General features: G+C 42.8%; 2 protein-coding genes across 5 annotated transcripts in view; one reads left to right on the top strand and one right to left on the bottom strand.

The window, feature by feature from the left end:
- Positions 1-41,015: 41,015 nt before the first annotated feature.
- On the bottom strand, positions 41,016-195,753 carry FMNL3 (formin like 3). 4 transcript variants are annotated; one of them, XR_012881386.1, is made up of 28 exons: positions 195,495-195,753; positions 106,025-106,108; positions 104,902-104,982; positions 100,146-100,222; positions 71,708-71,791; positions 71,209-71,361; positions 70,335-70,446; positions 70,151-70,227; positions 68,673-68,766; positions 68,265-68,339; positions 68,071-68,181; positions 67,806-67,955; positions 65,580-65,681; positions 61,998-62,289; positions 57,252-57,317; positions 57,039-57,163; positions 54,101-54,303; positions 53,601-53,835; positions 53,139-53,207; positions 52,961-53,041; positions 52,734-52,863; positions 50,687-50,847; positions 47,860-47,961; positions 45,689-45,781; positions 45,133-45,256; positions 44,812-44,922; positions 44,206-44,253; positions 43,440-43,522 (listed from the first exon to the last, which is right to left on the bottom strand). XR_012881386.1 is itself a non-coding variant. In XM_075852224.1 (27 exons), the coding sequence occupies exons 1-26, from the start codon at positions 195,600-195,602 to the stop codon at positions 44,831-44,833; spliced, it is 3,081 nt and encodes a 1,026-aa protein (XP_075708339.1). In that variant the 5' UTR covers positions 195,603-195,753; the 3' UTR covers positions 43,441-43,522; positions 44,812-44,830. The 4 variants fall into 4 exon arrangements, 2 of the variants coding, with proteins under 2 accessions (XP_075708340.1, XP_075708339.1); XR_012881387.1 differs by lacking the exon at positions 71,209-71,361; XM_075852224.1 differs by lacking the exon at positions 44,206-44,253 and having other exon boundaries at positions 43,441-43,522.
- A 9,242-nt stretch (positions 195,754-204,995) lies between these two features.
- The window catches only part of TMBIM6 (transmembrane BAX inhibitor motif containing 6), a 19,458-nt gene continuing 8,568 nt past the window's right edge, over positions 204,996-215,885 (top strand). The window contains exons 1-4 of the mRNA XM_075852223.1: positions 204,996-205,104; positions 211,294-211,385; positions 213,637-213,745; positions 215,247-215,367. Of these exons, the coding sequence (XP_075708338.1) occupies positions 211,330-211,385; positions 213,637-213,745; positions 215,247-215,367 (286 nt within the window). The 5' untranslated portion in view covers positions 204,996-205,104; positions 211,294-211,329. The remainder of the gene's footprint in view (positions 205,105-211,293; positions 211,386-213,636; positions 213,746-215,246; positions 215,368-215,885) is intronic.

The raw sequence follows: 215,885 nt of genomic DNA, 5'->3' as shown, positions 1-215,885 counted from the left end.
GTTTTGAGCTGTCCAAGATCACTTATTGTTTTCGCACCAGAGATATCACGAACGTGTTCCCTGGTACGAATCCTCAGCTGCCTAGAGGTCAAACCAACATAAATCTTGGGACATGCACATAGTGCATAATACACTACATATGTAGAGCTACAGGAGATGTAATCCCTGATTTTGAAAATTCTTGATCCATCAGCTGTTAAAAAGTCTTTGGCTCTACTGATATTAGGGCAAGCCACGCATCCAGCACATGGGTAGCATCCAATAATGGGTTCACGTGGACCAAAGGGATTAGCATATTTTGGCGCATAGTGACTCTTTGTAAGGAGATCCTTAAGATTTTTACTTCTTTTGGCCGTCATCATGGGTTTTAAAGGGAGACATTGTGCTATGCTCGGTTCTGATCTAAGGATCGACCAGTGATGTCCGAGGATTGACCTTATTTTGTCCCATTGGCTATTGTAAGTAGTAATGAAACGTACATTGTTGTCTACAGTTCGATGTATTTTGGTTCTTAAAAGGTCACATCGTGGTGTTCTCCTAGCCCTATTGTACCCCGATTTAATGAGACGTGTGCTGTACCCTCTATCAGTGAATCTAGATTTTAATTCATCCGATTGGCGTTCGAAGAGTCTGTCTGTGGAACAAATCCGCTTCATCCTGAGAAACTGCCCAACCGGGATGGCTTTAACTGTTGGACGTGTATGAAAAGATGATGCATGCAAAAGAGAGTTGACTGATGTGGATTTACGGTAAACATCCGTCTGGAGAAATCCATCGCAGTCAGCAAAAATCTGAACATCCAAAAAGTCTATTTGTTGTTTATGGGATTTATATGTCAACTTGATGTTATACGGGTTCAGATTGAGCTGCTGCATAAACTCAGTCAATTCGCTCTCCGACCCTTGCCAGATGAACAAAACGTCATCTATGTATTGCAACCAACACTGCACATGTTCGGCGGCCTGGGCGCCACCCCCAAGGAAAACCTGCCTCTCCCAAAGACCGAGAAACAGGTTTGCATGGGATGGCGCGCAGGCCGCTCCCATGGCAGTGCCGGTAGTCTGCAAGTAGTAGTGATCCTTAAAGACGAAAAAATTATGGGTCAAAATATATTGCAACAGTTCTAGAATAAGGTCACACATTTCTCCATCCCGGTTACTGGTCCCCAGGAAGAAGCGGACCGCCTCCATTCCGTCACAATGCCGTATACAGGTATAAAGTGACTCAACGTCTGCCGTAACCAAAAGCATATCAGGTTCAATTTGGATACCATCTAATCTCCCCAGGACTTCCGGCGTGTCTCTAACGTATGAGGGTAGGTCAGTGACCAATGGTTTGAGATAGAAGTCAACAAATTTGCAAATAGGGTCACAGAGACCTCCCATACCTGACACGATCGGACGTCCTGGGGGGTCCACAAGATTCTTATGTACTTTTGGTAAGAGGTAGAGCGTAGGTATCTTGGGATCGTCCGTTAAAAGTCCCTCATAGATTTTTTTAGGAATGAGTCCCTTTTCCAGAGCTCTATCAAGAATCTTGGCTAATTCCAGTGAAAAAGAGGATAAAGGGCTGTGTGTTAGTTTAGCATAGGTGTTTTTATCACGCAATTGTTTAAAAGCCTCCCTTTCATATTTAGCCACAGGCCAGACCACGATGTTCCCCCCTTTGTCTGCTGGTTTAATGACAACGTCACTCAACAGTTGTAATTCACTCAGTGCTTTCCTCTGCTGGAAAGTGAGATTATCGCCCTCCCTTCGGGTGGATAGATGTTTAAACTCATCCATGACCAATCTGGTAAAAATCTCAACTTGGGGGCACAGAGACAAAGGGGGGAACCTCGCGGATCTGGGGAGAACAGACGTGGGGAAGGAACCCATTACCTCAGTAGTCTGTTCACGTAAAAGCTCCTCAAGAGCATGTAAGGCCTCTCTCTCCATTTCAGAAGTTGCAACAAAGTTGTCACCACTCCTACTGTGAAGTTTTTTTAGAATCAATTTGCGGGAAAATAAATGGAGATCCTTCAGCGCTGTAAAAAAATTGAAATGGTTAGTAGGTGAAAAGGTCAACCCTTTACTGAGGACTTCACATTGGGCATCAGAGAGGATATGTGAGGATAGGTTTATTACCTCTAATTTGCTGGCTGGATTCCTGTCCTGTTGATAGTTGCGTGTATTCTTGTGCTTGGCAATTCTATCATACTGCCTTCTTGGGCCAAAGGATCCCTGATTAGTTCCAGTGATGATATTAGTGTTAGTGTCTTTTGCATGCATCATCTTTTCATACACGACCAACAGTTAAAGCCATCCCGGTTGGGCAGTTTCTCAGGATGAAGCGGATTTGTTCCACAGACAGACTCTTCGAACGCCAATCGGATGAATTAAAATCTAGATTCACTGATAGAGGGTACAGCACACGTCTCATTAAATCGGGGTACAATAGGGATAGGAGAACACCACGATGTGACCTTTTAAGAACCAAAATACATCGAACTGTAGACAACAATGTACGTTTCATTACTACTTACAATAGCCAATGGGACAAAATAAGGTCAATCCTCGGACGTCACTGGTCGATCCTTAGATCAGAACCGAGCATAGCACAATGTCTCCCTTTAAAACCCATGATGACGGCCAAAAGAAGTAAAAATCTTAAGGATCTCCTTACAAAGAGTCACTATGCGCCAAAATATGCTAATCCCTTTGGTCCACGTGAACCCATTATTGGATGCTACCCATGTGGTGGATGCGTGGCTTGCCCTAATATCAGTAGAGCCAAAGACTTTTTAACAGCTGATGGATCAAGAATTTTCAAAATCAGGGATTACATCTCCTGTAGCTCTACATATGTAGTGTATTATGCACTATGTGCATGTCCCAAGATTTATGTTGGTTTGACCTCTAGGCAGCTGAGGATTCGTACCAGGGAACACGTTCGTGATATCTCTGGTGCGAAAACAATAAGTGATCTTGGACAGCTCAAAACGCTGCCTAGACACTTTAAACAATACCACAACTGCAATCCTGTCTCTTTGATGATCCGTGGTATTGAACGTGTACATTGTGGCATCAGAGGGGGGAATCTGAGGAAGGTTCTAGCCCAAAAGGAGTGTATGTGGATCGTCAAATTGGGATCCATGACACCCGTCGGCCTTAATGAACAACTTAATTTCGCCTCTTTCCTATAAAATCCCCTACTACCACTGGCTTTTAATTTGGATTTTAACTGTTTGTGTCTGTTTTTTAACCATATAGGTACTCGCTATACCATAGTTCTGATAGCTCCTTGTGATGAGAACCCGTCCTTCCTGATTTGCATCCACTCTGAAGCACGGAGGGAGAAGAACCTCTGGCTATCCGCAGACCCACCTATGCTGTGGATCCATTCTTCTTTTTATTACATGTCTTTTCTCTTTAACATCGTCTCTGTCTGTATGGTGCATGTTACATGCAACTGTTTATTTATTGATTTTCCTGCTTCTCGCAGTATATTTTTACTCATATTTTTGTATTATATGGATTATATCTGTGTATAATCCGTCACCATAGGGTTCTTGAATGTATTCAACCTGTTTGTGTATCCACCTTCTATGGATAGATATTCCTGCTTTTTGCAGTATATTCAAATTTATATTTTTGTATTATATGGATTCTATCTGTCTGTAATCCGTCACCTAGGGTTCTTGTATTTATTCCACTTGTTAGTGTAATCACCTTCTAAGGGTGAATATCCTTCCTCCTCATATTTTATTATGTCGTGGATCTTATGCATTGTTTTCTTTTCTCACTTTTTAGTAGTATACTTCTACCATTCATAACACGTTATTGTTGTAAACATCAATCCTTTCTTTTCCATAGAAGTTTTAGCATTGCACATGTAATATTGTCCTTTTGACAGTGCTTATTCTAGCTTATTCTAGTTCCGGATCGCATTAGAGGCATATCTATGTGGCTCACTTCTTAGTAGTGGGACATCGATACATACCTCCTTCCACCTCCTGTGTTTTCTATCCAATCAGGTGCGCACATAGTCTGCGTGACGCTGGTCTGTGGCCGGCCCCTTCCCTTGCCCCCTGTAGCGCACTGCGCATGCCTTGGATCCCTGTACGCGTCGGGGATCCTCGGTATGCGCTCTGGCGCTGGGGGCTGGAAGTGGGGCATGCCTCACTTCCGGTCTCGGCAGATGACGTGCGCCGTAATCTCTTTGGACTGAAGTAACACTCAATTCACCTGGGGCTTGTCCTATTTATACTCCTCACTTCCTTAGACACTTTACACCCCTTGAGGAAGCACATCGCGAAACGCGCGTTGGGGTTTCGTTTTACACCAGCTTGACTCTCTCAGTTACCGTTTACTATGGGTAAGTTATCTTATGAGTGGGTGGACTCTTGGCTTACTTAGGCTTCAGACCTCACACTTACTCTCTATACATGACTTATGGTCTGTGTATCTTTTCCAGGTGCCTGTGTTGCTAGTAGGTCCTGTACTATCTGTTTTCATGACATTTACCTTTATGAGCATAGCTACCACTTTGCTGCCTCATATTGTTGTTGTAAACTTACTCTTCTCATGATATCCTTAGTCCATCTACCTGATTCTATGTATCTTATACTGCCCTGCATTATTGTATCATAGAGAAAGTCCTTTTAGCTGTGCTACAGTGAAATTACTCAGAGTCCTCATTTCCAGCTCTGTACCTTTTTATTCCTTGTGTATGTCCTTATATGTTCAATAAAGTTTTTCCTTTTTACTTTTGGCTATCATGCTCCATTTTGTCTCTAGTGTATATCATTACTGATTAGAGGCAGAATAAACATTTACATTAAGTGACTCACCGGTGACGTCTCAGATTCTAGTTCTTTTTCTCCATCCGTTCCAGACCTCCATGATGACTTCTCCCGGTCCATTTCTGCAGTTTGCCGCTCACATGTCTTCAGCTTCTCACTTTTCCAACATTTCTGCACCTATAAATAAATATAAAGTTATCATTATACCACACACTACGCCCCTAAATATAATAGTGACATACACTGCACCTCTAATTATAATAGCACCATACACCGTGTCCCACACACACACTGTGCCCCCTGTAGATAGTGCCTGCCATAGAGCCCCCTGTAGATAGTGCCCCCATATAGACCACCCCTGTATATAGTGTCCCACAAATAACTCCCCCTATAGTGCTCTACAGATAGCCCACCCCTGTATATAGCCCCCTGTAGATTTAGCCCACCCCTGTATATAGAGCTCTACAGATAGCCCAACCATGTATGTAGCCCCCCTGTAGATATAGCCCACCCCTGTATATAGTGCTCCACATATAGTTCACCCCTGTATATAGTGTTTCACAGATAGCCCACCCCTGTACATATAGTCCACCCCTGTATATAGTGCTCCACTAGATAGTCCACCCCTGTATATACTATATACAAGGGTAGGCTATCTGTGGAGCACTATATACAGGGGTGAACTATATGTACAAGGGGGCTATATACAGGGAAGGGCTTTCTGTGGAGCACTATAGGGGGAGCTATTTGTGGGATACTATATACAGGGGTGGGCTATATCTACAGGGGGACTATATCTACAGGGGGACTATATCTACAGGGATGGGCTATCTACAGGGGGACCATATCTACAGGGGGACCATATCTACAGGTCTGGGCTATACACAGGGCTGGGATATACACAGGGCTGGGATATACACAGTGGGGCTATATCTACAGAGGAGGGCTATATCTACAGGGGTGGGCTATATACAGGGGTGGGCTATCTACAGGGGGCTATATCTACAGGGCTGGGCTATATCTACAGGGCTGGGCTATATACTGGGGTGGGCTATCTATGGAGCACCATATACAGGGGTGGGCTATATCTACAGGGGGCTATATACTATATAGCCCACCCCTGTATATGGTGCTCTATAGACAGCCCACTCCAGTATATAGCCCCCTGTAGATATAGTCCACCTGTATATAGCCCCCCTGTAGATATAGTCCCCCTGTAGATATAGCCCAGCAGATATAGCCCCCTGTATATAACCCAGCCCTGTAGATATAGTCCCCCTGTATATAGCCCAGCCCTGTAGATATAGTCCCCCTGTATATAGCCCAGCCCTGTAGATATAGTCCCCCTGTATATAGCCCAGCCCTGTAGATATAGTCCCCCTGTATATAGCGCAGCCCTGTAGATATAGTCACCCTGTATATAGCCCAGCCCTATAGATATAGTCCCCCTGTATATAGCCCAGCCCTGTAGATATAGTCCCCCTGGGGGGCGTGGCCTAGCAGCAGATGTAAGAGGACGTGTGTGGCTGGAGCTCCTGCTGTATCCATCCTGAAAGTACTGATTATCCCTGAATTACCCGGTAATATTCACCGATCTGGAGGCTGGAGGAGTCGGTACCGCTTAATACAGCTGCAATGACCCGTTCTAAGAAACAAAAAACGCCGCCGGCGAGTCCGGGGCCGAGAAGACAAGATGGCGCCGAGGAGACTGAATGCAGGAGCAGGCACATGTGGTCTGAAGCAGCAGACAGGCTGGAGAGATTTGCAAGAACCCCTCGTGCGAGCGGATCTGCAGCAGGCAAGACGCCGGTGGCTGGCAGTGGGAAGGCAGACAGTATGGCCTCAGGGTCCAGATACTCAGTGCTGGGAGAGGACACGGTGAGTGAGGAGGAGGAAGAGCTGGGGAGTCAGCGGCGGGACAGGCGTGTTGAGGAAGATGGAGGCAGAACGCATAGCAGGAGAGACCAGGTGAAGGAGCCTTCCCTCACAGATATATTCGCTGCGGTGAAGCAGAACTCCTCAATTTTATCTATGCTGACCGGGCAGGTGGGAAGCCTGAAGGAAGATATTCTGCTGTTACGTAATGATTTACAGAAAGTGGCAGAAAGAACCACAGTTATTGAGGGGAGAGTGTCTGAAGTGAAGTGGAAGATGTTCTACCGGAGCTCAGGCGGGATGTGCAGTCTCAGTCCTTAGCCTGCAGGGCCACCACCGCCAAGGCGGATGATTTAGAAAATCGGCTACGCAGAAACAACGTGCGTTTGGTTGGAGTGCCGGAAAAAACGGAGGGCAATAACTCGGATGAGTTTTTTTGAAAAATGGCTGCTGGAGCAGTTTGGCCGGGAAGAGTTGTCTCCTTTATATGTTGTTGAAAGAGCGCACAGAGTACCTACCAGACCGGGACCACCGAGGAGACCCCCGAGACCGGTCTTAGTGAAGCTGTTGCACTACAAGGACAGAGATAAGATACTGAGGAAGGCAAGGGAACGGCAGGATATCTCCATCAATGTCACCAAAATATCCTTTTATCCGCGGATGTGCAGAAGAAGCGGCTGCAATATTGGGATGTAAAGAAACGTCTAAGGAACTTGTCCATACCGTACTCCATGATGTATCCGGCTAAATTGCGGGTGGTTGCTTTTGGGACTGCTTCATTCTTTGAGAACCCCAGAGAGGCTGCAAGATGGATGGATAGCAATGAGGCACGGCTGCGGAGACCGGCTGGAGAAGAAGATGCGTGAAAGCCCGCCTGGGCAGTGAAGTCTGGAGCCATGTTGGCGTTTGCGGGACTGTAGCATATTATATGTTCTTATGCAGTTCTCCGAAGTGTGTGAACACCCTTGTCTGAAACACAGCAGGGTGGTATCCTTTTAACAAGAATGGCCGCACCTGACGGCAATGTTATTGTGGGATTGTTACTGGGTACCTAATGTATCTGTAATTCTGCTGATTGTGTGGGATTGTTTAATACATGCGAATAGCAGTGGGAGCCAGCGCTCACTGGAAGTGGTGAGAAAGTTAAATGGTTCAAAGAGAGATGCCAATAGGGCATGTCAAAAGTTCGCACTATGGTGCGTTTCTGCTGGATAGGAGAGACAGTACATGTCGCTCTGACCCTTTTCGGAGGGGAGGTTTTGTTGGGGGGGGGGAGGAGGGAGGGAACGCACGGCCTAATATCTTGACTGGAGCAGGCTGGAGTGGTAACAGATTTCTTAAAGATATGGCGCCTGATGGGATCGGTTAAATCTCTATCCTGGAATGTCCGGGGAATACGGGAAGCTAGGAAACGAAAGGCAATCTTTAACTGGGTTAAACAGCAAAATGCCCTTATAGTGGGGCTGCAAGAAACGCATCTGACTAGAGAATCTGTGTCCTTACTGCAGAGAGTGTGGATCGCACATGGGTTTCATTCCTTTCATACGACTTATTCTAGGGGGGTGAGTTTGCTGATACACAGGAGTCTTCCCTTTGTCTGTCACTCGTCTTTCTCTGATGAGGAGGGGAGATATGTGGGAGTGCACTGTACTATAGATCACTGGGAGTGTATTCTAGTAGTGCTGTATATCCCTCCGCCTTATTCTAGCACTTTACTTAAACGAGTTACGGAGAAACTCTCCAGGTGGCCTGAGGTACCGCTAATCGTGATGGGGGATTTTAATGCAGTAATGTCTGAAGGGTTGGATAGGTTTCATAGGGGAGGGGAGGGCAAAGGGGAGACCTGACTGCCTTTGGAAGATTAATGGAGGAATTGGGTCTGCGGGATATTTGGAGATATAAACATCCAGGAGTGAGGCAGTACTCGTGTGCATCATCCACATTTCAGTCACTTTCGAGAATAGACTTGGTAGCATGCTCAGCTTCAGCAGTGCCGCACATAGCGCAAATTGAATACCTATAGAGGGCGTTGTCAGACCACTCTCCGATGGCGGTGACGCTGGAAGTGGGTGTAAGGCCTACCAGGAACCCTGGGAATTGGAAGCTGAATGCGTTTTGACTAAGATTGATGGATGGCGGGGAAATACGGGACTTGATAAAAGAATATTTCAATTTTAATACTGAGTCAGTGCCGCGAGGGGTGTTATGGGACGCCATGAAAGCCTGGTTGAGGGGAGTATTCATTCAACATATTAAACGAATTAAAACTAAATCTAGGCAATTGGGAGAAAGTTTAGAGGATCGGGTGACAGAAACAGAAGGGAGACATGTAGAAGAGGGCTCCGAGGAGACACTTAGACATTGGGTGGAGGCACAGACGTTGTTAAAAAATCACCAACTAACAATGGCGGATAATAAACGATTATTCCTTAAACAGAAATATTATGAAGAAGGGGAAACGTCGGGGAGACTACTCGCTAGGATGGCAAAGCCGCATGGGAGTAATAATTTCATTCATGGCCTTAGGGGGGAGGGGGGGAGGGTGGAGACAGACACGGGGCAAATCTTGCAAATATTTCAGCGGTTTTATACTGACCTATATACATCCAAAGTGCATTACGACACACAGCAATTGGACGAGTACTTGGGAAACATTAATTTGCCTACCTTGGGCCGGGTGGACTGTGAAAGCTTGGAGGCACCTATTTCAATGGAGGAGTTGGAACAGGCGATAAGGGATATGACAAATGAGAAAGCCCCGGGTCCAGATGGGTTACCGGGGGAAATCTATAAGGAATATGGGACGGAACTAGCGCCAGAATACTTGAGTACTTTGCAGGATAGCTTTGACAGAGGTAAACTACCAGAATCCCTATATGAGGCTACGATAGTGGTTCTCCCAAAAGAGGGGAAAAACAGTCAATTACCGGAGTCCTACAGACCAATATCCTTGTTGACATCGGATGTCAAGATTTTGGCAAAGATATTGGCGCTGCGGCTGAACAGGGTGGTACAGCATGTTGTGCATGAAGACCAATCGGGGTTCATGCCCTCCAAATCGACGGCTGTCAACCTCAGGCGGCTGTTTTTAAATCTTCAGGCGACACCGGATGATCAAGGAGGAAGGGCGGTGCTAACGTTAGACGCAGCAAAAGTGTTCGACTGCGTAGAATGGGGGTACCTATGGCGGGTAATAGAAAAGATGGGATTCGGCCCTAACTTCGTGAAGTGGGTACAGTTGTTGTATGTGGCCCCTACAGCCCGCATACGGGTGAATGGTGCAATGTCCGAGAGATTTTCACTGGCCCGGGGTACGCGCCAGGGGTGCCCACTGTCACCATTGCTATTCGCCTTGGCGGTAGAGCCACTGGCGTGCCTCATAAGACAGGAGGAGCATATAAGAGGCTTGCAATATGGGGAAATGGAGGAACAAATGTCACTATATGCAGATGATATTTTAATATATATGACGGACACTGAGAATACTCTGAAGGTAGTAATGGATACGATCACAAGGTTTGGGGAGTTCTCGGGATTGAATATTAACTGGACCAAGTCTGCTCTGATGGCACTTGACACGGTGAATATTGTAGATACTGGAGTGGGACCCCGGATTCCGATAGTCTCTGAATTTACGTACCTAGGGGTTAAGGTGACGGCTAGGGTCCAAGACTATATGTCTTTGAATGTTTTACCACTGCTGCTCAAGGTGAAACATAAGGTGGATGCCTGGAACAGGCTCCCACTCTCTGCTCTGGGGAGGACTAATCTAATCAAGATGATCCTTATGCCTCAAGTTTTATATATTCTTCATAACTCCCCAGTATGGATTCCTAAACACTGGTTCAGACGATTGCACAATCTCTTTCGGGATCTGGTCTGGAAAAAAGGGGTTCCAAGGATTAAATTGGAGAAATTGCAATTGCCTAAAGACGAAGGGGGGGTCGCGCTGCCAAATGCCTGGATATATTACCTGGCTGCCCAGAGCCAACAGTTTAAGGGGTGGGAGGACACAGAGACCTGGGGCTCCAGTGCACGTTTATTGTCATATTTGGGGGGAGGACTCAACCCACTAGAGGGTCTGGAAGCGCATACCTTTAAGAGATTGGCGAGTGGTAAACCAACGTTATTCCTGATACATAAAATATGGTGGCAATGCAAACAGATCCTGGGAGTGGGAATGTGTACCAAATATACTCCCCTATGGCATAATCCGGTCTTGTGGGAATTATACCAATTAGAGGGCATGCAAAAATGGGAATCGGCAGGGGTTAGGCGATTACAACACCTGTATGATGATAACGGGCTGAGATCATTTCAGCAGTTGAAAGACCTATTTCCACTGGAGCACAATATGTTTTAACAATATTTGCAGATCCGTCATGCCCTACAGGCGCAGGCGGTGGACCTGACGGTCTGTGCTCTTGGGGTCCTAGAGTATGTGGGACGGGCTGACAGGACCAAAGGCCTGATCTCAATGGCGTACAGGAGCTTACTGTCCAAACACTTGGGAAACCCAAGGTAAAAGCGAAATGGGAACAGGATGTCGGTCCATTGACCGAGGAGGAGTGGGAAGAGATATTAGCGTCCACATGTCACTTATCACTCATTCTGGCGCAGAGGAGATCACAACTCTTCCTGATACATAGAGTGTACCGCACCCCGTGGGTATTAAAACAGATGGGTATTAGAGCGGATGCTAAATGTCCTAGGTGCACGGAGGAGAAGGCGGACATATTGCATATGTTTTGGTCATGTGAGGCCCTGAGGACCCTATGGGGGGAAATATTGGACCTGATAAAGCAGGTGTATGGTCGGGAATTGGCGGCAGACCCTAAAGTTATGTTGTTGGGAGCGGTGGGAGAATTGGAGAGTGACAGAATGGCAAGCCTGGCAATTGCCAAGATATTATATCAAACGAGGAAATGCATTGCTAAACACTGGCTGGACGCGGAGCCACCAGGGAAGAGGGAAATTGTAGGAATGTTGAATTATAATATCCTGATGGAGCATAAGATATTTTCTAAAAGGGGCACGGAAAAAAAAAATTAAAAACAATGGAGCAGATGGTTGGCCTGTCCTGAGGTGCTGTCACCTGAACTGAGCAGACTAAGGGCGAGAGTCGTCTGAGGAACTGGAGGTGATAGAGTCTGGCGCAAAGAAGGGGTGGTGAGGAAACTTGATAAGAGAAATGTGCTCTGACAAGGAATGGTACTAGAAACAAAGGGCGGAGATATAGTGGGGGGCTGTGCGGGGAGGGGGGAAAGGGGGGGAAGTTGGGGATTTCCTGATATGCTGTAACTATTGTATACGATGTTGGAAAATTGTAATGTGAATGTTAATGTGTTATTTCATTTCTGTGTTCGTATCAATAAAATTGGATTGATTTAAAAAAAAAAAAAAAAAAAAAAAAGATATAGTCCCCCTGTATATAGCCCAGCCCTGTAGATATAGTCCCCCTGTAGATAGACACCCCCGTAGATAAAGTCCCCCGTGTAGACAAAGTCCCGTCCCCCCCGCAGATACAGACACACACTTCTATTACAATGAAAAAAAAATAAAAAAAATTCAAACTCACCTTATTCCCACGCCGTCCGACAGCCATGGAGACCTGTTCTCTTCTGCGCAGGTCTCCAGGGGGTTTGAACGCAGCGTCTATGAAAGGCGCTGATTGGCTGGGCAGGATGACTTTCCCTGTCAGTCAGTCAGCGCCTTTCATCGACGGAAGCGTCACTGGTACAAAAGGTACCAGTCGCTTCATTCGTTTAAAGGCGCTGAATGGCCGGGCACAGAACGTGCCCGGTTATTCATTGCTTCTAATTGTACCTGTGTCCTTGCGACACAGGTACAATTATAGTGCAGGAGGAGGTGGCGCTGGCGCCCCCCTCTGAACTGCGCCTGGGGCACATGCCCCGCTTGCCCCCCCCTAGCTACGCCCCTGCCAGTAAGAACTAATTCTATTTTCTCCAGTCATCCTCCATGACAGCACCACAGGAGAATACCAAATTATCACCTCTTGGGAGGGACCACTGCTTGAAGTACTTTTCACCCAAAGGCGAGCTCTTTAGTTGAAAAAATGTCCCGATTGTAGCGTTTGAAGAAAGTGTAAGGGTATGTTCACACAGCTTAAAAATGGCCGAAGAATCGGAAAGCAGAACTACAAACATCTGCCCATTAATTTCAATAGGAAATACGGCGTTCTGTTCCAACGAGGCATTATTTTACACCTCATTTTCAAATAACGGCGCATAAAAAGATGCCCCGTAAAAAGAAGTGCATGTCACTTCTTGAGATGTTTTTGGAGCCGTTTTTCATTGACGCTATAGAAAAACAGCTCCAAAAATGTCTGTAAAAAACGTAGCGGAAAACGCGAGTTGCTTAAAAACGGCTGAAAATCAGGAGCCGTTTTTCCTTGAAAACAGCTCCGTATGGGGGGGGGGGGTGGCTTGGACGCTGAGAGGAACAGACGTGTGGAGATTGTGCTGCAGGATTTCTGGCTATAATCTGCAGGAATCCGCCAGGAATCTCAGCTCCTTACCTGGCATATCAGCAGGCGGCCCTCCAGGATACCTGCCGCTCACTTTGATGGACTTTGGCACGGATCGGACGGCGGGAAGGAGTAGGACGAGTTGCGGCCTAGTCCACATGGAGCCGCGGCCTCGAGTTTGGGTCCGACGCGGCACCGTCGGTGCTGTGGCGTGTGTGATCCGGCATTTAAGGGACACGGTCCTGGAAACAGGGAACCTTGTCCTGTGCACTGGGCAGCATCAGCTACTTGAACTGCAGGGATCCGCAGAGTGATGCACGGTGGAGGAGATCTTGCAGCACCTCAGCGTTCTCAAACTACTGAGTAAGGCCTCATTTACACGAGCGTGTGCGTTTTGCGCAAAAGGCACTTGACAGCTCCATGTGTCATCAGTGTATGATGCGTGATTTTCGCGCAGCCGCCATCATAGAGATGAGGCTAGTCGACGTCAGTCACTGTCCAGGGTGCTGAAAGAGTTAACTGATCGGCAGTAACTCTTTCAGCACCCTCGACAGTGAATTCCGATCATAATATACAGCAACCTGTGAATAAAAAAAAAAGACGTTCATACTTACCAAGAACTTCCTGCTTCCTCCAGTCCGGTCTCCCGGCCGTTGCCTTGGTGACTCGTCCCTCTCTTGACATCCGGCGCCACCTCCCTGGATGACGCGGCAGTCCATGTGACCGCTGCAGCCTGTGATTGGCTGCAGCCTGTGCTTGGCCTGTGATTGGCTGCAGCTGTCACTTGGACTGAATTTTCATCCCGGGAGGTCAGACTGGAGGAAGAAGCCGGGAGTTATCGGTAAGTCAGAACTTCTTTTTTTTTTTTACACGTTCATGTATATTGTGATCGGAAGTCACTGTCCAGGGTGCTGAACCAGTTTAACTCTTTCAGCACCCTGGGCAGTGACTGTCTCCTGACGTCGCGTACCGAAAATTTTTTTGCCGGGTTCGGTCAAAACTAGTTCGGCCAAACCCGGTGAAGTTCGGTTCGCTCATCTCTAAGACACTCCGTTTGGATGTTTGTAAACAGAAAAGCACGTGGTGCTTTTCTGTTTACATTCAGAGTTTGACAGCTCTTGCGCCAATCACGCAGTTCGCACGGAAGTGCTTCCGTGCGACCTTCGTGGTTTTCACGCACCCATTGACTTCAATGGGTGCGTGATGCGCGAAAAACGCAGAAATTTAGAACATGTCGTGGGTTTTTTTCAGCGCACTCACGCTGAGCAAAACTCACGGGCTGTCTGCATGCCCCCATAGACTTGTATAGGTCCATGCGACCCGCGTGAAAAGCACGCGCGTCGCACATGCCTCCTGATTAGACTGCCTTTACATCCATTGCTAGCCCTCAGGATTCTAGGGCCTTGCACCACACTTTGGAAGGGCATAGCTCTAATTTTTTTTGCTGCACAACCAAGTTCAGTACACAAATAGACTGCCTTTTAAGGCTGGGTTCACACGAGCACATTAACGTCCGTAATGGACGGACGTATTTCGGCCGGAAGTCCCGGACCGAACTCAGTGCAGGGAGCCGGGCTCCTAGCATCATAGTTATGTACGATGCTAGGAGTCCCTGCCTCTCTGCAGGACAACTGTCCCGTACTGTAATCATGTTTTCAGTACGGGACAGTAGTTCCACCGAGAGGCAGGGACTCCTAGCGTCGTACATAACTTCGATGCTAGGAGCCCGGCTCCCTGCACTGAGTTCGGTCCGGGACTTCCGGCCGAAATACGTCCGTCAATTACGGACGTTAATGTGGTCGTGTGAACCCAGCCTAAAATTACCCTGAGGATTGCATTATCTGAGGACTTTGCATTTCTGAACAGGATATAATTGTAATACCAATGCTGTTTTAAAGAGCATCTGCTCTGGTGGGATATTTGCATTCTTGTCACCTGAACAATATATATTGCATAGAACAGGGGTCTCAAGCAAGCGATGTCAGGGAATTCCACAGAGTCCCGGAGCAGAGCCGACACCAGCGCTCTGCTCGGGACTCCGGCTCTGGGGAAGCCCCAGACATCGCTGTTCATATGTGGACAGCGATGTCTGGGGCTTCCCCAGAGCCGGAGTCCCGAGCAGAGCGCTGGTGTCGGCTCTGCTCCCGGACTCTGTGGAATTCCCTGACATCGCTGTCCACATATGAACAGCGATGTCTGGGGCTTCCCCAGAGCCGGAGTCCCGAGCAGAGCGCTAGTACAGGCTCTGCTCCGGGACTCTGTGGAATTCCCTGACATCGCTGCCCATATGTGGACAGTGTGTCAGGGTCTTCTCCAGAGCGGAGTCCCGGGCAGAGCGCTATTATCGGCTCTGCTCCGGGACTCTGGGGAAGCCTCTGACATCGCTGTCCATACATCGACAATGATGTCAGGGGCGTCCCAGTGATGTCAGCAGCACAGCTGGAGTCCCAGGAAGAGCCTACTAGCGCTCTGCCTGGGACTCCAGCTCTGGGCAAGCCCTGACATCACTGGGGCAGCCTCTACAGAGGGCACTGGGGCAGCCTCTACAGAGGGCACTGGGGCAGCCTCTACAGAGGGCACTGGGGCAGCCTCTACAGAGGGCACTGTGGCGGTATCTACAAGTGGGTGTGTGACAGTATCTGAAGAGGACACTGGCCTTATCTACAGAGGGCACTGTGGCCTTATCTACAGAGGGCACTGTGGCCTGATCTACAGAGGGCACTGTGGCCTGATCTACAGAGGGCACTGTGGCCTGATCTACAGAGGGCACTGTGGCCTGATCTACAGAGGGCACTGTGGCCTGATCTACAGAGGGCACTGTGGCCTGATCTACAGAGGGCACTGTGGCCTTATCTAGGGGTGTGTTGCATTATCCACAGAGGGCACTGCGGCAGCATCCACAGAGGGCACTGCGGCAGCATCCACAGAGGGCACTGCGGCACTATCTAAAAAGGGGCTGCCCAATCTTGACATGTGTGCTAACTGAGCCGCCGGACTGCATTTAGCGACACAAACTGGAAAGCTGGATTGTTGAAATAAGCACTTGGAGAAATATTTCAAATTTTAAACCTAGCCGTATTATTATAGTAATGTAGTATTATTATTCTAGTAATAGTGTTATAGTCGTTCAAATAACTAATTGATTAACAATAATTTTGTATTGTATCAAATTTGAAAGTAATGCGGCCCGTCAACTTCCCATTTTTTCTATATGCGGCCCACTTACCCGGCCGAGTTTGAAACCCCTGGCATAGAACAATGGTTAAACATTCTAAAGATAAAATCAAGGCTACTCCCAGTACTCCTAAACGTGGCAATAGTCAGCAAGAACTTAATAAATTTCTGAGGAAAAAGCTGGAAGCTTCACCGGAAAATACACAGTCCGCCATTTTGTCTCATAGTGAAGTTGCTCAGCTGAATATTTTGGCGCAACAGGATCACCTGAATAACGCTCTTATGTTAGAAGACCAAGAAAATCGCAGTCGTAGGAAGAACATTCGGATAAGGGGTCTATCTGAAAGTATAGCTAATGACGCCTTGCAGAGTGCAGCCATGACTATGTTTTCTGGATTACTATTGAGCAAATTCATAGAGCTTTACGCCCAAAGCCGGCGTTATCGTATCCACCACGACATGTGATATGCGGTCTTTTGAGCTTTGTGGATACGGCCGCATTACTGCAGAAAGCTAGAGAGGCGTCCAAGGTGGTCTTTGAAGGGACTACGGTACTTTTCTTCCAGGACATAGCAACCAGCACGCTGACCAAGCGGGGATTGTTAAAGCCGTTAACTGATGTATTGAGACAGGAAAGTTCCGTTTAGGTGGCTGTACCCCTTTGGTCTGTCGACCATGTGTAATGGTAAACAGATTACCATCAGACATCCGGAAGATTTGGGATCTTTGTGGCAAAGACTAGACATTCCGCCCTTGAATATACCCTCATGGCTACCCATTTACCTTCAAACCCCTTTCCTAGCTCTACCACAGCGGGGTGAATGGATGACTGCAACTAAGGGGAAATCGCCTAGGAAAAGATTGGAAGGCTACACTGCTTCTCCTTCAACGTCATGAACTTTTCATTTGTGTTTTTATTAGATACGTGAGGAAAAGGGTTTTTCTCCTGCAAAATATGCTTAAAGGGAATGTGTTGCCAGAAAAACATGTTTTTTTAAAAAAAATTAAACATTTAGTGTGTGGGTGATTAAACATTGTTCAAATTTTTTTATTTTTTTTCGCGAGTCAGGAAATATTATAAATTATTTCTAATTTATAATACTACCCATTTTTGGTCACTAGATGGAGCTAGTTCCCAAAATTGCAGCATTGCAACATTGGGTTAAAAGCCCTCGCTCTAGTGAGCTCTCAGCATCCCCCCCTCCTTTATCCTGGCTAGTGCCGGGATAAACGAGGGGTTTGAACGGTGTAACCGCCTACACTGTGTGTCGCCATTTTTTGAGCTAACACACAGCGTAGTAGGTTTACATACAGTAGTAAACACACACAAACACGAACATACATTGAAATCTCTTACCTGCTCCTGCCGCCGCGGCTCCCTCCGGCCCGTCCGCTCCGTTTGCTGCCGCTGGTCCAAGTGCACAAATCCGGAAGCCGCGACCGGAAGTAGTAATATTACTGTCCGGCTGCGACTTCCGGTCCACAGGAAAATGGCGCCGGACGGCGCCAATTTCGAATTGGACTGTGTGGGAGCGGCGCATGCGCAGTTCCCACACAGACGCCGTACACGGAAGTCAATGGGACGGGAGCCGTTCACAGTCCCTATGGGACTGTGGCTGCCGTATTCCATGTCTGTATGTGTCGTTAATCGACACAGACAGAAATGGAACAAAAAATGGCAGCCCCCATAGGGAAGAAAAAGTGTAAAAATAAGAAAAAGTAAAACACAAACACACAAATGAATATAAACGTTTTTAATAAAGCACTAACATCTTTAACATATAAAAAAATAATTTGTGATGACACTGTTCCTTTAATTCTGTGTTCGGGACTTTCTGAAGTTGTGCTGGGTCACGTAAGTTGACATGTCATGAATGTCCAATGTTTCAGATAGGGATGCATCGAAACTTCGATACTGTGCATCCCTAAACTGTTCGATACCGCTATTTCCTGTATTTCGATACTTCGCTGCGCAGCCGCACAGCTCAGTATAGTAATACATGAATGTATGAGAGCGGGGCTGCGACTGTGTAATACAGCCACAGCCCCGTTCCTGAGTCATGATAAGTGTGCGGGGTCAGGATGATGCGATGCGGCCGGCGCTGCACTAATGAGCGACTGCACTGAAGACAGAACATGACGGGCGCACTACAGAACACCCCCATGTTCTGTCTCCAGTGTCTGAACTGCCACTCATTAGTGCAGCGCCGGCCGCATCTCCTCATGCTGACCGCACGCGCACTTCCTGTCAGGAGCGGGACAATGACTGTATTACACAGCCGCAGCCCCGCTCTATAACGGCGGAGATCAGAGAAACCTCTCATCTCTGCCGTTATTTCCCTGAATGCTGCGATCACAGCGGACTGCAGCATTCAGGGGAAAATGAGAAGGGGGGATGCCCCAGGATTGCGTCACAGGGAATTCCTGTGACACGATCGAGGGCTATACCATATATGGGCAGACAGCCCAGGGTCTATTGACAGACCCCAGGGCTGCCTGTCGTACCATATTTCCTGTTGTTAGGGCATACTGAGGTATGTCCTAACAACTGCCTGTGTGCTATCCGTACACAGGCTAATGTACTGGCACATATGTGATATATGTCAGTACATTAAAGTTTAAAAATAAAGTAAAAACAAAGTATTGTTAAATTTAAAAAAAAATACACATTCACCTTTTTTACAATAAACATTAAAATAAGTCTCAATACATAAAATATACACATTCAGTAATGGCGCGCACAACAATTTTTTTGCATCATTTATGATGTGTACGCTGTAAAAAAAAATGAAAAACTGCCTTCTTTCACTTATTAATGTGAGGCGCGAGGTGCGATGAATTTAACCTCCATGTTCCTCACATTAATAGTAATTAACCCCATCATACACATTAACCCATTATGACTGAGAAACATGATGGGATTAATTACTATTAATGTGAGGCGCATTCAAAATTCATCACACGTCGCGCCTCACATCAGAAAACGGAAGACATTTTTATTTTTTTATTACTGTTGGCAAAGTATCGAAATTGGTATCGAAATCGCAATGCTAAACGAAGTATCGGTATCGAAGTCCAAATTCTGGTATCGTGACATCCCTAGTTTCAGATGCTGTTGTCATTTTGCAAGACTGTTCTGAATCTCTAACGTGGATTTATCGTATCCTGTACCTGACTTTAACTAATTTCTATTTCTAGACAGAATGTTATTACGTTCTAGTGTAATTAAGATACAGAGGGCACTGGAGCAGCCTCTACAGAGGGCACTGTGGCGGCCTCTACAGAGGGCACTGTGGCGGCCTCTACAGAGGGCACTGTGGCAGTATCTACAAGTGGGTGTGTGACAGTATCTGAAGAGGACACTGGCATTATCTACAGAGGGCACTGTGGCCTTATCTACAGAGGGCACTGTGGCCTTATCTACAGAGGGCACTGTGGCCTTATCTACAGAGGGCACTGTGGCCTTATCTAGGGGTGTGTTGCATTATCCACAGAGGGCACTGCGGCAGCATCCACAGAGGGCACTGCGGCAGCATCCACAGAGGGCACTGCGGCAGCATCCACAGAGGGCACTGCGGCACTATCTAAAAAGGGGCTGCCCAATCTTGACATGTGTGCTAACTGAGCCGCCGGACTGCATTTAGCGACACTTAAACTGGAAAGCTGGATTGTTGAAATAAGCACTTGGAGAAATATTTCACATTTTAAACCTAGCGGTATTATTATAGTAATGTAGTATTATAGTCGTTCAAATAACTAATTGATTAACAATAATTTTGTATTGTATCAAATTTGAAAGTAATGCAGCCCGTCAACTTCCCATTTTTTCTATATGCGGCCCACTTACCCGGCTGAGTTTGAGACCCCTGCTTTAGACACCAGCATATACCTAATTTATCATGCTCTGATTTTCCTCTTTGGTTTCATAGCACCCACTCCTCGGCGTCTAAGGGAGCGAGTATAGGCATCAGTAAACAGATTCCTTTTACTGCTTTATCACACAAGGCGGATCCCAAAGCTAGATACATTTTTGTAAAGGGCCACATACGTAACACGTTGGTGACTCTGGCGAATCTGTACGCACCAAATGTGCACCAAGTTACTTGGATATCTAACATATTAGATGAACTTCATTTATTCGCTGAAGGACTAATTGTTATGAGAGATTTTAATTGCATATTAGACAAGGAGTTGGACACCACTTCTAAATCACCTTGTCTCATAAGGCCATTAGGAAGATTAAACAAGCCCTAACTAATTTTCACCTTTTAGATACCTGGAGAACACTTAATCCGGACAAGAAGGACTATTCCTACTATTCACACATTCATGGTACTTACCATCATTTAGATAAGATTTTTATTACGGAACGACACATATCTGGTATAATTGCCGCAGATATTAGGATAATCACAGTGTCCGATCATGCCCCAGTTTCAGTCACACTATCCATTGCTTCACTTCCATGTAGAGCTTGGAATTGGTCATTGAACGAAACACTCTTAGGGTATGTTCACACGGCCAAATTTCAGACGTATACGAGGCGTATTTTGCCTCGTTTTACGTCTGGAAATACGTCTCAAATACGTCGGCAAACATCTGCCCATTCATTTGAATGGGTTTGCCGACGTACTGTGCAGACGACCTGTTATTTACGCGTCGTCGTTTGACAGCTGTCAAACGACGACGCGTAAAAATACAGCCTCGTCAAAAGAAGTGCAGGACACTTCTTTGGACGTTTTTGGAGCTGTTTTCTCATAGACTCCAATGAAAACAGCTCCAAAAACGGACGTAAAAAACGCCGCGAAAACGGCGTGAAAACGCAGCGAAAAATGCGAGTTGGTAAAAAAACGTCTGAAAAGCAGGGTCTGTTTTCCCTTGAAAACAGCTCTGGATTTTCAGACGTTTTTGTTGACTACGTGTGAACATACCCTTAGGTGACGCTACTCAGGTTACTTATTTACAGGAACGTTAAGGAATATTTTCATTTTAATGATGTTCCTGAGACCCCAATTCCTATTGTGTGGGAGGCGCATAAAGCCTATATTAGAGGAGAACTGATCTCATTAGGAACTCGACTGAAAAAGGCTAGATCGGCAAAAATTGATGGGCTCATTAATCAAATCTCAGCTTTGGAAAATGTAGGTAAAAAAATCCCAGTTACAAAATGCAAGGCCTGAGATACTTAGGCTCAGGAATGAGCTCAAAAGTCTCATGAATGTGAAAGCGGCAAAGGTTCTACAGAAATGTAGATATAAATTTTACACACATGGAGATAAGAGATTTTCAAAATAATGTCCGCCTTAGTTAAGAAACAAAGGGAAAAAACTTTTATCTCTACTTTAAAAACGAGGACAGGGGATGTGATCTCAGATACTTCAGATATTGCATTGGAATTCCATGATTTTTATACATCTTTACATAACATTGAGTCCGTGGCCACTCAGACGGCCATGTCAAATAAAAATGTTCTCATGGCAGAGTTCTTAGATTCAATTACATTACCACACCTAACCATCGAGGAACAAGAGTCCCTTGTGGCTCCATTTACAGCTGAGGAGTTGTCAGTGGTTTTGTCCTCTATTCCGGGAGGTAAAAGCCCAGGCCCGGACGGTCTTCCTATTACCTACTATAAAGATCTTTTAGTCTATTTTGTTGCCATATTTTACATCCTTGAGTAACTCTCTTCTGAGAGGGGGCTGCTTGCCGAGACAAATGTTAGAGGCTTACATTACGGTTATACATAAAGAAGGGAAGGATCCTGAGAACTGTGGTAGCTATGGGCCTATATCACTTCTGAATGCGGATGTCAAGTGGTGGGCGAAACTTTTAGCTAGTCGTATAAGAAAATTCTTGCCTAAATTAGTGGGACCAGAACAAACCGGGTTTATTCCAGGGCGAGAGGGCAAATTCAATACGACAAGGCTGATTAATATCATTGCATATGCTAGGAAGCATCACGTCCCATTGATGTTTCTTGGTACTGATGCTGAAAAAGCCTTTGATAGGGTGGCTTGGGATTTTATGTCAAAGGTGTTAGAAAGATTTGGTTTTCCTGTGCCTTTCATAGAAGCAATCCTCACACTTTACAAATCTCCACATGCAAGGATAAGAATTAATGGTACCCTCTCCTACACTTTTGAGATAAAGAATGGTACTAGGCAGGGTTGTCCGCTTTCACCTTTGCTTTTTATACTAGTAATGGAGACACTCATACAAAAGATTACTCAGACTCCTGAGATTAAAGGGATTGATGTAGGCCCACTAACTCACTCCACGGCTGCATTCGCTGATGATTTATTACTTTTCATAACTAACCCCACTGAAGCACTTCGGAAACTTCTAGATTTGTTTGAGGATTTTGGGAGAATATCTAATTTCAAGATTAACTATGGTAAATCAGAAGCTCTTAATATAACTGTTCCCAGTCGGGTGCTCACTAAGCTTAAAACGTCAGTACCCTTTAAGTGGCCGTCCACGACGATCAAGTATATTTGGGAATAAATGTTCCACCTGACCCAGGTCACTTGTACTTATATAACTATAAGCCCCTCTTGATACGCATATCTACGCAGATGTCTCAACTTAAGATACCTTATGTCTCTTGGTTGGGGAGAAAGAACTTGGTCAAGACTTATATTTTGCCGCAGATATTAGATCGTCTCTCAACGGTGCCTATACGGCTGCCACTGGCCTTTTTCAAACAAATTAATTCCCAGTTAACAAGGTTTATATGGAATAATAAACGCGCTAGAATATCTTATGCGCAGTTGAAACAACACAAATTGCAAGGGGGGGGGGTGGGCTTTTCCCGATGTGTCCAATTATTATGTAGCAAATCACTTAGTTTGTTGGATTACATTGGTTCGTGCTCAAGATACTTCTATATTTATGGACAGATGTGCCTCTGCACCAACAGGTCTATAGCCTGACACTCATGGGCACAGTCACAGTATATAGGAAACATATCTCACTCACACAGCCACATGGAGGCCCGTCTCCACTCATACCGGTGAGCTTAATACCGGCTTATGTTCAAAACAAACCTATACCATTAATTTTGCCTTGGACTAATCTTCAGAATACATTTATCTCACCACATTTTAAAGATAAATCTCGTTTGCCTAAATTGACTGGGCTGTTAATAGAAACACCTCCGCAACCTACTACGTTTTTACACAAAATGGCCTTTAAATATTGGTGTGGAATATTTGCAGCTCGACGGGTAGCCCCCATACGGGATGCCAGTTGGCTTGCAAATTTCTTAATACTCCCAAAGCTTCCTAAAGGTTTATGGTCTAAAATTTATAAACAGTTGTTGATACAAATCGGCTCCATCTAAGCCCTGTTATTTGACTGCTTGGGAAAAGGAATTAGGAGTACAATGTACACCATCTGAAATTACTGGAATTTTTTCAAGCTCACATGGTTTTTCCAGATGTATAAAGATTCAAGAGAATTCATTCAAAACATTATCCAGATGGTACAGGACGCCTTGTCAATTAAAATTGATGGGACTATCTCAAGACGATAGTTGTTGGAGATGTGGGAGGGGTACGGGTACTCTTTCACATATTTGGTATCACTGTGATCTGATTCAACCCTTTTGGTTGGAGGTACAAGAATATATTTGCAAAATATGTGGCGGTGCAATTGCCTTGACTCCGGAGTTAATTTTGCTGTGGCTTCCTACCCAGCAGTTCCGACCCTCTAGGCATAACCTACCAACAATCTTACTTAAAGTGGCGAAACTGCTGGTTCCACTTCGGTGGAGTTCTGTTGACCCCCCCCCCCCCCAACTATGGGACAATGAATTGAAAAGGTGCATCAGATATCTAGATTGGAAGAGTTGGCTAGCTGGGAGACCGGCAGTCATGTTAAATATATGACCCTTTGGCAGCCGTGGGTTTCTTTCTGGAACAATAGAGACCACCCACTGTAGTTTACATATTGTCATATGGAGGGGCTTCGGTTCGGTAGATCCTCTAGATATGTGCGCATTGCTTATATATTTCTTTGATTATATTGCTTTTTGATTGGAAATGGTTCCAAATACTAATTACTGCTTACATACACTATTGTCACTGTGTGTGTCCCCCCCCCCCCCCCGTTTTCCATTATTTTTGTTTTTATGTATGCCTGTATAACAGTGTCTGTAAATCTCATGTACTGAAATGTTAACTTTATTTCTTTGCACTTTGGGCTAATGTGCCCCTGTTTATATGATGTTACGATATGTATTTCAAATAAAAACAGATTTGAGAAGAAAAAAAAACAGCTACGTATTTTCAGACATTTTTGGTTAAGAGTGTGAACATACCCTGAGGGGTAGACCAGGTCGCTGCTCTACAGATCTGCTCGATGGTTGCTTTAGCCCTCTCAGCCCATGTGACAGAGAATGCTCTTGTAGAGTGAGCTTTAAAGAGACTCTGTCACAAGATTATAAGTTCCCTATCACCAAGTTATGACCTATTTTAGATTTATGCTAATGACTTTCTTAATAGACAACTGGGCGTGTTTTCGCTTTTGACCAACTGGGCATTGTAAAGAGAAGTTTATGACGCTGACCAATCAGTGTCATACATTTCTCATCGTTCCCGCCCAGCTTCTTTCACCGCACACAGCGTGATCTCGCGAAATCACGCTGTGACGTCACTTCCTCCCACAGATCCTTCACCGCCGCGTCGGAAGACAGAAGACACATAGTCTCCAGGCGTCCGAGAGGGTAGAGTTGAATCTGCAACAGCATCACAGTGTGCAGGTAAGCATAGTGAACTCCCTAGAGACTCTACCCTCTCAGAAGCCTGGAGACGATGTGTCTTCTCTCTTCCGAAGCGGCAGTGAAGGACCTGTGGGAGAAAGTGACGTCACAGCGTGATCTCGCGAGATCAAGCTGTGTGCCGTGAAAGGAACGATGAGAAGTGTATGAATGATTGGTCAGCATCATAAACTTCTCTTTACAACGCCCAGTTGTCTACTAAGAAAGTTATTAGCATAAATCTAAAATAGGTCATAACTCCGTCAAAATTGTTTTTCCAAAATAAAAACCACTGCCGTTATCTACATTACAGCGCCGATCACATTATGTAGGAGATAGGGAACTTATAATCTGGTGACAGAGCCTCTTTAAATTTGCTCGGTGGAGATGAGCCTTGAATTGTGTATGATTGACATATCGTCTCTTTAATCCAAATTAGAAAGAGTACTATTTGATATTTTCTTTCCCTTATTTGGACGTCAAAATTGAATAAACAAGTTTTGATCTAATCTCCATTCACTGGATACCTCAAGGTATCTTAAAACCGCTATCCGTACATGCAGGGAATGAAACTGCCTCTCTCTGGTTAGAAGGATTTTGACAGAAGGAAGGCAACACAATATCTCGAAACATGTGAAATTCCGCGACTACTTTTGGTTGGAAATTTGGGTCTAACTTGAAAATGATTAGATCGTCCAGTATTATTAAATAAGGTCCTCTTATCATGAGAGCTTGGATTTCGCCAACTCTTCTAGCTGATGTAATCGCTATAAGAAAAGCCATTTTCCATGATAGGTCTCGGATATTTGAATCTATTAATGGTTCAAAAGGTGACATAGATAGTCCTTTAAGAACAATATTTAGATCCCATGCAAGAAGCAAATTTGAGACTTTGGGAGAAAGTCTGACTTGCTTTTATAAAGCGTTTAATCCACCTAGGATTTGCTAAATCTAAATTTTAAAAGAAAACTACTCAAAGCTGAGACCTGTACTTTTAATGTGCTAGGTCTTAGTCCTTAAAAATCCAAAATCTTACATGTATTAGGATGGTACGGTTAAGGTGGACTTCCATCACAAAAAGAAATGTGTTCCAAACTTTTGTATATATACACTATTAGTTACTTTTTCCTTACTAGACTGGAGTGTCTGAAAGACAGGCCTCTAGATTTTAGGATGCACTTCTCAGAAGCCATGCAGAAAGGCAAAACTTCAAAGAGTCCGGATGAAAAACAGACCCCTGATGTAGGTCCATCGAATGGGGTAAAATTATGGGGTCTTCAAGCTTTAGCTTGCTTAGGAGAGCAAACCAGCTTCTTTTGGGCCAAAAAGGAGCCACCAAAATTAAATCTATTTTTTCTCTCCCTATTTTTTTTTAAGACACTGGGTAGCAGGAAAAAGGGAGGAAAGGCGTAGGCCAGATTTCACGTTGGGTGCGTGGACCCACTAGGCCGTACCTCCTTAACGGTATGGCAGCTGGCCAACAGGAAACAGGTCAAAGTCTACAGTTTAATAGGTGTACCTGTGGCAACTTCGGACAGCAGCAAGACAGGCTCAGATGAGACATTGGCAGCAGGCAGACACCAGGCGTGGTGTAACAGGACAGGCAAAGTACGACTCCAACTCTATACGGCACTTTGTTCTAGATAGCATGGGACACCTGATACGGGAACACTGGGAACCAGGAAACATTAACCCCTTCCCGACATCCGCCGTATATATACGGCGCACGCCGGGTGGGGGAATATGGAGCGGGCTCACGGGCTGAGTCCGCTCCATAGAGCGAGTCGGCTGTGTTTAACAGCCGACACTTCCGGGTTACGAGCGGGATCGCGCTTTAGCGCGATCCCGCTTGTTTAACCTGTTAAATGCCGCGTTCAATAGAGATTGCGGCATTTAAATTACTAAAAACAGGGGGGCGACCCCCTGTAACGTCTCAACGGCCCCCCCACAGCGAGATCGGGGGGGGCCGTTGGTTCACACGGCTGCCTGGGGGTCTGATGAAGTCCCCCAGGTCCGCCATCTTGGTACTCCTATGAAGCTCTGCCTCCGGCAGGGCTTCATTGGAGACTGTCAGAATCACGATATACTGCAATACATTAGTATTGCAGTATATCGTGCAAGCGATCTAACGATCGCTGGTTGAAGTCCCCTAGGGGGACTAATAAAAAATGTAAAAATGAGTTAAATAAAGTTGTTTTTTTTGTGTAAAAAAAATAAAATATTAAAAGTTCAAATAACCCCCCTTTTCCCATTTTCCGCCTAGAGCATAGTAAAAAATGAAATAAATAAACATAATTGGTATCGCCGCGTCCATAAAAGTCTGAACTATCACAATATATCATTATTTAACCCGCACGGTGAATGCCGTAAAAAAAAAAAAAATAAATTGTAAACGCCAGAATCTCTATTTTTTGTTCACCTAATCTCCCACAAAAAATGAAATAAAAAGTGATCAAACCGTCACATTTACACCAAAATTGTATTATTAAAAACTACAGCTTATACCGCAAAAAATAAGCCCTTATACCACTTAATCGACGGAAAAATAAAGACGTTACGGCTCTCGGAATTTGGCTTAGGTTTTTACTTGTAAAAGTAGTAAAATATAGAAAACCTACACATATTTGGTATCGGCGTAATCGTATTGACTCATAGAATAAAATGAATATGTTGTTTTAATTGAACAGTGAATTACGTAAAAATGGCCCGCAAAAAACCATGGCGGAATCGCTGTTTTTTTCATTTTCTACCCCACAAATAATTTTTTCCCCGTTTCCCAGTACATTATACGCCAAAATAAATGGTGCTAAGAAAAACTACAACTTGTCCTGCAAAAATCAAGCCCTCATAGTACTATATCGACGGAAAAATAAAGGCGTTATGGCCTTTGGAAGGTGGGGAGGGAAAAACTAAAATGAAAATCTGAAAAAGGGCTGCGGCGTGAAAGGGTTAAGGGACCATTTGCAGAGACAAACATATGTAAACAACAACAACGCTCAGGCAATGCAGGAAGGGGCCTAGTCCAGGGTGCTCATGGGCTAATTTGGTACTTTAGCTCAGGTGTGCACGCTGGCCCTTTAAGAGCAGGCACGAGCAGGCTACGGTACCCGGGCGAGTGAAGCAGAAGTGAGCGCTGGCGTCTCTTGAGATGGGGACCAGCGCTCACTGATCCATGGCTGTGGCCGTCAGGAGTCAAGTAAACCTGGCAGCCCGCGGCCATGGGTATTACATTATCCCCCTATTATGCTCGTTCCACTTGGGGCCAGATAAAGAGAGAAACTTCAGGAGGGTAGGAGTATTGAGGTTCTCTTCTAGCTCCCAGGACCTCTCTTCAGGACCAAACCCCCTCCAATCCAATAAAAGGTTTTTGCACCCACTCTCTTGCTGTCCAGGATCTCCTTAACCTCAAATGTATCTGATGAACCACTGGGAGCCACTGCAGGAGTAGGAGTCTTGGAGTAGCGATTCAGGACCACAGGCTTCAGTAGGGAGACATGGAAGTAGTTTGGGGATCTTGAGGGTAGGAGGCAGCCAAAGCTTGTAGGAGAGCAGGTTCTCTGTTGCAAGATCCTGAAGGGTCCGAGGAACCTTGGGGCAAACTTGTATGATGGCACCCTCAACCGGATATTTCTGGAGGACAGCCAGAGCTTGGTACCTGGAGAAAAGTGGGGAGGTTCTCTTCTCCTTGTGTCAGCCTTATGTTTTATGCGATCCACCGCCAGCAGAATGGAGGATCGGGTCTGCTGCCAAATCTGCAGGAAGTCCCAGAAAGCAGAATCAGCTGAGGGGACTTCGGACATAACGGACACCGGGAGAGGAATTTATGGGTGTTGGCCATGCACTATGAAGAACGGTGCATTTCTTGTGGACTCGCTAGTATGATTATTGTACGAGAACTCGGCCCAAGGAAGAAGCTGCACCCAGTCATCATGCTGCTTGTAGATGAAGTATCGTAGGTAGTTCTCCATGATTTGCTTGATCCTCTCGACTTGACCATTGGACTGAGGATGGTACACTGAGGAAAAGTCCAACTTTACATTGAGGAGTTTACAGAGGACTCTCCAGAACCTTGAGGTGAACTGAACCGCCCGTTCAGACACGATCTGCTAAGGCAAGCCGTGCAGGCGGAAGATGTGTTGGATGAAGAGGGCGGCCAATCGAGAAGCAGAAGGTAGACCGGTCAGCGGAACGAAGTAAGCCATCTTCAAAAATCGATCCACCACCACCCAGAGCGCACTGCATCCTGCAGAGGGAGGCAGGTCTGTAACAAAGTCCATTGCTATATGCTGCCAGGAATCATCGGGCACAGGCAGCGGGTGGAGCAGGCCAGCAGGTTTGGAGTGAGCAACCTTGTTAGCTGCGCACACCGAGCAGGATGAAACAAAGTCCATGATGTCTTTGGGCAGCGTGGGCCACTAGAAATGTTGGGCAATCAGGTCTCGGGTCTTACGGGTACCCGCGTGACCTGCCAGTATGGAGCGGTGTCCACAGAGGAGGATTCTCCCTCTGCCAGGCGCACAAAAGTCCTCCCCAGAGGGATGTCTCTAACCTGCAGAGGGTTGACCGAGACAATGCAAGACGGGTCAATAATACTTTGTGGAGACTCCATAGTATCCTCTGTCTCGAACGACCTGGACAAAGCATCTGCCCTCACATTCTTGTTGGCCGGACAGTAGTGGAGCTCAAACTGGAACCAGGCAAAGAACAGCGACCACCTGGCTTGACGGGGGTTCAGTCGTTGGGCCGTCTGGAGATAGGTGAGATTCTTGTGGTCAGTGAACATCAAGATGGGATGAACTGTGCCCTCTAGTGGATGTCCAGGGCCAGTTTGATTGCCAGTAACTCCTGATCCTCAATCGAGTAGTTGCGTTCTGTGGAAGAGAAGAGTTTAGAGTAATAGCCACATACCATTGTCTTGCCCTTGGACCCTCTCTGGAACAGTAGTGCACCAGCACAAACAGAGGAGGCATCCACCTCCAACGAAAACTGTCGCAATACATCTGGATGATGGAGGATAGAGGCTGATGTGAAGGCCCTCTTTAGGCTATTAAATGCGGATTCCGCCTCTGGAGTCCACACCTTGGCGTTCATGCCCTTCTTGGTGAGGGCAAAGATAGGAGAGGTCTGTGAGAAGTTTGGAATGAACTGCCTGTAGAAATTGGCGAATCCCAGGAAACGCTGTATGGACCTCAAGCCTTGAGGGCGTGGCCATTCCAGGACGGCCTTTACCTTCTCAGGATCCATCTTGAGGCCTTGATCCGAGATGATGTAGCCCAGGAGGAGTAGAGCATTGGTCTCAAACACACACTTCTCCAACTTGGCAGACAGACGATTCTCCCTTAACCACAGCAAAACTTGATGGACATGTCTCTGATGAGTCATTGGATCTGGAGAAAAAATCAGGATGTCATCAAGATAGACCACAACACAAACACAGAGGAGGTCACGGAAGATGTCATTAACGAACACTTGGAAGACCGTGGGAGAATTACACTTTTCATAGTGTCCGTCACGAGTGTTAAATGCCGTCTTCCATTCATCACCCCGGATTAGGTTATGAGCCCCCCCCCCCCCCCCCCCGCAGGTCGAGCTTAGAAAAAACTTTGGCTCCTCTGATGCGATCAAACAGTTCAGAAATCAATGGCAACGGATATCTATTTTTTACCGTGATCTGGTTGAGAGCCCGGTAGCCGATGCAGGGTCGCAGAGAACCATCCTTTTTCTTGACAAAGAAGAACCCAGCTCCTGTTGGAGAGGAGGACTTTCGTATGAATCCCCTCTCCAGGTTCTCCTTAATATAGGCGGACATGGACTGAGTCTCTGGCAAGGAGAGAGAATAACCGTACCACGGGGAAGGGATGCACCAGGAATCAGCTCGATAGGACAGTCATACGCCCAGTGTGGGGGCAGCATCTCCGCCTCTTTCTTGCTGAAGACATCCGAGAATGCACAATAAAGACACGGCAATCCTGCCAAGGACCGAGGCAGAGGAGGACCGGACGAATCTGTACCAGACAGCGGTTGAGACTCTCGGAACCCCACTGGAGGACCTCTCCAGAATTCCAGTCCAGAACTGGGGCATGTAGTCGGAGCCATGGCAGGCCCAGAAGCACAGGGTTGATGGCTTTAGACCAGACCAAAAAAATGAGTTGAGCTCGGAATGAAGGGCTACTTCTTGGAGCTTCATTGGCTGGGTCACAGCTACAACCCGGTCTGGCAGAGGTAGTTCATTCACTGATGCAACAATAAAAGGCCTCTCCAGAGGGGTTGTGGGCAACTTGAGAAGATCCACCAGGTCTCTCAGAATTAAATTAGCTGCAGATCCAGAGTCCAGATAAGCAGAGATCCGGTGCGTTTTCTCACCGGACATTATTGTCACGGGAATGGACAATTTAGATGAAAGTCCTTCTTCACCCAGGGTTGTCTCTCCAACCAACCCTAGGCTCTGGGGCTTTTGGGGGCACAGACGCACAAGATGGCCTCCGAGGCCGCAATATAGACACAGTCCCGAGGTGCGTCTGCGTTGTCTCTCCTGGGTAGACAACTTGAACTGGTCGTCCTCAAAGACTCCTTTGGAGGAACAGCTGATGAGGACAGCAGGGGTTGCTGCAAATCAGGAACCAGGCTAGGGAGTCCTCCCTCCCTACGAGTCTCTTGGAACCGTTCTCGGATCCTTATGTCAATCCCAGCGGCCAGAAGGATGAGGTCATCCAGGCTAGACGACAGATCTCGGGCAGCAAGCTCGTCCTTAATCTCAAGAGACAGTCCCTGCCAGAATGTAGCCACCAAGGCCTCATTGTTTCACAACAATTCTCCCGCTAGGGTGCGGAACTGAATAGCGAACTCACCCACGGAAGTGTCTCCGTGCGAGGGTTCAGCAAGGAGGCGGCTGCCGACGAGACCCGTCCAGGTTCCTCAAATACCATACGAAATGTCCGTAGGAACCCATGGAGATCACGGGTCTCTGGTCACTGTCGTTCCCAGATGGGGTTCGCCCATGCTAGAGCCCTGCCAGTGAGGAGAGGGACAATAAAAGCGACCCTTGCGCCGTCAGTGGAAAATGCTCTGGCATACAGGCTCAAGTGGATCTGGTACTGGATGAGAAATCCCCTGCAGGTCCTCGCGTCTCCATCATAGTGATGAGGTAGTGGCAGAGAAAATCAGGATCAGCACTGCCAAGAGGTGTAGTTGGAGGATCCGTACTGCCAGGAGGTGTAGTAGGAGGAACAGCAGAGGCAATAGGAGCAAATGCAGGGAACTGCAGCTTGCGCATCCAGTCGCTGGGTAATGGAGTTCACCTCCTGGAGGAGTTGGTCCTGTCGTAATTGGCAGACTAGCATATCCGACTGTGATGTCATCACGGACTTGAGTTGACCAGCGGAGTTCATGGCCTGAGCGTACTGTCACGTTGGGTGTGTGGACCAGTAAGGCCGTAACGCCTTAACGGTATGGCAGCTGGCCAACAAGACACAGGTCAAACTTCAATAGGTGTACCTATGGCAACTTCGGACAGCAGCAAGACAGGCTCGGATGAGACTTTGGCAGCAGGCAGACACCAGGCGTGGAGTAACAGGACAAGTGTAGTACTTAGAGCAGCACGACTCCAACTCTATACGGCACTTGGTTATGGATAGCACGGGACACAGGATACAGGAATACTAGGAACTAGGAAACACTAAGGGACCTTTTGCAGAGACAAACATAGGTAAACGACAACAACGCTCAGGCAATGTAGGAAGGGGCTGGGCCCTTCTTATAGTCCAGAGTGCTCATGGACTAATTTGGTACTTTAACTCAGGTGTGCACGCTGGCCCTTTAAGAGCGAGCACGAGCGTGTGCGCGCACCCTACGGTACCCGGGCGAGTGAAGCAGATGTGAGCGCTGGCGTCTCCTGAGGAGATGGGGACCAGCGCTCTCTGATCCATGGCTGCGGCCGTCAGTAGGTAAGTAAACCTGGTGTCCCGCGGCCATGGGTATTACACCAGATCGTATTCCCGTTTGTAAGCTAATGCGTCCACACCGACTTAGGCATCTTTTGTGTTTAGAGAGAAGAAAAGAGCAACTTTGCGATTACTTTGAGGATGCCCCCATTTCTGGATGATTAACTTTAAGACTTGATCGTTTAAGCTCCAGATTGTTCCTTCTTAGCTAATCAGCCTGTATATTAAATGAGCCCTTGAGATAAACGGCTGTTCGTCACGATTCTGGCCCAAAAATATTCTTGCTGTTAAAGCTTGAAGACTTTGATTTTTTTGTGCCCCCTTGGTGATGTAAATGAGCTACAGTAGTCATTTTGTCTGAATAGACTCGAACATGAGACCCCGCAGTTAGATGACTTGATGCTTTCATGGTTCCCAAACCGCATTTAACTCCCAGGAGGAATGTTGAGAGACTGTTGGGTCCCAATTACCTTGGAACTATTGCCGTATTACCATGGCTCCCCAGCCCCTTTTGCTGGCGTTTGTGGTCACTGATATTACTGGAAATTTATGGCACAAAACGCCTTTTTTCAGATTGTTTGGAATTATCCACCAGAGGAGAGAAGACATCACATAACTGGAAAGTAGAATCTTCTTTTCCAGAGATAGAAGATTCTTGTCCCAGCTGGACAGTATCAAGCTTTAAAGAGGTCCGGTATGGGCTTGACACCATGCCACTGACTGAATACACTCGGTCATGGATCCTAGTTACTGACATGGCGTTTCTCAATGAGACTCATCGTAGTTTCAGGCAAGAAGTTCTTCTGGATAATTTGAAGTCTCTTGTCCGGAGGTAAAAAAAAAAAAGGTTTGTTTATGGGCGTTTAGTAGGAGTCCTAAAAATAACTTTTGTCTCGATGGCTGAAAATCCAATTTTTGGAGTCTATGATCCAGCCTAAATTTTGAAGAACCTGGCAGGTCTTTTTTAGGCGAGTCTGCAAGAGGGGTGATGAATGAGCCACAATGAGAAAATGATCTAAATAAGGAACAATATTTATTTCTTGTTTCCTTAAATAAGCCACTATTTCCACCATTAACGTTGTCAAGATCCTTGGGGCGGAAGAAATCCTGAACGGAAGGGAGGAAAACTGGAATTGATGTATCTTTTGATTCTGAATGATGGCAAATCTTTTTTTGATCCCGGGGATGAATAGGTATGCGGTAATAGGCATCCTCAAGGTTGATCGTGGACATCATGTTATTTTTCCCAATCAGTGGGATTGTTGATTTTATGGATTCCATCTTGAAACGATGGTAGGATACAAATTTGTTTAACGGTTTTGGATTTATTATTGTCCTGAAAGAGTGGTGTTTTTTTTTTAACCAAAAATAGGCGAGAATAATTGCCTAATCCTTCCTCTTCCTGAGGAACTGGTAAAGTTACTTGCATCTGAAGGAGTTTCAGGATTCCGTTTTGCAGTTACTTTTGATGAAAAGGGATTCGTAGATTTGTAAATGACAAACTTCCCTGAATTTAAGATCCAGGCGTTTGTGGTACTGTTTCCCATTCATTGTAAAATTTTTATATTCTTCCGCCCACTTTCGTTACTATTTATCTGCGTTTAGTCGGTTAGTATTAAGCAAAATATTTCTTCCCTTGCCACCATTTGGGTAATTCCATCTCCCCGACTTTCCTTTACCTTTATAGTCTTGGGACTAAATTTTGGAAAGTGAAAAGGAATATTTATTTTTTGGCTGCTTAAAGAGGCTCTGTCACCAGATTAGAAGTGCCATATCTCCTACATAATGTGATCGCGCTGTAATGTAGATAACAGCAGTGGTTTTTATTTTGAAAAACGATAATTTTTGAGCAAGTTATGAGCAATTTCAGATTTATGCTAATTAGTTTCTTAATAGATAACTGGGCGCGTTTTTACTTTTTACCAACTGGGTGTTGTACAGAGGAGTGTATGACGCTGACCAATCATCGTCATACACTTCTCATTGTTCCAGCCCAGCTTCTTTCACTGCACAATCACACTGTAAGGTCTTATTTACACGAGCGTAGTTCACGTCCGTGATACGCGCATGAAAATCACACGTCGCACGGACCTATGCTAGTCAATGGGGCCGTTCAGATATTCCGTGTTTTTCACGCAGCGTGTCTGCTGTGTGAAACTCACAGCATGTCCTATACGTTAGCGTTTTTCGCGCATGATGCACCCATTGAAGTCAATGGGTGCGTGAAAACCGTGCACGGCACATGGACGCACTTCCGTGTGCCGCGCGTGATTCGCGCAAGTTGTTGAGGAAATTAAGGGAATAATAAAACTACCTCCTTCATTTCTGTTTCTAAACATCAAAACCACATCATAATGATGCCATACGTGCAAAAAACACGCAGCCACGCAGAAAACACTGATGCCACACTGAACTGCAACGCGCAAAAAATGCAGCGTTTTTTGCGTGCGCAAAACGCACACGTTCGTGTAAATAAGGCCTTACAATGGGCTGGAACAATGAGAAGTGTATGACGCTGATTGGTCACGGATTGGTCAGCGTCATACACTTCTCTGTACAACACCCAGTTGGTAAAAAAGTAAAAACACGCCGCGGTGTCTATTAAACTCATTAGCATAAATCTAAAATTGCTCATAACTTGCTCAAAAATGATCGTTCAAAATAAAAACCACTGCTGTTATCTACATTATAGCGCCGATTAGATAATGTAGGAGATAGGGCACTTATAATCTGGTGACAGAGCCTCCTTAAAGAGGCTCTGTCACCAGATTTTGCAACCCCTATCGGCTATTGCAGCAGATAGGCGCTGCAATGTAGATTACAGTAACATTTTTATTTTTAAAAAACGAGCATTTTTGGCCAAGTTATGACCATTTTCGTATTTATGCAAATGAGGCTTGCAAAAGTACAACCGGGCATGTTGAAAAGTAAAAGTACAACTGGGCGTGTATTATGTGCGTACATCGGGGCGTGTTTACTACTTTTACTAGCTGGGCTTTCTGATGAGAAGTATCATCCACTTCTCTTCACAACGCCCAGCTTCTGGCAGTGCAGACACAGCCGTGTTCTCCAGAGATCACGCTGTGTCGTCACTCAGAGGTCCTGCATCGTGTCAGACGAGCGAGGACACATCGACACCAGAGGCTACAGATGATTCTGCAGCAGCATCGGCGTTTGCAGGTAAGTCGATGTAGCTACTTACCTACAAATGCTGATGCTGCTGCAGAATCAACTGTAGCCTCTGGTGCCGACACGATGCAGGACCTGTGAGTGACGTCACAGATCTGCACTGCCAGAAGCTGGGCGTTCTGAAGAGCAGAGAGGAGTCTTCGAACGGAAGTGTCATTCTCCTAGCCAATTTGGCTACCTATATATACATTTTTGGAATTTCTTCCCATAATTTTATTTGTTAGTCAGCGAAGGGAAAGCAGTGTCTTAGCTCCCCAGGAATACCCAGCATTTTCTGTGGATTTTCCCACACCTGTTTAATATGTCCCTTATATAAAATAGAAACATCTGCTATAAAATATAAACATGACATTTGTAGTGTACATACATAAAAGATTAAAGTGAAACTCTCTTTATACCAGTTCAACTTATTGCCCTTCTTGCAACAATAGTAGTGCTAGTAGTAGGAACAGCAAATCAGACTGATGACTGTGACAAACTGCGCCTTCATCTGTCAGACTGGCTTCAGAACACTGACCAACTTCTGTTATGTTAGCTCCCTGAGCACTATTGCTTTACAACGGACATAAGCTATAATCAGACAAGCAAATCTTTAATACATTTTTTAATATTTTCATAAATGGGAAAAACACATTTGTTTCTATTTCCTAATCCTGCGAACATTTCATCATGAACTGTTCATTTTTTCTTTTATTTCTTCAATCACCATAGTGCTTCTTATGGCCCAAAGTAATTTATCCATATATTCTGATGAAAAATAAAATTTTCGGTCTTCATCATCCTCTACTACGACGAGATAATTCCCCTTCCTCCATATCTTTGGGAATAGAGAACTGACAGCTTTTAGAGTCAGAATCTGAATCATCATCTGGGATTAGCTTTCTTTTTTTACCACCAGGGTGGAAACGGAGGGCATATTTGATTGCGAGAATGCTGCTAGAGACGACGATCTCTACTCGCATAAGGGTTTTTCTCTCATCTATTAAAGAGGGTTGAAATATAAGGACTTACCAGGTTAGGTAGAAAGTTAGGCGTCATTAACAAGTGTCCAATACGCCTCATTGTATATAGATAACATAGCAAAACTTCATTATATCATAAAAAACGTAGAGAAAGAGAAGTCATTACGCCACAAGTATAGTAAAAAATTAACAAATTTTATTAGGACATACAACAAGAATTATAATACATAAAATTCAAAGGCGGATCCGAATAAAAGAAGGAAAACAGTGTGGTGGTTTCAAGGGCATTAATAATTTGGGGTGTTGAGCCCACCACGACACAACTTCCCTGACACTGAGTCACTGTCCGGTATAAATCGTAGGTAACAAAGTCTAAGTGAAATTGTACATGCGTAATTATGGAATAATAGTAACAGAGTTTATGGTCATTTGAAGCGAAAGAAAATCACCTAAAAAGCCATATATATATCAACAAATTACTAATAATGTGAGAAATTTGTATCCATTGTTAATTTACGCATTGCATAGAATGAATAGAAAATAGACCAGGACCAGAATATAGTAGTAGGACTAAATTTGCCAGAGAGAGAGTCGAGTATCCATAGCCTATATAGATCACTATGGGTCTATATCTTGCATAAGAAATGTGAAGGTAGGCTTACCCATAAAGGTGAACGTGGTAAAGGCCCCGCACTGCAGCCTGAAAACGTAGCGCTATATAGTGATCTATATAGGCTATGGATACTCGACTCTCTCTCTGGCAAATTTAGTCCTACTACTATATTCTGGTCCTGGTCTATTTTCTATTCATTCTATCTATGCAATGCGTAAATTAACAATGGATACAAATTTCTCACATTATTAGTAATTTGTTGATATATATATGGCTTTTTAGGTGATTTTCTTTCGCTTCAAATGACCATAAACTCTGTTACTATTATTCCATAATTACGCATGTACAATTTCACTTAGACTTTGTTACCTACGATTTATACCGGACAGTGACTCAGTGTCAGGGAAGTTGTGTCGTGGTGGGCTCAACACCCCAAATTATTAATGCCCTTGAAACCACCACACTGTTTTCCTTCTTTTATTCGGATCCGCCTTTGAATTTTATGTATTATAATTCTTGTTGTATGTCCTAATAAAATTTGTTAATTTTTTACTATACTTGTGGCGTAATGACTTCTCTTTCTCTAAGTTTTTTATTAAAGAGGGTTGTTCTTCCCGTCTAATTTTTTCTGTACAGAGGGGTTTCTTATTGGCAACTGGTAGTTTTTTTTTTAAAAGAAATGCCACATTTACGGGTTATATGGGACTTTTCTTTAGATTTCTGGGGGGCCTCTGTCACCCTAACATGAAACAAAAGAGAAATACAAGTAATTGACCCCCTTTCTAAAGAATCCCAGATCCCCTGACAGTAATACTGGGCCAGGGTTTGCGCTGCTGGAGGAGGAACCTTCTATCTCAGGCATTATAGACATGTATGATTAGTCCTACCTTAGTAGAAAGAACCTCTTAAATCAGGGAGTTTTTAAATCTTGCCGCCGGGATCAGGGCCTTCCTCCTCCAATCCTAGGGTATCTTTCTCCAGGGTTCCAATCCATAATTTCCGCTTTTGCCATTACCGGAAGTAGGCCACACTTAGTTTACCTTTGGAACACATGTCCCACCGACCGGAAGTTGGCATCGCGGCACTGGAATTTGTCGTCACCAAACCGGAAGTGGCTTTGTCCCATACATGCGGAAGAGGCACTAGGAATACGGCTGGGTAGTCACGGAGGAGGATAATCGACCTTCACTGCTTGGTAACTAAAACAGAAAATTTTTAACGTACTAGACTCTGTTACCAGAGCACCTCTCTGCCATGCCCCTTAGGGGCTGGAAAAATACTGATGGAGTTAGGATGGGGAGGGACTTTTAACCTTTCTGTGTTTCCTGTCCCTATTAGGGTCGTGGATTCTTCCTCCTGTCGTGCGGTCATTGAGGATGACTGGGGAATACGCAGGTTTCTGTGACCGATTTACCGGAGTTTTATTAAAATTTAGAATCCTGCCTGAGGGAACATACTCGTAAGGTATCCCGTGTGTTAGAGACACACAGGAGCCGATCTCCGCTGAGCAGTCAGTTCATATGAACGGACGGCTCTGCTGGCAGCGCTTAATGCAGCTTCTATGTATAAAGGATATATAGAAGCTGCATTAGAAAAATAATAAAATATATATATATATATATATATATAAATCTTTATAAATGTAAAGTAGAAACATGTTTATAATCACCAATTACATATATTTAGAAAAAAAAAAAAAAAAAAAGGCTATAATAAGGTGTTCATAGACTTTAAATCCACTTTTTAGGTTTCTATTACATTGGGGGATTTACTAAATTGCATCAAATTTCATTCATTTTAGTGTTTGGCCAACAGAGAGCAGTACGTGTCAACTTTTAACAGGTTCAGTGAAAGCAAAAGATTCTAATAAAACTTTTTGTTGATGGGACAAAGTAACAATACCTTGTGTATGGTTTTGCCACGTTCCGCGTCAAAAAATAAATTTTGACCGCGAGGTGTGCGCCCTGTCTAAGGCTAGTGCTACACAAAGACTTTTTATAGTAAGACTTTTTGTTATAGAGTAATCAAAGTGATTTTCAATGGCTTGTCAAGAGATTTCAATCCGATTTTCCTTCAGGTTACTCTATGGAGAACATAAGTACGACAGGAACATAAAATTGAGACAACCCTTGTTATACCTGTAATGAATAGTGAGTAGCAGGGTGCAGGCATGAAAGTTCCCTTTTATCAACTTCCTACACGCAGCAATGTCCCCTCAATCTTTTTGGGAAGCCAATACGCATGAGTGCAACTGGGAACTTATGGTGGTTTATGCTTGCATCATATTCCCTTTGGTGGACTCCACATTATATAATGATAAAATACTAATAAAACTAATCTATAAATATAATCTATAGAAAACAAACTGTACCTTCATCCACACTTAAACGGGACACTCCAGCCAAAACGAAACATTCCCATGTGTTATGGTATTCCATTTCTTGCTGCTTCTATCTCTATATATCAGACTGGGACGGTTGCTTAGCAGCAGTGTGAATTAGACTCTGTGACCCGCTTTCTCTACTTGAGTCTATGGAGATCTATGTGTCACCCATCAGACTTCAGCAGTTCCTGTACCACACTAGTTTTGCACGGGGCGGGGACAGAGACTTATTTCATTAGCTACCACTGATACTTAGGTTCCTGTCAAGCAAGTATAATGTAGAAGAATATAGTGCAGCCACCCTGTCTATATGCTTCCAAATAAGCTGAGAAACCAGAAGTATACAGAGAGAATGATAATCACAGTCTCCTCAAGCATGCAGAAACGGTATGGTCTTTAGCTGGTCATGTGATGCTGTTCTGAAGCAACATGGGATTGATAGCAAAGCAGAAAGGAAGAGAAAGCTGGGGAAATCTAAATTGAGGCTTTTTTAAAGCAGACAGTTCATAAATTACAAAATACATAAAAGAAGTGTGGAGTGTGGTATACATTCAGGTAAGAAATGCAGACATGGAAAGTTGTATTTCCACTGGAGGTCTTCTTTAACAAATCATTTCAGTTCTGGATTTGCCACATCTTGCTTCTTTTATCACAGTCATTTATACTGTAAGCGACTTTTTTTTCTATGTCCGTACTGGCCATCCTAGATATACCTCTGCATCAAATCTCAATCTAACGTATCGCCCCACAACCTTCTTGTCATATATATATCATTTGCGGATATGACGATGATGCAGATAAAAACGCACACAGCTGGGAGGGATAGGGCTCTGCATATTTATTGTCAACAAAATAAAACACAATAACATAAGAGCGCTAAATACTTTCCTGAAATCTGACCATAAGTGAAAGAAAAGAAAAAAAAAAAGACCTGTAACGGACAAGTACTGGCATCTAACATACCGTACAAGATGAATACACTGAGAAAAGGCACTGGAGCCTCTCCTTAACCGGAGTGTGCACGTCTAGTAATGGAGGAGGCTGGGAATGTATTTCACATGCACAAGTTACGGTTAATACCATGGAATGATTACAATACAGACTGGCTGAGAAATAGATATAGTATGCAGCTGGTCTCCATGTACTAGTAAGTTACAATAGTCACAGCAGTCGTTTCTGGGACACAGATCTGCCCACAGAGACAATGCCAAGTTCTAAAACAATATGTTAAAATGCTTTATAAAACCGATTCCAAATAGCTTATGACAACACAATATGTAGGAAGAAATCTTGTTCTATGATAAGGACGTGCTAGAAGCTGGTGGATAGTCTAGCTGGAGCATAAGGCGCATGCTATCACCTTCACAGAAGAAAAGCTCGGTCACCATCTTTATTTCTGTCAGCTAGGTTTTGGTCCCTTAGTTCTCCTTCGGAGTGTTGGATAGGAGTATATGTAAGGAGAGAGCTTGGAACATTTCCACATGATGCTGGCCTCACTTAATATACGTCCACATGTGCGGCACCTGCTAAAAGCTAGACATAACAACGAGATAAAGCAACTACCACAATGAAAGCCCATTCAACATGACAACCCGCTTACTACTGGTGACCGGACACAAACATGGAACGTCACAGAGATTCTGACATCTAGGACGTGAACTAGAATTCCAGTCTCTACTTTACTTTGGCCCCTATACCACAACGTACAGCTCATTATTCTCTTAAAAAGCACAATGTGCCGCTTAATGTTGTAGCCCCATTTCTCCTTATCTATTAAAATACCTCTTGCTTAGTGCTATATTAAAAATACAATTCTTTTTATGAATTGAGCAAACTGACAATAAGACTTTGGCAAATAGTGTCACTGACTGCCTGTTGTCCAAGAAAAGCTCCAGGCAATTACAGATCAGATTCTGTTCTAAGACTGTACAGATAAAGCTCCAGATTTGGACAATTTAGAAATAAATTATCTTTACCAAAATTAAAAACAGGGCACACTACTGCCCCCTAGACACAGATGTAGGGTAGCACATCAAGTCATAATAATACCCAAATCCCAAACCTACCGAAATATAAAGAAAAACTTCATTGTGAAGTATGTATAGGTAGGAATGGGACAGCACTGCAATATACTCAGTTCAGCTATAGCTAAAATACATATATATATATTTATTTTGATATATACTAATAAAAATGTGTGCAGACTGGAAAGATTACTGACTGTGTAAGGTCTGTGCATAGTGGATTTGCAAGGATAGATGTCCAATTTACTAGACATAGTTAGCACTGGTTTTATCATTCCCGTCAGTGCTAGCCAGTCTCCCGAGTGACAGTAATGTTGGGCTATACTGCAAATATCGGGAGAATTGCAGCATCATGTAGAAGACCTGAGAAAAGCCATGGAAAGCACATATACACTTACAGATCGGAGTAGTTGTAACATCTGAATGGGAGTAGTCGAATTTCCTTATTTAGAAATTGAATGGTTATAAAAACTAATGCTAAGTAATCATAGTAAAGTGGACAATTCCTATGATATTATGGATGATATGCAGGTAGTATGGTATGACAAAGGAAGCTAGTCCTTATTTACACATCCACAGACAAAATACACCCCATTGCATGCATACTCTGGTTCTGCAGTAAGGCAGAAATAGAAGGAATGTCATTTCTTTGCATCGGTCATGTGTCCTCACCACTGCCTTCCCATAATGGTCATTGGTCCCTTTAAATCTTCATGTGAAGTTCTACATCTGCCTACTTTCCACGTTAACACTTGATAGGTCACCTCACAACTTTCTGGAGCAATCTAGGCAAATTCTCTACCATCCCCAGTAACCATTAGCAATTTTAGGGTAATGCAAATCTAGTTCTAGTGACCTTGTCACAGCCGGATCCTCAAAAATTCATGAAAGAAAAACCAATGACATTGAAAACCCCTCCACTACAAACTGCCTCAGTCGTTGCGTTACTTTAGTGTTCAGACTATCCACCTGCAGACTTTTCAACACTTACAAGGCACTTTTTTCGCAACAAATATTGTCCACAGCAGCCAGTACAGATTCAGCAAAGAATATTACAAAATATTTACATTTTAACAGTAAAACATTAAAAAAATATATAAATAGTAAAAGTAAAAATAGTTCTATAATACTGTAGCAATAAGGCACTTTTCGCTTCTATAAAGTGTCCCGGCTTCTTCATTTCCCTTACAATGTGGAATAGAGGGAGGAGTGCAGAGTCTATTACTCTCTGGCATCACAGGGCGATACAGCCGCGCACGACTTCTGTAACTAGATCCGTCGCCAGGCGTTCCGAAGGACTGCGTCTGCTCTTCTGTAGGGCTGATGGCGGAGGTCTGCAAGATGGAAAGCAATAGTTGGTGAGGTACAGAAAACACTTTCAAAAGATGGAAGAAATCAGTTTGGCGGAAGCAGTTAGTGGCAGTTATCCAGTATTCCAAGGCTTATGTCCAGAAGAGGAAAGTGAGAGAGAATAATAAATACAATGACAAGCAAATGCGGAACTATAGTTGATCAACCTCCTAACTGACCATATACGAACCTTTTAACCAATATCCTCTATGCTGGGTATGTATATATACTGACGCTTTGGTTATAACAATTTGTGCAAAGCCAGCAAGTTAGTCCTGCAATATAATCCAGCGCAGCAGCTTCATAAGATTGGTACGTGGTACTTTGTGTTATTGCCATTAGACAACCTTTGTGTGTTGTATCTTTTAACCCACACACGTTGCCTACGCACAGATTTAGTGGGTATATCATTTGCCTGGTCTAATTAAACTCAATGAAAAATAATATACCGAGCTGCATCTGATTCTGCATCTATGTAGCGTTCCACTGGTAGTACATGGAAAGATGGATCTATCTGTGACTCGCTTTGAGTGGTCCTGAAACTGGTACCGCTGTGCAAGGTGCAGTAAACACAGACTTGTTACAAGTGTCATCCTTCACTTCAAGCAGAAGCAGCATAGCCTGGATTAGCGGATGCACATGGAGCTGTTTCTGGACAGTTTCTTACCCTCTGCAATAGGAGGGATACTACAGGTGAATCTTCCTGCGGGCTAATCTGAGAGATAAAATGAAATACGGATGTATATACAAATTCAACAACAACCACCTGTTCAGGTCCTGATGGCAAGAAATGGGTAGTGAAAAGGAAGGAGAGTGGTCATCCTTCGTTACACTGTTACACCACCGAAAAACCAGGTCACGTCCCATAGAAGCACAATAGGGAGGGAAGAGGTTCACATACACTAGTACTTACCAGGCTGAATGCCAAACAGGCTTTTTTTTTTTTTAAACAAGAACCATCTATATTTTGATGGAGTGGTAAGGTAACTATGAAAGATACATTTTCCCTCAGCCGATTGTGCTTTACATTTAAGAAGGAGTAAAGCGGAGTATATATATACGGTAACAGAACACAATGAATGTATTCTTCTGTATAGATCAAGGCATGAGAATAACATGCAGTCGGGTGCATTGCAGATTATTAGTAAAGTGACTAAAATGTTAAAGCATAGAGCCTGGGCATGCATTCCATCGCTGTCCAAGAGCGCCATCCATGGCTGAACAAGGGAGGTGACAATGCATGCAGGAAGAGAGTGGAGGTAACTTTACATACTTTTTAAGTGGCACTGGGCTTAACAGTTTGAATCCTCAAAAAGGGATGTATCACAGAAGAACCGAGAACCTCTCTTGGCTGTTCTGGCTGTGAAGGGGACGCTCTTCAGGACTGCAGCCATCAACGTTTGTCGGGGAGACAGAGAGATACACGTACATAGTCAATTATTGGAAATTTACAAAAGTCTCATCACAAGGAGAAGACATCCCCAAAAGTGTGGACTTCGCAAACTTTGATAGAATTGGAAATACCTTTATGGGATTTCTGGGATTGCTGTAGAAAAAAAAAATGTACAGAATTACACCTGTAAAAGAAACCCACCTGTGATTATGTCCTCAATGGTACCATCCTTTCCTTCATACACGGGGCGATGGTCTTTGGCCTGCCGTCTCCGCAGCTCAGCTATAAGATCTTGTTGCTGCCGCTTATTTTTAGGCACTGGAGACTGAAGAATGAATAAAACAGTTGAGCTGATCACTTGACTATTAAAGAATTCAAATTCAGTTTGAATTTCCCAAAAGTTTTGGCTATGGCGAATTCTGAAACTCTTGGGGCTTGTGGTGCATGAATTGCTGCAAAATGGCGGCTGTAGACAAGCGTAGCTACCATTTTACAGTTAAAAAGGATTACATGACCCCGGGAGGGCTTCGCCAGAATGTCTTACAGGCAGCCGTCCTGAAATGCACTGCAGTTATGCTTCCGTCTACCCCTTTATGTTGCTGTCGCTTTGACACTATATGCTGGCCTGGTGTTAAAGCGCATGAAAGGGGTTGGATTTAACTTGGATACCAAATCAGACCCAAAACATATTTTGGTACATTCACTTATCTCTTCTGACGAGATCAGTTGTTATGTTTAATAATCTCCTATTATATACCTTAGGATCCATCTTCTTTGCCTCCTGAGCTAGTAATTTCTCTCTTAGTACCTCCTCCTGCTTCTTCCGCATCTCATTGCCTTGCTCAGCATCCTATTTGGTAAATAGTGCAGTGTAAACCAGTTATACCATAAAACAAAGTAATATATGACCTTCTCCATATTGGCAAGGAAGCCATCTGCAAAGCTAAATCAGAGCTGGCGGGTGCAGTGAATCCATAGCACAATCCTCTTGTGTTACATGCGGACTTGCCGCGGACGTCACCCTTTGAATTTTGAAATCCATGGTAAAAATCGGCTTCAAATCCACAAGATAATAGGCATGCTGCAGTTTTTTAATTCAGCAGCAGGTCCTGAAAGCCGCACGGATTATTCCAGCGACATGTGAATGGGTGTTTTGAAAACCCCATTTACATGTATTATACTAGAATTTGTGGTTTTTGTTGTGTATACTGCACAAAAAAATCTGGCAACAAATCGGCCATGCTTAAACGTGGTCTATAAATGAAGATGGTGATGTTCAGATCCACGCTTGATACATGTAATCAGAAGCGACCTTAAAACAGGATTATGTTCTGTTAATCCAAATTGTTACACGTACACCTATATTAAACAAGAATCTAGGCAGCTGACAGGACACCCAAAGCTATACACGGATAGGGTCAGAATTTGCATTCTTGTGTAAATTGTAATATAGTGTGACATCTATTCTGAAATGTCTCTGCAGTAGGGATGTCACGATACCAGAATTTGGACTTCGATTCCGATACTTCGTGTAGTATTGCAATTTCGATACCAAAGCGATACTTCTTCCATTTTCTGATGTGAGGCGCGTGGTGTGATGAATTTGAATGTGCCTCACATTAATAGTAATTAACCCCATCATGTTTCTCAGTCATAAGGGGTTAGGGTAAGGTACAGGATAGGGTTAATTACTATTAATGTGAGGCACACGGAGGTTAAATTAATCACACCTCGTGCCCCACAATAAGTGATAGAAAAGTTTTCATTTTATTTTTTGACAGCGTACACATCATAAATGACGCAAAAAAAATAGTTGTGCAGGTTATTACGGCCAATACCGAATGTGTATGTTTTATGTATTGAGACTTATTTTAATGTTTTATTGTAAAAAAAGATGTATGTGTATTTCTTATTTTATTTAATATTACTTTATTTTTAAACTTTAATGTACTGCCATATATCTATATGCCAGTACATTAGCCTGTGTTGGGATAGTACACAGGCAGTTGTTAGGACATACCTAAGAATGCCCTAACAACAGGAAATATGGTAAGACAGCCCTGGGGTCCTTCAATGGACCCTGGGCTGACTGCCCACATATATGGTATGTCCCTCAATCGCGTCACAGAGATTCTTGTGCCGCGATCCAAGGGGCATCCCCGCTTCGCATTTTCCTCTTGAATGCTGCGGTGGCGGTCAGCTTTGATCGCAGCATTCAGGAGAATAGCGGCGGAGATGAGCGGTTTCTCTTCCCCGCCGTTATAGAGCGGGCTTACGACTGTGTAATACAGCCATTGCCCCTCTCCTGACAATAAGTGCGCACGTGGTCAGTATGAGGTGATGTGGCCGGCGCTGCACTAATGACCGGCGGTACAGGCACTGAAGACAGAACATGGAGGTGTTTTGTAGTGCGCCCGCCATGTTCTGACTTCAGTGCCGCCGCTCATTAGTGCTGCGCTGGCCGCATCACATCATCCTGATGGCGCGCACTTGTCAGGACTCAGGAGCGGGGCAATGGCTGTATCACACAGCCCCGCTCTCATACATTCATGTGTTACAATGCTAAGCTGTGCGCCACACAGCTTAGTATCGAAATACAAGAAATAACGGTATCTCAAACCGTTTGGGGGTGCATGGTATCGAAGTTTCGATGCATCGTGCCTCCCTAGTCTGCAGTAGAATTACCAATGGACCTGCGCATAGTTGCTATGTTCCTGCTTGTGTAGAGTCTATTCTGAATGCAGTCTTACTCGCTGGACAAAGTAGTTACTGTGCAGGTGACCACACCCTGAAAACCTTTTCCTGCTGGAACAATCACAGGAAAGAGCCTTTCTTATGGGTTTAAGGACACACATTGAACAGACAGGTGCTTCTGCAGCGTCCAACAGGCTTGCACACTAGTCTATGACACCAGGTTAATATCTGTACCTTATATGATCTGATGAATCTGGCAAACACTGGAAAGAAAACAGAGGGCGGCGTTGTCTTTGGATTTTCTCCAAAGTAATGCACCACAGTTGCGTACGCTTCCTGTAGAGGAGAAAAAGAGGAGATCAGGAGATACGGTTCTCTTCTAACAGCACAAGTCTACATTTCCTGCAGGAATAGTGGGTGGGAGGGGGTGATCACAGTGGGATGAATTGCTATAAATACCCAGACACAGCAGTCAGATAAAGCAGGAAAAAACTGTTGTTAGAGAAAAACAATACAAACACTTAAGAAATAAAAATAAATGGTAGAAAGCAAGAGAATCAACACTCTATTAGTGTCCCAGACAATATGCACAGTCAGGGTGATCCATAGTCCGATACAGAACTTCAAGATCAATTTGTTGGTGCTGCCAAAACAGCCAGGGATATTTATTTGAAAGACAATGGTAAATAACTATGCAAAAAATATTCTCTTGCAATTCCAACAAGACACGATCATATACGTGGATACCCCATGTGGTGTCATGTCATTGTCAATAGAATCTGATTACATTACAACGGTCATTGAGAAAGCAATTTTCAGGATGCAAGTATTGACATTCATGGGCCTCCACATATGCGGATATTCATTGTGCTACTAGAGACACAAACAGGCCCTTAATTTGCAACCCCTCTTGGTCAAATTCAAAATGAAAATATCAGCTTGGTGTAAGTTATATTTGTCAGTTGTAGATAGGGTTAATCTTATCAAGATGATCCTGATGCCGCAGTTGTTGTACATTTTGCACAATTCCCCTATATGCATTCCTCTCCGCTACTTTTACTATGTTAATGCACTTTTTAGGGATCTAATACGGCGTAAGGGTCACCCCAGACTTAAATTGGAAATCCTACAACGAGCAAAGCATGACGGCGGCTTGGCCCTGCCCAATCCATGGTTATACTTCCTTGCATCCCAATGTCAACATTTGAAGGGGTGGGGGGAAATTATTCCAAATGGATCTAATGGTGCGATTTTGCAGTTACAGTTTGGTTCATCCATTTTACTGTCAGTTTTGGAAGCGGGTCATTCTCAGCTGTCGATAGGAACATGCCCACATATGCGCTAATACACAAAGTTTGGGATAAGGTCCGGTCCATTAGAGCTATCGGGTATGCACAGCTTTTACGCCTATATGGGGTAATAGGGCACTTCAGGAGTTTGTTTCTCTTGAAGGCGGAGGTCGAAGGGCATCTCCCGTGTGTCGCAGCTGCTCCATGATTATATATTTAAAACTTATCAACAGCTTCAGGAGGAATTTGGGTTGCCTCGATGTTCTTTTTATCAATATTTACAGATAAAACATGCATATGATGCCCAAAGGAAGGTCGTTGATTTGACTATACACTCAGATGGGTTGCTGGCTGTATAAACATACTGGGAGTGGTACCTCGGGGGTTATCTCAACCATTTATCAGCTGTTGCTAGGTAAATTTTTGGATAAATATCCCTTGATTGCTTCTCGAAAATGTGAGAGGGATATGGACCCATCTCTGAAAAACAATGGTCGGATATCATGGAAGTAGTCCCAAATGTTTCTCTTAGTGAGGCTGGGCGCCTCTCTCATTTATACATTATTCATAGAGTATATAAGACCCCTACATTTCTTTTCAACATTGGTGTACGTGGTGATTCTACCTGTCCCAGATGCTCGGAAGATATGGCTGATCATTTGCATATGTTGTGGTCATGTCCACATTTAACATCATATTGGTCGGCTGTGCTGAAGCCGATTCAGGATGCTTATGGGATTACGCTTCAGGGGACTCCTATGAAGTGTGTTTTGGGGTGTGTTTCGCATATCCAGACTTCTGTCTTGGGTCGGCTTGCTATTGCACGGCTGCTATACATAGCTAGAAAACTTATTGCATTACACTGGATACAAGGTGCCCCGCCGACTAGGAGCGAATTCATTTGTTGGGAAAAACTGTATGTAAAGCGTAAAGCTCTTAAAAATGTTTAATCCATATGGGGATCATGGTTGTGTATATATCGGATCTGGTACCATAAACTGTGCTCATGGATATTTTCTGGTTGAAGATTTTTTGTACTGTACCCGGATTCAAAATTTCTATATTGGAAGGGATGAGAAGGAGCGGATTAAGGGAGTTCTATGTATGTCTTGAAAATGTATTGTAATTGTTCTCATGTGAATTGATTATTCGATGTTTGGAATATGTCTCACCACATATGTCTTTTCTTCATGTAATATATGATAGTGCCTGGGGGGAGGGTTAGGGGAAGGTTTTGTATGCTCTGTTTTGCATTGTCTAAAATTGAAACTTCATTAAAAAATATCTGATTTAATAAGAGACACAAACAGCAGCTCTTTAGCTCCACTTCATTATTTGGTGCAATGATTGGTCATTAAGTGGTTCGCGCTGAAATATATTATATTTCAGTTTGCAACAACTATACTTACAAAGCAAGAGTGACAATGTAGCCCGTAGCGAACATGCTCGGAAAATGAGACCTCTAGGCCGAGTGTTAAACCAGTGTTTTCATTGACACAATCATTACAAATGCCCCTATTGTCCCGACACTGCTGCTCTTTAATGAGTATGGGCTACAGCAGGTTAAACTCCCCTCCAGAAAGTCCACATTTCTAGATCAGAGTCTACTACATATTATATCTGAAAAATCTAGTGTCCACTAAGTGAGAACACATCTCCACACATGGATTGATAGATTGACTACTGCTGAAAAAAAGTTTATGATCTTCTATACAACCAACTTTGAAATGCAACAAAGACAAGTGAAGTGACTTTTGTGCTGATGTGCTTACCTCCGCAGTCCTAGCGTCCTTATGAAGCTTGTCTAGTTTCCCTTCATTTGTGCACACAAAGCTCTTCAGAACACTGTTATCATGGTGGCTGCTCTCCTTGCGAATCAAGTCCATCCCCTTCCCTAACTCCCGTACATCCAGTAGGACATTTTCTAGAGAGACTGCAAACACAAAAACAAAATGATGCCCATTTGTTTCATAACTATACCACAGAATATTAGTGAACTCGTCTATTACTGAGAAAGGCCATACATAAACAAGAATAGCTTTAAATTTCAGGTCCCAGTTATCTGCGGATATTACTAGTAAGATGCAGACAAGGCACAACTCTATATAGAGGATTCAGCTGAAAATCTGACACAACATCCTAAGCAATAGACCATTCAGTCAGCAGCTTGCTTAGAACGTTGTGCCATACTTTTAGTACCAGAACTCTCAGAAGTGGTTTTATGTGCTCTAAGGCTTCCTATAGTTCTGAAAATCAGCAGTAGTGCACGATCAGACTTACCCAATGTGATCATCATTTTTGCTGAGCAATGTAAGCACTGTACTTTAACAAGTGAACCGGGAACACAATTCTTAAAGGAACACTAAATATAGAAACTGCACAAAAAAAATCTAAAAATATATTTCAGCTATCCCTCTCAATCTCTTCCTTTCCTTTGATCCTATTGGTCTCATATTATAATTAAAATGGAGAAATATATCAAAGCAATCTTGTATGTGTGTGTGTTTTCCAGGGTCTCAGCCATGTCTCCCTTCTTCCTCCACATCACAATCCTGAGTTGGCCTTTAAGACAACTGGCTGGAGCAGGATCCTCCCCCCTCTGCAGTAGGACAAAAAGACTTAAGCCCCACCCCCTCAGCCAAAAATTCAACAGATCAGCAAGAAATTAACCGTGTTCCCTGCAGGATTTCTGCAAGACTATTTCTGTCGACTGACAAACAATGGGGGCAAATACATCTCCTGTTTACTTTTGCAACTGATTTCTGGGTTTAGTGTTACTTTAAAGGGAATGTCTCATGTATTTTATTTATGTAGGTCATTAGAAGACAAATAATTGTATATTGAATAAAGTGTTTATTTTTTTATTTTGTAGCCATTTATTTTTAAACACTTCCCTGGGAACAGCCATATTTGAAACACACACTTCCTTTCTGTATTGTTTGTATAGACAGCGCAGTAGGGGGTGTGTACTTTATTACCGCTGCAATAATTGGGAGCTAAAGGTCAGAGAAATGTCCGTAAACTATTACAGTCGCCACAAAGTGGTTGATCACAATCCTCTCCCCAAAGATCAGGGATTTAAAGTGCATACTGAGCCTTATCTGTGTGTAGAGTGTTATATAGTCTGCCAGCAACATGACAGCTGTCACCTGTCATTAAATATCATCCTGCACTCTAACAAGATGACTGCTGACCCTGTCCCAGTCTGCACAGCAAAGCTGAAAAACCAGCTACAGAAAAGAGGAAAGGTCAGCTTGATGTGTGTGCTCTAGAAGCTAGTGTGAGAACTGGAATATTTTAGGACTTTATTTCTAGAAAAAACGATCAAAAACAGCCACGAGAAAAACTTAAAATAAAAACCTGACTTAAATAATGCCACTTTCCAGGGATTTCTTTAAAGAAAAATGCATCGGCATAAGGTTGCCCTTAATATATTTTACATCAATACTATGACATGAAAAGATTCTTGCATAATCTCATAATAGAGGGATGACTCCTGATCAAGGTCTTACTGCCACAAAGAATTTCTCTATACCTCAGGCAATTGTCAGCGATAAGGAAGTATAGTCTGAACAAAATGGGTATAATAGATGGCAAACAAAAATGTGATCTAATTGCTATACAAAAGCCCTAAAGTGAGACTTTACTCTGAGAACAGTAGGAAAAAAAAAATGCAAGTAGATCAAAGCAGCCAGTTATGTAATTTATGTAAAGAGAACAATGCATTAAAATGTGAACGTTGTGTTTTAAAAGGCCTGCAGAGATAAAATGGAGATGGTGCCCCTTTAAACACAGACGTCATCAGAACGATGTACCCACCTGCTGCTGCCTTCTCCACAAAGTGAAGCTCATTGTAGAAAGTCGCCACTTCAGAATACTTCTCCTTGCAAATCAATGCAATGTAGTTTAACAATGTAATTTTCCTGTCTGTTGACTTTGTGTCTTGGAGCTAGAGCAGACAACACATCATCAAATATAAGAAAATTGTACTATCGTAGACTCCTTTTCAGCGCCAACAAGATCTTCAGTGATAATGTCAATCTTACCAAGTCTAAGCTCTGTAGTTTGAACCCGTAAACGGACCCTCTTTTACTGCTGTTCATATAATTGCCTAAAGCGAGGATAATCTGAACAGAAAGAAGTCGTAGGAAGAGTTCATTCAACACTTCGCATATGACAAAACATTTAATACAGGTAACATCTTATACTAAGGCTCTTGCCTACCTCCAGCATTTGTTTCAACTTCGGAGAGGACTTGACTGAAGCAGAGGCCGCAATCACTGCATTAAGTTGCTGAAATATGAAAGAATGTATCAGTTGGACAATAAATTGAGCTTCTAAACAAAAAAAAAAGCAGTGTGTCCCAGTGTAAAATATATACCATTTATAAATGCATGTACATTTTCCTATTGGGCCAAAAACATACAACATTGGATAGACCATCCATATTTATATTACAATACAGTAATCCAAATTTTATAAAATCTGGAAGATTAAAAGGTAGATGATCGCTTAAATATGATCATTTGTGAAAGGATCTAAAATGTGATCATGCAATATGATAAAGCACCTGCCAGTGTATTTCTGATGTAGCATTGCGTCTTCCCTGCATCCATGTGCTTAGTCAACAATGACCAGTGAAATAACTGAAAATGTAATATCTTCTGATATTACAGTTCTTCATACCGGTGTGAGCAGCTGCAGGTTTTCATTGAAGTTTCCCATGAACGTCATGATGGACATTCTCTGGGAGAGACGTTCCACTTTACTAAAGAGCATCATAAATCGGTCTTCATCAGAAAGGTCCTCAAGAGGCTTCCTCTCCCTCTCATACTGTCTCAGTAACTTAACTTCTGCTTCTGTGGGTAGAAAACGCACCAGACACTCCACAAAATCCACAGGCAGTGTCCGCAAGTCAAACCTGTAATAAGGACAAATACAGTGAATCATTTCAGGGATTTGTAAAAAAGTAAAAAAAAAAAAAATACAAGTTTCACAAAGAAAAGTTTTAGATTAATATTTAATAACATGAAACTAGCAGCAGTCTTCTGGTTGTATGTGTATGTTATTGCTGACAACTAATATTCTAGATTTGTACTTTGTCTCTCATTGTGGTTTGCTTAGTGTCCGCAGATTAAAATGTACGTAAACAGGTCAAGTCGACTAAATCTAAATCAGAATCCTACATTTGGATAGCTTTACAGATCTCCTCCGCTGGCCTTCCAGCTTTTCGCAGAGTGATGGCCAAGTTCTTGGCTCGGTTTGCTTCTAGAAGAGTCACTTTGCTAACGGACTTTTGAGAAGATTTATTCTTGGAGCAGATCACGTCTATGGGAGCCCCCTGGGCTTTTGTTTTAAAGATATCTTCAAATTTATCCATATCCAGGTCCTACAAGAGACATGAAATAGTTAACAACATACCAAGAAAATAGGTCTCATTCTAGTACAATATAAAACTTCCTGCTGGCCTGTCAATGCTTACATTCGATTAGAAATGTGTGTGTGTATATATATATATATATATATATATACACACATACATATACACACACACACACACATATATATATATATATATATATATATATATATATACACACATACATATGTACACACAGTAGAGTCACATTATTAACCCCTTAATGACCGCCGATACGTCTTTTTACGGCGGTCATTAGTGGGCTTTATTCTAGAGCGCCGCCAAACTACGTCGCTGCTGTAGAATAAAGTAAACAGAGCAGGGAGCCGTCAAATCTCCCTGCTGTCAGCTGCCAGAAGCAGCTGAGGGCTGGGGGCGTCCCTGCTCTGCCGGGTGAGATCGATATTAGTATCGATCTCACCTGTTTAACCCTTCAGATGCGGTGCACAATAGCGAGCACCGCATCTGAATGGTTTTGGAGAGAGGGAGGGAGCTCCCTCTCATCTCACTGACACCCGGCGATAAAATCGCCGAGTGTCTGTGTCTTCTATGGCAGCCGGGGGTCTAATAAAGACCCCCAGGTCTGCCTGCAGCGAATGCCTGCTAGATCATGCCGCAGGCATGACCTAGCAGATGCCTGTCCGTTTTAAAGGGACAGGCAGTAATACACTGCAATACAAAAGTATTGCAGTGTATTATAATAGCGATCGGAGGATAGGGAAGTCCCCTAGTGGGACTAGTAAAAAAGTAAAAAAAGTTTAATAAAGTTAATTTAAAAAAAAAGTGAAAAAAAAAAAATGAAAAACCCAGCTTTTCCCTTACAAAATGCTTTACTATTAAAAAAAACTACAATAAAGCAAAAAAGTTACACATATTTGGTATCGCCGCGTCCGTAACGACCCCGACTATAAAGCTGTTACATTATTTAACCCGCACTGTGAACGCCGTAAAAAATAAAATTAAAAACAATGGAAAAATTGCTGTTTTCTGTTAATCCTGACTTTAAAAAAATGTGATAGAAAGTGATCAAAAAGTCGCATCTACTCTCAAATGGTACCAATAAAAACTGCAAGTCGTCCCGCAAAAAACAAGACCTTATACAGCTATGCCGACGCAAAAATAAAAAAGTTACAGCTCTTCGAATGTGACAATGGAAAAATCTAAAAAATGGCTTGGACATTAGGGCCCAGAATGCCAGCAGGGGGAAGGGGTTAATATCCAGAGTAACCAGTGTGATGAGTGACTCAATACGGTGGTGGTAGGTGGTCTCAGGTATCTGGGGCCATGCTGATTGCAGTGCATCCCACATTTGCTGGAGGGTGCGTGGGGGAGGATCAATAGAACAAGACGATCGAGGTGGTCCTACAGATGCTCAAATGGGTTCAAGTCTGGTGAATTAGGGGGCCAGGGAAGTACTTGGAAGTCTTGGTCGTGCTCTTCCAACCACTGTTGGACATTTCTAGCCGTGTGACATGTCGCATTGTGTTGCAAGGAAGATTCCATCTCCCCAGGGAAGACAAACAGCATGTATGGGTGGACGTGATCTGCAACGATGGATTCATACACAAATCGGTTCAGAGTGCTTTCCACATGGATGAGTGGGCCCAGAGATTGCCATGAAAAAAATTCCCCAGAAAATAACGCTGCCGCCACCAGTACGTGTCCTTCCAGCAATGGTTGCAGGGTGTTTGTTCTCTGATGTTTCTCGCCTGACACTCCAACGTCCATCCGTTCGATGTAGCAGAAAACTTGACTCATCGGAGAAGGCAACCCTTTGCCAATCATCAGTGGTCCAATTCCTATAGTGCTGTGCAAATTAAAGCCTTTTCTCCCGATACACCTTTGTTAGCATAGGAGCAGTGACCATCCGTCTGCTTCGTAGCCCCATTCGCAGTAGCGTTCACTGAACTGTTTTAGACAAATGTCTGGTAGCCCCCTGGTTGATTTTTTTGGTGAGCTTCTTCACTGTAGTGTGTCGTTCGGCCCTCGCGCATCTTCTTAGCGGATGTTCACCACTCACATCAATGGCACGTGGTGCTCCGCAGTGTCCACGTCAGTTATTCACAATGGTGCCATTTGCCCACTTCACGATACACTTTCACCATAGCAGCACGCGAACAGTTCACAAACTGCGATGTTTGAGAAATACTGCCACCCTTGGCCCGAAAGCCAATGATCATCCCTTTTTGCAACTCTGAATATATATATATCCATTTTTTTTCTTAGGAAATAACTGCAGTTAGAGTACTAATAATCTTTTCTCTTTAGTAAATGGGTCCCATTTTAAAATACAGCTAAACCAACCACCCCCTCCCCCAACCTTCCTCATGCTAACGGAAGGAACAAGCGAAGGGCAACAAGGTACAGAGTTGGATTTAAAGAGAAGCTGGTTACTTAGAAGGGAGATGTACAGAGATACAAATTACAAGTTGATGTGTTGTAGGAACTTGTCGGTCTTTTCCAAAATGATGAATTATTGTTTCAATAAAAAGGTGAACTCGTTCGTAACTCCATATAATAACTGCTAATGTTTGTAAATAGGATGGCTCTCCAGGTATAAAAACTCTCCGAGGAATGATTCTACTTTTTAATAAAAAAAGGGAGGCCTCTTTCAAGTGCAGAACCTTAATACGTAATATTACCTGCCTGGAAACATGTGCAGAATAACAAGACAGCAATAAGAAACACCATGGCACTTTTTTCACCTGTAAAATGCGCTCATCATCAAGATCGCTAAACACTGTCCCACTGATCTGGTTGGGCTTGAGTGCCGTCCAATTAAACACAGGCAAGCGGAATTTTGTTTTTATTGGTTTCTTGATTCGGATTGCTGAAATGGGAATGTTATAATAAGTTGTAGAGTTAAATCAGGACGATAAAAGCTGCATAATATTGTACCCACTCATTATAGTACTTACCAGATAACCCAGTTGTGATGATGACAGGACACGAGGATGGAAGAGGCGGTGGGGGAGGACATTTATCTAGTGGAGTAAATGAAATGTATTATGTAGAATTACATCACATATACAAGTCTATGGAAATAACTATTCATTCTTAACTAAAAGACTGGCTTAGATTATATATGAATGGATTGCCATTCTTTATTCATATACATTATAAGAATTATAACTAAACCCTATCAAGGACATACAAAAGAGAGTTAAAAATTAATCCATTGACTCCCTTATTTTTTAAAATATGAATATTATATTTTGAATCTGCTGAACGGCAGATATAGCTTATAAAAGGGGAGAGGAGAAAGTGTTTACATATGTTTGTTTGTGGAATTAAAGTCAGTACGCAAATTGGGGGGGGGGGACGGGGGACAACAGCCCGCTCGAATGGCGAGAGGCAGTAACTAGGATATGGAAAAAGGTATATCAATAGCTGTGAGTTTGTTTGAGTGCAACTGGAGGCATTCCTCCTAGAAGAACCCACCCACTCTAAATCATCTAAGGTAATGAATACTCTCAATATTGAAAAATTGAGCCATTCCTCCCAGTGTTTCAGCAGACTATCTAGTGTCTAAAGTGCTAGAGGCATTCCTCTTGAATTTATGAACATTGGAGACGTCTCCTACGGTATGTTACACTCTCAGTGTTAGAGACATTCCTCTCAGAATCAGCAAACACATGGAGACATTTCTCCTACAGTATATCACACACTCAGTATTAGGGATATTCCTCTCCAAATCAACAAACACAGAGGCATTCCTCCCAAAAAGCTGCACATTCAGACTCTCCCTCTATTGTCGCTAAACCATGATGTTGGTATTGTATGGCTATTATAAGGGTTAGTCCTGACAAGGATTGTATACTAAAATAACAAAAAAAGGCCCTAATTCAGCCTTTCTACATGTGTCACCATATACAGTGGTGTCATCAGGGGAGAACGGCTGTTCTAATGGCGTCCGCATGAGGTCTGGCATCTCCTTAAAGAGGCTCTGTCACCAGATTTTGCAACCCCTATCTCCTATTGCAGCAGATCGGCGCTGCAATGTAGATAACAGTAACGTGTTTTTTTTTAAAAAAACGAGCATTTTTGGCCAAGTTATGACCATTTTTATATGTAAATTAGGCTTTCTAAAGTACAACTGGGCGTGTATTATGTATGTACATCTGGGCGTTTTTACTTCTTTTACTAGCTGGGCGTTGTGAATAGAAGTGAATGATGCTGACGAATCAGCATCATCCACTTCTCTTCACAACGCCCAGCTTCTGGCAGTGCAGACACACAGCGTGTTCTCGAGAGATCACGCTGTGACGTCACACACTTCCTGCCCCAGGTCCTGCATCATGTCGGACGAGCGGGGACACATCGGCACCAGAGGCTACATTTGATTCTGCAGCAGAATCAAATGTAGCCTCTGGTGCCGATGTGTCCTCGCTCGTCCGACACGATGCAGGACCTGGGGCAGGAAGTGACGTCACAGCGTGATCTCTCGAGAACACGCTGTGTGTCTGTGCACTGCCAGAAGCTGGGCGTTGTGAAGAGAAGTGGATGATGCTGATTCGTCAGCATCATTCACTTCTATTCACAACGCCCAGCTAGTAAAAGAAGTAAAAACGCCCAGATGTACATACACAATACACGCCCAGTTGTACTTTAACTTTAAACACACCCAGTTGTACTTTAGAAAGCCTCATTTAAATAAATAGTCTATGGCGTGGGTTTTAAGGACCCCGGTCTTCCCCAGAGCAGAGTCCCGGGTAGAGCACTAGTATTGGCTCTGCTCCGGGACTCTGTGGAATTCCCTGACATCGCTGTCCATATATGGACAGTGTGTCAGGGTTTTCCCCAGAGCAGAGAGCTAGTATAGGCTCTGCTCCGGGACACTGTGGAATTCCCTGACAATGGTGTCCATGTATGGACACACGATGTCTGGGGCTTCCCCAGAGCCATAGTCCCGGGCAGAGCGCTAGTATAGGCTCTGCTCTGGGACTCTGTGGAAGCCTCGGACATCGCTGTCCATACATCGACAGTGATGTCAGGGGCTTCCCCAGAGCAGTAGTCCCAGTGGTGTCAGGAGCACAGCTGGAGTCCCAGGAAGAGCCTACTAGAGCTCTGCCCGGGACTCCAGCTCTGGGGTTGCCCTTGACATCCATGTCCATATATGAAGGTGATGTCAGGAGCAGAGCTGGAATCCCAGGCAGAGTGCTAGAAGCGGCTGTGCTCCTGGACTCCAGCTCTGGGCAACCCCTTGACATCACTGTCCATATATTGACATTGATGTTAATGGCTTCCCCAGAGTTCCGGCGCAGAGCCTATACTAGTGCTCTGCTTCGGGACACCGGCTCTGGGGTTGCCCCTGATATCACATTCTGGTCCAGGAGGATCCCCTGACGTCACTGTGTATGGACAGTAATGTCAGGGGCTCCAACAGTAGAGGAATCCCCAGCCAAAGCGTTGGCAACGCTCTAGCTGGGGATTCCACTCCTAGAGGGAGCCCCAATAGAGCTATCTACTTGGGGTGTGTGTGGCAGCCTCTACAGAGGGCACTGTGGCAGCCTCTATAGAGGGCACTGTGGCAGCCTCTACAGAGGGCACTGTGGCAGCCTCTACAGAGGGCACTGTGGCAGCCCCTACAGAGGGCACTGTGGCCGCATTCACAGAGGGCACTGTGGCACTATCTAAAAAGGGGATGCCCAATCTTGACATGTGTATCTGCCAAACACTGCCAACTGAGCCGCCAGACTGCATTTAGCGACACTTAAACTGGATTGTTGAAATAAGCACGTGGAGAAATATCCCAAATTTTAAACCTAGCGGCATTATTATAGTAATCTTGTATTATAGTAGATCAAATAACGAATTGATTAACAAGAATTTTGTATTGTATCAAATTTGAAAGTAATGCGGCCCGTCAACTTCCCATTTTTTCTATATGGGGCCCACTTACCCGGCCGAGTTTGAGACCCATGCACTAGATAGTCTGTTGAAACACTGGGAGGAATGCCTCAATTTTTCAATATTGGGAGAATTCATTATCTTAGATGATTTCGAGTGAGTGAGTCCTTCTAGGAGGAATGCCTCCAGTTGCACTCAGACGAACTGACAGCTATTGGTATATCTTTTTCCATATCATAGTGACTACCTCTCGCCATTCGAGTGGGCTGTTGTTCCCCCCCAATTGGAGTACTGACATTAATTCCACAAACAAACATATGTAAACACTTTCTCCTCTCCCCTTTATAAGCTATATCTGCCGTTCAGCATATTAAAAATATAATATTCATATCTTCAAAAATAAGGGAGTCCATGGATTAATTTATAACTCACTTTGGTATGTCCTTGATAGGGTTTAGTTATAATTCTTATAATGTATATGAATAAAGATTGATAATCAATTCTCCTGTTAAATATAGGAATAATTGCAGTTAGTGGGAGTAGATAATTTGTATTGTCTGAGTACAATCCTCGTGTTGGAATATAAAATTTAATGCATATGTATATTTTTGAGACTTGATGTAATCAATTATATTTTGCGATTATATATGGCTATTATTGATATCTTCCAACATATAGTCATAATGGTTACACCCATTAAAAAAAACAATCATTAATGCAGGGGGAGGGTTCTAAAGTTTGCGCCGGTGAATCATAGTAGTTTAATTTTGCCGGATGATCATACTCTAAATTGCTCGCCAGCTTAGGTCCTTGAAATCAATACAATTCTAATGGAAGACACTTTCAGTTTTCTATGAAATTCATAAGCAGTTCTTTAGTAGGAATGGGATGTGTTGGAAAAACCGAAAGTATGAAAGAAGTTTGTGGTCCCTACAGGTTTGTTTTTCACAAATAGTGGCGTTTTAGGCTGGGTTAACACAGAGTTTTTTGCAAGCGGAAAATCTGCCTCAAAAGTTCAGTTTGGAAGTTTGAGGCAGATTTTCCTCTGCCTGCACGCTGATTTTCACTGCGTTTTTCGCCTGCGGCCATTGAGCTCTGCGGGCATAAAACGCAGCGAAATACGCTTTCTCTGCCTCCCATTGATGTCAATGGGAGGTCAGCGGCGTATACGAGCCAAGATAGGGTATGTCCCTTCTTCCTCCCGAGAGCCGGTTTCACCGCTCGCGCGAGAAAACCGCCACCGCCACCCATTGAGGCATTTTCGGCCGGTTTTTGGAGAGTTTTGCGGCACGCGGTTTCTGCGTCAAAAAACTCTGTGTGAACCCAGTCTTAGACATCTACACCAAACAGTAAAGAATCCTTTTATCAGATATTTACTAATATTATAAGGAAAGTAAACTTCTTGGCAAACATATAAAGAAGCTGGTGTCATGTCCATGGTTTATAAATGATTCTTATTACAATCTCTATCGCCCCAGGACTGATTTTATGTTTAACTTCTGCCCATTTGTTTTTGATTGACCGGTATCAAAACTTGGAGTAAGTGGTGTTTGGTGGCAAGAATGGATATGATCTGCGACTAGTGTTTTGAAGACCATGCAGACTTTTTTTTATATTAATAAGAAAAACACTTTGTCCAGTACACTCCTGTTTTCTGATGATCTGACATTCTAATATTTAGCAGCGGATAATATCTAATAAGAGCACAATCACTCCTATTAGTTGCTGTGGTTATGTTGAGAGCAACATCAAATGGATTTGCAAATTAAGTAATTTCTTCAGAATAAATTTTCAAGTTAAATTTGAACCCTTACTTGACATAAGTAGAGGGGGTGGGGGAGGAGGTGGGGGAGGAGGTGGAGGAGGAGCTGCAGGAGCCGGTGCAGGAGCAGGTGGTGGCGGTGGAGGTGGTGGAAAGTCTGCAATGACGGAGATATCGCCACCAAAACCCCCAATAGGTGCAAGCACAGTTCCTGCCGACCCGTGTTTCTGCTGCTGCAATGCATTGGCCTGTTCAAGTTGTCGGAGATGTTGTACTGCTGCTTCTTTTTCTTTGATGATTTTCCGTAGCGTGTTCACCTGGTGGCTTGTCTTCTCATACGTTTCCTGAAGAAACAAGACAAAAGGACGATAACAGCCAAATATGCATTCAGTACTAGTACATAGCAATTGACAAACAATTATGACATTTGCTGCCCTATGTGTAGGTCAAGATCAAGAATTTATTCTGATTGTAATAAATGCCATAGAAGATATAAATTGTGGAAAATTTCCAAAACAAAAGTAAATTGCATGTTGTGTTATATTTTGGTTGTAAAATGTCCAAAATAAATAAAATAAATAATTATCAAATATACAGTTAGGTCTAGAATTATTTGGACAGTAACAAAATCTTCATGATTTGGGCTCTGCATGCCACCACATTGGATTTGAAATGAAACAACTGAAATGCAATTGAAGTGTAGACTTTCGGGTTTAATTCAAGGGGTTGAACAAAAATATCCTGTGAAAAGTTTACGAACTGCAACCATTTTTCTACACAGCCTCCTCATTTCAGGGGCTCAAAAGTAATTGGACAAATTAACATTACCATAAAAAAAATGTTTGAGTTTTTTTTTAATACTTTGTAGAGAATCCTTTGCAGGCAATGACTGCCTGAAGTCTGGAACCCACGGACATCACCAAACGCTGGGTTTCCTTCTTCGTGATGCTTTGCCAGGCCTTTACTGCAGCTTCTTCAGTTGTTGCTTGTTTGTGGGTCTTTCTACCTTAAGTTTTGTCTTAAGTGAAATGCAGCTCGATCGGGTTGAGATCTGGTGATTGACTCGGCCATTGCGGAATATTCCACTTCTTTGCCTTAAAATACTCCTGGGTTGCTCTCGCCGTATGTTTTGTGTCATTGTCCACCTGTACTGTGAAGTGACGTCCAATCATCCTTGCTGAATTTGGTTGAATCTGAGCAGAAAGTAAATCCCTGAACACTTCAGAACTCATCCGGCTGCTTCTGTCTTCAGTCACATCATCAATAAACACTAGTGACCCAGTGACTATGGCAGCCGTGCATGTCCATGCCATCACATTGCCTCCACCATGTTTTACAGAGGATGTGGCGTGCTTTGGATCATTAGCCGTTCCACACCTTCTCCATACTTTCTTCTTCCCATCATTCTGGTACAGGTTGACCTTAGTTTCATGCTGTTCCAGAACTGTGCTGGCTTCTTTAGATGTTGTTTGGCAAAGTGTAATCTGGCCTTTCTATTTTTGAGGCTGATTAATGGTTTGTACCTTAGATACTGATACACCTACTTCCAGGAGAGTGTTCTTCACTTGGGTAGATGTTGTGAAGGGAGTTTTCTTCACCATGGAAAGGATTCTGCGATCATCCACCACTGTTGTCTTCCGTGGACGTCCAGGCCTTTTGGAGTTCACGAGATCACCAGTGAGCTCTTTTTTTAAGAATGTACAAAACTGTTGATTTGGCCACTCCTAACATTTGTACTATCTCTCTGATGGAGTTTTTCATTTTTTTCTGCCTGACGAAGGTCTGTTTCACTTCCATTGGGAGCTCCTTTGACCTCACGTTATGGGTTCACAGCAACAGCTTCCAAATGCAAATGCCACACCTGGAATTACCCTTCAGACCTTTTACCTGCTTAATTGATGGATTAACGAGGGAATAGCCCATGCAGCCCATTAAATAGCTTTTGAGATAATTGTCCAATTACCTTTGGTCCCTTAAAAAAAAAAAAAATAAAAAAGGCAGCTACATATTAAAGAGCTATAATTCCTAAACCCTTCCTCAAATTAGGATATTAATACCCTCAAATTAAAGCTGAGAGTCTGCACTTTAACCAGTTAGTGACCGCCAATACGCCTTTTAACGGCGGCCACTAACAGGCTTTATTCTGATGCAGATGCCTTTTTACGGCACTGCATCAGGATAAAGTAAACAGAGCAGGGAGCGTCAAATCTCCCTGCTCTCAGCTGCTGGGGGCGTCCCTGCTCTGCCGGGTGAGATCGATATTAGTATCGATCTCACCCGTTTAACCCTTCAGATGCGGTTCGCAATAGCGTGCACCGCATCTGAGTGGTTTTGGAGAGAGGGAGCTCCCTCCCTCTCTCTCCCACCGACACCCGGCGATACGATCGCCGAGTGTCTGTGTCTCTAATGGCAGCCGGAGGCCTAATAAAGGCCCCCAGGTCTGCCTGGAGTGAATGCCTGCTAGATCATGCTGGAGGCATGACCGAGCAGATGCCTGTCCGTTTTAAACGGACAGGCAGTAATACACTGCAATACAAAAGTATTGAAGTGTATTACAATAGCGATCGGAGAATCGCATATTAAAGTCCCCTAATGGGACTAGTAAAAAAGTAAAAAAAAAGTTTAATAAAGTTAAAAAAAATGCGAAAAAAAATAAAAAACCCAGCTTTTCCCCTTACAAAATGCTTTACTATTAAAAAAACAAAATAAAGTAAAAAAAGTTACACATATTTGGTATCGCCGCGTCCGTAACGACCCCGACTATAAATCTATTACATTATTTAACCCGCACGGTGAACGCCGTAAAAAATATAATAAAAAACTATGGAAAAATTGCTGCTTTCAGTGAATCCTGACTTTAAAAAAAATGTGATAAAAAGTGATCAAAAAGTCGCATCTACTCAAAAATGGTACCAATAAAAACTACAAGTCTTCCCGCAAAAGAAAAGCCCTCATGCAACCGCATCGGCGAAAAAATAAAAACGTTACGGCTCTTCAAATATGGAGACACAAAAAGCGTTTTTACTGTGTAAAAGTAGTAAAACATACAAAAACCATACAAATTTGGTATCGTTGCAATCGTAACAACCCGCTGAATAAAGTTATTGTGTTATTTATATCACACGGTAAACGCCGTTGATTTAAGACGCGAAAAAGAGTGGCGAAATTTCAGGTTTTTTTCTATTCCCCCCCAAAAAAAAGTTAATAAAAGTTAATCAATAAATAATATGTCCCCCAAAATGGTGCTATTAAAAAGTACAACTTGTTCCGCAAAAAACAAGACCTTATACAGCTATGTCGACGCAAAAATAAAAAGGTTATAGCTCTTGGAATGTGACGATGGAAAAACGTAAAAAATGGCTTGGTCATTAAGGTCTAAAATAGGCTGGTCATTAAGGGGTTAAGGCCATATAGATTATATAACTGTATACTCAATAGGTTTTGGTAAACAGCTAAAATACCAAAACTTGTGTCACTGTCCAAATAATTCTGGACCTAATTGTATATATCTGCCAAATATAAACCAGAACCACACAGTTTTATGGAAAATAGAACATTGTTAGGAAATTGTTAGTACCTACGGTCACCATATATCACAAATATCACATGAAGTATTCATCATCCTCTGTCTCACCCTCATGAGCTCCAGGTCCTTTTCCCGCTGTAACAGAGTTTTCTCAAGTTCTGCCACCCGCATCATGTTCTCATTCTCCAAATCCAACAGTTTCTCAGTCATCTGGAGGAAAATCATGGCTTCAATAATTAGATGTGCAGCTCAAAACAGGACTACTGAATGTTTTCCCACATTCAGCTCCATGCCCCCTTATCAATGTGAAACCAAAATAATCTCAGAATTTTTTTTCCTTAGACAAGACAAAAAATCCCTGAAAACTACCGAACACTCCAAAGGGGAAGTATCAGATCACGCACTCATGCCTTTCACTTTCACATGTGTACAAACCTTATATGAGGATAACCCTGAGTAATACCTTTACTGAACTAGAATATTGTTTCAAGAATCACATGATTACAGTTCGTGGTTTAGTAGCTGTGAAATTCAGCTGTACATTGTCTCATACCGTAACCAGAATACGATTTACAAATAAGTACACAGATCAAGAACTCTACAAAGGTCATTCATTACTTGTGGAAGAAAGACATCAATATAGGAAAGGGTTCTTTACAGTTGGGGTAGGTCATTCCATAGCTTGACTACTCTAAGAGGTAGTAATGGCAGATATTAAAAAAAAATAAAAAAAGAAATGGATTATTAGATGAATAATTGCTGTTAGTCAGTATCGGGGGTTATAACTAATGTAGCAATGAATGACGTGTAATTGATTGAGAAAAGGCTCAACTTGATGGACCGGTGTCTTTTCTCAACCTATGTAACCAAGTAATAAAGTACAATCATGAATTTAAGGAAAAATTAAAGGATTATACAAAAAAGCTAATTCAACCGCAGGACTATTGGTTTCTACATTTATTACAACAAACCCCTAGCCAAGGCTGCACAAATCCCAGAAACCAGGTAACAGACATTTGGAAACGGTGCCTATTTTGTTTGTTTTCATTTACTGTGTTGATGGTCCTATTACTCAGCCAATGGAAAAGTTATATTAGCTTCTAGAGCTGTCTAACAAACTCCTAAATTCTGCAGCATTTTGTCCATCCTGCTTTAAAAGACTAAGGGTCCGACATAGGCCATGTAAATGAGCACGGATTGCTGCGCTCGTTTGGTCTTTTCTCAAGCAGTGATGTTTGGGGACGAGCGATCATGTCAGCGGCACGTCTCCCCGTTTACACAGGGAGATGTGCTGCCAACGAGAATATTTCTTGCAGCGTAAACGATACACTCAGCTGATGAACAAGCGTTGGCTCACTCATTGCTCACTTGAACGTTTGCCTGCCCGATAATTGGCCTACGTAAAGGGGCTTAAGAGTGCCGTCACACACTGCAGATTTTGCTGCAGAAATTTCTGCGACTAAAAATCTGTTCTATTCATCTGAATGGGGTTATTTCTGCAGCAAGTACAAAATCTGCACCAACTTCTGCAGTGTGTGCAATGGGACTAAAGCGGGCCATAGACATGACATTTTGTTTGATCGATCTACGGAGATCACATGCCTATGAAGGCAGTTCCCTGATCTCTCCCATTGGGAAAAACTTGGAGGACAAGTTGGATTTCAAACCATTTGATCCAATGTGTACCCGGAGACAAGCGGTTTAATATTTGTCTGACAAGTGTCACCCAAGATAGAGAAAAACCCTCAGCCTTTTTTTTTTTGTTAACCGCTTGTTATCCATGATTTATTGAGCGAAACAATTAAAAGTTGCCAGATCCTTTTTAACCGCCCAACAGAAAACTGCATAGATTCGCCATTTTTTTTTCTGCCATTCACTGATCATCATGCATACACAGTACAAGTTATTACAGATATAATACCAAATATAGGTTTATCATTTGTGCTCGGGAAAAACGGTGGTATTTTTCCTACTGCCGGGGCACAGCTCGGGATAATCCGTAGGGACCCCTATAACTCTGTCTGAGTATTATAAATGAAATCCAGTTTTACTGCACTGCTGTATTTTTTTTTTGTAAGCGAATGCCTCATATTTAGCCGCCTGTATTGCATAATGTAAAATCCGTATTCAATTTATTCAGTGCGGTTTATGACTTCTAAATATATTAATACATTTCTGTATATCCCAGATTTCCGCAGAACAGTTTGCCGAATTTCTCCACCCAGTTTGTGATGTTGAGTAGTGATGAGCAGACGTCACCACTACACTAAAGGTAGCTTTGTCCTTTACATAAAAAGTGAAGCCGGGCATCCATTGAAAGAAGCATTTACTCACATGAGACAGATGTTCCTCCAGCTCTTCCACTTTCTCAAGCGCAGCATTCTTGGTCTCGGCATCTTCCAACAGACCCCCAACATCAAAAACATTGTCTAGGTAGGCCTGGATCTGCACCAACAGTTTCTCACTCTCTGTGTGCTTAGACTTCTGTTGAGAAACAATAAATCAGAGTTGGACATCAGATCGAGAAGTTTCAATGGTCAGAACCCTTTTGTTTAATCTCATTTCATTAGGTTTCCAGAAAATAAGTTTTCACTCTTACCTCCAGAAACTCTTCAAGTCCCAACTTGGTGAACTCGAATTGAAGATGTACACGAAAATTCATGTCTTCCACAGAATGGACAACAATATTAATGAATTGCATGCAAGCGACCTGTAAGGATGACAGTTTATTAACCCGCAGGAACTGAACTTCTTGAGTATCAGGCTCAGTAACAGATCAGTACCTTCACTTACCATAAAATCAATGTTGCTGTCCTCATTCCTGAAATATTCCATGAGCTTCTCAAAGCGATGCTTCTCTTTACAGACCTGAAAGGAATTTACCAGATTCACTAAAGCTTTGTATTAGTGACAATGTGATATATGAACGGCTCATAATAATAGGTAATAAAGGCGGGCAATCAGAGGAGCGGTATATTAAATGATGCACAAACGTGTTTAAATGCCAACTACGTTGGCTAAAAAGAATGAAAAGCAACATAAGGAGTGCTGCCTGAATGGCCTCCGATCTAATATACTGTGTGAAATGACAGACCAGAATATAAACCATGACGGCTTTAATATAAAACGGTCTGCCTAAAAATGTATTGATGCACCTCTGTCTGTGTAGTGTGTATTTAGCGTCCGAATCTCTATTCTTACCTCTTTAAAGTTGTCAAAAGCTGACAGAATGATTTCATGTCCTCCGCGAACAAGACACACAGCCGCCAGCAGTTCTAAGACGAGGGCTTTGGTCCTAATTGATAAAAAAAATTCAAGGTACAAGTGAATAAAATGCACTAATAAAGTAAGCTAGCAAAAGAGGTTTTCTTGATTTAAGCTCCTGCAAATAATTTTCCGATACATCTGAACATGTCTGGAAGAGCGAGTGGTGCTTTAGAGCCACGCTCCATGCAACTCAGTTATTAGCTATGTACACGTTGGAAAGCTTTTTTTTTTTTTTTGGTGCAACTTTCTAAATACTTATTAAATAATAATGTTTACTTTTCGAGATACAGCTGTTTTGTATCCTGTATACAGAGCAGCTGTATCATGTGCGGAGACCTGAATCCGTAAGGTTAGCGCCACTGACGGGTTGAGTGTCAGCGGGTCCTGCAGAGTTATCAACTTAGATGTGATCGGTAACAGCCCGATCCTGCGTGTACCCGCTGACACTGAAGCCGTCAGTCCCGCGGGCCTGACGGATACAGGTTTCAGCTCTAGATACAGGTGCTCTGTATACAGGATACAAAAGAGCTGTATCTCAAAAAGTAAAAAATTATTTTTAATAAAAAGTATTTAGAAAGTTCCACAAAACACTGATATAGATGTGCGCACACACACACACACACACACACACACACACACACATTTATTTACTAATAAAATAAAAAAGGTGTACATGGCCTTTGAAGGGGTTGTCCACTTTAAAAAAAAATTCTATTAATTTATTTATAGAATAGGAAATCAGACAGATTTCTAGTATACATTTATTTAAAATGCTGCTCACATACCTTTCTTATATCAGTGCAGTTGTCGCAGTATAAAATTTAAAAATAGTGGTATAGCCCACAAATTTCCTATTTACATGGTCTATGTTGCCCCAACACAGAGTGAGTGTGTGAGAGTGAGCGGGAGTGTGAGTGAGTGTGTGTGAGTGTGTGTGATGACGGACACCATGTTTAGTCATATTCCGTTAGCCTGTGGATGCATTACACATGGCTAATCTGTTGGCTATACCATTCCACTGTGACAGGGGCCTCATGTACTATAATAAATGTATGTGAGCAGAATTTCTAATACATGTATATTAGAAAACTGTATGATTTCCTATTCTACAAATGTGTAAAATAAATAATTTAAAAAAAACACGGCAACCCCTTTAAGCTTTTCAGACACTTTTCTGATTACAAAAGTGTCTAAAAACAAACCGATCGAAGCAAGGCATTGCTTAAAACACTGCACCATATAAATGAACAGGGGGTGTGCCCGGTTCATAATAATCTTGCACGCTGCTGGGATAGCGCACCACAGTAATAAAACGCCCCCAGCATGCACTAACTAGGCAGTTGGGAGTCCACACTCAAGCTACTTTTTGCACAGGGAGTCTGAAATATTAAACCGTGTATGCTGCAGGTTACCTTGGATTCTTGTTGTTCAAGCTAAGAGCGATTTCATTGACCGCATGAGGATGGGACATTACTAGATTGAAGCCGTACTAGAACAAACAGAAGAGAAGACGGTTATCTACGTCCTCGAGCTAACATGGCCGACTCCAGACCCCGAATCCAATTAGCATTTTTTGAGCCTCTTTATTTTTGTTACCTGGTAGTTCATAATCGCCCGTAAGCACATGATGCAGACGTGTACGTCGTCCTTCTGACTGACCAACCTGGAGTTTTTCAAAGCTTTCTTTCCTGGTAATGTATTGTAGCTGCTATTCGGAGAAAGCAATTTTACAATGGTTAAGTGATTTGGTGGCTTTGTCATCTATTTACAGGCAACGTTTCAGCCTCCTCCAGTTGCACAAGCCTACAATGGTACATGGGATCGTAATGAAGCGTTGGTTAACACATTCCTATGGCATTTAGGCTCCAATGATGGCATGGTCTGAAGTATGGATTATAAACGTGGTAGGTTTCGTGTGGCAGTAACACCCAAAAAATAAAAGGGGTCACATCTGTTTTATTCGGAAGCAGGAGCAGGGGTTACAGTGTTGGTAAGTGCACTGCTCACTACTCAGCGGAACGGTAAATAATAACATATATAAATCTTCTACTTCTGTCTTGTGTCACCAAGCCCCAATATTTATCGGTCTGCCAACAAGTGCATATAAATAGGACAACGATTTTTTTTTTTTTTTAATAAGTCACTGGGTGGGAGGTAAAGCAACAAGGCAGAAGACAGGAATATATCATTTTGCAGTATACAAACGCCAATGCATCTAAATATGAATTGATGATTTTGTTGGGAAAATAGAATCTAGCCGCCAATAGAAGAAGAATATTTAAGGATGATAAAAGGATTTGTTTTTCAAATGCAGCAAAGTTAGGATTTTTTTTATGAATGGATGCCCTTTGTATTTCCAGGTGCCACTTGCTCACATTTTCATGAATGGACCAGATATGGAGGAATCACAAACATGGCATATTTGGGAGGGCTGGCCGCAGGGACAAGGAGCTAGCACACAAATACATACCGGAGCACAGACTGGCGGGCAGAGCGAGCGAGGCCGTTGGTGAAAGGGGCAGGCAGGGCGTTGGGATTCTGCAGATCCTCGATGGATCTGCTCCAGGATTTGGACTTTTCAACCAAGCCATCCTCCCCGTTTTCCAAACCATCAAAATCAAACCTACATCAAAGGGATACAGAAGAAGCTTGAGCGGCCAGGGGGCAGACAGAGGACTGGATAAAGCAAAGCTTAAAAGCAGCAGAATGGTTTCCAGACTGAAAATGTGCAATAGCTGGAGTGGCTGGGACCAAAAACATAGACAACTGCAAACTCAGCTCCAGATGGAAGGCGGTGCAGGGTGGAAACTGTTATTTAGAACACATGCTTCTACTTCAGCTGGGAAACACAGAACTCTACAATGGATCTTCATCATTATCCGTGTTCAACGTGTGGAGATTTTCCACCACATTATTAGGATTATTATGAGGATTTTTCCTCCATGTATATTGCAGAATGGTATACTTACATAACTGCACACTGTGCAAATGAGAGGTACTCCACCAAAACATCCAAGCCCTTGTTGTCATTGTTCAAAAACTCTCGCACCCACCTGGAAAACAGCAAATCAGATCCTATTTATGTTACTTACAGAACAACTCTAGATCAGGGATTTATAAATCCTGGAATAATTGACCCATTTAACCAGTAGGGCACATATGTGGTCTTATCAAGGCTTGCCTCTTCGAGTACCCTCATTCATGTGATCCTACTGTTGTTATATCCACATTTCCAATTGTTTTTTCTACGTAGTCACTAACACACACCTTGGACAATAAGACTTATATACACGGTCACTTTAACAGAAAAAAAAAAAAAAAAAGTGCCATATCTGTATAGGCGGAGTCAGCTGGGCATTGTGGGAAATTTCCGCTCTGAAGCCGGTAGAATTGTTGATAAATCTGCCCAATTATGTTGTGTGGTTCTTTTCCCACTATATAGTGTGTACTGCGCATGTTTCCCTGGCAGCCCCTCCTTCAGCATATTGAGATCATTATGTTATGTTGATCTCGATATATCATTGAACTGCTGACTAATCCTGTGACTGAGGCTGCCGTATAATTATGGTACCTCACAGACAAAACCATCCATGTGCTGAGAAGTCCTCACGTCAGTTTATTTTCTTTCCTGGTATAGTGGAGGCCGCCCATGCACTGTTACATGGCGTCAGTTCACAGGCTGGGGGTTATCCTTCCCGGGATGTCAATTACACATTGAATGGGGACCTTATAATATGGTTAGCCCTGTCAGAGCCAATTTTATACAGCCATTCACCCAGACTAAAGCGTCTGGTGAAAAACCTGCAGATATGAGTGTGTGTGTGTGTGTGTGTGTGTGTGTGTGTGTGTGTGTGTGTGTGTGTGTATGCGTATACATAGACTCATGGACATGGCTCTGAAAGTCTACAGTATATTGTCCTTTTAGTCTTAATTTTAGTAAAGGGATTTCTCACCTTTTACAGCATATATGTATAGATAGTTACATAAAATGTTAAGTATTGCGATATATGTGTAAAGTGACTGATGTTGCACCAGTTTTCTTTTCCCTCCTGTATTAATGTGTTCCTGAAAATGTATGTGACTTACTCCATTCTTCCCACACAACCTTGTTTAAGGTTGCAGATCACACATTCTGAATTTTGTCTTTCAAAAGGAGCAGTTGTGTGACATATCTATCAATGTTACCAGGTGCTATAAATCAGGCCTCACTACTCTGTAGAGCCTGCTCTGTGGCTTGAAACAACAAGTGGTTTGTATATCAAGTGTAGTTCCAAAAACCGGATTGATTTACTGTGTTGTGTGTGACAAAGTGGGGGGCCATTGTATGTGATATATGTATTGATTGATTGCTTGCTTGCTACAAAGTTTGCAAAAAGTGACATTATTTAAAACCATTTTTCCCTTGCAGTTTCCTTCCTGAGTAGCTGAGTAAGGGGGAGGGGTTAGCTGCTACCAGGTGCTATAAATCAGGCCTCACTACTCTGTAGAGCCTGCTCTGTGGCTTGAAACAACGAGTGGTTTGTATATCAAGTGGAGTTCCAAAAACCGGAGTTAAAGCCCAAGTAAGTACTCTTCAACTTCTTTTTCTTTTTGATTAACACCTGTTCGCTGTTTTTTTTGTAACTTGGATAATGGATAGCAAGATTGGAGGTTTTCTTCAGTGCACAGTTTGCCATATGTATGCACGACTGGAGCCGGAGTTCCACGGTGAATATCTCTGTGGCAGATGTGAGCATGTTGTTCACCTGGAAGCTCGTATTAGAGATCTGGAGGAGCAGAATGCAACACTGAGGAGGATAGACAATTTTGAGCGGAGCTTGCTGCTCACAGAGCATGCAGTTAGTGGGTTAGAACTGGAGGGTGAAGACATGGGTGAGCAGGATCAGGTAAGTAGCTGGGTTAATGTAGTTAGGGGCAGTAGAAAGGGGTCAAAGAAAAGGAAGGCCAATCCGGTTTCTGACATTCCAGGCAAAATTGCCAAGTTGGGTGATGATGCGAGGGTGTCAGTCTCAGAAATGGCAGCCCTAGTGGATACTGATCTCCCTAACAGCCGGGAGAACAGCCCAGCTAGTAGTCGGCGGGATGGTAATGCAGGTAAGCCAAGACAATTGATAGTCGTAGGGGATTCTATAATCAGGAAGACGGATAGAATAATTTGTCGCCAAGACCACCTCAACCGAATGGTTTGCTGTCTCCCTGGTGCCAGGGTTCGGCATGTGGTGGAACGGGTGGACAAATTGCTGGGAGGGGCTGGTGATGATCCAGCTGTCGTGGTCCATGTCGGTACCAACGACAGAATAAATGGTAGGTGGAGGAGCCTTAAGAATAATTTTAAAGAACTAGGCTACAAGCTGAAGGGAAGGACCTCCAAGGTTGTATTCTCAGGAATACTGCCTGTGCCATGCGCATCACAGGAAAGACAGCGGGAGCTCAGGGAGTTAAATGCATGGCTGAAGTCTTGGTGTAGAGGAGAAGGATTTGGGTTCCTAGAGCACTGGGCTGACTTTTCATTGGGGTACAAACTGTATTCAGCAGATGATTTGCACCTAAATGGAATGGGGTCCGCTGTGCTGGGGGAGAGAATTCTAGCTGGGGTGGCGGAGTATTTAAACTAGGGCTGAGGAGGGAGGTCAATGTAGAAAAAAAAGGGGTAGCCAGGTTAGAGAGGGGTCAGACTATATTGGTGGGGGGAGAAACAGAATGCGGGGAGAGGACTAGACAACAAGATAAGGAGATCCTTTCGTTACAAAACATCAGTGTAAATAAAAAGGCCCGATTAATGTCAAATCACATTTCTGATAATAAAAGTGAAAAACTGACAGGCAAGTTAAAGTGTATGTTCACAAATGCCAGAAGTCTAGCAAGCAAAATAGGGGAGCTGGAGGCCTTGATACTGGAAGAAAATATAGATATAGTTGGTGTTGCTGAAACATGGCTGGACTCTTCACATGACTGGGCTGTAAATCTACAGGGTTTTACACTTTTTCGGAAAGACAGGACAAATAGGAAAGGTGGTGGTGTATGTCTGTATGTGAGAAGTGATATGAAGGCGAGTGTGAAAGAGACAATAGTGGGTGAATACTGTGAGGAGGTTGAAACCTTGTGGGTGGAAATAGAAAGGGAGGTAAACACTGAAAAAATTACTTTTGGTGTAATCTATAGACCCCCCAATATAACTGAGGAGATGGAAGGTCAGATATATAAACAGATGGAGCGGGCTGCACAGGCGGGTACTGTAGTGATAATGGGAGATTTTAATTTCCGGGATATTAATTGGTGTCATGGTTCGGCTTCAACTGCAAAGGGGAGACATTTCCTCAACCTGTTGCAGGAAAATTTTATGGGCCAGTTTGTGGAAGACCCGACTAGAGGTGAAGCTCTGTTGGATCTGGTCATTTCTAATAATGCAGATCTTGTTGGGAATGTCAATGTTCGTGAAAACCTCGGTAACAGTGATCATAATATAGTTACATTTTACCTATACTGTAAAAAACAAACGCAGGCTGGGAGGGCAAAAACATTTAATTTTAAGAAAGCCAATTTCCCCAGGATGAGGGCGGCAATTCAGGATATAGACTGGGAAGAACTAATGTCAAATAATGGAACAAATGATAAATGGGAGATTTTCAAATCTACTTTGAGTTATTATAGTGCAAAATGTATTCCTATAGGTAACAAGTATAAACGACTCAAATTAAACCCCACATGGCTTACACCTTCTGTGAAAGGGGCAATACATGACAAAAAAAGGGCATTTAAAAAATACAAATCTGAGGGTGCAGCTGTAGCCTTTGTAAAATATAAAGAGCTTAATAAAATCTGTAAAAATGTAATAAAATTAGCAAAAATACAAAACGAAAGGCAGGTGGCCAAGGATAGTAAAACAAATCCTAAAAAATTCTTCAAGCATATAAATGCAAAAAAGCCCAGGTCTGAACATGTAGGACCCCTAGATAGTGGTAATGGGGAGTTGATCACAGGGGATCAAGAGAAGGCAGAGTTACTAAATGGGTTCTTTAGCTCTGTATATACAACTAAAGAAGGAGCCGCTGCCGGTGCTGTTAATATATCAGTTGATATACTGAATTGGATGAATGTAGAGATGGTCCAAGCTATATTAAATAAAATAAATGTGCACAAGGCCCCGGGACCAGATGGGTTACACCCTAGAATTCTTAAAGAGCTTAGTTCAGTTATTTCTGTCCCCCTTTTCATAATATTCAGAGAATCTCTAGTGACTGGTATAGTGCCAAGGGACTGGCGCAGGGCAAATGTGGTGCCTATTTTCAAAAAGGGCTCTAGGTCTTCCCCGGGTAATTATAGACCAGAAAGCTTAACATCCATCGTGGGGAAAATGTTTGAGGGGCTATTGAGGGACTATATACAGGATTATGTGACAATAAATAGCATTATAAGTGACAGCCAGCACGGTTTTACTAAGGACAGAAGTTGTCAAACTAACCTAATCTGTTTTTATGAAGAGGTGAGCAGAAGTCTAGACAGAGGGGCCGCTGTGGATTTAGTGTTTTTGGACTTTGCAAAGGCATTTGACACTGTCCCCCATAGACGCCTAATGGGTAAATTAAGGAATATAGGTTTAGAAAATATAGTTTGTAATTGGATTGAGAATTGGCTCAAGGACCGTATCCAGAGAGTTGTGGTCAATGATTCCTACTCTGAATGGTCCCCGGTAATAAGTGGTGTACCCCAGGGTTCAGTGCTGGGACCACTATTATTCAACTTATTTATTAATGATATAGAGGAAGGGATTAATAGCACTATTTCTATTTTTGCAGATGACACCAAGCTATGTAATATAGTTCAGTCTATGGAAGATGTTCATGAATTGCAGGCAGATTTAAACAAACTAAGTGTTTGGGCGTCCACTTGGCAAATGAAGTTTAATGTAGATAAATGTAAAGTTATGCATCTGGGTACGAAAAACCTGCATGCATCATATGTCCTAGGGGGAGCTACACTGGCGGATTCACTTGTTGAGAAGGATCTGGGTGTACTTGTAAATCATAAACTCAATAACAGCATGCAGTGTCAATCAGCTGCTTCAAAGGCCAGCAGGATATTGTGGTGTATTAAAAGAGGCATGGACTCGCGGGACAGGGATGTAATATTACCACTTTACAAAGCATTAGTGAGGCCTCATCTAGAATATGCAGTCCAGTTCTGGGCTCCAGTTCATAGAAAGGATGCCCTGGAGTTGGAAAAAATACAAAGAAGAGCAACGAAGCTAATTAGGGGCATGGGGAATTTAAGTTATGAGGAAAGATTGAAAGAATTAAACCTATTTAGCCTTGAAAAAAGACGACTAAGGGGGGACATGATTAACTTATATAAATATATTAATGGCGCATACAAAAAATATGGTGAAATCCTGTTCCTTGTAATACCCCCTCAAAAAACAAGGGGGCACTCCCTCCGTCTGGAAAAAAAAAGGTTCAAGCTGCAGAGGCGACAAGGCTTCTTTACATTGAGAACTGTGAATCTATGGAATAGCCTACCGCAGGAGCTGGTCACAGAAGGGACAGTAGATGGCTTTAAAAAAGGGTTAGATAATTTCCTAGAACAAAAAAATATTAGCTCCTATGTGTAGACATTTTTCCTTCCCTTTTCCCTTCCCTTGGTTGAACTTGATGGACATGTGTCTTTTTTCAGCCGTACTAACTATGTAACTATGTAATGTACTGCAGATTTGTTTCTGTATAAAACTGGAGCACATGTACCTCACTGGCACAGAGTATGATCCTGTTTTATAGCAGAGTTCATACTAGAGACATTGATCATAATCTGCATAAATCACTACATTTAAAAGGGGTTGGGTTGTGTCATCACAGACCACTCCTTTCATATGGGAGCTGGCATGGCTCCTAACACTGCCGGCAAGCATCGGATCCTGTGCAGGGAAGCTGCGGCCATTCAGACATTTCTCCTGCAGTGGCCTCTTCGGGGGAAATGTAGTATTACATAGCGGACATTCTTGCAGAACACTTTTGTTCTGGCACAGAGTGTGGTACCGAGCGGGGCAACTTGCTCTATAAGGTCTATATGCTCTATTTAGGCATATGAACAGGGTTGTTTTCATGAGACTACCCCTTTAATGATAGCTTGTAAACCTGTCCCTATAACAATACTAATAAATCTGTGCTTTTTCCTCTTGTAACAATACTGCACACTGTACTTACGTAAATGAGAACCACGACCCCTCTTCCCACCAGAAACACAACACATGACCACTGAGCCCTCTGATTGGCTGCAGCGAGCATATGTTAAGTGCCACTGGAGCTGGATCGCCGGGGAAAAGGATAAACACTGCTTCTTTTGTTAATTTATTTCATTTGCAGCCATTACAAAAAAAATAAAAATAAATCAAGACCCAGAAAATCCCTTTAACTGTATATTACATAGTATTAGTTTAGCGTGTCTATTAATGCCATTAGAGTGCTTCCTCTAAAATAATAAACTTGCCAATAAACTCAAGTTTTTTAGTTGTCCTCATTTATTTCCTACTCATTATTTAGAGTTAAAATATGATTACCGCCCATGCCCCCAATGGTTCCAACAATCCAATGTCAAATACACACCCGGGCCCATTTCATAGAAAGCCAATTAACTTTTAATCAATTAATCAGTATGTTTTAGCTGTGGAAGGAAAGTAGAGTACCCGGAGGAAACCCACACATAACACCAGGATAATACACAAACTTCATGCAGATATTGTCCTTGTTCTGATTTGAAACCAGGACTCTAGTGCTACAAGCATGGGCGTAGCCAAAGGCTCATGGGCCCGGGTGCAAGCCCTTCTTGGGCCCCCCCAACTTCTCATGGCTTACGGCCCGCAACTTTCACCTAAGTGACCCAACAATGCAGTACTAGGAGCCAGGGGAGTCGCTAATGTCTTAAAACGTCAGGGGAGAGAGCATATATAACTACGACCCTAGATACAGTGGTTCAGCAGACTTTATCACATGATAGGCTTGGATATAGGGCCCAGCTCGCCGACATTTCGGCTCCAGCGCTGGACCCAGGAAAGGTAAAATATTAATTGCTTTGCTTTTTTATGTGTTACTCATTTTTTTGTGCGTTTATGTTTTTTTACTATAGGTTTGGTTGTTGGACTACGTTGGATTTGAGGACTACCTCGATGACAGCGTTTTTTTTTTATTCTCAATAATATGGTTAACGAGGATTGTGTTTTTTTTATTTTTTTATTTCAATAAAATATATTTCTTCTATGTCCTTGTATTTATAAACCTTATTACAACCGCCTTAGTAATGGCTGCTGGCTGATTGACAGTATCCATCACTAAGGCGGGGGCTTAATGTTAGCCGGTGAAAAGACTAGCCCGAACACCCATTATTATCTGATACCCACTGCCACCAGGGGTATCGGGAAGAGCAAGGTGCGATCCAGTACCCGACCATCTTTAGTGATGGTCGGGCACTGGGGCGGCTGCAGGCTGGTATTATTAGGCTGGAAAAGGCCAGAAAACCTGGCCCTTCCCACCCTGGTAATGCTTGCCTGCTACTGCTGTGTTATATTCTGGCTGGTTGTGAAAAATGGAGGGGACCCCATATAGCTTTTTCCAATTTTATTTTATTTTTTAAATGTGAGGCTCTCCTTATTTTTCATAACCAGCCAGATACAACATAGCAGCAGCAGGCTAGCATTACCAGGGAGGGAAGGCCCACTGTTACCAAATGGTAAGCTTAGATACAGGGCTCCAGCAGACAGTAATGTTATACTTAGTAAGTATACTGTTACTATAGTAACAGGGGCCTGTGTAGTTTATTACATAGGCCCCAGTTAATATCGTAACTTTTAATAGACATGGTGCAGGCTTCAGTGCCCGGTCGCAATTGCTGCGACCCCCACAGCTACACCACTGGCAGCAAGGCAATACCACGCTACTGTTCTGTCAAGTTGTTACGCACTTATCACTGCAGACACATTTTCCAATTAAGAGTCTGGGAAAGTGAAGTGTCAACCCCTGTGCTAGCTGTATTAGCAGCCTACTGGTAGCCACTCAGCTTTCCCAGACAGAGGTACTAAGCACTAACCAAGAAACATCCGAATAAAATGTTTAACAATTTGACAACAGATGACAATGGAGGGAGGTCTATTTTTATTATTTAGTTGTATGGAGAAACCTATCAAACACCGACCAGTACAGGTAGAGAATATTCACTTCCATAGTCTCTAGAAGGATTTAAAGACTACCACAAATGTATTCATAAACCTTGCAAAAAAATAAAAATAAAAAAAGGAGCACAAAGAAAACCTGTGTGAGCATGTGAAAAATCTGCCAGCACCTCAAAATATCACCCCAAGCCAATGCTTCTAGCACTGAACGTCAAATTGCCTTTACAAGAGCAGGATTCTCAATACAATAGTTTGTAAAACAAAACCGTCTGAAGATGAAAAGTGTAGGTTAAAGGAAACTTAGTGGTAGGAGGAAAGTGTTCACAGCTTGTCCTTCTTGTGACGAGGCGTTATGGGGGCTGTGGTGGGGAATGTACATGGATGGAAAATTAACATATTAGTCATTTGTGGTATGATGGAGCTGGTGTGACCTCTGTATAGGATTTAGCTTCCTAGGGTGTAGGATGCTGTAGGGTATTCCGCTTTAGGGTATGTTCACACGTAGAGTCAAAAAGCGTTTTCGGAGCTGTTTTCATTTGAGTCTATGAGAAAACTGCTCCAAAAACGTCCCAAGAAGTGCACTTCCTGCACTTCTTTTGACGAGGCTGTAATTTTACGAGCCGTCTTTTGACAGCGACGCGTAAAATGACAGGTCGTCGGCACAGTACATCGTACAGCCCATTGAAAGTAATGGGCAGATGTTTGCCGACGTATTGGAGCCGTTTTTTCAGACGTAATTCGAGGCGTAAAATGCCTCCATTACGCCTGAAAATAGGTCGTGTGAACCCAGCCTAAGTTAGACATTGGTTATTATTTTATACAAACCATCCAACTTCCGATTTATGATATTTTAACAAAAAAAGGCAAAGATAAATTTTTAATAAAAAATAGAGCAAAATAGCCGCCAATGTTATTAGAAGGTATTCATAAAGTTTATAGCAGCAGCGGGTCATTTTTCTAATGGTAATCGGGTATGTAATATTATATTAAATATCAACGCTAGCAGCCAATAAAAACGGCACCAGATGAGAACAAGACTGTGTGTGGGACAGGGAGGGGAAAAGGCAAAGTAGAGAGGGAACATAGGTGAGAAGTAGAGAGTGCATATAGGCAAGGCGGTAGTCAATAGTGAGGGGTTCCTCAATCAACCCCCCCCCCCCAAACAGCAGCTCTCACTCTGGAGGGCTCCTTAGTTATAAGAGGTGCAGTGTAATGCTGTCACATTTTTTTATGCCGCTCATTTGTCCCAGATGCCAACGCCTGACAGATAAAGTATTGAATATTAAATAGAGATGCATTCATCACCTGTTGACCTGTCTCCAGTGATGTTAATTTTATTTTTTCATCTTTATTGGACAATGTTTGTCTTTATGTTGTTGAAAACGTTTGTGGAGTTGGTGGAAATAGCTGCAGTCAGACTGCAGATTGGTACATTAAAAAGACAGATTTACATCAATTGTCAATGCCAGCTTAAGACTCATGCACGCGACTGCAAGGGGTTTTACTGTCCGTAAACAGGGATCCGAGTGCTACGGATATGCATCGGTAGCTGTTGGCAATTACGGAAGTACCCATAGACATGGGCGAGTCCGTTCCGCAATTGCGGACAAGAATAGGACATGTTCTATATTTTGTGGATCATTTCTACAGCCCTGACACACATCCGTAAATATACGGAAAGGTGTCCGTGGCCAATAGAAATAAATCTGTCCGCAGATTATCCGTAATTACGGATGAAAACTACGGTCGTGTGCATGGGGCCTTACCACCATTTTTGCATAGAAATGCATGTACATAAACTTTCAAACTTGATATTAACCCCTTCCCGACATCCGCCGTACATGTACGGCGCTGTCGGGAGGTGCTTCCCGCAAAGCGCAGTACAGTTACGGCGCGATGATGGTGCGGGCTCAGAAGCAGAGCCGGCACCATCACCGCGGAGTGACAGCTGTATTATACAACTGGCACCCTCCTGTAACTGCCAGGACCGGAGCTATTCTCCGATCCGGCTGATTAACCCCTCAGATGCTGCGCTCAATAGAGGTTTTTCAACCCAGTGATGCAATCGCTGGGTTGCTGTGGCAATCGGACGCCAGAAAATGGCGTCCGAGTCTGCCTTGTACGGGAGCCGATGAGGAGCCGCCTGCGGCGCGTCCTCATAGGCTTGCTGTCAGTGAATAACTGACAGCGCTAATACACTGCACTACGTATGTAGTGCAGTGTATTAGAGTAGCGATCGGGGCATCAGGCCTAGGGATGTCAGATACCAGAATTTGGACTTCGATACCAATACTTCGTTTAGTATTGCGATTTCGATACCAATTTCGATACTTTTGCCAACAGTAATAAAAAAAAATTCTTACGTTTTCTGAGGTGAGGCGCGACGTGTGATGAATTTTGAACGCGCCTCACATTAATAGTAATTAATCCCATCATGTTTCTCAGTCATAATGGGTTAATGTGTGAGGTACATGATGGGGTTAATTACTATTCATGTGAGGAACATGGAGGTTAAATTCATCGCACCACGCGCCTCACATTAATAAGTGAAAGACAGCCGTGTTTATTTAACTTTTTTACAGCGTACACATCATAAATGATGCAAAAAAATTGTTGTGCGCGCCATTACTGAATGTGTGTATTTTATGTATTGAGACTTATTTTAATGTTTATTGTAAAAAAGGTGAATGTGTATTTTTTTTTAAATTTAACAATACTTTGTTTTTACTTTATTTTTAAACTTTAATGTACTGACATATATCAGATATGTGCCAGTACATCAGCCTGTGGACGGATAGCACACAGGCAGTTGTTAGGACATACTTGGGTATGTCCTAACAACAAGAAATATGGTAAGACAGCCCTGGGGGCCGTCAATAGACCCTGGGCTGTCTGCCCATATATGGTATGGCCCTCGATCGCGTCACAGGAATTCCCTGTGACGCGATCCAGGGGCATCCCCCCTTCTCATTTTACCCTGAATGCTGCAGTCAGCTGTGATCGCAGCATTCAGGGGAATAACGGCGGAGATGAGAGGTTTCTCTGATCTCCGCCGTTATAGAGCGGGGCTGCGGCTGTGTAATACAGCCATTGCCCCGCTCCTGACAGGAAGTGCGTGCGCGGTTAGCATGAGGAGGTGCGGCCGGCGCTGCACTAATGAGCGGCGGTTCAGGCACTGGAGACAGAACATGGGGGTGTTTTGTAGTGCGCCCGCCATGTTCTGTCTCCAGTGCCGCCGCTCATTAGTGCAGCGCTGGCCGCATCCCATCATCCTGACCCCGCGAACTTATCATGACTGAGGAGCGGGGCTGTGGCTGAATTACACAGCCGCAGCCGCGCTCCCATACATTCATGTGTTACTATACTGAGCTGTGCGGCTGCGCAGCTCAGTATCGAAATACAGGAAATAGCGGTATCGAACCGTTTAGGGATGCACAGTATCGAAACAGTATCAAAGTTTCGATGCACCGTGCATCCCTAATCAGGCCCTCATGTCCCCTAGTGGGACAAGTCAAAAAAGTAAAAAAAAGTTAATAAAAATGTGGTAAAACAATAAAAACACACACATTTCAAATAAAAATAAAGCTAAACTGACTTTTTTCCCATAGTAAGTCTTATTATGGGAAAAACCGTAAAAATTAAAAAAAAAACTATACATAATTGGTATCGCCGCGTCCGTAACGACCCAAACTACAAAACTATTATGTCATTTATCCCGCACGGTGAACACCGTAAAAAACAACCATGAAAAACAACGCCAGAATCTTTGTTTTTAGGTCACATCTTCCAAAAAATGCTATAAAAAGTGATAAAAAAGTCACATTTACTCCGAAATAGTACTAATAAAAACGGCAATCCGTCCCACAAAAAAATAATCCCTGACACCGCTTTATGCACGCAAAAATAAAAAAGTTATGGGTCTTAGAATATGGCAACACAGAAAACAAATGATTTTATAAAAAAAGTGATTTTATTGTGCAAAAGCCGCAATACATTAAAAAAACTATATAAATTTGGTATCGCCGTAACCGCATCGACCCGCAGAATAAAGCTAACATGTAATTTAGGGCGCACTGTGGATGCCGATAAAAAAAACAATAAAAAACTATTCCAGAATTGCTTGTTTTTGGTAATTTCCTTTACCAAAAAATGAAATAAAAAGTGATCAAAAAGTCGTATGTGTTCTAAAATGGTACCAATAAAATCTACAGCCCGTCTCGCAAAAAAACAAGCCCGAACACCGCTCAATCAACTGAAAAATAAAAAAGTTATGGCACTAGTAATGCAGTGAGGAAAAACATCTCAATGCGCAGGCCGGAGGGGAGCATTCCTTCAGTTTCAGGGCCCTAGTATTTAGGAACTAGGAAAGGGAAGGGACATAGCACATCCGCTGGAAGTGAGGGCGTGACACCGGCCTGTGCATAACGGATCGCTTCACATCGTAACACACATCTATGGATAATTGTATTATTTACCCCATTAGTATACCCTCTTATTATGTCCTGATATACTCCGCACAGATTACATATACCCCTGATATACTCCGCACAGATTACATATACCCCTGATATACTCCGCACAGATTACATATACCCCTGATATACTCCGCACAGATTACATATGCCCCCACAGTATAAACTAAAATACCAGCAAAACTCAAACAAAACTACTAAAAAGCAAAGTCCATGCTCAAAATGGCGGTCTTTCCCTTCTTAGCCCTACAGTGTGCCCAAACAGCAATTTATGGCCACAAGTAAGGCATTACCATACCCGGGAGAACCCGCTTAACAATTTATGGGGTAAGATTCTCTAGGGGCACAACATATTGTGCGGTGAATGGGCAGATCAGTGGAAAAATTGCAATTTTCACTTTGCACCATCCACTGCGTATTCATTTCTGAAAAACACCTGTGGAGTCTAAATTCTCACTACACCCCTTGATAAATGCCTTTAGGGGTGTAGTTTCTAAAACGGGGTCACTTTTGTTTGGTATATCAGTGGTTTTGCAAATGCAACATGGCGTCCGCAAACCATTCCAGAAAAATCTACGCTCCAAAAGATAAATACCGCTCCTTTTCTTCTGAATGCTCCCATATACGTAAACAGCTGATTATAACCACATATGGGGTGTTACCGTACTCGGGAGAAATTACTTTACAAATGTTGGGGTGCTTTTTCTTCTCTATTCCTTGTAAAAATGAAAAATGTATATCTAAAACTACATCTTGTTGGAAAAAAAAAATTATTTTTCATTTTCATGGCTTAATTCTATTTAATTCTGCAAAAAACCTTTGGGATCAAAATTTTCACTATACTCCTAGATGATTCTTCATGGGTGCAGTTTCCCAAATGGAGTCACTTTTGGGGTGTTTCCACTGTACTAGTACTACAGGGGCTCAGCAAATGTGACATGGCGCCCAGAAACCATTCCAAAATCCAAATGTTGCTAGTTCCATTCTGAGCCCTACCGTGTGTCCAAACAGATGTTTGTGACCACATGTGGGGCATTGTTTTACCCGGGAGAAGTTGCTTTACAAATTTTATGGTGCTTTTTCTCCATGAGTCCTTGTGGAAAAGAAAAAAAAATACCTAAACCTACATTTTCTTTGAAAAAATGTAGATTTTCATTTTTACGGCCTACTTCCAATAAGTTCTGTAAAACACCTGTGGGGTCAAACTGCTCACTATACCCCTAGATAATTTCCTCAAGGGGTATAGTTTCCAAAATGGGGTTACTTGTTGGGGTTTTCCACTGTTTTGCCCCCTCGGGGGCTTTGCAAATGCGACATGGCCCCCGCAAACCATTCCTGCTAAATTTGAGCTCCAAGAGCCAAATGGCGCTCTTTCCATTCTAAGTCCTGCCGTGTGTCCAAACAACCGTTTATTACCACATGTGGGGTATTGTTTTACTCGGGAGAAATTGCTCTACAAATGTTGTGGTGCTTTTTCTACTTTAGTTCTTTTGGAAATGAAAAAGAATTAGCTAAACCTACATTTTATTTGAAAAAAAATGTAGATTTTCATTTTCATGGCCTAGTTCCAAAATTTTTTGCAAAAAAACTGGCCGGTCAATATGCTTGCTACACCCCTATATAAATTCCTCGAGGGGTGTAGTTTCCCAAATGGGGTCACTTTTGGGGGGTTTCCACTGTTTTAGTTCCACAAGACCTGTTCAAAGCTGACATGGTGCCTAAAATATATTCTAATAAAAAGGAGGCCCAAAATCCACCAGGTGCTCCTTTGCTTCTGAGGCCAGTGCTTGAGTCCAGTAGCACACTAAAGCCACATGTGGGATATTTCCTAAAACTGCAGAACCTGGGCAATAAATATTGAGTTGCATTTCTTGGGTAAAACCTTTTGTGGTACAAAAAAAATTGATTCAAAATGAATTTCTGGAAAAAAATAATGAACTTTGTAAATTTCACCTCTACTTTGCCTTAATTCCTGCGCAATGTCTAAAGGGTTAAGAAACTTTCTAAATGCTGTTTTTAATACTTTGAGGGGTGCAGTTTTTAAAATGGGGTGACTTATTGGTGGTTTCTAATATCTAAGGACCTCAAAGCCACTTCACAACTGAACTGGCCCCTGTAAAAATAGCATTTTGACATTTTCTTGAAAATGTGAGAAATTGCTGCTAAAGTTCTAAGCCTTGTAACGTCCTAGAAAAATAAAATGATGTTCAAAAAACGATGCCAATCTAAAGTAGACATATGGGGGATGTTAGTTAGCAACATTGTTGTGTGGTATAACTGCCTGTCTTACAAGCAGATACATTTAAATTGAGAAAAATGCTAATTTTTCGCTAAATTTTGGTGTTTTTCACAATTAAATACTGAATGTATCGGGCAAATTTTGCCAGTAACATAAAGTCCAATGTGTCACAAGAAAACAGTCTCAGAATCGCTTGGATAGGTAAAAGCATTCCGGAGTTATTACCACAAAGTGAAACATGTCAGATTTGAAAAACGAGGCTCTGTCAGGAAGGTCAAAATTGGCCAAAGAGGGAAGGGGTTAATTTAGTGCCATAAATGACTTTTGGCCCTGGCAAAAATATGATTTTTTTTCTGCACGCCAAGACTACAGTTTTTGGTGACTCCTTGATGAATACTTTAATCATGGAAAGACCAAGAAATGCCAAAAATGTCCACTCCAAGCATTTACACAATATTTATCACACCAGGCGCACTGTAAAATGTTTTATGACCATGAGAATTTTTGTATGAGTTTTCTTTTGTATGATCATATTAATACTTAGTTTCTACCGAGTGGCTTGGCAATGAGGAGGATATAAACTTGATTTCATTCTCTCCCTAGAAGCTGCCACATCTCCGTCATGTACACAAGCACATGACTCAGGCTGACACTGGAGCTGCAGCCCCACTTTTTCCTCTCTCGGGCCAACAGCCCGCCTATTTCCTGTCTGCTGCCTCTACCGATCCCCCCACCACCTCCTGCACATTTCCTGTCTGACTACATGCTCTATTTCTGGGGCTGCTTACAGCTGACGTATGCCTGAATCCTACCTAAATGATGCCAAGAAGTATTCTTTTTTTTTTTTTCCTCCCAATTTGCTCCTGCATGTATTCAGGTTACTCACAAGCTACTAGTCTGCCGTGCTGGTTAATATCCAACCTAGAAAGGCTGAAGCCAAAAATCTGTTACGTAATACATCTTTCACAGGCAGCACTACAGCAAAGTACATTACAGTAAGGAACTCAAATATAAAAAATAATGTAACTCCTACAATAGATTAGCAAGAATAGCTCAGCTGCTGCAGAACCTTCAAAAGAGGGAACTTCATGTCAATATCTCATTGAATTACATAAACCACTTCTTCAAAATGGGTCTCCAGCAGCTGACGTATATATATGTATTAAATGCCAGCCACACGGTGTCCCAATCGAAAGCTTTAGAACACCTCAATTTTTCCCAGTTATTTTTTACATTAACAAGGTTCTAGTACAGCAAACGTAAAACGGCTCAAAGGTTCAAAAGTAAGTTAAAAACATAAAAATAATATGAATTTTTAACCTCAAAACGCAACAATGGTCTGAATTTCTGATCTTAATCAAAGGGCTTTTTTCAGGGAAGACATCAACGACAGCTGCGCTGCAGCACAGAAAGCCAATTATGGTTTGAAATTGGATGAAAACTATTCCTGCAGGTCTCCCAACTTTTGGAGATTACCTTCAAACCATCTGATTCTCTATAACCAGCGTTGGAACAGACCGCATTACAACACCCTGTAGGGCAGGATTTGGACGGTTTTGCTCTTCAGGACAGAGCACATTGATATGATAATGGAAAGAAAAAGGCTAATAACAAAAGACGACAAACTATTATAACCCTAAGGGTATGTTCACACGCCCTATTTACGGACGTAATTCAGGCGTTTTACGCCTCGAATTACGCCTGAAAAAAACGGCTCCAAACATCTGCCCATTGATTTCAATGGGTCTTACGGTGTTCTGTGCAGACAGGCTTTTTTTTTACGCGCCGCTGTCGAAAGACGGCGCGTAAAAAGACGCCCGCCTCAAAGAAGTGCATGTAATTGGAGCAGTTTTTCATGGACTCCATTGAAAAACAGCTCCAATTACGTCCGTAATGGATGCCGCGATAAACACGTGCACTTGTCAAAACGTCTGAAATTCACGAGCTGTTTTTGCCTGAAACCAGCGGCGTAATTTCAGACGTATTTGGCGTTGCCGTGTGAACATACCCTTAGAAGTGTAGGTCTGCCCTACAGAGAAATTGCCATCATAAGGCACTTAATAGAGTCAAGTGTTTGCGTGATCGGTGCCTCACAGCACAAAATATTCAAGCCCAGCTTAATGCAGCAAAAAATAAACAGGTTTCCATTTCAACTGTGAAGAGAAGACTTCTATCTGCAGGTTTGACAGGTCGAGTATCAGTAAGAAAGCACTGGTAAGATTGCTAAATAAAAAAAAATATATACTTTCCTGGGCCAAGCAGCACCTCCAGTGGACTACTGAAGAGTGGAAGAAGGTCTTACGGACTGATGAATCAAAATGTGACATCTTTGGTATATCACGCAGGGTTTTTGGACGTTGGCGTACGTGAAAGGATGCTTCCTCAGTGAGCGACACCAACTGTCAAATATGGAGGAAGAAGCGTGATGGTCTAATTTTTTTTTTTGCTTGATCCAGAGTTGTCAAGTTGCACAGGGTTACTGGCTCACTGGACAAAAAGGGCTACCACAGTATTTTGATGCGTCATACACTACCCTCTGGTGTATGCCTACTTGGTATGGGGTTCATATTACAGCAAGGCAATGATCCAAAACATACTTCTAAGTTATGCCAGAACTACCTAAGACAAGAAGATGCCGGTAGGCTTTAAAGAATGGAATGGCCTGCACAGTCTCCAGACTTCAACCCCATTGAGCTTGTTTGGGATGAACTGGACAAAAGGGTAAAAGCAAAGCCACCTACAAGTGCAGCACATTTGTGGGAACGTCTGCAACAATGTTGGGAATACATTTCTGAACAATATCTGAATGCAATTGTAGAAAGAATGCCTCCATTGTGTAAAGCTGTTATATCAACTACGACGAGTCAAACATCTAGATTTAAATGGTTAAAACACAGCTAATCCATCATTTTTATTAATCTTAACCGATTTCTTCTATGCTTTCATTTCAAAGTACATTTGAGACATTAAATTGTAAAGATCAATAAAAAACGGGAAAAATTGAGGTGTTCTAAAACTTTTGCCCGGTAGTTATAGATTTATTTATATTAATTACCCTGCACACAATCCACCCACATTCAGAACGTGACTCACTCCATGATAGAAGCATAAAGCACTGGGACAGGCCTGGAACAGTGTCCCAAGGAAGATCAGATACAATATGCAGGAAGTAGTAATGTTCCGGTTATTCGGTTTCCTTCCCAGTTGCCCCCTCTCAGTCTGGTGTGCCAGGACACTTCAGAGCACATCCTGTCGATAAAATCAAGACACACCTGAACTATTCCTTCAATTTATACTCCTATATATGGTGCAGTGTGTTAAAACAGCTTAGACCTCATATCCCCTCTGCCAGCGCTGTCGTCTAAATCGCTGTGATGTTGTCCAATCAAGGAGGACGGCCTCAAAGCGATGCAGAAGACCTGTAATGCAGTTACTCTGGACGCCGCTGCCGTCCAGAAAACAGGAGAAGTAGCAATGGGGAGAAAAACTGAAGACCCAGACAGCAGATCTCACTCATAGGAGCAGCATCGCAACCATTCGGTAAATCTCGCAAGATCAGCAGGTGTTCTGCATCGCTGAGAGTCCGCCCGCTCTGATTAGACAGCGTCACAGCGATGCAGGAGACAATCTAGTAAAGGATGAGGTCTCCACCCCTCTGTACCTTTACTCACAATTAGGCTACATTCACACGACAGTGAAAAAAAATGGCCATTAAAAACTGATCAACTGTCCGTTTTAAATGGCCATTTTGCATCAGTGTGTCTCTAAATTTTCATCCATTTCCAGTCCGTTTGTCTGTTTCTACTGGCAGTTTGCCATTCGTTTTTTATGCCTGTTAAAAAAAAAAAAAAAAGAAGAAGGATGGATTTTACTTGTCTGTGGTTTTTTGTCCCAACCCCCTGAATACCACAGTGCCCATGTAGATAATGCTGCAATGTCCCTGTAGATAGTGCCACAGTGCCCACTGTAGATAATGCCCACATAGGGCCAGTGCCCACATAGTACCATAATACCATAGTGCCACAGTGCCAACTGTAGATAGCACCACAGTGCTAACATAGTATCACAGTGCTCACATATAAAGTGCCAGTGTCCATAGTGCCACAGTGCCCACATAGTACCACCGTGCCAACATAAGGTGACAGTGCCCACACAGTGCCACAGAGCCCAAGTAGATAGCACCAGTGTCCCCTGCAGATAGCGCCTGTGTTCCCCGCAGATAGCACCCCCCCCCTTGTAGATAGCACCCCAGCTTGTATTGTAGATAGCACCCCCCCCCCTTGTACATAGCACCCCTGTAGCAGCGGAAACCCTCTGTCCAGGGATTCCGATCATAGACTGAGCCCCGACGTCTCTGTCCATATATAGACAGTGACGTCAGGAGAGCGGAATTCCCTGCCAGAGGAGGCCAGGGATTCCGCTCCAGGAATAACCCTTTAACGTCACTGTCCATGTATGGATAGTGACGCCAGGGGGCTTCTCCAGTAGCAGAATCCCCTGCCAGAGTGGGGTCTGGCCGCCGGGGATTCCGCTCCTACAGGGTGCTACAGTAGCGCTATCTATGGAGGAAAAGGGGGGGGGTTCTATCTTCAGGCAGGGGAGTGCTATCTACATGGAGGGGTGCTAGCTACAAGACTGGAGTCCACGGCCAGCGACAGTGTGCATCGGGAACTTGGAGATCAGCTGTCCCCGACAGCGGACAATCTCCAGTGTTGCCGATCAGCGGCTCATCGCCGCTGATTTTGGCAAATAACCCGTTACATGCGGGGCTCGATTGCGATCTCCGCATGTATTGGGTTTGTAGCGCATCAGCAGCCCCCATGCAATCGTGGGGGCTTCTGATGCTTGTGATGGCACCCGGGGGCCAGACAACGGCCCCCAGGTCTGCCAGCCTATGAGGATCAGCCTCTACTGATCCTCGTAGACCAACTGTCAGAGTGACTGTGACGTCACACTGACAGTTGGAATACATTACACTACCTAGGTAGTGTAATGTATTCTAGCAGCGATCAAAGATGCAGGTCAAAAAAAGAAAGTGTAAAAAGTAAAGAAAAAAGTTAAACAAAAATATAAAAGTGTAAAAAGTAAAAAAAAGTTAATAAAAATGTTTTATAAAAGTGTAAAAATAAAAGGTTTTGTTTTCCTATAAGTAATTTATTATAGCGAAAAAATGAAAACGTTAAAAAAAAGTACACATATTTGGTATCGCCGCGTTCGTAACGGCCCAAACGATGAAACTATAATGTTAATTTTTCCGCACGGTGAACGCAATAAACAAAATAAACGGAAAACTGTCAGCATCGCTATTTTTTGGTCACCACCCCTCCCAAGATATAGAATAAAAAGTGATCAAAAAGTCGCATTTACCCCAAAATGGTACCAATAAAAACTACAACCCATCCCGCAAAAAACAAGACCTCCCACCGCTTTTTTGACGAAAAAATAAAAAAGTTACGGCTCAGAATAGCGTGTCTCAGAAAATAAATTATTTTATAGAAACGTCATTTTATTGTGCAAACGCTGCAAAACGTAAAAAAAAACTATACACATATGGTATCGGCGTAATCGTACCGACCGCCAGAATAAATTAAAACGTAATTTATTGCGCACGGTGAACGCTGTAATAAATAAAGCATTTAAAGCGCCAAAATTGCTGTTTTTTGGTCACCTTAGCTCTAAAAAAGGTCCTGAGGGGCCAAAATGCTCACTATACCCCTAGAAAAATTCCTTGAGGGGTGTACCAAAATAGGGTTACTTTTGGGGTGTTTCCACTGTTTTGGTCCCTCCGGGGCGTTGCAAACCCGACATGGCACTGAAAACCAATCCAGCAAAATCTGCGCTCCAAAATCCAAAAGGCGCTCCCTCCCTCCTGAGCCTTGCTGTGGGTCCAAACATCAGTTTAAGACCACATATGGGTTATTGCCGTAATCGGGAGAAATTGCTTTACAAATGTTGGGCGGCTTTTTCTCCTTTATTCCTTGTAAAAATGAAAAAATTCTATGTTTCCACAGAAAAATAGGTGATTTTCTTCTTCACAGACTAATTCCACTAAATTCTGCAAAAAAACTGTGGGGTCAAAATGCTAACTATACCCCTAGAAAAATGCCTTGAGGGGTGTAGTTTCCAAAATTGGGTCACTTTTTGGGGGTTTCGACTGTTTAGGTACCACAAGACCTCCTCAAACCAGACATGGTGCCTAAAATATATTCCTAAAAAAAGGAGGCCCCAAAATCCACTAGGTGCTCCTTTGCTTCTGAGGCCTGTGTTTCAGTCCATTAGGACACTAGGGCCACATGTTGGATATTTCTAAAATCTGCAGAATCTGGGCAATAAATATTGAGTTGCGTTTCTCGGGTAAAACCTTCTGTGTTACAGATTTTTTTTTATTACAAATGAATTTCGGCAAAAAAAATTAAATTTGTAAATGTCACCTCTACTTTGCCTTAATTCCTATGAAACGCCTAAAGGATTAAAATACTTTCTGAATGTGGTTTTGAATACCTTGAGGGGTGCAGTTTTCAAAATGGGGTGATTTATGGGGACTTTCTAATATATAAGGCCCTCAAAGCCACTTCAGAACTGAACTGGTCCGTGAAAAAATGGCCTTTTGAAATTTTATTGAAAATATGAGAAATTGCTGCTAAAGTTCTAAGCCTCGTAACGTCCTAGAAAAATAAAAGTACGTGAAAAAAAAATGATGCAAACATAAAAGTAGACATATGGGGGATGTTAACTAGTAACTATTTTGTGTGGTATTACTATCTGTTTCACAAGCAAATACATTTAAATTTAGAAAAATGCAAATTTTTGCTAAAATTTGAAGTTTTTCACAAATAAATATTGAATTTATCGACCAAATTTTTTCACTAACATAAAGTACAATATGTCACGAGAAAACAATCTCAGAATCGCTTGGATAGGTAAAAGCGTTCCGGAGTTATTACCACATAAAGTGACACGTCAGATTTGAAAAAATCATCTGTGTCCACAAGGCCAAAACAGGCTGTGTCCTAAAGGGGTTAAAAAGTCATTCAAAAAGTCAAGAAGAGAGATATAGCCATTGTTTATTTAACCCCTTAAGGACACAGCCTATTTTGGCCTTGTGGACACAGCCGATTTTTGAAAATCTGACATGTGTCACTTTATGTGGTAATAACTCCAGAATGCTTTTGCCTATCCAAGCGATTCTGAGATTGTTTTCTCGTGACATGTTGTACTTTATGATACTGAAAAAATGTCGTCGTTAAATTCAATATTTATTTGTAAAAAAACACCAAAATTTAGAGAAAATTAGCAAAAATCTGCATTTTTCTAAATTGTAATGTATCTGCTTGTAAAACAGATCGTAATACCACACAAAATATTTACTAGTTAACATCCCCCATATGTCTACTTTATGTTTGCATCGTTTTTTGAACGTGCTTTTATTTTTCTAGGACGTTACGCGGCTTAGAACTTTAGCTACAATTTCTCGCATTTTCAAGAAAATTTCAAAAAGCTATTTTTTCAGGGACCAGTTCCGTTCTGAAGTGGCTTTGAGGGCCTTATATATTAGAAACCCCCTATAAAACACCCCATTTTAAAAACTGCACCCCTCAAAGTATTCAAAACCACATTCAGAAATTATTTTAACCCTTTAGGCATTTCACAGGAAATAAAGCAAAGTAGAGGTGAAATTTACAAATTATTTTTTTTTTTTACGAAACTCATTTGTAATACAGTTTTTTCTGTAACACAGAAGGTTTTACCAGAGAAATGCAACTCAATATTTATTGCCCAGATTCTGCAATTTTTAGAAATATCCCACATGTGGCCCTAGTGTGGTAATGGACTGAAATACCAGCCTCAGAAGCAAAGGAGCACCTGGTGGATTTTAGGGTGCTATTTTATTAGAATATATTTTAGGCACCATGTCAGTTTTGAAGAGGTCTTGTGTACCTAAACAGTGGAAACCCCCAAAAAGTGACCCCATTTTGGAAACTACACCCCTCAAGGAATTTTTCAAGAGGTATAGTTAGCATTTTTAGCCCACAGGTTTTTTGCTAAATTTATTGGAACTGGTCTGTGAAAATGAAAATCTACTTTTTTTCTGAAAAAACATACGATGTTTTAGTTTTTACAAGGAATAAAGGAGAAAAAGCACCCCAACATTTGTAAAGCAATGTCTCCCGATTACGGCAATACCCCATATGTGGTAATAAACTGCTGTTTGGACCCACGGCAGGGCTCAGAAGGGAATGAGGGCCATTTGGATTTTGGAGCGCAGATTTTGCTGCATTGGTTTTCGGTGCCATGTCGTGTTTGCAAAGCCCTGGAGGGACCATAACAGTGGAAACTCCCCAAAAGTGACCCCATTTTGGAAACTACACCCCTCAAGGAATTTTTCTAGGGGTATAGTTAGCATTTTGACCCTACACGGTTTTTGCTGAATTTATGGGAATTATGCAGTGAAATTGAAAATCTAAATTTTTTCTTAATAATAAAATGTAGTTTTAGCTCAGATTTCTTTCATTTTTACAACAGATAAAGGAGAAAAAACACCCCAATATTTGTAAAGCAAACTCTTCTGAGCACAGCAATACCCCATATGTGGTAATAAACTGCTGTTTGGACACATGGCGGAAGTTAGAAAGGACGGAGCGCCATTTGACTTTTGGAGCTCAAGTTTTGCTGGAATGGTTTGCGGCCCCATGTCACATTTGCAAAGCCACTGAGGGGCCAAAATAGTGCAAACCCGGCAAAAGTGACCGCATTTGGGAAACTATACCCCTCGTGGAATTTACCTAGCGGTATAGTGAGCATTTTGACCCCACAGTTTTTTTGCTGAATTATTGGGATTATGCAGTGAAAATGAAAATCTACATTCTTTCCACTAAAATGTTGAATTGTTTTCATTTTCACAAGGAATAAAGGAGAAAAAGCGCCCCAACAATTGTAAAGCAATTTCTCCCGAGTCTGGCAATACCCCATATGTGGTTATAAACTGCTGCTTGGATACACGGCAGGGCTCAGAATGGCAGGAGTGCTACTTGGCATGTCGATTTTGGATGATTGTTTTTTGGGCGCCATGTCGAATTTGCAGAGCCCCTGAGGTACCCGTACAGTAGAAACCCTTGAGAAGTGACTCCATTTTGGAAACTTTACCCCTCAGGGTAATCATCTAGGGGTGTACTCAGCATTTTGATCCCACAGGTGTTTCATAGATTGTATTAGAATGAGGCAGTGAAAATGAAAAATTTTTTTTTTTCCCAAAAATATGTAGTTTTGCACCCAATTTTTTTTCCCACAAGGGGCAATAGGAGAAAAAACAACACATAATTTGTTACCCAATTTCTCCGGAGTACGGCAATACCCCATGTGTGGCCCTAAACTGCTGTTTGGGAACATGGCAGAGCTCAAAATGGAAGGAGTGCCATGTGGCTTTTAGAGCACAGATTTTGCTGGACTGGTGTACGGGTCCCATGTCGCATTTGCAGAGCGTTCTTAGGTACCAGAGTAGAGTGTAAAACCATGAGAAGTGACCCCATTTTGTAAACTACACCCCTCAAGGCATTTATCATTTGCCTGGACATATGACAGGGCTTAGGAGTGAAAGGCGCATGTGAGACCTATTTTGGTGATTTTCGCAGCATTAGCCCACAACGGCAGGGCTCTGAGGTCAAATAGTAAAACAAACCCCCAAGTAGTGACCCCCATTTTGGAAACTGCACCCCTCAAGGCATTTTGACCACACAGGTTTTTTTTTTTCTATTAGAAACGAATGCTCAGTGGATGGTGCAAAGTGAAAATTGCAAATTTCCACAGGTATGTGCAATTTTAGTGCACAATATTTTGTGCCCAGTTCGTGCCACTGAAGACAAATACCTCAAACCGTTAAGCGGGTTCTCCTGGGTATGGTGATGCCATATATGTGGACGTACACTGCTGCTTGGGCACGCTGCAGGGCGCACCATTTGGCTTTTGGAGCGTGGATTTTGCTCGCTAGTTGTTTTGTTTGGGGTTTTGCTGGTATTTCAGTTATGATGTGGGGGCATATGTAAGCTGTGCGGAGAACATCAGGGGTATAATAAGTGAGTATAATAATGGGGTAAATAAATAATTATCCACAGATATGTGGCCGGTGTCGCATTGATAAATGGCGCCCAATCTTATCCGCTTTTGGACACTTTGCACATTTTGCATCGCCATATTCTGAGAGCCAAAACGTCTTTATTTTTTCTCCACCGGAGCTGGGGGAGGGCTTATTTGTTGCGGGACAATCTGTAGTTTTCATTGGTACCATTTTGGGGTACATGCGATTTTTTGATCACTTTGTATTTCATTTTTTGGGCAAGCAAGGTGACCAAAAACCTGCAATTCTGATGTTTTTTATTATTAATTTTTTACGGCGTTCGCCATGCGCTATGAATGACAATTTTACGTTATTCTGCAGGTCGGTACGATTACGGCGATACCATATGTATATAGTTTTTCTTATGCTTTGAAGCGTCTGCACGATAAAAATCACTTTTGTTTCAAATAATTTATTTTTGGTGTCACCAGATTCTGAGAGCCATAACTTTTTTATTTTTCTGTCAAAAAAGCGGTGGGAGAGCTTGTTTTTTGCGGGACGGGCTGCGTTTTTTAATGGTATAATTTTGGGGTACATGCAACTTTTAGATCCCTTTTTTTATTCTGTTTTGCGAGGGGTAGTGACTAACAAACAGCGATTCTGGAATAGTTTTTTATTAAAAATTTTTACGGTGTTCACCGTACGGGTAAAATAGCGTGATATTTTTTATAGTTTGGGTCGTTACGGTCGCAGGGATACCACATATGTGTACTTTTTTTTATGTTTTTTGGTTTTTCCTATAATAAAAGACTTATTATAGGAAAAAAGGCTGTTCTAGTGTTTAAACATGAAACTTCTTTTTTTTAACTTTTTTACAACATTTTTATTAACTTGTTTTAACTTTTTTTTTTTGTCCCACTAAGGAACTTGAAGGCATGAAGCCCTGATCGCTATTCTAATACACTGCACTACCTACATAGTGCAGTGTATTAGAGCTGTCAGCTATTCACTGACAGCAAGCCTATTAGGCTTCGCCTCCCGGCGGGGCCTAATAGGCTTCCATACTAGGAAGCGATTGTTAGGCTATGGTTGCCATAGCAACCATCGGAACACCCGCGGGTGCCGATGGTTGTCATTAGCAACCATCGGGTACGATCTAATCACTTAGATGCAGCGATAGCTCCATCTAAGGGGTTAATCGGCCGGATCGGAGCCTTGCTCCGGTCCTGGCCGTTAGGGCACGATGTCAGCTGTGACAAACAGCTGACACCCGCGCCTGTGGCAACCATCATGGTTGCCGACAGGCTACAAGACACTTCGATGCATCGATCACGTTGATCGATGCATCAAAGGGGTTAATCAACCGGATCGGAGCCTAGCTCCGGTCCTGGCCGTTGCAGAGGGGCGTCGGACAGTTGATTCCCGGCGGTGATACACACGTCATGGAACTGTGATTGGTCAGTCTGCTTTGACTGACCAATCACAGCGATCGCCGGCAGGAGGCCGCTGTGAATGGTCCCCTGCCGTCTTACTGTGCCGGTCAACTGTCAAACAGTTGACGGCACAGTTCTGTCACCTTGTCCTTTGACAGGGTGACAGTTTTTGGCCAGGACGCGCCGGTACGTCCCTGTGCCTTAAAGCACTTCAATGCAGGACGTACCAGTGCGTCCTGGTGCGCTAAGGGGTTAAAGAGGCTCTGTCACTACATTATAAGTGCCCTATCTCCTACATAATGTGATCGGCGCTGTAATGTAGATAACAGCAGTGGTTTTTATTTAGAAAAACAATCAATTTTGTCCAAGTTATGACCTATTTTAGATTTATGCTAATAACTTTCTTAATAGACAACTGGGTATTTTTTACCTTTTAACCAAGTGGGCATTGTAAAGAGCAGTGTAGGACGCTGACCAATCAGCGTCATACACTTCTCTCCATTCATGTACTCAGCACATAGTGATCTTGCAAGATCATGATGTGCTATCACTTACTCACACATTAACTTTACTGAAGTGTCTTGAGAGTGAATAGACATCGCTTTCAGCCAGGACGCGATGTCTCTTCACAATCCCGACACTTCGGTAACGTTTGTGTGTGACTTACTCACATAGCACATCGAGATCACGCTGTGCTGTCATTTAGTCCCACACAAACATTACCGAAGTGTCGGGATTGTAAATGGACATCGTGTCCTGGCAGGAAGCGATGTCTATTCACGGTCAAGACACTTCAGTAAAGTTAATGTGCGAGTAAGAGACAGCATATCATCATCTTGCAAGATCACTATGTGCTGAGTACATGAATGGGGAGAAGTGTATGACGCTGATTAGTCACTGATTGGTCAGCGTCATACACTTCTCTCCACAACGCCCACTTGGTCAAAAGATAAAAACACGCCCAGTTGTCTATTAAGAAAGTCATTAGCATAAATCTAAAATAGGTCATAACTTGGTCAAAATTGATTGTTTTTCTAAATAAAAAACACTTATCTACATTACAGCGCCGATCACATTATGTAGGAGATAGGGCACTTATAATGTGGTGACAGAGCCTCTTTAATGCATTAAAAGTCAAGGTAAAGACGGCTACATCTGAATGTCAGGAATAAGGGGAGGTATGAGCTTTATTTACATAAAAAAAAAAAAAACAACGCGCGCGCACACACACACACACACACACACACACACACACACACACGACAGGTCCTCTTGAAGGGACTATTTATTTCCCAACTCCTATATAGTGCCAACATAGTCTGCAGCACTGTACATAGATTGTCCCCAGTGGAGCTCAAAAGGTAGTTTATAATTTCGTAGACATAAATAGAAGCCAGTTTTACAGGAAGTCATTTACAGTATGATTTTGGAGGAAATGTGTCATTATTTATTTTCTCTAACATCATTCTACAATGCATTTGATCATATAAAAGTGTGATAAAAGTTGTGGACTAGTGGCACATGTGACATAGTTGAGAGAAGATTATATTTGGACCTGTTTAGAAGAGAGAAATTAAAATTGAGAGATAAATCTTACTACCACTTAGGCTTTGTTTACATCTGCGTCATTTAAGGGGTTAATCGGCGGGGATCATGGCCGTGATCCCACCCGATGTCTTCCTTGCTAGTAGCAGTCAGTACTGAGAGATGCCGGGCTGCGGGGAAGCACATGTAGATTAACGGGCTGCAGGCACAAGGACCTAATCTATGTGGGCTGGTTGGGAAGGGGTTAAGCATACTGAAGAATCACATTGACTGTCAACTCTACTGAACAATACCATATCCATTGGTCTCCTTTACAACCACTTACAAGGTGAGTAGAAAGTTCATAAGACACAACACAGGACCCGACACACTTTACAAGAGAATGTTGGCCCAATTTTTATTTATTTTTTTGCATTTTTAACCTACGAACCATAATTTTAGAAGTTTGAAAATCTCTTTTAGAATTAAAAAGAAAAACACGGTCACTGAATGCGGCTGTATTTAGTTCTCACCCAATGTGATTTGTCCTTAGAGATATTTCCAGTTCGCGTAGCACTTTTGTAGACTCTTGGACTCGTCTTCTGAATTTCTAAAATGTGTATAAGAAAATAAAACATTTTTCATTTTTTTTTTAAAAGAAAGAGAACATCGAAAGATCACAATTCCAAACACAGATGCCGTGCAGATGTACATTTGCACATATAAAATATCCTACAGTGTGACATTATGATCGTATATGAATCCTTGGGAACATACAAGTGAAAGTAACTACACCACAGATATGACATTCGGGAAGGAACAATACAAGACAAAAATGACATTTGGTATAGTACATATTCAAAATATCACACACACGTAAGCAGTATGACACAATCAAGCAATGTCACGCACGAATAGCGCATTCTGAAGATCTATGAATCAATGTGAAGAACACAGCGTGGCGGATGAATCACACCAGGAGCCCAATACCTTCAAGAATTTCCCTCCACATCCTCTATTTCTATATACCATCCTGACATATGGAAAAGTAGAATTCACCATCGATCTCCATTGTGAGATTGTGTGGGGTCTTGGGCCCATCCACTTAAATCGCAATGGCCATACGGGCCAAGAATAACACCTCCCTTAGGAATATCTTGGTGTGATGCGACCACAAGTCTTCTGTAACAATACCAAAGAGATATAGCAGTGGCGTAAAAGGTACTGGGAGCTGTAAGACAGTAGAGACTAGTGCAATTACTTCTTCCGAAAATGAGCAAATGCATGGACACGAACAAATCATATGCCAGAAGTCCGATCTAGGGGCTCTACACCTATGGCATTCTGTGGTCGGGCACCTATCCATTTTATGAAGCCTGACCGGAGTCAGATAGCTTTGGTGGATTATAAATAATTGAGTCATCCTATTATTGGCCGCTGGGAACACTAATGTATGGGATTTAAACTTCAGGTTCAATGTCAGGTATCAACTCCTTCCATTTTGCTTCCACTACCAGAGGTGCTGCCTCCAATTTCGCATGAATAAGGAAGGAGTATATAGCCGATATCAAACCTCTGGGTCCCTGGGACTTAAAGACCCCAATAATAGGGAAGTTAAAGATGGATCGCCCCGCTGATGGATACTGGGTTTCCAGAGCGTGAATTATTTGCAGAAACATAAAAAAAGCTTTCCTGGGAATACCAAAATCTGTTTGTAGATGTGTGAAAGATTTAATACTGCCATCCGCATACATGCCTCCCACACATTTTACCACCATGATTCCCAGAATTGTGGGTCTAAAGAGGTAGAAATATGGGGCAGGGAGGAATTATGCCACAGAAGTGTCTCAGAAATTATATCAGTGAAGGAAAGTCATTTCTCTGTGGCTAGCCACACCTGTGCTGCTATCCTATAAAATGGGAGTCATTTTCTGGGTGCCACGGTTGTGCCTTCTAGAATCGGCCATAAGTCGGGCATGTCTAAATAGAAAGCAAGATGATGCTCTCTATTAGGGAGAACTCCCAGGTCAGTTAACGCAGTTGTCCAGATAGATAACATAAATAGATGTCGGGAAGAGAGGCTCCTCCCGAGGACTTGGTTGTTTGCAATGTAGTTAAATTTAAGCTTCGATCTATTTGTCCCCCATATAAGAAATGGAAATAGAGCATGAACACATTTTTTTTTTAAAAAAGACAGGGGAATAGGTACCGCAGCATGTTCCAGTATATATAGGCATTTTGGGAGTATTATAATTTTTATGAGGCTAAGTGGTCTTTATGTAATCCAATAAAGGTTGAAAGTTGTTACCCATATCAGAACCATGAACTTTACTCACTATTATATCCAGATATTTAAAATGATTAATGACTGAGTCCACAGACTATTGGCGCCCAATCTTGATCCTGTAGTGGCATAAAAAAAATACTTCTGCCAATTTACTGTATGTAAACCAGAGACTTCTCCAAATCTGCCAATTGCGGTAATCGCTGCAGGCAAGGAATCCTTAGGCCGAGACATGAAAAGAATCATATCATTGGCGTAAAGGAAGATTTTATTTTCCATTCCCCAAATTTTACCCCTCGATAAATGACACTTTGACGGAGAAGGCCAGAGGTTCTATAGCTGTGGCGAATAGCAATGGGGATAGAGGACACCCCTGTCTAGTACCCCTAGCTAGTTGGAAGTACGGGGAAAGAATACCATAAACCAAAATTTGTGCCCAGGGGATTTGTAAAGTGTGGAGACCCACTTTATAATTTGGGGACCAAAACTGTATAAAATTTCTATTAAGTATGGCCATGAAAATTAAACATTTTAACAAAAGTTTTAACAGTGCCAGTGTAAGGATACTTAAAGAGGCTCTGTCACCACATTATAAATGCCCTATCTTCTACATAATGTAATCGGCGCTGTAATGTAGATAACAGCTGTGCTTTTTATTTTGATAAACGATCGTTTTTGACGGAGTTATGACCTATATTAGCTTTATGCTAAGGAGTTTCTCAATGGACAAATGGGCGTGTTTTACTTTATGACAAATTTGGCGTTGTACAGAGTGTATGATGCTGACCAATCAGTGACCAATCAGCGTCATACACTTCTCCCCATTCATTTACACTGCAGGTAGCGATATAGCTATATCGCTATGTGCAGTCACATAAACACACTATAACGCTACTGCAGTGTCATGACAATGAATATACATTACCTCCAGCCAGGACGTGATGTGTATTCATTCTCCTGACCATTCTTCTGTAGCGTCTCTGTGATTTACAGCATAGCACAGTGAGATCTCGCTGTGAATGACAGCTTACAGCGTAATCTCGCGAGACTACGCCTGCTGTGCTGTAAATCACAGAGACGTGCAGAGAAGTGGTCAGGATTCTGAATATACATCACGTCCTGGCTGAAGGTAATGTATATTCATTATCAGGACACCGCAGTAGCGTTATAGTGTGTTTATGTGGCTGCACATAGCGATATAGCTATATCGCTATCTGCAGTGTAAATGAATGGAGAGAAGTGTATGACGCTGATTGGTCAGCGTCATACACTCCTCTGTACAATGCCCACTTTGTCATATAGTAAAACACGCCCAGTTGTCCATTCAGAAACTCATTAGCATAAAGCGAATATAGGTCATAGCTCCGTCAAAAATGATCGTTTTTCTAAATAAAAAAAATACTGCTGTAATCTACATTACAGCGCCGATCACATCATGTACAATATAGGCCACTTATGATGTGGTGACAGAGCCTCTTTAAAGCCTGCATAAACAACTAAGTCATTCTGCTTTAGAAATCCTCTTTATTAATAGAAGATTATTTTAGCAAAAAAGATAGATAGAGATAGAACTTTAATCTACGGATGCAGTTGCAACAAATAATTAAAATGAACGCTTTGGAATTACCTGGATTTCTGCATTGATTACTAAAAAAAATGTGTTCTGATTGTTAGGGCCTGTTCACATCACCGTTCATTTCCGTTCCGGGGTTCCGTCTGAGGTTTCCGTCGGGTGAACCCCGCAATGGAAAGTGAAAGCACAGCTTCCATTTCAATCACCATTGATCTCAATGGTGACGGAAACATCGCTAATGCTTTCCGTTCGTCACCATTCCGGCAGGTTTCCGGTTTTCCAACGGAATCAATAGCGCAGTCGACTCCGCTATGGATTCCGTCAGAAAACCGGAAACCTGCCGGAATGGTGACGAACGGAAAGCATTAGCGATGTTTCCGTCACCATTGAGATCAATGGTGATTGAAATGGAAGCTGTGCTTTCACTTTCCATTGCGGGGTTCACCCGACGGAAACCTCAGACGGAACCCCGGAACGGAAAGCGAACGGTCATGTGAACAGGCCCTTATCTAAATCACAATTATAGACAAACACGATCTAACTAAACCAACACCACAAAAAGTTGTACTGTTCATGCCTTATAGAACACAATAAATAAACATCCACAGTGCAGGGAGAAAAACTAAGTGAACCTGTGTTAATGACTTCAAGAGCTAACAGGAGATGAGATTGAAGTGTGGGTTTCACAAGTGCTTTGCCCATTAAATAAAAGGCACACAAAGCCTGGTTACTGACCAATCAGATCTTCTCAAGAAAGATTGGTTTGTGTGAACCATGCCACTTGGAAAACCTCAGATTACCTTTGGTTTTCTTGCAATTGTATATGTGACATTGACACCATAATGGCTTTTATCATTATACTACAAATTTAAAAAAAAATCAAAAAAAAAAAATACTATTAACCCTTTTAGAAGTAATTTTTTTCACATCAGAAGACCAAATATAAAATAGCATAACTACAATATCTCCTAACAGGGACATTTACAGGATTAAAAAAAAAAAAGATAAGAAAATATATATGTTAACCTTACACTTGGATACGGACCATTTAATAACCTACGTAAGGATTGCGGTTAGCCCAAGTCATACTCAGAGGGGCCTGAATGTCGATATATGGGGACTTGTTTGTCAGGGTCCTCACACTCTATATGCCCCTGTGCCTGCCCTCGACATGGCAAAAAAATAGTCAGGAAAATAAATTCACCCCCAATGTTCCCTCCACTGAACAGATGTACAGTGTGAGAATGCCGCCAAACATCTCCTCATAACTCAGCTACCCGGACCCCTGAGTAAATAAAGGGGGATATTAATTAATTACAGGGGCTTTAAAATGACTACACATGGGAATATTCAGTCACTCGCCCCCAAAATAACAAGAGACGATAAAATACAAAACACAAGATTTATGAAGACCACTAGAATAATTCATTACCTTTCTTGTTACTCCTGGGTCTAAGAAAGATTGCAGCTTCTGGATGTAAGTGTGCGGGGGATTTTTCACTTGAAACCGCTCCTATATACACAAACCAGTAAAAAGGTAAATATAACAAGTAGAAAAAAAGATGATAAATTTAAGTTGATAAAAAATTTATATGACAAAGCACATGGTCTACAAGTTGTCCTATTATCAGACTGCTCCATCTGTATAAGTGATTTGGGTGATCTACTCGTCATATGTGATTGGGTAAAACTCACTCGCTGCAGGGATCAGCTCTGGCATCAGTTCCGGTCATATGTTTATACGCCAAAACATTAGTTTGGCTATCCATTTTATAAAAGCTAATGTTTTGGCATATAAACTGTCCATATGACCTAACAACATGCAATAGCATTAGGAAGCATGTCTGGACACAAGGAGGACTACATCATCAGGATTTCCTCAAGAAGCACACCTTCTTTATAGAATACCACAGGCAATTCTAACGTTCGTGATTTACACTGAATATGGTGGAGATCAGAGTATCCCCAAGTCGCAGCTGCTAGACGGGAAGCTTGGCCGTCACTGACAGATTGGCTTCCTGTCATGGTAGTTCACGACTCAACCACATATCTATCTCTTAGTGCAGGAATTGCTAGTTCATCTTAGGAAGGAGAACCTTTGCCAAAATTATTCATACCCTAGGAGAGTAAGGCAAAGTTTAGGTCTCCTCCGTCAGAGAAAGAGATGACCAAAAATCCAAACGGAAAGCATCACTCCTGTTAGAATTACCATTGATTTCAATGGTAATTCTTTTGTTTCAGTTGGATTTTGTTGCACTTTTGCTTCCCGTGAAAAGAAAGGAAACTTTAGCGAATGGAGGCAAAAGAATTATCACTGAAATCAATAGTAATTCAAACAGAAGAGATGCTTTCAGTTTGGATTTTCGTTCATCTCTTCCTCTGACGGAAGAGACCTAAACAGGAGACAACAGTAGTGTGAACTTAGCCTTAAACTTTGGAGATTGGAGATGGCTACAAGCTCCTTCCCAAACTGAACCTTCTGTTTTACTCTACTTTTATGTAGTGTCATTATAACCCGACTCCTGTTTATCCTCTATATAGAAATATAACCATACCTGGTCACAAATGAGATCCCACTTTTTTTCATTATCGTACTGGCGCAGTAGTCGTGCCTTGTCTGGGGGAAGGTTCATGGAACTCTGAAAGAAACAATCAAGACAAAGGAATCTATCACATGTTGAACAAACCGCACCCCTCTGTCCATTACATTTCCAAATATTACCCATGATCAATATTTTTTTTAAATATCTCTTAATTGTCCATTGGCTTTCATGATCATCCTGAAGCAACCAGCATAGATTTTACAAAATGCATTTTAAGATACATAATATTTGTGCATAGTAAAATAGAGCTATATAGGACTATTAATAATAAAAATAAAAGAGAGTGCTGCAATTTCTTCTTTTGTTTTAGAACTCTGGACCCTGGATCAATGTCGGATACGCAGGCACCCAGATAATTTTGTTGCCAAGGTGCAGCTATCTTCCATTTATATGAGTGTATCTATGTAGAAAGCACAAGCTTAAGTAGATCATGAAACTAGTGCGTATATACCCACTATATTTTATACACACACACACACACAATTTTCTAAGGCCGTGTTTACATCTGCGTTCTTCATTTCTGTTACATTCCGTTATACGAGCAAAACGAAAATGACAGTGACGTATCTGTGGCATGACGGAAACCAACAATGCCCTGCGCACCCCATTGACTATTATGGTCCATCAGGTTTCCGTCATTTTACTGACCAAAACAGCACTGCATGCTCCGCCATTATGTCCAGGCTTTTTGGTTGAATCGGTGACGGAGTCTCCTACGGAAGCCTCCAGCCCAGAAGTGAACGTAGCCCAAGTAGGAGGTGCAACTAAGTAGTAGCCATCCACAAGCAGTCTTTATACAAAGCTTTCATCGAGTTCTACGTGTAACAAGGGACACACTCTGTACACTGCTACTTTTTTTTTTAACATTTAATTCAGTGGGTATCCAGTTAAGTAATAGCAGCATGCATGAATTCCACAGGTTGTTCTATGCATAGCACCATACTAGAGAACATTGATGGTGGGTATGTTACATCAAATATGAAAGAAGCCTGGTACTAGCCCATAGCATGGGTTAAGCACAGTCTGGATTTTCGGATCTGGGGCATGAGGCACATACCTGCGGCTAGCACACGGTTAGATTATTATTATTTTTTTTTTTAAAGTAGTAGTTTCTTGTTGCCTTGTCGTGATTTTGCCATGGTTACGAAAATCGTGGCAAAAAAAATTAAAAATAAACCAAAAACGATTCATGTAAATACACCTTTAGGGGATTGACTTTGGCTCTCAGGAAACTTGCTTTAGGTACTAGTATGCGCACCGTATCACTTCTTACTGGGGGTGCAGTATTGTCCATTTTATAAACGTTGGGAGGGTATGGGCTTAAAGAGGCTGTCACCACATTATAAGTGGCTTATATTGTACATGTGATTGGCGCTGTAATGTAGATTACAGCAGTGTTTTTTATTTAGAAAAACGATCATTTTTGACGGAAATATGACCTATTTTAGCTTTATGCTAATGAGTTTCTCAATGGACAACTGGGCGTGTTTTACTTTTTGACAAATTGGGCGTTGTGGAGAGAAGTGTATGACGCTGACCAATCAGTGACCAATCAGCGTCATACCCTTCTCTCCATTCATTTACTCTACACATAGCGATATAGCTATGTGCAGCCACATACACACTATAACGTTACTGCAGTGTCCTGACAATGAATATACATTACCTCCAGCCAGGACGGGATGTGTATTCAGAATCCTGACCACTTCTCTGCACGTCTCTGTGATTTACAGCATAGCAGGCTTAGTCTCGCGAGATTATGCTGTAAATGGTCATTTACAGCAAGATCTCGCTGTGCTGTAAAGTGCGGAGAAGTGGTCAGGATTCTGAATACACATGCCGTCCTGGCTGGAGGTAATGTATATTCATTGTCAGGACACTGCAGTAACGTTATAGTGTGTGTATGCGGTTGCACATAGCGATATAGCTATATCGCTAGTGCTGTGTAAATTAATGGAGAGAAGTGTATGACGCTGATTGGTCACTGATTGGTCAGCGTCATACACTCCTCTGTACAACGCCCAGTTGGTCATATAGTAAAACACGCCCAGTTGTCCATTGAGAAACTCATTAGCATAAAGCTAATATAGGTCATAACTCCATAAAAAATGATCGTTTATCTAAATAAAAAACACTGCTGTAATCTACATTACAGCGCCGATCACATCATGTACAAGATAGGGTGCTTATAATGTGGTGACACTGCCTCTTTAAAACGATGCTTATTTTCCTCTAGTTAGTTTTACTTTGTGACATCATCAACACTTGTGTCTTCTGCTTATCACGGTAAAATCCTTTTTTGTATCTAAGGCATGAGGCTGAGATAATTTTGGTTTACACACAGGAATTGTTTTGATAGAAAAAGCATTGAAACGCAGTGACCACCACAGTATGGTTTGTCTGACACCACAATTTAACAGATTAATTTCTATAGTAATAGGAAAGTTTACACTAATTGAAAATTATGGCCATAGGTCATTTACATGTAGCGATTATCAATATAAGTGGTTGGAGGTAATCGTAGAAGAAAAAAAAAAAGCACAGAATGTAAAACCCCCTCTTATTTATTTTTGCTTTAGAATTAAGTTAGTGCTATAAGTTATTGAGTCCTGTAATTAAAAAACAAACAAAAAAACCACGCATGTGATAATCATAAGAATTTCACTAAACTGTGAATGGGTCGTATGAGTCCTGCACGTCCCAGAATGCAGTAAACTCCGTTCCCTGGCAAACAACATGGAATACCCGGCTCATCCTCAACTCGCACGCCCCAAGCCCTGCTCCACATTTAGAAAACAGTGGTTTTGTTTGTGCCTCGCCTCAGTTCAGGGATGTTATTCGTGCTGGAGAGGGAGTTTCCTGACCGGAGCTGCTGCTCTTGGTTATCAGATCCAGCACCATTGCATCTAAAGCAGACACACAAACACACATGGGTTCACAGAATAAAATGAAGAGAATCTTATCAACACAACGGACCACATATCCCATGTCCGTACTAGTTCTTTATTTGCAAGCTCAATACGGAATGAGCCCTAACACTGTAGAAGAAACGGTTGATGTAGTAGAGTTATCCAATGGTCACCTAGACAGTACAGATATAGAGTACAGTGGAAGGAGAGGAAGATAAAGAACAGAAGAGTCGAGGAAACATTGATTTTAGCAGCAAGGGTAAGAACTAGATAGAACGCTTAATAAAAAGATGGGTTATAAGGACATGGCACGGTCAGGCTGCATGTACACTTCCGTCGGCCGTTGTACAGCCGCTGACTGTTCCATGAAACACGGACCGCACACGGATGGCTTCCGTGTGCAGTCCATTGTTTAACAGACCAAATCAATGAAAAGGCCGAGACTGTTCTGTCAAAAACAGACAGGAGTAGGACCTGTCCTATTTTTTGACGGAACGGCCGCACGGTTCCGTTAAAACAATGGAAGTGTGCATGGCCTCATTGAAATGAATGTTCCAGGGTGCCATAAGTTAAAAAAATGGAAAGAACCCTGACGAAAAAAACTGAAGTGGCCATGAGGCGTAAGTGTTACAAATCAACCATTGCAGGGTAAGGGCTCATGCCTATGGCTGTGTTATAGCTCCATACAAGCTCCGAGTTGTACTGATCCGTAACACAGTACCAACAGAAGTCTACTGAGCCACACACGATCGGACACCGTATTATGGAAGGATTCTAGATTGCTTCTGCATAAGAACAGTGCGGTAGAGACTATGTGCTGCCGTAAAGGTTCTGTCAGGAACGTCTAGGGTTACACGCACACGACTGTTGTGGTCAGTGTGCTATCCGTTTTTATTTTTTTTACGGATAGCACACTGATCCATTCATTTCTTTGGCCCCATGCACTCAACCATAATTTCCATGGATCCATGTGAGGGCCGTGGGACCGAGCCGCAAAATAGGTTCTATTCCTGTCCGTGTTTAAGTCTCACCCATTCAAGTGCATATCGACCTGAAAACCACACTGATGCCATCCGTGTGCTGTGCGAGTTTTGCGGATCCGATGTTTACTGACCGCAAAATACAAATGGTCGTGTGAATGTAGCCTTAAGGTGCAGCACAGGAGAAGTCTAAGAGTCAGGAGTTCTGATGAGGGCAGTGGTTGGTCACTGGCTGAATGAAAAGCACCGGAGGTTGGTGGACATGGATAAGAAAAGATAGTGTAAGGTGCAGCATTGTGGAGAGCTTTTTTAAATGACAGACATTTGGATTTCACTCTAGAAGAAACAGACCACCTTTTTAAAGGCAGCAGCATTAAAGGGGGTTTCCAGTCACTAAAAATGTATGGCCTATCTTCAGGATAGGTCATCAATAGCTGATGGGACTAGGTCCTACTCCCGGGACCCCCGCCGATCAGCTGTTTTGAAGGGGGTGCAGCACTCGTACGAGCGCTGCTTCCCCTCCATTTCTACTTGCTCACTGTGAATCGTCGACACATACGAGCGCTGCACCCCCTTCAAAACAGCTGATCGGCGGGAGTCCTGGGAGTTGGACCCTGACCAATCAGCTATTGATGGCCTATCCTGGGGATAGGCCATCAATTTTTAGGGACTGTAAAACGCCTTTAATATAAGCGTTCGACAGAAACCAGTATATATTGTAATTAATATAACATCTGGATGCAGATAATGTCATAATTCAGTTCTTTTACGAAGTGTAAGGACACAATGTGCAAATGAGAATGACTGATCCAGCCACTAAGCATAGATACAACACAATCTGAAAAAACCCAAACATTCATATGTGCCAAAATATTAGCATTCCTCCACAGTTATTGCATTTTATTTTTTTTGGCGCTTCAGGTAAAGTTCCAAAATGAGTCCCTAACGCAAGAACAGAAAGAGAAGGTCATGCTCCTTTCACATAAAGCATCTATTAGTAATGCCTATCAAGAAACGAATTATAAAATACTATCCCGCTGGTACAGAGTCCCACACATGCTTCACAAAATGTTCCCTGATGTTTCCCATCTCTGTTGGAGATGTGGCAGGGGAGAAGGTACGCTACTACATATATTTTGGGGTTGTGAAGGTCTTCGCCCCTTTTGGTCAGAAGTCCAAGACGTCATATTTGAGATTACGGGACTCACCCTGGGAGATGACCCGGCGTGGATTCTGTTACACCATTATGACATCTCCATAGGGACATATAAGAAGTCGCTGGTGAGACAATTATTAAATGCGGCTAAAGCATGTATTCCAGCGAAATGGCAGTCCTCTGAGCCTCCATCGATTAGACAATGGTTGCAGCGGGTACATGACATTCGGACAATGGAGGAGCTGCTTCATTTCTCTCCTGAACAAGCAGGTAGATTCCGGAAAACATGGTTCTACTGGCTCGAATTCTGTGGATCAGACAGATACAAAGGGGCTATGGGCGAACAAAATGGGAATGAGGTGGGGAGTTCTTAGAATATCTGGTTCTTTGGGGTGTGCTGCGGGGGGGGGGGGGGGAGAGAGCTGGGAGAGATGACCCCCTCTTTCCTCATATCTTTTAATCTTTTCTGTACTACTTTTTTCTCTTCTTTATATCATACTTTTTCTGTAATTTGTTCTAGGACTGTCTAAACAGATAGTTTACTTCTATGGGGTGACGATGAGGGTTTGGGTAATGTCGGATAGAGGCGTTGAGTTAATATGCAAGTCTCTCCATACTGACACTAGATAGAGGAGAGGGGTATCTCACAATACAATACTGGCGTTATTGGAACTCAAACAGACTTGTTGAATTAACTGTATATATGTCGCATTGTGATCAGATCTTTTGTACCCACGTCACCCTTTTTTCCTTCTGTATCCTTACTTTCTTTGTTGAAAATAAAAAACTTTGAAATACAAAAAAAAAAAAAAAAAAAAAAAGTTCCAAAATGAGAAGTGCGCTCTCCTGCTATGGATCAGCTAGTAATGTAGGCATGCAGTCAACTCTAACAATGGGGTCTTAAAGAGCACTGGCTGCCAAGCAGAATGAGGGGAAAAACTTAGGAAGGAGAACAAATTCCAACCCTTTTAGCGATTCCTAAGTAGGTCAGCGAAACCGTTGGAGATGGCAATACAAATGGAAATTTTGTTTGTCAATTCTTTACACTGTATAGAAAGAGTGCACGTTTTATGTATTAAACTATTAAAAATGATCTGGAAGCACAGAGTAGTCAGTCAATGATCAGAGAGAACGAATACAAAAAGTCACCCAAAACGAGTGACAAATATGCTTTGCAATAATATTACATCGTCCGCTTATACTCAGATTGGCAAGATAAATAGATCCTCAACTAAAGTTTCCGTGATCTTGCAGCAAAGGTGTCCAAACACGTAAAGATAACGGACAGGCCTCAAGAACACGACCGTGTGATCCAGATTCCAAATATAGTGGTGATGCATTCCTATGGGGACATATTTTCATTTAAAAAGAAAATATTTGCAATTGAAATTGCATCAGGTGTCATACAGGCAACTAGAAAAATGCAAATCTTCATGTTTGGCTGGAGTTATCTGAAGTGTGATTCATGATCTTAAGGTAAACACGGTGCAGATTTGCTGCAGATTTTGCATGCCCTTTTTTTTTTATTTTTTAGCCAAAACCAAAAATGGATCCAGTAGAGCAGACCTATAAGGCCTTTCGTCTGTTTAGGCTCCGTTCCTTGTTTTGGCTACAAAAACGCATGCAAAATCTGCAGCAAATCTGCACTGTGGGAACCCAGCCTAAATGAATATCACTCTGATTTGCCATTATTAGTCAGGTGGTAGCAGATAATGCTGTGTGTAAGCCTTCATTCAGACGAACGTGAATAACGTCCGTGTGCTGCACATGAAAATCACGCACAGCACATGGACACATTGATTTCAATGGGGCCGTTCACACATGCAGGAGTTTTCACGTAGCGAGAGTCCGTTGCGTGAAACTCACTGCATGTCCTATATTGGTGCATTATCACGCACCAACGCGCCCATTGAAGTCTATGGGTGCGTGAAAACCACGCACCGCACACGGATGCACATCTGTGAGCGATACGTGATTTGCGCATCAACTCAATTGAACAAAAAAAAAAAAACATGTGCTTTGCGAGCGCGTGAATAACGCATGCCACTCACAAAGCACCCTGATGCATAACGGACCAGATTCGCAAGCGTGAAAAACACATGTAAATCTGGTCCATCTGCGTTGCGTTAATGCATCTGTGCTTTGCGAGTGGCATGCGTTATTCACACACTGGCAAAGCACATCCTTTTTTCAATTTAATTGATGCGCAAATCACACAGCACACGGATGTACATCCATGTGCTGTGCGGAATTTTCCCGCACCCATTGACTTCAACGCACCATTATAGGAAATGCAGTGAGTTTCACGCAACAGACACACACTGCGTGAAAACTCCTGCATGTGTGAAAGGCCCCATTGAAATCAATGGGTCAGTGTGCTGTGCGTGATTTTTACGAACAGCGCACGGACGAGTTTTAGGTCTCATTCACATGAGCGAATCAGATTCACGCTCGTGAAAAACACGTGTGAATTTGGTCCGTGTGTGTTGCGTTATGCATCAGTATGCTTTGGGAGTGGCAGGCGTTATTCACGCACTCGCAAAGCAAATTTTTTTCTTTTATTACTTTCAATTGAATTGATGCGCAAATCACTAGCCACACACGGAAATGCATCCGTGTGCGGTGCGTGGTTTTCACGCACCCATTGACTTCAATGGGCACGTAGGTCCGTAAAAATGCACCCATATAGGACATGCAGTGAGTTTCACACAACGGACTCTCGCTGCGTGAAAACTCCTGCATGTGTGAACGGCCCCATTGAAATCAATGGGTCCGTGTGCTGCGCGTGATTTCCTTGCGCAGCATATGGACGTTATTCACGTTAGTCTGAATGAGCCATTACGCCTATCTGAATGAGATCTAAGGCCTTATTTACACGAACGTAGTTCACGTCCGTGATATGGGCGTGAAAATCACGCACGTCGCACGGACCTATGTAAGGCAATGGGGACATTCAGACATTGCGTGTTTTTCACGCAGCGTGTGTCCGCTGCGTGAAACTCACGACATGTCCTATACTTGAGCATTTTTTGCGCATCACGCACCCTTTGAAGACAATGGGTGAGTGAAAATCACGCGCAGCACACGGACGCACTTCTGTGTGCTGCGTGTGATTCGCGCAACAGTAGATCAAGAAATGAAGGGAAAAATAAAACCACCTCCTTCATTTTGTTCTAAACCTCAAAATCGCGTGTCATAAGGATGGCATATGTGCGAAAATCACGCAGCCACGCACCATAAACTGATGAGACACGGAACTGCAACGCGCAACAAACGCTGCGTTTTTTGCGCGCGCAAAACGCACACGTTCGTGTGAATTTCGCCTTACAATTAACATCTTCTCTAGTAATTGTTAAGAACATCACAATGACCGCTACGGATATTCTGATCCACGCCAATCCTTGCACTTATTTTTTTTTTAATGACTTTTAGCTTCTCTTCTTCACAACAAGTAGAACCACTCCCAACATTATAAACCCCGATATGTAATTTACCTCATCACGAGAACATGTTCATTCAATCTTTGCTGCTCCGCATGTGATAAACCAATCTGCTTCCCACCCACTGGCTCACGTCTATAGGGTACTAAGTCCTCGGTGGTTCATCACTTTGCTTTGCGGCAAGTTTAGCATTATGACCATACAGTGAAGACTTGAATTTAATGCATTTACTATAGTATGCCATTTTCTTTTAAGTGCTGTGTGTGCAAATAATCCTTATTCCTTATGGGTTCCAGTTTGTGGTGCGTTCATGGGTTATACCCTCCGGTGCACCTACAATAAAAAATATAGAAGAAAGCAAGGCCGGGCAGAAGACCTAACCAGGCTAGGAGTAAATCTGCCCGCAGAAGATGAATTTACAAGCTCTCATGCTCGCCACATCGCCTTCATACATTTACGCAGAAAGATTTTTTTCTAACTGACCAACATACATGGCTTGTACTGGCTTACGTCTGAGTGTCTGGATAGTTTGCGGTGGGATACCCCCTATATTACAATGAATGGGGGAGGTGGGACTGTAGCATTTATGTGCACTTTTGCTAAGCTAAAGAACATCTGTGCAAGCTCCCAACAGGGCCCAGCACTCCCTCCCCAGCTCCAGCACATATATACACATATCCCTGCTTCTAGTCTCAAATTGCAGATTCCCAAATCCACCTAGAAATTCCCACCCACTCCCACCTCAGCCCTGAAGAGTGCCCCTGCTGCAGTAGCCAGACTACAGACCAGACACAGGCATGGATAACAGAAGCCAGCTGGCCCATCACTGGGGTGCAATGTTTGGGGGAATCACAAGCCCCTTCTGTGCCGATTTGACCAATGCCTCTTCTCTGTTCATGTTTTTTAGACTGGACCTGACCACAAATGCATGTCTAATAATGAGATACAGCAACACATATCACAGAAGGGTTAAAAAAATTATATAGGATACAATAGGGCTCACATATCAAATCTGTTTATGGCAGAAAAAGGAACTGCCCTCAAAATGTAGCGATTTATTTAGCCATTTTCTAGAGAGTCACCCACAAACATGGGGAAGGCTGGATGTTGTAGCTGCAATATGCAGACGTGTGTGTCAAATCCGCAGACCGTTGTTTACAGCAAGAAAAGAAAAAAAAAAAAAAGAGGCGCATGTCTGACAGCTTAGATCTGTCAACAGTTTCCATGTCACTTGTGTGACTGAGGCAAGTTCCAGACTATGCAGAATAGATCTTATATGTTCATCGCCACAGCACGTGACAGCTTCATAAACACAACACAATTTATCAATTATATGACGCACGTATAACAATGTGCCTTACCTGATAATCCACCCTATGCTATAGAGGACTACAGCGGGTAATATAGCATCAAGTGTGCGAGGGAAATGATGGTGTAGGATATCAGAGGTGTGAATACCTTCATAGAATAACATTAGTCCGGTATTCTGCACCTACTCCATAAAGGACGGAATACGGAGCACTGCCTGCTTACATACGAGGAGCTCTCATTCCGTATTCCTTATTAGAACTGAATGGGGTTTTGGCTGGATTCACACACAGCATTTACTCACATTTCTTGCACTGCGATTAGATCTTACTCCAAAAAGTCTATAGTAAAAGAGGAGACCGCTCACATACATAGCGTTCTCTGTTGTATTTGGTTTGGCATTGGGTAATTAGGTCTAGTGTTTTTACTTCTGTTTTGTACCATAGCCTTCTCAATAGGACTTCAGGAAAGACTCACAAACAAATCACACTAAATGTAAAAAAATGCCACCAATAAGGCAAGCGAAGAAAAAAAAGAACCACTTGAAACGCAATGCTTTTTAAAACACTGAAGAAAAAAGAAAAAAGAAAAAAAGTGTGTGTGAAGGACTTTGTTCGTTTTGGAGTTTTCCAGAGTGCATCAAGATCCAGAATCTGGGCTACAAAACAACGTAGTAGATTTTTGATGGTTTATCTCCTGTTCTATGCCGGTCTTCAGCAGATCACGGCTGACCATGCAGAGCGCTCAGCGGCCCCTTCATTTCAGCGATGGTGGGGGTTTCAGAACCCGGCCCCCCACTGATCAAAACTTCGGATTTGTCTTTATGACAAATGAAACTACGTGAAAGTGCAGTGACTCTTTAATGGCTGCACGGAAAACTTTTAGCTGTATATCCGCACGGCCAGTAACAATGAACGTGCTTTTCACTGCAGTCAATTTGAAATCCATGCTCCCATTACGGATACGGTGCATCTGTAACGGGAGAAACCGGCCTTATTGCATCTTTGTAGAAATTATTTTGAGTTATCTGAACTGCTCTAATTCAGGTCTTGCTGAAACCACTAAATAGAATATGAAATCCAAACAATAATGATGACCATCATGCACAACAGCGCTGCAACGTCTCCGGATTCTGCCTGGAAAGGTCATTGGTAATTTGATCTGTCGATGCAATACTAGATTTGTTCCTTGTACAATAGCAATTCCTATTATGCACAGCACTAAATGCATTACAAATGTGCCGGGAATAATACCGCTTTAGTTCCCTCTCAATACATTGTACAGTGGAACAAGCGTAGGCCTGGAGCCCTGGACTTGTAAAGATGGCCATAGACATAACAGTCAGCTCTTATTTTTATGGAGTGTGGAATAAAAGGGACTGCCAGATACATCAATCTCAGGTCTATAGCCAACCAAGTAATGGTCACCCAATCAGAAGCCACTTCGCAGCTGTCCCAGAAAAAAAAAAAACTTCGGCCCCATGCACACGACCGTATTTATTTTTATTTTTTTACTGTCCGCAAATACGGATCCGTAGTCATATGCAAGTCATCCGCATATATGGCACGCTGTCTGCAAATACGGTCCATAGTGCATCCTTAGTTCGTCCGTATTTACGGATCTGGAAAAAAAACAAAACAGGGAGGAATCTTGGGTAATCCCAGGGTGTCGCGTAGCAACGATTACGCAATTACGGACGGCTACAGATGCACATTCGTAGCCGTCCGCAATTACGGAAGCGCTCATAGAGTTCTATTGGGAGTCCATGCCGTAATTACAGACAAGAATAGTCCTAAGGGCTATCCACAAATTATAGAACATGTCTATAATTTGTGGACCATTTCTATGGCATGGACACTGATCACGGATGAAAACTATGGTCGTGTGCATGGCGCCTAAGAAATGTCTGCATAGAACTCAAGGACAGGTGATTTATTATTTATTTTAGAGGTTAATTCTTTTACAGGCTTCACTAGTACATGAATCAAGTAAGGCTTTGTTCACATCTGCGTCTGGACTCCGTTCATGGGTTCCATCGGAACTTTCCCTCAGGGGAACCCATGGAGGGAACCCTGACTGAAACAAACAAACCATAGGTTTCCGTTTTCATCATCATTGATTTCAATAGTGACGGATCCAGTGCAAATGTTTTCCACTTGTCCCCGTTGTGTAAGGGCTCTGTCGTTTCGACGGAATGAATAGTGCAGTCGACTATGGTATTGATTCCGTCAAAACGACAGAAAATGTGAATGAAGCCTTAGAAAATTTTCCTGCAATAAATAGGATAATGATGTACATGGCTTTGATGTCCCAACAACAGGGAGTTGTCCCACTGACCACGTTTACGGACTTAACTCCTAACCTGGAATAGAACTCCTCTTCCTCATGGTACATATTCACTCCATGCAAGTTTTCATATAAGCAATTTTTTTATAACATTTCCTTCAAGTCTTGAGCGCATTATTTTTCATTCAAAGCCCAAAACCTCAATTCTCCAGAAACATGTCCTTCCGCCTCTATTCTCTCAGACATGTGCAAAAAATTATTATTTCCCAAGTCCTCTGAGGCTTGTGAAGACAATGGGGCTATTTCCTTGTTTGTATACATTTTCATATGAGGAATCATTACACAAAAACCACTGGAATGTAAAGTTTCTAATTATATTTTTCATTTGTTTGGTGTAAATTGAAAGATACTTCTACACATATAAAAAACTAAAAAATATACCGGCACACTAGAAGCCACAAAGGGAAACTGGTTAAGGAATTTTTTTTTTTATAAATAAATGTCAAATATGCAAATAGATGATCATACCAACAAAACCTACATATATGCAAAATAAATATATCTCAATCCACTAACGTACTAACGCAAAGATATATATGTCATGGACTAGGTTTATGTAGGTACACTACCGTTCAAAAGTTTGGGGTCACCCAGACAATTTTGTGTTTTCCATGAAAACTCACACTTATATTTATCAAATGAGTTGCAAAATGACTAGAAAATATAGTCAAGACATTGACAAGGTTAGAAATAATGATTTTAATTTGAAATAATAATTTTCTCGTCAAAGAATGCTCCATTTGCAGCAATTGCAGCATTGCAGACCTTTGGCATTCTAGCTGTTAATTTGCTGAGGTAATCGGGAGAAATTTCACCCCATGCTTCCAGAAGCCCCAACCACAAGTTGGATTGGCTTGATGGGCACTTCTTGCGTACCATACGGTCAAGCTGCTCCCACAACAGCTCTATGGGGTTGAGATCTGGTGACTGCGCTGGCCACTCCATTACAGATAGAATACCAGCTGCCTGCTTCTTCCCTAAAAAGTTCTTGCATAATTTGGAGGTGTGCTTTGGGTCATTGTCCTGTTGTAGGATGAAATTGGCTCCAATCAAGCGCTGTCCACAGGGTATGGCATGGCGTTGCAAAATGGAGTGATAGCCTTCCTTATTCAAAATCCCTTTTACCTTGTACAAATCTCCCACTTTACCAGCACCAAAGCAACCCCAGACCATCACATTACCTCCACCATGCTTGACAGATGGCGTCAGGCACTCTTCCAGCGTCTTTTCAGTTGTTCTGCGTCTCACAAATGTTCTTCTGTGTGATCCAAACACCTCAAACTTCGATTCGTCTGTCCATAACACTTTTTTCCAATCTTCCTCTGTCCAATGTCTGTGTGCTTTTGCCCATATTAATCTTTTCCTTTTATTAGCCAGTCTCAGATATGGCTTTTTCTTTGCCACTCTGCCCTGAAGGCCAGCATCTCGGAATCGCCTCTTCACTGTAGACGTTGACACTGGCGTTTTGCGGGTACTATTTAATGAAGCTGCCAGTTGAGGACCTGTGAGGCGTCTATTTCTCAAACTAGAGACTCTAATGTACTTGTCTTGTTGCTCAGTTGTGCAGCAGGGCCTCCCACTTCTCTTACTACTCTGGTTAGAGCCTGTTTGTGCTGTCCTCTGAAGGGAGTAGTACACACCGTTGTAGGAAATCTTCAGTTTCTTGGCAATTTCTCGCATGGAATAGCCTTCATTTCTAAGAACAAGAATAGACTGTCGAGTTTCACATGAAAGCTCTCTTTTTCTAGCCATTTTGAGAGTTTAATCGAACCCACAAATGTAATGCTCCAGATTCTCAACTAGCTCAAAGGAAGGTCAATTTTATAGCTCCTCTAAAGAGCAAAACTGTTTACAGCGGTGCGAACATAATTGCACAAGGGTTTTCAAGTGTTTTCTAATCATCCATTAGCCTTCTAACACAGTTAGCAAACACAATGTACCATTAGAACACTGGAGTGATGGTTGCAGGAAATGGGCCTCTAAACACCTATGTAGATATTGCATTAAAAACCAGACGTTTGCAGCTAGAATAGTCATTTAGCACATTAACAATGTATAGAGTGTATTTCTGATTAATTTAATGTTATCTTCATTGAAAAAAACGGTGCTTTTCTTTCAAAAATAAGGAAATTTCTAAGTGACCCTAAACTTTTGAACGGTAGTGTATATAAGTGACTGTCTAGTCGGGAGCTCAAAAATTATTTGTAAGTCCGTACCAATAGGTCATAGATACCCTGCCGCACTGTGAGGAGGTTTAAGAAAGGAGGACTCATGTGTTATGTTGAAAACCATGTGGAAAAAAAAATAAAGAAAAATCCAATAATGGTTCATAGATTAAAGGGTAACTAAACGTTCAACAGACTTCTGACATGTCATAGTGACATGTCAGAAGTTTTGATTGGTGAGGGTCGGAGCACTGAGACCCCGACCAATCGCTAAAACGAAGCGGCAGAAGCACTCGTGTGAGGGTTCAGCTGCTTCGTTTCTGTTCGGCATTTTCTGGAAAGCCGATGTAGCGGAGTACAGGCTCATAGACTTTCTATTGAGTCCGTACAACACTACATTGATTTCCGGAAAAAGCAGAAACGAAGCGGCTGAGCGTCCAACTGCCCACAAGCACTTCTGCCGCTTCGTTCTGACGATTGGTGGGGGTCTCAGTGCTCGGACCCCCACCAATCAAAACTTCTGACATGTCACTATGACATGTCAGAAGTTTGTTGGACGTTTAGTTTTCCTTTAAGCTGGAATCGTGAGTATGCTTGTATCATTGCCCGAAAGAAGGGGATACCAGAACTTGCAACTATATGTTGCTGGACTGTGAGACCAAGGGCATGTTCACACAGTGCTAAAAAAAAAACAACAATGTGTATATGTGGCAAACATGCTAGCGTTTCTTGTGAAGCGCTTTTTAAAATACAGGCGTTTTTTTTAAGTGTTTTCCAAGTTTTTCATGACATTTTGTGCACGCTTTATTTGGTGCGCAATTAGGACTCCCATTGACTATGGGAACATTTAGCGCATTTTCGGCGCATTCTACATGTCAAAGAATCAACCTGACGCTTCTTTTTTACACTACGCATTTTTTGCATATGCTTGCGTAAAAAAATTACAAAAATTAAAAAAAACGTATGTACTAACTGCATGCTTCTATGGGGAGAAGTTGTAGACTAAAAACGGGTAAGTCGTAAGATGTCACATGTCTTGATTATTCCAAAGCATTTGACACTGTGCCGCATAAAATATTTTGTATCACCGCCTTCCAAGAGCCATAACTTTTGTATTTTTCAGTCGGTGCAGCCACATGGGGGCTTGTGTTTTTTTGCGATACATGGGACTTATTGATTAACTTTTATTATTCTTTTTTAGAGGGGGGGGGGGGGGAATAAAAAAAAAAAAGCTATTCCGTCTTTTTTTTTTCAGTGTTCACCATGCGGTTCAAATAACGTAGTAACTATATTGGTCGGGTCGTTATGATTTTGGAAATACCATATGGGTTTAATTTTTATTTTACACTTTTACAAAATAAAAATTTTTTTATTGGGATTTTTTTTTTAACCGTTATTTTTAATAAATTCTATCTAATTGTGTTTAATTATTCCCCACTGGGGGGACTGTAAAGCTTTGGTATACCAAAGTATTACTGCGTATTCGTGTAAAACGGACAGGCAGTCTATTAGGTCGTGCCTCTGGCACAGCCAAATAGGCACACACAGTCATGGCAGGCCTTTGATAGGCCTCCGACTGCCATGGCAACACCTTCCCTTTGTTAAGCCGCTTAAATGCTGCAGTCACTACTGACCGTGGCATTTAAGGAGTTAAACAGCCGGGATTGGTGGTTGTGTGTTTGGCTGTCAGTCAATCACTCAGGCTCCCGTGGTGATCATGCAGACACAGCTGCACATACATGCACCTTCGGGATGTGGGAAGGGGGGCCTTCCCGTGACGTACATGAACGTGAAACTGCAGGAAGAGGTGAATATATTTCCTACTGACCTTGTAAAATCATTTGTTGCAGTTGATACTTAACTGTGTAAAGTAATTAAAACACAAAAAAGGACAGTAGTAAGTTATAAATGGATTTGGAGAAGTTGGAGCCTTGGGCAGTGAAGTGTGGGAAAATGAGGTTTAACACTGATAAACTTAAAGAGGCTCTGTCACCAGATTTTGCAACCCCTATCCGCTATTGCAGCAGATCGGCGCTTCAATGTAGATTACAGTAACGTTTTTATTTTTAAAAAACAAGCATTTTTGGCCAAGTTATGACCCAAAAAAAAAGCCTAATTTGCATAAATACAAAAATGGTCATAACTTGGCCAAAAATGCTCGTTTTTTAAAAATAAAAACGTTACTGTAATCTACATTGAAGCGCCGATCTGCTGCAATAGCAGATAGGGGTTGCAAAATCTGGTGACAGAGCCTCTTTAAGGTTATGAACTTGGAAAGGGAAAGTGCATGCCAACTGTACTTACTAAATGGGAAAACCGGACATTGAAAAGGACTTCGGATTATTAGTCCACAATAAACTGAACTGTAGCAACCAGTCAGGCAGCTGCTGCCAAAAGGGGCATAGATGCACACGACGAAAACAGTAGATGCTGTATTCAGAAAGAATCAGAAATGGTGTTATATCATTTAGACAAAAAAGACGGATGAAGGGTGACCCCAATAACCATGTTTAAACATATCAAAGGTCAATGCAGAGCTCTATCTAACGACCGATCTATACCAAGGACTGTAAGGCTGGATTCACACGAGCATGTTCGGTCCATAAAGGACGGAACATATTTCGGCCACAAGTCCCGGACCGAACACACTGCATGGAGCCGGGCTCCTAGCATCATAGTGCTGTACGACGCTAGGAGTCCCTGCCTCGCTGCGGGACAACTGTCCCGTACTGTAATCATTTTTTCAGTATGGGACAGTAGTTCCACGGAGAGGCAGGGACTCCTAGCGTTGTACATAACTATGATGCTAGGAGCCCGGGTCCCTGCAGTGTGTTCGGTCCAGGACTTGCGGCCGAAATACATTCAGTCCTTTATGGACCGAACATGCTCGTGTGAATCCAGCCTAACTAGAACCAGGGAGCATCCATTACGTGTAGAGGAAAGAGTTTCTACACCAACATAGAGATTCTTTACTGTTAGGCTTTATTCAGACAAACGGGAAAAACGCGCGTTGCACGGACCTATATGTGTCTATGGGGCCGTGCAGACATGTCCGTGATTTTTCATCAGCGTGAGTCCGCTGAAAAAAAAAAAAAGTCACGACATGTCCGTTCTTTTGGCGTTTTGCCCGCATCACGCAGCCATTGAAGTCAATGGGTGCGTGAAAACCACTCATGCCGCACGGAAGCACTTCTGTGCGAACTGCGTGATTCGCGCAAGAGCTGTCAAAAGGATGAATGTAAACAGAAAAGCACCATGGTAAGCGATGTCAGGACATAGTCACTGTCCAGGGTGCTGAAAGAGTGAAACTGTTTCAGCACCCTGGACAGTGACTTCCGATCCCAATATACATGAACGTGTAATAAAAAAAAGAAATAGAAGTTCTGACTTACCGATAACTCCCGGCTTCTTCCTCCAGTCTGACCTCCCGGGATGACAATTCAGTCCAAGTGACAGCTCCAGCCAAGCACAGGCTGCAGCGGTCACATGGACTGCGGAGTCATCCAGGGAGGTGGGGCCAGATGTCAAGAGAGGAACGTCACCAAGGCAACGACCGGGAGTGAAGTTCTCGGTAAGTACGAACTTTTTCTTTTTTTTTTTAACAGGTTTCTCGATATTGTGATCGGCATTCACTGTCGAGGGTGCTGAAAGAGTTAACTGCCGATCAGTTAACTCTTTCAGCACCCTGGACAGTGACTGACGTCGACTAGACTCATCTCTATGATGGCGGCTGTGCGAAAATCACGCAGCCGCGCATAATGCACGGATGACACACGGAGCTGTCCAGTGTTTTTTGCGCACGCAAAACGCCGCGTTTTTGCGTTCGCAAAAACGCCACGTTCGTGTGAATCCAGCCTAAGAGCAGTTAGACTATGGAACTCTCTGCCAGAGGAAAATGTCATGGTTAAATCACTAAAAAGAGTTCAAAAGGGGCCTGGATTTTTCTCTTGATTATAATAATACTACAAGTTACATTACAAAAATTGGCTTTTTTAGTTTTTTTGCCTTCCTATGGTTCAACATTGCAGGAGAATCCTCTTAACTGGATGGACTAATGTGTTTTTTCAGCCTTATAAACTCTCAAACCATGTTACTCAAATTAGTGTCTGCAGCTGTATACTACAAGTTGTGATGTATGGTTGCACGCATACAGGGAACACTTTGGTCACCGATAAATGTCTTTCCCTGACTAACAAAATAGTGGCTCTGTAGGGTGAATAATGTCAGGAAACGAAATTCCCCAGTGGTAACAACTTCTTCTTTACTGTATTTACACAGGAAAAACCAATGACAAAAGACAATCACTAAAAAGAGTTCAAAAGGGGCCTGGATTTTTTTTTCTTGATTGTAATATTACAAGTTATATTCCAAAAATTGGCTGAGTATGTGCAATAATATACGCAGCGGAATTTAGGCCCAAAAAAAAAAAAACGCACCACAGTGTAGTGCAGGATTTCGGGCAGCATTCCCTGCTGTGTTCAGGGTGGATACGCTGCGCAGCTTGACACAGTGTATCAGCCCTGAATACGCCATGTGCGTTCCTACCCTTAATGTCACATGCTTATCCGAACAAAAAGTACAGCGCTGCCTTAAAAGCACTATAAGACAAAATCTCCTACCTGGGGGTTAAAGAGGCTGTCACCACATTATAAGTGCCCTATCTCTTGTATAACAAGATCGGCGCTGTAATGTAGGTGACAGTAATGCTTTTTATTTATTTATCTATTTTAAACCACTTTATGAGCGATTTTTAGCTTTATGCTAACGAGTTTCTTAATGCCCAACTGGGTGTGTTTTTACTTTAGACCAAGTGGGCGTTGTACAGAGGAGTGTATGACGCTGACCAATCAGTGACCAATCAGCGTCATGCACTTCTCTCCACTCATTTACACTGCACTAGCGATATAGATATATCGCTATGTGCAGCCACATACACAAACACTAACATTACTGCAGTGTCCTGATAATGAATATACATCGCTACCAGCCTGGACGTGATGTTTATTCAGAATCCTGACACTTCTGAATCTTTTCTGTGAGATTCCAGCAAGGCAAGCGTAATCTCGTTTGAAATTACAGGCTACATCGTAATCTAGCGAGATTACGTTTGCCTTGCTGTAAATCTCACAGAGACGCTACAGTGTTTGTGTATGTAGCTGCACATAACGATATAACTATATCGCTAGTGCAGTGTAAATGAATGGAGAGAAGTGTATGACACTAATTGGTCAGCGTCATACACTCCTCTGTACAATGCCCACTTGGTCTAAAGTAAAAACGCGCCCACTTGGGCATTAAGAAAGTCATTAGCATAAAGCTAAAAATCGCTCATAAAGTGGTTTAAAAGAGATCGTTTTTCGAAATAAAAAGCATTACTGTCACCTACATTACAGCGCCACAGCGCCAATCTCCTTATATAGGAGATAGGGCACTTATAATGTGGTGACAGAGCCTCTTTAACCTCACTCCTTGCTATTCCACCCTTTTTCGCACAAATTTGGCAGGCTAGCAGCTATTAAAAGGACGGTTCTTCCGAGAATCTTCTACTTATTCCGCACTTTACCAATAGATATCCCTATCCCCTATTTAAAAGGCCTTCCAAGGCTTATATGGTCCTTTATTTGGAGTCCTAAACAATGTAGAGTCCCACAAAGTACTCATTATGCTCCTAAAGTCTCGGGGGAGGGGATTGGGTTTACCGAACCTCACTAAATATTACTATGCTGCTCGCCTGATACCCCTAGTAGTCTCACTCCACAGTGACCATATACGCTGGATTTCTATAGAACAGGCAGCTACTCCTGATGTTCCTGTAGACCAGTTGATATGGCTGAAACCCAAACAAAGACCACCTGTGTTACTCCCGCTCCGCTCTTCTTCCTTGGCGCTGTGGGATAGGTTGAATCACAGATTCCAGCTCTGTTCTGTGCACACACCTGCAGCCACATTATTTGCTAATTTTACCTTTGCTCCCGGAATGCAACTGTCAGCGTTCCAATGGTGGTTGGATAAAAAATCTTTACCGTATTGGACGCTCTGATAGACTGGGCGGAAAACCCGGTCATTTTTATCAGTCTATATATCACATGCCGGACTGAGATTTTTCGCTTTCACCAGATTCACCATTTTATGTTCTCATTTTAACCTACTTCAGTCCTGCAGAATACTTCAGTATTTGAGAATTTATGTCTGAATAATTCTAGTGGTCATCATCTCTTTTCTAATATTTACTCATTTTTGGTTTCTCCATCGGACAAACTGTCATATATGTCTATGTGGGAGAGGGACTTACACACATCCTTTACGGTTAGGGAATGGCAAGATATAGCAGAACGTGCTGCAAACATTTCCATTAACGCTTCGCTGATCGAAGCCAATTATAAAGTATTTTTACGATGGTACTCCGTTCCCTCTAGACTGGCCAAGATGTTCCCTTCTTCCTCATCTTCTTGCTCCAGACACTGTGGCTGTGTGGTAGACCCTCTGCATATATGATGGGGTTGCCTGAAGGTACGACTAAAACTTTAATATGTTATATTCTATAACGCAGATTAACTTGAAACTTTCCCTGTCACAGGCATTACTTAATGAGACAGTCCCTGGACTGTCTAAAAGCCTCTCATAAATTTGTATCCTTTCTTTTCCTGGCAGCCAAAATTGCTATAGTTGCATCCTGGAAAAGACCTGTAATTCCTCTTCATCTGGTTAAGACAAAACTAAATTGGATTATGGTCAATGACCATTTACACCGTGTGGTCTCAGATAAGGAAGAGCTCGTCCTTCAAGTTTGGCAGCCATGGCTCAGATACCTTGGGACGATCTTAGGTTCAATTTGCCTAGAAGACATTTGACCCTCATTCTCCAACCTTTCCCCCCACTTTCTCTCCCTCCCTTTTATTCCTTTCTTTTTTTTCTTAAATGTGTCAATATTTGGAATATATTTGTTTGACCGAATTAAATTTATGGGGATTGCCCCCGGATGCTAATTGCATTGTTTGATGTACAGTTTATTTTTTCTTGAAATTCTTCAATAAAAATTATTGAAACATAAAAACACTATAATAGACAAATCACCTGGTCTGAATGGCATACCACCCCCGCGTTCTGCAGGAATTAAGTACCGTGATAGACAGATCCTTATTTCTAATATTTTAAGATTCTATAATGACAAGGTCTGTTCCACAGAACAGGGGCATGGCAAATGTGGGGCAAATATTCAAAAAGGGATCAAAAAGCAAGACGGGAAACTATAGGCCTGTAAGTTTAACCTCCATTGTGGGTCAAATATTTGAAGGTTTTCTAAGAGATGAGATTCTCGAGTGTCTTAATGAAAATATAACGCAGCATCAGCATGGGTTTATGAGGGCTCGATCCTGTCAAATTGATCTGATTAGCTTCTATAAAGAGGTAAGTTCTAGTCTGGACCTGGGTACAGCTGTAGATGTGGTGTATTTAGACTTTTCAAAGGTGTTTGATACTGTACCACGTAAAAGGTTGGTATATGAAATGAAAATGCTGGGACTAAGGGAAAATATGTGTAATTGGGTTAACAACTGGCTCAGTGATAGAAAACAGAGGGTAGTTATTAATGGTACACTCACAGTTACCAGTGGGGTTCCAAAGGGGGCAGTATTGGGTCCTCTTTTTAATATGTTTATTAATGACCTTGTGAAGTGCTTACAGAGTAGAACTTCAGTATTTGCAGATGATACTAAGCTCTGTGAAGTAATCAACACAAAGGAGAATAATATAATCCTTCAGAGGGATTTGGGGAAGCTGGTGGCGTGGGCAGAGAAATGGCAAATAAAGTTTAATGTGGATAGATGGAAGGTCATGAACTTGGGCCGAGGAAACAAATTCTATTATGTAATAAATAGTAAAATACTGCCACTTAAAAAATATTGGTGATATTGGTGTACAGTAAACGTAACTTTAGAACGGTGTCAGGCAGCTGCTGCCAAGGCAAATATGAAAAAAAAAAAGAAAAGGAGGCATAGATGCACATCACAAAAATATTGTTTTGTATCTATACAAATCACTAGTCAGACAACACATGAAATATTGTGTACAATTTTGGGCACCTGCGTATAAGAAGGACATGGATGAACTAGAGAGGTTGCAAAGGAGGGCAACCAAGGTAGTTAAGTGAATGGGTGCATTACAGTACCAAGAAAGGCTATCAAACTTGGGGTTATTCGGTTCAGAAAAAAAGATGGCTTAGCGGCGATCTAATTACAATGTACAAATATATGAATGGACAGTACAGGGATCTTTCGAATTATCTTTTTATCCTTGGCCTGTAACCATGACAAGGGGGCATCCTCTACGTCTAGAGGGGGGGAAAAAACCTTACCATTATGACAGATGGGGATTCTTTACTGTAAGAGCAGAGAGACTATGGAACGCTCTTCCACAGGATGTTGTTATGGTTGAATCATTGAGCAAGTTCAAGGAGGGTCGTTGATGTCTTTCTTGCAAAATATATAATCAATATAACAATATTATTGTTGATCCAGGGATTTATTTGGATTGCGGGATTGGGGTCAGGATGGAATTATTTCCCTAATGAGGCAATTGGTCTCTGCTTCATGGGGATTTTGACTTCTCTGGATTAACATCGTAGGAGAACAGGTTGGACTTTTTTCAACTATGTAACTTTCAGATCAGAAGGTACAGAAACAGCCCTACGGTGTGAGATCCATGCTATACAGCAACATGGATTTCAGCTTCCGAGATCCCTGTATGATATGGCCAAGTAGGGGATGTAGAAGTAAGGCTTGCCATGTACACACCGACAGCTATCTCCACTGGCACAAAAATGTGCAAGCTTGGCTGGGCGTTCATGTTTATTTCAATGGGGAGAGGGAGACAGGCCACTGCAGACACAAAGGTTTCAGCATGTTAAAATCTATCAATCTAATGTGCAGTTTTAGTTGCAGTGACACTGGCATTTTCAGGTTTTTAGGTGTCATTTGGCTTTAAGAAGTGGCCACGCATTACAGATAAAAATTTGGCTTCTCTCCTGTACTTCTCAAGCTTGCCTATTGAGGAGCTTACACCTCCTAAACTTTTAAAAACATTCTTTGGCTTAAAGGGGACAGTTAGGATATGGCAAATCTCTGATCCTGAGAACTGTGGGGAAGTGACCACACATTATAGTGAATGGTATCATCTTAAAAGGGTATTCCCATCTCAGACATTTATGGCATATCCATAGGATACACCATAAATGTCTGATAGAAGAGCATCCAAGTCCTGGGGCCTGTACAGTACCTATCTCCAGATCAGGAGTCCTCAAACACCGCCAGTGAGACAGTCACTGGCTGCCACATCCAGGCGGGAAATCGGTGCAGAGGCGGTCGGCGTTCAATAAACAGCTGAGCTATGCGGTTTCCGTAATGCTCAAACAAGTAAATGGGAATTACGTTAACAGCGTAGGAAAGCAAGCTATGCTGTTTCCGTTAACTCCCTAGCTGGGAACTGGCACCTTCTTTCTTTGGGGGAAGGCGTCTGAACTAAGGGAAAGCCTTTTTAATTAATGGTGTCTAAATAAGCCCTTATGAGTAAGGAACCTGCCAACATCACCACAGATCTCTTGACCGTTATTTCCATTCGGACTCCACCCCCCTGTTCGGTACCACGTATTTGGTAATCAGAAGGTTTACATTTTTATGTTACTCATAATATCTTCAGAATGCTTATTTGTTACCAGTATATGGAATTGGCAATGGATGGGAATCCACCTGTTGAATAAAATTAAATACCACAGTGGAAAGCCCCTGTAAGAAAATAAAGATCGTCATGTATCAATTTAGTAGTAAAACTAAGTTTTAACCAGCTTTTTCCCCCCATATTACTATTTAGGGTGTGACCATTTAGCAGAAAAGACTCTAAGAAAGTCCAAAACCGATGACACAATTATCTGACATAACCGGATTCATAGAAACTAAACTGTTCTGCATTCAGGAAACTAGAATTTATTTTTGATAATGAATGGCACAGAATTTCTTGCAGGTCTATCTGGAATTACCTAGTTTCATGTATGCTCATTACTTTACAGACCCTTCTACATATGTTACGAGGCGATCTAAGGCTATAATCCGTTACTTTGATCCATTTTTACATCAGAATAACGGATAAAAAACAAAGTGGTTCTCTAAAAAGAGAAAAAAAAATGTTCAGGGGGTTAATTTAACAATATTGGGATCACTGCCCTGCAGTACAATAGGTATAAAGTACTCCAATAACCAAGGTTGGGGAACACATTTAAGAAGCTAGCGAATTGAAAAGTGTTCTCTTTCAATAAATTAGGTCTTTTGTTTTTTTTAATCATATAGAATGTTTCATTACAAAAGCATAGTAGTAAATAATAAAACAGTTTAACTTTACAGAAGGATGTAGCTAGGATATATCCAGCACAGCACAAATCGTTGCCAGAGCCTGGCACATATCAGAATAGATTACGGTTACGTCTTATTAGCAACTTCACGGACGACACAAACCTTATACATGTATGCTTACAGTCACTTTTATCTAGTTTATGAAACAGGATCTCCAATAAATGCACATGTATACATAAATGCAGTATGAATAAAACAAGTAAAAAAAGCGGTAATGATAACTGGGTACTACGGATGTCCTGATTGTGGACTATCGTAAAGAAAAAGGGGGTTAGGTACAGCACAGAAATCCCTCTAGGTTGAAGCAAAGGCCGTCCTTGTTGGATTAGTGCCAATCCATCATAGTAGCCACAAAAACATTGCGGTGGACGTCGTCATATCTTTGAAGTGTTTTATTCAGGCAAAGTACTCGAACACTAATAAATACAACATTTAAGCTTACACAGAAGCCTTCTAACTCCTAGGCGAACCACGACGCAACTGTACGTCCTGCTGGCCAGTGTCTTAGCGCACGAGGACGTACAGTTACTGCGCGGTTCCCGGTGCACACGGTCAGCGACTGTGTGCACCGGGAACAGGGAGGCCAGCTGTCCCCGACAGCTGACACGCCACTGTTGCTGATCAGCGGCTCATTGCCGCGGATTTTGCCAATTAACCCCTTAAATGCAGCGATCGATTGCAATCACCGCATTTTAGGGGCTTCTAGCACATCGGCAGACCTCACAATGAAATCAGGAGGTTTGCCGATGGTTAGAATGGTGACCGGAATCCAAACAATGGCCTCCATGTCTGCCATGTACGGAAGCCTATCAGGACCAGCCTCCTGATAGGAAGTCACTGTGTCGTTACCGATGCACACGGTCGGTGAAAGTGTGAATCAGGAACCGGGAGGCCAGCTGTCCACGACAGCTGACATGCCACTGTTGCCGATCAGCGGCTCATTGCCCCTTGAATGTGGTGATCGATTGCCGCACTTAGGGGTGTTTGTAGCGCAGCGGCAGCGCCCATGCAATTGCGGGGGTTGCCGATGGTTGTGATGGCATCCGGATGCCAGACAACGGCCTCTGGGTCTGCCATGTATGACGTCACACTGACAGTTGGAATACATTACACTACTTTGTAGTGTAATGTATTCTAGCAGTGATTAGAGCTGGAGGTAAAAAAAAGAAAGTGTAAAAAGTAAAAAAAAAAAAAAACAAACAAAAACTGTTACTAAATTTGTTTTACAAAAAAAACAAAAAAAAAAACAACAACTGTAAAAATAAAAAGGTTGTTTTTTTCTATAAATATTTTATTATAGGAAAAAAATGAAACCGTTAAAGTACACATATTTGGTATCACCGCATACGACCCAAACTATAAAACTATTATGTTATTTTTCCCGCATGATGAACACCGCAAAAAAACAAAAAACAATGCCAGAATCTCTATTTTTAGGGCATTACCCCGCGCAAAATATAGAATAAAAAGTGATCAAAAAGTCGAATGTACCCCAAAATACTACCAATAAAAACAAGCCCTTACATTCAGGACACTGTAGTAATGTTAGGGCTTGTGTATGTAGCTGCACATAGTGATATATCTATATCGCTAGTGCAGTGTAAATGAATGGAGAGGAGTGCATGATGCCAATCGGTCAGGGTCATGCACTCCTCTGTACAACGCCCACTTGGTCGAAAGTAAAAGTACGCCCACTTGGGCATTAAGAAAGCTCATTAGAATAAACCAAAATTGCTCCTAACGTTGTGAAAATAAATCGTTTTTTTTAAATAAAATGCATTACTGTCACCTACATTACAGCGCCCATCTCCTTATGTAGGAGACAGGGCACTTATAATGTGGTGACAGAGCCTCTTTAAAAACATTTATGACCACATATGGGGTATTGCCGTACTCGGGAGAAACTGCTTTACGAGAAGATGCTTTACAAATATTGGGGTGCATTTTCTGCTTTATTCCGTGTAAATATTACAAATTTCTATGTTTTTTCAGAAAAAAAAAAGTAGATTTTTCATTTTTACAGAATAAGGCCTTATTCACATGAACGTGTTTAACGTCCGTGATGCGCGTGTGAAAATTGACTATGTTAGTCAATGGGGCCGTTCAGACAGTTTGTGATTTTCACGCAGCGTATATCCGATGCGTAAAACTCACGACATGTCCTATACTTGGCCATTTTTCGCACATAACCCACCCATTGAAGTCAATGGGTGCGTGAAAATCGCGCACGACACACGGAAGCACTTCCGTGTGTCGCGCGTGATTCACGCAACAGTAAAGAAATGAAGGAAAAAATAAACACTTCCTCCATTTCTTTTTCTAAACAGCAAAACCGCATGTCATAAGGATGGCATATGCGCGAAAATCACGCAGCCACGCTCCATTCACTGATGACACACGGAACTGCAATGCACGCAAAACGCACACGTTCATGTGAATAAGGCCTAAACCAATAAATATACCAAAATACTTGTGGGGTCAAAATGCTAACTATACCCCTAGATAAATTCCTTGAGGGGTGTAGTTTGCAAAATGTGGTCGCATTTGGGGGGTTTCCACTATTTGCCACCAAAAGACCTCTTCAAAGCTAACATGGTGCTTAAAATATATTCTAATAAAAAGGAGGCCCCAAAAAAATGAGGCTTCAGTCCATTACCGCACTAGGGCCACATGTGGGATATTTCTAAAAACGGCAGAATCTGGGCAATAAATATTGAGTTGTGTTTCTCTGGTAAAACCTTGTGTTACAGTTTTTGTTTTTTTATTACAAATGACTGAGAAAAAAATAAAAATATGAAATTTGTAGATTTCCCCTCTACTTTGCTTTATTTCATGTGAAACACCTAAAGGGTTAAGACACTTTCTGAATGGTGTTCTGAATAACTTGAGAGGTGCAGTTTTTAATATATGGGGTGATTTATTGGGGGATTCTAATATATAAAGGCCCTCAAACCACTTCAAAACTAAACTGGTCCTAGTAAAAATAGCATTTTGAAATTTTCTTGAAAATGTGAGAAATTGCTGCTAAAGTTCTAAGCCTTGTAACGTCCTAGAAAAATAAAAGGATGTTCAAAAAACAATGCAAACAAAGTAGACATATGGGGGATGTTAACTAGTGACTATTTTGTGTGGTATTACTATCTGCTTTACAAGCAGATCCATTTACATTTAGACAAATGCACATTTTTGCAAATTCTCTCTAAATTTTGGTGTTTTTCACTAATGAATATTGAATTTAAATCGATCAAATTTTTCCACTATCATAAAGTACAATATGTCACGAGAAATCTCAGAATCACTTGGATACGTAAAAGCATTCCCAAGTTATTACCACATAAAGGGACACGTCAGATTTGAAAAAAAATCGGCTGTACCACAAGGCCAAAACAGGCTGCGCTCTGAAGGGGTTAAGGGTGTTCTGTGTAAGACGAAATGTCGTTATTTTTGGCGTTCGAAGTGTTTTATTCAAGCAAAATATTCAAATATAGGACGACATCCACTGCTATGGATTTAGGTTTGTGTACTATGTCACCATATGAAGTAATGGCCAGCACGGAGATCACACACTATGGCTTTTGACTGCTGATGCCATAAAAAGCCATCTGCTCTCAGGATAACTGGTGTGGCGGACGTCTAGAATGACTATTATTTCATCATGTTAATGTATGGACAGGACTCAGAATACTTCATATACAAGTCTAGCTCTTCGCTGATAATGTCATGATTGTCTTTTATTTCATCATGTGGATTGATGATGACATAGCTGAAAAACCTATATTTGCACCACAGGTTCTGAGTAGCCAAGAGTCATACTAATAATATTTCCAAAGTGATATCATTATTTATAATATTTGATTGATGTGTTGTAAAAAGCATACCTTTGGTAAAAAATAACTTTACATTTTAATAATCTTTTCATGTGCTGTACCCAAATATATTTAACCCGTTAGTGACCGCCCTATAGTGTTTTTACGGCAGCCACTAACGGGCTTTATTCCAATGCAATAGCCTTTATACGGCGCTGCATCGGAATAAATAAACGGAGCAGGGAGCCGTTAAATCTCCCGGCCCTCAGAGGTGGCTGGGGGCATCCCTGCTCGAATGAGTGAGATCGATATTAGTATTGATCTCCCCCGTTTAATCCCCTCAGATACGGCACACAATAGCGAGCGCCACATCTGAGTGATTTTGGAGAGAGGGAGGGAGCTCCCTCTCATCCCACCGACACCCGGCGATAAGATCGCCGAGTGTCTGTGTCTCCGATGGCAGCCGGGGCCCCCCAAGTCTGATTGTAGTGAATGCCTGCTAGGTCATGCCAGAGGCATGGCCTAGCAGATGCCTGTCCGTTTTACACGGACAGGCATAATACACTGCAATACAGAAGTATTGCAGTGTATTCTATATGCGATCGGACCATCGCATAGTGAAGCCCCCTAGTGGGACTAGTAAAAAAGTTTAAAAAAAAAAGTTTAATAAAAAGTTAAAAAAAATTAAAATTAAAAACCTACTTTTCCCCCTTACAAACTGCTTTATTATTAAACAAAATAAAGTGAAAAAGTTACACATATTTGATATCGCTGCATCCGCAACGACCCCAACTATAAACTTATTACATCATTTAACCCGCACGGTGAACGTCGTAAAAAATAAAAAAAAACCATGCAAAAATTGCTGTTTTCTTTGAATCCAGCCTTAAAAAAAATGTGATAAAAAGTGATCAAAAAGTCGCATCTACTCCAAAATGGTACCGATAAAAACTACAAGTCGTCCTGCAAAAAAAAAAAAGCCCTCATACAACTGCATCGGCGAAAAAAAAAAGAAGGAGTTACGGCTCTTCAAATATGGAGACACAAAAACAAAATAATCAAAAAAAAAATAAATATGTTTTCACTGTGTAAAAGTAGCAAAACATACAAATTCTATACACATTTGGTATCGTTGCAATCGCAACAACCCGCTGAATAAAGTTATTGTGTTATTTATACCACGCGGTAAACGGCGTAATTTAGGACGCAAAAAAGTGTGGCGAAATTGCTGGTTTTTTTCCATTCCCCCCAAAAAAGTTAATCAATAAATTCTATGTGCCCCAAAATGGTGCTATTAAAAATTACAACTCGTCCCGCAAAAAAACAATTATACAGCTATGTCGACGCAAAAATAAAAAAGTTAGAGCTCTTTGAATCAGACGATGGAAAATGTAGAAAAAAATGGATTGTCATTAAGGGGTTAAGCGGCAGATAACACTGCTTGATCCACCAGACTCCCCGTGTATTAGAAGAGCTGGTAGGATATACAGAACTGCACAGAGAAAAGATGGGCACTTATTCATATTTGCCTAATAATGTTTAGTTCATCTTTTAATTTTTATTGTTTAGTGCTACTGTAGTTCAGAGGGGCACAGGGGCTCCCGCAGGAGAGATGTGGCATCCCTGCAGGAGTGTTATGGTGGACAGCACACACTGGATCTAGAAAACCAATATCAATTGCTCAAAGCTATTCATTACTAAACATTCTTTTCAAGGTGCAGCGGTCATTCATTGACTGTAAAGGTAATAATAATTATGCAATATTTCCTATATGTCCAGTGCAAATCACATTTGACATTTTACCCTCTAATATCCATTTATCATTCGTGCAGACAATTCCAACAAGTACAGGCAGTACATTGTCAAGTTCTGAGACAAAATCCCTACAAATCACTTTAATATAACAAGTGTGTTTTCATATGATCCACTACAAATCCTTATCAAACAAACAAGTACAGTAATGGGTAACTAATGGATCGGAGATAACACTGATTTTCTGGTTTCCAAAATATCCCTTCACGAATAACGCTCTCTGACATCTGCAAAGAATCATTGGAAATAGAAAAAAACAGCAAATAGTAAAGTCCATTCCTCCCATTATCTTTGAAAAACTGCTTGGATGGAGAGAGTGAAGAATAGAATTTATGAAAATATTCATATTTAGGCAGATATTACATAATTTCAGGACTTTCCCATGTGCTTTGCTGCCTGTGCATTACATTGAATTCGGTGTCAAAATTATTATATCCATTGATGGAATTTTACTAAAAACGAAAAGCAGCAAAATCCTGGACCAATTTGCGCCTAATAACTGGCATTGGCTTTGTCATGCGTTTTAGACACTTGGCACCTCACTAAATAGTTTTGAAAAGCGATGAGTAGCGTTTTGGCTTAGCAAAAATGGGGATTGATGTAAAATTGCTCCAAAGTTCTTATGCAAAATATTAGTCTAATGTTAACCAGCCAAGAGGTGGCGTAAGGAAAGAAAATGACTAGTAAGATGCGCCAAACTTATCATACAGCGTGGAACACTGGGATAAATTTGGCGGATCTTCCCACTGTCACGATCCGTGGGTATGTGGACTCACTAGGCCGGTGCGGAGCTGTAGCGGAGTAGCAGCTGGCCAAACAGAAGTCTATACAAAGCCCTAGTACAAGAGTAACTTAGGCACAGATGTAACTTGAAGGCAGATGATGCCACACGTGGCCAATTATATCAGGCGTGGCAGCGGACACCAGACGTGGTGTAAGACAGCAGGCTTAACACTACGCCAATGCTCTAAGGCTCAGGAACAAATACAGCACGGGATACAGGTAGCAGGGCACGGGAACAGAATAACACTAATGGACCATTTGCTAAGACTAACATGGGTATACACAACAATGCTCAAGCAAGGAGTGAAAGGGCAGAGCCCTTTTTATAGTTCAGGATAATCATGGGATAATTGCTAACATTTTACATTGTACATTTACATTCTACGGGACACAGCAGAGAAGAGCAGAAGTAAGTGCTGGCATCTCCTAGGAAGGAGATGCCAGCCAGCACTCAAGTCCATGTCCACGGCCGTCGAGTGGTAAGGCGGAACGACTGTCTGCGGCCGTGGACATTACAGTATCCCCCCTCTTACGCCTCCCCTTCTTGGGACCAGAGCGAGAGAGGAATTTCTTAATGAGGGTAGGGGCATTGAGGTTCTCCTCTGGCTCCCAGGACCTCTCCTCTGGACCAAACACCTTCCAATCCACTAAGTAAAAAGTCCTTCCTTCTACTCTTGTAGTCCAGGATCTCCTTCACTTCGAACACATCAGAAGAACCGCTGGGGGCAACTGCAGGACTAGGAGTCTTACTGTAGTGGTTCAGAACCACAGGCTTCAGGAGGGACACGAGTTGGGGATTTTGAGAGTAGGAGGCAGCCAAAGTTTATAAGAGACAGGGTTAATTTGTTGCAGGATCTCAAAAGGTCCAAGGAACCTAGGAGCAAATTTGTATGAAGGCACCTTCAAACCGATATTCTTTGAGGACAGCCAGACTTTGGTACCCAGAAGAAACTAAGGTGGCTCTCTTCTCCTAGTATCCGCTTTATGCGATCGACTGCCAGCAGAATAGAGGACCGGGTCTGCTGCCATATATGTAGAAAGTCCCCAAATGCAGTCAGCTGTAGGTACCTGGGATGTAGCCGAAACAGGAAGAGGGATTCATGGATGTTGGCCGTAGACTATGAAGAACGGTGTGGAAGCAGTGGACTCACTTGTGCGGTTGTTGTATGAGAACTTGGCCCATGGAAGGAGGTGTACCCAGTCATGCTGCATGGAGATGAAGTGACGAAGATAATTCTCCACGATTTGGTTAATCCTCTCGACTTAGCCATTGGACTGGGTATGGTAGGCTGAGGAAAAGTCCAATTTCACATCTAGGAGTTTACAGAGGGTTCTCCAGAATTTAGAGGAACTGAACCCCCCGATCAAACACGATATGAAAGGGCAAGCCATGCAAGCGGAAGATGTGCTGGATGAAGAGATTAGCCAGTTGAGGGGCAGAAGGTTGGCCGGTCATCAGAATAAAATGTGCCATCTTCAAGAAACGGTCCACCACCACCCAGACCGTATTACATCCTGCTGAGGGAGGAAGATCTGTGACAAAGTCCATTGCTATATTCTGCCAGGGAGCGTTGAGCACAAGTTGGAGCAGACCGAAAGGCTTGGAGTGAGCAATCTTGTTGGAAGCACACACAGTGCAGGAAGAGGGAGCGGTGTGTCCCCAGCGAAGGATTCTCCTCCTGCCTGCCAACCGCACAAAAGTCCTCCTCGGAGGGAGGTCTCTAGCTTGCAGGGGATTAGCAGTAATAATGCAGGACGGATCAATGATACATTTCAAATGACCTGGACAGGGTATCAGCCCTCACATTTATTGTCAGCGGAACGGTATAGCACAAATTGGAATCGGGTGAAGAACAACGAACACCTGGCTTGACACGCGTTTAGCTGTTGAGCCGACTAAAGATAGGTGAAGTTCTTGTGGTCAGTGTATATCAGGATGGGGGGGGGGGGGGGAGCTACACCCTCTAGTAGAGGTCTCCACTCCTCCAGAGCCAATTTGATAGCCAGTAACTCCCCAACAGAGTAAATGCGCTCTGCAGGAGAAATAAAAGTCTAGAGTAAAAGCCACATACTACTGCCTTTCCTTTGAAGCCTCTCTAGAACAGAAGTGCACCTGCACCAACAGAGGAAGTGTCCACCTCCAACGAGAACTGTCGAGACACGTCAAGATGATGGAGGCACACTTAAGGCTATTAGGGTAGGTTCACACGTGCACGTCCGATACGCCTGAAATTCCGGAGCTGTTTTCAGGAGAAAACAGCTCCGGAATTTCAGACGTAAAACAAGTGCAGGCGTTTTTCGCAGCGTCCATTACGGACCCAATTGGAGCTGTTTTTCTATTGAGTCAATGGAAAACGGCTCCAATTACGTCCCAAGAAGTGACAGGCACTTCTTTGACGCGGACTTCTTTAACGCGGGCGTCTTTTTTATGCGCCGTCTTTTGACAGCGGCACGTAAAAAAAATGACCGTCGGCACAGAACATCGTAAAGCCCATTCAAATGAATGGGCAGAGGTTTGCTGGCGCATTGGAGCCGTATTTTCGGACGTAATTCGAGGTTAAAACGCCCGAATTACTTCCGGAAATAGGGTGTGTGTGAACCCAGCCTTAAATGCTGATTCTGCCTCCAAAGTCCACACCTTGTCGTTCATACCTTTCTTGGTAAGGGTAGAGATGTGAGCCATCAGTTAAGAGAAGTTTGGGATAAACGGAAAGTAGAAGTTGGCGAATCCCAAAAAAACGCTGTATGGACCAGAGAGCCTGAGGACGTAACCATTCCAGGACGGACTTTAATTTCCATCTAGAGTCCTTGATCTGAGATGATGTAACCCAGGAAGGGCAGAGATTATTTCTCAAAAATGCACTTCCGCAGCTTTGCATACAGACGATTCTCCCTTAATCGCAGCAGAACTTGACTGACATGCCTCCGATGAGTCGTCGGATCTGGAGAGATCAAAATATCATCAAGATAGACCTCAAAAGAGACAGAGGAGATCTCAGAAGAGATCATTGAGGAATTCCTGGAAGACCGCGGGTGCGTTACACAAACCAGAGGGCATCATCAGTTATTTGTAGTGCTCATCTCGAGTGTTGAATGCAATCTTCCACTCGTCACCTTGACGGATTCGGACGAAAGTCTAGTTTAGAGTAAAATCCTGGCTCCTCGTATATGGTCAAATAGTTCGGAAATTAGTGGCAACGGGTGTTTGTTCTTGACCGTGATCTGGTTGAGACAATGGTAGTCAATGCAAGGTCGAGGAAATCAGTCTTATTTTGTAACGAAGGAAGAATCCGGCCCTGGCAGAGGATTTTGATATGAAACCCCTCTCCAGATTCTCCTTGATATAGGCCGACATGGACAATCTCTGGCAAGGAGAGAGGATATACCAGTCCACGGGGAGAAGCATTTGGAACCAGTTCAAATCGGACAGTCTTGCTGAAGATGTCCGCAAACAGAGAAATGAGGAGGTAATCCTGATGACGACTGAGGATGTGGAGGCTGGACAGGATGGATCTGTAATAAACTAGCGGTGGAGATATTTGGAGCCCCACTGGAGAACTTCTCTGGAATTCCAGTCCAGGACTGGTGCATGCAACTGGAGCCAAGGCAGACCCAGTAGAACAGGATTGACGGCTTTAGACAAAACAAGAAATGTAATCAGTTCAATATGAAGGGCTCCAACTTGGAGCTTCAGTGGCTTGATCTCAGACATGATTGGACCGTCCATTCACTGAGGCAATAGTCAAAAACGTCTCCAAAGGAAATGTGGGCAACTGGAGATGATCCAGTAGGTCTTGTTGGATGAAATTTGTTGCGGACCCAGAGTCTAGATAGGCAGAGACCCGGTGTGTTTTCTCGCCGGACATTATGGTCACAGGAATGGACGGTTTAGAAGAGAATTTTTTATTTAGCGCCTTTCCGCCTAAGGTTGTCTCTCCAACCAATCCAAGGCATTGGAGTTTTTTGGCTTCTGGGGACACAAACGCACAACATGGCCTCTGAGGCCGCAATACAGACAAAGTTCCGAAGTGCATCTGCGTTGTTTCTCCTGGACGGACAATCTTAGCAGGTCCACCTGCATAGACTCCTCTGGTGGAACAACTGGTGAGGGCAACAGGGATTGCTGGAAAGTAGGAGCCAGTCTAGGAAATCTTCTCTCCCGGCGAATCTCTTGGGATCGCTCCCGGATCCTCATGTCAATCCGGGTGACTTGAAGAATGAGACCATCCAGGGTAGGTAGCAGATCGCAAGCAGCAAGCTCATCTTTAATTTCAAAAGACAGTTCCTGACAGAATGTAGTCACCAAGGCCTCGTTGTTCCTGGTCAGCTCTGCTGCCAGGGTGCAGAACTGAATGGCGTACTCGCCCACGTAGGCGTCTCCCTGGCGAAGGGTCAGCAGAGATGCAGCAGCAGAAGAAACTCTCCCAGGTTCCTCAAATATTGTACGGAAAGTCTGTAAAGAAACACAGTAAGTCACGGTTCCCTGGGCTCGGACGTTCCCAAATGGGGTTCACCCATGCCAGGGCCTTGCCAGTAAGGAGAGAGATTATGAAGGTGATCCTTGCGTCGCCAGAAAGGAAGGCGTTTGCATGCAATCTGAAGTGGATCTGGCACTGGTTCAGAAAAAACCTGCAGGTATTCGCGTCTCCGTCATAGCGAGGAGGTAGTGGTAGGGAGTATAGGGAGTTGGCACTGATACTGAAGAGGAGGTGTAGCAGGAAAAACACCTGGAGCAACCGCAACAGGTGCTGTGACGACTGCACCTTGCGCCTCCAGCCGATGTGCAGTGGCGTTCACCGCCTGGAGGAGTTAGTCCTGTCATGACCGAAGGTCTCGCATGTCTGCCTGCATGGCTTTTGATGTCGTCATGGTCTTGAGTTGACCAGCAGGGTCCAGGGCCTGAGCGTACTGTCACGATACGTGGGTATGTGGACCCACTAGGCCGCATCGCCGTAGCAGCTGGTCAAACAGTCTATACAAAGTCCTAGTACAAGAGTACCTTTGATAGTCCAGACAGTAGCAGAGGCTTAGGCACAGATGAAACTTGAAGGCAGATGACGCCACATGTGACGTATGATATCAGGCGCACCAGAAGTGGTGCAATACAGCAGGCTTAACAGGTGGCACAACACGACTCCAACACTCTAAGGCTCAGGAACAAATACAGCACGGGATACAGGTAGCAGGGCGCGGGAACAGAACAACACTAAGGGACCATTTGCGAAGACTAACATGGGTATACACAACGCTCAGGCAAGGTGTGAAAGAGCAGAGAGATTATTGTATTCCCAAACGGCAAGATTTTGTGAGGATCTAGTCAAGGTGTTAGAAGAAATGTGAACATTATCACAATATCTCAGAAAAATCTGAAGGATCGCAGGCTGCCGTCATAGATTCCTGTACGAATTGGTACAAGACAAGTGATCAGTATCTAGCACGTAAGTTATTCAGATCGCTACATCAATTAGACATTTTGCAAAAAAAAAAAACAAAAAAAAAAAAAACTTCTGACTTGAATCTAACTCCCATTACCAGACACATTCCTTAGATAACTGAATATTGTAGTTAAACTGTCCAAAGATTTGGAATTTAGATTTCTTTTGCCTCCAAAAATGAATACCTCTTATGTTTCTTTAGTATATATAAGCATTATGCTAAACAATACTAATACTATACAAGTGTTTTTTTTAGGATGTGATTGAATCTCGCCACTTCAGTGAAGGAACATAAAACCATATATTAGTAGGAAGTTAAATTATGCAAATATATTTTCAAGTAGTTATGATATATTAAATTGAAGTAAGAAGTTGTGATCTAGGAGTTGAATCCCCACCTGAACCACAAAATATGCATGACCGGGTCTACTCTACCCTCATCTATTCTAGTGTTCTTCTAGTATCCATGTTAGGAGACAATGTATCTATTTCCATTACTTTCCAAAAAACAAAAACGTACTCCACTACATACTACAAGGGGAAAAAGCTAATATTCTATCCTAAACAGGAGCTCTGCCTAGCAGTGGGAGAAGACCACCAGACATGACAGCCCAACCAACCTCACCATGGAAGGAAATCAAGAAAGGAATTCAGATAACCAAGAAAGCATTATATTATCAAATATTGACCTCAAGAATGACCATTCATCATAAACTAACTGCACGTTCATTGACATAGTCTTGCTATGGAAGATGTTGGGGATACCGCTGACTAGATAAGAGATGCAGGTCAATAACAACCTGTAAACTTTTCAATAGAGATCGGATATTTAACGTACCATTCACCGAACCCTGCGTTTCTTTTAAATTAATATAGTTACACAGTCAATGAGACCTATTACATTGCCAAATAAAGGAGTTTTCCGATTTGAGAATATAAAGATTAAACAGTGTATAATGCAGCATTATGTGCCATTTTCTTAGACACTTTGTGTATCAATTCCTCATGGCTTTTAAGATCACTGCTTACAGTCTATGAATGGAAAGTTTCATTGTTTATTTCTATGTCTCAGTTCTGAGAACTGTAACAAGCCATGCACCTGTGTGAGCAGCGCACGAGCTGGGAGAATTTAGTCTTCTAAAAGTAAACGATGAAACAAAGTAGTGATCTTGAAACAGTAAAGAATTGAAACCCAAATTATATTGGAAAGCTTCATAACTAATTAAATTAAAAGTTTCAGGCCATGTTCACAGATCTGCGCAAAAATCTGCATTGGCCACCGGACCCGCACACAGATTAGCCTCATTGAAATTAAATGAAGCAAATCCACGGCAATATTGAACATGCAGTCGATTTTAAAATACGCAGCACGTTCATTATTCTGTGCGGAAATTTTTATGAGCGTGCAAATGGGGTATAAACAACCCCAATCGCATTCATTGCCGGCAGAAGGTTAGCAGATTATCTAGAGATGTAGGTGATGTATCCACGCATAAACGCTGACCGAATCCTAAACATGTGTAATTCCTCCTCGGCAATTATTCTCTACTTCTTCATCTTGGAAATCATCCAGATATAAAACACATATACGTAGCATGATATAGAGAGAGAAATAAGCCATCCGATAGACCCGAGGAAGACTTCAGAAGCCAATGTTGTCAGAAGACAATAGCGCTCGCTCCCAGAACTAGTGACAAGCTGGAGGTAAAATGATACGCTTGTCTAAAGATAAAAGACTTGTCGCAGCCCCACCCAAGTATCCCATGATCATTAAACTTCTTCAGTGAAAGAGTTCACGGGCCCTGGGAAGATTGCTCTGGCAAGGTTTTGTTTTTTCCACCTATTCAAAAGGGCAGAGGATAAACTTTCCTCCGGCAGTAACTCTTCCCCAGCAAGGACGCCTCTGAAATCAGAAGAGCAGGGACCGGCCCAGAGCAGAGGAAACAGGAAATCCATTACATTGTGGCCTAAAATTAAAATGCAGCATATGACTTTTCCAGATAGTCCGAGGTTAAAGGAAAAACTACAACGCGATCAAGCTAAAAGACAATTAAACTAGCTATGTAAACCTTTGAGGGCTTATTTTCATAAATAGATTAGTCAGTGTGTTTCATGTAACTTAATTTGTTTTTATTAAAAATTAGTTTTACTTTCGGAGGCACGTTCTCTATACAGAGCAACTGTATGGTTTGCTATTCACTGAATCCGTCAGTCCCGCGGACCCGACGGGTTCAGCGACAGCGGGTCATTTGTCTCTGAGATTACGGAGGTAAACGAGATTTCGTATCCGTTGCTGGAATCTCACAGAAAAGATTCAGAAGTGTCAGGATTCTGAGTACACATGACGTCCAGACTGGAGGTCATGTGTATTCATTATCAGGACACTGGATTAACGTTAATCAAGCAGAATCGCTGTGTATGTGGCTGCAGATCATGTTCTAGTAAGAACGCGATTCTGCTGTCTAAATAAATGGAGAGGAGTGCATGATGCCGATTGGTCAGCGTCATACACTCCTCTGTACAACGCCCACTTGGTCGAAAGTAAAAATACGCCCACTTGGGCATTAAGAAAGCTCATTAGCATAAACCAAAATCGCTCCTAACGTTGTGAAAAAAGATCGTTTTTTTAAATAAAAAGCATTACTGTCGCCTACATTACAGCGCCCATCTCCTTATGTAGGAGACAGGACCCTTATAATGTGGTGACAGAGCCTCTTTAACACGTTAATGGAGTCGTGTTTAGTATTAGAAAACATGATCTGCTTATTTCCACAGACAACACTTTTGTCCATGGGATCTGTCTGGTATTATAGCTCTGCCCCATTTACTTAAATAGGGATGAGCTGCAATAGCAGACACAGCCCATGGACAATAAGCGTTTTTTTCTAATCCTGGAAAACCTATTTCACGATGGTCTCTTAGGCCCAGACTGCAAGCATTTTTCCAATGTTATTTTAAAAGGCTATATATACACACACCCTTGAAAATATTTTTTTTTAATAAAACAGTGTATTGGTGTGTTTGGTGCAGCTTTCTATTAAAAATTATTTTTTACTTTTGAGATACAACTGCTTTGTAAATAATTATATATATATATATATATATATATATATATATGTGTGTGTGTGTAACCTAAGAAATCAATGTTTAGTGATGTTTCTACTTACCAAATAATTTACTTGTCACAGCTCATGCGCACGATCAAGATCGGACCGTGAAAAACGGTCCGTGTGTCGTCCGGATTTCCCCTCCCGACCACGGTAAAAGTGAACGGGAATCCTAGCATCACAGACATTTATGATGCTAGGAGTCCCTGCCACCCCACGGAACTGCTGTTCTGTACTGAACAAAATTATACAGTACGGAAAAGTCCTGTTCACTTGTACCATGGTCCGGCCGACACACGAACGTTGTTGACAGCCCGATCTCAGTAGTGTGCAAGAGCTGTCAGAGTAGTAGAAAAAAAAAAAAGAAAAAGAAAGAAGGAGGCGTTAATTCATTCTGTGGAATAACCGGTGTCCATTTTGGCCCTTATTTCAGGTAGGAGGGGGCAAATGTTGCACATGTTGGTTACAGTGCATTTTCTTCTGAAACACGGGAAAATGGGTCATTCCACACATTGTTCTGATGAAAAACGGACCTTGATTAAAAAGTTGATTGGAGAGGGAAAAACATATAGAGAAGTGCAGCAAATTATAGGCCGCTCAGATAAAATGATCTCAAATTCCTTGAAGTGGCAACCAAAACCTGAAAGACGCGGAAGGAAGCGGGGAACGGCTGTTCAAATGGATCGAAGAATAGCAAAAATGGCTAAGGCTCAGCCAATGATCACCTCCAGAAAGATCAAAGAAGATCTGAAGTTACCAGTGAGAACTGCTACAACCAGAAGACGATGAAGTGAAGCCAAGTTACCAGCAAGAACTCCCCGCAAAGTCATGTTGTTGAAAAAAAAACACATGTCCTGAATAGGTTAAAATTTGCCAAGGAACACATTGACTGGCCCAAAGATAAATGGCGCAACATTTTGTGGACTGATGAAATAAAAAAAAAATTGTTCTTTTTGCATCTAGTGGCCGCAGACAGTATGTCAGACGACCCCCTAGCGCGGAATTCAAGACACAGTACACTATGAAGACAGTAAAGCATGGTGCTGCAAAAATCCTGATATGGGGATGTTTCTCATACCATGGTGTTGGGCCTATTTATAACATACAAGGATCAGTTTTTTATATATCAAAATACTTGGGGAGATCATGTTGCCCTACGCCAAAGAAGAAATGCCCTTGAAATGGGTGTTTCAACACACCAGTAAGAGAACAACATCTTGGTTACAGACAAATGGGATTGAGGTAATGGAGTGACCAGCCCAATCCCCGACCTCAATCCCATAGAGAACTTGGGGTGAGCTAAAAAAAACGGTTTATGAGGCAAAACCCAAAAATGCAGAAGAACTGTGGAATGTCCTCCGATCTTCCTGGACTGGATACCTGCTCAGAGGTGACAGAAGTTGGTCGACTCCATGCAGCACAGATGTCCAGCCGTTCTCAGAAACAATGGTTATGCCACGAAATATTAGTTCAGTAAATTCAAATCTTTGCGTTTTTAAAAGAAAAATGCTGGCACTGCTATGTTTTTGAACAGCCGAATATTCCTTTTTCTTTACTTTGTGAAGAATTAATGTTGTTCTTGTTTTGGAATTGGACGTGTAGTATTTCCAGTGCATTTACATTTAGGCAAATAAAAGTTATAATGATTTTGAGCTTCATTTGCTTTTTTAAACGCAATGCTATATATATATTTTTTTAACACAAACACACATTATATATATATATATATATATATATATATATATATATATCACCAAGTTCAGAATAGCATTAAGCTTGTCTGAACTGGACTCTATGTAGCATTTTACAAGGAAATTAATGCCAGCACATACTATATTGATGGAGACTAGTTTACAGCACAGAAAAACTAAAAAGTAAAGTTCATGGTAATGTGCCCAGTCAAGAGTGAAATAGCAATGCGTGGTTATGGGAAATTGGCAGAGTCAGCCCTGGCACACGTCACACAGGGTACAGCTGACTAAAGAGTGGGGGGGACTGGGACACATACAAAGAGCCTTACTTCAGGCCTGGCTTTAATCCGTAAATCTGGCATGAGCCAGCACTGCTAAGCACACGATCCATGTCTCCTAACACTGTACACTGTGACCTAATGAACCAGATAGATATTAAAAGACCCGTTATCTAATGTGCAAAAGAACTTCCTCTGGTAAAGCAACAGTCCAGAAATGGGACCACATAACTAGGAAAGGGGCTTATTATTCTAAAAGGTTTGTATTAGAATACCCAAATATTGTAAAATGAAAACCCAGAGTAGACTACTTGGTATAGGATAATGATCGTGCGATAGAGACACTGCTGCAGCATCTATGGAAAGGACAAGCCACATTGTAACTGCCGTGGTCCGAATGCTAATTCCTGTGACAAATCGGTTATTTTTTTAATTTGTTGTTCCCTGTGTGACTTTTAATGTCACCCTCAGCAAAAAAACAACATTGTTTTTGGTTTATTAAGGGGTAATAAGGTTTGGGATGCTGAAAGTCCCCCAGACAAGCTATTCATGGGGACCCCAGCAATAAACCTACATCACACAGGACCCATTGAAATCAGCAGCCATCCGCTGTTTTGGGAGGATGCTGGCGGCGCTCCAGGGCTGAGCGGTGTTTACACTCGGGCACAGATCGGGATGTCCAAGCAAGGCAACCCCTTTAACCCCTTACAGTCCAAGACATTTTTTTTTTTCTTCATTTTCGTTTTACACTTCCCACCTTCTATGAGCCATAACTTTTTTATTTTTCTGTCAATGGAGTGGTATGAGGGCTCCTTTTCTGCAGGATGAGTTGTAGTTTGGCACCATTTAAATTACCATATAATGTACTGGGAAACTGAAGGAAAAGTCTATGTGGAGTGGAATTGGAAGAACCTGATTCCTCCATTGTCTTTTGGGTTTCCTTTTAACGTCTTTCACCACACAGTAAAACGAGCAAATTTGTTTTATTCTGCTGGTCAATAAGATTACGGCGATACCAGATTTATATAGGTTTTTTAAGGTTTTACTCCATTTACAAAGAAAAAACTGTTAGAAAAAAGGGCTTATTTTTTTCAGCACGTGCAGTGTTTTCTATTGGCATCAATTTTTTAGTGCATACGACTTTTTGATCACTTTATTCCTTTTTTTCCACTGCTGGGTTGACGAAAAAACAACGATTCTATAGTTTTATATTTTTCTTTTTTACAGCATTCACCGTGCGCATTAAATAATGTTATATCGTAATAGTTCGGGCTTTAACGGGCGCAGCGATACCAATTTTTTAACATTACTTCAGAGGGAAAATTGTGTTGTTTAACTTTGAAATGTAAAAATAAAATAAAAATTAACGGCTTTTTTTCACGATCGCTGTTCCTGGCCGTTAGCGCCAGATGTCAGCTGTAATACCCAGCTGACACATGCAGTGCATGTTGTGCGCTCCATACTTCTCCCCCTGCACCTTCACGTGCACTTACGTCCATTGAAGGACCATGCTGTCTGACCATATTTCCTGTTATCGCACACCACCAAGCCAGCCCACGGCACATCACTTCCTTCATAGGCTACGCGCTGCAGACGTCGAAAATAGGAGGTGGCCATAATAATGTAACTCGACCATGTATATGCCAGTACATTAAAAGTTTAAATTGAATAATTATTTTTTAATACTTTTATCTATTGTTAAAAAAAAAAAACACAAAATACCAAACAGACACACACTATAATACACATTATTAAAAAAAAAGTCTCAATACATAAGATACACATATTTGGGGTCGTCGCAACCATAAAGACCTGCACAACTAATTTATAGTGTCATTTATGATGATCGGTGCCCGCATACTGTAAAAAAAAATACAAAATAAAAAAAAACTGCTTTCGTTCACTTATTAATGTGAGGCACATGGGGTTATGAATTTTGAACCTCCATGTGCCTCACATTAATAGTAATTAACCCCATCATGTACCTTACACATTAACCCAATGTTGCCCATTATGACTGTGAGGTACAGGATAGGGTTAATTACTATCCCGTGGATAGGTCATCAGTTGTCCGGTACTAGAAAACCCCTTAAAATCCCCTGCCGCTCCATCATCGAGACCAGCGATTGGCTGTATCGGCACGTAATCGCTGCAGGAAAACGAAGCAAATGGAACAGACCACCGGAGCATCCGCGCTGGAGGATGGAACAGGTGAGTAACCTTTGATTTTTTATTTGACAACATTTACTACAGTTTCATTTGTAAGGCTATGTTCACACGGAGTATTTTGGGGGAGGAATATCTGCCTCAAAATTCTGTTTGGAACTTTGAGGCAGATATTCCTCTCCCTGCACGCCGATTTTCGCGGCAATTATCGCGCCGTTTTTCGCCCGCGGCCATTGAGTGCTGCGGGCATAAAACAGCGAGATATACGCTTTCTCCTGCCTCCCATTGAAGTCAATGGGAGGTCGGAGGCGGAAGCGCCCGAAGATAGGGCATGTCGCTTCTTTTTCCCGCGAGGCAGTTTTACTGCTCGCGGGAAAAAGACGCCGACGCCTCCCATTGAAATCAATGGGAGGCGTTCTCGGGCCGTTTCTGCCGAGTTTTGCGACGCGGTTTCCGCGTCAAAAAACTCGGCAAAATACCCCGTGTGAACATAGCCTAAAGCTCTCAGACAACTCCTTGTTTATTTTCTTTTGTGTGGGCAAAAAATCCATGCAAGCACAAAGAGCACATAAAAACTCCATGCACTTATTGTCCTTGTAAGTTTTGAACCCAATACCCTAGTGTTCACCACTGAGCCACCACGCTGCCCTAGCTTACACCATTGTGGCTGGACAACAAGCAGGTTATCCCAGCATGAAGCAGCACGGATGCCACTAAGGGCGGATTTACATGAACGTGATATGGCCATGCAACGCGCGTGATTTTCACGCGCCTCACACGGACCTATATTAGTCTATGGGGCCGTGCAGACAGTCCGTGATTTTTACGCAACAGGTGTCCGCTGCGTAAAACTCACAACATGTCCTAGATTTCTGCGTTTCTCGCGCATCACGCACCCATTGAAGTCAATAGGTGCGTGAAAATCACGCGTACCACACGGAAGCACTTCCGTGGGACGTGCGTGATTCGTGCAAGAGCAGTAAAATGTATGATTGAAAACAGAAAAGCACCACGTGCTTTTCTGTTTACAAACATACAAACAGAGTGTCATAATGATGGCGGCTGCGCGAAAATCACGCAGCCGCACATCCTATGTGATGACACACGGAGCTGTTAAGTGCCTTTTGCGCGCGCAAAACACACACTCTCGTGTAAATCCGGCCTAAGTCAGAAAGGTAATTATGTAGTCCTGGCCCGAATAGTCACTAAAATAAAAAAAAGAGTGGGTGGTTAGGAATGTTACATTTTAGAATACAGATACAGGCATTGCTGACAAAAGTTCTACATATGCATATAGAAACCTACGCGCTTTACTCAGTTTTACACTACATGTTAGTTTAAGGAGTTTATTACTAAAGATGACAAAGATGTGACAGCAGATGAAGATATTTTGCCAATGCAGTAATTCATGTCAAAGATTCATGAGCTAAAGATCTCAACAGCAATGGTAACCTCAGGCAGGGTTACAGAAAAATGAATGTGGTTGAGATAAAACCACTTCTACAAATCGCTAACATGGGAGAAGTTTCTAAGTAAACCCGTGATAATGATGTATGAGGATAGAAGAATGAGCCACAAGGGGGACAAATGACTTACCTTTTCACTTTTTCAATGATTAAGATCTGGCCATTGAATCATGACCAACCCAATGCACCTTAAAGTCCTTTTACATGGCCCGATATTAGCCGTGAAAACGAGCGCCAATCAGACAGCTTGTTGGTCAGCGCTCGTTTGCTCCTTTCTCAAGGGGCTATAATCAGTAGTTTATAGAGACAATCGATCGTTACCACGATCGTTCATTGCTGTACATTTCTATCATGTTGGCAGCACAGCTCTCGGTCTACACAGGGAGATGTGCTGCGGACTAGCGACCATTTTATTGGCCACAAACAATACGATCAGCCAAGGAGCGAGCGTTTTCACACTCTTCGGCTGATCGTTGCCCTGTTTACAAAAGGGCATTAGTAAACGGTGTCATTTATTGTACTGTGGTGGTACTTCACCATTTCTCCAAAAACACAGGTCACATGTTATTTTGTACTGAAAATGTGGGGAGAAATATCTAGGTATAGTTACCGTTATAGCCGCCTCTAAGCCCAGGCTACTTGGCAGGACAACTTCTCTTCAGCTTGGGGAAAACCAATTACAAATCTGGTTTTGGGGGTTTCCATTTTCGTTTGCTGCCTAGCACATTATACGATACACAATATTTTGCCTCTGAACACATAGAAATTTATTTCATGTGTTTAAGGCCTTATTCAGACGAACGTTGTATACATACGGGCATATGCAATTCAATGGGACTATTCAGACATGCGTGATCTTTCGCGCAGCGTATTCCCGCTGCGTGAACCTCACTGCATGTCCTATTCTAGTCCGTTTTTGCGGATCACACACACATTGAAGTCAATGGGAGCGTGAAAACCACATGTACATCTTCCGTGTGCTGTCCGTGATTCATGCACCAGTTGCAATAGAAATGTAGAGAAAAATAAATAAATAAAAAAAATGTGCACCAACACCGACATTAAAAAAAAACAGATGCCACAGGGAACAAATACTGATGGCACACGGAGCTGCAGATGCAAAATGGACACGTCCGTGTGAATCTTGCCATTTTTAATGAATTATGAAGAACCATATTTCAAAAGGAATATTCCCAACTCCATAGGATATGCCAAAAATGTGTGATAGGTGCGGGTCCCAGAGATTGTGGAGAACGCGGCTTCCCCGACCCCAACCCCACTGGGAGAGGTAGCTGCCGGAAAGCGAGCTTGACTGTTTCGTAACCCCATAGAACTGAATGGAGAGAAGCACAGCCACCTCTCTATTCATTCTCTGCCTGGATGCAGTGGCCGGCGGCACATCACCAGGCAGAACAGAGGTCGGAGGAGCCTCGTTTTCTACATTGGTGCAGAGAGGTTGGACACACACCTATCCTGTGGATATGCCATAAATGTGTGTTGGGAATACCCCTTTAAAGATGCAAAATGGGTAGCTTTGACCTCTATAGATGTGGATTAGTTCTCGGCTGCATAAACAACAATAAGTCACAAGGCGCAGCCCACCGCTGATCTCCTGCCCCCAGATTTACGCACAAACAACATTTTCTTCTTCACCGCTTCATTCACTAGGTCCAGGAATCAAAACACAAATATGTGTTGCTGTGACTCGAAGTTCATACTCTCTGGTGCATGTGCAAAAGGCGTCTTTCATCCTCCATGAAAACAGATAGCAGGTGCCGGAAAAAGCAGGAAACAAACAGGGAAAACACACACATTATTTTTAGTTTTAGGTCTGGTCCGGCCCCAAAACTAATTACAAAACGAACTTTACTAAACACACTAAAAATGCTCCCTGTCACCCCACCCTTTGTAAGCCAAAGCAAAGCCTGCTCAGGAGGACTCTGCATATCCAGGTTTTACATGGTTGCCCAATTACTGAAATGAGTGCCATATAAACCTACATTTGTTTGGCCAGCGCAACTCCCCCCAGTGAGAACAGCTGACTGACGGGGACTTCAGAAGCCGCAGTATAAAAGGAGCGGCCACATGAGGACATCCCCTTTAAAAGGGTGTTCGTTTTAGGCAACAAAATCTTTAATCAGACCTAAAACTGGCAAGTTATGGTACAATAGTTTGGCAATTTTATCCAATTTAAGCAAACCTCTATTAGGTGTAAAAACCCCTTTACTGGTGATGGATCGGGTGCAAATGGTTTCGGTTTGTCTCCGTTGTGCAAGGGTTCCGTCGTTTTGATGGAATGAATAGCGCAGTCGACTATGGTATTGCCTCCATTAGACGACGGAACCCTTGCACAACGGAGACAAACGGAAACCATTTGCACCAGATGCGTCACCTTCTAAATCAATGGTGATGCATTCGGAAACCTATGGTTTCTGTTTGTTTCAGTCAGGGTTCCGTTCTGATGGAAAGCTCAGATGGAGCTCCAGAACGGAGCGATGACGCAGATGTGAACGTAGTCTTAGTGTTACAGAACATAATGCCGTCAAAAGGGAATTATCAAATACCAAAACATGTATTTTTTGTGTGGCTTCTTTTTCATCTCGTCAAGCATTTTTTTTTTTTTATAGCAGCAAGTGGTAGATTTGGCTGTTTGTTTGTATTTCTGCAATTTTTCCATAAGCCTCTCTAGAAATAAGGGCCTCTAAAAAATGTGGGACTACAGAAAACGCACACAAAAAATGCTGTACAAAGCATGCGTGTGAAGGAAGCCTAGGGGTATGTTCCCGCAGGCCGGATGCGCTGCCTATTTTGCCACAACAGAAAATCTGCAGAGGAGTCACATAAACCCGCAGGTAAATCAGTCACAGAAATCCGCAGCAAATAGTGGATTTTAATGTGCATATTGCAGAAAACGCAATAAAGCTGCAGAAATCATTGCGGATACGCCGCAACAGTTTTACTTGCGGATTTAGTGAAGCATTGGTTGAAGAAAACTTTATATGCAGCTGTGGATACACTGCCGTTTTTACTGCAAAATCGCAGCAGAATCCCTGTAGAAAAAAAAAAAAAAGGCGCAACAAATTACAGCTTGCGATTTTGACAGCTGATTTTATGCTCTCCATACAAGACTACAAGGAAAAAACGCAGCATCTCCTCTCAGCATAAATTTACACAAATTTGAAAGTTGAACCGCAGCTGAATTTCTGCACTAATTATGTGAGGATTTTGGCCGCAGCATAGGGAGGAGATCTGTTGAAATCTCATCCCTTCTGCTGCTACTGTAAACCCTGCAGATTTTTTGCACGTTGATCTGTTGTAATCTGCAGCATATCTGGCCTGTGGCCCCCTGCACACAGCCGTTACCGTAATTCCGGTCCATGATTATGGCTACGGCCAGCTGTGGACAGTCACCCGCATTATAAAGTATGGGAGCACGGTCCGTAAAATAAAAAAAAATAGGACATGTCCTATTTTTTGCGGAGCCTTTCTACGACCCGGACACCTTACTGTAAATATACGGGAAGGTGTCCGTGGGCAGTAGAAATGAATGGGTCTGTACTTTGATTACGGACTGTAATTGCGGAACAAACTTAGGGCCGTCTGCATGGGGCCTTAGGCCTTGTTCACACAGTGAGGATTTACTGCAGATTTTTGCCTGCATTTCTTAAGCAAAAAACAGATTTGGATCCAGGAGAGTAGACACTTTAAGGCCTTCCTTTATACATTTCTTCTGTTTAGGCTCCATTCCTGGATTTGACTTAATACATGCAAAATCTGCACTGTGTGAACAACCTGTGGGAACAAAATGCTCACTACATACCTTAAAAAAAATACCTTATGGGGTGCAGTTTCCAAAAAGTGGGGTCTCTTCTTGGGGGTTTGTTTTACTGTTTGACCTCGGAGCCCTGCATTTGTGTGCAAATGCTGTGAAAATCCCCACATATGGGGAATTGCCGTACTCGGGAGAAGTTGACTAACAAATGGTTTGTTATTTCCCTTATTACCTCTTGTGAAAATGAAACCTTGGAATCTAAGGCCCTGTTCACATGGCAAAAAAACGGGCGAAATTGACGCGCATTGATTTCAATGAGAATTGGTGGCGTTTTTTTACCGCAAGCAAAAAAAAAAAAAAAGCTTGCGGGAAAAAGTAGCGACATGCCCTATCTTGGAGTTTTCCGCCTCAAAGACCCCATTGAAAATCAATGGGAGACGGAAATAAACTCGTTTTTTGGCAAAAAAAAACGCTCACGATTATTCCATCTTTCTGTTGAAGAGATGGCTAAAAAAAAAAAAATGCGCCAAAAAAGAAACCGCGGAAAACAAAATTGCGCCAAAAAACACGTGTGGTGCAAAACCACTTAAAAAAACAGGAGCTGATTTTTCCAGGCAGAATTTTCTGCCTGCAAAAAAATTCTGTGTGAACAGGGCCTAAAACAACAGGAAAAAAATTTAAGTTTCATTTTCACTGCCTATTTCTAATAAAAATCTATAAAACACCAGTGGGGTCAAAATGCTCATAGATGCCCTGAGGTGTGTAGTTTCCAAAACGGGTCACTTCTCTTGGGTTTCCCCTATACTGGTACCTCAGGGGCAAATGCACATGGCATCCAAGCAAATCTGCATGCCAAACATTGCTCCTGTCTTTGAGCCCTGACGTGTGTACAAACAGCAGATTATGACCACACATGGGGTATTGCCGTTCTCTTTCGACAAATTGCTTTACATATGGTCGGGGGCTTTTTCTCCTTAATTCCTTGTGAAAATGGGAAAAAAATCTACAGCTAAACCTGCATTTTATGAGAAAAAGAAAAAAAGGTTGATTTTCATTTTTATGGCCTAATTCCAATAAATTCAGATAAAAAAACAAAAAACCAGTGGGGTCAAAATGCTCCTTATACCCCTAGATGAATTCCGTGGGGTGTAGTTTCCAAAACGGGGTCTTTTGGGGTTTCCTATGTTTTGGTACCACAAGACTTCTTAAAACCGGACACGGTGCCGAAAACATATTCTAATAAATAGGTGGCCCCAAAGTCCAGTAGGTGCTCCTCCATTTTTTGAGACCTGTGTTTCAGTCGAGTACCAGACTAGGGACACATGTGACATATTTCTAGAAACTAGAGAATCTGGGCAATAAATAGAGTTGTGTTTCTCAGTGTTAACAGAAAAAATGGATTGAAATTGAATTTCTGCTAAAAAAGAAATAAAACTTGTACATTTTACCTCCACTTTGCTCTAAATCTTAAGAAATGCCTTTATGGTTAAAAAAAAAAAAAAAACAGAACTTTCTAAGTGTCATTTTGAATACTTGAAGGGTAGAGTTTTTAAAATAGGGTGCTTTATGGGGGTTTCTAATATATAGCCAAAACTGAACTGGTCCCTAAAAAAATAGGTTTTGGAAGTTTTCTTAAAAACGTGAAAAATTTATACTAAAGTTCTAAGCCTAGAGAAATAAAAGTATTTACAAAAAAGTATGCTAACATAAAGCAGACATATGGGAAATGTTAACTAGGGACTATTTGTGTGGTATTACTATGTGTCTTATAAGCAGAAACATTGACATTTAGAAAAATGCTAATTTTTGAAGTTCTCTTAAAAAATAAAAAAAAAGGGTGTACAAATAAACACTGAATGTATTGACCAGTTTTTACCTCTATCACAAAGTTCAACGTGTCACAAAAAAAAACGAATCTCAGAATCGCTTGGATAAGTAAAACCATTCCAAAGTTTATTACCACCTAAATTGACAAGTCAGTTCTGAAAACGATGGGCCGTGCCCACAAGGCCAAAACAGGCTGAGGGTATAAAGAAAGTCAAAACATAATACTGGAAATCAAAAACCGCCCTTTCAGCTAGAACAGTTGAAGCCACCATTATTCACACTTTGTACTTTATAATGGCAAGCTGGAAAATTAATATAAATTATGATTGATAACATAGATATAAACCTTATTCACAAAGTCTAGAATACAGTAGAACAGTCTAAAAATAAGAGTCTTCAAATATACGGGACGGAGATCACCAAGACTGAGATTTTATACTGACTGTCCTAGATACTGAGTGCAATGTGTCACAGGATAAGAGTCAGTTCTGGAATTTCCTTTTCTCAATCCACAACTTCCTTTCCAAGATGAGGGAAATATTCAAGTCTCTACCACATCGGCCTAACCAGAAACATTCTGGCAAGCACCGATGACACACTATCTGGTCACAGGAAGCAGCTGGAATCTCTTGCTTTGTTCCCGTAAAAAAAGAATTTAGCCAAACGTGCCTGAAACAGACAAGCAAACATATTATCGTTGTCGGCAGCACATCTCCCTGTATAAACAGGGGGATGTGCTGCCGACATGATAGAAGTAACGATCGCCCGTCCCCATACTAGCTCATTGTGAAAGGAGCATACGAGCGCCGATCAACGAGCGGTCTCGCTGACCGGCGCTCGCTGCATCGGCCAAACTTGGTTGGTGTAAAAGTACCTTTAGATAAATCTCAGCTAAACCCACTGACTTCGGGCTAGATCAGATAATATACTTAAAAAAAACAAAAAAAAAAAACACACGGCCGATAATCCCGGTTGTGTGAATAAGGCTTTAACCCCTTACCGACATTTGTCGCATGGATAAGTCATGGAAAGCCAGTGCTTCCCGCATTTTGCCGTATCCATACGACAAATGGATGGCACCGGCTCCGAAGCGGAGTCGGTGCCATCATCACGGGATGTTAGCGGTATCTTACAGCTGACATCCGGCCGTAATGGCGGGGACCGAAGATAGCTTCGATCCCCGCCATTAACCCTTTAAATGCAGTGGTCAAAAGCGATCGATGCATTTAAAAGGGGTTTTCCGACATCTAAAAAAAAAAAAAAAAATGTTCTTAGTAGTCTGACCCTTTTTTTTTGCTATAAATACACTCAGAAAACGTCAAAAAGGTATTTAGGTGTTTCTTTCCGTGCTGTAAACGTGCTCTCTTTACATTCCGCACTCTGCTTACATGCCTCCTATGACAGCTTCCGGTCCGCTCCCAGCATGCATTACTTTTCTCCCAGCATGCCATGCGCCGGGAGCAAGACCTGTCATACATGAGAGCATCCACGCATGCTCAGACGCTGGAGAAAGAGTATCCCGTCCACCTATTCTCAGTGTGCAGTAACGTCAGGAATGACGTCCCGATACATTGAGCAGGCCAGAAAACGGAAGTCAAAGATTACGGACGGGCTAGCGCCGGAAGTAAAGATTTTGCAGCTGGAGACGCATCACGTGCCCGGCACTGGAATCGCTGTGTTAGAAAATGAAAACAAAACATAAGTATATTACAAATGACATTATTTTTATATGTGCAGTGAAATAGAAATTAGTTAATTGGTTCCGGAAAACCCCTTTAAAAAGTTTGCAAATTATCGGCACCCCAGCAATAAAATTGCCGGGGCTCCGGTGGCGACCGGAGGCCTAATACTGGCCTCCCGGTCTGCCTAGCACAGAAGCCGTTCATGCCCGACCTGGAGGCAGGGCCTAAAAGGCTTCCGTAGCAGACGGCAAGATGACGCCGGCTCAGGAGCTGAACCCGCGTCATCAGTGGTGGATTTCAGCTGTATGTTACAGCTGACATCCACCTGTAATGGAGGGAACCGGAGCTAGCTCCGATCCCTGCCATTAACCCCTTAGATGCAGCAATCACTGCATTTTAGAGGTTGCCAGGAGATCGGCAACTCTGCCCTCAATCGCAGGGCTGCCCACTGCTGCTATGGCAACAGGAGACCTAACAATGGCCTCCTGCTCTGCCATTGCGGAAGCCAATTAGGCCCGGCCGGAAGGCGAAGCCCAATGTGTTTGCTGTCAGTAAATGACTGACAGATCTAATACAGTGCAAAAAAAGTTTTAAAACACAATAAAAGTTTCAAGTAATAAAAAAATAAAATACAAATCATAAATTTTCCCTTATCATGGTCCTTTATTATTTAAAAAACATAAACCATACATAATCGGCATCGCCGCGATCGAAACGGCCTGAGCTATAAAAATATTATGATATTTATCCCACGCGGTGAACGACGTAAAAAAAAAACCGTAAAAAACGATACCAGAATTTCGGTTTTTTGGTCACTTTGCCCTACAAATATTGGAATAAAAAGTGATCAAAATGTCAGATGTATCCAAGAATGGTACCTATATAAATTATAGGTCGTCACTCAAAAAACAACCCCTCATACAGCTCAGTTGACGAAAAACTTAAAACGTTATGGTTCTCACAACATGGCAACAGAAAAAATACATTCTTTTTACAAAAGTAAATTTTATTGTGCAAAAAGTTGTAAGTCATAAAAAAGTGCCGGAATCGGACTGACCCGCAGAATAAAGTTAAAATGTTATTTATAATGCATGGTGAATGCTATATTTAAAAAAAAACTCAAAAAACTATGCCAGAATTGCAGTTTTTGGTCAGTTGACCTCCCAAAAAATAGGATAAAAAGTGATTAAAAAGTTGCATGTACCCCAAAATACAGCTCGTCCCGCAAAAAAACAGCCCTCATACCACTACGTCTATCAAAAAATAAAATTAGTTAAGGCTCCAATAAGTCAGGAAATAAAAAAATATGTAGTTGTGCAGGCCGAGGGGAACATTACTTCTGTTTCAAGAGGCAATTTATCAAGGCCCTCAAATTGGGGAACCAGGAAGGGTAGGGCCCAAACATCTCCGCTAGAAGCGAGGGTGCCCGTATTATATCAGGCAACACTTTCCCAGCAAAATTCCCCAAATTGCAAAGGTGCAGAGTGTGGACCAAAAGGGGGATAAGAAAGGACATCATTTATCAGCGCGACACCGGCCTGTGCAGAAAGGATTGCTTCACAGCGTAACACACATCTATGGATCATTTTATTGTGTTTTTTACCCCATTATTATACCACCTGACTATGCCCCTGATGTACTCTGCACAGCTTACATGTATCCCCACATTATAATTGAAAACACCAGCAATACTCAAAAAAATCTACCAAGCAAAATCCACGCTCCAAAAGCCAAATGACGATCCCTCCCCTCTGAACTCTACAGTGTGCCCAAATAGCAGTTTCCTTCCACATATATGGCATCACCATACCCAGGAGAACCCTTTTAAAAAAATTTGGGGTGTGTGTCTCCAGTGGCAGAAGCTGGGCGCGACACATTTGCCACTGAAATGGCATATCTAGGGAAAAATTGAAATTGTTACTTTGCACCATCCGCAGCGCAATCATTTATGGAAAAGACTTGTGGGGTGAAAATGCCCACTACACCCCTTAATAAATGCCTTGTGGGATGCAGTTTCCAAAATGGGGTCACTTCTCAGGGGTTTCTTTTATTACTTCACATAGGAGCCCTGCAATTGTGAACCAATACTTTAAAATTGAGGCCTAATTTGGAGATTTACACACGGTACTCTTTCATTCATGATCCCGGTCAAATGTCTAGGTAAAAGATTAGTGCCCCGTGTAGGGCGTTTCTAAAACCGGGAAACACAGCATAATAATTAGAGAGCTGTCTTGTTATGGTGGCACCACATATCGGCGGCATATCTATGGAAAAAAATCCCATTTTCACTCTGCAACATCGAGTGCACACGGATTTCTGCAAAACACCTGCGGGGTTAACATGCCCACTAAACCCCTAGGTGAATACCTTGAGGGATGTAGTTTCCAAAATGGGGTCACTTCTGGGGGGTTTCCACTGTTTTGTTCCCACAGGGGCTTTGCAAATGCGACATAGCGCCCAGAAACCAAATCAAGCAAAATCTGCACTCCAAAAGCCAAATGCCGCTCCTTCTCTTCCGAGCCCTGCCTTGTGCCCAAACAGCAGTTTATGCCCATATATGGGGTATTGCCATACTCTGGAGAAATTGCTTTACAAATGTTGGGTTTCTTTTTTTTTCCTTTATTTGTTGAGAAAATGAACAATTTTGAGCTAAAGCTACATCTTATTGAAGAAAAGGGATTGTTTTTATTTTCACTGCCCACTTCTAATTCTATGAAACACCTGTTGTGTCAAAACGCTCACTACACCGCTAGATGAATTCCTCAAGGGGTGTAGTTTCCTAAATGGAGTAAATTTTTGGACGTTTTCACTGTTTTGGTCCTGCAGGGGCTTTGCAAATGTAACATGGCCTCCGCAAACCATTCCGGCTAAATTTGAGCTTCAAAAGCCAAATGGCGCTCCTTCCCTTCTAAGCCCTGCCATGTGTCCAAACAGCCATATATTACTGTTTTACTCGGGAAAAATGATTTTACAAATTTTGTAGTGCTTTTTCTCCTGCGGTCCTTGTGGAAATGAGGAAAAAATTTGCTAAACCTGCATTTTCTTTGAAAGTATGTAGATTTTAATTTTCACAGCCTACTTCCAATAATTTCTGCAAAAAAACCAGTGCGGTCAAAATGCACACTATACCTCTAGATAACTTCTTCAATGGTTGTAGTTTAAAAAATGGGGTCACTTGTGGGGGGTTTCAACTGTTTTGGCACCGCATGAGCCCTTCAAACCTGACATGGTGCATTAAATATATTCTAGTAAAAAGAAGGCCCCAAAATCCTGTAGGCGCTCCTTTGCTTCTGAGGCCGGTGCTTCAGTCCATTAACACGCTAGGGCCACATGTGGGATATTTCTAAAAACGGCAGAATCTGGGCAATAAATATTGAGCTGCATTTCTCTGGTAAAACTTTGTATTACAAAAAAATGGATTAAAAATTAATTTCTGCAAAAATAAATAATAAAAATTTCCAAACTTCACCTCTACTTTGCCTTAATTCCTGTGAAGCGTCTAAAGGGTTAAGAAATGTTCTAAATGCTGGTTTGAATACTTTGAGGGGTGCAGTTTTTAAAATGTGGTGACTTATTGGGAGTTTCTAATATATAAGGCCCTCAAAGCCACTTCACAACTGAACTGGTCCCTGTAAAAATAGCCTTTTGAAATTTTCTTGAAAGTGTGAGAAATTGCTGCTAAAGTTCTAAGCCTTGTAACGTCCTAGAAAAATAAAAGGATGTTCAAAAAACGATGCCAATGTAAAGTAGACATATGGGGGATGGTAATTAGCAACAAATTTGTGTGGTTATAACTGCCTGTCTTACAAGCAGATACATTTAAATTTGGAAAAATGCTAATTTTTCGCTAAATTTTTGTGTTTTTCACAATTAAATACTAAATGTATCAAGCAACTTTTGCCAGGAACATAAAGTCGAATGTGTCACGAGAAAATCTCAGAATCACTAGGATAGGTAAAGCATTCTGAAGTTATTACCACATAAAATGAAACATGTCAATTTGAAAAATGAGGCTGCCAGGAAGGTCAAAAGTGGCCAAAGAGGGAAGGGGGTAAAAGTCTAGGAGTAAACAATATTTAAAGGGGGGAGAAAAAAAAACCACATGCTACACAAGCTCAGCTCTTGAGGATTTAGCCCCTACCCAACTAAATACAAAAGGGATGGACCTCTCCCCATGGGTAAGGCCTCATGCACACGGCAGTGCCCGTAATCACGACCAGCGTCTGCGGACCACATTTTCGGGCCGTTCTCCCATACAAATTATGGGAGAACGGCCCGTAAAATACAAAAAGTAGGACATGCTCCATAATTCCCAGCACGGTTCTATGGAACGGACACCTATCCATAGCCATACGGAAACCTGTCCGCGCCCAATAGAACCAAACGGGTCCGTAATTGCGGACCGTATTACGGAGCTTTTTTACGGTCGTGTGCATTGGGCCTAAGTTACAGATGCACCTAGTGATCTTACATGAGTAAAACAAACTATTCCTCTGGCAGTTTACATTATTAGCTTAAAGAGGCTCTGTCACCAGATTTTGCAACCCCTATCTGCTATTGCAGCAGATCGGCGCTGCAATGTAGATAAGAGTAACGTTTTTTTTTAAAAAACATTTTTGGGCAAGTTGTGACCATTTTAATATTTATGTAAATGAGGCTTTCTAAAGTACAACTGGGCGTGTATTGTGTGTGTACATCTGGGCGTTTTTACTTGTTTTACTAGCTGGGCATTGTGAATAGAAGTATCATCCACTTCTCTTCAGAACGCCCAGCTTCTGGCAGTGCAGACACACAGCGTGTTCTCAAGAGATCACGCTGTGACGTCACTCACTTCCTGCCCCAGGTCCTGCATCGTGTCGGCCACATCGGCACCAGAGGCTACAGTTGATTCTGCAGCAGCATCAGCGTTTACAGGTAAGTAGCTACATCGACTTACCTGCAAACTCCGATGCTGCTGCAGAATCATCTGTAGCCTCTGGTGCCGATGTGTCCTCGCTCGTCCGACACGATGCTGGACCTGGGGCAGGAAGTGAGTGACGTCACAGCGTGATCTCTCGAGAACACACTGTGTCTGCACTGCCAGAAGCTGGGCGTTGTGGAGAAGTGGATGATACTTCTATACACAACGCCCAGCTAGTAAAAGAAGTAAAAACGCCCAGATGTACGCACATAATACACGCCCAGTTGTACTTTTACTTTAAACACGCCCAGTTGTACTTTAGAAAGCCTCATTTACATAAATATAAAAATTGTCATAACTTGGCCAAAAATGCTCGTTTAAAAAAAAAAAAAAAACGTTACTCTTATCTCCATTGCAGCGCCGATCTTCTGCAATAGGAGATAGGGGTTGCAAAATCTGGTGACAGAGCCTCTTTAAGTGCAGCCATAACAATTGCAGGCTGAAGCGGTGCACAACATGAACAATAATTTCATTCAACCTACTTCCCAAATAAATGAGAATAATACTGATCCCCTACAGGAAAAGAGGACCCCTTGTAAAGCATTTTCAATTAATAGGGTGAAAATTAGATAAATGGAGAGTAAAATAAGGGTACCTGCACACGTAGCAAATTTGTTGTGGATTTTCAGCAGTGAATCTGCAGTGTTCTTCCATGTGTCACGTTCAGATTTTGGTGTGAATTCACAGCGGATTTTAATCCTTCGACATTTAAAGGGGTGAAATTCGCATATATCTGTGTGGAAAATATTCTGCAGCTTGTTGATGATTTGTTCAAATCACATCCACATAGTAGGTACTGTAATCAGCAGCATTTCTGTCCTTTGTGCAGGGGGCATTACTACTCATAGTGCCCCAAAATTATGGCTCAAATTGATTATTTTAATATTTTTGCTCCTCACTAAAAACGTTTCAAAAGTGTCTAGAAATGGAGGCAATGCTAAATGGATTCGTAAACTGTGCCAGAGTTACTGGTTTGGGGTAACGAAGAGAAAAGTGTTTGAGATGCCCCAAATTTAACACAGAGCATGCCCAACTGTGTTCAACTTGGCGCATTTGCAGGACAACTCATCTAGTTTTATGCCGTCTCAGTGTCAGACAGTACTCGGCGCATACCCAGCCACCGCTCCATTCATTTCTATAGGGCGCACAGGGACGGCCAGGTAAGACTGTTAGAGATCGCTGGGGGTCCCAGCAGTCGGACTCCCACCGATCAAATATTTATCACCTATCCTTTGAATAGGTGACCAATATTAATTATGTTTTCTGTATGATGCTGTCCACTCAGCATCATACAATTCTTCTCTTCCCTGCCCAGCAACACAGCGTGATCATATAGCATACAGCTTCCATTCCCGACTGTTTCCAACTGGTGATATCTCCGGGTGTTTCACAGCTGGAACTGTGATCCTGCCATATGAAAGATTAGAATCTCACCTTTCATATGCCACCAGAACCACTGTTCTAGGTGGTCCACAGCCGGGGATGTGGCTATTTGAAGTGATTCCCCCTTCCCTCCAGCCTCAGTCTCTCACACTGTGTGAAGCAGCTTCATGCTGATAGGACAGTGTCAGAGGCTGTGAGGAGGCTCCACCTCAGGAGAATCACTGGTGTAGACACTCACTTGTCTAGTATAGGCTCATTTGCATATTTAGAAAGAAAGCATAATTTATCAAATCAAACTTTTTGGGACACAGTTTTCACTAGTATTATCAGTGTGACAGCGCCTATTAGATTAGCTAGGAGATAGGGCATTGCTAGACTAGTGACAGATCCTCTTTAAGGCCTCATGTACCTAGTCAAATTATGGATCTGCGTTGCATGGAATATAGCAGCCAAGATCTTCTAGGTCTTCTATGGGTCCATACTGTACACCTCTACGTGCCTCTGATTTTACAAGGGAGGGTTTTGTTTTCTTTCATGGATTATAAGATGCTTTGCAATGTGCATGAACCCCTAATATGTATTTGTTATATTTGTGTTTGATTGAGCTGCACACAGCTAAATATATGGAGACTAGATTTAGTCTAAAGATAATATACAAATATGGGCAGATTTATCATTCAAACTTAACCAGAGTTATAGATGAAATTGAACCAGAATTCTGGCATACCGACTAGGCGCCACATTTAACGGTTTTCCCTCTTCCTTTGGACCTGGGCTCCGTTCTCGTCTGACTCTCCTACATCATATCTTGGTGACTATCCTTTCTGTGCCAGCAGCTCCCTTATGGACCCAAAATGGTCCTCTGCCAATTACTGATAACCCTTCCTTCTCACCAGGGTGCAATGCCTATACTTTATGGTCTACTCCTCTCAAATCACTCACAACAGCCTCCCTAGGTTCTGTCTAGGAATCTGAATTGGGTAAACAATTTCCAGAAGCCCAATCGGCTAAATGGTTTTACCTACACAAAACAGTTATTGCTACCAAAGCCCAAGAGACAAGTTCTAAAATTTTAACAAGATAGTACTGACTCCTGGCAATCCTTCACAGATGGTTTCCTTTCTGATAACAATTGGTAATACGGTGCGACAGGCGGCACCACGACCCACATATGGTGGAGCTGCCCTACCCTTCGGTCTGTTGTCCACAAAATTATTCATGAAGAGATAGGTACTCATATCCCCGCTAGCCTTCTCTTCACGTGCCCCATGGCCCAATCCACACGACCGTAGCTGTGTGCACAGCCCATGATTACGGCACGGACGGCCTCGGAGTGTTAACCGTGGCCCGCTCGCAAATAACGGACCGTGCACACATTGATTTCAATAAGCCTAGACCGCAAATGCGGCCAGTAATAAGACATGCCCTATCTTTTTGCGGTACAGGCTCCCAGCCAGCGCACGGTCCGTGGAAAACACGGTCGTGTGCATGGGCCCATAGCAATGAATGTGTCCGCAATTCACACGCAGATTTTCGGGTGAATTGCGGACGCAAAAACACGTTTGCGTGCATGAGGCCTAAGATGGTCAAACCCCACCATGGGAAATCAATACTGAAAACTGAAAGAATGGTTTGGAAAAATTGCTCTGACATACAGGGTGGAGGAGTTCAAACCCCTGAAGTCTCTGATCAATGTATTTGCACATGGTCCTCCAGCCAGTCATCTTACATATACTGCACTTTAATGAGCTAATTTTATACCTGGCCTTAACTTCCTAGCCCCTCCACTTTCATGCTACACCACACATTCTATGTGGCCCCGCGCACACCTTCATTAATTAAAAAGAGACTCTGTCACCACATTATAAGTGTCCTATCTCCTACATAAGGAGATCGGCGCTATAATGTAGGTGACAGCAGTGCTTTTTATTTAGAAAAACGATCTATTTTCACCACTTTATTAGCGATTTTAGATTTATGCTAATGAGTGTCTTAATGCCCAAGTGGGCGTGTTTTTACTTTAGACCAAGTGGGCGTTGTACAGAGGAGTGTATGACGCTGACCAATCAGTGTCATGCACTCCTCTCCATTCATTTGGGCAGCGCATAGGGATCCTTTTAGATCGCTATGTGCGGTCTTATACTTACACATTAACTATACTGAAGTGTTTAGACAGTGAATAGACATTCCACGGGATGTCTATTGACAATCTCTGCACTTCGTTACTCTGTCTGTGGTAGTTACAGCAGAGGAAGCGTGATCTCGTTGTAACCTGTCATTTACCGCGTAATCTCGCGAGATCACGCTTCCTCTGCTGTAACTACCACAGAGTAACGAAGTGCAGGGATTGTGAATAGACATCCCGTGGAATGTCTATTCACTGTCTAAACACTTCAGTATCGTTAATGTGTCAGTATAAGACAGCACATAGCGATCTAAAAGGATCCCTATGCGCTGCCTAAATGAATGGAGAGGAGTGCATGAGGCTGATTGGTGAGCGTCATACACTCCTCTGTACAACGCCCACTTGGTCGAAAGTAAAAACACGCCCACTTGGGCATTAAGACACTCATTAGCATAAATCTAAAATCGCTAATAAAGTGGTGAAAATAGATCGTTTTTTTTAATTAAAAGCATTACTGTCACCTACATTATAGCTCCGATCTCCTTATGTAGGATATAGGGCACTTATAATGTGGTGACAGAGCCTCTTTAATCTGACACTTGGCACCAGTCAGATTCCTCCATGGCAGCTTCCCTCTTTCCCACTCCTCATTTGGCGCCTCATTCTTTTTCCCCCCAAAATTAGTTTCATCCACACAGGTGAATTCTTTCATGACTTCAGCACTATGTAACGGTTGTGGAGAATGCCCCCCCCCCCCCTACATTTGTCACCATCTCCTGGAAAAGTGCTGCCTCTCGAACCCACATATGCGAATATCCTCAAGACTATAAACTGCAGATTCAGCTGGAAAATGCACTGCAGGAATAATTGGGGCACACCTCCCACCCCATATTACTTTGTACCATCTAAATCTAATCGAGAAGGGGACGCTTCATTACAGTATGTCGTCTTACCTAGAATTTTTGCACATGTTTAAATCATTGAAAATTTATTGAATTTATACACAAAAAAAACACAAGTTAAAGTTATAAGGCTTTGTTCACACAGAGCAGTTTTGATGCCATTTTGGAGTGCTGGATGCAAAAGAAAAAGCAGAAATAAAAATCTTTCCTTTACACTCTTACCCTTAGCATCCACTGCGGACTATGACTGAAAATAAAAAATAAATGGAATTTAAAAAACAGCCTAGTGTAAATCTCACAAAATAACCGCCAACAAAATATTTGCCAATACTACTATACTGCCAAATGTTTATGCTACTACTTTCCAAATTCTATTTAGAAGGACCCAAAAAATAAAGAAAAGATGTGAAAGTCATTCCAGTGACCGAACAACCAAAGAGAAGTTTTCGCTAAAACTTGCATTATAGCATGCTCTACAAGTAAAGTACAAAGTGTCCATTTTCTCTTTTTTCTTATTGCATAATAATAATAATAATAATAATAATAATAAACATTAGATTAAGCAGCTTTGCATATCTGCTAATAAGATGGTGCTGGCCCTTTAACTGGAATCTCAAAACAAAATAAAATAGGGCAGTAATTAGTAACAGATTGCAAAAAAAAAAAAAAAAAAGTCCTAGAAATTGGAGAAAGAGTTGGAAAAAGACTGTTCACTGTAAGTCATCAGGATCCGAAAAAGTCTTCCATGAATAGGGAAAGCCACAAAAATGTACTTCTTTTCCAGGACATCACAACACGCATGCTCCTCGGCTGCTTACCATGCATTACACAAGCAGACTGCTTTTCTGCTTGGACAATATAAAGTATGGATTCAGATGATACATGTCTGCATAGAGGGGGGGGGGGGGGGGATGATTGATCTTAAAGGGAATTTCCTGCTGCAAAACATTAGAATTAAACCTCTAGTGCCATTTACTGCAACAACATCCAGACTTTACTACCCATATTATCACAACATTTAAGGTTTATGAATGTTGACGTACTGTACATATACATGACATGCAAAGGGCACGTGTCACGTTATGAATGAACAAAATAAAACACATTCACATGGATCACCAGTCATATATCCAGAGCCTTAATGCCAAAAAGTGCAATTTATTCACCGGAAAGTATTAGTCTCAATAAAACTGGCGTTCTGCTATTAGACACGTCGCACTAAGCCTAAAATAGTGATCAAAAAAATGCAAGATGCTAAAAAGCTACTTTTATGTTCGTGTCACACGGGTCTAGTGCTGTGAAATGACGCGGTCCTCAGAGATAGACATTTCAGAATTAAACAAGCAAAACCAAATGGCCAATCCAGAATGCTTAGCTGACCACACACCTATGTATATGTTTGCTATACTACAGAACATATCTAATAAATAACTATAGGAGAGAAGTTATATATATATATATATATATATATATATATATATACACACACACACACACACACACACACACATATACAAAAGTAATACCAAGCGATAATTTAATAACTTTTCTTTATATAAATAACTTTTTAACATATATTGTTATAATTATTGTACGTAACTTCACAACTTTTAACCTCTGCTAATACTTTATTTTATCATAAATACAATTGGAAAAATGAATATCTAATTAATTATAACTTTAGTGCGCTGCGTGCACTAACATCCCCCTCTGCCCGTCACCACCTCAGCCAGTCTCCGACATTGACCGTGTAAAATGGTTTGTGTGTCAGCCGGATTTCGCGGCCCGACCACCGTACATGTGAACGGGACTCCTGGCATCATAGTCATTTAGGTTACAATCACACCACAGTGAAAAAAAAAATGGCCATTAAAAACGGATCAATGGTCAGTTTTTCATGTCCATTTTGCATCAGTATATCCAAACTCTCATCCATTTCCAGTCTAATTCACGGCCGTAAAAAAAAAAAAAAAAGTTGGATTTAATTTGTCAGGGTATTTCGTGCCCCAGTGCCCACATATAGTGATATGGCGCCACAGTGCCCACATGTAGTGACAGTGCCCACATGGTGCCACCCCCCAATATAGTGCCCATGTAGACAGTGCCACACCCCCTTGCAGCTGGCAACCCCTCATAGATCATACCCAGCCTTGTAGATCGCAGCACCATCCCCTCCCTTGTAGATCGCACCCCCACCTGTAGATCGCACGCACCCTCCCTTGTAGATTGCACCCCCCCCCCCCCCCGCAGCACCACCATCTTACCTTGTAGATCACACCCCCTTCCGTGTAGATCACGCCGCTGTAGCTGCCAATAGGGGTTGAATCCACGGCCAGAGGTTGCCGACGCTTTGGCCAGAGATCCAGCTCCAAGTGGGAGCTAAAGCGGCGCGATCTATAAGGGGGGGGGGGGGGGAGTTGTGGTGCTATCTACAAGGTACAAGGGGAGGTGGTGATGCGATCTACAAGGTACAAGGGGAGGTGGTGATGCGATCTACAAGGTACAAGGGGAGGTGGTGGTGAGATCTACAAGGTACAAGGGGAGGTGGTGGTGAGATCTACAAGGTACAAGGGAAGGTGGTGGTGAGATCTACAAGGTACAAGGGGAGGTGGTGGTGAGATCTACAAGGTACAAGGGGAGGTGGTGGTGAGATCTACAAGGTACAAGGGGAGGTGGTGGTGAGATCTACAAGGTACAAGGGGAGGTGGTGGTGCGATCTACAAGGTACAAGGGGAGGTGGTGGTGCGATCTACAAGGTACAAGGGGAGGTGGTGGTGCGATCTCCAAGGTACAAGGGGAGGTGGTGGTGCGATCTCCAAGGTACAAGGGGAGGTGGTGGTGCGATCTCCAAGGTACAAGGGGAGGTGGTGGTGCGATCTCCAAGGTACAAGGGGAGGTGGTGGTGCGATCTCCAAGGTACAAGGGGAGGTGGTGGTGCGATCTCCAAGGTACAAGGGGAGGTGGTGGTGCGATCTCCAAGGTACAAGGGGAGGTGGTGGTGCGATCTCCAAGGTACAAGGGGAGATGGTGGTGCGATCTACAAGGTACAAGGGGAGATGGTGGTGAGATCTACAAGGTGAGGTGGTGGTGCGATCTACAAGGTACAAAGGGAGGTGGTGGTGCGATCTATAAGGTGCAAAGGGAGGTGGTGGTGCGGTCTACAAGGTACAAGGGGGTGGTGGTGCGGTCTACAAGGTATAAGGTGGTGGTGCGATCTACAAGGTACAAGGGGGTGTTGGTGCGATCTGCAAGTGGGTGCTATCTACAGCGGCGCTATCTATAAGGAAGGGGTTGTGGTGCGATCTACAAGGTACAGGGGGGTGCGATCTGCAAGGGGGTGCTATCTACAGCGGGGTGGTATCTACAGGGCGGTGTGGCTATGTACTAGGAGTCCCAGCGGAACTGCTGTTCCGTGCTGTATCATTTTGTTCAGTACAGAAGTTCCATGGGGAAGCAGAGACAGAACGGGGCAGACAAGGCAGTGACGAGATAGCAGGCGGAGCTTACTCCTGCAGAACGGCTCCACTAAAGAATCGATTCTATGATTCTATTAAAAAAACAGAATCGTGAGAGTCCTTGAGGGCGAATTATTTGAATTAATTTGATTAATCAATCGCCCAACCCTAATATGAAATGATGGCCTCCATGAAGCAGGACTTGAAGTGCAACATTATAATACATTCTGTAAGGTTAGATTCAGTAGGACTTAGGCCCTATTCACACGACAGGAATTCCTGGCCGTGTGACGGCCGTTCTTTGAACAGCCGCTGTAGAAACAATAGACCCCAAATGGGGCTATTCACACAGCCGATTTTTTGACGGCCCGGTAAACCGGGTCATCAAAAAATGGAATATGCCCTATTTTGTGCCGTTCTCCCGGCCGCACGGCTCCTATGGAAGTCTATGGGGCCGTGTAAATCACGGCTGTCACAAGGATGTGATCCGGGTGACGGTCGTGCATTCTGCCGCTCTCTCTGTCTCTTCTCCTCCTCACAGTGCGAAGTGCATGTGAGGAGGAGGGTATTTTGTTGCTCCCTGTAGGAGCTGAATCCCTACCGCTGCAGGAGAAGTCACTGACTTCACTATCCATATAGGGATAGTGACAAAAGGGACTTCTGAAGCGTAATCCCCAGCGCCGTAGCCAGTGATTCCGATCCAAAAGTCCCTGACTACACTGTCCATATATAAACATTGAAGTCAGGGACTTCTACTGGGGTGGTCCCCTACAGGAAGGTAGACGGGCGTGCCACGTATGCAGGGTGGCTGTGTGGCATTACCTACAGGGGGGCTGTGTGTGCCATTATCTACAGAGGGCAGGTTGTGGCATTAACTACAGAGGAAGCGTGTGGCAGAAAATGTGCAAATTAAATTCATCAGTTTTTAAAACGGACAGGGAAAAAAACAGATGCAAATCGGGTCAAAATTGGCTGTTAAAAACGGAAACACGGACTGGAACGGAAACGGATGCAAAAAACGGCCATTTTTATCGTCCGACACTCAGACCCTGTCGTGTGAATAGAGCCTAAGGCCCTATTCACACGACAGGGTTTCCCGGCCGTGTGATGGCCGTTCAAAAAACCCCAAATGGGGCTATTCACACGACCGATTTTTGACGGCCCGGGAAACCCAGCCGTCAAAAAATAGGACATGCCCTATTTTAGGCCATTCTCCCGGCCCCCATAGAAGTCTGTGGGGCCGGGGTAATACACGGCCATCACTTGAATGTGTTCCAAGTAGACGGCCGTATATTCCGTCGCTCGCTCTCTCTCTCTCTCTCCTTCTCCGCCTCACAGTGCGAAGTGCATGTGAGGAGGAGGAGGGGGGTATTTTTCACAGTATAGCATTGGTCCATGTAAAAGGGCCTGTAGCGAGAACCGATTGTTTATGAACAGGATCAAGATGGATCCTTTTTTTGTACAATAAAAAGTCAATGGCAACATGATAGGCATCTTGTTTTAAAAGGTACCTTATAACAGTAGCTTTCAACAGGATGCAGGAAGGTAGTGTGAACAGGGCTTTAAGGGAACCAAACATCTTATGTCATATCCCTAGAATATGCGTGATTGAAGTGGGTCTGACCATTGGGATGAGACTGAAAGGGCTGCAACGCTAGGTGGAGAGATGTGGTGCTCTCCTCTACACGGTGTCTAGTATTGCAGATGAAATGCAGCTCAATTCCATTCACCAGAATAGAGTCCAGCTGCAATACCAAACACAGCCCATAGAAGAGAGTGGCACTGTGTCTGGTAAAGTTAAAGCAGTCCACTTGGTGTCACAGCCCATTCAATCGAGGACCCAGTGACGTAACCCCCATCAGTCACAGAATAATGGCATATCCTATCAAAATGAAATGCAAATTTTCGCTCTCCAGCACTGCAATAAACCCAGCAATGTCCTTAAAAAACATAAGTTATTTGCATAATTCAACTTAATCATGCATGTAAAAAAAAAAAATACATGGTAGTTAACCTTATTTAAAAGGAATGTGTCATCAGAAAATTAACTATTGTTTAAATCAAGTATTTATGCTAGCAATATTTAAGAATTTTTGGTGATATTTTTTTTAACATTTTTCATGTCTATTTAAAAAAGAATCTTGAAATCTTGCAGTTTTCACGCTGGCCACTGCGCCTCACAATAGACAGATACTTCCTGTTCTGTAGAGATCACTTCTCAGCAGGCATCTCATTATCACAGGCAGGATTACAATGAGAGGTAACACCTCGCTATAGCGAACACAGGATCCACCATTGATAATAGGTGATGGACACAGCTCCCCTGTTCTTATGGTCCACGTGGCTTCTGTAAAGCAGATCTCTAAATGCTGTTAATAGCAGCTCCGGCAAGATGGCTGCCCCATAATAACGTACAGAAAAAAAGAACAAAAAAAAATGAATATGCATCAGTATCTAGTTTTAATTAACAAAAAAAAAACATATAGGTGATTTCATGCAAGAAAGCCTATACCTCAGAGCCAGCAATGGTACCCCAGATTTTGTAGTGATGAGAGCTTAGACGCTTGAAACAGCTGAATGTAAGTTGAAATAAATGGCTCTAGATCAAGGTGGTACAATCCACAGCCATTGATCCGGTCCTGTGCTGTGCTGCCCTCCAACCATCGGGACACAGAGACTGGTATTCTCTCTTTGAATCCCTGTGTCGTGCAGTTTTACCCTTAAAAGGGTATTCCGATCTAAAACAATTCCGCCATATTCACAGAAAATACCATAAATATGTGACTGGACACGAGGTGGCTGCGCATGCATGCATCTCCCTCCATTGTAGTTTATGGAAGTCCTAAAACACTTAGCTGGGAGCAAAGGACCCCTATTCTCCCAATAGGTAGGAGTCCCAGCAGTTGAACCTCAACTTATCAACAGTAGATGCCATAAATGGATATTTATGGCATATCAGACAAGATGTGAATACCCCTTTAAGTTTTATTGCAGCTCTTAGGAGTGGTACAGACTAGACTCAGACTAGAAAAAGTTGTGCGCCCCTGCTCTAAACTAACAATTGACTATAGGATCATACGGGTCCATTAAGACGTTGTGTTTGAGGTGTGGTTAAAACCGCATCAAAAACCGCATGCGTTTTTTATTATACAGTTAAAACGTAACCGTGCCAAAAAAACGCACCAAATCGTGGTAAGAACGCATGCGTTTTCTGGATGCGGTTTTAATTGTACCTCAATGCCTGTATGGATGCAAAAGGATGCATTTCCATGATGGGATTAAGCTATGCAAATATTATCTGTTTTAGAAAGGCCTTGCGGTGCAAGCTGGTGGTGTAACATGGGTTTTATCAAAAAAAGTAAACAGGTGGTGAAGGAGAAGGGCATAAATCACAACGGATGAGATGTGTTCATAGACAGGCAGGTAAGCACAAATATAAGGCCAGAGATAAGCACAATGTGAACAGGAGTCAGTAGACCCAGCGTAGAAGAACACTATCTACATTATAGCAACTGATATGAGAAGCTGTCTTTCTCCTGAACCCAACTCCCTCGTGAATTCCTAGAGGTGAAGGAGTTTCTGTGATTTTTCTTGTCACTTAACCAGCTGTTAAAAGGCAATGTCAACATTATTATTTGCCATCTCAAATTTGCAACCCGAGAGAGATCTCCCATCTGGCAATGGGAGAGTCAGCGTGGATCACAGCCAAAACACGTACATCTTGGTTATTTGGATGATTTATTCAGAAACCCTAACATCTTGTACAAACAGGAGGTGTAATAACAAACCCTTGCAAATGATGCTCTGGGTATTGTCATGGAGAATTTATATTTAGACCCATTTGCTTTAGTTCCTAGCAGGTATGGAATTTTCCACTTTAGATTGCATTGGGCGAATCACAAAAAAAAAGATAAATATTAAATACAATAATTAAAAACAACAACTACAATATATGTGCCCCTACTCTGACCAGGACAAATGCAAAGATAATTTAATACTCATTGTTCTGATGTAAGAAATGTTAGTTTAAAGCCCAAGGACACATTTGAGGGAATTTGTTGTTTTTTTTAAAATAAATCCAAGTTCATAACTTTGACGTGATCGTTTACAGGTGGATCTTGCATGTCAGAGACACAGGACCCGCTGACATTAAACCCATCAGGTCCGCGTGACTGACAGATACAGTGGAAAACGAGAGATACAGCTGCTCTGTATAGAGAATATAGAGCAGCGGTGTCTCCAAAAGCAAAATTTTTTTTTAAGAAAGACTAATTACAAAGTTACACTAATCAACCTGATTATCTATTGAAAAAATAAACAAAAATAATAGGCTCTCAAAGGTGTGCATAGCCTTTAACCCCTTCCCTCTTTAGCCATTTTTGACCTTCCTGACAGAGCCTCATTTTTCAAATCTGACATGTTTCACTTTATGTGGTAATAACTCCGGAATGCTTTCACCTATCCAAGCAATTCTGAGATTGTTTTCTCGTGACACATTGGACTTTAGGTTACTGGCAAAATTTGCTCGATATGTTCAGTATTTAATTGTGAAAAACACCAAAAATTAGCGAAAAATTGCAAAAATTAGCATTTTTCTAAATTTAAAATGTATCTTCTTGTAAGACAGGCACTTATACCACACAAAATTGTTGCTAATTAACATCCCCCATATGTCTACTTTAGATTGGCATCGTTTTTTGAACATCCTTTTATTTTTCTTTGACATCACAAGGCTTAGAACTTTAGCAGCAATTTCTCACATTTTCAAGAAAATTTCAAAAGGCGATTTTTACAGGGGCCAGTTCAGTTGTGAAGTGGTTTTGAGGGCCTTATATATTAGAAACTCCAAAAAAGTCACCCCATTTTAAAAACTTCACCCCTCAAAGTATTCAAAACAGCATTTAGAAAATGTCTTAACCCTTTACACATTTCACAGGAATTAAAGCAAAGTAGAGGTGAAATTTACAAATTTCATATTTTTCTGCAGAAATAAATTTTTAATACAATTTTTTTTATAACACAGAAAGTTTTACCAGAGAAATGCAACTCAATATTTGTTGCCCAGTTTCTGCAGTTTTAGGAAATATCCCACATGTGGCCGTAGCGTGCTACTGGAATGAAGCACCGGCCTCAGAAGCAAAAGGAACACCTAGGGGATTTTGGGGCCTTATTTTTGTTAGAATATATTTTAGGCACCATGTCAGGTTTGAAGGGCTCTTGCAGTGACAAAACAGTAAAAATCCCCCAAAAGTGACCCCATCTGGGAAACTAGACACCCCAAGGAAATTATCTAGGGGTGTAGTGAGCATTTTGACCGCACAGGTTTTTTACAGAAATTATTGGAAGTAGGCCGTGAAAATTAAAATCAACATTTCTTCAAAGAAAATGTAGGTTTAGCGATTTTTTTTCTCATTTCCACAAGGACTAAAGGAGAAAAAGCACCGCAAAATTTGTAAAGCAATTTCTCCCGAGTAAAACAATACCTCACATGTGGTAATAAACGGTTGTTTGGAGACACGGCGTGGCTGAGAAGGGAAAGAGCGCTATTTGGCTTTTGGAGTTCACATTTAGCAGGAATGGTTTGCGGAGGCCATGTCACATTTACAAAGCCCCTGAGGTGACAAAACAGTGGAAACCCCCAACAAGTGACCCCATTTTCGAAACTATACCCCTTGAGGAAATTATCTAGGGGTATAGTGAGCATTTTGACCCCACAGGTTTTTTGCAGAAATTTTTGCAAGTAGGCTGTGAAAATGAAAATCTACATTTTTTTCAAATAAAATGTAGGTTTAGCTAATTTTTTATAATTTACACAAGGACTGAAGGAGAAAAAGCACCGCTAAATTTGTAAAGCAATTTCTCCCGAGTAAAACAATACCCCACATGTGGTAATAAACAGTTGTTTGGAGACACGGCGTGGCTGAGAAGGAAAAGAGCGCTATTTGGCTTTTGGAGTTCACATTTAGCAGGAATGGTTTGCTGAGACCATGTCACATTTACAAAGCCCCTGAGGGGACAAAACAGTGGAAACCACCCACAAGTGACCCCATTTTGGAGACTACACCCATTGAGGAAATTATCTAGGGGTATAGGTGGTATAAATCAGGCCTCACTACTCTGTAGAGCCTGCTCTGTGCCTTGAATAGCAAGTGGTTTGTATATTAAGTGGAGTTCCAAAAACCGGATTGATTTACTGTGTTGTGTGTGACAAAGTGGGGGGCCATTGTATGTGATATATGTATTGATTGCTTGCTACAAAGTTTGCAAAAGTGACATAATTTGTAACCTTTTTTTCCTTTGCAGTTTCCTGAGTAGCTGAGTAAGGGGGAGGGCTTAGCTGCTACCAGGTGGTATAAATCAGGCCTCACTACTCTGTAGAGCCTGCTCTGTGCCTTGAATAGCAAGTGGTTTGTATATTAAGTGGAGTTAATAGCACTATTTCTATTTTTGCAGATGACACCAAGCTATGTAATATAGTTCAGACTATGGAAGATGTTCATGAATTACAGGCAGATTTAAACAAACTAAGTGTTTGGGCGTCCACTTGGCAGATGAAGTTTAATGTAGATAAATGTAAAGTTATGCATCTGGGTACCAACAACCTGCATGCATCATATGTCCTAGGGGGAGCTACACTGGCGGATTCACTTGTTGAGAAGGATCTGGGTGTTCTTGTAAATCATAAACTCAATAACAGCATGCAGTGTCAATCAGCTGCTTCAAAGGCCAGCAAGATATTGTCGTGTATTAAAAGAGGCATGGACTCGCGGGACAGAGATGTAATATTGCCACTTTACAAAGCATTAGTGAGGCCCCATCTAGAATATGCAGTTCAGTTCTGGGCTCCAGTTCATAGAAAGGATGCCCTGGAGTTGGAAAAAATACAAAGAAGAGCAACGAAGCTAATAAGGGGCATGGAGAATTTAAGTTATGAGAAAAGATTGAAAGAATTAAACCTATTTAGCCTTGAAAAAAGACGACTAAGGGGGGACATGATTAACTTATATAAATATATTAATGGCACATACAAAAAATATGGTGATATCCTGTTCCTTGTAAAACCCCCTCAAAAAACAAGGGGGCACTCCCTCCGTCTGGAGAAAAAAAGGTTCAAGCTGCAGAGGCGACAAGCCTTCTTTACAGTGAGAACTGTGAATTTATGGAATAGCCTACCGCAGGAGCTGGTCACAGCAGGGACAGTAGATGGCTTTAAAAAAGGGTTAGATAATTTCCTAGAACAAAAAAATATTAGCTCCTATGTGTAGAAATTTTTCCTTCCCTTTTCCCTTCCCTTGGTTGGACTTGATGGACATGTGTCTTTTTTCAGCCGTACTAACTATGTAACTATGTAACTATGTAACTATAGTGAGCGATTTGACCCCACAGTTTTTTTGCAGAAATTATTGGAAGTAGGCCCTGAAAATAATAATCTACATTTTTAAAAAAAAAAAATCTAGGTTTAGCTAATTTTTTCTCATTTCCAGAAGGACTGAAGGAGAAAAAGCACCACAAAATTTGTAAAGCAATTTCTCCCGAGTAAAACAATACCCCACATGTGGTAATAAACGGCTGTTTGGACACACGGCAGGGCTTAGAAGGGAAGGAGCACTATTTGGCTTTTTGAGATCACATTTAGCAGGAATGATTTGCGGAGGCCAGGTCACATTTGCAAAGCCCCTGAGGGGACAAAACAATGAAAATGCCCAAAAAGGGACTCCATTTAGGAAACTACACCTCTTGAGGAATTCATCTAGGGGTGTAGTGAGCATTTTGACCCCACAGATGTTTCATAGAATTTATTAGTATTAGGAAGTGAAAATAAAAACAGTCCTTTTTCTTCAATAAGACGTAGCTTTAGCGCAAATTTTTTCATTTTCTCAACAAAAAGGAAAAAAAGAACCCAACATTTGTAAAGCAATTTCTCCCGAGTACGGCAATACCCCATATGTGGTCATAAACTGCTGTTTGGGCAAACAGCAGGGCTCAGAATGGAAGGACCGCCATTTGGAGTGCAGATGTTGCTGGATTGGTTTCTGGGCGCCTGTGGGCCCAAAACAGTGGAAACCCCCCAGAAGTGACCCCATTTTGGAAACTACACCCCTCAATGCATTTACCAAGGGGTGTAGTAAGCATTTTAACCCTGCAGGTGTTTTGTAGAAATTAGTGTTCACTCGATGTTGCAGAGTGAAAATGGGATTTTTTTTCCATAGATATGCCAATATGTGGTGCCCGGCTTGTGCCACCATAACAAGACCGCTCTCTAATTATTATGCGGTGTTTCCCGGTTTTAGAAACACCCTACATGTGGCCCTAATCTTTTGTCTGGACATATGACAGGGCTCAGAAGTGGAGAGTACCATGCGGAGTGGAGGCCTAATTTGGCGATTTACAAAGTATTGGTTCACAACTGCAGAGGCTCAGATGTGAAATAATAAAAAGAAACCCCTGATAAGTGACCCCCACTATGGAAACTGCACCCCTCAAGGCATTTATTAAGGGGTGTAGTGAGCATTTTCAACCCACAGGTCTTTTCCATAAATGAATGCGCTGCGGATGGTGCAAATTAAAAATTTATATTTTTCCCTAGATATGCCATTCAGTGGCAAATATGTCATGCCCAGCTTATGACGCTGGAGACACACACCCCAAAAATTGTTAAAAAAGGGTTCTCCCGGGTATGACGATGCCATATATGTTGAAGGAAACTGCTGTTTGGGGACGCTGTAGGGTTCAGAGCCGAGGGAGCACCATTTGGCTTTTGGAGAGCGGATTTTGCTTGGTACTATATTTGTTTGAGTATTGCTGGTGTTTTATAATGTGGGGGTACATGTAAGCGGGGCAGAGTATATAAGGGGCATAGTCAGGTGGTATAAAAATAAAAAATAAAAATCCATAGATGTGTGTTACGCTGTGAAGCAATCCTTTCCGCACAGGCCAGTGCCGCACTGATAAATGGTGTCATTTCTTATCCCCCTTTTGGTCCACACTCCGCGCCTTTGTAGTTTGGGGAATTTTGCTGGGAAAGTGTTGTCCTGGTATAATACGGGCACCTTCGCTTCCAGCGGATATGTTTGGGCTCTCCCCTTCCTGGTTCCCTAATTTTAGGTCCTTGATAAATCGCCTCTTGAAACAGAAGAAATGTTCCCCTCGGGCACAACTGCATATTTTTTTATTTCCTGACTTATTGGAGCCATAACTAATTTTATTTTTCATAGACGTAGCGGTATGAGGGCTGGTTTGTTGCGGGACGAGCTGTAGTTATTATTGGTACATGTGACTTTTTGATCACCTTTTATCCTATTTTTTGGGATGCCAGGTAAACAAAAACAACGCAATTCTGGCACAGCTTTTTTCGTTTTTTTTTTATACAGCGTTCACCATGCGTTATAAATTACATGTTAACTTTATTCTGTGGGTCAGTATGATTCTGGCGATACCTAATTTATAGAACTTTTTTAGGTTTTACAACTTTTTGCACAATAAAATAACTTTTGTAAAAAGAATGTATTTTTTCTGTCGCCAAGTTGTGAGAACCATAACTTTTTAATTTTTTTGTCGACGGAGGTGTATGAGGGCTTGTTTTTTGCGGGACGAGCTATAGTTTTTATGGGTACCATTTTTGGATACGTGCGACTTTTTGTTCTAATATTTGTAGGGCAAAGTGACCAAAAAACAGAAACTCTGGTAACGTTTTTTACAGGTTTTTTTTACGCTGTTCACCGCGTGCAATAAATAATATAATATTTTGATACCTCAGGTCGTTACGGTCGTGGCGATACCAAATACATATGGTTTATTATTATTTTTCAATAATAAAAGGACTTGATAAGAGTAAAAGGGGGATTGTGTTTTATTTGATTACTTGAAACTTTTATTGTTTTCAAACTTTTATTTTTTGCACTTTTTTATACACTTTTTACACTTTTCTTCAAGTCCCACTAGGGGTCTTGAAGGTCCAACGGTCAGATTATTTTTTTTCTAATACATTGCACTACCTATGTAGTGCAATGTATTAGATCTGTCAGTCATTCACTGACAGCAAGCCGATTAGGCTTCGCCTCCCGGCGGGGCCTAAATCGGCTTCCGTAATGGCAGAGCAGGAGACCATTGTGTCTCCTGTTGCCATAACAGCAGTCGCCAGTCCCGATTGCCTCTCAGGGCTGGCGATCTGCTAGTAACCGCTACGATGCAGAAATCGCTTTCGATTGCTGCATCGAAGGGGTTAATGGCAGGGATCGGAGCTAGCTCCGGTTCCTGCCGTTACAGGTGGATGTCAGCTGTACAGTACAGCTGACTTCCACCGCTGATGACGCCGGATCAGCCGGAAGCCGATCAGGCTCCGCCGCTGGGCGGATCTTGACCGGCTTCGGTGCTAGGCAGACCGGGAGGCCAGTATTAGGCCTCCGGTTGCCATTGCAGCCACCGGAACCCCGGCAATTTCATTGCTGGGGCTCCGATGAGCTGCAAACACTTTAAGTGCAGCGATCGCGTTTGAGCGCTGCACTTAAGGGGTTAATGGCGGGGATCGAAGCTAATTTCGGCCCCCGCCGTTACAGTCGGATGTCAGCTGTAAGATACAGCTGAGATCCGACGATGATGGCACCGACTCAGCTTCTGAGCCAGTGCCAAACATTTGACGTAAATGTACGGCATTTTGCGGGAAGTCAATGCTTTCCATGACGTACATTTACGTCAAATGTCGGGAAGGGGTTAAAGTGTAGCTAAATGTTCGACAAACTTCTGACATATCATAGTGACATGTCAGAACTTTGGATTGGTGGGGCTCCGAGCACTGAGACTCCCATCAATCGCTAGAACGAAGCAGCTGAAGCGTTCGTGTGAGCGCTCAGCTGCTTAGTTTCTGTTCGGCTTTTTCCGGAAAGCCGATGTATTGGAGTACGGGCTCAGACTTTCTATGGAGTCCGTACACCGATACATTTATTTCCGGAAAAAGCCGAATAGAGTCTTGAGAGTGAATAGACATCGCTTCCAGCCAGGACGGGAGGTCTATTCACAATCCTGACACTTCGGTAACGTTTGTGTGTGACTTACAGCACAGCAAGTGTAATCTCACGAGATCTCGCTGTAAATGACAGCACAGCGTGATCTCGATGTGCTGTGTGAGCAAGTCATACACAGACGTTACCGAAGTGTCGGGATTGTGAATAGACATGGTGTCCTGGCTGGACGCGATGTCTATTCACTCTCAAGACACTTCAGTAACGTTAATGTGTAAGTATGTGACTGCACAGCGTGACCTAGCGGGATCACTATGTGCAGAGTAAATGAATGGAGAGAAGTGTATGACGCTGATTGGTCAGCGTCATACACTTCTATCCACAACGCCCACTTGGTCAAAAGTAAAAACACACCCAGTTGTCTATTAAGAAAGTCATTAGCATAAAGCTAAAATAGGTCATAACTTGGTGAAAATAGATAGTTTTTCTAAATAAAAACCACTGCTGTAATCTACATTACAGCGCCGATCACATTATGTACAATATAGGCCACTTATAATGTGGGGCCAGAGCCTCTTTAATGTGCATCATGTGTATGTGGCTTTATACCCCTCAGCGTCCCAGTGGCAAAAAAATCCAAGTAAGCAAATAGGATTACCATCAGCTTCAACTGTCGCTAATGTTTCAACAAACTTTGCATAAATCAATAATACAAGCAAATATAAGAAACTTTGTGAAATTTCCGATCAGAAAAAAAATGCCTCGTTCTTCCCGTATCAGGCTCTCCCCTTCCTCCTAACAGTATGTTCACCCGGCCTATTTTCGGCCGTTTTTCAGGCCGTAAATGTCCGAAAAATCGGAAGCAGAACACCTCCAACATCTGCCCATTGAAATCAATGGGAAAAACGGAATTCTGTGCCGATGGGCCAGTTTTTTACGCGGCCGTTTTGAAACACGGCCGCGAAAAAGAAGTGCAGGACACTTCTTGGGATGTTTTTGGAGCTGTTTTTCATGGACTCTATTGAAAAAAGCTCCAAAAACGGCCATAAAAAATGCAGCGAAAATCGCGAGGGTCTTAAAAAAAACGTCTGAAAATAAGGAGCGGGTTTCCCTTGAAAACAGCTGCGTATTTTCAGACGTTATGGACTCAGCGTGTGAACATACCCTTACTGTTCACTCACTCTGAATTTAATGCTTAATCCATCTCCTCAACATAAGACTGACTATCAGCTCAATAAGGGATCAGGTTACAGCTGCCCATAGAAGTCCATGGAGAGGGAAATGAGCAGAAGCAGAGTAAGGGTATGTTCACAAAGCTTATTTTCGGCCATTTTTCGGGCCGCAAACGGCCGAAAAATTGGGAGCAGAACGCCTCCAAACATCCACTCATTGATTTCAATGGGAAAAACGGGGTTCTGTTCCGACGGCCACAAAAAAAGAAGTGCATGTCATTTCTTGAGCCGTTTTTGGAGCAGTTTTTAATTTACTCTATAGAAAGTATATATAGAAAAACAGCTCCAAAAATGGCCGTAAAAAACGTGAGTTGCTTAAAAAACAGATGACATTTAGGAGAGGTTTTCCCTTGAAAACAGCTCCATATATTCAGACTTTTTTTAGTAAGAATGTGAACATACCCTAAGAGAGATGCAGAGACGCTCCTGCAGCTTCCTAGTTAGTGTTCTATTATACCCCAGTGCCAGATTCTCAGCTACACTGCTCATTATTGTTGTATAAAAAACTCCATGCTGCTGTAGCTTCTATATATATGTGATGGAGATAGGATGGCAGGATTCTCCTCTTCTATGTGTGCTGTGTATAGAAGACATGATAGCTATTGGGCTCCACCCACTAGCTAAGAGACAACTGATAATTATAGATAGAGCCTGCAGAAGGGAAAACTGCTAAATAATGCAGAATACAAGTCATATAATGGCCATAAATAGTGCTATTCCTGAACACCTGAAAAGGTTAGGTACGCTTTAAATGCAAAAATAAAAACAAACCTTTGATATCTTCTCATTTTAGTTACTCTATAATCTATAACCTCCAATTATATAACCCATCTGCTGAGAACACAAGCTGCTTTTGCAAGACAGATACTTTATGATCTATTTTGACAACGATATTCATTTTTGGTGAACATACCCTATGTAATTATACAGTGTAGGATGACCATTTTTACATCTGTGAACTGAAATAACGTCTCGCTATAAAACAGTCAACTATGTTCAATATATCCATCTATAGGAGGTGCGTGTACATAGCCACACATATATAGGACTTCAGAAGAGAAGTTTTCATCAGATAGTGGACTCGTTGAAGCTGCTACCTTACATGCCTTTTTATTGCGTCAGGCCTCATGCACACGAACGTATTTTTGTCCTCCCGTAAATATGAGTCCTTGGTCACACGTATTCGACCCGTATTGCACCAGTATTTACGGACCCGTGCCAGTAAATACGGGTCCTGTGTCACCAGTATTCCACACGTATTTACGGGCACGTTTTCGCTGCAAAATTGCACTGCAGTAATCGGCAGCCCCTTCTCTCTATCAGTGCAGGATAAAGAGAAGGGACAGCCCTTTCCGCAGTACAAGTAAAAGAAATTCATACTTACCCGGCTTGGTGACGCGTACCTCTCTTGACATCCAGTCCGACCTCCCTGGATGACGCGGCAGTCCATGTGACCGCTGCAGCCAGTGATTGGCCTGTGATTGGCTGCAGCGGTCACATGGGCTGAAACGTCATCCCAGGAGGAAGAAGCAGGAAGTTCTGGGTAAGTATGAACGTCTTTTTTTTTTTACAGGTTGATCTATGTTGTGATCGGTAGTTTCTGTCCAGTGTGCTGAAAGAGTTACTGCCGATAGTTTAACTCTTTTACCACCCTGGAGAGTGACTATTCACTGACGTCGTCTAGCAAAGCTCCCGTAATTACGGGTGCACACACAGTCACCCGTAATTACAGGAGCCCCATAGACTTCTATGGGCTGCCCGTGCCGTAATTTACGGCCTGAAATAGGACATGTTCTATATTTTTCAACGGCATGGGCACTTTCCCGTAAGCATACGGGGAGGTACCCGTGGCCAATAGAAGTCCATGGGCCCGTAAAAACGTGCCGTAATTACAGCCCGTAATTACGGGTGTTTTTACGTTCGTGTGCATGGGGCCTCAAGCTGTATTGAATGAAGAGTTAGCAAGTTTATACATTTTCAAACTAGGATAAGGTTTACCACATATGAATTGCAATCTGTCAGTGCTGGTAATCCAGGAAACCCTAAAAAAAAATCCCACTGGCTCCACCATGAGTAATCCACATCAGAAATAAATAAAAAAAAAAAAAAAAAAAAGTATAGGATATACCATAAAGCCCTGATTAACTAACGCTATACCTCAAGTGCATGATATTTTATCAGACACTTCTAGCAAACACCATGCCACAACCAATAAAACTCCAATTCGAGAACAGATTAAGGTCGGTTTCACACACACAGCACGCTTGTATATATATATATATATATATATATATATATATATATATATATATATATACACACACACACACACACATACACACACACACACTACCGCTCAAAAGTTTAGGGTCACTTAGAAATTTCCTTTTTTTGAAAGAAAAGCACAGTTTTTTTTCAATGAAGATAACATTAAATTAATCAGAAATACACTCTATACATTGTTAATGTGCTATATGACTATTCTAGCTGCAAACGTCTGGTTTTTAATGCAATATCTACATAGGTGTATAGAGGCTCATTTCCAGCAACCATCACTCCAGTGTTCTAATGGTACATTGTGTTTGCTAACTGTGTTAGAAGGCTAATGGATGATTAGAAAACACTTGAAAACCCTTGTGCAATTATGTTAGCACCGCTGTAAACAGTTTTGCTCTTTAGAGGAGCTATAAAACTGACCTTCCTTTGAGCTAGTTGAGAATCTGGAGCATTACATTTGTGGGTTCGATTAAACTCTCAAAATGGCTAGAAAAAGAGGGCTTTCCTATGAAACTCGACAGTCTATTCTTGTTCTTAGAAATGAAGGCTATTCCATGCGAGAAATTGCCAAGAAACTGAAGATTTCCTACAACGGTGTGTTCTACTCCCTTCAGAGGACAGCACAAACAGGCTCAAACCAGTGTAGAAAGAGAAGTGCGAGGCCCCGCTGCACAACTGAGCAACAAGACAAGTACATTAGTCTCTAATTTCAGAAATCGACGCCTCACAGGTCCTCAACTGGCAGCTTCATTAAATAGTACCCGCAAAACGCCAGTGTCAACGTCTACAGTGAAGAGGCGACTCCGAGATGCTGGCCTTCAGGGCAGAGTGGCAAAGAAAAAGCCATATCTGAGACTGGCTAATAAAAGGAAAAGATTAATATGGGCAAAAGCACACAGACATTGGACAGAGGAAGATTGGAAAAAACTGTTATGGACAGACGAATCGAAGTTTGAGGTGTTTGGATCACACAGAAGAACATTTGTGAGACGCAGAACAACTGAAAAGATGCTGGAAGAGTGCCTGACGCCATCTGTCAAGCATGGTGGAGGTAATGTGATGGTCTGGGGTTGCTCTGGTGCTGGTAAAGTGGGAGATTTGTACAAGGTAAAAGGGGTTTTGAATAAGGAAGGCTATCACTCCATTTTGCAACGCCATGTCATACCCTGTGGACAGCGCTTGATTGGAGCCAATTTCATCCTACAACAGGACAATGACCCAAAGCACACCTCCAAATTATGCAAGAACTATTTAGGGAAGAAGCAGGCAGCTGGTATTCTATCTGTAATGGAGTGGCCAGCGCAGTCACCAGATCTCAACCCCATAGAGCTGTTGTGGGAGCAGCTTGACCGTATGGTACGCAAGAAGTGCCCATCAAGCCAATCCAACTTGTGGGAGGGGCTTCTGGAAGCATGGGGTGAAATTTCTCCCGATTACCTCAGCAAATTAACAGCTAGAATGCCAAAGGTCTGCAATGCTGTAATTGCTGCAAATGGAGCATTCTTTGACGAAAGCAAAGTTTGAAGGAGAAAATTATTATTTCAAATAAAAATTATTATTTCTAACCTTGTCAATGGCTTGACTATATTTTCTAGTCATTTTGCAACTCATTTGATAAATATAAGTGTGAGTTTTCATGGAAAACACAAAATTGTCTGGGTGACCCCAAACTTTTGAACGGTAGTGTATATATATATATATTTATTTACATTTTCGGTTATGTTAGTTTAACCCCTTAGTGACCACCAATACGCCTTTTCGCGGCGGTCACTAAGGGGCCTTAGGCTAGCCCATCGCCTTTTCACGGCGGCCCAGTCTAAGCCCTGCACGGGTGTCCCATGCAGGCTGGAGCCGGGGCTCGGCTGTCTGATGACAGCCAGGCTCCTGCTCCAACGACCGCGATTGAAGTTTACTTAGATCGCGGCCATATAACCCGTCAAATGCGGTGGTCAATAGCGCATAATTTAACTTGTTTACAGAGGTAGGGAGCTCCCTGTCTCATCCAGCGGCAGCCCGCAAATGCAATCGGGGGCCTCCGATGGGGTGCCATGGCAGCCGGGGGCCAGTGTGTAAGGGGGCCTAAAGAAAAAAAAATTAAACTACATCAAAGGGGTTACACTATAAAGCCATTTCTAAAGGCCCTTTTACATCGACCGATAAGCGGCCGGTGCAGTGAGCGCCGATCAACGAGACATTGTTGATCGGCACTTGTCCGCTCCTGTCATTGATAATCTTTTACAACGATACGACCAGCAGATGATCGAGCGTTTGCTCATTCATCTGCTGATCGTTACCCTATTTACACAGGACAATTATCGGCAACGAGCGTTATATGAACCCCTTTAGACCCTGTGATTAAATGGAACCAGAGTAGGAGCCGTTAGTTAAAGGGTTACTCCTATCGAAAACATTTATGATATGCTCCATCATGCCTAGTGAGGTTGCCGTCAGGTGGAGAATGAATGGAGGTGGTGAAGCATGTACGCAGCGCTCTCCATTTTAATCTATGGATCTACGCCTGCGTTCTCGACATAGGTGTGGGTCCCAGAGCTGGGCCCTGCATCTATCAGACATTTATGGCATATCCCATGTCTAAATGATTGCTTGTTTCCGATCACTGCCCTGTGTATTCAGGGCAACGATCAGCTGATGAACAAGAAAACACTCATCGGCTGATAATATTTTATGCTGCATAAACTATATGATCTTTGTTGGCAGCATATCTCCCTGTGTAAACAGGGAGGTGTGCTGCCGACATGATGGAGACACCGGCTATCACCGGGTGCCAGTGGGATGAGAGGGAGCTCCCTTCCTCTCTCCAAAACAAGTCCGATGCGGCACTCGCTATTGAACGCCACATCTGAGGGGTTAAACATGTGAGATCGATACTTATATCGATCTCACCCAGTCGAGCAGGGACGCCCCCAGCCCTCAGCTACCTCTGGCAGCGGAGAGCAGGGAGAATTGACAGCTCCCTGCTCTGTTTACTTATTCCGATGCAGCGCCGTATAAAGGCTATTACATCGGAATAAAGCCCGTTAGTGGCCACCGTAAAAACACTATGGGGCGGTTACTAACGGGTTAAACAGTCACCAGGGTTTATTATTAATAATATTTATATAGCGCCAACATATTTTCAGACGATGCGGTACCACACGAGGGGTTACCATGAAACCACATGCGTTTGTCATGTGGTTCTCTGCCGCTCGGAAAGTACTGCAACGTCTGAATAGACCCAAAAATAAATATCTCGGCAGGTCACAAGACTATTCGTTGCATCCAAGCTAAAGTACAGTAACAACGAAAAGTTAAACCACAAATTTTTTTTTCCCCATTAGCTGATCATGTTCTAGTGAGAAATCCCCTTGAAATTTTTCAATGGATAATACCCATACACAATCTGACTAACTTCCTCTTTGTGGTTTAAAGGAAACTCCTCAGAAAAAGACAAGAACTAAGTTCCCTATAAACTATGAGATCATTAATCATCCTCCCTAAAAACCTGGAAGTGGTGTCAAAGCCCTATAACATGGGTGTCGTAGCTTTTTGTCAAAGTGTGCCCAAAATCGTAATCATTCCCCGCTAGGCAATTAATCGAAAAATAATCGAAATTCAGCGCAATTAATCGATGTCTTGCAAATTTCAGTTTTATCAATTATTTTCTCCCGATTTAAACTGTATCCGCATCTTTAGGACGCAGAGTTGAATCCAACGGTAGAGCGAGCAGGGGACCGTAATTTCCCTGCTCTAGCATTCGCTATGTATCGCCAGACGTGAGGCAGTGACGTCATTGTGCCGGTCTGCGCCGAGCTGCACAGACCAGAGGAGCAGCGGTATCTCCTCCACTAGTCATTGGAATGGGGTTAGGCGAGTATGTATATTATTTTTATCAGGCACTATTGGGGGCAACTGTGGGGGCATTGTACTGTGTGGAGGCAGTTATGAAGGGCATTATACGGTGTGCAGGACAGTTATAGAGGGGATTATACTGTGTGGTGGCAGCTATGGGGGGCATTATACTGTGTGGAAGCAGTTATTGGGACTTGGGGGGGGGGATAAATATTAATTTAATGGTGTAGCGTGCAAAAGGGGTGTGGCCTAAATAATCATTCAATTATCGTAAGAGTGGTTACATGTTCAATCGTGATTTTGATTTAGGTCACAATTGCCCAGCCCTAACCTAGCCTGCCAAAATCTTCCTGTCTGGGGACAATGGTAGTTGATGGAGTTGGAGTTTTTATACTACCAAACCCATTGTCTATACTCCTGCCACACACATGGGCCAGCAAGTCTAATACACAACTCCCATCCCATTGTGATCTAGTCAGGTGAGCCATGAAACTCTAGGGATTCAATGTGATGGGCATCTTTTCATATGCATCATAGCAGATACTCCAGGAATACCACCTTCTGAGAAGCGGCAGTCATGTTTGTAACAGGTTAAACAGGGTATGAGGAGGGGATTTCCTGTGTTTTAAATGGTTATTTCTGTAGTTCATTATCCATTGTTCAGTAGTCTTTCCGCCAGTAAACGCTTTTTACCCCTCCCTGATGGAGACTTTTGAAGAATACACAGTAGTATCTTTTCATCATACGTTTACAATCTTACAAATTACATGCTTTTTGGGGTTTTTTTAAATGAAAAAAAAACAAAAAAATAACTAAAAATAAAGCTGGCAATGCACTTTGAATAGCTGTCAGGAAAACAGCTATGCCCCCCAACTCCCACAAAAACACATACACTTGGATCAGCTGAGCGTGTATGTTTACTTCCATAGGGAGATGTATATGCTGCTGCCGGACATCCCTGGCGCCACTTATCTCCAGGGAGACAAGTATGTTAAATCCAACATGCCTTACCTTTATGTCACTCAACAGCAGACAGTAAAGCTTTCCCATGCAAACTAGATTGTTACGATACAGAGTCAATACCGTGGCATCCACTGACAATTGGTTCATGTGATTGGTCGGCTTAAGATATATTCCCTGGTATCTCTCTAGAACAGAATGCCCTTATTTTTTTGGCTGTCAACCTCTGGTCCATGAAATTCCAAAGTCATGAAAAATTATTCTTGTAATCCACATTTTACGGGAACAGTAAGGGTATGTGCACACACACACACAAACTCAAAAACATCTGAAAATATGGAGTGGTTTTCAAGGGAAAACAGCTCCTGATTTTCAGAAGTTTTTTAAGCAAACTCGCTTTTTTCGCTGCATTTTTTTACGGACGTTTTTGGAGCTGTACTTCTATAGAGTCAATGAAAAGCGGCTCCAAAAACGGCTCAAGAAATTGACATGCACTTCTTTTTTTGCAGGCGTTTTTTTTTACGCAGCCGTTTTTCAAAACGCCCTGCCAGAAAAGAACGCCGTATTACCTATTTAAATCAATTAGTGAATGTTTGTAGGCGTTCTGCTTTACATTTTCCAGCCGTTTTTCGGGACGTTTACGGCCCGAAAAACGGCTGGAAACACTACGTGTGCACATACCCTAAGGGTATGTTCACACACACTAATTACGGACGTAATTCGGGCGTTTTTGCCCCGAATTACGTCTGAAAAGTGCAGCTTGAAAGCGTTGACAAACATCTGAAACATCTGCCCATTGAAAGCAATGGGCTGACGTTTGTCTGTTCACACGAGGCGTATATTTACGCGCCGCTGTCAAATGACGGCGCGTAAATAGACGCCCGCGTCAAAGAAGTGACCTGTCACTTCTTGGGGCGTAATTGGAGCCGTTATTCATTGACTCCAATGAAAAGCAGCGCCAATTACGTCCGTAATGGACGCGGCGTTCAAGCGCCTGCACATGCCGTTACGGCTGAAATTACGGGGATGTTTTCTCCTGAAAACATCCCCGTAATTTCAGCCGTTACGGACGCTGTCGTGTGCACATACCCTAAGGGTATGTTCACACGGCCAAATTTCAGACGTATACGAGGCGTATTTTGCCTCGTTTTACGTCTGAAAATAGGGCTACAATACGTCGGCAAACATCTGCCCATTCATTTGAATGGGTTTGCCGACGTACTGTGCAGACGACCTGTTATTTACGCGTCGTCGTTTGACAGCTGTCAAACGACGACGCGTAAAAATACAGCCTCGTCAAAAGAAGTGCAGGACACTTCTTTGGACGTTTTTGGAGCTGTTTTCTCATAGACTCCAATGAAAACAGCTCCAAAAACGGACGTAAAAAACGCCGCGAAAAGGGCGCGAAAAACGCCGCGAAAAATGCGAGTTGTTAAAAAAACGTCTGAAAAGCAGGGTCTGTTTTCCCTTGAAAACAGCTCTGGATTTTCAGACGTTTTTGTTGACTACGTGTGAACATACCCTGAAGGTGATGTGGGAAGTTCTTGTACTTCTACTTGCAGTCATCCGGAATTTTCATGAAAAACTTTTGAACAAACAAATTAAAACAAGGGTGTGCAGTTTTGTTTTTATTGTCCACTTGAGCAATAGATTGAGGGTATGATCACACGACCTCTTTTCAGACGTAATTTGAGCGTTTTACGCCTCGAATTATGCCTGAAAAGACGGCTCCATTACGCCTGCAAACATCTGCCCATTGCTTGCAATGGGTTTTACGATGTTCTGTTCAGACGAGGAGTAATTTTACGCGTCGCTGTCAAAAGACGGCGCGCAAAAAGACGCCCGCATCAAAGAAGTGCGTGTTTCTTCTTTGGACATTTTTGGAGCCGTTTTTCATTGACTCCATTGAAAAACGGCTCCAATTACGTCCGTAATGGACACTGCAAAAAACGCGAGTACTTGCAAAAACTTCTGAAATTCAGGAGCTGTTTTCGCCTGAAAACAGCTCCGTATTTTCAGCCGTTTTTGCTCACTGCGTGTGAACATTCCCTTATTTGTTGTCAAAACCTCATCCAATAAAACAGGACAAATAGCAGGAAAATGAAGACATTTTGTCAACCAATGTATATTGAAAAATAATGCCTGAAAGTGGAGCGTGATACCAATTAACAGTCAGTCGCTAAGCAGTTAATTATGGAATCCTAAATCTCTGGCAAGATTAAAATGGACAATCCCAGATAATCTGTGATGGCCTCATGTCAGCCATCCCCCAAGCACTTCTTGTGAAAATCTAATCTATCTAGATTAGAAGCAAACTGAGCCCTAGCTTCTAACATTACATAGCAGTAGAGCGCTCGCAGACAGGTAAAGAATTGACAGTTGTTCTCTGTTGGTCTAGAGATGTCTAATGCTCCTTAAGAAATAGCTGTCTATTGGAGCAGCCTCGTAGCACACCCCCTCTGTAGAGTTATGCGCAAATTCCTCAAATCCCAAAAGGGACTTCACTGAGAAAAGGGAAAAAATCTCCTCTGAAGAAAAAATAGAAAAAACAGAGAGAGAGAGAGAGACAGCATTCATCGAGACCTCCAGACCTAAACATATAGTCAAGTATATGAGCACTAGTCACCACAGGCCGGATCCATAGCAAGAGAGGCATAACGAAAACTCCAGACAGACCGAGCCCAGACAGGGTACTACAGTGCCAGCAACCGGGAAATAGGCAAAACCAGACAGACATCACCATCACATAATATACGCAGTTAGGTCGTACATCACAATGCGTGGTCTGCTATTTCATAGGACAGACGTCTCCTACTGCTGGATGCCCACAAACAAGTGTGAATTATCCAATACACGAGATAAACCCAGGATAACAGTTCAGGTAAAAAAAATATGCATGATGTTGTACTCGAAGGTTCAGTAATGTGGAGATCTGTAGCACCCAAATGCAGATTCTAAATGTGCCCTTGCCTGGGTCACAGTTAGGGTATGTGCACACACACTAAATACGTCCGTAATTGACGGACGTATTTCGGCCGCAAGTACCGGACCGAACACAGTGCAGGGAGCCGGGCTCCTAGCATCATAGTTATGTACGACGCTAGGAGTCCCTGCCTCGCTGCAGGACAACTGTCCCGTACTGAAAACATGATTACAGTACGGGACAGTTGTCCTGCAGCGAGGCAGGGACTCCTAGCATCGTACATAACTATGATGCTAGGAGCCCGGCTCCCTGCACTGTGTTCGGTCCGGGACTTGCGGCCGAAATACGTCCGTCAATTACGGACGTATTTAGTGTGTGTGCACATACCCTTAATATTCAGCCAGGTAACACCAATTACTCAGCCCTCACCCCGGGTATCTCCAACACCACAGTCCTCACCCCGGTTATCGCCAACACCACAGTCCTCACCTCGGGTATCGCCAACACCACAGTCCTCACCCCGGGTATCGCCAACACCACAGTCCTCACCCCGGGTATCGCCAACACCACAGTCCTCACCCCGGGTATCGCCAACACCTCAGCCCGGGTATCGCCAACACCTCAGCCCTCACCCCGGGTATCGCCAACACCTCAGCCCTCACCCCGGGTATCGCCAACACCTCAGCCCTCACCCCGGGTATCGCCAACACCTCAGCCCTCACCCCGGGTATCGCCAACACCTCAGCCCTCACCCCGGGTATCGCCAACACCTCAGCCCTCACCCCGGGTATCGCCAACACCTCAGCCCTCACCCCGGGTATCGCCAACACCTCAGCCCTCACCCCGGGTATCGCCAACACCTCAGCCCTCACCCCGGGTATCGCCAACACCTCAGCCCTCAACCCGGGTATCACCAACACCTCAGCCCTCACCCCGGGTATCACCAACACCTCAGCCCTCACCCCGGGTATCACCAACACCTCAGCCCGGGTATCGCCAACACCTCACCCCGGGTATCGCCAACACCTCAGCCCTCACCCCGGGTATCGCCAACACCTCAGCCCTCACCCCGGGTATCGCCAACACCTCAGCCCGGGTATCGCCAACACCTCAGCCCGGGTATCGCCAACACCTCAGCCCTCACCCCGGGTATCGCCAACACCTCAGCCCTCACCCCGGGTATCGCCAACACCTCAGCCCTCACCCCGGGTATCGCCAACACCTCAGCCCTCACCCCGGGTATCGCCAACACCTCAGCCCTCACCCCGGGTATCGCCAACACCTCAGCCCTCAACCCGGGTATCGCCAACACCTCAGCCCTCACCCCGGGTATCACCAACACCTCAGCCCTCACCCCGGGTATCACCAACACCTCAGCCCTCACCCCGGGTATCACCAACACCTCAGCCCTCACCCTGGGTATCACCAACACCTCAGCCCTCACCCTGGGTATCACCAACACCTCACCCTGGGTATCACCAACCAGTGAACTGGAATGCCAGGTACTAGGAACCACTCAACATGGGCATCGCTAACTAGTCAGCTCTCAACCCAGGTATCAACAAAAAACCTCAGCCCTTATCCTGAGTATCACCAACCAGTGACTCAACCCTCATCCAGAATACTGCCATTCACTTACCAACGTAATAGAAAGCTTCACAGAAATTGTACGAGGTGAAGAAAGAAAAGTGGGGTACGTGAACCCTCCCCCTCCTCTATAACCCCACACTCCATTATTTAGGTGCGGACATTTCATGAGCGGTCAGTCATGTGGAGCTCTACCACAGCGCCCCGTCTGCAGACACTACTCCCTCCCGGACAGAACAGCATATAACACCACGGGAACAAGAAAGGAACTTCACAACTCACCAACACCAGAGCGAATCTTTCCTCCAGCTCCCCCGGGTCCGGCATCGGAACTTTCAGAGGTAATAAGGGGGTTCCCGGGACTCCCCCCGCACTCTCCGCGTTACCCATGTTTGGGACCCCGGTTGACTGCACCCCAAAAGCCGGGTGTCCCCCTTATTCCGTGCGCGCCCCCGCTACACCAACAAAAAGTCCCCGGGACCCATCCTTTGTACTAGAGAGTCCCGCCTCGCAGCCCACACTATGCTCAGCTCCATTCACCCCAGCCGCACACTCTAAGCCACGCCCCTCATCACTGTACCCATTGGTACACTGCCTGATACAGTATCCTCTCATTGGATCAAAAGTTGTCTGTGGAATTCCAGTCACACAGCGCCCCCTACTGTTTTCGTAAGACAGGAGGATGCAACAGTTATAGTGTAACTTTTTACAAACTTTGTAACGTATAGACGCTGCTTCCAGTCCTAGGATCCTCTTTTATGAAGTGATCATTGAAATCATCGGGTTGTGACATCATCCACCAAGGTCAGGTCAGATGAAATGCAGCCTTGGCTGTCCCACTCTCCCAGGTGTCCCATCCCCCTGTTCAACTGTCCCTAATGGTCCCAACAGCTGGGAGGACCTTCAAAAATTGTAAATCTGCTTACAGTAAAATATGTGGCTGGAAATAGTATAAACTGCTGTCATGTGGTTTGAGTCCACAGTCTTGGATCTGGGGTGCAAGCTTCAAATGCCTATCCTCAGAGTCTTCAACAAAGGAGAAGATAAATTCTAAAACCTCATCTTCTGTAAGACATTGCCGGAAAGTGTTATTAGATATTGAAATTCAAGGCCAAGCAGTCTTCAGAATGGCTACTAATTTCCCATGAAAACAAGTCTGTTCTTCGCGCTAGAAAAGTCTTAGGAACAATATATAAATATAAATCTCCATCCACATCAATGTCCACATCCTAATGGAATGGGATAGTGGCCGCCAGGATGTGGATGATATGTATCCATTCTACTGTAATTACTTGTTATCAGGATGTCACCCTGTACTTGAGCGGATGATGTCACGTGAAAAGTCTTACATGTGACATCACCTTCTCAAGTACAGGAAGCCATTATAATCTCATTGATGTCACAATCATTGTGTCCAAAATTAAACTGAGGATTCGGAAGGTGACTGTTCAGGTCGGTGGGTTAATAAGAAGAGGACTTCAGATACTAAGATGCCTACCTTGTGCTAGCATGTATGTGGACTAGAAAGCTGGGATATGTGAGATATAAACTATGTGCACGCAATAATGTCCCTTATAAATGTACATAAAAGACTATTTAGTTTAGAGGCCTAGAAGGTCATAGAGCACATTTGAATACCACCAATCAGAGACCATGTATAATTTATGCATGGCGGTTTTCAAAATTGTAACTAATTTCTGATTGGTTGCTATGGACACCAAGGCCATTGTTTTTCTAAGACAGTTTTGGGAGATGAGGACTATGGTGGACTACACTGTGATAAGGACAAATAGTTGTGTACATCATGGAGAAGATAGAAATGATCACTCAGGGTCATAGGACATTTGTTTAGGTCATCTTTAAATTGCTTCTAGGTGTTTACCTGAATTTTTCATTATTATTTTTTCCAGGGAGGAGATCTGGACATCAGGAGGATAACTTGTAACACAGGCTTTGTAATTGTTTGATCATAATATAAAATGTAAATTTCCATAGATGTGTATGAATAAAATATCTGTATATTTGCTCCCACTGACACCCCATCGGCACCCTGTGACTTGATTGCGAAGTGTCAATGGGTTTTCATGGCAGCCGGTGGCTTATTGAAATCAGAGGTAGGGCCTAATAGGATGCCTGTCAGTTTTACACTGACAAGCATAAGGGTATGTTCACACGTCTTAACAAATTACGTCTGGAATTACGGAGCTGTTTTCAGACGAAAACAGCTCCTGAATTTCAGACATTTTTGCAAGTGCACGCGTTTTTCGCGGTGTCCATTACGGACGTAATTGGAGCTGATTTTCAATGGAGTCAATGACAAACGGCTCCAATTACGTCCCAAGAAGTGACATGCACTTCTTTGAGGCGGGCGTCTTTTTACAGAACACTGTAAAACCCATTGAAATCAATGGGCAGATGTTTGCAGACGTAATGGAGCCGTCTTTTTTCAGGCGTAATTCGAGGCGTAAAATGCCTGAATTACGTCCGTAAATAGGCCGTGTGAACATACCCTAATACACTGCACTACATAAGTAGTGCAGTGTATTATGCAAGTAATCAAACGATCGCATGGTCAAGTCCCTTTGTGGGACTAATAAATCATATTAAAAAAAAGTTCAATAAAGTGTTCATAAAAAATTTTAAGTTCGAAAAAAAATAAATTCTTTACAAATTGCTTTGTTATGGAAACAAAGAAAATAAATCTAAACATAATGGCATTGCCCCGTCTGTAAGGACCTGAAGTATAAAATTACCACTTTATTTATCCCGCATTGTGAACACTGTAAAGAAAACCTAAAAAAAACAATGCCAGAATTGCTGGGGTTTTTTTTTGTCATTCCGAATTATTTTTTTTGTGTGAAAAAAAGCAGTCAAAAACTTGCATTTACCCCAAAATGGTACCAATGAAAACTACACCTCAACACTCAAAAAAACAAGCCCTCATACATCTCTATCAATGGAAAATTAAAAAAATGTATGACCACGGGTGTGCAAAGACCTCCCACAATTTGGACGCACCAGATCGGACATAAAAAAAATTAACTCACCGCTCCCATTTTCTCTTGTCCGCTGGATCACTTCAGACTGCCACATTAGGCTGTGCCGGAGCATATAGAAGGTCCTGGCGCCGGGCAGTGTCAGGACATTGTGTGCGACACAGCACATGACATCCTGACGCTGCCCGGCTTTAAAACCTTGCATTGCATGCGCCGTGGCACAGATCTCGTGTGCTGGGGCCCTATGTGGTACCCTGAGAGGATCTGGGGCAGGCACCCTGCGAGTTACCTTCACTTCTTGACCACGATCGTTACGTCACTGTTTATAAGTCTTGGAATGCCGCGACAGAAAAATAGTTTTTAGAAAAAAAGTGTTTTTATTGTGCAAACTAAGTGCCACACACCGTGCCCTCTGTGGACAATGCAACACACTGCGCCCCTGGAAGATAGTGATATACACACTTCCCCTGTAGATAGTGCCGCATACAGTGCCCACTCTAGGAAGTGACACAGACAGTGCCACTAAAGACAGTGCCACACTAATAGCCCCCTGTAAAAAGTGCCACACACAGTGCCCCCTGTAGGTAGTGCCACATCCAGTGTCCCATGTAGACAGTGCCACACACAGTGACCCCTGTAGATAGCGTCATGCACAGTGCCATCTGTAGGTAGTGCCACACAGTGCCATCTGTAAATAGGGCCACACACAGTTCCCCCTGTAGACTGTGCCACACGCAGTGCCCCTGTAGATAATGTCTTAGGCAGTGCCACTCAAAGTGCCCCCTGTAGGCAGTACCACACACTATGCCCCCTGTAGACAGTGCTACCACTGTGCCCCTTGTAGACAGTGCCACACATTGTGCCCCTTGTAGGCAGTTCCACACACTGTGCCACCTGTAGAAAACACCCCACACAGTTCCATCTGTAGATAGTGCCGCACACAGTTCCATCTGTAGATAGTGCCCCACACAGAGCTATCTGTAAATAGTGCCCCACACATTGCCCCCTGTAGATAGTGCCCCACGCAGTTCCCCTTGTAGATAGTGCCACACACTTTGCCATCTGTAGATAGTACCACACATAGTGCCATCTGTAGATATTTCCCCACACAGGGCCATCTTTAGATATTGCCCCACACAGTGCCATCTGTAGGTAGCTCCCCACACAGTGCCATCTGTAGATAGCACCCCACACAGTGCCACCTGTAGATAGTGCCGCACACAGTGCCATCTGTAAATAGTGCCCATACAGTACCCCCTTTAGATAGTTCCCCCACATAGTTTCCCCTGTACATAGTGCCACACACAGTGCTCCTTGTAGAAAGTGCCACACATAGTGCCACCTGTAGTCTGTGCCACAAACATTGCCCCCTGTTGACAATGCCAGATAGTGTCATCTCTAAATAATGCCACACACAGTGCCATCTGTAGATATAGCCACACAGTGTCCCCTGTAAATAGTGCCACACCTAGTGCCCCTGTAGATAGTACCACACACAGTTCCCCTGCAGAGTACTACACGCAGTGCCCCCTGTAGATAGTGCTTTCTGTAGATCGTGCCACACATAGTGCCATCTGTAGATAGTGCTCCGCACAGTTCTCCCTGTAGATAGTGTCCCGTACAGTTTCCCCTGTAGATAATAACACACACAGTGCCCCTGCACATAGTACTACACGCCAGGGGCGTAACTAGGAAAGACTGGGCCCCATAGCAAACTTTTGACTGGGGCCCCCCCTCTGCTGGGTATCACACAACCCCCCCCCTTGTAGATAGTGCCTCCCTATAGATTCCACCACACAGCGCCCCCCTATAGATAGCACCATACACAGCCCCCTGTAGATAACGCCATACAGAACCCCTCTGTAGATAACGCCATACAGCCCCCCCCCCCCAAAAAAAAAAACGGCCTATAGTTTGTCCTACAAAAGACATGCATCCCCTCTCCACAGGATCTCCACAGGATAGGGGATACATGAGTGATCGCTGGCAGCGATAAGGAGAACGGGGGACCGAAAGTCCCCCGAAGTTCTCCATGACAAACCTCGGACTTCCGGCGTCTGCGCAGTTCAATAAAAATGAAAGGAGCGCTGGTCACGCATGCGCAGAAGCACGACCGGTGCGCAAGTCATTTCTACGGAGCTGCCGACACAGACCCCGGAAGTCCGAGGTTTGTGATGGAGAACTTAGGGGGGACTTTCGGTCCCCCGTTCTCCTCATCCCAGCGATCCCACATGTATCCCCTATCCTGTGGATAGGGGATGCATGTCTTTTGTAGGAACAACCCCTTCAGTGGCGTCGCGCTGTAGCAGCCATAGCGGCTGCTAGCGGAGCCTGCGGCCATCGGAGGGGGCCGTGCCGGCGGGTGGCACGGGCCCCCTCATGCTGCAGGCCCTGTAGAAGTCGCTACGGCTGCTATAGCGGTAGTTACGCCACTGCGTATAGGTTTGTACGGCGTAAAACTACAGCTCCCAGCATGGCCGGAACAATGGTAAGGATATGCTGGGAGATGCGGTTTCACAAAAAAATCCTATCACCATCATCTCGCTGCAGATCATACAGTGACTACAATACTGATTAGAGGCAGAATAAACATTTACATTAAGTGACTCACCGGTGACGTCTCAGATTCTAGTTCTTTTCTTCTCCCTCCGGTTCAGACATCTATGATGGATTTCTCCCGCCATGACCCACTTCTGCAGTTTTCCGCTCAGATGTCTTCAGCTTCTCACTTTTAAAACATTTCTGCACCTGTAAACAAAGTTAAAATTCTAAACACATCTAAATATAACTGTCACACACACACACACACACACACACACACACACCGTGCCCCCTGTAGATAGTGACCTACATAGAAGCCCCTGTAGATAGTGCCCACATATGGACTCCAGAGCTGCAAGGCAATAGTGCTAACCACTGAGCCACCGTGCTGCCCTACATATAGCTTCCCCTATAGTTAGTGTTCCACGTATAGCCCACCTCTGTAGATAGTGTCTCACATATAGCTCCCCCTGTATATAGTGTCCCACATATAGCCCACCCCTTTAGACTGTGCACTACATATAGCCACCCTGTTGCTAGTGCCCCACAGGTAACCCAACCCCTGTATATAGTGTCCCACACATAGCCCACCCCTATAGAAAGCACCCTAAAAAAATAGCTCCCCTATAGATAGTGCTCTCCATATAGCCCACCCCTGTATATAGTGCCCTACATATAGACCCCCTGTATATAATGGCCCACATATAGAGCCCCCTGTATATAATGGCACACACCCCCACATATAGACCCCCCTGTATATAATGGACCACATATAGAGCCCCCTGTATATAATGGCCCACACCCCCACATATAGACCCCCCTGTATATAATGGCCCACATATAGAGCCCCCTGTATATAGTGGCCCACACCCCCACATATAGACCCCCCTGTATATAATGGCCCACATATAGAGCCCCCTGTATATAGTGGCCCACACCCCCACATATAGACCCCCCTGTATATAATGGCCCACATATAGAGCCCCCTGTAGCTACTGGCCCACATATAGACCCCATATATATATATATATATATATATATATATATATATATATAATAGCCCACATAAAGACGACCCCCCCCCCCTGTAGATAGACCCCCCTACTATAGATAATGCCTTTCACACTTTTATGAGGGGGAAAAAAAAAAACTTGACATACTCACATGATCCCGTTCCCACGCTGTTCACTGGCGATGCAGACATGCTCTCTTCTGAGCATGTCTGCAGGAGCTGAACGAGCATCCTCCAATGACGCTCATTGGCGGGGCAGAATGACTTGCCCCGCCAATCAGCACCTTCCAAGCATGGAAGCGGCGCGATGATGTCATCGCGCCGCTAGCCAATCAGTGTCATTGTAAGGCACTGGATGGTCAGGCACGGAACATGCCCGGCCATTCAGTGCTAATACATGTATTTGGCTGCCGCTAGCACTGGGGCCCCCTCCGGTGCTAGCGACACCTACAGGCATGTGTAAGGCTCGGCGGCGCGGGCCCCACAGTAGCGGCGCTACCGCTGTAGCAGCCATAACGGCTGCTAGCGGCGCCACAGGGCATTTGGGTGTGCGTGTCGGCTGGCGGCACGGGCCCCCTCAAGCCCCGGGCCCCGTAGCAGCCGCTACTGCTGCTACCGCGGTAGTTACGCCACTGCTACACGCAGTGACCTCTGTAGTTAGGGCCATTCACAGTGCTATCTGTAAATAGTGCCACACACAGTGCCATCTGTAGAGAGTGCCCCACTGTTCCGCATATAGATAGTGCCAAACAGTGCCATCTGTAGATAGTGCCCCCTATGACTCCCTGATCAGACCTCAGACCAGACTAAAAGACTTAAAAAAATCTTATAAAATAAAAAAATTATTACCTACGTTTTAAATTCACCTGCTGCTCTAGCGCCGACGTTCCGGTGGTCACCGTTGGTCCTGCAGCAATGACGTCACGTACATTATTCATTTGACCACAACAGCCAATCACCTGCCATTGACCGCAGTTATTTAAAGTTTTTCACCGGCAATAACTGGAACTGGCTTTTTGAGGTGGATTCCAGCCGGCCAGTAGTTTACCGGCCGGGTGGCAACCCCACTCCTCCATTCAGACACCTACTAGCCTCAACCAATTATTTGGGGGGGACAAATTTCAGGGGTCCTCCATTCTGCCGATCGGTGGGGGTCTTAGCGGTCGGACCCTCATTGATCTAGCATTTATCACGTATCCCGTGGATAGGTGATACATTTTTCTTACCAGAGTAGCCCTATGCAGTTCACTGCATGGAGAAAGTGTCCTTTTAATTTTGAAGTGTAAGAAGATTCTTGGCAACTTTACTAATAGTCAAATTATCATTGAATCCCGACCTAGCCTTTTAATGAAAATGAGATGAGCGTTCAGATAGTTGGTCTTCATAGTAGACAAGATAGTGACATGCGCAATATAGGAATGGAATGTATGTTGCTAATTCCTCTCAAGGGAAGTGTGAAATGTATTTGTCCATACATAAGGGTTAAAATGTGGTCATTCCCCAACGGAAATATTAATAGAACATAACCATGCATTACAGAGCCACCTTGAGGCCAGGCAAAGAACTGCACTACTCTTATCACACTGAAACAAAAAAAAAACCACTGCAGACAAAAAAAGGCTTTGCCAATGCATCCAATCAGATTCCAGCTTTAATCTTTCTAGAGCAGATTTAACCCCTTAACGACTGCCAATACGCCTTTTCACGGCAGCCGTTAAGGGTACTTATGCCAGAGCGCCGCCTTTTCACGGCGCTGTGACATAAGCCCGGAACGGGTGTCCTGTGCCAGCTAAAGCGGGTGTCGGGCGGTCTAAAGACAGCCGGGCACCTGCTCTAACGGACGGGATCAATATCACCATCGATCTCACCCGTTTAACCCCTTAGATGCGGCGCTCAATAGCAAGCGCCGCATCCAAGTGGTTTTGGAGGGTGTGTGCCCCCTCTCTCACCGCGCCGGCACCCTGCAATTGCAATCGCAGGATGCCTATGGCTTCTATAGCAGCCGGGAACCTAACAAAGGCTCCCAGGTCTGCCTGTAGTGGATGTCTGCTAGGCCATGCCTGAGGCATGACCTAGCAGGTGCCTGTCAGTTTTACACTGACAGGCAATAATACGCTGCAATACAGAAGTATTGCAGTGTATTATAATAGCGATCAGATCGCAAAGTGAAGTCCCCTAGTGGGACTAAAAATAAAATAATCAAAAAGTTTAAGTTAATAACAAATAAATAAAAATCCCAAATAAAAAAAATGAAAAACCCACTTTTTCCCTTATAAAACACGTTAATACAAAAATATAAAAAAATTGAAACACTACACATATTGCGTCCGTAACGACCCCACCTATAAAGCTTTTACGTTATTTAACCCGCACAGTGAACGCCGTAAAAAAACTGCCAGAATTGCTGTTTTCTGTTCATCCTGCCTTCAAAAAAAATTGATAAAAAGTGATCAAAAAGTCACATCTACTCCAAAATGGTACCAATAAAAACTTCTAGTCGTCCCGCAAAAAACAAGCCCTCCTACAACTGCATCGGCGTAAAAATAAAATAAAATTATGGCTCTTAAAACATGGCGACACGAAAACAAATCATTTTGAAAATAAAATGTTTTTACTGTGTAAACGTAGTAAAACATACAAAATCTAAACAAATTTGGTATCGCCACAATCGTAATGACCCGCTGAATAAAGATATTATGTTATCTATACCACACAGTAAACAGCGTAAAATCTAAGACGCATAAAATTGTGACTAAATTTATGGGTTTTTTTCATTACCCCCCAAAAAAGTTAATCAATAAATTATATGTACCCCAAAATGGTGCTATTAAAAATTACAACTTGTCCCGCAAAAAACAAGACCTTATACAGCTATGTCGACGGAAAAATAAAAAATGTATAGCTCTTGGAATGCGACGATGGAAAAACGTAAAAAATAGCTTGGTCATTAAGGTCTAAAATAGGCTGGTCATTAAGGGGTTAAAAATGAAAGGACTTTTCTTGCCGCACTCATGATATGGGAGCAGCAGCCTGCAAAAACATCAAGATAAACAATGCTTATTTACCCCCACTAAGAGCGCTGTGGAGCATAAAAATAAACAGGAGAAAATGTCACATATCAGCGATTCTGATTGGATAGCATACAGTTAGTGACTTATCCGACAGCCAATGGCAGCTCGAGGCAGAATACAGTTTCGAAGTCTGCAGACGTAACGCGACGCTCCTCCTGCAGCTAGAACAAAAGTGGTGAGGGGGCGGGGCCTCGATCTGGTGGTGTGACACGTACGGCGGAAGTGAAGGGACAAACGGAGAGGCGACACCGAGGCTTTTAGTCAAGAGACAGGTGAGTGCCTGGGATTCGGGAATAAGATACAAAGTAGAGACTCAGGGAAATGTCGTGACGACGCCAGGGTGGTGGCAGCCATTCCGGCCTTTGTAGCTTCTGTAGAGAAAGCACGGGCCTGCTAGGAACACCCGCGTGAAACCGCCGGCCTATCTCGCGTATGAGTGTATGTATGTGTGTGTGTATGTATGTATATATATATATATATATATATACACATACACATACACCCCCCCCCCCCCTGTATGTCTTCTATGTACATAGCTCTGCCACGGTAACGACGTGCGGTTCCTTGTTGACAAGGATTGGGCACAGGTGACTGGCAGCATTACACAACATGATGACAGCATTGCAACACTGTGGCAATATAGACAGGACACGACATCTGCTGTATTATACAAGAAAGCTATTATAACTGCGGGTATGAATGACGTCATGAGTGGGGATTATTGTGAAAGTGAAAGTCCCCAGCCATTATGTGACATGTATATTCAGGGTCTTGTACTGGACTTCTCCCACACCAGATGATCGGTTAATATAAATGCAGACAGCTGGTGGAGTGTGGCATGCTAATGGTGTATGGTGGCACTGACGATGGCACAGCAATGACTGTGACCGTTCTATAGTTGATAAGTCTTGGATCAGTAAACAGGACTTGTGTAAGGCGCTCCAAAATAAATAAAAGTCTTGTCCGCGCCAAACATTATGAAAGGGAAATTTCCACATAAATTGCGTGTTCCAAAATGTTTCTGCTGCAGTGAATAGTAGAGTCCACCTTTATTCTCAGGGTTACAGGTATTTAGGGTGTGGAACCTTGTGTGAGAAGGAAATAATAGAAATACAGTAAAATGTATCTCATTTAGCATCAATAGGACCCGACATGTTGGATTATCTGATATTTAGAGAAAAAAGGTCAGAAGTGTAAAAATCAAAAAACTTTAGGTACATGATCCAAAAATAAAAAGGGATACGACCGCCAATGTAAGCTGAAAGTGCACAACGTTTCCCTAGGCTGCTGCCTTTTCGCTGACAGTGGTACCCCCCCCCCCCCCCCCTCTGCGTCCTGCTCGGACATTGGTGGCATATATGCCATCATTGTCTTAGAAGGAAACCCCTTTATAACCAGGTGTCTGTTTTTAGAGTCCATGGCGTCACCTGCATAAAAACCTGTTGCATTTGTTTATATATTGCTCCTACTACAGGAAGGATCGAAAAATCACATCGCTATGGTTTTTTTTCACTGCTAAAAGAAATAACAACAAACCTGTAGAAATATGCAAAGTGTGAACGAGCCCAAGTTTAAACAGCCGTCTTGTATTATGTAGACTTGGTTTGTCATTACGTAACATGGATGCCGTGGGTCTGTGACTGGTTGGTTAATAGATTATTTCTGTGCGGGGAAAGTGGTTGTATTTTGGTGAACTTTGATCAATCTTTTTTGTTACAGTTTTTTTTCTTCTCTTCAGTTAAATAGTAACACATGTTGCAGCTATAAAGAATTATTAGGCTGGGTTCACACAGCGTTGTTTTGCAGGCAGATTTAAAGTGGTTATCCAGTTTTTCTAATTTATTTAATTTTACAAGTTTTAAAATTATGCTCTCATACCTTTCTTATATCAGAGCAGGTAGTCTCAGTGTGTGTGTGTGTGTGTGTGTGTGTGTGTGTGTATATATATATATATATATATATATTTTACACTGAGGCTACTGCGCTGATCTAAGATCCTTCCTGTAGTATGAGCAATATATAAACAGAACATGGCGTCAGTCATGTGACTGCGGACCCATACGTCATGTGAACCCTGATATTCAATTACCACTGTCCAGGTATCTAACAGGTGAATGATAGTTTATTGAGGAGCAACACACCAGTTTTCTGGCATAGAAATGTCGAAAACGACCGAAAAGTCACAAACGTTGGCACTTTTTTGGTAATTTCCCCCACTCTGGACACTTTAAAAGAAAAAATTAGGCGGGGCTTACTTTAAGAGAGTGTGGTTATCCACGATCCAACGCATTTACTATAGTTTACGCCAGAAACTGGCATAAATTATAGTGGAAATCTATGCCAGCTCGCGGCTGGCGCAAATTTTAATTTTGTTTCGCACGGACTGCCGAAGATGCAATAAATTTATTAGGAAGCGCGTGCCTCCTAATATATTTGTTGCGTATTACTCTAGCTTGTTTTTTAAAGAGGCTCTGTCACCACATTATAAGTGCCCTATCTCCTACATATGGAGATCGGCGCTGTAATGTAGGTGACAGTAATGCTTTTTATTTAAAAAAACGATCTTTTTTCACAACGTTAGGAGCGATTTTGATTTATGCTAATGAGCTTTCTTAATGCCCAAGTGGGCGTACTTTTACTTTAGACCAAGTGGGCGTTGTACAGAGGAGTGCATGACGCTGACCAATCAGCATCATGCACTCCTCTCCATTCATTTACACTGCACTAGCGATATAGTTATATCACTATGTGCAGCCACATACACAAACACTAACATTACTACAGTGTCCTGATAATGAATACACATGACCATCCAGCCTGGACGTCATGTGTACTCAGAATCCTGACACTTCTGACTCTTTTCTGTGAGATTACAGCAACGGATACGAAATCTTGCGAGATTACGAGATAAACGAGATTTCGTATCCGTTGCTGTAAATCTCACAGAAAAGATTCAGAAGTGTCAGGATTCTGAGTACACATGAAGGGGGATTTAACGGCTCCCCGCTCTGTTTATTTATTCCGATGCAGCGGAATTTATTCTGATTTCAGATTTGGTCAATATTTTGCATCAGTATTTTAAAGCCAGTGATCGCTGGGTGTCAAAGGTTGGCATGGCAGCCTGGGGTCCCTCAGGTCTGCCATCTTTGTACACCTATAAAGTCCTGCCTCCGGCAGGGCTCTAGAGAAGACAGTCAGTATATCGATATACAGCAATAGATTAGTAAGCCGTCCAACCATCACTGGTTCAAGTAAAAAAAACAGTCCAATAAAGGTTTTTATTTATGAACAAAAAAAATATATTAAAAGTTCAAAAAGCCCAAGTTCAAAAACCTTTTCCCATTTTTAACATAACTGGTATCGCCGCGTCCACAAAAGCCTAAACTATTGCAATATAATATTATTTAACCCAGTTGGTGAACACTGTAAAAAAACGAAAAACGCCCAAGTGGCTGTTTTTTTTTATCACCTTAAATCCTCCAAAAAATTGAATAAAAAGTGATCAAAACGTCGATTGTACCCCAAAATGGTACCAGTTAAAACTACAGCTCGCCTTAAGCCATCACATCGCTAAATTGACACAAAAATAAGTTATGTCTCTCAGAATATTGCGACACAAAACAATTTTTTTCTTTAACAAATAGATTTTATAAAAGTGGTACAACATAAAAAAAAAAAAAAAAAAAAAATGGGTATTGCCGTAATCGTATCAACCCGTAGAATAAAGTGAACACGTCGATTTTTACTGCACGATGAACATAGTAAAAATTAAACCCCAAAAAGGGTGCAATTGCCTTTTTTTGCCCATTTCACCCCACAAATATATATATTTTTTGTTTTCCCAGTACGTTATATGGTACATTAAATGGTGCCATGAAAAACTACAACTGGTCCCGCAAAAAAGAAGCCTCATACGGATATGTCGGCGAAAAAATTTAAAAGTTACGGCCTTTAAAAGGCAGGAAGGAAAAAATGTAAATGAAAATTGGCCATGTCATTAAGGGGTTAAAGTAGAAGTTTTCTTTAAAATATTCTGGTTGAACTTGCTTTTCCGGCTTCTATGTTCTCCATTACGGTGTACAAGTTGCTCAATAATAAACTGGGTTATCACTTGTTAAAGTGGAAAAAATTCATTGAAATTCTGAAGGTACCGGAGCTCTATTCTGAGTTTCCAGCTTCTTTCCTGGGATTAAAAAGGTTTTCTGGGATTAGTTGGTTATACAACCAGTTGCATTTGCTGGGTGATAATTCTTTTCATCCTGTTATGATGGCGGGGTTGTACGCTGTCACATATCAAGTAAATCACAGCTCTATAAAAATGGATTATTAGGAATATGCTCGTATAATGGTGAGCGCTTCATGTGCTGCCGTCATGTTTACCTACAAATCTCTGAGACATAAATTATTGTAAAGTGTCAATAGCCGCTTGTGTGAGTCCAGCCTCGTGCTGTGCAGAATCCGTCATATTTGATGGAACAAATAGAGTAGCATTCATTTTTTCAGGGAAAATGTAAGACACCACGACAGACCCCATTATAAGTCAATGGGGTCCGTCAGGTGCCGTCGGTGTCTGTCGTGCGCTGGATATGGCACCCTGTTAATTTTGTTATTCTGCTTCTATGATGGAGTAGAACAGCAGAATTAATGAACGCAGATGTGAACAGAGCCTAAGCGAAACATTGCAGAAATCATTAGCTGCTTGGTCACCATGGGCGACATTCTCAGAACCATCAGCAGATTATGGGTTTTGTTTATGGTGCAAGATTGACTATTGTGATGCCCATGACCACATAGACAGTTCTGATAAAGGGGGCCTAACAGGAAAATTGACCTTGTTGCCCATAACCACCAATCAGAGCACAGCTTTATTTTTTTTTGTTTGTTTACTGTTGTGGGAAAAATGAAAGCGGAGCTCTGGTTGCTAGGGGCAACAAGGCCAGTTGTCATGTTAGCCATTTCTGGTAAAGGCCTGCAGTCATTTTCCTCCCTCCATTTACAGAACATTGTGTGCAGCTCCTGTACTCTGCTCATATACCTGAAGGGCAGCAGCAATGTATTTGATTCTCTGCCAATGACCTTTTGGTATTACCTCAATTTCTCGTAAATGAATAGATTTAGGTGGATACCCCTCCTCCACAATGTGGTTCACGTGAACATATCCACGTCAGGCGTCAGGGTAATGTGGGAAAAATATGTGTAAGGTGACTTAGATAAGAGTAATTCTTGTACAGCATACCACATGGATGTAGTGCAGTGCAAGTGTCTTCATGCTTGATCTATGTAATACCAAGTTCTCAATCTAGTCGTTGCTTTTATGGCATAATTCTACACACACCGCCAGGTTTCTCATTTCTGAAGTTTTGCATTATTTCTATTTGTTAATCAAATACTAAACAGGCTGCATGGATATTCGTTCTCTTCAGATCTGCATTGGCGCAGATGCTGCATTTAAAGGGCACCTGTCACTGGGAAAGATTTCCTTTAGATTATTGCATTTGTAAAATGTTCCAGTGGGTGAAAAAATATTACGTAAAATGTCAGCCGAAGACCAGGAGAAAGTGTCCCTGCTCCCAGACACTGCTTTTACATACTGAAACGTAAGCAGCAACTAGTATTTACCATGTGGAGCGGCATTTATGACCGAATCCTCTAATCTGGAGCAGCACTGTGCGGAGTAAACCGAAGGGGCAACACTCCCTGTTCTAAGGTTTGTGGACGTTACGCCAATCAGACTCTCACCGATCAAGTATTACTGGCATATCCTAGCAATATGCCATTACTTAGTATGGTGAGCGCTCAATGCAGGAACCCAATGTTTACACATGTGGTAAATCTGTACACCGCAGTGGGATTACACGTTGGGTTCCTGTCAATTTCTAGGACATATATTGTATTCTCTGACTTCAGATTCCCCAGCATACATAGTCCGTATACCAAGTGCGTCAATCCCATACAATACAAGTTAGAGTGCCTCCACCAGCTTTCTTTTAATTATATATCTAACGTTTTTGGTTCATGATAAGATGAATCGGTGACCTGCATATCCATTATTTGATCACTTTGCATTCCGACATGTTGTTATTATGGATTTCAAGTATTAATTTACCATTCCTTAGATACGTATATGAAATCGTTGTTGCCAAGGGAAATCATTAGCACTATTAATGACTGTCATGTGGTGGGACTCTACAACAGAGAGCAATGTCTATTCTCTTTGGAAAAGCCTGAGCCTATGATTTTTCTTGCAACCGCCTGCAATAATTGCACCAGCTAGATCAAGGAGTCCCCATGGGCCTCCATATGTCTGTGAGTCACCCTGAAGAAACACCAGTCTGATCATTGTACCAGGCTTGTCTCTAAAAGCAGGCGCACAGACAAGGCTCTCCCCTCCACGCTCACGTTGCGCTCTTTTTGCATTGAGTTAGTAACGTTTTTAACACCATTTATTTTCAACTTTCCAGGAGTTCAGGCAGAAGACGTCTATAATCACTTCCACTATGGAATTCCTTGACCGGAATATCAACCTGGATGCCCTCCTCAAGTTTTCACACATGTAAGTTTTTTGCTATGATGCCTTTCGTTTTTGTCTCTTCACATTCTGTTTTCTTAAGCCATGTGGCAAGTTCTTCGTACCTTTTTAAGCCAGTTTAATGAACGTTATCAGATGCCTTTAAAAGAGGTATCACATCACGGGGTAAAGTATGTTCTGAGCTTCCTAGTTTCTGTCAATTCTTTTCCGCTTCAAACTTGTGATGATGATCTACAACTTATGTTTCCTCAAGTTTTCATTGTCATTCTCTTGATGGTGTGTGTAGTATACAATTTTCATATTTTATTGGGGGCTTTTGTTTCTATCCATTCATGTACATTTGATCAGAATAGGCCCAGATATGACGATTTCCTTTAATTTATTGGTTCAGTTGTGTGTTTGGGATACCTTGTCTTATTTTATTTAAAAAAAAAACGAGTTCTCCTGCGGGGCATTGAGTATTAAAGGGAAACTGTCACCAACATTCCACCTATTGAACCGCTGGCCGCTGCTGTCAAGAGTTCATTGCCGTTTTCCCCTCTCCTAAACTCCTCCTCCGACTGTAAACAACAGTCTACAAACGTTTTGCGCCTTTTATGGTAGTAATCCGGCAGTCTTGTTCGTTCCTCTTCTTATGCCCGCCCACCGCCGAAAACTGGCCCGTCCTGAATCTTTTCTGAGATAGTGCGCATAAGCCCGTCCTGTATGGTCTGACACCCTTCCCTGCTTCGTCTGGGCCTCAAATCTAGTTACTGCGCATGCGCCGCTATTGTGTCCCATTGTGTGCACGCACCAGAACAGGAGATTGATGCCCAAGTACGGGATTTCATGTGTCCTGGGGGGGTGCGAGGAGCTGTCAATCAAAAGTAAGGAGTGGTTAACTCTGAAAGGCTTGAGGAATGAAGATATGAACGAAGATATGACTCTTTTCAAACAAAGATATGACTCTTATGCTTATTAGCATACAGCACGGGACCACTAAAAATATTGAATACTAAAGTACAGAGCCTACTTAGGAGAATATTATAGTTTACATAAAAATTATTTTTCACCCACTACCACCAGGTAATGCTGGTTTAATAGATGAAATGCTGGTGACAGGTTCGCTTTGAGTTAATCATAGACCTATAGGGTTATTCCCATCTAATACATTTAAAGGGAACCTGTCAGGTGATTTCATGCAGCCCTATCTGAGAGCAGCATATGATCGAGGGAGATGAGCTGAGCGTGGTGATCTATAGGTTTATATGATTTTATAGCGAGATTTCTAAAGATCCTGTAAAAAGAAGAGTAAATCCTGACAGGACTCCTAGGAGAGATGATGAGAGTCCTGCTAACCCCGTCCACACACAATGATTGACAACTATATATATATGTACATGTCAGGACTGAGCAGGACTCGCTGCCTCTCCTGGGAGTCCTGTCAGGATTTACTAATAGATCTCAGCTTCTCTCCCTCTATCATATTCTGCTCTCAGATTGGGCTAAATAAATCACCTGACAGGTTTCCATTAATAGCATATCAACAGGATATGCCCTGAAAATCTGATAGATGTGGGACCCAGCACTGGAACCCACACATATGTAGAGGTGACCCAACCCCTGTCCCGCCTGGTGAGGCAGCGGTAAATAGTGAATAATGAAATAATTGATTACAATTTCATGAGATACTGATGTGGATGAACATTAGGGAATGGGGAGAATAGGAGCTGGGAGAGGTGCATAGCATTGTTTCTCTAGCAGTAGCTAGGAGCCCCCCCAATAACCGTACAGCACTAAGGTGAGCATGTGGGGGAAAGTCTATAGTGACATTGGTAGGAGGGGACCTTGCATAATGGCATCAAGAGTCCACCGCCTAACCAGGAATTTGCAGGGATCATGGATCCATAGGACCGTTACACTGAGACCATCTCCGTTTCTTTATTCTGACATAAGCTTTGCCGTCCAAACTTGATTTAATTGGATGAGGCGGGACAACCCCTTTAATGTGGAAGTTGTGTGAAGGCTTTCAGCTAGTCGATGACTTCGCCTGTCTGCCCGTGGCCAGCTTGTCTTTTTCTCATCAACGAGGAGTAGCTGGCAACTGAACACATATACCCTGATTTTTTTTAATGATAAAACAACACTAGTCATTGACTCCCAGCTATTTACCTGTTCGTATAATGCGGGGGGTTCTGTATGATTTTTTTTGGTTTCTTTTTACAAATGAAAGATAAGAACAATAATGTTGAGTTCCTAATTAACCCGTTTGTCGTGACTGGCTGTTCTATTTCAGTTCCCATTCCACACAGCAGCACTTGAAACGAGTGTATAGCTGCTTTGCCCTCTGCATGCTGGTAGCTGCTGCTGGTGCCTATGCAAATGTGGTATTCGGATTCCTGCAGGTGAGTAATTTTAATAAAATACAATGTTATTCTATTGCATGTGCAGGGTCTAGTTCAATAACCTATAAACTCAATTGTATTTGTTGCTTCTTTACGCTATACAGTCAAAGTCCCTGCTGGAGACAGCGAATTCCTCCCCGTAAATGTCCCTATGTTTTGCTCTTTCTGGTTGGCCTTGAGAGTACATTGTTTCAATGTTCTCCCCCTTCCTGCACTTCCCTCAGCTCTTCCTGGCTGACGAGGAAGCTTTGTATCTCTTTGCATGGAGGCCTCCCATGGAATAAATCTTACAGTGCTCCCTCCTATAATGTCATCCATCATATGTCTGCAGAACTCACGAGTAGACTTCCATAAAGCTGTTCATTGTTTGTCAAGATCCCCTATTTCGGGATCTATTAACCCTTTCCTACAAAAATACGTAAATGTATATCCTAGTGGTAGGGGAGGGGGGTTATGGAGCAGATTCATGGGCTGAGCCTCCTTCATACGCTGTGGGTGTCCGCTGTATATTCTATCTAAAATCTAAGCTATTAGATAGAGGAGGGGCTCTTTCATCCCATTGGACACCCGAGACGCGATCAAGGGGTGCTGATTGGTTGTCATGGCAGCTGGGGGCCTAATGGAAAAAATACACATTTTTATTTAAAATAAAATAAAAAAATGTTTTCAAAGGTGTACATAGCCTTTAAAAACGCCAGAGTTGCTTCATCGACAGAGAAATAAAAAAAAAGTTATAGGTCTCAGAATATGGTGTTACAAAACATATTTTTTTTAGCAAATTGTTTTTATGTTGTAGACGTACTGTAGAACCATAAAAAAAACCTATAGATTTGGTATAGCAGTATTCGTATCGACCAGCAGAATAAACATGTCATTTTTATCACACCGTGAATGCTGTAAAACGAAACCCTAAAAACAATGGAGGTATTGCTGGTTTTTTTTCCCCATTCCGCCCCAACAAAATAATTCTTAAAATGTTCTCATTATGTTATATTAAATCTGTATTTTTTTTTATGGTTCTACAGTAAGTGTTCAGGCTGTGTTCACACGGATTTTTTTGCAGGAGGAAAATTCCTCCTGCAAAAACTGCTCCAGACGGTTTTTGCACAGTGGTTTGACAAAACACTCGTCGAGGCGTTTTTTTCCTCTTTCTGACTTATTGAAATGGGGTTTTGGAGGCGGAAACCGCCTCAAGATGGGTCACGACGCTTCTTTTTACCGCGACGCGTTTTTTTTACTCGCGGTAAAAAACTCGTCCAACTCCCATTGAAATCAATGGGAGGCATTTGCGGGCGGTTTTTGAGGATTTTTACGGCGCGGTTTCTGCGTCAAAAAAACCTCCGTGTGAACAGGGCCTAAAAACAAAGCCCTCTTACGGCTATATTGACAAAAAGCGAAAAAAGACATGGTTCTTGAAAGGTGGGAATGAAAAAACTAACTTGAAAGGGTTAACCAACTGTTATGACATTTCTGTAAATTACCTTTGCATCTTTCAATACAGGGCAACTTCCTCACCTTTGTGGGCACTCTGGGCACCATGTTGTGGCTAATGTTTACTCCTCACAGCTATGATAATGAGAAGAAGCGCCTGGGAATCTTAGCTGCATTTGCCTTTTTCTCTGGTGAGGTTTTTCTTTTTTTCCCCTACACAGACTTCAAACCGAATAAATAATCATTTTGGAGCATGCAATGTCTCTGCCTGGAAGCTCAGGATCTGCTTGCCTGTATAAATACCAAAATTAAACTTCTGCACCCAGCACATTCGTGTGACACATTTAGCCATGTATTAATTGGATACATGACAATCCCAGTAATTAAAGAAGTTTTCCCATCTTAGATATATGAGGGTCCCAGCTCTAGGACCCGAACCTATATTGCGAATGAGGGTCACCCGACTCCATTCCGCCTGGTGTGGTGGCCGCTGGTCGCAGAATCCAGCCAGAGACTAGTGTAGAGTGGGACACACGTGCGCATGGCTCTCTGCCTTCTGCTCAATAAGAGTTACAGAAACAGTCGAGCAATCGCTGTTCGGCTGTTTATGTAACAACCATACAGCAGAATGGAGAGAACCACGCACGGCTCTAGAAACTTCCGTTCTCAACATAGGTGCGGGTCCCAGATCTAGGACCGACATCTATCA

This window comes from Rhinoderma darwinii, chromosome 2, assembly GCF_050947455.1.
Source record: "Rhinoderma darwinii isolate aRhiDar2 chromosome 2, aRhiDar2.hap1, whole genome shotgun sequence".
NCBI lineage: Eukaryota > Metazoa > Chordata > Amphibia > Anura > Rhinodermatidae > Rhinoderma > Rhinoderma darwinii.
This window is presented reverse-complemented; position numbering and strand designations above follow the sequence as displayed.

Excerpts from the sequence above, each read along its gene's own strand:
- FMNL3 (XM_075852224.1), bottom strand. The coding sequence starts at position 195,602 with ATGGGTAACGCGGAGAGTGCGGGGGGAGTCCCGGGAACCCCCTTATTA. Across the intron at positions 57,164-57,251 it reads CATCACAACTGGGTTATCTG|CAATCCGAATCAAGAAACCA; the intron begins GTAAGTACTATA and ends TTCCCATTTCAG. Across the intron at positions 53,042-53,138 it reads AGTTGAAACAAATGCTGGAG|ATTATCCTCGCTTTAGGCAA; the intron begins GTAGGCAAGAGC and ends CTTTCTGTTCAG.